Raw genomic sequence first — 245,000 nt, 5'->3', positions numbered from 1 at the left:
GTCACGAGAGAGTTAGATGTGTTGGGGTGAAACAAAATACCTCGAACGATACAAAAGTTTCTGGAAATTTCTGTCCGACATGGACGTATCGTTCCTAAGTTTCTGTAAGCTATCGTTCATCCGGAATAATTAGGATGCTTCCTGCACTTTTTTGTTGCGTTAATTACTGTTGAGCAGCAAATAAATACTGTATTCTTATGAACGCACGGTGCGGGAGCGTGATGATACGTACTGCCGTAGTACTAAACTAAAAAGGAAAAATGATCCACCCTAACAAAAAGCTCACTTGAGTAAAAGTACTTGTAAAGAACATGAACAACAACAACAAAACACACTGTTGCACAATCAAACATATCCGTAGTGGGTTGTTTGCGGTGGATGTTTGGCGGGACGAGTGTAGTGCCTGGCACGAAACATGCCTACAGAACTAAACGCAGCGAATATAGCAAGAGTGTATAGCCTCACACAACCGAGTACCACATCGCAAACTAACTCGAGTAGCGCTAGCCTCCTTCTGAACCTAAAAATGTTCAGCTTTCGTATACCGTGTATATATAAACGCTCTTATCATTCGCATAATGAACCACTGCCCTGAGAAGAGGGGCTCATACGAGTCAGTCATGGCATGCGTAGAGCATATAGCGGGTTCGCTAACCGGACAACACCATGAAGGATAACTTAGGCGAATAAATTAGATTTGGCTATACTTGTTAAAAGGTTACTTGTGTGAACTGAGGAAATTTACGTGTAACTGCGACATCAGTCGACTGCGTTATACATAAACCCTTTGTTGAACTGCTTTCAGGAAGTGTCACAAGCGAAATATTTCGCTGTCACATTATCATATAGATGACGACATCTGGCAAGCTTTCGCGTACTTTCAGTGATAACGCACAACCGCAAGGTGGCCTTTTATTGTACTCAAGCTTGAACGAGCGTCTTCTTGCTTTAGCGTTTGTTTCAGTGCCACTAGACGCCACAAGGTAATCAGCAGCAGTCTGTTTATAGATGGAGACGCATCAGGTCTTTGTGCCAAAAGCACGATATCATTATGACGCACGTGGTGATGAAGGGTTCCGGAAATTTCAGCTGTTTGGTATTTTTTAGTTGAGCTGACATGGCAGACTACCTGTGCTTCTAGTAATTGACCTCCATTCAAAGGCGACCGCCTCAGCAGGCTGCCGTCGAACCCCTGACTTTCGGGTATAAGAAGTGGAGCACCATAACACCTATAGAACCAGGGCTATTATTACATAATACTAATATTATTATTATTATTATTTGCAGCGGCCTAACGTCATACAACCACCACTTGATTATGAGACGCAGTGTAGTGGAGGGCTCCGGAAAGTTTGACCACTTAAGGTGTTTTAACGTGCACCTAAGTCTCAGTACACGGGCCGCAAGTACTAACGCCTCCACCAAAACACAAGGCCGTCGGCGGCCGGTAAAACCACCACAGCTGTTTTACTCTAAATTGAATGACACAAACGGGCCCATATCTATGTTATCGCCAAAGCGATCACTTTGAAAGTGACTTCGTAACCACTGTGGGTACACTTTGTCGTGTTGTCGAGTACCTCAAAGGCTTTGCAGTACATGCCGATGGACTTGTATGCGGTGATCTTCCGAGGCAGCTTTAGTTGCACTTTGGCATTGCGGTAGGCCTTGAGAAGGTCGGTACTGCATAGCGAATTGAGACAGCACCTGTCACTGTAACGTAACGTCACTCGACGTGCGCTGAGCATGTAGTGCGGGTGCCTCATGGTATAAGCTACTTTAAAGACGCCTGTGCGCTGCACGAATGGTTGGCTCTATAAGCTAGGTCACTTGAAGAGGTGCACGGTATCTATACTGATTAGCAACAACGTACGGTAAAATTGAATTACTGGTACACTACTGATGAGCTTAGCTAGAAATTTGAGGCATCCCTAGAATTGGTTACCAATTGGATATACTCTGCCTTCAATATAGTGGCTTAACATCATTGTCTCTTACTCCTCATTAACCTTGAATGTACACTTATTTATCAAGGCATTACTAGCCACAATTGCCAAACTTTTTACTGAATATTACGACGCAGCCAGCGCAATGTACAAAATGAAGGCGGTGGTTTACTAAAGCACATTTGTTGAAAATTTTTCAAGTCAACGCTACCTTAGAGACCCGGAGTGTGAAAATTTTTGGCGTACGTTTGGTGCTATTCAAGCCAATTTTCTATAGGCAGAATGTTTTTGCCCCCATTCAAATTAAAAAAGTAGAACACATATACATGCATTCTCTTACAAATGTTCTATGCGCATTACTCGAAATCGAGGACATGCGTGTATACAATGCTCTAAATTGTGTTTTCTACGTATTTACGCAATGTGCCTGCATCTGTACGTCAGCCTTTGCACTCACCTTCCATTTTCGTCAGGCAGCTGCTCACCATCTAACGTTAGTGCGGCTCCTTTGGTGGAGCCCCAGAAGAATGCCGCTGCGGATGGCAAAATGAACATTAGCAATTAGCATCCTCAAGAACGGCGATAGCCTCTTTCTATTAACCGAACATAAAAGAGGAAAGTACACACTGAACTTGCATTAAAAAGAACAAAACTTGTTAATAATATGAAGGGAGCAGCATAACTGAAACCGATATGGGGACCCAAAGCTCAAGCTTTTGGGCGAAAGGCAACACCAAGCTACGGCCCTGGCGGCAAGCTCCGGGGAAATCGGGAGTAGGCGTGGCAGAAAGTGGGGTGATTTAGTGTGTTTCACCGCAGCTGGAGCACATGCGTCACGCGCAGCACGCGTGCTGCAGTCGGTGCGGGAAATTTCGGGACCGTGCCATCAGCTTGGCGTGCTGGAACGAGACGCTCGCTCGCTATTGGAAGTTGCTTTTCCAAGATCGCAGAAGCAACCCCACGGAAGCGTCGGTCAGGTCCGAACATGTGCGAAAGGGCGTTCCAAGCAACGAACGTTCCTTTTGTTAACGGTACTTGGCATTGAACAGGTGCACGCACGGACCACATAATGCAGAACAAGGGCGGATTGGTGAATGCGTCAGGTGCAATTATCTACACTGACCTGTCACTGGACTATGCAGCATCTTGATTTTTTTCTTTAAGTACTCCTCGGGAGCGAAGGGAAGTGCGCGATACCGAGACCGACAACGTGTGGGGTGAACATCTGATTAGTTTTTCCATTGGTATTAGGCAAAAATATCCCAGTACATTAACATAATAGAGATTGACACCGCGACGAATTTTCATCTCCCCTCCCCCCCCCCTAAATGGTAACTTAACAGACGTAATGGCAGTGACAACCTGGGCCCTCGGATGTCAAAAATACTTATCGACGATTCAAACAGGTCCACTATTTAGTATGTCACTCGCAATAGGTTTTGGTGTGATCTGTGCTGCTCGTGTACATACGAGGTTCTGATTCGCTGGCCACGTCACGGAATAGATGTGACTAGGATATTCGGACGCCTTCTAGACAGTTCTGACAGGTGTGATGTTTGCATTACTTGATTGCGCAGTACACGGCGCATTTAGCCGGCGACGCCCATTCATAGCGAGTGTGTGGCCAAACATGCGTGTCATTGTAGCGACACATTGTGATTCATTGTCTCATTGCGCTAGTTTACGTTGAAGTGCGCCAAGGTAAATAACAATGGAGGCCGAGGAAAAAATTGGAGAACAATGCATCTGGTACTTCCAGAGTGTATTTAAAGCATCATGAGTTTTGAGCACGAGAGAGCGAGTTGCGATTATACCGTGACGTGTATACGATACAAGCAATACATCCCATTCAGAATGCATCGCAGGACAGACCTACCAGGACCGGCTCCGTCATAGACCAGGTTTGTGATGATGATGCTTTTGTCACTAGCCGCGTAGACAGTGCCACTGAAGCTGTGAGCGTATGTCTCGATCTTGCCGATGAGCTTGCCGTAGTACACACCCAAGACACCTGCGACAAAAAGTGAGACAGTGGTAAACAACCCGTCTAAAAAAAGGAAAAAAAACGCCATTGCACACATTGACAACTGAACAACGCACGAGAACAGGTGCTGACGGTCAACAAAGGTTTTATTGCGTTCGTACACATATACACCTTATATTAAAAATGGGTTAGTTGAAAGCAAGGCATACACTTGCAATTTCGATTTGTTCTGAGAATAAGTGTCACGGCTTAAGGTCCTGGAACTACGGTATGATTATTGAAGATGTCGTAGAGGAGGGTTCCGGAAATATAGATCACCTGGGTTTTTTTAACCAGCACCTAAAGGTAACATACATAAGCCTCACGTATTTTCGCCTCCATTGAAAATGCGGCCGCCATGGCCATGATTCCATTCCGGTATACCTCTGGGTAAGCAGTTATAAGAACCGCATTCACTATACCAACGTAACGGGTGTATGGTTCTGATGATATGAATAATAAATAACGGATGCATACGGCAAGATTGCTGCAGGAGGCTTAATTACTTGTAAAAAATTATGGTTGATAGTGCAATAACAGACTCGTTCCCTTTTCGCTTGTTCTTCTCTTGCCCATGTTTACCATGACAACTTCTTTCTGATGATTTCTCACGAACGAGCTCAGCTTTGAACTTTAAGCACGAAATGAGTATTGTTTGTCAGTCCTGCAGAGTCTCACACTTTGGCGCAAGGCTTAAAAACTTAAATTGAAAGCCACTAAACTGTACAATGAAGCGGCCATAAGAAGCTTCATGGGAATTTATTAGACAGTAAACAAAGTCCATGTTTTCATAAATAAAACGTCCACATGCATTAAGATTGAAGGTGTTGAAACTGCATATTGGTTTATGAGAAGCGCATTGTCGTAGAAGCCAAAGTACAAACTTTCGTCTTTTTAATGCCAACGCAATTTCTTCACTCTAAAAAGACAAATGAAAAGAGTGTTTTGACTCTCTTTGAGAGTTTCAGATTGCCACTTGATATGTGAATTGCGTCGAGGAGGCACGTCAACTCTCTTTAGAGGACATTTGTTCTACTATGAAATTCATATGACCAAGAAGAGAGATAACAGGTCACCGTTGCTGACCTGGTAAACCATCGGACTCGTTATTCGAAGGTCGCGAGTTTGGATCGTGCTGGTGTCAAGTCATGTTTTGTCCACTTTGCTTTCTTTGCAGTGACATTACTATTACTTCTAACTACATCTGCTATACTTTGCCTGACATTATTGTCTGTTAGTGTTGATTAATATTATTATGATTAATTGACTTTAACCTTACCCAACTCGTAACGCAACCAACAAGAATGGGCCCCAATTCATCAAATGTTCTTGATCTGATTCTCACCACTGTACCTGACCTTGTCCATTCTATTTCATATATCCCAGGCATAAGTGACCATTGTTTCGTGCACTTCAATCTAACAGGTTCTTTAAGGCGTCGGTCAAACAATTGGAAAACAATAAGAGACTACTCACGCGGCGATTATGACTCAATCAACAGTGAACTCGAATCGAATTTTGAGAGCTTTTCTAATGGCTTCTTTGATCGCAGCGTTCAACAAAACTGGAACTTGTTCAAAATGAAAGTTGAATCTTTAATCGCGCGATACATTCCCACATACGTTATCAAGGGTCGCCAACGCCCCCCTTGGTTCTCAACTGACTTAAAAAAATTGCGGAATAAAAAGAAACGGTTGTTCCGTCAGGCAAAGCAGACTAATTCGTTAGCCCGTTGGCACGTGTACAAATCTGTCCTTTCCGAATACAGAGCAGCTATCAAGGAAGCCAAGCGCGTTTTTCTTAATGATACCCTTCCTTCAATTCTTGTAACCAACCCTTCTAAGTTTTGGAAAACTGTTAAGCCTAGGGAAAAGATAAACATTTCGCTTACGAACTCAGATGGGCAGCCAGTTCGCTGTGAAGAGTGTTGCATTGCATTAAATGATTTTTTTGTTACTTCTTTTTCAAGTTGTTCTGCTTCTGCGTTGCCGCAAATGCCTAGTCGTGATTTTTTACCCATGCATCCTGTTACCGTTGATGCCGTTGGAGTGCAAAATTTAATTCACAAGCTGAAGTTATCCTCTTCTTGTGGCGTAGATGAAATCAACTCAAAGTTTCTAAAAAAACACTGCATTGTATTCATCAATTTACTTGTCCTTAATCTTTTCGCAATCTATTCAGACCTCCACTTTGCCGCTTGACTGGAAGGTGGGGAAGGTGGTCCCTCTGCACAAATCTGGTAACACACAGTCTCCTCTCAATTACAGACCAATTTCCCTAACCAGTGTTCCTTGTAAAATGTTAGAACATATAATTTACTCCAACCTTGTCTCATTCCTAGAATCAAATTCTTTTTTTACTCCCTACCAGCACGGATTCCGAAAAAGTTACTCATGTGAAACCCAACTTCTTTATTTTACTAATGACATAGGATCGGCTTTAGATCACGGCTCACTTGTGCATTGCATTTTTCTTGACTTTCAAAAAGCTTTCGATAAAGTACCTCACCAATTACTCCTCCTGAAAATTAGTGCCTTAAACATTGACCCGAACATTCTTAAATGGATTGAATGCTTTCTGACTAATCGCACTCAGTTTGTAACAACTAATGGCTATAACTCACCTCTTTCTAAAGTAACATCTGGCGTACCCCAAGGTTCCGTATTAGGCCCTTTACTCTTTCTTATATATATTAATGATCTCCCAGACAGCATTAACTCCGCTATAAGGTTATTTGCAGATGATTGTGTAATTTACCGCGAAATAAACAATGAATATGATAACCAATTTCTACAGTCAGACCTTGACACTGTCTCAACCTGGTGCAATAAATGGCTTATGACTCTCAACTCTAACAAATCTAAATGCATGTCAATAACCCGGCGATCTATTTCCCCCCCGTGTACCTACAGAATTAACGCCGTTCCCCTCCAGCATGTCTCTTCATATAAGTACCTCGGCGTTTACATTACCAACAATCTATCTTGGCACACGCATGTTACCTACATCTGTAATAACGCTAACCGAACGCTAGGATACTTACGCCGCAACTTTTCTCGCGCTCCGCTGTCCCTCAAAATTTTATTATACCGATCACTAATTCGCCCAAAGCTTGAGTACGCGTCCGCTATATGGGATCCCGTGCAGCAAAATTTAATTAACGCGTTAGAATCTGTTCAGAACCGCTCAGTTTGGTTCATTTGTTCTAATTATTCCCGTACTGCTAGCATATCAGAAATGAAATCTAACCTTGACCTACCCAATTTAACTGTCCGGAGGAAACTGGCGCGACTGCATTTTTTTCATAAGATATTTTTTCAATCCATCAATGAAGCGAAACCTCATTTCACAACCGTCATACCACTCATCGCGCATTGATCATCAGCATAAGGTTGCCATTCCGTTTTGCCGCACCAAATTCTTTTCAGCAGCCTTCTTACCGAAAACAGCCGCCGATTGGAACCACCTTCCCTCTTCCGTTGTATCAATAACAGACCCTTTGTTATTCAAGACTGCAATTTCTCAGCAATGCTTGTAACTATACGCAGTTTCCATTATCTATCTTTGTCTTGTATGTGCTTGAATTCTTATACATTTTTAGTTGACTTATGTTGCCTTCCTGATTTGCGCATCTGATACTTGTTTCTTTATTTTTCGTCTTTTTTTCTTGTGTGTTATATATGTTGTACCCACCCCCTCTGTAATGCCCTACGGGCCCTGAGGGTATTCTAATAAATAAATAAATAAATAAATAAATAAATAAATATTCTGCCTTACAGAAAACTAGCCTATGAATTTACACTTTCTGCTTCAAAGGCAGTGATATGCCATACGAGGCAAGTAAGGACTCCTCGAAATGAGTCAAACGCTCATTCTTTTTTCTTAGAGTGTGGAATGTCATGTGCGATAACTACAATTAAGAGGCCCAGTGCAGTGGAGTATTTCTGATCAAAATGGCCATTTGAGATTCTTTATTGCACACAGAATTGTATAAATTTTATGCGCTCTAAAATTTGGGAAAATTTGTAATATTTTACGTGACGGTGAGAACCGCGACTCGCAACAGAGACAGGGGAGTCCAGGCATGTTATGCTATTTTATGCAAGCTAGACAAGACAGAGCAGACTCTAGACAGATTTGTGAACATAGTGAACCGCAGCGCTTTATCTGGAATGTAGTTTGTGTCTTTCAAAGAATTTGAAGCATGCGGTCCCGCCTGACTATTGTTTTAAGTAAAGGCATAGAATAGCTACTAGAAAGCTAAAAAGTGCGAAATGGTGACGAAAGCTTGTCGCAAAAAAAGGAAACAGCACCTTTTAGAGGCCCCATACTTTATGTGTTACCGTTCAAGATGGGTCGTTCACTACCTACCTCAACGTGATTTCCTCGAAACAGCATAATTGCTTGTGTATTTACTGATCCAATCAAAACTGTTATCCGAATATTTTATTTGTCCGGCTCCCTCTCAACACAGCTTATGAACTCCTCTATACGTTGCTACAATCATTACTGTGTCAATGTCTAATTACTAGCATTTTCTCAAAACAAAGCTCTATGGGAGTTTTCTTATTTTGCTTATATCACAACTTTAGTGCGAGCATGTTAGCTATCGTGCCATCAAAACAAACCATACACAAGTTTCTATTGCCAGCTGCAGTCGAAACTTACGTGTGAGTGTTTATTTTTGTCGTAGTGTAGCGCCAATACTTCGCATTGGGGAATGAACATGACAGTTCGCTTGCAACCACGATTTGCCATTACTGGTCTTGCCATACTTTCGTGCGTTAGTCTTCAGTTTCTTTTTAATGGTAGGCTGGCATTTCGCCAGGATGTCTTAATGGGCGCTAGCGCTTACTACACGATTCAATATTCGACGAAGAAAGTATTAACGGGACCTCAGCGCATTAGCAGCCAAAAGGAAAATTGTAGATACAATGAAAAGGCGTGCTAGCGTGCCGAACACACTTTGAAATTTACAAATCATAGGATGGATAGAGGGATGCACAAACCGACGGCAGAATTGATGAATGCACGTATGTACGCGTATGGGATGGATGCAACAGTGAAGGAACGCGCCGAGAGATGCTCCAATGGTCGGACGGACCGAGCACGGTCTATTTTTGCAAATCATATGCGCGCTATGAACGCTCCATGTATAATATAGACGGACGGGACGACTGCAATATATTCGACTGCAACCTAATAGAAAGGCCAAAACTTCTTCAATGTAAATGTCCCGTTAGAATTGATTACGAAACAAGGGGCAGATGCAACCAAGCAAGATTAAAAGGCTAGTTACACTAACGTGCAACCTGGCGAGGTGCGAAGCACTGGTGTTCGCCATAGCGGCACGTCAGCTGCCCGCAGTATAGCTTCTTCTCATGGCTACAGACAGCGTGACAGACAGCATTTAGTGCCCGTCGCAGACAGCCTCTACCGGAGAAACGGAGCTTTGCGTGAGCCAACACATAGATAACCTTATTCGTCACTCGAAGAGGTGCGGGTGGCGTCTTTTCTGGGGGGCGAGTGAGCATTCTCGCGACGTTTTCTTATCGCAAGCTCGAAGTCAATTGCCACTTGCTTTCCCGTGACAAGCGATGTCGGACGACACCGCGACGGGTTACGACAACAAGAGATGCCGAGAGACCCAGCGCATAATGTGCTCCACACTTAAGAAAACAAAGGTGAATAACGCCGCGCAATTTATTCTGCCTAGCACAGCCGAAGACAATTGCAGTTGGCTGCGTATAGCACACATGTGCATATCTCTTAACCCTTTTCTCCGATCTCCTCCGTTGTACGGCACTGTTTATTTCATTGTTGGTGATATGTTGAAACAAGCAGTGCAGCTTACGGCCCTCACAGTTCAGTGTGTTACGCGCGCTTATGCATCGTCAACAGATCGCATTACCTTCCTAGAATACCAGACGGTATATCCCGTACTCAGTGGTCACGCTATACTGTAATTTTGCAAATTAACCGATAAAACTTAACGGTAGAAACACAAAAAAAAAGCGAAGTCATATTAAGCTGATCCTTAAACAGCTAGCCTATATCTAATGGTTTCACTTGATAGTAGTGTTGTTATACACACATGTACTCATTCATTAGGAGCGTAATGCATCAAAGATAACATTACTAAACTAGTGCAGTGGAACACGTGCCCCTTAAATGTTTGTTACGACAATACAAAACACATAGTAACAGGGTCTATCGAAGTAGAAATCATAAGACTGACAGTAATGTTAGAATGGTACCTGTTGGAGCCATGACCACCAGGAGAGCGGCGACAAGTAGTGGTCGAACCATGTTTAAACGTACGCTGGTTGTCTGTAACTGAGGTGCGTGAGCGGAAAGCAGGCAATTGAAGTAACTTCGATAGAACAGCTAGAAGCAGCTTCCCAAGCACTTCGTCGTCTTCTCCACGAGCAATATGTGAGTAGGACGGTTCGTTCCGTGAGGTAGTAATGGTGTTGATGTCTTGACCCACTACAAGGAAAAGGCAGGTCATGTATAAGGCGTCGCATGGAGGCGACTGCTGCTGGCAACGAGTCGAGGCCTACCCACTGGCACCCGTTGTTGCTGTTGCTAGTGCTGTTCTTTTGGGGGACGAAGCTCCCTAAGCCGTGGGTTGTGTGTCCACCATGTCTGTAGTAGTAGTAGTAGTAGTAGTAGTAGTAGTAGTAGTAGTAGTAGTAGTAGTAGTTGTTGTTGTTGTTGTTGTTGTTGTTCTTGTTGTTGTTGTTTGTCACAAATGACTGCAATTTTCGTATCGTCCGCGGGCCCCATCGTCCAATGAAGGGCGCTTTTGTGTTGAGAGGACGACAACCGGCGACTAAGGACCCAGCGATGGCGCCGCCTCGTCTTCCCTGCACCTGTACTGAAAGCGGCACGTGTGGTCTAAAAAAAGAGGAAATTACCTCCAGATGAGACGGGAGCACGCGTACGCCCCTGAAAAAGTTGGACTGCATCGAAATAAGGAGTTGACGTACAGCCAGCAAGAAGTGCGGTCGTCGGTGTCGCGAGTCTCGCGTAGGCGGCGAGCATGGAGTGACCCGTGCAACGTATTGAGACGGCTGCGATTCCGGGCACCCTCGTCGTCTACCAAGCCGGCGAGACCTTCAGCGGCACCCGTCAACTCCCCTACGTGTACCAAGAGCTGGCCTGGTCCGTATAGAACTTTTTATAGTGACTTTTTTTAAAACTATTAATTTATAATAACTAGCTTGTTTTTATTATTTGTAGTTGTGGGCGCTGCGTAACACGTCGAAGCTCAGAAGTGCGAGCCTGAGCTTTTTTTTCTTTTTTTCTCGCGAATTTTTCCTATCGCTCCTGTTGTTTATCCTGTTGTTGTTTTAATAATATTCCGCGTATTTGTCTTTAGTCTGTATCTTTTGTAGTGTTTTTTAGCACATTTTGTTATATAGATGTTCTTTTCATCGCGCATATCAGTTTTCCTCCTCTGATTGTAATCCCCTGCCTTTGTTTTAATTAAATGCTTGTTTAAGTGTAATCAAATCTCCGTGTCATCATTATGAGTGCGTCGGTCAGGCTCATTCATCGCCACACGTGCAAACCCACATGGGTCGAACGACCTTCAAATAAATTTGAAATGTGCCACTTCGAGGTCTTTCAGGCGTCCCAGGCCGAAGCGTAAAGTGGAAGCCTGCGAGTCTGCCGCACGTCGATGTTGAATCGGCGGGGCCTCACTCGAAGTGTGTGACATTGTTGTTGTTGTTGTTGTTGTTGTTGTTGTTGTTGTTGTTGTTGTTGTTGTTGTTGTTGTTGTTTGTATGTAGCCACCTCCGCGGCCGGACTAGAACAGCGGCAGGCGTACTTTCTTTTCAATTGAGGAGAAAACCCACTCACGTTAATCATAAATAAAACAATTGTTTTATTTGAAACATGAAACACAACTCTTAAGAGTTGTGTCTCATGAAATCACTTACAGAGATGAGTATTGGTGACCTAATCTCCAAAAAAATTCCCTTGAATTTGATGCTTATTAAAAAAAGCTAGTATCAGAAGGACGCACTTTGAGCGCTATATGAGCAGAAAGGGTTGCCACCTTAAACTCGCAGGGCGCAACCTACTTGGCTTTAGCAAGGTTTAGCCATGTTAAGCGAGGGTTGGGCTGCAGTGTCGTTATTATAGTGAACTAGTATATAGCCATGAACTAGAGGCGGTGAAATACTGGAATCAGACACAAAGCGCTGGCCGTAAGAAAGTGCGCGAGTGCCGCCTATCGTTTAGTCCTTGGAACGTGCGCTAGATGGCAGTACTTCTATATGCTGAATATATGATAAAAATATGTGAGCTCGCGGTACTTGGAGTGTTGACTAGTTGGATGGACGGATGGACAGACAGACAGATTCACGGATGGATGCACGTATGGATAGATAAACGGACGAACGGACACATGAATGGACGGACGCATGGATGAACGCAGGGATGGACGCAAGGATGGTTGCACAGATGGACGGACGCACGGACGGCCGGACGCACAGACAGATGGACGGACGCACGAACGGACGCACGGATGGACGGAAGCAAGGACGAACGGACGGACGGATGGATGCTTCGCCCCACTCATCATAATGCACTCCGTGAATATGCTGCGATATTTTTGTCTGACCTGGCACATACCGAAATAGAGGGGATTGGCCGAGTAGGAAGTGAATTTTCCCGATACTGTCTGTTTTGTTTCATTCCTTGGAGCATAGGTAAATACAACCATATAATGACAGAACTTCTATCTAGGAAAACAAAAGGGAGCAGCAGATTAATTCTTAACGTATATAGCAGTCCGTCAAATCACAGACAGCAATTTCACACTCTATTTAAGCAGGCCGTGATATTAGCTGGCAACGCCCCGCTCATCATAGCAGGGGACTTCAACGCCGCACACGAGGCATGGGGGTATGGTGACACCACCCCCATAGAGAAACGGTTATGGCAGAGCATACAAGATGAACAGCTTACTCTGATAACAGACCCGCATGCATACACACGCACAGGTACAAGCACCCAGCGAGACACAACACCGGATCTTACAATAACCAAGAATGCCCCGGGGGCTACATGGCACAACACATTCGATGATTTAGGAAGTGACCATTGCATACTCGAAACACACGTACCATTCACCGTTAGCGGCAGGATTACGACCATATGTAACACGAGACGTCTAGTTGACTGGGATAAATTTCGGGATATCAGAAAAACGATTACCGAACATCCTGACAATATCCAGCAACGGTGCGAGAGCATAATAGACACTGTCAGGAAATTGATTGATTTGTGGGGCTTACCGTCCCAAAACCACCATATGATTATGAGAGACGCCGTAGTGGAGGGCTCCGGAAATTTCGACCACTGTCAGGAAAGCCACACATGAAGTAGAAACAGATATCCCAGTTGAGCGCATCGATAACAGATTAATCTACCTGTGGCGAACTAAAGAAGCGTTACAACACAAATGGTGGAGGCAAAGACACAACAGAACGATCCGGAAAAAGGTAGCACAGCTCAATAAAGACATTGAAAGTCACTGCAAGCAGCTGTGTGAGCAACAATGGGCGGAGATATGTGAGGACATGGACACCCAAATTGGAACATCACAAACGTGGAAATTGTTAAGGTTTCTTTTAGATCCCACCAACACCAAAACTGAACAGAGACACACTATCCGTCGTCTCACACGCGGATACGAAGGAAACGAGGAACAGCTAATGACAGATCTACAAAACATCTACATGCCAAAATCGCCGCCACTACATCATAAAAACTATACAGGCGAAGCCAACCCCGACATGGACAAACACTTTGAGGTAGCAGAGATTAGAGCGGTGCTCCACAAATTAAATGTAAAATCAGCACCGGGACCCGATGGAGTCACCAACTGAGCTTTACGTAACCTGGACAGTGAATCCATAGAATGTTTAACTGGATATATAAACAAATGTTGGACAGAAGGGGAAGTACCTGACGCGTGGAAAAAGGCTAGAACAATTCTTATACCAAAACCTGGAAAGCCAATCAACAAAGTAAATCTCCGACCCATCTAGTTAACGTCATGCGTAGCAAAAGTAATGGAACATGCATTTTTAAATAGAGTCAACAACTATCTTGAGGATGGTGAGTACTACCCACACACGATAATAGGCTTCCGTCGTCACCTAGCCACCCAAGATGCCATGCTACTGATTGAACACCAAATCATAGAGTACCCCACAAGATCCACACGAGCCATACTCGGTCTGGATCTCAAGAAAGCATTTGACAATGCAGCTCATGAAACAATTCTCAGCCGCATATCGAGCTTAAACATGGGTGAGCGAGCCTATAATTACGTCAGAAACTTCTTGACCAACAGGAAAGCAAGGCTCAGCTTAGGAAGCCTTCCATCTGATCTCCAAGAATTGGGCTGCAGAGGCACTCCACAGGGCTCCGTATTATCGCCAATGCTCTTTAATCTAATCATGATTGGACTACCGAAAGAGTTAAATAAAATCCCGCGATTATATCACTCTATCTACGTGGATGACATCACAATATGGGTCAGTGATGGCAGTGATGGCTACATAGAACAGAGACTCCAAGAAGCAATAGGAACAGTTGAGCAATACTTGGAAGGCACAGGACTCACGTGCTCCCCAGAGAAATCAGAACTTCTTCTCTACAGGCCAGCAATCAGAGGCCGACCACGCAAGTCAGAGGAAAACAAGCGAAAATATGAGGAAATTAGGATTCATACACAGGAGGGCACAACTATACCGACAGTTCCAAAAATACGGGTACTGGAGTTAGTCATCGAGGCTAACGGTGCCAACGGCGAGACTATACGCAGACTAAACACCAAAGTCACGAATGCGATGAGACTGATTCGCAGGGTCACGAATAAACACCGAGGTTTGAAAGAAGCCCACGTAGTTCGTCTATTTCAGGCCTTCGTCATAAGTCACATAACGTATGTAGCAGCATACAACAACTGGCAAAAATCTGAAACTAACAAAATAAATGCGCTCATGCGGAAGGTCTACAAACAAGCGATAGGAATACCTGAGTATGCTAGCACAGACCTTTTTCTTCAGCTAGGACTACACAATACGCTTGAAGAGATTATAGAAGCTCAGCGAATATCCCCGCTTGAAAGGCTCAGTAAAACTAAAACGGGAAGAAATATAATGAGTAGATTAAGGATCATGTACCATGCACAACGTGGAGTCAAAAATGACATCCCTAATACAATCAGAGCTAAGATCATTTCGAACCCGATACGGAAAAACATGAACACCATTATCAACATGGACCGCAGAAAACACCGAGCGAAAGCACTGCTCAAAGCACACGGCACGTACAGTAAATCTCTTTTTGTAGATGCTAGCCCATACCCTGAACGAAAAGCTCACACTGCTGTCGTGATTAACACGTCCGGCATTTGCATTAATGCGTGCTCTGTCATAACAAACAATATAGAGGAGGCTGAGGAGGTAGCCATAGCCATGGCTATCACCTCCAACAAACACTCATTCATACTGAGCGATTCGCAAGTAGCAATCAGAAATTTTACGCGAGGACGGATTTCACAGCAAGCGCTGAGAATCCTCGTTAATAACCAAGAACTACACAAAGTGGATGAAACGAAATACTTCGTATGGTTCCCGGCGCACACAGAGACTGATACACCCAATCCTAACGAGCTGGCTCATGAGTTGCCGCGAGAATGAACCCGCCGCGCAACCCGACCACACCGCTCGACGATCATTCTTGGCGCCGCCGACGTACCACACTAAGACCGATTTACAAGCTACACAGAATACATGCAACACTACAGAGAAGCAAGGCGCGTCTTTCCCGCCCCTCATTCGAGCCTAAACAGGCAAGAAGAATCGGAATACCGACAGCTACAGACGAACTGCTACCCGAACCCTGTGCACCTCCACAGGAGCTACCCAAACTTATACCCGGACAATAAATGTAAGCTATGTGTAACACAAAAGGCGTCTTACAAACATATATTATGGGAATGCCCCAGCTCATCAACAAGTACTCCTGAGGTTCTCCGGGAGCAGTGGCGACTTCTGCTGCTCAGCTCGGAGGTTCAAGACCAAAAGTGGGCTATCCAGCAGGCCAGCGAGGCTGTACAGAGACAAGGTCTCCCGGTACCTCCTTGTGTGGTCTAGCCCGGACCACAAACATGCCGGATATGAAAATAAATATTCATCAAGTGCAACGACCTAACCAACGTGTTTGTCGAAATGAAACATAAAAAAGCGTCCATGAGCGAAAAAAACGCCTGTTCCATCACTTATTGATACCCGCCAAATCGCCGCTCTTCTTGGTGGTCACGTGTACAACACCGGGGGCTCGATTGCCATCACCACCATCATTATTTGAAGGCCCTTAAAGGGGTCGTGAAATGGTCGCTTTAAAACGACAATGCGGCACCAACGATAGCCACATGCGCTAACTGCATCATCAGCCTGAGTGGACCTTCATAGAAGCTTTGCCTATCGAGAAACGCGGAACTCTACGGCATATCGAGCACGCGCAAGAGGCGCTCCTCAGCGTCTGCTACGCGATCCGCAAGGACGCTGCTTAATATGACGTCAGAGTTCAAGTTAGCACTGATTGCGTACGACAAAGATGCTGATGAGCGTCCCAGTTGCACGCACTCGCAAGTACCGAAAAGTTCCGCATTCCTCGATAAGCAAAGAATTACTTATGATGACGTCACCTAGTTAGTGCGTGTGGACGCCGGTGGCTTCGCATTGTCGCTTTAGAGCGAGCGTTTCACAACCCCTTTCAATTTCATATCCTCAATTCTCGCCCAATCCCCCTGAGTGGGCAAGAGCCATAGTGAAGGCATCATCATGATCATCAGCAAGCAGTGTGCGTATGTTGTGGTCGTGTATTCAACTCTGGTTCCACCATGGGGAAGTACGCAAGCTACACGGCTGGGTTTAAACTGAAGGCAGTGCAGTACGCGCTGGAGCATGCAACCGGGCGGCAAGCAGGCATTTCGGTGTTGTAGAAACCAATATTCGGTACTCGAGGGATCAAGAAGAAAAACTCAAGGCGACGAAGAAGACACGATGGGCTTTTCGCTGTGCCAAGACCGGCAGGTATCCGAAAGTCGAAGAGCGACTGGTTCCGGTATATACGGGAGCTACGACAAGACGGCTGGGCTGTGTCATTGGATATTCTGCAGACTCAGGTGCGCAGAATGGCCCGAGCGCAGTGCATCAAAGCAAAAGAACTCAAAGCCAGCTCCGTATGGACAATTTGTTTCATGCAGCGCCATGGCCTCGCACTGTGAAGGCGGACCACCTTGTGCCAGCGCTCGCCCGCAGCATGTGAGGACCAAGTGTCGGACTTCCACCGTTTCATTATAAAGCTCCGACAGCAGAAAGACTTCATTTTGTCCCAGAGCGGCAACGCTGATCAGACCCCCTTTTGCTTTGATATGCCGCGGAGTGCACGGAGAGTCATCGTCAGAACGTCTGACGCTGATAAACTATTCACCGTAATACTGGTGGTTACAGCAGATGGGTGCAAGCTACCGCCTTACGCTATTTTTTAAAAAAGCTCGATGAGCACGGAAATCATGGTGGATTGAGTGTAAACAGTCTGGGGTCAGCGGCCAGGTGGTCTGTTGTTTCCGTCCATGCTTGTCCTGGGCATTTTTCGTGAGCGCCTAGTAGACCGCGTACGGAAGGAGCTAAAGAAGTTGCTGTGGTATTTTGGTTTCGGTTTCATGCAAAGCTAGTATTGGTTTCATGTAAAGTATTTTCGCCCTCAAGGGGCGCTACCCTTTGTATATATGCGCGGCATTGCATATAATAAACGAGTTCCTGCTTGGCTACTGGCTGCTGCGTACTTCTTGTCGGTCGGCGCTTCAGCGCCGTGCCCTGTGTTCTCCGTGCGTCAGAAGCGCCGCACGATACCACAGCTGCACACAGATCTGGCAGTGATTCAGGACGTCCTCACAATGATACTGCAGACTTTGGACCTGTCCTTGAATAAGCCTTTCAAGGACAATGTCAGAAGGCTCTACACCATCTGGATGGCTGGAGGACAACATCAGCTGACTCCAGGTGGTAAGATTAAAAGGCCGGCTGTGGAAATGCTGTGCGCTTGGATCGTGGAAGCAAGGCGGGTGATCTCCGACGAAGTCGTCAGGAAGTGCTTCAAGAAGACGGGTATCTCGAACGCGCTGATGCGAGTGATGATGACATGTTGTGGGGAGCGGATGATTCGGAGACCAAGACACATCCTCGCTCGGTGAGGATTAATGTGTGCTCTGTGACTCGGACTCCGGATACGAAAAAGGAGGAACACCTACGACATTTGTGCAAAAACATTTTACGTGTGTGTGTGCAGTTGACGGCTTTCGCTTGTATTGAAAGGTACGTAGGTATGTTTGTTTTATGCCCGATCAATCGGTAAACAAAAAAGTCGCCGTTTGCATTACAAATGTGCACATTTTTAAAAGCACAAGAAATGAGATGAAAAAATTTTTCAAAGTTTTATTCCACGTATTTGGCGCACCCCTGCCTTTCAGCCGGATTTTCTAAAAAAAAGAAAGTGCTCCTATGACACGAGTAAATACGGTATATATTTACTTTTTTGGGTTTCACATGCCAAAGCTATAATATTGCTCTCCGTAATGTAGCCCTCAAAAACATTTACATCATCGAGTGTTCTTGAATGAGCAGCGGCACCGCACAAGTGTTTCAATGAAAGAGTGAAAGAACATGATCTCAATGTCAGCTATACTAATAGAGCCTTTTTGGTTGACCATTGCAGGCGTTGTGGCTGCTCTCCTGGTTTTCGCAGAATACTGTTTTGTTTTTTGTTTTTTGGAAAGGAAGTGATACTACAGAGCGCGAGATCTTCCAGGCTTTTTTTTTTCAGCAGGCCTTCCATATATTTGTCTGACGATATAAATATGTATCTTAAAAGTTTTGTTTGAATCAATGAATGTATAAAGTTTATTTGAAGTCTGGCAGTTTTCCGGGCGAGGGGGCGGAGGGGGGGGGGGGGGGGTGGACTAACGTACTGTCCCTTTCCACTCACCGTCGATGATGATGGCGGTGCCTCAGGTGACCGCTCGAAGTCCTTGGACCTGGGCGGAATCTTCAGCTTGCCGGACGGCTCAAAACTGATCAGCCAGCCCGTCACTGGTGAGTGGCACTTCTCAGCCGTTTCGCTTTATTGTCGCTTTTCTTTGCTTCGTCACAGCCTGGTGTTCCACTCTTCACGCATGCGTGTTTCTTTACAGATTTTGATCTTTTTCGGTATTTTATTGTTTCCTTCACTCCAGCTTTCTTAGCATGTTTTAGCTTCTGCTTTCTTGGCACATATATACGCACAGATGACGGCAATAAAAGATTAGTTGTTTGTCAGCGCTGATTGTCTCTATTGTCTTTCTTTTTTCCTGTGTCTTTGCGCTACCCTGTCAAAATGAGTGCTACGAACAAGCTAGCCCAAAGCAAAGTATGTCTTCATAGTTACATGACAAGTTGATAACACACAAGTGTGAGGGTCTTGTGAACAGCAGAAAATTTCACTCACGAAACTCGTATATACTCTTCGTATAAAAACGCTGACATCAAAGGAAAATTTCTCAATTAAAGCCCTTGTACGAAATCACGACACCCCATGAGCCTCCTTTTATTCCGTAATTAACTCTTCATTCCAAGAAAAGTCTCATTTAAGCCAGGTGCTCAGAGCCAGCTAATAAACTAATATTTCAATAATAGCTAAGAAAAGTTCTATTTCACTCTGTAGTATCAAGACACTGCAACATGCAAACATAAACAACGCAACACCCCCATCATTTGCACGTTTGAATTTTTCACAAGTAGGTATCGAGTTGAAGTTGAATTAATGAAGTATCGCATGCGGCCTTGTGAAACTAAACAGAGCATCATAATTTACCTGTGGACATATATTGTGCAGTTCACTTGGAATATTAAGTGAACCAGTCACTCTACAATTTTCGGCACTGCGTGACTTTGTAATCCACTTGCACTACAGACCTGCCAATTCTTCTACACCAGATCAAATGCAAGCATCCTTTATTTTATGGCAGATGCGAAACTGTAGATGCAAGTGTGCGTAAATTTACGGGCACGTCAAAGATCTGCAGGTGGTCAAAATTTCCGAAGCCATGCCACTACTGCGTTCCTTATAATCTTACCGTAAATTTGGGATGTCATGCCTTTAAAATTACTTCAATTTCATTAGTGCATAAAAATGAATTCGCCAATATAAGCGCATGTAGCGACTATTTAACGATTGGTCTCTCTCGGTGCTGATACTTCTGGAACACTCGCTCGTCAGCTCTCGACGCAGTTAGACCAGTTTTGGTCTTTTTAAGAACTACGGTCCTCTGTAAATGTCCTTGACTTCTGTATAGAGCTAAACACGTGACAGGGCATTTACTTACCCTTTTATTTTTTCTTCTCTCTCTCTCTCTATCTCACCTTTATACTCCCATTTCTCGATCCCCCAGTGTAGGGCAGTAAACCGGACATATTCCTGGTTAACCTCCCTGCGTTCTCTGTTCCTGCGTTCTTTGCTTCGCTTCCATCGTTTCGGCTTTGTTATGTCCGATAATTATAACATGAAGTATTGCAGACATGTTCGCTTCAAATGTACACCTGAGTAATAAATGAGGCATGGGGCTTGGAGTGGGTTTCATAGAGCCATACTGCTTATTTATTTATTTATTTATTTATGCGATATCCTACCCTGTAAAATACTTCTTAATGAGTTTATTTACATGTACATCACGAAGCAGCCATTTTCAAGAAGTCTTGATGGTGTAGCCACTTTCTGAAAAGAAAATATTACATCTTCAGTTCGGCATGCATCTGTTCTGATAACACACAAAACACAACACCCTGAGAAGATTGATGCTTGAGGATATGAAATATCCTTGAGCAGGAGCCACGCTAGGTGCAGTGACAATTCTATTTCATGAGTTTTTACGTTCAGGTTAAAGTATCAGTTTGCGTAATGCGACAAAAAACATGGCTCGAATTGTGATTTGAGGAAATCTTTCACCAAATTACTGATTTGTTTTCTTATTTGATAGCCTCTACACCCAAATCACATGTAGGCTGCAAGTCAGGGGATGCCCACAAAATATTTCGGAGCACAAATGCGGTGGTCTCTCCTCGGCGGAGTACGTCGGCGAAAAAAAAAGTAACTGGCTTAGTTCGGTTGTGCCACAGTATACCTTGCCTTGTGTACGAACGGACGGACAAATGAATAACGAACGGTTGTACAACGCATGGATGAACGAACAGATGAACCTTGGACAGACGGACGGGATGATGGTCGGGCACGGATTGATGAATGGACCAATGAGTGGACGAACTATGAATGGTCCTAAAGACGAACGAACCACGTATAAATGAGCGAACGCACATACCACGGACGGACGAATGAACCTTGGGTGAACGGACGTATGGGCGGATTAACCACAGATGGACGAACGGACGAACAAATGATCCGCGAATGATGGGACGGACGGACATACGGACAGATAAACCACGGAGGAACGGACCAGCGAGTGAATGATATCACGAAAATCAAGTGCCGTCCCACCAGAGACACGTCACTCCAGGACCTTTCAGACCTTCCCCGGTGCGCCAGCTGTGCGCCTTGTGACGTCATAGATCCTTGCACTTGCGCAAAATTGCTCGCCTTTAAGACTTTGTAGGCTAGCACGTAAGGGACCTTGTGTTATGATAGTCATGTATTATGTATGCATTCAAACTTTTGAAATCACATTGTGGCTCACATATACCTCCCCCATTCCTTCTAGAACGTTGAAAGGCCCTGAAGGTAAAACACTGAATAAAATGACTAAAATAAAGATGAAATGACACATTGTCTCAATGGTTTTGTGTCTCTAGAGAAAATGACTTCAGAACTTTATTTTAGCACCGTGAATTAGTCACTGAGAGGAAAAAAAAACACTCACCAAGGCATCGCTGAATCAGGAAACCCGATGCCAGGCCGGCCACAGTCAGAGTAAGCATCAGCGCTGCCGGGAATGGTGCGAAGAAAGCCCCTGCACCGATGGACATTACATGCTAATCCATCTCCTTGCCTTCGCTGCTAATACGGCAGTTCTTTTTTTTTTTTGAACCACAAAAGAAAGTAAATGGCAATCAGTTTATCAAACTGGTTGAGATGTAAGCGGTAAACAGCAGATGCGCTTTTTTAAAGACGATAGTCTTTCTTGGGGACCTTCGACGCAAAATTTTGGTCTGTCTGTCAGTACATTTGTCTGTTTGTTCACTCTTAATGGCCTCGAGTACTTGAAACGGCCGACCCCATCCGCAGCGCCCACCTATGTTGCTCAAGGATGAGCGTTCATGCTTGTGCAATTGTCAATTAAAAACGAATTATTGCGCATGCTTGGGGCACCATAACAACACGTATACACGTATGTATTCTGCATATATAAGTAATTCCATATATAAGTAATATTCTGCATATATAAGAAAAGGCATAGATAAGTAATTTTAAGGACCGTAGCCCTTATCACGCTGTGCTGATCATCCAACGCTTGCTAGGAAAGGCGAGTGCTTCCAATGCTTTGCTAAAACGAAACCGTGGTGGCACCTACCCGTCGCCTTGCGTTCTACACCTTATCGCCTCTGAGATAGCGCGCAGACATGCGTATCAGAGCCACGCGCTTTGTTTTCTGAGACAACTGCCAGATGGCGCTTATGTCTCACGTCCGGCGTGACTTGGTGTGCTCGTTCGCCTCCGCTGCACGCTTGAGGCACTCTAACGCAGCGCCTCCAGAATACCATTCACCGATTTTCTTGCGCAGAACATCAAATAAATGTCTTGTTCACTCTCTCCACACGCAAGACTATCGTCTTTCGACGACATTTGCAGATTACATGCAGATACGGGGCCAATTTTTTTATGTAGCTTTTTAACGTGCTAGCTTCCCCACCCTGTAGGTAACAATGTAGAGGCGAGGGTCTTACTTATTGCAACTATTAACGCGACTGGGGATAAATTAAAGCTGCATTTCTGTGTTCGTGCACTTCGATTTCTGAAAGCTTCCACTTCTTTCAATATACATTTTAAAGTTCATAGTGCTGTTCAAGTACAGCCCTCTCCACTCTCACCCTCTCACCACAAAGCACACTGGCAGACCGAGTCGCTTTAGTGATAATTCAGTGCCGGCAAAACGCATTAGCGCTGGCGGACTTACGCTGAGATAACACAATAGCGATTTCATTGTTTGTTTCAGTATTTCCAGCCACGGTAGGTTTGGGAATGGAAACATGAATTTTCACACGCAACGCATTGTGACGTGATTGCCGAGGAACGCAAATTCGAATCAGTTAATCGCAAAAGTCTTCTTTGGGCAATTCACTGCCCAGAAAAAGAAGTGAATTGCGCAATGCAACGACAGCGCCAGCACCACCGTTGGTTGTGCCGTTCGTGCATAATGTGATCGTTAGTTAAACAGGACCGATTTTCAAAATGCATGATCGAATATTCCACCGTTATCAATAATACCTGCCTTACATCTAGAATAAGCATACCTACTGGTGTCATGAGCGCAATCTTGTCGGAACTGTCCAACAGCTTCGGAAGGGCTCCGGATATCACGGTGAGGCCCTCTCCAAGATATGGTTACCCGTCTAAAATTTTTGTCCATGAAGCCCACTTACGCGAAAATAAAGAAGCATGGTGGGCACCATCGGAAGCAATATTACTGTTTAATTCATCTAGTTACCCTTTGGAAACCTGTCTCAAGGCAGTAACGTCCAACGTGGCTAGTTCAGCTTATTTGATGAGGGTACAAACTGCGGGCCACTTGAGTATAAAGTCAATGAATGTGGCAAACTAGGCTTGATGGTACGGACTCTTCTGCGTTGTCATAACGTGGCAAAGGCGAGGACGCTCAGTACTGCAGTGTATTGGTGAAAATTTTTTCTTCCGTGCGATTGTCATTGTCTTTAGCCCGTGTACAACAGAGCAGAAAGGACACAAAGCCTGATATGAATTCCTGCATCTTAGTGTGTGGCTGAGGAATATAGAGGAAACAGCGCATATAAGAATGCATGTGGTGCTGCAGACTAAGGAGTTTGTAGAGACGCTGAGTGAAGTGAGGTAGATAACATATTACTATCTCCTATGACTCATCAAAAGGAAACAAATGGTTTCTATGTCCCGCGCCGGCGTCCTCAAAACGAGTCGTGCAGAATGTTGTCATTCCGCGATGACGTCACCATATGTCATCAGTTTGCCACAAATCGCTAAAATATATGACGTTGCTTGACATCTTCAAGATATCACAAAACATGATTTTAAACAATCGCGTCATCAGATGACGTCATCGCTTTGTAAACAGCGAGCCGATCTAGGAGGCGAGGGAAACCCAAGAGAGATGTAGAACCCCTTCAGGGCTTTCGATCATGGCTGTAGAGGACAACAACGTGAAGTGCGGAAATTTTTCGACAGGGGGAGGGGGGATTAGGATCAATAGATCGATAGAAATTAACAAAAAAATACTTATGGCATCACAAGTGCATTTAAACCTTATGAAGTGCGTTTCACATCAGCAGTAGGACACAGCTACTCTAGATACTGGAGTTCCTACTGCTCTGTTTAGGAAAGCCCAAGTGACGCCATTGTTTGGTGTAAACATGAAGGACTTTTTCACACGTAGAATGTTAGTAGAGAGAGATGCAAAAGCAGTGCCTGAAATTGTGCCACATTTTTCGCGCTTTATCAATTTCCTGTTAAATTATGGCAGTTAAGGTTGGCGTCGTCAACAGCGAGGTCCGTCATGGTCTTTTCCCTTCCAGACACTCGCTACCACCGGGGAACTCACTTCACCGCGCCAGCGAATCGCGGGGGGGGGGGGGAGGGGGGGGGGGGGAATGCGCTCACTCAGTGAGGCGGTGCCGCCCTCAATATAGCAGTCTTCGGGGCTAGACAGAGGTATCCAAAACATTTTTGCCAATTTCAAATTAATCATTGCGAGTACATCATTCGTATGTCTTTCAATTGTATTACTTGAGAACTTCTTCAGTTAAACCCGGTTCTGAGGATTTTTCTTCCTGTAGTGGTCTATTTGCGTGCTTTACTGAAAGCCTAATCAGGTCACTTGATATGTGTGGATGAACAACAAACTCGGTCCTGCACTTCAACGATGGCCGGAGCCTTCATGTTCTTATAGGCGAATGCGTAAAGAGCCCTGTGGGTATTTCTTTTTCTGGTTTCGGAGCTTGTTCTTGAACGTTTCGGTACTAACACTCGATTCTCTCCTTTCCTGATACGCGTGCACTCAATAGATATCTTGCTCATGTTGTCATATTCGGAGATTCTTAAATAGCAAGTTCACTAACATGGAGGCCTTGATGAAGTAAAGGCAGCATAATCACATCGCGCTGGGCAGGCTTCAATATGATAACATTGCGGCCACAAGTTCGTTGACTTTTGGGCGTCTATAGTAAAAGAACTTGTAAGTGACGTAGGAATGACGTTAATGCACGGACTCAGAAACGTTGCGTGTACCATGCGGAGGACTAGCTCGGCGGTTTCCGTGACGCCTGTGAAAGCCATCTCTTTTACACAGTTTACTAATATTAACTATAGTGGGGGACCCTGGCGATGCGATTGTTTAGCGGCCATGGTAACGATAGATACTACATGGATTTGCCTAGTCTTCCTGCTTGCTGGTATCAAACGCCCTTCTGGTTTTGTTTAATGCAGTGTCTAGGTTTTGTTTCGAATAAAAGAACAAACTGTAACTTCTTGACCCGATTCGAAATGGTGAGTTCAATAGTTTATGGTGGTAAAGCGTAAATGCTAAACTTGTGCTGATTATCGTCTTGTGGCAAAACAGCGTGACGCCACGCGAAACCAAACAGAGCCGGAAGTACGGCGAATAGACAAATCCATGTACTACACATCAATCCCATGCTCGCTGAAGTGTCGTACGTTGCAGCTGCCATACACACTAGAGCCAGAGTTTCCCCTAATTTGCCTATAGAAAACTTTGTGATCTCTTGTACGCGACGCTTTTAGGCGATGGTTAAGCGTCAAGAGAAGCAGAAGTACCTGCATTGTCCGTAGACTCAGAGTCCGTAGACGGTAGAATCACAACAGACTTGGGATCGTGCAGGGGCAGCTTTTCCGCCACCGCTTGGTTAATTGTTATGTCGGCGTAGCTCTGCTGAGAGTCGCTGCAATACACCGAGAACCATCTGAACTCGTTCCAGTGGTGACCCACGGGCAACCGAACCAGGACGTTCTTCTTGTCATAGCTCTTCAGCCTCTCACTCCTGGGAATGTTCTTGGATATGTTTATACTTTGCTCCTTACCTTATATTTATTACCCAAAATATGTTAGCTTTTTTTAGAAATATCGGTTTTATTATGTAGTGTAAATTTACTGGTCCATATTGCATGAGTACATCACATACAGTAAGCGTTTTTGTGTTCTGTCTATTTGCCACGCCAGCATTGTTTACATAAATTAAAGCCAAAGCTAGGCTGCTAATATTATAATTTCTATAGTGCTTAGTATTTTGTCTATTCAACAAAAAATTTCTGACAGTGTTTAACTATTATGTACCGTGTATATGTTTCTTATATACCATCAAAATTTGGGACCAGGGCAGCCTTGTGAATATATGGCATGTAGTGCTAATTTTGTTTTACATGAAATGGGGCATCACTTCTAAAAATCTGACATATGAAAAAAGTGGCAGCATATCCAGGGAGTCAATGATGGAGAGTGGGGCGAAGCATTCGTCCGTCCATGCGTCCGTCTGTGTGACCGTCCATGCGTCTGTTTGTGCGCCCGTCCCAGCGTTCTTTCATGCATCCGCCCCTGCGTCCGTTCATGCGTCCATTCATGCATCTGTTTGTGTGTCCGTTCGTTCATCTATTCAACACTACAAGTCCCACCATCTCGCATCTTTTTATCATATATTCCCCTTATAGAAGCACCGCCATCCAGCGGACATTCCAAGGACTAAACGAGAGGTGGCACACGCACACTTTCTTACGGCCTGCGCTTTGGGTCCACTTCCCACCTTTAACCACCTCGAGTTCATGGTATATTCTAGTTCACTGTATTCATGGCACTGCGACCAAACGCTCGCTAAACCTTTCGAAAACCAAGGAGGTTACGCCCAGCGAGTATAACGTAGCAACCTTTCCCTGTCAGATAGGGCTCAATTTACATGCGAATGGCTGCTAATGAGAAATGAGAGACAGGAGAATTCGGCTTTTACTTTCTTACGGCTTGCGCTTCGTATCTACTTCTCATTTTTAACCACCTTGAGTTCATTCATGGTATATACAAGTTCATTGTATTCATGGCATTGCGGCTCAACGCTCGCTAAACCTTTCTAAAGCTAAGGAGTTTACACCCAGCGAGTATAATGTAGCATCCCTTTCTTGTCCGATAGTGCTCAATGTACATGCCAATGGCTGCTAATGGGGATCGCAGCGTGCGCGTTGACTAAAAGCCGAATGCTCATGTCTCTCATTCCCCATTAGCAGCCATTGGCATGTACATTGAGCACTAGTTTTTTATTGTTAAACAATGCACAGAAGAAATCTCTCACTGGCACCACCTTGTAGGTCAAGTGTTATACCTATTTCGGGTATGTGCCACTGGTGGTTACATACGAGGGACGCCCAAGCCACGCCATAAGGAGCTTCGCCCCTAAAACACTGCTCCATGACCTTGTGATTGCTAAGTTCTATAAAGGCAGCATGTCATTGCACTTTGTAAAAATACTGCAAACTTGTTAAACAAGAAACTTTTCCCTCATAATATTACCCAGTCATTTGAATACCCGTAGAGAGTGACCAAAGAAAATACAATTTTTACATTACAACCAAATAGCGATGATCGCAACCCAAGAATAAACATGGAAATTAGCGTAACAAATGTCTTCACTGGGTGTGCCGCAAATGCGATCATCGATTGAACGTTCCTTATACCGGTGTCACACGGGCACATTTAATCGCGATGAGAATGATCCAGATCAGTTTTCTTGATCGCGATGAACTCTATGGCCACTGCTACATAGCCCGCCCAAGCTAATCCGGTTCGAGCTTGGGTCAGATCAAATGCACAAGGTGACACTTGCTTTACGTAAATCATGTCATTCACAAAACTGAGCGTACCATGTTTCAAAACAGCCATTTATCAGCAATATGCTATTTGTGCAAGAACCGCTCGAACGTCAAAAACTTTGCGTGCCACTACACAAGTAGCTTCATGAATCCATCATTTGGTAGAGTTTTCTTTGCACGTACCTGTATTGCTGTGCGGCAATAATAATCTTGTTTTTTATTTCTGATGGCACCAGCTGGCGGCCGTTCGCAGCGAAACTCCAATCTCCTTGTAGACGCTAGAGTTTCACTTCAGGCTCCTCAAGCCTCCCAGTTGCTCCTGCCAGCGGTCAATTACTGTAAAGGCCTCTTCATCCGATCACGAAGTGCGTGTACGCTGTCACGTAGTCGAAAAGCTGGCAGCCCTCATAATCAATTTGCTTCGAGGTGCTCCAACTACTCAGACGGTACTAGAGTTGAACTTGTCGTCGGCTTATCGTCTGCTTCTCCCATCACAACATGTAGTCAATAAGAATCTTAAAATGTGCAATATTACAGCCATTTTTCTTAATAAAACAGTATAAAAATTTTTATAACTAAATATCGAGCTTTTTCAATATCTTTTTTAGATAACTATGCTTGATTTTCTTGTTTCTTTTGCTTTCAACAGGCTCGTCCAGCGGGACAGACGAACTGAAATTTTGATCTCGCAATCATAATGCAATGCACGGATCACGATAATCTTTATCTCGGTCAGGCCTGATCGCGAATAAAAGTGACCGTGAAGCAGCACCTAATGCAGATCATGGTTAATCCGGAACGGCACTGATCGTGATTAAAACTGTCCGTGTGACGCTGGTGTACTACCTACTTCTCCAGCGCAAAGTTGGAATTCTACTTACTTTCCATTTTCGTGAATTAGATAGGTCAGTCGATCAGGCTTGGCCTGGGCAGTAGGTGCCGCCACAAGGAATGCAGCTGCAAGAAATCATCATAATAGCTCGTGCTTATCATTTCACGCAAGGCCTGTCGGGCTACGCATGTTACCGCATAATTCAAATACTACACTTCAATCAAACGTCGACATATCAAAGCGTTGGATAAACCGTTTATTGAAGGGATAAATTGAAAAGGTTTCAAATGGCTTAACTAGAGTGAGTGCACTCGTAAGTAACGTAAGGCAAGCGAAAATTTTGGTGTTTCTTTTTGTTTCGTTGGGGAAATGTACGAATATTGCATATTCGTGCCTGAGGCGCTACCTCTTTCTTCTTCTCTTTTTTCTTTCTTTTTATCGTATTACGCAATGTTTCCTACCTCAACCTCCTTCTGAGCTAAGCATCGGACCTTCGGCCACATGCTTTGCGGCGTGACACTGTTCTGTTGTTACAGGTCACAATTATGGTCGTGAATGAAACCCCAAAATGCAGCAATGAAATATATCATAAGTAAATGACCAGTGATCTTGATCAAAAATCACTTTTGCATATCAGAGACGGCTGACCGCCGACAAAGCTGCCCTGGATGCAGTCTAAGGCCAGCATTCTACCCGCCCACACCCAAAAAACGAGATGTAGCGAAAGAAAAATATCATTATAGGTTGAACTTCTGTTTATTAGACACCACGTCCGATAGCGAGAAAAAAATGAGTTTTTCGCAGACACAAAAACGCTACAATTCGCAGCATGGGCTGCACGAATCGCATCAGCCTGCTTTGCCGGACTGCGAAAACCTTGAACGTTCAACGAAATAATGTTCAGTAAAGTTGCCATAATTGATAGTAAAGCCTAACCTGGATACTCTTATGCGATGATTATCCTGACACGACGATTTTCTATGTTGTCACTTTAGCATTAACACATTTAAACTTCAACAATATCAAAACATCTTCATTCGTTCGAACATGCACTCTTGAAAAAAAAAAGTCTGCATGTTCACTAACTAAATGCTAGCAGTTTGGCACAAAAAGCACTAATTTTCTAGTAAGCGAAGAGAGTGAAATGTAGATTAGTGAAACGTGCTAGTTTCCTAAACAGTTTGAATACTGATGACTTGAATATTTTTTATACATTAGAAAATATTTAGTTATATCGCGTCTGCAAGTTGTTGTACATTGTCACAACAAGATAATCTTATTACAGCAGTACATATAGCATAGTCAGCGAAGTGTGATTCTCCACGCAGAAAAATTAATGGTCTCCAGTTACTCCATGTATTTAACATGGTAAGCGCGCATCACATAAAAATACATAGAGAGATGAATGAATCACTGACCAGGGCATACACGTGCACACAGGCTATCAAGGCTTGGCCAGTATCTACTGTAGCGGCCATTTGAAGGCTGTTTATGCTCCTATTTTAGAATAGCACACTGTGTAGTAGTTAGCAGTCAAAGAATTCAGGAAACATAATGGGCATTTTCTACACATCATCGTCTGCTCTTCCACTTGCATATACATGTCTCAACACTTGGCACGAAATATTTATTCCAAAGTAATCGACAAAGTTAAGGTTGGTCCAATTTTTTTAAAGAGTATCACAATTACCTAAAGATAAACGGCGATGTTAAAGAGAAGTCTAGAAAGGTATGGGTCTTAGTAGGTACCCAGTTAAAAACACCAAAATGCATTCCTGTGTAGTAACGGCAAAATGTCTCAGGCTTTAGTAGCTGCAGGCTATAGTAAAGAGATGCCACGAAGGTAGTAAAATACGCTTGAATGAAGTATATACACGCTTTGCCAAATGTTTACTCAATTTCTTTAAGTTTGGGCCTTGAAGGTTTGAAAATTGCAATTTTTTAAAACCTCGTTGGATTGTTCGGACCATACAAACACTATAGTCATGGGAGAACTTCCCCTTATGAAAACTAGTAGTGTAGTTGTACTGCACGGCAGTAGTCCCCAAGCTACTGTCCCTTCACCATGGTAACATGTTTTGCATAGTCTTGCAGTTCTTAATGCATCCGATGACAATCTTCATGTAGTTACAATGATTCTTAGCTCGACAATGTCATCAAAACATGCCGTTGCTACGTTGAGTAATTTTAGGATAGGGCTTGACCCGCTCGTCTACTCCCGGAGTGGGAGTCAGCTAAGCTTTCTCATTCCGAGGAATTGAACAGAATGAAATTGCGGCAAGTTGTCATTTCTCGGAATAGAATTGGAATGGGGATGCAGGCAACAGTTCCGCAACACTGATAATAATCGATATTCGTGGTTGTTATATAAGTACTGAATTGTTACTTAGAGATTGATAACTACGCGTTCACGAAAAAAACACTACATGCGTAAAGTTGGTGGTACTGCTTCCTTAATTACACTGAACACCTCTGAAATTACCCATGACCTTTCTTGGCTATTCTGATCGAGGAGATGAGTGCGTACCGTGTTTTAATGAAGAAGGATGCAGCTGGAAGTACTAATATACAAACAAAAACTTTTTCCTAAGTTTCCGAATCATTCCACTTTTTCTCTTTATTTTTCTACACCTCGTGTCGCATTGGTGCATCGAGAAGGAGGCTCGAAGAGAAGTGTGTGGGTTAATCTTGTTGTCTGTTTTGTTACCATATATACGTTTTGTGACATAAACGTTGCTCCCTGCAACTGAAATTAGAAAGAAATTGAGTAAACATGGACATTAGAGAATGGCGACGAAATTGGCCTAAGGAGATTTTTATCCCAGGTGATCCAGCGGCCTAGCTTATTCTTAGAGGGTGAATGCACGATTACTTTGCAAAAATGAAGAAACGTTTATATATCGTTCGATGCAGGTTATGTAGGTGTATATTGCCATACGTGCTTCATTTTCACTCCATCGAGTTTCACCCACAAGTAGTGTAAGCAACGCTCGACAGTATTTGAGAAGCATCATGGTAACTTGAGATCTCACTTGACCCCACCAGAGATCATTGTGCTAAAATTGCGCGTACGACGCGAACAGTCAGAACTAGGAGTCTCCAACTTATCTTATGTTATGGAACCTCGTCCCGAAGCTGTTTCCCACGAAGACCGGGACAGTTCGCGGTAAGTATGCTGGTTGATCGCGCGTTTGTCGTCGTACGTGATTATTCGGTGCTGTGTGATAGGCGTCTGGCGCACCTTGGAGGAACTTGTTAAGCAGCACTGACATTCAAACAAGAGCGTGCGCAATGTAGTCTGGTTACTGGTCGACAGCGCGGAATTGATGTCGATATTACCGAATGCGTGTCTGTGGCGTCACTGACCTCCGACGCGAAACAATTGCCAATTCCATCTATTTCATTGGAAAAAGCGATCGAACTGCCGCGGAACAACAGGTGTCGGTGCTCGTTGCTAAAGCTGGTAAGAGTCAACTGTGAATCGGCCACCACGACGCTGTATGACACTTCTGGCTACAGGAATGTTTTTTTTTTTTCAGAAGGTGCTCAAAGTTTGCTTCAGCCACTGCTATGCCATCGCCAAAATTGCAGCTTGTGACGTCGACATGACACTTGCTCGAGGAGGAAGCGTGACGCTGTCTGCAGAAACACGAAGTATACGTCAAGACGCATCCTATACATCAATTGCTCGGTCGGCTGAAAACATGACACACGCTTTTGTGGGTCAATAATAGCGTCTTACTCTTGAAGAAAGTCAACTTCAAAATAACATCATGGGAGCACTCGCGTAGGACAAGGCAGCTAGCGACAAATGTATATCCTTGGATCTGAACTCTAGTGGCACAGGGGCCCAGCGGAGTAACGACATGGCCGCCATCTGTCCTAATCTGCGAGTTGTGTCACGGCGTAATTAATTGTTTAGCTGTGATGCCAGTTTGCCACACAATATTGAGTAGTTGGCGCTGGTGTCCACTAACGCGTCAACCGCGTAACCATCAATCGTCATGGGTATATCAAGTGGAAGCCAGTCGTATTCTGTGGTATCATTACGTCTCTGAGTCGGTTGGAGGTCTTGGGCACTTCGATGTTCAGTGACCCCACCCCCAAAAGTCGCAGTTTTCCCGGTGGGGACTACGAGGACGTGCGGTAGAATACCGCTGGGGCAGCGACGAAAATCACCTCGGTGACGGTGAACGCGACTGGCGCCCAGCGTACGGTGGTGTAGGGCACTGGGCGAGGTAGTTTTCGATGACGCGGTGTCGCTGGCCTTGCCGGAGTGGCGGCGAGTACGCAGAGAAGCCGCGAAGTCCAAGACCGTGGTATGGGCACTGTCGGTACAAGTGATCTGCTTCACCGCACTGAAAGCACAGAGGCCGGCGGTCGGGTGTACGCCAAATACCGGACTTCCGAGGGGACGTGCGCCTATCATCGATGTAATGAACTGGCTGCTCCGAATAAAGGCTGACTGGAGGCACAAACAAATGTTGGCGACGCATACCTATTGTCGCACTACTCTGTTGGCGGCGCCGACTGGAGCGATACGGTGGGAGGAGCGTGAAAGAACAATGACGGAGAGGTCGCAGGCCGCTTTAAGGCTTCCGCATAGGTGGTCGTCTCACGGCGGTATTGAGTGTGAGCTGGCACGGAGCTTTCAGGAGGCAAGGAGCCCCGTAGTACCTGGTACAGCTCCTCTCTGATAACCACTGCAATCGAGACAGACGTGAGATCAGGTGTCACGCCGGTCTTCTGCAGCTCTTCGCGCCCCACGGAACGAATAAGTTCTCGTAGGCTGTCGTTGGTTCCAGTTGTGGCGAGAATTTCCGCAGCGCACATGTCATTTATTTGTCTGTCATACATGCTGGAACGTTGCTGCAACATCTTTTCCATGGTCACAGCCTCTGTCAGGAACTACGCGACGGTCATAGGAGGGCTCCGCACAAGGCTGGCAAAGAGTTCCCCTTTAACACCGCGCATCAGATGGCGCAACTTCTTATCCTCCGCCATTCGGGAGTCAGCTCGTCATGCATTCCACGTAAGTGGTACCCACTTCATTTCGAAACTGGACCCGGACCTAAATCACTCGTTCCGCTCGTTCTTGACGAACGGCACTTGTGTAGGTCTCTAGAAGCCAACGACGGAACTCGTGCCATGCTGTCAGGAGCTCCTCGCGATTCTGGTACCACGAACGCACCCCGTCCTCCAGGTGGAAATAGACACGTCCCAGTTTGGACGCGTCGTCCCATTGATTTAAAGTGGCTACGTGCTTTAAATCGACTAACCAGTCTTCGACGTCTTCGTGATCCGTACCCCGGAACGTCGTCGGGACCCGGGAGTTCTTCAACGTACACCGGTTCAGAATCACGGTTCCTATGTTGGTTCAAGCTTTTTGACTCGAAGCACTCGTCATACCTGTTGAAGTGGTATCCGTGCCATTGACTTCCAGAAGCAATCCCCTGAATCGGTGGCTGGTCTGATGCACTGGGGTGTCAACTGGGACTGCGCTCGTAGAGCGACTCCCTGGAGGGGTCTGAAACATCCTTAAGGGCTACCCAGCAGCTCCACCAGTTTGTCACGAGACTTTATAAGTGCAAGGGGCTTTTAATTAGCCAAGATGTAGCCAGCTCTTGAAAAGCGCATCTGTCGCGGCTGGAACCCGAGTGAAGAAGACGCACGCGATCTTCTTTGCTTTTTCGGGATGAGAGCCACTCTTGCTCCCAACGCATTACACGCAGGTAGCAATATATTCATCATATAGGAGTACAGCCATCTAGCGGACATTCTAACGACTAAACGTGAGGTGGCTACTAAATACTACTCCTACTACTGCATGGGCTGCTCTGCATACAACGCAGACCATGACGCACGGCATAAGGAGCTTCACCCTAAAAATTGATGGAGTGAAAACTTCTGCTATGCTTTGCCAGCATTAGTGAAGCCAGCTTTTGCTCTCCAAGGACCTCAAAATTATGCCATACCTTGGTGGAGTTCATTTAGACATCAAATATATTTGACCTGTTAGTATAAAGGCTACGTTGATAATAAATTAAAAGATAATTTTTACATGGAAACAACCCACAGGGAGAACTATCGGTGGCTTAATCTGCAATAAACATTGCCATGAATTCAAGGCTTACTACAGCAAACGAGAAACAGAAGGGCACACTTTGAGCACTAGCTATCCAGAAAGAGTAGACATGATAAACTAGCAGGGATTGCGATGAAAATGCTCCTTCTCAATCGCCGAACGCTAACACCTCATCATGCCCCTGGTAAGATGATTGCCACAGCCGCAATCTTATTGTGAGTACGGCTTCATTCAGAGGCGATCATATCCACTCCAGCAATAGTTTTTAAACCTCTTTGGTCGCACTCAACAGTGACCACTTAGACGTGATACATCCGGATGTAAATGAGATCATCACCTGTGTTAAACTACCTCAAGGTCACATGCCATCCAGTAACCTGTGTCTATAAAGGGATACAGCGGATGTGTCGTCGATGTGGGGACAGTGGGCGCTTCCGCATGAATTGCGCAGCTTTGTTTTGTCGAATATGTGGCTTTTATGTTCATGACGGGAAGGGCTTGTCACTGCCATGTCGCCGTTTTGGTGAACCGCGTGCCGCCATCACCTGCACCATCAAGCCACCGTATTTCGAGATGGCGTCCAAGAATTACCCGCCATTTCAACCAGGAACGCAGTCTAAGAACATGGACGTTGTATCATCGAACCCAGACCCGGAAATCTGCCAGAATGAAGTTGAGCATATTGCGACGCCACACCAGATGCCAATCCCAACGCCCGCAGTGTCTCCAGCCAGCCCGCACCAGGCAACCCCTCAAAGTGTGGATGATTCATCCTGTGACCCGCAACTAGTGGCTGTTCCTACAGAACCAAAAGTCGAGCCCTCGCCAGAGAAGGCGCCTCTCGGCGAACGCGTCGCAGTTGGCGACGCGATATCTGACGCTCACTCCACGCCTGCCCAGTCCTCTGTTATTCCTTCTATCATCGAAGAGGCTTTGTCTTAAAGTGACGAGGTTTTCATCTACGATGACTCAAACAGCACAACGAGTGAGACGGCCCTGCAGATAGACGACGGAACCCCTCCAAGCGATGTCAGCCGCGACAGTTTAGATGCGTTTGTATCGTCTTCGCTTATGAGCCCCGCCACCAAGCGCCACAAAATATCCATCAGCGACTCGGACGTTCCCCACCGAGACAGACGTCCCCTGCGGATTTCAACGCGGACCCGGAAACCCCGTGCTTCCGGTGGGTCGCCTGGTCATAAGAAATGACTGAGCCGCTTGCGGGGCTTCATTAAACTAATGAGGCCAAAATACACAAAGTCTTGGAAATTTGTGATGTCACATTGACGTTGATGCTGTGAAGTTTCGGCCAGCACATAGAAAATCAAACCCTGACCATCGTTCTTTTTTTAATATCCTATGACAAGGTAGTATAATGAAATAGGGCTTGTAAAAAGTATCTGAACTTGTTCATGATTTAGCTCAAGGTTAATCTCCTTGCAGATAAAATGGAGCTTAACATGACCAACGATAAAGCAGCAACACATTGGCTGAGGGACTAGGCAAAATATGCTTCATTCGCTACCGACTGTTTATCAAAACAAACCAAAAGATGATAATAATGGAATACTTGCTACTCGGTCACTTCAAGCACGTAATCTAAAAAGCATACAATGGCATTTAAACCGCACAAGTTGAATGTAAGTTTTCCGCGTGCAAAACAGGTAGCTCACATCCAGGACAGGAGCCGGTGTACTCGAATTTCTTCAGCAGTATGGTGGCGCTGTCCTTGAGGACAACCTCAGCAGCTTTGGTGTTGTGCTGCTTGGAGGGCAGTGGGCCAAGGCTCTGCTCCTTGGGCAGTTCGTAGCCGGCCGGAATCTTGACATTGCCGAAGTCGGCCTGCGTCAAGAATTTGAGCACTGGTGAGTTTTGAACCCTCACACATTCATAAATATGTTCTGTACATGAATTGCTGCCTTAACACGTGTAGGGCACAAGTGAAGAATGACAACAATGCATTTTTGCTTCTTAGTGCTATCGATGTTATATATGGTGAAGCACCAAAATGCCCAAGTTCGTGCTTTTTTATGAGTAACTCATGTTTCTAGTAACGTGTGGCTGGCTTCCTGGAAGGTATTTGTTAACAAAAGAAACGTTGAAGTATGCTTGCCCACCGTGAGCTTAGTGGTTAAGGCTCGAGGGTGCTCCGTTCGGGAATGTTTTTTCGACATTAAGGCACGGCTACCCCATTTCGATGAGCACCAAATAAGGCGATGATTTAGGCTAGTTGGTTAGAGTCGAATTCTTGATTATGCACTGTTCTAAAAACATTACCGACGAAGAAGACGCAGAGACGACCAAATGGAGACGAAACATAGGTAGGCACTTTGTCTCGTCATATTGTCGCAACGTGCAAAGAACAGGACACAAGGCTTCCTTTTGACGTTAACAGCAAGGCTCTATTTGCACACGAAAATGAAGCACCAGAGCAGACGTGCAACGTCGTCTTCATTGAGCAACGCCAGAGTTTGCGGCTCTTGATGCTGGTTTCTTCCTTCTTTTGAGTTTCAGTTTAAGTTTCAGTTTATGTCAGTTATTAGTACAGAAAAAGGAACAGTATACAAAGTATATATACAGGAGGAGGTCCGAAAGCACAAGGCTGCAGGGGGACCTCCTGTTCAAAATGGGATTACAAAATTTACTCAATTAGCAGTAGCTGTGTAAACAGAGAGATGAGTAAATTGATAAAACAAACACTGACTAAGAAACAAGTAAAAATGAAGAGTGGAATAAACAATATAACAAGATTAAAACATCTAGTAGTTTATCAAGTACGAATACAATTGTTTTTTAAATGTGCCAATAGTTGAGCATTGCTTAATGTGAGATGGCAATGAACTCCATAAGGATAATGCTGAGAAATATGCAGTGTGGCGACCAAAATTAGTGCGGATAGTAAGAAGTAGAAAATTTCCATTTGAAGCGAATCTATACGGAGTTTACGGCTAATAACCGTGACATTAGCCTTCCTCTCAAGAAGGCATCGTCCCGATGGTTCATCATCATGGCAGAAGGGTTTGTAGTCACTGGCAGCCCACGCGTTCATTCGGACAATTAAGGTTTCATCCGCACCACGTGCACAACTTCTGGTGCATGTCTTTTACGTCTTGAACAATGTGGACTGTCGGGAATCACCTCATAGTTAACATAACTGAGACGACGGAGGACTTTACACGGCCCAGAGTACCGTCTCAAGAGCTTCTCCGAGAGGTCATGACGGCGAATCGGGGTCCAGATCCAAACTTTCTGTCCTAGTTCATAGGAGACAGGTCGTTGACGAATATTATAGCGCCTTGCATCATAGTCCTGGTGGCGACGAATACATACGCGGGCAAGTTGGCGGGCTTCTTCAGCAAGCTGAGTTATGTAGTCCGCACTTCTGTCTACGCCATCACTTTCATGCGGCAACATAGCATCGAGCATGGTTGTGACGTCACGGCCATAGAGAAGATGGAATGTTGTCATGCGTGTTGTCTTTTGCTGTGCCGTATTGTAAGCGAAAGTGACGTAAGGCAGTATCTCGTCCACGTTTTTATGTTCCACATCGATGTACATGCAAAGCATATCCGCAAATGTTTCGATTAGCCGCTCCCTCAGACCATTTCTTTGTGGATGGTATGCCGTTGTGCGCCGGTGAGATGTTCCCCTTATACTTAAAACTGTGCGTAATAGCTCGTCTGTGAACGCTTTTCCTCTGTCAGTCATTACTACAGATGGAGCGTCATGCCTCAGGACTATATTCTCAATGAAAAACCGGGCTGCTTCAGTTGCTGCGCCCCGCTCCAAAGCCTTTGTTTCGGCGTAGCGAGTGAGGTAGTCTGTGGCTACAATTATCCATTTCAGACCAGCAGCCGACGTTGAAAATGGTCTTAGAAGATCCATTCCGACTTGAGCGAATGGAGTTTCCGGTACATCAATTGGATGGAGGAGCCCTGCTAGTTTGACGGCTGGCACTTTCCTACGTTGGCACTCAACGCAAGTCTGAACGTGCTGTTGAACGGCTGCCATCAGTTTCGGCCAGTAATACTTCTGTCTCACTCGTCAAAGCGTTCGTGTGTGGCCTAAATGACCGGATGTCGGTTCGTCAAGGCACGCCTCTAGTACTTCTTTCCTGAGAGGTGTTGGGACGACAAGTAAGTTGGTGTCGCCGCTCGGAGAAAAGTTCACCTTATAAAGGACCTCGTTGCGCAAACAAAACGATAGTACCCCTCTTGCGAAGAGCTTTGGTATAGCACATGTGCGTCCCTCTAAGAAATCAAAAAGGGGTTGCAACTCGGGATCGTCTCGTTGCTGCTGTGCGATTGTAGACGTGTTGACTACGCCGACAATCGCCGCATCGTCATCATCATCAGAATTCGCGTCTTCTAATGGGGCGCGGGAAAGGCAATCGGCGTCTGTATGTCGCTTTCCGGATTTATAAACTATAGCCATATCAAATTCTTGAAGCTTGAGGCTCCAGCGCGCCAATCATCCTGACGGGTCCTTTATGTTCATCAACCAGCAAAGCGAGTGGTGATCGCTGATGACTTTAAAGGGGTGGCCGTACAAATATCGACGAAACTTCATGACCGCCCACACCACCACAAAACACTCTTTTTCAGTCGTAGAGTTATTCTCCTCTGTACGGGAGAGAGTCCGACTTCCATACGCAATTACTCGTTCGGCGCCATCTTGCCACTGAACTAGCACAGCTCCTAAGCCGACATTGCTGGCGTCGGTGTGAACCGCTGTTGGAGTGTCATCGTCGAAGTGTCTGAAAACTGGCGGGCTTTGAAGACGTTGTCGCAGCTCGTTGAACGCTTCCTGCTGCTCTTCACCCCACTCAAACGTGACGTATTCTCGGGTGAGTCGTGTTAAAGGTGACGCAATACGTGACAAATTCTCTATGAAGCGTCGGTAATAGGCACGCAGGCCTAAAAAAATTGCCCGCAGCTTCCCTCGGGGGAACACTGAGGAGGATGCGGAGCATATAATTGGTTAACGGGGTGTTAAAGTGCGACTTACTTGGGTCGATGGCTAAATTGGTTAACGTGGTTGTGAAATGGGGTGTTAAATTGCGACTTACTTGGGTCGATGGCTAAATTGGTTACGTGGTTGTATGAGGGGGTGTTAAATGAGTGAACACGTACACACGTATGCGAAAGGGCGGCGCTGGTCGAAGGGACGTCGATCATTGTGTTTGTGGATTCGTTGGAATTCATTTCACCGCGACCTTGGACGTCGACGCGCCGTACAAACCAACCGACGAGCGGCAACTGAGCGAGCGAGCGCCGACCTTGAGTATATATACAGCTTGACGGCGCATGCACTGTCAGCTGTTGAATGTTCTCGAAGCGCGACGCCACATGCGCGTCCACTGGAGAATCAGGAGAATTGTAGATGTCGAACGCGGTGTGTAGAGGAGGAAGGGTGCACAGATGGTGGAGGAGTGAAGCGCGCGCGGTGTGTAGAGGAGGAAGGGATGCACAGATGGTGGAAGAGTGGGCGACGGCGCGACGGCGCATGCGCGCGCGTCAGCTGTCGAATGTTCGAGAAGCGGTGCGGACGGCGCGGACGGCGCACTACAAGGCGCGAGTATAAGATGCTCCGCATCTAAAATGGCCGCACCGCCTTCTTGTCTGATGGCGTAGGAAAACTTGCAACAGCGGCTATTTTGTCTGGGTCAGGCCGTACCCCTTCATCGCTGACACGGTGTCTATAGAAAAGAAGCTCTTCGAAGCCAAAGTGACATTTTTCTGGCTTGAGTGTTAGTCTGGCCGATCATACCGCTTGAAATACCGTTTGTAGTCGCTTCAAGTGCTCGTCAAATGTCGCTGAAAATACAATTACATCGTCCAAATATACCAGGCACGTTTGCCACTTTAGGCCTGACAGGACTGTGTCCATGAGCCGCTGAAACGTTACCGGTGCTGAGCACAAGCCCAACGGGAGAACTTTAAACTCATAAAGACCATCGGGTGTCACAAATGCTGTCTTTTCTCGATCTCTTTCGTCAACTGCTATTTGCCAATATCCGCTCCGTAAATCCATCGACGAGAAATACCGTGTATGGCGTAGTCAATCGAGAGAATCGTCTATACGAGGCAGCGGGTAACGCCCTTTTTTGTAACCTGAATGAGCTTGCGGTAATCAACGCAGAAACGTAAGGTGTCATCTTTTTTCTTCACCAATACTACCGGTGATGCCCAAAGACTTTTTGACGGCTGAATAACGTCATCCTGAAGCATCTATCGCACCTGACTATCTATGGCCTCACGTTCCCGTGGAGCTACTCGGTATGGGTTCTGCGGTATGGGTCTGGGCGTTTCATCCGTAATTGTGCGGTGTTTCGTCAACGGCGTTTGGCGAACTCTGGACGTCGAAGAAAAACAGTCCTGAAACTCATTAATAAGCTTCAGAAGGCTTTGCTTCTGCGGGGGCAGCAAACTTGGGCCAACGTCGATGGATAGAGGGGCTGACCCGGTGACATCGGCTTTCAACACAGTCAAGCAGCCTGACTGCCATACCTCTTGCAAGATGTCGTCGCTCAGTACTGAAGTTCATACCCAGAACGTGCGTGTGTCCGCAATTGAGGCTTACGACGGCTCTTGCAACAGATAAGCCATGGCTGAATAGCAATGCTAGAATTTGTTCAGCGATGTAGTCAAAGTTGCTTGGGTGGTCGCATGTTACTGCTACGAGAGTACTTGAACGGGGTGGAAGGGTCACGTGATCTTCGAAGACGCGCAGATGTTTACGCCGCTGGTCGTTACATCTCACATCTGAAACTTGATCTGGGGCCATCGAAATTGTGACTGACCTGTCTGGAATGTCTATGACGGCGCCGTATTCACAAAAGAAGCCCATCTCCAAGATCAGGTCTATGCAGCCCTCGGAAAAAATCATGAGCGTGGCAACAAAAGCTGAATCACCGATACTAGTTCTGGCAGAGCACTTTCCAGTCGGCGTCATCAGTTGGCCCCCCGCGGTTTTTATGTTAGGCCCCATCCATGATGTTTTAACTTTTTAAGCCAATCGGCAAGCTTTCTGCTCATGATAGAGAAATCTGCGCCAGTGTCTACTAGCGCTGTCAGAGGGCGTCCTTCTACGTAAACAGCTATGGCGACTCTTACGATTTCCTGTGGGGTTGGCGGCGTTGCATCGTTCGTCCTATCGTCGTATCGTACTGGTACTGGAGGTATTGCAGCATCTCGACGAGTGGCAACCCTTCCTTCAAAGGTCACAGCTGTTAGTTTCTCGATGAGGGCTTGAGGAGCGGCCCCGGAAAGCGTCGGCGTAACTACGACGGTTCGGCGAAGAGCTTGGCGAAGGTGACGGAGAGCGGGATCGACGATACAGAGCAGATGGCTGTCCTTGCGGGTGCGCGCTGTCACCTCGGGTGTAGAAATGAGGTCGTGAAAAAGACGGCGCATAAGTCGGGTATCTTTCTTCACGATATGGACAGATGTTGTAAACATGTCCAACTTCTCCGCAATTGAAGCACAGTGGACGGTGGTCGACGGTGCGCCACAGATCCGTCTTGCGAACGAACGGTCGACCGGTAGGCACTTTCGGCGACCAAGTTGCAGGTGTCCGCGGAGGGTAGATCGGCGGGTAGGACGGAGTGTCAGTAGTTGCGTTATAGTGACGCAAGGTTGGCTGGCAAATATAGTAGCCAGCCTCTGAAGAGGACAACGAAGTAGTTGTGTGTGCGCGTGCTCTGGTGTTCACGTTTTCTCGCCCTTGGGTTACGAAAGCAAACGCCCTATTTTGTACCTGCGTGCCTGTGTCTTTGTGACATTTTCTGGTGGAGGTGCTGGGCACGTGTAGATGATACGGTCCCCTGAGAGCAGCCCTGACGCATGTCCATCGAGTATCTCAGCCGAGCTTACCCCTGTGCACGTACGTTCCAGCCGTCGTCTCCAGGGACTCGAGCCACAGCACGGTTTGCTGCCTGAACGTCAGAGGACTATGAATCAAACACCGCCTAACGTCACCGCGCCAGCACCAGCGCACCTGGTTATCAACCAGCCCAAGACGCCGAAGACATTTCACGGAGCTGCTTTTGAAGATGCCGACGACTGGCTCGAGCATTTCAACCGGGTCGCCGTCATCAACGATTGGACGCCAGAGCGTAAGCTACGCTATGTGTACTGCTTCCTGGAAGACTCCGCGAAAACATGGTTTGAGAACCATGAAGCAGCGCTTGCGTCATGGGATGAGTTTGAACGGCAGTTCCTCAAGGCATTTGCCTGAGAGGACAGGAAAGAGATAGCGGAGCGTGCTATAGAGGCAACGGTTCAAGGCCCTAACAAAAGGGTGAGGACCTACGTAGAGGACATGGATCGGCTTTTCAAGCGTGCGGAGCCCTCTATGTCCGAATCCAAGAAATTTCGCCACCTAATGCCTGGTGTTAAAGAAGAGATTTTTGCCGGCCTGATTTTAAACCCGCCTGCGACACTTGCGGAGTGCCATGAGGAAGCCACTGCCATGGAGAGGGCCCTTCAACAGCGTGCCAGGCAGTATAACCGTGGTGTAAACCCAAGTGAGGTCACTTCTGTCACTCTCGGCAATAACATCAGCGCGTTGCGAGAGCTTATCAGAGCTCTTATTAAGGAAGAGCTAGAAAAGATGCAGGTGACTGCTTCACCTGCAGAGCAGCTCTCCATTGGGGAGATGGTACGCGCCGAGCTACGGCAAGCCGTTCACGCTCCCCAACCATCCGAGGCGCCACAACAGAGGCACTGCGTCGAGATGAGCTACGCGGAAGTAGTGCGTCGTCCTTCATCGTGCAGTTCAACCAGCGTATTTTACCCCAATGAGCGACACGCTCAGCAAATGGAGGTAGGCTTCCGCCCTCGCAGCTCACCGTTGATCGCCGAAGCAAGACCGAGAAAGAGTGATATCTGGCGTACACCCGACCACAGGCCCCTTTGTTTCCACTGCGGGGAAGCCGGACACGTCTACCGAACATGTCCATACCGTCGTGTGGGTCTCCGTGGATTTTCGCCTAATGCCCTTGTCCACGACCTGGCGAGCGACCAAAGGAAATAGAGAGTTTCATCTCGAATCGTCGCAGTATCGAACATCGGTCACAAGAGCCTCGCTCGTCGTCGCCTGCTCGCTACAGGTCACGGAGCCCAGCCTATTCACGCGGCGCTCCAACACGCCGTTCACGCAGTCCTGCAAGTCGGGAAAACTGAGTTCAGCGACCTCCAGAGGTGAGGCCGCTGACGCTGACTCTACGGAAGATCCTGCACTACGACGACAGCGACAGCAGCAAAAAGATGTACAGACGCAGTCAAACGTTATGCGAAGAGTGGTGACATCAAACATTGAGGTAACTGTGGACGACGAAGAAGTAATGGCGCTAATTGACACTGGAGCAGACACTTCCGTTGTGAGCATGGGTCTTGCCTGCAGGCTGAAGAAGGTTTCTACCCAGTGGGCTGGGTCGCAGATACGTACGGCAGGAGGCCATCTTCTTACTCCGGTGGGGCGGTGCACAGCGCGAGTCAGTATTCACGGATTTACGTATCTCGGAGATTTTGTAATACTGCCGAGTTGCTCGAGGGACCTAATTCTCGGACTGGACTTTCTGCGTGTTAATGGAGCCGTGATTGATTTGCAACAGTCGCAAGTGACGTTTTCTACGGCACACGCTTTAGCGCGCAACCCTCGCGGCAGTTACGTCAATGCTTTGAGAATTGTTGACGATGACGTCACGTTACCGCCGAAGAGTAGCGTGTTCACCTTGGTAGCCTGCGACGTTTTTGACGAATTCAACGACTCTCAAGGTATTTCTGAGGGAAATATCCCGCTGCTGCTCAAACGAAACATATGCATAGCCCGATGCCTTGTTCGGTTAGAGAATAAACGCTCTCGAGTTCTGCTGACCAACTTCAGCAATGAGTTTCAGCACGTTCCTAGAGGGACTACTGTCGCTTTCCTCAGTGAAATTGCCGACTTTTTCGATATCGGCACATTGGATACGACTTCACCGCATGCAAAAGCTTGTGCTGACCTGGGAAGCCGCATTCACGTTAATCCAGACTTTCCAGATTCACGAAAAGAGCGGCTGCAAAACCTTCTGAGGGAATTCTCGGACTGCTTCTCCACAACATCGAAAGTTCAGCGTACCACCGTTACAAAACACCGCATTGTTACCAAGGAGTCAGCGCGGCCGCTTCGCCAACATCCATACCGTGTGTCCCCAAAGAAAAGAGAGGTTATCAAGCGTCAAGTTCAAGAAATGCTGAATGATGACGTCATCCAACCCTCGACAAGTCCGTGGGCATCACCTGTTGTCTTAGTAAAGAAATAAGACAACACACTACGCTTCTGCGTCGACTATCGACGCCTTAACAAAGTCACGAAACGCGACGTTTACCCCCTGCCACGGATTGATGACGCCCTAGACCGTCTACGCCACGCTCAGTTCTTCACATCACTAGATCTCAAGTCAGGGTACTGGCAAATTGAAGTTGACGAGGGCGACCGTGAGAAAACCGCGTTCTTGACGCCTGACGGGCTCTACGAATTTAAAGTGCTGCCTTTCGGTCTCTGTTCCGCTCCCGCCACGTTTCAACGCATGATGGATACTGTACTAGCTGGACTAAAGTGGCAGACATGTCTTGTATACTTGGATGATGTCGTTGTGTTTTCAACCACATTTGACGAGCATTCTTCAAGGCTAAAAAGTGTCCTCACTGCAATAAGGAGAGCGAACCTTACCATCAAGCCCGAAAAGTGCTACTTCGGCTATCAGGAACTCAAGTTTCTCGGCCACGTGGTTAGCCCGGGAGGTGTTCGACCAGATCCAGAGAAGTTGGCTGCCGTTGCCGATTTCCCTCGTCCTGGAGACAAAAGGCTGTTCAGCGATTCCTCGGACTCTGTGCGTACTACCGCCGTTTTGTCAAAGGATTTTCGAAAATTGCGGAACCTCTTACAAGACTGACACGGCCAGATGTACCTTTCATATGGACAGAAGAACAACAAGCCTTCGTAGAGCTGCGCAATCGATTGCAGACAGCTCTAGTGTTGGCACATTTCGACGACACTGCCGACACCGAGATCCACACAGACGCCAGCAACGTGGGAATCGGAGCCATTCTAGGTCAATGGCAGAACGGCGCAGAGCGTGTGACCGCTTACGCGAGCCGCAGTCTCACAAAAGCAGAGGCTAATTACTCTACCACCGAGAAAGAGTGCCTAGCAGTCGTTTGGGCCATTAGCAAGTTTCGATACGGCCGGCCATTTCGAGCGGTCAGTGACCACCATTCGCTTTGTTGGCTTGCCAATCTACGGGATCTATCAGGCCGCCTCGCCCGCTGGAGCCTCCGCTTTCAAGAGTACGACATAACGGTGGTCTACCGATCAGGACATAAGCATACAGATGCTGACTGCCTGTCTCGTGCTCCTATTTCCCCGACGTCATCTGACACTGAACAAGATTTACCGTTTTTTGGCATCGTCGATGTGGGGCGGATGGCTGAGCTTCAACGTGAGGACACTGATCTACTTCCTGTCACCCAGCATCTTCAAGGAGAAGACGTTATCGTCCCACGCCGACTCTCGCGTGGTTTGACTACGTATTGCCTGCGCAACAATGTTCTCTACAAGAGAAATCTTGAGAGCAGCCAGGAAACTTTCCTCCTCGCCGTTCCAATGGCACTGCGTGAGGAAGTTTTGCAGGCGTGCCACGACGATCCTTCGGCCAGTCACTTAAACTTTGCTAGGACATTAGCGCGCATCCGACAGAAGTACTACTGGCCACAGATGTATTCGTCCGTTCAGCGCTATGTCCGCACCTGCCGTGACTGTCAGAGGCGTAAAGTTCCACCCGCAAAGCCCGCCGGTTTCCTCCAACCTTTAGATCCACCTCGAGCACCATTTCAGCAAGTAGGAATGGATCTTCTTGGTCCCTTCCCTACGTCATCCTCAGAAAATAAGTGGATAATTGTCGCGACCGACTATCTGACTCGCTATGCAGAAAGCAAAGCTGTGCCTAAGGGAACTGCAGTTGAAGTCGCCAGATTCTTTGTCAACGACATTGTTTTGCGCCATGGTGCACCTGCTGTTCTCATAACCGATCGCGGAGCAGCATTTACGGCAGAGTTATTGCAACAAGTAACCAAGCTGACGCACACCAACCACCGAAAAACAACAGCTTATCATCCCCAAACGAACGGCTTGACGGAGAGGTTAAACAAAACATTGGCCGACATGCTATCTATGTATGTTGATGTAGAGCACAAAACGTGGGAGGAAATTTCGCCGTACGTCACGTTTGCTTATAACACCGCTGTGCAAGAGACCACAGACCCAACACCATTCGAGCTTGTTTATGGCCGTCGCGTCACAACACCGTTAGACGCTATGCTCCCGTAGACCAGGACAACAGCGGAAATGACAGCGTTGATGACTTCGTTGAGAAGCCGAGGGAGCCCGCCGGCTTGAATGGAACCGCATTCGCGCCAGCAAGATATCGACGCTCGCCGTTACAACCAAGGCCGAAGGAGCGTCCACTATCAACCAGGTGACTATGTATGGGTGTGGACACCAGTTCGACATCGTGGGCTTTCGGAGAAGCTATTGCGGCGCTACTTTGGCCCTTACGAAGTTGTGCGCTGCCTCAGTGACGTGAATTACGAGGTAGTTCCCCAAAGCTCCGACACCAGTTTAAACCGAAGACGTCCACGTCCAGAAGTAGTCCATGTAGTACGGATGAAACCGTACCACGCCCGCGAGTTGTGAACACTTCGAACTTTTTCCTTATTATCCACAACAGCGTGGGCTTTTTTTTTCATTGACGTGATAATTTTTTTTCTTTCATGGCCACCTCTAGCATCTCAGTCAATCGACCAGGACGGTCGCTCTTGAAAGGGGGGAATTGACGCAAGGAAGGCTGGCAACTATAGTAGCCAGCCTCTGAAGAGGACAACGAAGTAGTTGTGTGTGCGCGTGCTCTGGTGTTCGCGTTTTCTGGCCCTTGGGTTACGAAAGTAAACGCCCTATTTTGTACCTGCGTGCCTGTGTCTTTGTGACAATATTACGTAGCCATCGTCGTTGGTGGCGGCGGCGTGCGCCGGTGGGTTGTAGACTGGTGCCGCCGGCGCGTTGTAAGAATGAGCGAGTGCAGACGAGTTGTGCGGTACTGGCGACGGACGACGGGTTGCTGCCGCATAGTTAATCGATCGCTGGGCTGGCAGTGATTCGGGATGTGAAAATGCTTGCCTGATTTCCTGCCGCACAACTTCTCCAACTGAAGCCATCGCCCGTTCTTGCGGAGTCACAAAAGAGCTGCGGATCTGCTCACGAACAACCTCGCGAATGAGCTCACGCAGAGAACCATCACTGCCGGCCATCAGAGCAGAGACGCTGATTGAGGCACCATTTGGTCGGTCGTAATAGCGACACCGTTGCTGCAGTGTGAGCTCGATAGGTGTACCCTCTTTGATGAATTCCGCAACGGTCGTCGGTGGATTGCGGAAAAAGCCGGCAAACAGCTGTTCTTTGACGCATCGCATCAAATGGCGGAGTTTCTTGGCTTCAGGCATATCAGGGTCAGCCCGTCCAAATAGGCGTGTCATGTCCTCCGCAAGCATGGCGACACTTTCATTTGGTTTCTGGATCCGAGACTCGATGAGTTGCTGAGCAAAGTCACGGCGGTCGTTGTTTGCGAAGGTGCTGATAATTTGCTGCCGAAGTTTATCCCGTGAAGACAGCGTTGCCTTGTGGTTCTCATACCACGTACGAGCGCTGTCTGCTAAAGCAAAGTAGGCGCGTGAAAGCTTTAGCTCGGTGCTCCAGCGGTTTGCCTTAGCGACTTGCTCATACTGGGCTAACCAGTGCTCAACGTCTTCATACGCCTCACCATGGAATGTCTCTGGAATCTGGGGCTGCTCAAAAGTCAGTTGGGAAGCACCTGCAGTTGCCATTTCTCCAGGTGGAGTGCTTTGCTGGGAAAGTTCCAGGGGAATTGCCTTAGGACTAAGGCCTCGTTGTCGGCGACTGTAGCGGTGGACAGAAGTATCCACTGAATGAACGGGTTGCGGTGTCGGAGTTGAAGTGCCGGGCCGCAGAGGAGTCCCAAGCATCAGTAGTAGAAGTCCAGCACCTCCACCAGTGTCGCAACGTGCAAAAAACAGGACACAAGGCTTTCGTTTGACGTTAACAGCAAGGCTCTATTCGCATCGCACACGAAAATAAAGCGCAAGAGCTGACGCGCAACGTCACCTTCCTCGAGCAACGCCAGAGACTGCCGCTCGTGATGCTGGCTTCTTTCTCCTTTTGAGTTTACGGCTAATAACCGTGACCATATAACCAAGATATTCATATTACCAATGCTTGGCAAATACAAGGAGGAATAAAGAAAAATTGGAGGAGTTGAAGCACCCGCTGTGCCTTGCCGGCAAAAGTGCAGCCAGCTTTTGCCCCTGCCAAGATGGCGGAAACATAATCTTTTTGGTATAGTTACAGTGGCTAGAGTAGGGCTACTGTGGTATAGTTCCCACATAGAGATCAAGGACTTTTGATACGTTAATGTAAATGATGCGTTAATTCTATAAAGAGATAGTTGTTCCTGACTAAATAACACACATAAACGAGTATGGGTGACTGAATCTCTATAGAACTGTGCCTCCAATGAGAGGCTCACTAAGTAAAACTAGTAACACTAAGACGCACTTGGAGAACTATCCGAGAGAGAGAGAGAGATAGACTTTATTAATTTCCGGCAAATTGCTGAGATGGGCTCCCACCTAGGGGCCAACGCAGAGACCGTGTCTCCCGGCAGCTTCCTTGGCCTGCTGGATCGCCCAAAGTTGTTTGTCCAGGCCCGAACTGAGCAGCGCAGTCCGCCAACGCGCCCGAAGGTCTTCATTGGAGGCCACGACCCCAGAATTTCTCACTAATGCTGGACATTCCCATAGGATATGGTCGAAAGTGGCTCTGGTGGTACAGTACTGGCATAGATTAGAACTATAGACGTCAGGATATATGTGGTGCATGATGACAGGGTTCGTGTATGTGCGTGTTTGTAGCTGTCGCCACTGAACGGACTGGGCCCGGTTTAGCTTGGAGTGAGGTGGAGGGTACTCCCGCCTTTGCAGTCAATAATGTTGAATTATGTCATTAAATTTAGTGAGCCGATCGTCCCATTCCCACACCGGCGCAGAAAGGTCCGTTTGGGCGGCCGCTTCGTCGGACGTGACTCGGAACGTAAGACCTCGAGCCACGTTGTGCGCCACTTCATTCGGATTGGCCTCCGCGTTACCTAGTGGTGTGTGGGCAGGGAACCAGAAGATGTGTACGTATTTGTCCGCCTCGTGAATTTTGCCTGCATTAAGAATCCGCAATGCCTCGGGGGAGATTCTGCCGCTGGCGTAGTTTCGAACGGCTGTCTGCGAGTCGCTGATTACGCATGAGGCGTTAGTGTGGGCTATGGCCATCGCGATAGCCACTTACTCTGCCGTTTCTACGTTCCGTGTGATGATTGACGCGCTGCTTTTGCATTGTTGTGTGTGATCTACGACAGCAGCCACGAAGTGGTGACGTTCCTGGTAGCGTGCTGCGTCGACATAGACTGCCTCATGGTTGCGCCCAAACATCTTTGACATGGTCCTGGCTCTACTGACACGTCTGCCCTTGTTGTGTTCAGGGTGCATGTTTCTTGGTATGGGTGGTACTGTTAGCTTAGCGCGGATAGTGCGTGGTATGTCGTGTTTGTCTCCGTGTTGAGTGTAGTAAGTAATACCGAGATTACATAGAATTCGGTGGCCTGGCTTAGTCTTGGCTAAACGCTTGAATTGGGAGATTTGTTGTGCCTCAATAAGTTCCTCAAGGGTATTGTGTAAACCAAGTTGAAGGAGTAGTTCAGTGCTGGTGTTTTGAGGCAAACCTAGCGCTTGTTTGTAAATTTTCCTAATTAGGCTGTTGAGTTTTGACTTTTCCGCGGTGAACCATCCGTGGTACGCCGCCGTATAGGTGATGTGAGTTAAAACAAACGCTTGGATCAAACGGATGATGCTGGCCTCTTTCATGCCTTTGTGTTTATTGGTAATGCGCCTAATGAGGCGCATCGTGTTAGACACTCTGGCTTCAATGTTGCGAACTGTCTCTCCGTTGGTACCCTTACTTGCTATGATCAAACCTAACACTCTGATTTTGTCCACGGTTGGTATGGCCTGACCATCGCTTGTAGTGAGTTTTATATCAGCGTGTGCCTGCGCTTGGGGATGTTGTTTGGGTGGCCGACCTTTAAGTGAAGGGCGATATAGCAGTAGCTCAGATTTCTCCGCCGAGCAGGATAGTCCAGTTCCTTGTAAATACCGTTCGACTGTGTCAATCCCCTCCTGTAATCTCTGTTCAATGGAACCGTCACTGCCGTCGCACACCCCGAGGGCGATGTCGTCGGCGTAAATGGTGTGATGAAGTCCTTGGATGGTTTGAAGTTTTGAAGAAAGACCAATGAGGGTGAGGTTAAACAACATGGAAGATATCACGGAACCCTGCGGGGTGCCCGCACTTCCTATGGTTATTTCGGACTACCTGAGTTCTCCCACAGTGATCGTGGCCGTTCTGCCCGTAAGAAATGCCCTAATATAGTTGTACGTGCGAAGCCCCAAGTTTAGGGTATTGACCTGATTTAGAATGGTGCTATGCGTGACTGAGTCAAAAGCCTTCTTCAGATCAAGACCAAGTATGCCCTTAGTGGAGCGTCCCGTACTGTCTATGATGTGATGCTTAAGCTGCAACATGGCATCCTGCGTTGAAAGATGTCTGCGGAAGCCAATCATGGTGTGTGGGAAAAAATCATTGTCTTCGAGGTAATTTGTCAGTCTAGCCAGGAAAGCGTGTTCCATCAATTTGCCTATGCAAGATGTTAAGGAGATGGGCCTAAGATTGTCAATATTCAGTGGTTTGCCTGGTTTCGGAATCAGAATCACCTTGGCCGTTTTCCAATGCGGGGGCAAGATTCCAAGATTCCGGTGTTCCAGCAGTTATTAATATAGTCTGTGATATGCGTGATCGACTCATCGTCCAAATTGCGTATCATCTTATTCGTGATGTTATCCAGACTTGGTGCAAATTTGATGTTAAGTTTTTGTAGGGTGGCACGGATATCCGCTTCGGTGAATTCTTCGTCTAGAGTAGTGTTGATCTGGCCCGTATAAACTGGATGCTGCTGAGTAGGAGCCTGAGAGATATATTTGAGCTCTACCTCCCTAAGAAACTCCTCGTCGGTGCCCTTGTAAGCATGCATTAGTTTGTTGATGGTTTGTCGTTGGGCGGTTTCGCTGTCTTCTGGGTCGAGCAGGAACCGTAGAAAATGCCAAGTTTTACTAAGACTTAGCTGCCTGTCCATCGCATCGCAGGTTTCATCCCAGTGTTGCCCGCTTAGCTGCGTTGCATACATCTCTATCTCTGTGTTGAGGAGTGCTATGCGTTTCTTGAGGTTTCTGTTGTGCTTCTGTGTCTTCCACCTCTTTTGGAGCGATTGCTTTGCCTCCCACATGTGGAGGAGCCGGCTATCGATCTCTTCGAGGTGTGCCTCGGGAGGTATGATTCGGGTGGCATCATTAATATCCTCTTTAAGCGTGTGTATCCAGTCCTCTATGTCGCTGATGGGTTGGACCTGGTTCTCACGTGATTTGCGGAACTGGGTCCAGTATACCAACTTTAGCTCTTTTCCCGTGGGTTTACGTGGGCCACCTTGAACATGTACCTCGATGATGTAGTGGTCGCTACCCAGGTCCTCTAGGGTATTTTTCCAGGTGGCTGCTGATGTGTTTCTCGTGAACATCAGATCAGGCGTTGTGTCTTTACTGGAGCTAGTGCCCGCACGTGTGGGTGTGCTACGGTTGGTGATGAGAGTTAATCCCTCTTGCTGCGAGTCAAACAAGAGGGCCCTACCTTTAGGAAACACATAAGAGTATCCCCAGGCAGTGTGTGGTGCGTTGAAGTCCGCCGCTATTAAGATGGGATTTTGGCCAGCGATGTTGAGGGCGCGTTTGAAGAGTGTGAGAAATCTGTGCTTCTTTTGTTTAGGGTTGCTGTATATGTTTAGTATAAAAAGACTTTCCTGTGTCTTGCGTTGCGGAACGAGTTCAATAAATATATTGTCTATATTGGTAATTTTCGTGTCGTGTTGCGTGAACGTAAGGTTTCGTCTAACTAGGGTGGTAAGGACAGTCGTCTCCCCGTTGGCATGTCCGATCGAGCGGTAGCCTGCCAATTTAGCGAGACAATGTGTCTCCTGCAATAAAATTATATCGGGCTTAACTTTCCCCTTAAGGTATTGGTTAAGATTTGCTTGCTTATTCGCGCAGCTTCTACAATTCCATTGCCAAATTGTGTAGGCGTGATTTCTAGCTATGATGAGATGCAGGGGGTAGGAATGTCGCCGGCTGTATCACACTGAATGCCGACGAGGAAGGTTGCTTTACATTCGCTGTGGGGTCCAGTCCGCTAGGTGGCAGAGGGGTGATTCTAGCCTCCACAGCGATGAGTCCCTTTTGTAGGTGTTCATTTTGTTGCTGGGTAATTTTAGCTATAGTCTCTACGTGGTCAGTAAGGGCTGAGATCAGTCGGATGCGTTGCTCATCCACTCATTTAATCCTTTGACTGATTGCTGAACTTCCTTCAGGACTTTATTCTCGGGCGTCACGCGTGCGGGTTTGTATTCATTGGCCTGGGTTTCGGCTCCGCGCTTGGGAGGTGGTGGTGTTGTACCTTCCTCCATTTTTTCACTGGGGGTAACAGCTGAGAGCGGTGGTACTACTGGTGGAGCATGTTTTGTTTTTTATAGTGGTGTAACTCCTCCTTGAGGGTCCTGTTTTCCTCTCCTAAAGCTGTCATTTTCTGGTTACATTGTGCTAACATCTGCTTAAGCTGTGCTATTTCAGCCTCTAATTTATCAAGTTTGCCTTTAGAAGCGGCCTCCTCAGACCCCGAGCGCGCCCCTTTGACTATGGCTACCCAGCCCACCTTGAAGGTTGCGCCAGGTCCAGGTGTACGGCTCCGAGATGTTGACTGCGACCGGGAGCTGGGCCGGGGGCAAAACCACGATTGAGACCACGACCGAGATCTCAACCAGGCTTTCTTTCAGGGCTTCCGGGTAGGGGTAGTGTCCCGCTGCTCGAGGCTGTTGTCGACAGGCGTTGGTTTCGTCGGGTAGTCTTCATATTGTTGTTGTCGCTCCCATCGCCGGCGTTTCACCAGGTACGGCGTCTTGTAACGTGCCCTGCACGCCTTCTCGGCCGTCTGGTGGTCGCCGCCGCATAGTTGACAAGTGGGCTGGCATTGGTGATCTTGCGGGGGGTTGGTCGTACCACAGCCACGGCACACGTGGTCTTTCGGGTTTGGGCATACATCTGCGCGGTGCCCCAGGCGACCGCATTGGTAACACGTCTCTATCTGTTTGCGGTAAAGGGGGCACTCCAACATTGCCCCACAGCATCGAACGTATGTTGGCACGCGAAGACCAGCGAACAGTACGATCACCGTAGTTGTGTTGCTGAGGCGTTTTGCAGCGATGGCTGTAGGGTTCTTTGTTGTAATCACATTAGCTGTAATATCTCGGGCAGTATCTTCCAACGGGATATCACGTATCACGCCTTTTAACGTACCGTCTGGTGCTGCTTCATATGCGCTGGCATCGTACGTCTTGTTGCCGACCACAATGCGAGAGATTTTCTGGTATCTATCAGCATGCGCCTCGATGGGTGTGCTCAGAACGATGATAGTTTGCTGGAAATTTGGGCATATTGTGTCCACATCTTGGGCGTCTCTCGAAATTTCAGCGGCGTGGTAAATGCTAGTCGCCAGTCGGGCGGCTCCATGATCGGTGAGTCGAAGGCCGCCTTTAGGTCGGATGATGGTCTTGTAGTCACCTCGGGGCAGTGGAGGCATCCGGCTTAATCTTGCTATTTGACTCAGGCATTGCTCACGCCGTTTCCTGCTGTTATTCCCTCGTTGAGAATCCGCACCGGGTTCTAGTGATTGCCCGCGAGTCGACTTTTTTGATCCTACGGTGCTCCATCCTGTACTTTCTTCAAATTCTTCACGAGAAATGAGTTCTCTCTCCACAGTGACCTCCATTTCTTCTCAAAAAGTCGGACGCGTCAAACGCGCCGACCGGCGTTTTTTGGTGCCCGCAGAGCTAGGCCGGCCTAGGCAGCAGCGTCTCTGGCAGCTGCGCTGCCGGTGGCTTGGCAGGCGTTAGGCCTATCTCTCTCGCTAGCGCGGTTGACAAAAATGCATCGGTAAAGGGGTCAAAATTCAAGTCCCCACCCGGAACTTGGTGCCGGGCGATTCCTGATGACAAGCTGAATACGCGGGTACCAAAGTCTTGTGGGCTTCTAGGTAACTTCCACTGCAAAACATTCGTTGAAACCGGAGCCGACACGACGCGCGGCCACTCGCTCCGACGAGAGCAGCGTCTCCCCAACTATCCGACCCAAAAAAGTTTCTACATAACCCTCGCAATACACTCGTTGGGCGTGAAAGAGAAACGCTCGGTTCTTGAAGGTGGCATACACATTTTAGTGGCGAAGCTCCTGAAAGCGCCACCCGTTCGTCCTTTGACCTGCAAGGTGGTGCCGGATGGAGATTTCTCCTGTGCTATGTTGAAGAATAAAAAGTTCGCAGCATGCGCGTTAACTAAAAGCCGAATGCTCCTGTCTCTCATTTCCCATTAGCAGCCATTGGCATGTTCCAGTAGGAAACGTAAATAGAAGTGTTAAAAGCCGACTTCTGCTGTCTCTCATTCCCAGTAGCAGCCATTGTTTACTTCCAAGGTAGTGCCTGGTGAGATTTCTCCTGTGCGTGATTCAACAATAACAAATCTTTGTTCAAAACGCCGTTGATTGATCAAATAAACCAACGAAACACGCCAGATGTTTAACAAATGACGCCAGCTGCTTAAAAAACGACGCCAGGTGTTTTCTAAAGCAATGGTTTTATAATCAAAACCATATCGATACAGGTTCGTAGTTGCCGATGCTCGTTGCCATTGGTGTGGGCTTGTATGGTACACTGAGCACTATCTGCCTGGAAAAGGTTGCTACGTTATACTCGCTGGGCGTAACCTCCTTGGTTTTAGAAAGATTTAGCGAGCGTTCGGCCATGAATACAGTGAACTAGTATATACCATGAACTCGAGGTGGTTAAAGGTGGGAAGTAAACCCGAAGCGCAAGCCGTATAAGAAAGTGTGCGTGTGCCACCTCTCGTTTAGTCCTTGAAATGTCCGCTGGATGGCGGTGCTTCTATATGGAGAATATATGATGAAAAGATGCGAGATGGTGGTACTTGGAGTGTTGAATAGGTGGACGAACGGACACACAGACAGATGCATGGATGGACACATGAACGGACGCAGGGGTGGATGCATGGACGAACGCAGGGACGGACGCACGAACAGACGCATACACGGACGGGCGGATGGATGCGTGGATGGTCACACAGATGGACGCATTAACGGACGGAAGCAAGAACGAATAGATGGACGAATGCTTCACACAACTCTCCATCATTCAGTCCGTGGATATGTTGCCAGTTTTTTTTTAATTCAAAGCATTTCTTAGCGAACTTCGGCCACTTTGAGCGTATCTATCTATCTATTTAGCCACCTACGATTTGTGCCCTCCTGGCCGTTTGGATAATGAAATCAATACCAAACTTGGCATAGCATAACATCACTGTATGACGAGCACATATTTGACTAGTCATAACATGAACATGATGAAATCTGTGTCATGAATGTCCTGATTTACATTTCATGGTCTTGTTGCTCTTGCGGGGGTCTCGTTCACATGGCATGACGCAAAACTAGTATGGTATGACATGATTTCATGTCGAACACAAGCGACAGACCCTAACGTGGAAATCATGAAATGCATGTCATGTAAGTCATGAATCATAACTACACGCCACGCTCATGATGCGCTCGCAGCCGTCTCGCTAGCTACACATATACCAAATTCAGCGTTACGTGATGCGAATGCATGACGAAGGTATGTGACTGGTGCAAACATAATAAGCATGAGATGCGTGTCATGTGACATTATGACTACAAGCCACACTCATGATGCCCTCGCAGCCGTTTCTCTAGCTTCACATACACCAAATTTGGTATTACGGGACGTGAATGGACGACAAAGGGATGTGACTGCTGTAAGCATGATAATCATGTGATGCGTGTCATGTAAAAACATGACTACATGCTACGCTCATGATGCACTCGTGGCTGTCTGGCTAGCTTCACAAGTAACAAATTCAGTACTACTTGACGCGAACGGACGACATATGTAAATGACATGTTCAAACGTGATAATCATGACATGCGTGTCATGTAACAACATGACTACATGCCGCACTCATGATGCGCTCGGGGCCGTTTCGCTACATTCATATATGCCAAATTCGCTATCATGTAACGTGAATAGATGACGAAGGTATGTGACTCGTGCAAACAAAATACTTATGAGATGCGTGTCACGTAAGAGCATGACTACATGCCATACTCAAGGTGTTAATACACTTACGTGACTCGGTGCGCGTGTGCTCCGGCGGTCGTTTCGTCGCGTCATGCCGGCGATGCCACGCCAGGCGCCGATCTGTCTGGTATATACTCGCAGGCACGTGCCGCACTGCGTTGCTTTGCCGCATGCGCGTTTCAACACGACTGGCGTCCCCCCGTTACGAAGCTAGGCAGACGCGGTGCATTCTTGGTAACGTGGTTGGTGCGAAATGCAGCATGTCGCATTTCGCACCAGTTGCCGCCGGGCTGCGCCGACAGACGCTGGTCGCGTCTGGCGTTAGACTATAGTGTTCGCGTTTTGCATTAGCGTAGCGTCGCTGCGCCCATCTTGCTCTCGTCGGCGCTACGCCGCAGTATATTGGGCCTTTCACGATGCTCCCCCCGTCGTTTCGCTAGCTTCACATATTCCAAGTTTGGTATTACAGGAAGTGAATGCACGACGAAGGTGTGTGACTGGTACAAACACGATAATCATGAGATCAGTGTCATATAACAACATGACCACATGCCCGCTCATGATGCGCTTGTGGTCGTTTTTCTAGCTTTATATATACCAAATTTGTATTGCATGACGTCAATAGACGGCGAAGTTAAATGACACGGCCGATATGGTAATCAAGATATGCGTGTCATGTCAAACATGACTACATGCTACGCTCATAGCATGCTAATGGCTGTTTCGCTAGCTCCACATATAATAAAATTGGCATCACGTGACGTGAATAAATGACGAAGGTAAACGACACATCCAAACATGATTATCATGACACGGACGTCGTGTAATACATAATTTACTTCCACCTCGTAAAGTTGGTGATTTTAAAGTGACATATCAACCCTCCCCATTTGTGCTTCACATGTCATCGATTCCCACAGTACGTGGGATCAGCTGCAAATTTTTTGGAGTTCGAGATGAGAATATGGAATTTCCTTTACTGCCGTTTTAACTCGGGGAAAAAATGCTTCTCGCCGCAAGTAATATGTGAATATGTGAAGCAACTTAGTGCTTTTTGCGTTTCATCTCTTTGTTTTCTTGAGTGATTCGTGATCTGTGAGAATATTGAAGTGCTGTGTGGTACATCCTATCTATGTTTCCTTGTTGGTACATGTCACTGAAGTGATTTTGTTACACCAGACAGGTGTACTCACCTGAAATGTTGTTACCAGTTTGCGATAAACTTCCCTGTCTTATATCATTGTACTCCAAGTCCAACTCGAATTCGCAGGCTCGGTACAAGCCATGCTGAGCCATGAAGCCCTTATAACATGACTATTCAGTTCTTCAAGTTCGTTCGAACAGTTAGCGAATCAACTGATTTTCAATGACTTGCCCAGATGTATTGAAGTTGTTAAATATATACTAAACGGTTTTCTGTGGAGTATGTGAAAAATTAATTGACAAGAAAACGTCCACTTATTGTTATTTTGCTATTGAGCATTGGATCGCGCATCACTAAGCCTGAAAATTATCGAAACCTTCTTATGGGTGAAACCACGCAGAGTAAGCACTAATACCATCATAGAACTAATATTATAAATGTCTCGTGAACAAGCGGTTTTCTAACGCTTCAGTAGGCTCTCTATACGTTTGACAACGTGATTTTTGCAGCCAGTCAGTACTAACTAGCCCTAATCTAATGGCCCACCACATGACTACTGAGGCGGCAAAAATACTATAGGTGATTCTCTGTTCCCGTAACGTAACAAAACGCGGCTACGTGTAGCCTCCACGTACACATTCATGGGCAGCAACTGCAGTGCTACTGAATACAGACAAAAAGCTTTATTAAGTAATTGATAGGGTTGTATGCACCAATCCCACAATGATTAGGAGATACTCCACAGTGGAAGGCTGCAGAAATTTGAAAAAAAAAATTGCCCGCAGCTTCCCTCGGGGGAACACTGAGGAGGATGCGGACCATATAATTGGTTAACGGGGTGTTAAAGTGCGACTTACTTGGGTCGATGGCTAAATTGGTTAACGTGGTTGTGAAATGGGGTGTTAAATTGTGACTTACTTGGGTCGATGGCTAAATTGGTTAACGTGGTTGTAGGAGGGGGTGTTAAATGAGTGAACACGTACACACGTATGCGAAAGGGCGGCGCTGGTCGAAGGGACGTCGATCATTGTGTTTGTGGATTCGTTGGAATTCATTTCACCGCGACCTTGGACGTCGACGCGCCGTACAAACCAACCGACGAGCGGCAACTGAGCGAGCGAGCGCCGACCTTGAGTATATATACAGCACGACGACGCATGCACTGTCAGCTGTTGAATGTTCTCGAAGCGCGACGCCACATGCGCGTCCACTGGAGAATCAGGAGAATTGTAGATGTCGAACGCGGTGTGTAGAGGAGGAAGGGTGCACAGATGGTGGAGGAGTGAAGCGCGCGCGGTGTGTAGAGGAGGAAGGGATGCACAGATGGTGGAAGAGTGGGCGACGGCGCGACGGCGCATGCGCGCGCGTCAGCTGTCGAATGTTCGAGAAGCGGTGCGGACGGCGCACTACAAGGCGCGAGTATAAGATGCTCCGCATCTAAAAATGGCAGCATATCCACGGAGTGAATGATGGAGAGTGGCGCGAAGCATGCGTCCGTCTGTGTGACCGTCCATGCGTCTGTTCGTGCGCCTGTCCCTGCGTTCGTTCATGCATCCGCCCCTGCGTCCGTTCATGCATCCATCCATGCATCTGTCTGTGTGTCCGTTCGTCCATCTATTCAACACTCCAAGTCCCACCATATCGCATCTTTTTATTATATATTCCCCATATAGAAGCACCGCCATTCAGCGGACGTTCCAAGGACTGAACGAGAGGAGGCACACGCACACTTTCTTACGGCTTGCGCTTCGTGTCTACTTCCCACCTTTAACCACCTCGAGTTCATGGTATATTCTAGTTCACTGTATTCATGGCACTGCGGCACCACGCTCGCTAAACCTTTCTAAAACATAGGAGGTTACGCTTAGCGAGTATAACGTAGCAACCCTTTCTTGTCGTCTGTGCGTTGTTGAACAATAAAAACTTTGCAGCCTGCGCGTTAACTAAAAACTGAATTTTTCTCTCTCTCCTTCCCCCTTAGCAGCCATTGTCAGGTACATTGAGCACTATCTTTTATTGTTCAACAACGCACAGAAGAAATCTCTCACTGGCACCACCTTGGAGGTCAAAGTGTTATACTTGTTACACACTACAACGGCTGCGAGGAACGAATGGGTGCTACTATAAGAAGCTTCGCCTCTAAAACCTGGAGCTTTTATAGCGCACGTAAATCGAAGTAAATCATCCTCCATCGTTTCCGTCTCTGTGAGAATTCGCGGACTCTTACGCGATAACAATATCCGCGCGCACGCGCACGCGCACGCACACGCACACACACACACACACACACACACACACACACACACACACACACACACACACAGGCCCAAAGCGCCCGCGCGCTTATCGTAGCCACTCGAAACTTCGCGGAGGCTTACTGTGCCTCAAACACAAATCAAAACCATCTCTCGGCTCTTTCAGTTTGTATCTACCTTTGTTTGTCACTCACGGTCTACACTAACCACAACGAAAAAATTTCCACGTATCCACGGAGTGAATGATGAAAGGAGCTTGTCCCAGAGGTTAAATCCAGTAAACCATGAGTCCCATGTGCATATGCTCAATCATCATGGTATGAAGACGTGCAAGAGCTTTTGTGGTGTGATTGTATATGCACGTTATATACACAATGTTTATTAATTACATATAAGCGTACTATATACAGATATTTACATACTGATGCAGTATATACGCCTTATCAAAGAGCTTATTTACGGATCACAGAAGATCGGAGGAACGTTTTCCTTTTTGTATAATGACTTTGCGATCCGTAAAGTATAAAGCCAGATGATCTTGAATTACAGCATGTAGTGGAAAGTTCGAGAAGGGACTCCTGACGGCGAGCCCGCGCTGCAGCCGCATTGCGAGCCCTCCGCGCCGCCACCTCGGCGTCGGCAGTCTTCATAGTGGATAACAGTATCAGCGCGCACTCAGTGATGTCCGCCGAAAAGGAAAGGAAGCGCACTGAGAGCGAGCGCTATATATAGGCGCGGCCACCTAGTGGTCTCCTTCACGCCGCGCCGAGAGTGGAGCGAGCGTCGCCTGAGTGGCGTCGCGCCATCTAGTGAGTGCTCTTGAAATGAAGAGCACAGCTGCACCTCTACCGGGAGCAATGATCACTCGCGTACGCATCGGCGCAACGACGAGAGACCCCCCCCCCCCCCCCCCACACACACACACCAAAAGGAGCAAGCTTCAAAAAATTGGCAGATCCCACGTACAGTGAGAATCAATGATATGCGAAGCATGAATGAGAAATGTTGATATGCCACTTTAAAATCAGCACAACGTTACGAGGGGGAAGTGATGCCGTGCATGACTTCCGCATCATGATCATCATGTTTGGATGTGTCGTTTACCTACGTTATCTATCCACGTCAGGTGATACCAAATTTAGTATATGTGGAGCTAGCGAAACGGCCGCGAACACGCTAAGGGCATCGTATGTTGTCATGTTCTTACAACAAACGCGTGTCAGGATTATCATGTTTCCGCCAGTCATATACTTTGTCATCCATTGACGTTACGTAACACCAAATTTGGTATATGTGGAGCTAGCAAAACGGCCGTGAGCGCATCATGAAGGGCCCAATATGCTCCTATGTGGTGTTGACGCGCACGCACGCTGAGCACAGCGATGCCCCGTTAGCGAAACGCGAGCACTTCATAGTCTGACGCCAGGCGCGACCAGCGTCCGTCGGCGCGGCCTGAAGGCAACAGGCGCGAAATACGACATGCTGCATTTCGCGCCGATGCGTTACTCAGACAGCATTGCGGCTCCCTCTTTTTTGTTACGGAGGGACGCCAGACGCGCTGAAACGCGCATGCGTCAAAGCAACGCAGCGCGGCGCGCGCCTGCGAGTATATGGCAGGACTGGCGCCTTGCGGGGCAACGCCGGCGTACACGACTGAATGAACGCCGGCAAGCAAGCGCACCGCGTTATGTTGCAATGTATTGGCGCATTGACTGTGGCTTGTAGTCATGTTCTCACATGACACACATCTCATGATTATTATATTTGCACCAGTCACATACCTTCATTATCCATTGTCGTCACGTTTGACATTTGACCTAATTTGACATATGTGAAGCTAGCGAAACGGCCGCGAGCGCATCATGAGTGTGGCAGGTAGCCATGTTGTTAATGACACGCACATCGTGATTATTATGTTTGGATAAGTCATTTACCTATGTCGTCTGTTCACGTCATGTAATACCGAGTTTGGTACATATGAAGCTAGCCAAACAGCCGCGACCGCATCACGTTCGTGGCATGTAGTCATGTTGTTACATGACACGCATCTCATATTTATCATGTTTGTACCAGTATCATACTTTCGTTATTCATTCATGTCCCGTAATACCAAATTTGGTATAAGTGAAGCTAGCGAAACGCCCGCCAGCGCATCATGAGCGTGGCATGTAGTCCTGTTGTTACATTACACGCATCTCATGATTATCATGTTTGCACCGGTCGCATACCTTCGTCATTCATTCACGTAACGTAATACCAAATTTGGTATATGCGACGCAAGCGAAACGGCTGCGAGCGCATCATGAGCGTGGCATGTAGTCATGTTGTTACATGACACGCATGTCATGATTTCCACTTTAGGTTCTGTCGCTTGTGTTCGCCACAAAATCATGTCATACCATACCAGTTTTGCAACATGACATGTGAACGAAACCACCGCAAAAGCTGCAGGACCATGAAACGTAAATCGTGAAATTCATGACATAAATATCATGTAATTTATCTTATGACAAGTCAGATATGTTCTTCACACAGGGATGTTTTGCCATACCAAGTTTGGTATTGATATCATTATCGAAACGGCCAGGAGAGCTTAAAGTTGTAGGCGGCTAGATAGATACGTTCAAAGTCGCCGACGTTCGCTAAGAAATGCTTCGCATTTAAAACTTGAGCTAACGTCGGTTCGTAGTTATGTGTACATTACACCTGTTTTCTGGATTTAAGTATGGTATCGTAGTCTCTTTGAATACGTTTTGTTTTCAAATCTGCGTGCCTTGACTGATGTTCACGTGAGCTCATATTGTCGCAGTACAACGCGAACAAAGTACAAGTACGCCTTGAGGCAGCGAAAGCAGCGAGTTCTCAACAGCTGAGCCACAAGATCTTCTTTGTTGTTGAGTCAAGCCAGAGGCCCACTACTTGGTGTCTGCTAAATCCCCACATCATCGTTGTCGTTCACACGCAGACACGGGTCATTTGCCTCCCTCTCAAAGAGCATCGACCCGATGCGAAGTCAATAATGCAGTTTTTTTTCAAAGAAAAGTCTCACGCAATCACTCGCTGACGTAAGGCTTCATGCGCACTACGTGAACGAGTTCTGGATGGTGCTGGCGACGATTGGTACTACACGAACTGTCGGGAACAACTTCGTAAGTAACGTCACTCAGTTGTCGCAGCACTCGGTAAGGCCCAAAGTATCTTCTTAAAAGCTTTTCGGAAAGTCCTCGTTTCCGTATGGGTGTCCAAACCCATACTTTGTCGCCAGTTTGGTAGACGACTGTTCTGCGGTGAGCATTGTAGCGGCCTGCATCGTACTCTTGTTGTTGGCGGATCCGTAAACGTGCAAGTTGCCTAGCTTCCTCCGCGCGTTCCGTAAACGTGTTGGCGTATGGGTCGATGCCGTCACCTTCGTGCGGTAGCATCGCATCTAACATAGTTCGTACTTCTCACCCATGAACGAGGCTGAACGGGGTCAGGCGCGTCGTTTCTTGCTTTGCCGTATTGTACGCAAACGTTATGTACGGCAAGATTTCATCCCAATTTTTGTGTTCAACGTCTACGTACATCGAAAGCATGTCTTCAATGGTTTTGTTTAGACGCTCCGTCAGCCCGTTCGTTTGTGGGTGGTAGGCGGTGGTCTTACGATGCGCTGTTCCACTCAGCATGAGGACGTGATCCAAAAGAGCTGCCATAAATGCGGCTCCTCTGTCTGTGATCACGACGGATGGTGCACCATGCCTCAGTACAATGTTCTCGATGAAAAATGTTGCCACCTCTGCTGCTGTACCTCTCTGGATAGCCTTTGTCTCGGCATAACGGGTCAGATAATCCGTCGCGACGATAACCCAGCGGTTCCCTGCTGTAGAAGTAGGCAGTGGGCCCAAAATGTCCATGCCGATCTGGTAGAATGGAGCTGTTGGGACCTGTACGGGTTGCAGGAGGCCAGCTGGTTTAGTCGGTGGTGACTTGCGTCGCTGGCAGTCGAGACAGGCACGGACGTGGTGCTTCACGGCTGTGGTTAGTCTCGGCCAGTAATACTTTTGCTGTATTCTGGCCAACGTTCTCGTGTAACCCAAATGGCCAGAGCTCACCTCGTTGTGGCATGCTTGGAGTACTTTGGTACGAAGGGCTGCTGGGATGACGAGCAGATAGGCAGATCCCGTCGGCGAAAAGTTTCTTTTGTAGAGTACTCCGTCCCGTAAACAAAATGATGACAACACTCTTGCGAAAACTCTTGGCGCCTTCTGAGATCTGCCATCCAAGTAGTTAATTAGGCCAAGCAACTCAGCGTCGTCACGTTGTTGCTGCGCAATGACGGTCGTGTCGAGGACACCAAGAAATGCCATTTCCTCCTCTTCAGGTAGGGTTGCCGACTCAATGGGTGAACGGGACAGACAGTCGGCGTCCATATGTCGCTTGCCTGACTTGTGTACGACTACAATATCGAATTCTTGCAGCCTGAGACTCCAACGTGCTAATCGCCCAGTAGGGTCTTTTAGACTTGTTAACCAGCACAATGAGTGGTGGTCGCTAATTACTTTGAAGGGGTGGCCATATAAATACGGGCGAAATTTCAAAACTGCCCTTACCACGGCGAGACATTCCTTCTCAGTTGTAGAGTAATTGGCCTCAGCACGTGTTAATGTTCTGCTTGCGTAAGCGATTACCCTCTCTGTGCCCTCTTGCTGCTGCACAAGCACAGCTCCCAGACCAACATTGCTCGCGTCTGTGTGAAGCATCGTCGGGGCTTCTTCATCGAAGTGGGCAAGCACTGGGGGCGTTTGAAGACGTTGACGCAGGTCATTAAAGGCAGCCTCCTGTTCTTCGTTCCACTCAAAGGCAACGTCGTCTCTTGTGAGACGAGTTAGTGGCGACGCGATGCGGGCAAAGTCTGCGATAAATCGGCGATAATAGGCACAAAGACCCAGGAAGCGTCTGACAGCCTTCTTATTGGAGGCTACTGGGAACCGTGCGACAGCGGCAATTTTTCCAGGATCGGGTCGGATGCCTACGTTACTGACGACGTGACCGAGAAACTGAAGTTCGTGGAAACAGAAATGACACTTTTCCGGTTTCAATGTTAGGCCCCCAGACCGTATGGCACGTAACACCACTTCCAGCCTTTGGAGATGCTCGTCAAAAGTCGTTGAAAATACTACAACGTCGTCCAGATAGACTAGGCACGTCTTCCACTTCAATCCCGAAAGTACCGTGTCCATAAGCCTTTGAAATGTCGCGGGCGCGGAGCACAAATCGAAAGGCAAGACTTTAAACTCGTATAAACCATCTGGCGTCACAAAAGCGGTTTTCTCTCGGTCTCTTGGGTCTACCTCGATCTGCCAGTATCCACTCCTCAAGTCCATGGAAGAAAAGTAGCGAGCGTGCCGAAGTCTGTCAAGGGAGTCATCAATACGTGGGAGCGGGTACACATCTTTTTTGGTCACCCGATTCAGCTTTCTGTAGTCCACGCAAAAACGCAGCGTGCCGTCCTTTTTCTTTACTAGCACCACAGGCGATGCCCAGGGGCTCTGTGACGGTTGAATTACATCATCTTCAAGCATTTTCGCGACTTGTTGTTGTATGGCTTCGCGTTCCTTTAAAGCTACACGATAAGGGTTCTGGTGAATAGGTCTCGCCGTGTCCTCGGTGATTATTCGATGCTTTGTCAAAGGTGTTCGACCAACTCGTGAGGTCGATGAAAAGCAGTCGTGGAATTCGGCTAGTAGCTGAAGAAGTCTCTGTCGGTCATCCTCTGACAGAGTGGGGCTAACATCGAGAACGGGTTCTGGCTCTTGATTAGGCGCTTCATCTAATACCGATAAACATAAACTGCTTCGCATGTCTACGATATTGTCGTAAGAAGCGATAGCTGTGCCCTTCGGAAGGTGCCGGCGCTCAGTACTGAAGTTGGTCAAAAGTAAATTCGTGCGCCCACCAGTGAGACGGACGATACCTCGTGCGACCGAAATGCCATGGCTAAATAGCAGCGAGCCAATTTGGTCAGCAATGCCTTCGCCATCAAACGGTTCGTGCCCTTCCACCGAAACAAGAGTGCATGACCGTGGCGGGACGACCACATCATCATCAATTATACGTAAAGTGTTACGTATTGCGTCTGAACAGTCAACCAAACCAGGGCTGTTGCGGAACGTAATTGAACGGTCCGGGATGTTGATGACGGCACCATATTCTCTTAAGAAGTCCAACCCTATGATCAGGTCCTTGCAACATGAGGTGAGGATGACAAACGTCGCCACGAAAGAAGAGCTGCCGATGCCCAGTCTCGCTGTACACCTTCCGACAGGCATCAACAGCTGGCCGCCTGCTGTCCTCAGGTGAGGTCCCGTCCACGTAGTCTTCACTTTTTTTAGGCGCACGGCAAGGCTTTCACTTATGATAGAGAAGTCGGCACCGGTGTCAACTAAGGCTGTTACTTGCTGTCCGTCTACAAAAACGGTAAGATCTGTGGTCACAGTTTCGTCAACGTTACAACTAGTCGGCTTTACGGCGTCCTGTGGTAAGAGTAACGGGGGCCTTTTTTCGTCGCCTTGGCGGCCTGCAACCTCACCCCCGGAGGTCGTCGCCTTCAGTTTCCCCGGCGTGGACTTGGTGACCTCCTTCCGCTGGCGTCGGCTGTAGTGCGGTGGCGCGACGAAGGCGAATATGCCGGAGACGGAGAACGTGGTCGACGTCCCAAACCTGGCTGGTAATTAGGCTCACCGTCGTCATTGTTGGCTCGGCGGTTGTCAAAATGGAACCGAGACAAGGAAGGTCGTTGAGAATCAGCGTCCCGGCGTGGTGGGTAGTCGTCGTTGGGGCGTCGATCGTCAGACCATTGCCGAAGAGGTCGAAACGTGTCGGCGCGGTGCCAGCAATGACGAGAAATGTGACCGACACCTCCGCAGGTAAAACAAAGCGAGCGTCTATCCACGGTGCGCCATACGTCTGTTTTACGAAGCTGTGGACGTCTCAACGGCTCATAATGTTGTAAATGCCGTGTCTCGTTGGGAGACGGCTCTTCGTACGGCAGCATTTCATACGGTGGCACGACGGAAGGGCGCCGCGGTGTCTGTTCTTGCGGTGGCGACCAAGGAACGGCTGTCGATGGCTGGCGGTACGACGGCGGAACGGGCGGCGGGCGGCGAAGCGCGGCTGCGTAGCTCATAGGTCGCTGATCGTGAGTAGAATCAGCTGCCGAAAACGCTTGGCGTATTTCTTCGCGGACGACTTCAGCGACAGACGCCGTGGGTGGTTCCGTGACCAGAGTCCGCAGCTTCAGCAGCTCTTCGCGAACAATCTCTCGTATTAAGTCGCGCAACGAGCTTTGATTGTCAGATGTCGTAGCGGCGACTTGCATGTGGGCGTTGCTGGACAAGCGATCGTATTGTCGGCATCGCAGGTGAAGCGCCCGTTCGATAGCTGTTGCTTCTTTGATGAAGTCTGTCACGGTGCTTGGCGGGTTCCGCAAAAGTCCGGCGAACAATTGCTCTTTAACGCCGCGCATGAGGTAGCGCAGCTTTTTGTCGTCGGTCATGTGCGGGTCAGCTTTACGGAAGAGACGGACCATGTCCTCTGTGAACATTGCGACCGTTTCATTGGGTTTCTGAACCCGTAGCTCGAGTAAATGCTGCGCACGTTCGCGCCGGTCGACATCGGCAAATGTGTCAATCATCGCTCTTTTAAAGTCACTCCATGTTGACAAACTGCCTTCTCTGTTCTCGTACCAAGTACGAGCACTGTCGTCGAGATAGAAATAGGCGCGGGAAAGCCTTTGTTCAAGAGACCACTGGTTGGTGTTGGCGACACGTTCATAGTGATCAAGCCATTCTTCTACGTCTTCATGTGCTCCACCACCAAAGCGATCAGGCACCAGCGGTGAAAAAAGGGTTACCTGAGATGGGGTCGGCAAACTACTGTCTCGTAGTAACTGTTGTGGGCTGGCGGTGGCCATTGGTAGATGTGAACGGTGCCTCGTAGAGTGTTCCTGTGAGAGGGTGAACTCTGGAAGAAGGCCTCGCAAGCGACGACTGAAGCGATGCACGGGAGTGTCGACAAGAGCTTCTGGGCTGGATGAACGGCTCCCCGTGGGAGTGTGGAGCATCAGGCGGGGTCGCGGGCCAGCACCTCCACCAGTGTCGCAGTACAACGCGAACAAAGTACAAGTACGCCTTGAGGCAGCGAAAGCAGCGAGTTCTCAACAGCTGAGCCACAAGATCTTCTTTGTTGTTGAGTCAAGCCAGAGGCCCACTACTTGGTGTCTGCTAAATCCCCACATCATCGTTGTCGTTCACACGCAGACACGGGTCAATATCACTGTCGTCTTTGCTGACTATATGATGCGGATTTACTTACCTATAAACTTTAGTTTACAATTAGCGTCTTTACTGTGTGTATTTGGCTCACGCTACGCTTCCACATCAACACTGCCTTTAGACGCGTAGCAACTCTTGTTCGGGTGTATTTTCCTCGGCATCGGAGTCGGCGTCCGCATTCACACTACGCATGCGAAACTTATTCCCTTTCCAACGCTACTCCCTCTCGAAATCGCAACGCCAACGCAGGGAGCGTCCGCTAACATGCGCTCGCTCCCCTTATTTCTCCAGGCATTCCTCCCCGTGGCGTTTACACTGTCATTGCATATGCTCGTCCCCTCTCCCTCTCTGTTGTCCTACGTTCCCCCTCTCTCGCGTCGCAACGCCGATGGAGGCAGCGCAGTGCCTGTTGGCGAGTTTCTCGACTGAAAAAAGAATGGCAGCATATCCACGGAGTGAATGATGGGGAGTGGGGTGAAGCATTCGTCCGTCCATTCGTTCTTGCTTCTGTCCGTCCACGCGTCCATCAGTGTGACCGTCCATGCGTCCATCAGCCCGTCCGTGCGTGCGTCTGTTCATGCGTCCGTCCCTGCATTCGTCCATGCAGCCGCCCGTGCATCCGTTCATGCGTCCATCCATGCATCTGTCTAAGTGTCCGTTCGTCCATCTATTCAACACTCCAAGTACCACCATCTCGCATCTTTTCATCATATATTCCCCATATAGAAGCACCGCCATCCAGCGGACATTCCAAGGACTAAACGAGAGGTGGCACACGCACACTTTCTTACGGCTTGCGCTTCGGGTCCACTTCCCACCTTTAACCACCTCGAGTTCATGGTATATACTAGTTCACTGTATTCATGGCACTGCGGCCCGACGCTCGCTAAACCTTTCGAAAACCAAGGAGATTACGCCCAGCGAGTATGACGTAGCATACTTTTTCAGTCAGATAGTGCTCAATGTATATGCCAATGGCTGCTAATGGGAAATGAGAGGCGGAGAATTCGGCTTTCACTTTCTTACGACTTGCGCTTCGTATCTACTTCCCATTTTTAACCACCTCGAGTTCATTCATGGTATATACAAGTTCATTGTATTCATGGCACTGCGGCTCAACGCTCGCTAAACCTTTCTAAAGCTAAGGAGGTTACACCCAGCGAGTATAACTAGCAACCCTTTCTTGTCAGATAGTGCTCAATGTACATGCCAATGGCTGCTAATGGTGATCGCAGCCTGCGCGTTAACTAAAAGCCGAATGCTCCTGTCTCTCATTCTCCATTAGCAGCCATTGACATGTACATTGAACACTATTTTTCATTTTTCAACAACGCACAGAAGAAGTCCCTCATCGGCACCACCTTGGAGGTCAAAATGTTATACTTGTTACATACTACGGAGGACGAATGGGTGCCGTTATAAAAAGTTTCGCCCCTAAATACTGACTGCTCGTGCTGCACAATGATTGCAAAGCTTTATTACAAATATTTTTTTCCGGTGAAGGTGGAGCCCTACGTCCAGGGCCCCTGTGGCCTTTGCCGTCTTGCAAGCTCTGTCGATCAGCTTGCGCTGTTCTTCAGGTTCAGAGCAGGACAGGGCAGCCTCCCACTGCTCCGGTATCGGTGTACAGTTTCTTGGCACTATCTGTGTTTGTTGGCAGGCCCATGTCACGTGGTAAAGTGTGGGGTGTTCTCTAGATAGCGGGCATTTGTTGGCGTATACTCCCGAATAGATTTTACTCAGAAGACTGAGATTGGGGTACGTGTTAGTCTTCAGCTGTCTCCAGGCAACCGACTGCTCTCTGTTGAGGTCTTTGTGGGAAGGAGGGTATATCCTCCTCAGGGCTCCATGGTGTTCTAAAATTGCTCCATAGCGTCTAGTAACTGTGGCTGGTTCCTCGTTGTTGTGCGCCCCCCCGTCGGCGTATTCTCGGGCAATGGCGTCGGCACGCTGGTTCCCTGTCACTGTTTCATGGCCTGGTGTCCAGGTAATGGAGCAGCTCTAGAAGTTGATTTTTCTTCCCTTGAGTATGTGGATGACAGCACTGGATATGCACCCACTGCAGTACTGTCGACACGATTCTTGCGAGCCAGTAACTATTTCTGTAGTAGAATCTTCGCTCTAGTGTGTGAAGGCAAGCGCGATCGCTACTTCCTTAGCCTCGAGGATGTTGTTGCTTCTGATCGAAGCGCTGTTGACTTCCCTAAGTAGGTGATCAACAAAGCTTACAACTGTTCCGGAGTGCTTTCTGTATGTGGTCGCGTCAACGTACAATACGTCGGTTCTCACCTTGAATTTTTTTCTTGTGCTTCTGATCTGGCTTTTCTTCGAGTCTTGCGGATTTTTGGATGAGTGTTTCGAGGTAGTGGGCTCACTTGAATGATCTTGCGAATGTCCTTTGGTATGCTCGCCGTGTTATTGATTTCTCCGCAAGCATCCCTCATGCCCAATGTCTGCAGCGTGTACCTGCCCGTAGCAGTCAGCAGTAGTCTCATTTTCTGCGCAAGAAGATGCGCCTCGATGTGTTCTTGCACGGTGTTGTTTATCCAAAGTTCAAGGAATTTCTCTGTTGAGGTGCTGACAGGTAGATCAAGGGCGCATTTGTATGCTTTTCTAAGGATTGCCTCTAATTGTTCTTTTTCCTGTGGGAGTGGTGTTTGGTAGGGGACACCGTATACAATGCTACTGACCACGAGGTCCTGTACAAGCCTAAAAGTGTCCTCCTCCTTCATACCCCGTCTTCTGTTAGAGATTCTGGTGATCAACCTCGTGATCTGCGCTGTAGTGTTTGACAGCTGTCTGACGGTGTGGTGTATACGACAGTTGCTTTGTATCCACATGACGAGAATCTTAATTTGGGACACCTATGAAATCTTCTTCACCCTTATATAGACGTCAATGGAGTTTTGCAGATCGTATCCTCGTCTGTAGACTCTCAGGACTTCTGATTTCTCCGGAGAGCAGACGAGGCCACATTGACGCACGTAGTCGTGAACTGTATCTGCTGCGCGTTGCAGATGATCTTGTTTTTGTCCTAGAGATCCTCTCATCACCCAGATTGAAACATCGTCTGCGTAGATGGCATGTATGAGTCCTTCAATGTTTTCGAGGCTCCTAGCTAAGCCGATCATAATGATGTTTAACAGCATCGGCGATATCACAGAACCTTGGGGTGTTCTTTTTGTGGGCATACTAAACGTATCAGAGCGGATGCCTCCTATACCAATTGTGGCGGTTCTGTTACTGAGAAAAGCTTTGACGTAGTTGTGTATTCTCTTTCCGCAACCTAATTTGCTAAGCCCCTCTAGTACAGCCCTATGACTGACATTGTCGAAAGCAGCCTTAAGATCCAGTGCAAGTAATACGTTTTCGCCATATTTTGGGACATCGGTAAGCACCTGCTCCTTGATTTGTAGGAGGATGTCCTGTATTGAGAGGCATTTTCGGAAGCCAAACATGGTGTGCGAAATGAGTTCGCTGTCTTCCAGGTAGGTCTCCAGCCTCTGAAGCACGATTCTCTCATATACTTTTCCCAAACATGAGGTGAACGAAAAGGGTCCTAAATTTTCCAACCTAGGAGCCTTTCCAGACTTTGCAATCATTATTATTTCTGCGTATTTCCAGTCCTTTGGGATGGTACCCTGTTCCCAATGTTTGTTGATGAATTCTGTAAACCTTGTGATAGATTTGTCATTCGTACTGCACAACCGTTCACTGCCCACTCCATATATATAGGCACTGGATATTGATGTCACTCCAAGGTAGTGCCGGCGGGAGATTCCTCTTGTGCGTTGTTGAACAACGACAAACCGCAGTGTGCGTGTTAACTAAAAGTTGACCGTGGGTATCTGTGTCCAATCAGTGTCTTCTGTCTCTCAGTGCCCATTAGCAGCGATTGACATGTTCTAGTAGGAAACACCGGTTCCTTTCTGCGTGCTTTGCGCCTCCCCAGTTTGCTTTCCAGGGGAGCTATTTTCGCCGTGTCCAATCCTTGGGTATGTCCGATTTCGCCTGCCTCTCCTCACAGGCTGGAGCACGCCGCCTGTTTCCTCTCTTTCTTCCGTAATAATATTTTGACGCCACGCAGCTCTCACAACTCTCGACACATATGAAACAGATGGAATGCGTCTCGCCACGACGAATGCTGCCCCCAGACATCCGCTTTCGGACGCACATCTTTGACCCGTGCATATACTGTAAACGCGTTAACCCTTAAATTGGGTTTAACGCGACAGCCCACCTGACACCCTCGAAAGGTCGGTACGCATTCTCTGTATCGCTCTTAAAACACCTCAACACGTACGCACACGCAGACTTGCCAATTGCGTTTAGGAGTCTTTTTACTGAACAGTTCATCCACTTAGTTTCGTTTAACACAGGGAATGTGCTGGCGAGTTCGTTGCGCTGACGTGGTTAAGCGCGCCATGACGTCATGACTGACCTTTCTTTTTTTTTTGCGCAACCTAACGTGCGCTGTCGAATCGAACATGTCCAAGCAACGCCTCCTTTAGAAAGATGCCTGCGACGTGACCCGAAGAACCAGTTCCCAGCCCACTGCTTTTCTCTCCTTCTACACTCCTCAAAACAGTGTAGGCTGCGAGCGCTCACTGCGGCGACCGCTTTAAACATCACCACCTCTGACAATAAAGGAATGTTTACTGCTGTATCGGAGGCCACACAGTCGTGTCTCTGTGATGGCGACACTTTTGAGTCCAGCGGAAGTAGTAGTGTCAGCTGTGAGTGAGAAAGCACTGAACTTCGAAAAACCTCCCGTCCCCGTGAGAAAGCGTGCGATGCCTCATGCATAGAGTTTCCCAAAATTACCTAGAGGGTACTTTGGCGCTGCGATCGTTCAGCGACCATGAAAATGATGGGTAGTACACACATTTGCCTAGTCTTTGTACTTGCGGGCGGCGAATGGTACTTGTGGCTTCGTTTATTACTGGTTACGGTTTTGTTTTAAAAGAAAGAACAAACCCTTTTGAACTTAAGGACTTGATTCGAAATAGTAAGCTTAAAAGAATAAGGTTGTGAAGCGCAAACGGGGAACATTTGCTAATTTATAATTTCGTCAAAAAAAACAGCTCCAAGCCACACGAACACACACGGAGCCAGAAGCAGGCCAGAAGTACAAAAATTAGAGAAATGTGTGTACTACCCTTCATTCCTATGCTTGCTGAAGCGCCGTGCGTTGCAGCTCCCATAGACACATGCGCCAGAGTTCCCTCTAGTAAGTATTGTGGGAAACTCTATGGCCTCAGACATCTTTCTAGGGGAAGTGTTGGTCCAACAATTGGACGCCACGGAAATAGCTCCCTTGCGCGACACCGCGATGAGCGCCAGCGTCAACGTCGCCGCTGGTGTAAGAGTTAGCGGCCGTTGCTTCGCATCTACATAAGGTTCTCTTTAGCGGGACCTGGCGTAATTTTCGCACTCAACACTAATGCTATGCCGACACCGACACCCGAGGTTTCTGCAAAATGGTCTGTTTAACGCTCTCACTTTTAAATGCTACTACCGCGACCGAGATTGAAACCGCGATATTTGGCAACAGCCGAACACCGCAACCACTACTCGACCACGGTGGTCCTAAAAGAAGATTGGTTAGAAAATGCAACGTTCACATAGAGCGTTTTAAGGTAGCCATCGTTTATTAACACCCAAGCACACAATGAACACAGGCCTTGGCACAGAATACGCCTGCCTGCACGTGGTGTAGATAAGGGCGCGCACCGCAAACCGCACCGCAACGAGATATCAGAGGAACTATCTTTTTTTTACACTTTGTTTTATCATACTGCTGTGGTTGGCGAAAGAACGACCCATGACATTAGCTCCTAGCAAAAACTATGCCAACAAGTTGCAACTCGAACTCTAGCCTGCGCGCCATGTCATAGTGCCATAACGAAAAGAGCGCGCCAGAGAATAAATTAATAAAGTTTTGCATTGCGTCAGCAATCATGAATAGTTAGAAGGTCGTTAACCGGTAAGCTCCAAAGAACTAATAACGGTAATGGTAGCCTAACTACCTGACGGGCTTCGTAGCGGCGCTGCCAACGGTGACACGGATGAATATCCGTGTGGCCGTCTGTGTCAGCTGAACACAGAGAATTCGGATGTGCCAGTGACGAGAGGCGCGCTCGCCTTCTCGCACATCACATCGTGCTGTGTAAATATCGTCACTCATCGAAAGTGTGTAAACGCATTAGCGAAGAAGCTACTTTGTGGCATGTTCAGCGGCCGTGGACGTGCATGCAAGCACGTTTTTCTGGGGTGGCTGTAACGCGGGATGCATGTGAGGCTTAGTTTCATAACGTGTGCGACCTTGACATGGATACAAGTGTGCGTGTGTGAGAAATCAAGCGGCTTTTTTTTATGCTAAGCTGGAGGAACGAACGCAATTACATTAATGTCCGTTTAGTATTCCTTGGATATGTGGATAAAAAACTACACGCCTCTGCCAACGCTGAAGGTGAGTTCGTTTTCTCCAACTCTCCAGCCTTTTATTCGAAAACCATGAGAAATGAAAATGCTTGTTGTTTGCATTCGGGGTATGTTTCGGAAGTACTTGACTGCGTTGGTGTCGTGCCATAACAATTGATATTTTCTAATATAAATGTACCTCATGGATTTCTGTAACTTTCGAAACAAATGATATATATATTATAATTTGGTTTTCTTCTTTGATGGTGCGGTTATTTACAGTTTTAGCTTAAGTAAAGTTTCCGCACGTTCGCGTTTGTTTTATTTTACTGGGGCTCTTGATAGAAAACGAATGCTCACGAAACTTACAAAAAATTGACTTCGAGTGAATTTCTATGAGCTCATAAATTCACTTTGGGGCCGTGTCTGGTGTTTTTATATTGCCGCCTTGTTCCCTTTGTTCTCGGGTTTCCAGGCGCTTCGGAAGGCATTGTAGCAGGCGATAAACTTTTTTATTATAGCACGCGCGCAGGGCTACTATAATTCCTAAGCAAACATACACCTGAAATGCACATGTATGCTACAATGATCTGTGTGCTCACAAAAACCGACACAACTGCACCCACCAGCATTTCTTCAATTTACGAAATGGGTATGTAAACCGCAAGCACACAAGGAAAAACTCAAGAAGTTCTATGTAAAACCTTCAGCACAATGCCAGCAGGTGTTGTTCGTATTTAGGCTGCGTATTGCACTTGTATGGCTACAAAAATTTAGCAACTAATGAACGTACCGTGTTTATACTTTCAATAAACAACATATAATTTCAGTGCTGCTTTATTTGTAGCTCAATAACTATTCCATACAACTGTTACAGTGAATTACTAAGGTTCAGTGTGCTTTCAATAACAAGTGCAATACCATTCAGCCACTCCGATGTCCACCAAAGTTTCGCCCAATTCCTGTAGCCAATTTTTACTAGTTGTCAGTGATAAGCTGAAAGTTAAAAATAGAGAGCAATGCGAGATGTGAAGATTGATTATTGGTCCTGAAAGAACTTCTCAATGATATTTCTTGCGAAAGAAACGCGAAATATGCATTGAGAAGCACAAGGTATAATATAAATTCTTGATCAAATGTTAAACTGTATTATCAATGGATAGTGGTATTATCAATGCATAGGGGGACATTTCTTGCAGCACCTCAAGCGCAATTTTTTTTCTGTAAAAGCAACAAGTGAATCGAGATAGGAGCTACATACCCCAAACAATTTGCAGTAGACTCCCAGAGACTTGTATTCAGACACCTTTCTAGGCAAGATCAACAAAACTGTGGCGTTATGGTAGGGCTTCAGAACCTTTGGGCTGCGATTTGAACAAAGGCAACAACAACAACTGGTATGAATAATATTGAAGAACAACGTACAACAAAACCATTTGTCATTGATTTTGTGTTTCACAGAGAAAATGAGTTCTTAAACTTTCACTTTCCAATAACTGGTATAGTATCACATGCGGCGTTTTTAAAATTGATGGTATGCTTACTTCATCTGAATAGCAACAATGTGACACAAAACGAGATATTGTGCATAATCACTCTTTAACGGGTGAAATAAACCTAAAGACATTGTTGCTCATTTCATTCACCTGATCTAATCACTCCCGTTTTCAGCTCAAAGATAACACGTGCTTTCTGCATATTCATGACTTGTTGCTCAAGGGAAACAATGTCGCCATTGACGGTTTTTATAGTAATAATTTTTATCTCTCTCAATGGAAACGCCTTTCATGGTAACCTTTCTCAAATTCCTACTAACCTTTCTCAAATCTCTACATCAAAACTGTGTAGTGCTCAATGGTGTGATATTAAAATCAGTAGCTAATGTTGTGGGGATTTTAAAGTGACATATCTACCTTCCTCATTCATGCTTCGCATATCATTGATTCCTGCTGCACGTTAGATGTGCCAACTTTTTTTAACTCTCGGGCTCACGTTCAGAGAAAGCATGCATTACGTTGAAACCAGTTATCATCTGTCGGCCCGGGCAGCGTAAGTGCTGCGGCTTTGTTTACGTCACAACTGATGGCGATTGTAAACTGGTGGTCCGAAAAGGATAAGCTCTGAGCGGATGCTCTAAAATCATCCTTACCACTTCACGAATAGCTGCCCAACAAAGATGTCTGTCCCCTGTTATAAGTGGTGAGAATTTTGGTATATAGTACAGAACGTTCTCGATGCTTCGAGAGCCGCCTCCGCAAAGCCCCGCAAAGCCCCACAAGGTTCCAAGGTCTCGTACATGCATAGATTCACATTCACAACCACTTCTCGCGTATGCACTTGAGTGGGCTATCACTTGATGCTTGCATCTTTCTATTTCGCCTAATCTCAGCACTTTGTGTAGATATACTTTCAACCGCTCACGTAATGCAACCTTTCCTTAGGATCTTCGCATTTCGAGATGCTGTAGTTTCTCTTTCTCTCCTTTCAGACATCGAATTTTTTTACTACATTTCTGTACAATAGATTTTTGAAGTTTCATGTTTTGAATTGTTTCTTGTGTTTTCCATGCAACAAAAGTTCACGTCCACTAAATCACAGAGCTGTTAATAGGCGATTTCAGCAATGAAGGAATGGGGTAACAAATGAATGAAACACGGGGTTGGTATAACGGGGGACTACTAATAGTGACGTAAATACTACTGGAAGCTCTGTGAGCTGAGGATTGCCTTTCTGTTAAACTGACCACAGTACGAACTCTACCATTTGTACGCACCTCTGGTTTTCATCAAGAAGCTGGTCACCGGATTCGTCCAGGTCGTTTCTCTGTGAAGCCCAGAAGTAAGCGGCTGCAAGATCGTACACAAAAAGTACCTCAGTTTCTCAGTCTACATTGCGACGGCACATATCGTAATCCTTGAAATGTTCTGAAATGCTTTAGGCTAAAGGTAACCGTTTCAGGTGAACTGAAGTAGATATTTTAAGTATTTGTTCCTTTCAATTATTAAAAACTATCAGCTTACGACAACGTTGGAATAGTTGCTGCTGCGAGGGCTACAAACTTATGGACACACGTCTCTGTGTAGTTCGGTGCACATCAAAACAAATTTTTTTAAACTTTTCTCAGCTGCGTTCAACCAAGCTCAGTGAAAATAGCGAGAAAATATACAGTGTACCATTATTAGAGATCAACGGTGTTTGGCGATCCGTGCAATTACGCCAGCAATGCTGTGAGTCCTTACCCAAAGAGAAAATGGAAGGGGGTGAAGCTTCACGTTTGCTCACCTGCACTACAACTTTTCCTTCTTTCATTCTTTCAAATGTTAAGCAGTTCTCTGCTTACTGCAGAGACTTCAGGCATCTATCTATCTATCTATCTATCTATCTATCTATCTATCTATCTATCTATATATCTATCTATCTATCTATCTATCTATCTATATATCTATCTATCTATCTATCTATCTAGATGTCTGTCTATCTATCTATCTATCTATCTATCTAGATGTCTGTCTATCTATTTATCTATCTATCTAGACGTCTACCTGTCTGTCTGTCTGTTCGTCTGTCCGTCTGTCCGTCTGTACGTCTGTCTGTCCGTCTGTATGTCCGCCCGTCTGTCCACCCGTCTGTCCGCCCGTCTGTCCGCCCGTCTGTCCGCCCGTCTGTCCGTCCGTCCGTCTGTCCGCCCGTCCGTCTGTCTGTCCGTCTGTCCGTCCGTCCGTCTGTCCTTCCGTCCGTCTGTCTGTCCTTCTGTCTGTCCGTCTGTCTGTCTGTCTGTCCGTCTGTCAGTCTATCTTTTATCTATTTGTCTATCTATCTATCTATCTATCTATCTATTGATCAATCTATCTATCTATTTATCTGCCTAGGTCCGGGTGCTCTCAGGATCTAGTTTACTAACTTGGGGTTAACAAAAATTTCTACGGGAAAGTAAGATGGTTTGATGAATGTGACTCACTGGTCGTGACATGAATAATGTCACAAGCCCGTCGCGTACAGTGTCAAATCCTTTCCGTCAGACGTGTGGCACATACGCACCCGCGGGTATGTGCCACATGTCTGACGGAAAGGGTATGTGCCACAGGAGATCGACAGTCTATATCTACCCAGTAACGCTGAGAACAGGCAACACTTTGATCTTAGCCAAAAGGCCGAGAAGCGATCTGAAGAGACCATCGAACACGTCCTGTGCAGCTGCGCTTGCTACGACACACAGCGATGCCAGCTCCGGATGGTTTTGAATCGACTTGACCCCGGACCATTTTGTGTGCAGAAGATACTTGGACCTTGGGCATCTGCCTCAGTTGCGCAGAAAGCAACTAAAGCACTGCTACTTTACCTAAAGTCAACAAACCTGAGCGGCCGCCTGTAGACTGTGTGTGCTCCCCGAGTGTGCTCGTGATTGTGTGTGCCTTCTCATCTTTCTGCAACCTCTTTTCTCCCCTTTATCCCTTCCCCAGTGCAGGGTAGCAAACCGGATGTGCGTCTGGTTAACCTCCCTGCCTTTCCTTGCATCTTTATCTCTCTCTCTCTCTCTGAGAAGAGGCCAGGGTAAGTTTAACGCGTAAAAAGATATACGCAGCGTTCTACCAACGAATGCACATGATAAATGTCAGGTTCCTAACAGGAATCTAATTCCAGCATTTGGCGTGGTAATCAATTATTCTACTACGGTACCACACCAGCTGTCCGAGCTGCGTTTTAAATATGCTGTAATGTTAACGAAGCATCATTAATGGTTGCAGTGCTGGCAATCCAATTTTTTAAACAATACATAGGTGTTTATACAATACAGCCATAAAGTTCATGCAATGTCAAATGTAGTTAGGTGCCTTTCGTTAAAGTTGATTTTGTTACAGTCAGTGTCCAGGTCTACCATCACTGCGAGCACTAGCGCTTGATATCAACTTACCGGTTCTGGTGATGCAAATATCTATGTTGTTGGTTTATATATATATATATATATATATATATTGTAGTGAAGAAGAGGAGCTTCAGCGGCATTTCTCGGCGCATCAGAGGCATCGCCATCAGCATAAGCTCGTGCTTGCTGCGCTTGGCCGGACGCTGCTGACTGCTTCGCTTTCTGCGTTCTGCGCTGCAAATAAACCCCGTTACAAGTGGTGGATTCTGCTGGGTTTCGATCACCCTGGAGCTTCGGAATCGCACTTTACCATCCATTATGCCTACCGACGCAAGCGCCGCTCCAACTCCTCCACCGGCACCGCCTACTGTTCTCTGCGCCGGTTCTCTGCGTCTGCGAGATCCCCCTGTCTTCTCAGGCACAGAAGACAAGGATGTTGACGACTGGATTTCAATGTACGAGCGAGTGAGTACTCACAACAAATGGGATGACACCGCCAAGTTGGCCTACGTCTCTTTCTACCTGTCGGACGTGGCCAAGCTGTGGTTTATAAACCACGAAGCGGAACTCCCTACATGGTCGGCCTTCAAAACGAGCCTCACACAAGTTTTCGGGCGGCCTGAGGTAGGCAAACGCCGTGCAGAACAACGCTTACATACTCGGTCCCAGCAGCTTGGTGAGAATTTCACAAGCTATATTGAGGACGTTCTGGACCTTTGCAAGCGAGTGAACGAGTCAATGTCCGAAGAGCTTAAGATCAAGCATATCATGAAGGGCATTGAGGACGACGCTTTCCAAATGTTGCTTTCAAAGAGTCCTCGCACTGTCCTAGAACTGACCGAGTTATGCCAGAGTTTTGACGAGTTGCGCAGGCAACGTCTTTCCACCCGACGTCCCTCGGTGCTCGACGACTCTTCGTCCAGCCTTTCCACCCTTGGCATAGGAGAAGACCATGCCCCTCTTCTCTCCAAGATCCAAGAGTTCATCCGCGCTGAGGTCGCTCGTCAGCTCTCTTTGATGTCCTGTGTACCCGATCAACCACGCAGATCGCCGTCTACACTCCGCAACTTCATTCAAGACCAGGTCGCACAAGTTCTTCCTCCCGCCCGTGAACCTCCCCCAGTCGCCGCACCTCTCACGTACGCCGAAGCCGTTGCTCGACCTCGACAGCCTGCGTTCCAGTCAGCGCCTATGTATTCGCCGCCGCCCTTTTCGCCGCCGACCTATTCACCGCCGACCTATTCACCGCCGACCTATTCACCGCCGACCTATTCACCGCCGCCTATGCAGATACCACCTCGGCCGCAGTTTTCTGCCCCCCAGCCGCAAGTCGGAGTCTACTCCGACCAATGGCGGACCTACGACAACCGTCCCATATGTTTTTCTTGTGGTGGTGTTGGCCACGTGGCACGTTATTGTCGTCGTCGCCAGGCTGCCCAGAACATTCGACGAATGCCCTCTTTCGACCCTCAGTTTTCGTCTACGCCTTCAAGCCCTCCTTCCTCTTCCTTTCCTTCTGATCGTCCACACGGCCCGACCCGCCGCTCCCCATCTCCACGTCGACGTTCGCTTTCCCCTATGCGTCGCCGTTCCGGACCCACCGACCAGGAAAACTAATGGCCGCAGTTCCCGAGGCACGAACTGCGTCCCCGTCGCCATGCACAAGTCCTCGCCCCTGTCCAGCTAACGTCATTGAAGTGTCAGTCGATGGTATCGTCGTCATGGCGCTTGTTGACACCGGAGCCGCTCTATCCGTCCTGTCCATGAACCTGTGCCGCAAACTCCGCAAAGTTCTGACACCATTATCCGGCCTCTCTCTTAGAACGGCTAACGCAGAAAGTGTAACACCTCTCGCAGCCTGCACCACACGAGTCGTCATCGAAGGGATTGTGTATATTGTCGAATTCGTAGTGCTGCCCTCGTGTTCCCATGACATGATACTCGGCTGGGACTTCCTTGCGAATAATAATGCCGTCATTGACTGCTGTCGCGCTGAACTTGAGCTATCTGCACTTCCTGATGTTGACGCTGTCGAAGCCTCCCTGCCGTGTTATAAACTGTTTGTTTCCGACGACACCACCGTACCACCGCGCTCTTCTCTGCTGGTGACTGTGTCGTGTGACGCTATTTCCGACGGTGATGTTGTATTTACGCCCTCTGCCCTGTTCATTCAACGGAAATGTTCTCCACTGCCCATTGCTCTCCTTACTCTCCACCATGGCGTCACGAAGATGCTCGTGTACAATACGCTAGAAGGGCCTTTACCTTTATTCTATGGTGAATGTCTCGGTCACGTGCATCCTATCGACGCCCGTCACATTTTTGACGCTCCATCTAGTTTACTTTCTACGGACCTCAGCGCACTCATTTCTGACTGTTGTTGACCAGTCACTCCTTGACGCTTTCCACCGCTCCATCGATGTCGCAACGTCTTCGTCAGAACGAAGCCAGTTAGTGAACTTGCTGCAAAAGTTTCGTACTTCTTTTGACAGCCACGCTTCTGGCCTTTGTCGCACATCGAACATATCTCACAAGATTGACACAGGAAGCCATACGCCTCTACGGCAGCGCCCCTACCGAGTCTCAGCGTCGGAGCGCCGTGTTATTGACGACCAGGTTGCTGACATGCTCCAGCGGGGTATTGTACAGCCTTCTAACAGTCCCTGGGCGTCACCGGTCGTTCTTGTTAAGAAGAAGGACGGCTCCATTCGGTTCTGTGTGGATTATCGACGTTTAAACAAGATCACCCGCAAGGACGTTTACCCGTTACCTCGAATAGACGACGCCCTTGACTGTTTGCAGGGAGGAGAATATTTTTCTTCGCTGGATTTACGGTCTGGATACTGGCAAGTTCCTATGGAAGCATCTGACCGACCGAAAACAGCATTTGTCACACCTGATGGGTTATACGAGTTTACCGTTATGCCTTTCGGCCTTTGTAGCGCTCCAGCCACTTTTGAAAGAATGATGGACGCTATTTTACGAGGCCTCAAGTGGAACACATGTTTATGCTACCTCGATGACGTAGTTGTCTTTTCCACCGATTTCGACACCCATTTAAATCGTCTCGAGCACGTCCTCACACGTCTCACTGACGCCGGCCTTCAACTCAACCTCAAGAAGTGTCGTTTTGGTGCTCGGCAGCTCACCATTCTTGGCCACGTCGTATCGCGGGACGGCATACTTCCCGACCCCGCCAAGCTTCGAGCAGTCGCCGATTTTCCGAAGCCAAAAAACTTGAAGGAACTTAGAAGCTTTGTCGGCTTGTCGTCATACTTCCGACGCTTTTTTAGAAATTTTGCTTCCATATGTGCGCCCCTTACGGACCTTCTTAGCGGCGACAAGGACCTTTCCACCTGGTCACCAGCATGCGACGATGCATTCACCAAATTACGCCACCTGCTGACTTCACCACCCATCCTCCGCCACTACAATCCTGCCGCTCCCACGGAGGTTCATACTGATGCCAGCGGTGTTGGACTTGGCGCTGTGCTCGCGCAACGAAAGGCAGGGTTTGATGAATATGTCGTCGCCTACGCAAGCCGTACTTTGACGAAAGCCGAGGCTAACTACTCCGTGACCGAGAAAGAGTGTTTAGCTATTATTTGGGCCCTTGGAAAATTTCGCCCCTACCTGTATGGTCACGCATTCGACGTCGTCACTGACCACCACGCCCTTTGTTGGCTATCCACACTTAAAGACCCTTCCGGACGACTTGCTCGCTGGGCGCTCAAACTTCAGGAATACGACATCCGCGTTATTTACAGATCTGGTCGTAAGCACACGGACGCCGACGCCCTTTCTCGCTCACCCATATCGGATGAAGGTGTTTGCCTCTCTTCTCTCGAGCCTGCACTTGCGTCATCCGCCTTGCGCAACATGACGGTGGAACAACGAAAGGATCCCTGGATCAGTGGCCTCATAAGCATTCTTTCTGATCCTCTCACTCCTTCGCCGTCTCGCGCTCTCCGCCGCCAGGCTAGCAACTTTTGCCTAAGGGATGATCTTCTTTATCGACGCAACTACCTTTCTGACGGTCGCAAGTGTCTCCTTGTGATACCCCGCCATCTTCGAGCTGCCATCTGCGAAGCTTTTCACGCGGACCCACAGTGCGCCCACGCAGGCCTCTTCAAGACATACGCTAGGCTTCGACTCAGATATTATTGGCGTGGCATGTATAACTACGTGCGAAAGTTCATTCGCTCGTGTGCTCAGTGCCAACGACAAAAGTTACCTCCCGGGCAAGTCTACCCGTCACAACCTCTTCCTTGTCCTAGTCGACCTTTTGATCGCGTCGGCATTGACATTTACGGACCACTACCATCAACTCTAGCTGGTAATCGCTGGATTATTGTTGCGATAGACCATCTGACACGCTATGCCGAAACAGCCGCGCTGCCGACTGCCACAGCCCGTGACGTTGGAACGTTTCTATTGCAACGTTTCATTCTGCGTCATGGGGCCCCTCGCGAGCTCCTAAGTGACAGAGGCCGTGCCTTCCTTTCTGACGCCTTGAAGGCATTACTCAACGAATGCCGAATCGTGCACCGCACAAGTACAGCGTACCACCCTCAAACAAATGGCATGACGGAGCGCTTCAACCGTACTCTTGGAAGTATGCTGTCGATGTACGTCGCCTCTGATCATTCAAATTGGGACCAAGTTCTCCCGTTCGTCACCTACGCGTATAATACTGCCGTACAAGCTACTACTGGGTTTTCGCCATACTTTCTTTTGTACGGACGAGAACCTTGAAATACAGTAGACACTATTCTTCCATATAAACATTATGAGTCCGAAAGTACAACTCTGTCCGAAGCTGCCCGACATGCTGAAGAATGCCGCCAGCTTGCCCGCTCTTTTTCTACCGAGGACCAGTGGCAGCAGCAATCCCGCCAGACTGGGGACCGTTCGGCTCCGAACTTTCCACCTGGTTCATTAGTATGGCTTCGGGCACCTGCTACCGCGCCTGGCCGCTCCACAAAACTTCTTCCCAAATACATCGGGCCATACCGCGTTGTAGAGCAAACGTCACTCGTCAACTATATCGTGGAGCCCATCATCCCATCCACAGACCTACGATACCGCGGCCGCGACACTGTCCACGTCTCTCGTCTCAAGCCATATTACGACCCATTAGTCGTTTCTTCTCCCTAATCCGCCAGGATGGCGTCTTTTTGTGCGGAGGGCGATTGTAGTGAAGAAGAGGAGCTTCAGCGGCATTTCTCGGCGCATCAGAGGCATCGCCATCAGCATAAGCTCGTGCTTGCTGCGCTTGGCCGGACGCTGCTGACTGCTTCGCTTTCTGCGTTCTGCGCTGCAAATAAACCCCGTTACAATATATATATAAAATTAGGAATAAAAGAGCACAGTCACGAAAATTTGATAGTTGTTTACTCTACGTTTCGGCCATGGCACGGCCTTCGTCAGGATTAACAGAAACACGAGTATGTGGCCGCTTTTATGGGCAGGCATGAACACGTCAGTACAAAACACGTGTGATCAGCATGTGAGTGTCACAAAAATTCTTTGAAACAGCCGTGACTACGCTAAAAAACCAATAAAAAATGTAATACAATAGACAAGATTGTCGGCATGTAAAAAGGCATTTGTAACATTCAACCTTGACGACGAGGATCACGCATGAAAAAAATAATGATAAAAAATAAAAAATATTAAATGTGTCATAACCTTTAGAAAGTATAGAATGCGTTAGGAATGCTTTAAATATTTCGCAAAATTGTGGACGTCATGGCATCGTAGAAAGGCATGACACTTTGCCTACGCATTTGATAATGCAGGATAACAGACTGTTGAACTTGTGAATCAAGAACGATTCTCGAATTTCGCGATCATGGTGCAATTTAAAGCCTGATTCTAATAGTGCCACCATAATCTTGTCAAACGAATGACCTGGTAGATGAAAATGCTTGGACAATTGAAGATGTGACAAACTGTTTACGTGTGATTTGTGGTTGTTGAAACGGATGCGAAAAGATGTATCGGTTTGACCGATGTATAGCATGTGGCAGATTGAGCATTCAAGTAGGTAAATGATGTTGATTGATTGATATGTGGGGTTTAACGTCTAAAAACCACTATATGATTATGAGAGACGCCGTAGTGGAGGGCTCCGGAAATTTAGACCACCTGGGGTTCTTTAACGTGCACCCAAATCTGAGCACATAAATGATGTTGCTGCTATCGCAGTTTAAGTCCCCTTTAATCCTAAGTGAAAAGTTAGATGCCGTGCTTTTAGCAACAGTCGCAGTGTTCATGTGCGCACAGACTTTACATCGCGTTTTTTTACAGGGGTGACAACCAACGGGAGCAATGAATCTAGTCTTGGAAAAAGTTACCATGTCGCGCAAGTTCCTTGATCTCCGATATACAACCCGCGCTGATTCAGCGAAGATGTCCTTAAGCCGATCGCTCTGTGTCAGTAAGTTGTAATGCTTTCTGAGTATATGCGACACGTTAGGAATATATGCAGAATGCGTTAGAACGATGTTGGTTCGGGAAGGTGGCGCTAATCGTTTGTCCTTACTGATGAGCTCTTTCCGGTCGAGACATTTGGCCCGTTGGAGTGCGTCGTCAATTTTTTGTGAAGGAAATTGTTGTTCGGTTAATGCTTTACGGAGCTGGTCACAGTTGCGAGTGAAATCCCTGTTGTCCGAACAAATTCTTTTAAAACGAATAGCTTGGCTATAGGGGATACTTGTTTTGCAGTGTTTGACATGGCTACTTTTAAAATGAAGATATCTTCGTCGGTCAGTGGGCTTCCTGTATACGTTTCTCGTTAGTTTACATTGCTTAAAGCTACATCAAGGAAGTTTATGGTGACTGGTGAATAGGAGTGAGAAAATAAGATGGATGGTTCTACTTTGTTGAAGTCTGCAATGAAAGAATGTAATGCCGCTTCACCATGGTGCCAAATTTAGAAAATGTCGTCAATGAAGCTTTTGTAATAGAGTGGTTTAAGGTCACAAGTGGCGAGAAAGTTATTTTCTAGATTTCCCATGAACATGTTCGCATAATTGGGACCTATTTCGGTGCCCATCGAGGTGCCGCTGGTTTAAACATATTTTTCACCGTTAAATTCATTCGAAGTTGTTAAGCTCGAGTATCAGTGATAAAATAGTGCCTAAGGTGGAACCTTCGATGGGTTTGTCATTTACCGAGTCATTGTATACTTGGAGTACAGAACGAATTTTGTCCGCATAGGGTATATTTGTGTACAGTGACACCACATCTAGTGTGACCAGAAGAGCCTCACTCGGAACACGCATATTCAAAATGTCACGCAGAAAGTGATTAGTGTCCCTGACATATGAATTAAAAATGGGATAATTGAACTAATTAGTTCAATTCCTCCAATACATGGTATTGAACTAATTAGTTCAATACCATGTAAATACTTAACAGATTTGTATATTTACGTTTCGTTTCTGTCTCCTTGGTTTACCATGTAATGTACATATGTAAACATATCTTTTTGTAACAATTTTTGGTGTGTCTGAGGATGTTGTGTTCCGTCGCGATGTTCTTTTAGATTGTACTTGATGTTCACTGTTCGTGAGAATAATTTTCTCTAAACACATCAAGTGTGAAGCTCACGGGACGGCTCTGTCCCCTCCCATAATGGAGTGCCTAGTACTCTAAATCGCTATCCACTCTTTTTAAACACTCTACTTGCAGGTGTGTTAGGGATCGGTGAAGCCAATGGGTCTCCCACAGTAGAGCGCATACATTCCGCTACAGCGTTCGCTCTTTATTGTGCACGCTACGAAAGCACTGACTCACCAGTCGGCGTTAAAGATTGTGAAGCAGTGCCATTCGACTAATAGGTGGTGTACCACACGATGCGCATATAGAGGAATTGTTCGGTTCAGTTTCATCTCTATGTCGAACCTCTACTTATACACTCCTTGTAATAAATAGCGCTTAAGGAGTAAAGAAAAAATATTACTTGCCCGAGTGTAGGAGGAGGTAAAGGGTTGTTCAACTAAAGGATTTGGGCGCGTTTATTTCATGGTCCTCACACGATCTCATGGCCCTAGTGGAATTAAAATTTAAAACACAATGTTAGCTGTGTGCTACGCGCAACAGGGCATTCGGGAAGTACCCTTCTGTATAAATAAATACGAGGAGCAATGCATTCGATATAAGCTTCCCGTATGGTTGAATTTCTTGAACAAGCGATTGACTGTACCAACCCCACATAACAAGATCTGCGTGATTGGTTTGTAATTAAATAGTGATATCTGGTGTTTAGCAGCATACTAATGAAGCACAGATAGACAACATAAATGTTAGGACGCATACTTTGCGAGTACTTTTGTTGTATTTATGTTCTTTCTGTATATGTAGCACTCGTAATAGTATTGTTTAGCTGAGCCATACGAAGTCTGTGTTGCTTCTTAACATATTGAATGTGCTATGTGCACATGTGCGTGAAATACGTCTTCACGTTGTACGCCCAGTGCAGCGGGTCACAATTCTCGTCAAGTGGGAATGACCACTTTATATTCGGGCCTTCCTCTATTCTTACGGAAATAATAATAATAATAATAATAATGGTTTTTATTTCCACCAATACACAGTTGATGGAGGGGGTGAGAATAAAAGCGATTATCCGCTTGACTAAGTTCTCACCCCCCAAATGAAATTGAAAAGGAACCTACCTGGACCCATCCCGTCATAGTGAAGGTGCGTGATGACGACGCTCCTATTCGTAGCCGCGTACATCGTACCAGTGAGATTGTGGTAGTAGGTTACTATTTTGCCAACGAACTTGCCATGGTATGCAGCCAAGGTACCTGCAAAAGAATGGCACGGAAGATGCGTTCAAGAAAATCTGCTGCTGAGCTTTCTCCATCAAGCCTGTGTAAAGTGTAGCGATTCTGTGAGATATGATCGGCATTATGTTATACCAAAGACAACTAACCAGCATATTTCATGGCATGAAACCACTACCATTAGATGCTGTTAGCAGAAACTTACCCACTCGGCAGTCCAGAATGCCTGCGAACGGGCAGAGGGCCATAATCTTCGAGTCCCAGCGTGGACGCGGCCAGCAACAGCGGCGGACTCCTCTTCGGAGGGTGTTTGGCCAGTTATCCCAAACCAAATAAAATTAACTTCCCTTCGCAAGCTTACTGCTTACTAATAAAAATTATGACATGGCTATTTTCGATAACGCAATGTTGCACCGCAACGTTGTCTTCACTCATCTTCAATCCCATAATAGAGCGACTGAGCTTGGAATTGCTGGTGCAGTAAAACTTGGAGGGGCATACTACTGTTAGAACTTGATATACAAGGCCGTACGATAAGACTGGTGAGTTACATTCAGTGTAAACAACCACCACCTGTTTCACACGTAGCCTTTTACAGTTACCGTAAAATCCCCCCCCCCCCCAAAAAAAAAGCACCTCCCTTCCTTTTTTTCCTCGGTGAAAAATAATCGTACAAAAATAGAATACCCTTAGCGTAGTCTTAGGCTACAATTTAAAGAGACAGTGGAAGAGCCTCTAAAATAAATACACAACCACGTTTTGAATGAATGACGTTATTGAATTCACGCGCATTTGCTGTTTTTATTGAGCAAAGGGAAATCCCGTGTGAGATTACGTTTGTTATGGCAAAAGGTAAAGCTATTCCTCATGTTCAAATAATTTGTGAAATCAGAATGCAACCTGAAAGCAACACACTGTAATATATCAAAAAGATTCACGTATCTATATAGTGTTAGACCTGGGGTTTCTATGAGCCACTGCAACAGGATTCTGTTGTGGAGTACAGGTTGGAGAACAGTGAAGGGGGGGAGGCGGTTCGTCATAATTGGTGGCGAATTTGCTTATACTTTCTAAAAGGGTAAGGGGGCTTGCTTGGGGCTTTACGGCACGTACTTAAGACTTCACAGCGACAAACGTCTTCTCATATGGGTAATAGTACGGGGGTACAAGCCTATAAAGAATATTGATAAAAGATACAATTTTTATAGGTGATATTCATAGGCGTTTCAGATTAGAGTTCCCTTTACGGGTTTTATACAACGGTCGCTTGATTTCTTTATCAAGGGGCGGGCTTTACATAACAATGCCCGTGTCTTTTGTTATCCGGTAACGATACCTGGCGTATCCCACTTTGGAAAATAAATAGCCGTCGCTAGCTTAAGCTATGGCTTTAACAATGGCTAATTTAGCAATCAAAGTTCAAAGCTTACAGAAATTAGTGATTGAAAACCAGATGATTGATTTATTGATTGATTGATTTGTGGGGTTTAACGTCCCAAAACCACGATATGATTATGAGAGACGCCATAGTGGAGGACTCCAGAAATTTTGACCACCTGGGGTTTTTTAACGTGCACCCAATGAAAACCAGATGCCATCGCAAGCACTAACCGCGTGCGTGCTTGTGGGATAACATAAAATACTGTGCATGAAAACCGCGATTCGCGCAACAACGAAACGAATAAAAATGGTGGCAATTGTGACGACATCGCACTTGATAATCACCTGCGCTACGATATAAAATAGATAAAACATACCTCTTGCTGCAACGCACATCAAAAGAAAGATGTGGCTGGGTTTCAGTGCCATTGCTTGAACTCTCGCAGCTCGTCCGTGCTGAACGTACTGTCGAAAATCACCAAAGAGAAAAGCTTTTTGTGCAGACGCAGAAAGTTCCAGCCGTGCGAATCGTCTTCGTCGTCTTCTTTGAGGTACACACGGTAATCAAGCCAAAGAGTGCAAAATCACTGGGGTGACATTCTGGCTAAGATGTTAATGTCACACAATTAGCTTTTGTAGAAACGTCAGTTTCCGGTGGGGTGCGCATTTTTTTTAGAGACGCAGATTTGATTTGTATGCCTCATATGTATCGTCTGTGCTAATTAAGTAGCCTTGCGTAATGAAGTGTGCCATTTTAGCCTGAATTGAGTTTGTTAACCAGGTATGATCCGTGCGGATCCCAAATAACTCCGTTTCACAGCGAAAGCTGTTATGACATCAGAACATGGGTCACGTGCGGCGCTGTAGTTGTCCGTCGCCGCCGCTGGTATCCGTAACCAGTAAAGCACGAAATAAGTAACTCAATAAAACACCAAGAGCACAATGGGATCCAAACTAGGGTCCCCCTGTGGATCAGCCCAGTATTCTACCACTGAGCCGAGCCGATGCTAGTGACTCACTTCCAAACTGGCCTTAGGCAGGCTTGATATCGGGAAAGGAATCGCGTTGATGTGAGTAATAAAGCTTGATCGAATAGTCAACGTCACGCCGAATGAACAACCACACAGAGAAAAAAACACACATAGACACCACGGGCGCTCACTTACAACTTCAGAAGTCCTGTTCGCATTTCAGGAGGTCTAGCTTTAGTGCACAATTACACCATTTGAAGGTAGCCTGGTCCCGTCACTCGATTTTGTGTGCAGTTGTGGAATGTCTTTGGCAGAAGGTAAAAAAAGGCCTGGCTGAAGCACGAAAGGATAAAGAACGGCCGGAAGTAGTACCTTATATTCATAAGGTTTCACACAACCCAAAAAAGATGGCGAATAAGCATGGTGTACCGCTGGTGCTCACCACCCCAACAAAGTGGCGAAGTTGTGCCCTCGCATCAATGGAAGTCGTGCTCAAAAGCTGAAAGGCTGCAAAAAGAAGCATGTGCGGCCGTTCACAAAGTGCGCCACCGGAGTGGTTTATGAAGTTCTCCTATCGAACCAGAATAGCTATGTTGGTCACACGAGTCGCTGCGTCAATGATCAAGCGAGAGAATACGCTCTCACGTTAAAGAATAAGGACGGTGTGCATCTAAGCGCGCATATGTTACAGCTTGTGGATGCACACCAGACTCCACGCAGATTAGGATCCTGGAAAGAAGTACAAACAAGTTAGCACAGGAAATTTGGTAGACATAATACATAAAGAACCGGGGTAATAAGTGTGCTAGCGAAACGTCGTTGAACCTGTAGGAGTCAGAAACACGTTATCTAAAGAGCATGTGTCCGATAGCTTGATTAAGTAATAGAAGGGGTGATTATGTTGCGCATGTGTCTACGAAGCGTGTTTTTATTAGCCCGTTTTCTTGATGAATAAACAGTTGTGAGTGAGCGCCGCTGGTGTCTATGTGTGTTTCTTTCTCTGTGTGGTTGTTCATTCGGCACGACGTTGACTATTTAATCAAGACATGCACCAACTAACCTCACCACGAGTTCTACTAGAGCAATAAAGCGTTTTAGAACATCAAATGAAGAACTTGGTGTAACACAATGCGAATTGAGTAAATGTAGATGTAGATGCAGATCCTAAACTTCTGGATCACACCCACCCTGGCGGATCGGCCAAGAATCGGGTAGCTTAACAAAAAAGCGAAAGTATATAATCAAACCCTGGCGAAAAAATTAACAGAAACATTGATTTTTTTTCTAAATTGAGTGCGATTGAGTAACGAATTAAGTAACGATTGGGTTGTCCAATGCTCCAACCCATTACAAAAGCTTGTTCTTTATCATCTATTAACTGTGGCGAATACCCACTTGGGTACAATTTTTCATCGTCGTCAGCCACTGCGTGAAAAATTGCACACAATTCTAGCAAATGTGCTTCGGATACCACGCTTCTCTGAAGAATGACGAAGGATATAGCATAGTGAATGCTAGCCTACCACACAAAAAATATACTTATTTATGGCACAGCGGGTACCCAGCAAGTGGGCTTGTAGCAGTTACCCAAATAACTGCACATTTTATAAAACCACCTAATTCTTGGCCAATCCCCCGCAGGGGTACGTGCCACGAACAAGAGTGTTTAGAAAAGGCTCTAAAAGGCCGCTTTTCAGCTTTCGCTGTGACTGTGCCGCGTCTTCGGCGCAGGCCTGATGGTTTTTTTAATGAACCATTGTCACATTGAGCTGATCATTCACTAGACAATTTTTCAGAGCGTTCTACAAGCTATTATGATTGTTGACTTTCCTTAGGTTACGTTAAGGTGCGCCCGAAATTTGGGAGTTTTAGAATGGCACCTACGCTAAGTTGGCGATCGTTGCGGTAGAATGTTATATACGTCAATTAAAAGGGAGTCCACAAAGCGCTAGTGTACAGAGAATGCGCTGTGACGCAAAACGATAACGCAAAGCTTTGCTTCGGCTATTCTGAAACTGTATTTTAATCAGATTCAAACGAGCGGAGAAGCAAGAAGCTCGGTCTTTCGGCGTGGTACCAACGAAACGTTCTTTTCACTGTTTTCTCCTTAATGCTTAGATGTGACAGTTGTTGCTTGATTTAATCAGGCGTGATTTATTCATATCAAACTAGGGGTACGTAACAGACAGTTTATTTACTTGGTGAGTTAATGTTTCAAGAGTCTGGTGTGCCCCAGCTGCAGTGTAATTGTCTAGGCACGCGGCACTTGCAGTGCTCATGTATTATGGTTTTCAACTGAATAGTATACGATGAGATAAGCGAGCACACTAGACATTTGGCTTTGAGAAACAAACAATCAGTCAGACACTCGGTCGGTCGGTCGGTCGGTCGGTCGGTCGGTCGGTCGGTCGGTCGGTCGGTCGGTCGGTCGGTCGGTCGGTCGGTCGGTCGGTCGGTCGGTCGGTCGGTCGGTCGGTCGGTCGGTCGGTCGGTCGGTTGGTCGGTCAAAGGTCAAAGGTGTTTATTGAGGTTCTTATGGCCCAATTCACCTGAAGCGGGTGATTCAGCTGTGGGCTACACCCACAAGGGTACGAGTAGGACAAACCCTGCCACCAAGTTGTGAGCCCTCTGGACTGCCCGAAGTTCCACGTCGTAGCCCATGCTGGTGAGCGCAAACAGCTAGGCCTCAGATGTGTTGACTGAGACGTCATGGTGTACCGAACTTTGCCGGAGAATTCGCGGCAGGCTACGCCGTGTTTTTATCCAGTGGGGCAGTGTGGCTCAACGTTGTCCATGAGTTTGCTAAATATTATCTGAGACGGGTACAATTTCGTTTGCAGCATATTGAACATGTTGGACTGTGGCCTTTTTAGTATCAAATGTGGCGGTGGGAAATTCCGCCTAATGAGTTAGCATTGCTTTCATATTTCAATAAATATGAGGCATGGGTACCTGGTCGCATCTCCCCGTGGCCCTGGATTGGCGGAGGACTCGCGTGGTGTATTAGTTCACGTGCTCAGTCACCGACCAACTCGTTGGTAATTTTTATCACCGGATGGTTGATCCCATCTTATGTAAATGGAAGAAACGACATAGCTTTTCTCATCCATACATACAAAATGATGAAACATGATTCTAGCTGCCTCGTTACACATTGACCTGGTCGTGCAGGCTCAGACAGGCACCCTTGACTCGATATACCCCACATCCAGATGAAGTTAGAATCGCCATCTAGAGGAGCATTGGGTGCACTTTTATGCACGCCGCAGGGTTGAATTTGCATCGATATTGTCATTACTCCCGCGAAGTTGTGTAGAGCTAGGGTTATAGATTCATTGTATCAATAAGTGGTTTATTCAAACTATAATGCGCCCAGAAGAGGGAACCAACAAAATGGCGGTGTACACTACTTGGAGGGGGTCGGCGGTGATCTATTCTGATTGCGTGTCCTCTAATACTTCTGAGACAATCCAAATTTACTGTTCCGGGACGGTAGTGGGCCAACGGGACTTCCATGCATCAAGTGTGTCTCAGTGTAAGAATAACGCGGGCTGGGTGAACCCATCATTGATCTGTCCTATATACGGAATAATTGTGCATGTGCTATAGAATTCAGATAAATCCCCCTATTCACCTTTTCTTCATTAAATGTGAAGGAAACACTTGCGCGGCTAACACAAGTTAGGATTTTTGAACAGACGTAATCAATAATTGAGAAATATTTCAAGCAGACATTGCAACTTACGCAGTCATATAGACCCGAGCCATAAGTTTCAGTTTTGTTGTTGAACAATGTGGCTGAAGTGCTTCTGCTGTGTTTTCTTGTCATGACAAAGGAATCATTTGGCGAAAAAATCCAAAACAAAACGTGCTTACTACAAATCATGCGACAAAGAACAAACCTGGCTTCGCGCACCTTTCTGCAAGCTTTGCAGCCATCAACATTTTACCATTGTGCGTAACTGTAGGTTTCCTTTAGTCAAGTACCAAATCATGCAGTTTTGAAGCATCTTGAAATAAAATGTCTGCACGTTCCTACTCATTGTGTACGAATACTGGCTATAGGCGACCGCAGGCAAGCATATATCTGCGTCAACGTGCCTTTCTTTCCCACTGCCGCAATATAAAAACTTGGAGCACGTTTATTTCGCATCTCTGTGCACCTGATCTCGAAAATACAACAACGTGCAGCTTCCATTGTGCAGTAACGGCTTGAAGTGCACGAGCCACATAACTTTTGTCGGACCCTCAACGTGCTAAAATAAAACTCAAAAGCGTTATTTTCGAAACCATGACTGTAGAAAATGCTGCAGGACGCGTGCGTAATTCATTGTTCTACCTCGAAGTCATAAACAAGCGCAGCCTCGTCGCATCTGTAGCTATGCCAGCCTCAGTACAATACATCGTGCAAGTATTATAGCTAAAGAACTCGGCATGCTGACACAAAAGTTACAGTCGAGTATGTTTAGGAACACTGATTCATGAACTTCGTCACTACTCCTCTCAGCACTAAATAGCAGATTCACAGCATAGAAGTGTGCCTTATGTCTCCACCAAATACCTCGGCACCGGTGAGAACACTTAGTTTGAGCCTTCACTGAAACTGAACTTAATGGATCATGTCAAGGTGCCCTAAGAGCCATCTTCACTAAATTATTTACATTGTTAGATCTATCTTAAGCACTCTTAACGCATTATGTACATTTTGAAGTCGCTCATGAATATTTCAGCATGTTTTTCGACTTTTCTGTAATCTCTCACGGTTCTGAGGAGACACAGGTTCAATGCGGACAAATCAGGTCGGTTTGAACAGTTATGTTTTATTGTTCTAGTGCAACGATTCACGAACAAGCGTTACTCGAGGCAAGAAAGCTGCATTGCACCGCGTCGATGTTCACATTAAACAAACGCTTCAGGGACTTTTAAGCGGTACGTCATAGTGGAATTCTCTGCGATAAAATGGAGTCGCTGAAAGACAACGATATTCCGAATTTTTTAGTTCCTCACCCTGCTTGGTAACATCTGGTCTGTCAGGCGATGCAATGAAAAAAATTTTACATTTTCCACCTCCTAAATACATAAATTGTGCTTGGCGATTAAAACGTGACACTTGGAGCCAGTGGCTGCTGGCGGTGAGGGTGACAGTGTTCGTGAAACATGGTGACGGCAACCTGTAAACAGTCATCCAGATCGCTGATCGTGATTGTGCCGATGAAATGCAAGTAGCCTTGGCTTCAAAACACTGTGCACAAGGACCAAACCGTGGAAAACCTTGGTAGTTTGTGGATGAGCGTTATGGTAGATTTCTATGACCCGCGGAATCCTTGGAGCACTGTAGACTAAACGGTGCTTTATTGACTGAGGCATATCACCGTGCGTCACTTACTGTAACGTCTTCACCGTCACCACAACTGCGAGCAGCCAAGTGCTAGATATATCGTGTTTCAATAACCGAATGTACTAGTTAAGCGTGACCTGGTTGAATCAGAGCTGAAACCTAATTTACTATTTTGTCAGCTGGGGCGAGACGCAATTGATCGATTATGTCAGCGACACAGTTTGTTTGGCAAAAGATGTGGCAAATGTGCGAAGCCCCCTCCCCCCTCCCCAAGTAGGGAGGCAAACAGACAGAAGGCGTACAAGCAATGCATCGGTGAAAAATAGAGTTGGTCTGGCTTGCGCCCAAACCTGGAAAAAGCTATAATATAACAAAGGCTAGTGAAAGCCTGACCTCAGACAATTCACAATACTCATGCACTGTGAAGCGCAGAAGCGCCCACAGGATAGAGGTACATATTCGGGGCACGAAGTGCCTCATATCTGTTCACAATCGCACAGACTCAGTGTTCATAATATAACTCTTTTAATTTTTCATTTAGTATTTAATTTTAACTTAGTTTTTAATTTTTAATTTAGTTATTTTCATGATATTTTATTTGTTTTGGTCTAGTTTTTGCTTGCGGACAAGACGGCGATTTTCGGCTGTCAAGCATTGGCGCCAATGTTGAAATGAAATTTCTGTAAATCTACCTCTTTATTCAATGCTATTCCGTCAAAACTGCAGGCCGCCGACATCAAGCCACCGAGAATTTTGTTACTAAAAATTGCGAAACACCGAAATCATAAAACGTGCTTCATTATTAATATACAGGTTTTTGTAAAGTGCGAAGTATTACACTCACTTGTTGGGGGCAGCGAACTTCAACCCATTCTATGTGAATGTTGCAGCCCACACTTTCTTGTAAAACGTAATATTATTCAGAAGGGTTGCTGATCGGGCGAGTCGGTCATCCATGAACGTAGCGTGTGTTAGCGCAGTACACAAAAGAAAGGGACACGACACAGACGTAGAGATAGGTAGGCATAGGTAGGCAATATTATGCATCCCCAAAGGGTGCCACAATATGTATCTCAATCGTATGTGTTTGAAGGCCAACCAAAGGAGACTTTACATTACTTTAGTTTGATACTACAGTCCACATATTCCCGGTATAACTGCGATCGGGATCATTCCACTACCCAGTTAATAAGGAACATTGGTCTCCTGTATACCATACTTTGCAGTGCATTTCATCCTTGAACGTCCACTTTATTAGGGAAGTGCCGTACTTCGAGGTGCCATTTGCTGGGTTGTTGTCCCAATATTTAACAACTGTCACGTTTCTATTCATTATTTTTTTTCATAACGCAGGCCCAAGTACACACGCTGCCACCACCACCTTTCCAATGCCTTGCCCTTTTCGTTGGTAAATTATTTTACCTTTGGTGGCAAAACACTAGGCAATCTCATAGTTAAGCTTCCAAGCTTTGATATTTCGGTAATTTTATGGCTACCTCAGTCTCCTTTACTTTCTTTTTGGCTCACCTAAAAACCTTAAAGGTAGTCAAAATTTCTGCAGCCCTCTACTACGGCGTCTCTTATAATAATATGGTAGTTTTGGGGTGTTAAACCCGAACAACTATTTTCTTTTTGGCTCAGAAAGTCGTGAAAGCATACCTGTTTAAGAGTTATAGATATATCTTGTCGCTGCATAGGACGGTTGAGTAGAGCAATGCCAAATTTTCGTGTGCATTTTTCAAGGTTGACTTTGTCTCCTGTTATTATGCGCGAAGCTCTAAATTTTATGGAGTGATCCATTGGCGGATTCGGAGTGACCCACGACCTCTGCGCCGGAGCACTCCACTCTGGTGGAGGGCAACAGAAGGGAATCTATCAATGGAACACACGTGCTCCCTCTGGAGCAAATGGCAGGGTCAGAACGGAACCCGATGCGAGTGTTCATCTTCTTGCTTGAGTGGGTACGCTGGGCAGAGCGACGCTAGGCTAGCTAAACGTGAGCTCCGACTCGAGGCGCAACTGACGCGACCAGCGTCCGTTGGTGCGCCCAAAGTTGGCACCGTTTCTAGAGGTTTCAAGGCATGGGGCACTTACGACTTCCGTCGAATTCGCCGATTTTTTCGCAGTAGAAAAGGTAGCTCCGTGGAATGGATCTCGCGACGGAGATGCTCCGGATCTGCCAATGAAACATACAGGGAGAACTCTCAATCTGTTAATGGAAGAGACTTGCTCCACATCGAGCAGCAGAAAGTATTACCGGAAGTGCTGCGAATCTGCAAATAAATAACACCATTAAATGCGGGAGCCAACGGATAGAAACACAACTTACTCTAGAAATTCTTTGAAAATAAAAATTTCCCGAGCACGTCAGTGGCCCCCACTGTAACGTTGCGAGGCAAAAGCACGCTAGAGCACTCTCAGTATTTCATGAAGTTATGAAGTCGCGGACCAGGCTTCGTGCAAATCTCATGGAACGGTAGTGTATGAGACAATACACCAGGTGGGAATTCTTAGTCGACTGTATTGTTCTTCTTTAGCTACTCAAGCTTTCTTGTACACCTCACATTATGTTGCACTACCTCTATAGATTCGGGCCCCGTTTGATCGAGCAAGGAATCATCGCTTGGCAGACCGATGCCATCGCTTCACCCAGTGATGACTTCATGTGAAAAAATGTTTTTCAAAAAAAACACTCGCTAGTTTTTACAGACGCTGTCTCACGCTTCATAATTTACTTGAATTGTGGCCTGTATAGCATATTTCACAAATGAACATCTTACAAAAAAAATTTCGTAATGGAAACTGGACTACGTAAACGCTTGTGATGCCAATGGATGTGAAGTGATGTGTTCTTCCGTATATTGTAGGTTGAATGTGCACAGAAATGTTCGCCGGTGTTTATTATATAACAAAATGAACACGGCAGTTAAAGTGTTCACTGCTATGTTCGTATAATAGTTTTTCGCAGTTAATTTATTGTTTCACAGCAAAATTTGTTATGAGATCAAAACTCAGGTCACGCGCTGCGCCGTAGTTGTCCGCCACCGCCGCCGGTGTTCGTAACCACATAGTGCGAAATTAGAAAAAAAATCTAGTACCAATGATACACTAGGGCTTGAACGCGGGTTCACTGGGTGTACTACCACTGAGCCACGGCGCTACTTGGGACTTGTTGGCAAACGTGCTCGAACCCGAGTCCACTAGGTGTTCTACCAAAGATCCATGCCACTGCTTGGGACTTGTTGGCGAGCTTGCCTTAGGCAGGCTTCATATCGGGAAAGCAATCGCGTTAATACGAGTTATAAAGCATTTTAAAATGTATCAACACATTGCAACAGCTTCTTTTTGTTTTCCCATAAACTGCGCCGCATACCATACCCACTTCAGCCATAATTCCTTATCGCTGTCAGCCACTGCATGAACAATTGGGACGAAATTTCTTGCAAGTGTTCAGCGGATACCACACTTCTCAGAAGAATGACAAAAATACCATGGTGAATGTTGGCCTACTACCCTAAAATTTCCATTATTAATGCCGTATTGGTAACCAAGCACAAGTGCTTGTAGCAACGGGTGTTTAGAAAAGGCTCTGAAAAGCCGGTCTTCTAGCTTTCACTGTGGCTGCACTGCGCCTTCCGCGCAGGCCTGGCTTTTTTTTAAAAACGATAGTCTTTCTTGGGGAGCTTCGCCGCGAAAATTTTGATCTGTCTGTCTGTCTGTCTGTCTGTCTGTCTGTCTGTCTGTCTGTCTGTCTGTCTGTCTGTCTGTCTGTCTGTCTGTCTGTCTGTCTGTCTGTCTGTCTGTCTGTCTGTTTGTCTACTCTTACCGGCATCGGGTACTTGAAACAACCGACCCCATCCGCTGCAACCACCAATGTTGCTCAAGGTTGAGCGTTCAAGCCAGCGCAATTTTCAATTAAAAAGCAATTATTGCGCATGTCTGGGGCACCATGACAACACGCATATATTCTGTATATGCATCTCTTACGATAAAATGCATACATAAGTAATTTTAAGGACCGCAGCGCTTATAACGCTGCGCTTGTCATGCAACGGTTGCACGGAACGGGAAGTGTTTCCAACGCTTTGCTAAGACGAGATGGTGGTGGCACCTACCCGTCGCCTCGCGTTCTACACCTTATCACCCTTGAGACGGGCGCGCACATCCACGCGCTTTGTTTTCCAAAAGAAACTGCCAGATGGCGCTCATGTCTCACGTGTGACGTGACTTGATGCGCTCGTTCGCCTCCGCTGCACGCTCGAGGCACTCTAACGCAGCGCCTCAGGAATACCATTCCCCGATTTTTTTGCGCAAAACATCAAATAAATGTTTTGTTCACTCTCTCTACAAGCAAGACTATCGTCTTTCGACGACATTTGCAGATTACTTGCAGATACGGGGCCAATTTTTTTCTTTACTTACCTGTTCGTTTTTTTGTTTGGTATTGCTCTATGTACTTTTTCTCTGCACGGCCGAGCTTTTTAAAACAAGGAAGCCGAGATGATACAGACATTTATCACTCCACAGCAAGCCACGTATAACATCAGGCATGATATCACGTGACACGATCATATCAAGAATACATGCCGCATCTGTCCACACCACTTGTCATGTGTGGTTCTTCTCTTTGGTCTGTCGTTTTGTTTCATGCTGTTTATTATATATGACTTCGTATCACAACGATCTTCATCTACTTATACAGTGCATATATTTTCTTTTTGCAGCTAAGTGTTCCTGACACGCGTCTTTTATTCGCAATTTTGCTGGCTATCGCGCTCACCACAACCATCTTTAGTAAGTGTGTGCTTGCCGTGCAGACTGCAAGCCGACCTCAACAATGTAAGTTGGGACATTTGGCTCATCGAAGGTTAAAAATATGCATGCCTTAGTACTGCATTAGGAGTTGTCAACCTCAAAACTATCATTGGCAGGGGCAAGACTAGAAAATTTTGTATACAAACGTACATGTAGCTCATTTGTGGATGCGAAGAAAGAATGAGGGAAGGTGTCAAGAAACTGCTAATTTTCGGCTGTTCATTAAATATGTTTTGCGCTGATATATGTAGAGGAAGGCATGCACAGGAAGCTAAGGAAACTTCAAGCGCATACCATCTCTATCGGAATCACAACCAACAAGTATGTCATTGAAGTGTCCCGGATAGAGAAAAACAAAAATAGTGTGTTTGTGTGTGCGTGTGTGTGAAATTCAAAACTACCCTCCAACCTCCTTGTACACACCCTCGACACCATTGATGCAGATTACTACATGCGTTATATGCGCATTTTCTGTGCTGCGAAATTGGTCGAGTGGTGTGTTTCACCGCACAAAATGTTGTACAGTATATTACAAAAGAATACGTGGTAAACGCGTTTCAGAGATTGCATTCCTAACGTCAGTTTAACGGGATTTGCGAAAATAGTGCAAGTGTTCTTAAAATGCATGAACGAAGACCACCAGTTGTGCCGTCCACAATCGCCTTGATACATGGCCTATACATTCGAGAAACGCGTGATCCTTATTACGCACACGCACAACAGGCTGAATTCATTTGCGACAAATAAAGGTACCCTTATACCATGCAAGTTTATTGTTGTACCACACAATACTCACAAAAAGAAGAGTGAGAGACAGCCTAGTCTATTTATTAAACGAGTTCATTTTGTTTTTCCACACAACGGAATATAGGCCAGTTATGCTAAGACATCAGGTTCAAAATATTATAATCGAACAAAAGATTTCTTGAATTTACGCATGATACTTCCCACACACGTATATGTGGTGCTCTTAATAACTAATAACCAACAAAAAGAGAGCTGCTTCCCAATTTATAACTTTCGAGCATTCCCGATTTGATGCCTTCTCGGCTCACCTATTTTTAAGTAAATATTGTTATCAGCTAAACATTTAGGTACTGATGGCGATGGTATAGTACGCCGAAAAGTTTGCCAGTGTACATAAATTCGGCATATGGAAAATGCAGCCGTCACAGAAGTATTTGTATGCGCCATTGTTTAATAGCTTATCTTCTGTATATCGTGGACTCGCCGGTGATCAGTCGTATCAGATACAAAAATCCAAACTTTTACTGAACTGGCTGGTCATTTCAGGTTAGCTAATATTATTACTTATTTATTTATTTGAAAATACTGCTAGCCTCAAATCTGAGGCTGTTGCAGGAAAGGGGGTATCTTCAAGTAGGCGTGCCCCGCCGTGGTGGTCTAGTGGCTAAGGTACTCGGCTGCTGACCCGCAGGGCGCGAGTTCGTATCCCGGCTGCAGCGGCTGCATTTCCGATGGAGGCGGAAATGTTGTAGGCCCGTGTGCTCATATTTGGGTGCACGTTAAAGAACCCCAGGTGGTCTAAATTTCCGGAGCCCTCCACTACGGCGTCTCTCATAATCATATAGTGGTTTTGGGACGTTAAACCACACATATCAATCAAATCAAGTAGGCGTGTACGTAGGGAAGGTTGAATCAGACAATGCATATGTTCTCTACATTAACTATGCAAGGGCTACTAAATGATAGCAGTAATAAACAGCATATTAGAATACAGACACATATTCGAAACAACGCAGTTTAAGTAGGCACTAACATACGTTAGGTTCGACTAGACAGTACGTATGCACTAGGCAACAAATTATACATTCGCTACAAAAATTACAAACGATAATAATAATAATAATAATAATAATAATAATAATAATAATAATAATAATAATAATAATAATAATACGTGAGTAAATATGACATCCAACACACTCAGTGTAAGGCCCGACAAGTACAGCATAATTAATGAGTAGCTCAATTTCCCGGCAGTAAAAAAGATACTGAGAAGTGAAACATATTATTATTGTGTAACGCAGATATCTTGCTTGGAGATGATAACTATGAAGCATCGCCTGATATCTTGGAGATAAAAGCTTCGAGTGATGTACACTTGATAGCATCGTATGTTAGGCCATTCCAATCATGAATTGCTTGCGGGAAAAAAGAATACCTGAAAATGTCGTTGTGAAATCTGTATTCAGCTAAGTGCTTAGTATGTTTAGTTTGGGAACTAGCTGTATCCGAGTGTAGTAAATAGTTGTTCGCATTGATCTTCATGCTGCCATTAAGAAGAAGGAAAATAAACTTAAGGTGAAGCAGTCTGGCTCGATCTTGTATGGTGGGTAATGCGGCTTGCTTTAATAGTTCAGTCGGAGAGTCGTGACGACGATACTTATTAAAGATAAACCTAAGTGCCTTTCTTTGTACACCCTCCAACTTTGCTATGTAATGTTTACGGAAGGGAAATGAACATATTATTGCATATTCCAGTGTTGATCGAACGAGTGACTAGTATGCTTGGCGTTTAGTATCTACGGATGCACTGCTAAGCGAACGTTTCAATGAGTACAAAACGGTCAGTGCTTTGTCAACAACGTATGTTGTTAAGAAAGCACCATTATTGCTTGTATATGAAAGCACTATTATTGCTTGTATTATTGCTTGTATATGAACGCATGACCCTTGTTGGTCGCTGTAGCGACTGAACTTTCCTGCTGCTAAGTGATTCAGGGTACACCCGGTATGGAAGAAGCAAAAAGTTAGGAGAAAGTATCTATCTATCTATCTATCTATCTATCCATCTATCTAACTATCTATCTATCCATCTATCCAGGCCGTTTAAATAATACTATCGATACCGAAATTGGTATGGAATAACATGACTATGGCTACCATAAAAAACTACTGATAACATGAAAATCACGACATGTATGGGATGAATGTCATGATTTACATTTCATGGTCCTGGTGTTCTTGTAGTGGTTTTGCTCACATGACATATTACAAAACTGATATGATATGGCACGACTGCATGGCGAACATATGTGACACACCGTAACACGTAAATCGTGACATGCATGTCACGTAAGTCATAACTGCACACCACGCTCACGATGCACTCACGATCGTTTTGCTGGCTTCACGTATACCAAATTTGGTACTACGGGACTTGCATGGACGAAGAAGGTATATTACTGGTGCGAACATGATAATCATGAAATGTGTGTCATGTAAGAACATAACTACATGCTACACTCATGGTGCGTTTACGGCCACTTCACTAGCTTCATATATACTAAAGTTGGTTTTACAAGACGTGAACGAATAACGAAGGTAAATGACGCGTACAACATGATAATCATGACATGCGTGTCACGTAAAACATGTGTATCGGCTACGTTCACAGCGTGCTCGCGGTCGTTTCGCGAGCTCCACATACACCAAAAATGATATCACGGGGCGTGAATAGACGACGAATGTAAATGACATGTCAAAGCATGATAATCATGACATGTAAGCTATGTACGGCATAATTTACGTCCACCTCGTAATGTTGTGCTGATTTTAAAGTGACATATCAACATTCCTCATTCGTACTTCGCATTTCATCGATTCCCACTGTACGAGGAATCTGCCATTTTTTAATGAATTAAGAAGATAGCTTTTTGGTGTATAATAGCTTCACTACTTCCCAGAAAATTTAATTTATGGAATTGACTAAACAAACTTTATTATTGAGCACTCCTAAAAACGTCACGTAAGCCAGTCAACTGTAATCAGCCAAAAAAAAGGAAATCAGTTTCCTTGACGTTGGGGCACCCGATACGACAGCCTTGTTCACAATAAACGTCATGCCTTACAACCTACGTGCTCTATGTTGAAAATGAAAGAATAAGTAGCCGGTGCCTAACTTGTGCGCCAACATCTCCTTACAATATGCCATTAAATAAAAGGGTGACACAGTGCGCTTCAACATACATAAAAACGTGACGTAAGCAACGAGGCTGCATTCTCGGCAGCGTTTCATGACTCCAGTTCAGCGTATGCGCAGTGGTCTGTACGGGCAGGGATTGCAGGTGCAGGCATCATGCAAATTTTTTTTCTTCGGCAAAAACATGCGTCTTTAACCAGCGAATTTGGTGACTTGTGAGTTGCACGTGTTCAGCGAAGAACACCTGAGAACATGTTATGTTCCCGGCCGTGATATTCGTGTTCAACTATTTCCTCAAGGTCACCTGGTCTCCCCAATGTAATGGTTTTCAGTCACACTCATGGCAGCCTATAGAATTAATAACACCGTGCAAGCTTTCACTCGGCAGTATGTCTTTTACGTTGATTGAAGCGTGTCTTAGCTTCCGTGTTGGCACACAGGCTGTTGCGACGTCGTACCTGCGCATGATGTGGGCAGTACAAACGGGTACAAACGAGATGGCTGTTGTCTTCTTCATCGACCGCCTTTAAAGCTGTTGCGTACGCGGTCACCATAGTTGTTTCTTTATACTATGCATTTTGCCCCGTCGCGGTGGTCTAGTGGCTAAGGTACTCGGCTGCTGACCCGCAGGGCGCGGGTTCGAATCCCGGCTGCGGCGGCTGCATTTCCGATGGAGGCGGAAATGTTGTAGGCCCGTGTGCTCAGATTTGGGTGCACGTTAAAGAACCCCAGGTGGTCTAAATTTCCGGAGCCCTCCACTACGGCGTCTCTCATAATCATATAGTGGTTTTGAGACGTTAAACCCCACATATCAATCAATACTATGCATTTTTTCAGCTCAGACTGGTTATCGTGAAATTTTGGGATTCATAAGCCAGGCAACCCTTAAGAATAATCACATACTCACGAATTGCGTGTGCGTATCTGTGTGAAAAACTGCACAAAACACCACAATCGAAAAAAATTGCTTTGCACTTGGTGTTTGTACCTAAATATTACTCCGCACATTAATATTTGTATCCCGTTTAAAAAACTTAAACAAAATAGGACATCCCCCCCCCCCAAAAAAAAAAGAAACGTTTCACGTATTCAAGAACATGATAAGCTGTTTCTAGCCTGTCGTCTGTTGCAAGGCCCCATTCGAAGCCTCTTGCGTAAACACGATTCTGCAGTGTTACGACATATCAATGGAATGGAATGAAAAAACTTTATTTCAGTCCTGCAGGACGCGCTTAGCGCGTAGCGGGCGTCTCCCACGTAGGGACCGACAGGGAGTACCTGGCGGCCGCTTCGTGGGCCTGCTGGTCGGCCGATTGCTGGTCGGCGAGAAGTGAGCTCCTGAGGGACCTCTCCCACTTGTTTGAGGTAGAGTCGGGAGGAGTTGTTCTACACTCCCAGAGCATGTGTTCGAGTGTCGCTGTGTGTCCACATGATGGGCATGTGTCGCTGGGGTATGTATGCATCGGGCTATTACAGACACACACGTACCCAAACCTTGCCACGCTTCACGACATATCAATCGCATTATTTTTTGTTGTGGTTCAGTTGTGGTTCAGACAACACAAATTTATGCGGTACTTCTTGCTTTCATTGTCTTTTAACTCACTCTTGTGAAGATGCCTTTGTGATAGAATTCGATACCCCAGCTACGACAACATGCGTCTATTGCAAAATAAACTCTTTCATTGTAGCCGTAACTTCGTAACTACTCAAAATTCTACGTATAACAAAAGTTACTTCTGTGGCCCTGATAATGGGTTTTGTTGTCATATTCAACTAGCTAAAGTCAACATTTTTGCATAAAGGCTTACGTTACATGTTTTTCTTTTTTTTTTCAAGCTCTATGCAGACAAATATTTGGTGATGGTTCAAGGCTGCTGCATTTTTCGCATGATGCTTAGGACAAACTTTGTATGACCAAATTACGCATTTCTTTCTAGGGATTTACAAGAACAAGGATGGTTTCTGGGAACATATGGAACTGTGCTTCTTTGCCAAGACCCGATGGGATTGCAATATGGGTGAGAATGTGCGCAAATATGCAAAACTGCAAACATGCAAAATATGCAATATGTGCAGTTTCGTTCACTGGAACGGCTTCCTGCTCTCCCATAGTACAGTACAAAATGCTCCAAATCGTTGAACCTTTTTATATACACACAACTGGCGCGTTTATCTTAGCTCTTTCAGAATTATTGTATGGGACGGCTTTCTGTTCTCCATTAGTACAGTACAAGGTACCCTAAATCGCTAAACAGTTTTTCTAAGCACACGGCGTTTTAAGTCATTACTATATTTACACAAAAAAGGAGCTGCCTACCACATTTTTGTGCTTATATAAAGAGCCGAATGGCTCTGAAGAAAGTAATTCACTTTTACAAAGTAGCAGTGCACCGGATAGACCACTCCGAACAAAGTCATTCACTTTTTCAAAGTATCAGTGCACAGGTGAGACCAATAGACATGCCAGACAATTTTATCGATATCCCGAACGTGTGTTGCTTTTTAGACGCATTGGCACCCTTCTTTAATTCACTGAACATGGGATAATGACCTAGTGCCTCTTTCACAGGTGTATTTGCAGTAACCATTTTAAGATAGTTTGAAATGGCCAATCTTACGCACACAGGCGTTTGCTTCCTTGTTTAAGGAGAGTATGTGCGCAAATATGCAGAACAGTGTGTTTCGCTCAATCGGCCGGCTTCCTGCTCTCCCGTAGCAAAGTAGAAAGTGCTCCAAACCATTAAACCCTTTCCATAAACCCTGCCGAGCGGTAGTTGAGGCTCCGGAGAACACGTGACGCTAGACTAGCAATTTAGAAGGTGATGTACACGAAGCCTCGTTAAGATATCACATTCTGATTTTGAAGGCGAAGCATAGAAGGGCCCTGAAACACTCGTTCAGCTAGCCATGGAGTTTTTCAAGAAAAAAGCCCATTATTTCGTAAATAAACCACCGCAGTTTTTTTTTTTTTTAGAATCCGTCTATTACGTGTGGAGTTACAAATATCTGTTGCACGCTGGTGTTGGATTCTCTCTTCTCTCGACCCGACGAAAATGCTAGAAGCTAAGCAGGGAGGGATGGCAAGGGTAAAAAAAAAAAGCCTAGACACATCGTGCATGCTTTGACTTAGAGCACTTTTTCTCTTTGTTTTTTCGTTTGCGCGGCTTTGCATTGTGATCACACGCGCACGCGTGGACAAGTGGCGGCCTCTCGCGGTGGCCCCGGTGAGGACCGAGCAAGCCATACTTTATTTAGCCAATGGCGGATACTTGGCCTGTGATGCAGTGATTTTTGAGCCTGTAGCGTGATTCACTGATAGAAAAGGAGACAATTTTCAGCTGACTTTGAGAATTTTGTATTATTCTCACGCCGTGGGCTGTGCTACATTATTTGGCTCGCGTGTTCTAAGGGGCATCGACTACCACTCAGCAGTGTTTCGTGGCCATGCTGGAAAAGTGTTGCAAGGTATTTTCAAGTATCCTTGAAGCAAAACGCAAAGGAGAGTTAGTTGGTATTGACTTTACATGAAACGCCCGTGTTGTGTACTTTTTTCTTTGTCTTCGTGGCACTTCTACAAATATGAATGAACCATCCTCCAAGTTTCTTCACTGAGCCATCCCCGACATTGTCGGCGTGGCAATGATCACATGGCCTCGCCGTGTGGCGAGAGCCAAGTACAGAGCTCAAGGTAGACCGATGAGAGTCCCGTTTTCGAGGCTCGGTGAAAAGGTGAATGATGTTAGGTGAGGTAAGATAAGCAGGGTTCAACAGTTCACTCTTCCAGCATGGCCATCACTACTCGCACTCCAAAAAAATGAAGTTCGTCAACGTAAATGTGCTGGAGAACGGGCGAAAAAGTGTCTAGCCAATCCAGAAGTCAGCAGAAGAGAAACTGCAGTTAAACGGTTTTGTCTAGAGAGATCAACCATAAAGCGTGCTATGCATCGCGGCGATCCATGACAGAAGCACTTATAAAAGTTTAGCAAAGCATTAAATATTCAGAAATATTTAGACATCAGCTTGGCAACTCCGCGGGTGTTTTAAGAGCAGGTCGAGCTGCATTCTTTTTTTACAGCCCATGTAAAGCTCCGTTTTGATACGAACGTTACGCTAAGTTTATATGTATAATTAGGAGTACGTTTTTTTATTAACACTGCAAATGTTGTTCAGTGTTTCGATTAATATTTTTGTTGATGTAAGCCTACCGAGCTCCGGACCATTCTTGTCACGTCTACCCACAATAAAAGATATCGTGAATATCGCTTCAACACACTCTACTCATATTTCATGGCTATAATGTGACAGTTTGCTCCAGGGCACGTGTAATTTTCAAATTATATTCATGGTCCAATAGCTCAAAAATGTATTTCAATTTTTAGAGTTGGTGGAGTAGTACATGAAGAATGTTTTTTATTACGTGGCAGATAACCTCTGAAATATAAGCAATGAATAAGTATGTCAAAGTGACAAACACTAGTGCACGCCACCCTCCTATAGGCTCAAAAATTTACGTTAGTGCTCAAGGATATTACATTGCACATGCGTTCATGTCACGTAATTTCTATCACATTCTCCCTCACCAGTTTCGTATGTCGCCTGCCCACCAAAAAACTCACGTGTCCGCTTTTGCTCGGACACTGACTACCTCGACTGTACACAATGGACTCTCCGATCCGGCTTTACTTTCTGCAGCTGCCACTGCGGTAAGCTTAATTTACGTGTTTCAGTCACATGTGCGAGCGCGTTCGCTTACTGTTCGGCCGAGATAATTGATTTCAAGAAGACTGGACGCTCGTTTATTCTGCCACGCAAGGCTGTCTGCCTGTGAAGTAGCTCATGAGCTTGCTTTCGTAAGCATGCTAGATATAGTGTTTCAACAATGGCACATCTTACGGCACTGAATTGTATTGTTACAGGGAGCACTTATTTACGGAGCGTCAGTCGGTATCTCATCAAGATGACACTGTAAAGAGTGCACAAAATTAAAAGTCAACAGACAGCCCAGACCAAGCCCCACAACAACGCTGTCTTCCTCGTTCATTCGGCGCCATTTCAGTGGCGTATGGCTTAATGTTGCTTGGCAACATTAAGCCATACGCTTTAGGAGGGGGCAAATCACCCGCTGCAAAGTTGTGTGAATATCACCGCACGACTGAGGAAGGTTGCATAAAGAAAGTTCTAGCGAATCGGACAATAGATAGGAACACAGTCCCTTTCTTCGTTCATTTTTTTATTGCCAACTTCGTATCACTCGCAAACAAAGCGGTCAGCTGGATCGCTCGGGTGACCAATTTTTCGTCGTCCACCGAAGCTCGCCGCTTTGCAGCAGGCAATCGGAACGGCACGCGGCGGTGGCGCAGTGGTAGCCCAGTGATGGCACCGGTGTCTTAGAGTTTCCTAACATACACTATAGAGGGAGCTCTAGCGCTCTGCTACAGCGCATGGCGCTTCAGCGAGCATGGGAATCATGGGTAGTACACACATTTGCCTAATCTTCGTACTGCTGGCTTGCTTATGGCTCCGTGTGCGTTTGTGTGGCTTGAAGCCGTTTTCTCATGAAACAAACCAATCAGCAAATATTCAGTGGTTGTGCTTCACCACTTTATTTTCTTAAAGCTTACCTTTTCAAATCAGGTCACGAAGTTCAAAAGTGTTCGTTTTTTTCTTTAAAACGAAACTGCAACCAGCAATAAACGAAGCCGCAAGAACGACTTGTAGCCCGCAAGTATGAAGACTAGGCAAACGTGTGTAATACCCATCATTCCCATAGTCTCTGAACGATCACAGCACCAGAGTACCCTGTAGTTAATTTTAGGAAACTCTAGGACGGACATATCTTTGCATGAAGTGTAGTGAAGATGAATGCCCACTGCTGCAGCCACATTAACATTGTCATGCGATAGCAACACGTGCGCTAAGGTGCAAGTTCCCCCACAGCCAAAGGACGGTCTTGATCGTATGATTTCGAGTTGAACGGTAGTGTCTTCCCCGATTACCTGACGCCAGCGTTACTCTTGCCGATCGGTCTGCCGTCCGCAAACTCACAGTGTCATGTGGCTCTCGGCGATCAGTGCCCCGTCTCCGGACTTGTTCGACCATGCCTCTCTTTTTTCTTTCTCTTCTCTCCTTTTTTTTTTCCGTCGCTCCTGTGCAGCAAACGCTCGCGCCTCTTTATCTTTCCACAGTTCTTTTTATCTCATTCACCCCTCCCGAACAAGGAGCTTAGACAGAAATTAGCAAATGTTTCTTTCCCTTCAAGAACCTCTTCCAAAATAGGCGTGTGGTATGAACAAGTACATGCAATCGCCATCTCGCCAATTCGAAAGCTCGCTTTTTTCCCACGCTTTCGTGCTGTGCCGCTCCACTTTCGTTGTGCCCATGTCTCTACTTTTCAGAATGCAGTCACATTTAACTGTAGAAAACTCTGCTGTAAGGGAGTACGTCAGATTTTCGGAACTTAGTGTTGTTTATGGTGTCGACCATCTTACCACGAGGAAAGGGGTCGTTTAATGATGGCTGCCGGGATAGTGCAAGTTTAAATTTGCGAAATGTTTTATTGGCCACTTATGGACGTATTTCTTCAAAGGACTACAGCTTAGAACAAGCGATGCTTGCAATAATTATGCGTTCTGTCACTTCCTCTGAAAAATGTCATGCGCTTGCCATGTGCCACCACGTTAACGTAATTGCGACAATGTTGGCAATGAGTGTCTCGTACATTTGCCACAAAAAGAATACCTGATTTTTCCACATGTCTTTACGAAGGAGTCGAACAGCCGTTGATGATTCCCGCTGTACAACGAGGCCCAGGAAACCATTCCATTCAAGGTATGTGGTCTGTTGCGATGGCAGCCTCAGTAACTGGGTTTCGGCGTGCCTCTATGCAGCACCCAAACGTCGTATACAAGCTACGTCATTGCATTTCTAATATTATATGGAAATGTGTCAGATCGCATTTGATCGTTTTTTGTGGCATTCCAGCTTGAATGACACGCATCTATGTACCTCTAAACGACTGAATAAGGGCGCAGATTCGCGTTGCAGACGCGTATGACAGTTAGATGGCTTACCGTCTATCCAACTATGCGCTACATAAATACGAGCTGCAGTTTTGTCACTTGATGATTAGGTTTTTCTGCAATTGTACACGTGGGTGTTCAAAGTGAATAACGATAAATGTGAATGTTATCGAATTGCCTTTATTGCTTAACGGGGAACACAGTCACTGATTTGTTGATGTTGTCTTTATTTTAAATAGTAACAACGCCAGCGCCCAGCAAATCTCATGGTTCGCATCACGGATGAAGAAAGCCACAATAAGGCATGTATCTTTGTAATACTAATGTGTGACCCTAGCAGCACCAGCAAAACTTGAACTGTCTTCGGTGCTAGAATTGTGAATACGTAAGTGGGCATTGTAGCGCCTCTTGTGCTTGCTTGACTGCGTGTACAAACCACTTTTTCTCGCTATCTCTATGTATATGATTTCTTTCTTATACATCAACATGTATACATTTTATACACATATTCTTGCCTTGTGTTGCACTCACCACATCAATACACCTTAAATATGTTACACTGCCGTTTGCCTCGTTTATTGCGAGTTTTTATTTTCTTATCATAAATGTTTTCGTCCATTCAGGCACCACCAAACAATCGTGTTCCTCATTTTATGAGAAACGCTTGGCTCTTGCCTTCATAGTATTGCGCCATTGGTTTAATCTAATGTAGAATGTGATAATCTGGAGGTTTAATGCACTAGGGAGCCCTTACACTAAGTCGAGTTTCGCAGAATTGTTCTGGTCATTAGTTTAACACAGCTATTTATCACGGCAAAACACTGGGATGCTTCATTAAAATAGAGAAGTGACCACCAGCTGCATTGGCGTAAGCAATAAGTGACACAAATGATAATTATTATGACGACACGTCGGCAAAACACGTCGAATTATAATTCCCTCATCCCTAAGTCGCCATCACTTTACGTAAGGACTTCACCACGAGTATGATCGTTTGGTCAAACGTGCCTGAAGTGTGGCGGCCAACTACAGGGTGCGCATGAACCAGCAATGCATCCGAGCAGAGAATCTGGGAACAAAGTTACGTCCAGAAATCCTATAAAAAAGTTGCCACTTCTTCTCCGTCTCGGCTTACAGAGATCCGCATAATCAAATAAAAAGTTGGTGATATTACAGCTAAAAGCTCTCAAATTGTGGGTGCTTGTACAAAACGTATTTCGGGATAGATTCTTCAAGCCATCAGGTAAGTACTTACGCTCACAAACAATGCCCTTCTTTGAACTCGTTGTTTGAGCAGCCGTGGAAGAAATTGTGGCACTCACTGAGGTAATAATTCAACAATTGTTTACGCTGTATGAACTCTTTACAATAATTTGTGTATTGCCTAATATGATCATGCTTCGCGATTCTCTAGAGCTTATAGGAGGGTCAAATAAGTGCTAGCGGGGATATTAAGCATACGCTTATGACGACTTCACAAAGTAATCTACTGTATAACTTTAGTCTTTTCAAATTGTTTTCTTTTTTCAGACCATCTACAACCAGACACATAGAAACCATGGAGGCCACACTAGACACATTCAAGCCTTATTATGTGCAGTGATCAACTGGAGATAAATTATGAAATATATTATTGATCAGCATGTGTTTTTTTTTTCCTTTCGTATGATTCATGCTTTGCATTGAGCCCAACAACTTAGTGAAACTGGTTGTTTAAAAAAATTCCTGGGATGTAGAAATGTAAATGCTATTCAAGATAAAGAAAAGACATAAAAACAAAGCTTGATATAAATAAATAGTATAAGACGTAGCAGAATATTAAAAAAGTGATAAGGAAAACAGTAAAGAGGAAGCAAAAACAAGAACAATAAACCCCCAAGGACGCTACAGCTTCAGCTTCAATAATACCCCGCTAGTGTTATCGGGATAAGTTCACAACCCTTTTTTCATTGCTAGGCCGGTTGTTGTTTTCGGTTGGTTCATCAAGCACGCCACGAGAAAACAAACTCCCCTGAGCGTAATGTTTAACGTAACCATGATATCAGTAGGAACATTTTCGGAAGCGTCAGGCATTTTCGTTCTAATGTGTACGTAAGGCAAGCTTCCCGCAAATGCTAATTGAAGAAGACGCAGAAAGCACCAAAAGTTTGCTTATATATGTTTTATTTCGGTGTAAATTACGTTCCACTTGTTCCCTTTGCTAGGGTGGGAAAAGCAGCATAAACGTCTATTCTTGAGGTCATGCGGACCATTCACACGGGCTATGTGGCCATCGGGGCTTTTTTTCTACGTTGTGTGCAATTAGAACAATAAACACTGTAATTTAAATAAAATGACACAAAAATTATGTTTCGTGTTTCGCTATTCGAATGAACAGTCATGTACTCTACTGTACACCACTACACGTTATTATTACTACAATGTTCGACAAAAACGTCCCCACCAACGTAGTTGCTGCTGTGCACTGTAATACAGTATTGCAAAATGGTTTATTGTGGACCAGCTGAAACTGCACAGTGGTATTGGCGCCATTGTGCGAAGGCGTCTTATAAACCTCATGTGGTTATATGGCAATCCGCTAACTGGTCGGTAAAATCAGCAGCGACCACCATCAATTACAAAAAAAAATGCCAGGTCTGTGCGGACTGCGCAGCACAGGCCCAGCGAAAGCTACAAGGGCGGCCTTTCGGAGCTTTTTCTAACACTTTATGGGGAACTGCTACAATCACACTTGCTCTGTGCCAACTACGCCATCAATAATTAGAACTTTTGTGTAGTAGTCCAGCATTCACTCTGCTACCCTTCGTCAATCTTCGGAGACGCGTGGTATCCGATACACACGTGCTAGAAATTTTGTGCATTTTTAATGCAATGACTCACAACGATGAATAATTATGCCTGAAATGAGTATGCGCCCCAGTTAATAGGTTATCAATAACAAGTTTTCTAATGGGTTGGAGCATCGTACGACCCACTTGCAACGCAATTCGCATTGTGACGCCTGGTATTTGCTTTGATATTCTGAAATGCTTTATTACTCATAATAACCCGATTCCTTACCCGACATCAAGCCTGGCTAAGCCCAGTTTAGAAACAAGTTCCAAGCACCGGCGAGGCTCAGTGGTAGAGTACTGGGCTCGCACGCAGCGAACCCGGACAGAATTCTAATGTGACACTAATATATTTCTATTTACTGCATTTCTTTCCTTATTGTTTGTGGCAGTGGTTAATGGCACTGGTGGCGGCGGCGCCAGACAGCCACGGCGCCACATGCGTGACCCGTTTTCTGATCTTATAACAGCTTTTGCTGTAAAATAACAAGCAAGAACCACTGTCAGCAAAGTTTTACAGAGCTGTTCTACTAAGCAGCTAAAACAGGCCCTAATAGGTTCATGAGAAGTAAACTAATTTTCTGTGCGACAAATATTTTGAGATATGACTAAAAATTTCGCTTAAGTGAAGTAGAGCACATTTAAGAAATTTTCAATCAGTGCTTTTGGTGCATAGGCGTTCTCAACTAGATTGGGGGAAGGGTGGTCTACAACAACAAATGTGCAAATATATCGAAACAGGGAGCCTTCGTGTGCCCGCCTCTCCCTATTCTATGGTGGTGTCCGTCTTTGACCCACCACTTGCCACCGCCCACTAAAACACAATGTTGCCACGTCCTGTTTACATGGCAACAAGCGCCATGTTGGTTTTCGCGGCTAGGCGTTCCCCCATTTATGCCTGGGAGTCCACACCGAACGTCATTGCCTCTGCAAAGGCAATCTGTGTCAAGGCTAGCGAGCAAGCCAACCTGAAGCCATCGTCTCAACGACTTCATGTAGCCTGGCGCCGCCGGTCTGTCTTACGCACCGCACGGGGCGTAAGACAGACCGGCGCCCTTAACCCGCGGGCCCGATAGCAGCCCGATGATGCAAGCGGTGCCATCCAGTCTGGCGAGTCTTACACAATGCGTGGCAACATCACTCGTCCTTGGGTGCAACCCAGCGCAGCGGCTCCTGATTTGAGGATCATGATGTAACCCAGTGGTGGGTCCCCATTGGATGATTATGACACGACACGGCGGCAGTTCTGGACGTTTATGACGTAAAGTATAACCTGGGGCCTATAAAAAACCACGCGGCACTTCGCCGAGGAGCCGACATATATGCGTCAAAGAGAAGACATCTCGTCTCTTCGAATCCCTAAAATGTCGGCCCCAGTGCCGAATATGTAACTCCTCAATTTCTATGCTGTACATAAACCTTGCCTTAACTCACCATCGTATTGTATGGTCGTCTATCAGCTCTGCGCAGAAGCAGTCACGAGCTGAGACACACGCTACCAAATGGCTGGTGACTTTGGTGGCCCGTGACGTCGACGCACTACACGACAGTGTCGGCGGTGGTGCGACTCGTAACAGTGGTTGGCAGCTGCGGGATCGGCCGGCTTCAGTGACATCGATGCAGTGAGTGCCCGATGTTTTCCCCTCAGTACACCAGACTGCTCCAGCACAGGTTATAGTAGTTTAAAGAAGGCTGTGTGAAGCATTGGAGTGAGCTTTGACCGTTTCAAGCCAAGAAAGAGCGCTTTGAAACCGAGGTTAATGTGGAGGGTGTAAATACGGCAATGTAAAGAATTGCTTGCGCGTCTTGCTAGTCAAATTGTAGTGGGTACGGCAAGTATATTCTTAACAGAGGCAAACAGGAAGAGGCTAGTGTGAACTATGGAGAGCCTTAAAGTGAAGGAACTCATTGAAATTTGTGAGGAACGGGGCCTCATTTTAGGTCGGACGAAACGAAACCAAGCGATCCTTGAGATCATGGAGGATGCAGGAGTGACCACTGAGGAAGTCGATGAAGCCTGGGCGGATATCAAAGCACGCCGCGAGGAGGCTGAAAGGCGAGGAGTTCACGAACGTGAAGACGCTGAAAGGCGAGAACGCCGTGAGGATGCGAGAAACAGGAACGCCTCGAGTTGAAACGAATAGAATTGGCAATCTTACAGTGTTCGCACGCGCTTAGCGTAGCTTCTGCGACAATTAAGGTCAGCAGTCATAGAATTCGGGACCAACTGCCACCGTTCGTAGTCAGCGAAAACATGGTGAAGTATCTCGCCATGTTCGAATACGTCGGTGAGCGAAATGCCTTTGGGCGCAGAACGTGTTAGCTCTTGTTCTCGGTGAAGTGTCCGACGTGATAACGTGCTTGTCGAGAGAAGCGTTTGAGAGCTATGACGAGGTTAAGAAAGTGCTCTTGAGACGTTATAAGTTGTCACCCGAGGCTTTCAGGCAAAGGCTCCGGTATGCTAAAAAGGGAAATGAGTCACATGTTGACTTCGCGTTTCGTCTTAAAGCCGATTTAATTGAATGGCTCAAGGGCGAAGGTGTTTATGACGACCGCGATAAAGTGGTGGAATGCGTGGCATTGGAGCAATTCCACCGCTGCATCGAGGATGATATCAAGCTTTGGCTGCAGGACAAACTTGGTGAAGTACAGCTAAACAAGGCAGCAGGGTTAGTTGAGGAGTATTATACTCGCCGAAAGTTGCATAGCAGGGCAAAGCGCGTTGAAAAGGAGGAAAGAAAAGAGGGCTTTTCAAAGAAACCTGATCAACGGAAACCCGCTCCACACCGTAATTTCAAGAAGTACCCGTCTCTTACGAAGGACACTGTAGGGGAAGGGCAAACGGAAGTGGAGAAATCGAGTGCGGTTTCTAAACAACGCACTGATACCACACGGGCCTTTGAATCGCGGAAGCCGCTAATCTGCTACAACTGCAAAAAGAAAGGGCACAATGCAGTAAACTGTATTCAAAAGTTTGCTGTCGCAACAATCCGAGAATCGGAAAACAACATGCGGCTGTTACAGCCGTATCTCCAAGAAATTAGTGTGTTACTGTATAGGAAAACGTGTCGAGCATTTCCAGGCTCAGCGGCAACCATGGATGTTGCCCATCCTTCGTTGGTGTTTCCGGACGACTTTACAGGAGAATGCGCGTGGATCAGACAAGTCGCTGAGAAGCAGAGTGCTTGCTTACCAATCGCTACGGTTGTCATTGAAGGCCCGTTCAGTAAGCTTCGCACTGAAGCGGCTGTGTCTGCCACGCTTCCTGATCATTTTCCTTATCTTTTTTCTAATAACTCTAAACAGCTTCTCAAAGAGCAGGGTAAGTCGTTCTTCTCCAACTTAGCGTACATGGCCCTCAGCGTACTTAGCGTACATGGTGCCTCGGACAGGAAATTCTCAGAATGAATCACTCGAGCCGCCCGTCGCGGAAGCCGTCTCAGTCGGCGGAGGAGACGACATGGCGCCATTAAATGAGAGCGAGAGGGCTACTATGCTCTCGCCTGTAGCGGAAAGCTCGGGTGAGCTATCGCGGGTAGATCGAGAAACGCTCATTCGAGAGCAGCGTGAGAACCTCTCGATTAAAGCGCTAATGAAAAACTAAAACTTGCCAAAAAAGAAAGGGAATGTTTCTTTTATTTTTTTTTAGAAGGCAGGGGTCTTGTATCGGAGCCCCACAAATGTGCAAGGTCGCAAGTATGAGCAGCTCTTGGTGCCACAAAAGTATCGTCACCAACTATTAAAACTGGCGCATGAAAAAGCATGGTCAGGACATTTTAGCGTAAAGAAGACCAAGGCTGGAGTTTCCCGAATTTTATTGGCCCTATTGCTTGAAGGATATCGAAGGCTTTGTACGCTCATGCGACACGTTAGGAAATCCACGGACAAGTGGAAGGCACCCATGAAGCTTGTTCCAATTATCACAGAAACTTTTCGGTGCCTAGTAATTGATATCATCGGGCCATTGCCAGAGTCAAGGCAAGGTTGTCGGCACAACCTGACGGCCCTCTGTGTAGCCACAAAATTTCCAGAAGCGATACCACTTTAGGGAGCTCAATTCCCCTCATGTCGTGGATGCACTGATTTTTATATTTACACGCGTCAGATTTACTTCTGAAATCTGATGCGACAATGGTAGTGTGTTCACGAGCTGCCTTACCTCCACCTTTTTGGACAAATACGGAACAAAAGCAGTGAACAGCTCGATCCATCACCCGCAATATAATCCGGTAGAGCATATGCATTTCGTTCTGAAACGGATACTGAGAGCTCTTTGCTATACGAGCACAAATGCGGCTGGGAAGCGTCTATTCCTCCGGCTATGTTCGCTTTTAGATCAGCTCCTTATGAGAGCACTGGTTTTAGCTCTGCAGAGCTTCTGTATGGCAGGCAGTTTGAGAACACCATTGGGAGTGCTACGCGAGTCCTGGGAGGGATTCAATGAGGATCGTAATGTGGTTGCGTACGTTCTAGACCTCTTTCAGAGGCTTGGAAAAACGAAAGATCTTGTGGAAAGCCACGTGAAGGCTGCACAAGTGTTGTCAAAGGAGTACCACGAGAAATGGCCAAAGAAACATACCTTTGAAGTGGGTAGTCAGGTAATGCTACTGCCGCTGTCCAAAAGTAACAAGCTTGAGGTTCATTGGGAAGGGCCCACAAAATTAATGTAGAAGCTTTCTGATACCAATTATGAAGTGAAATTAGGAAGGCGGCCGAACGAAATTGACCACAATAACTTGATAAAACCATACGTTCAACGTAAAGTGGTCGTAAATCTGGTTTTGAATGCTTGAGAGGAGGAGGGAGCAGAAATTTTGACCTCTATAGTGATGTAGTCGAAAGGGGATCAGAGGTAATCTTAGAGCAGTTGAACCTAGAGCCTAGGTTAAGTGAAGTCCAGAAGGAGGACTTGAGAAAGATTGTTTCCAGTTTTAAAGACGTGTTTTCGGATTCTCCCGGAAACAGCGTGGTGATTGAACACGATATCGAGCGTGAGGAACCGATCCGTAGCAAGCTATATCGATGTTCCCACCTGCAAAAACAGGTCCTGAAAGAGGAGATCGATAAAATGGTCGAGTTGGGAGTCATAGTACCGGGCGAGAGTCTCTATACATCCCCACTAATGTTGGTTCAAAGGCCGCGAAAAGATCCTAGGCTATGCATAGATTTTCGGTGTGTTAACGCCATAACTCGAAACCAAACTTACCCTATGCCAAACCTAGAGGAGAGAGTAGAAACTGTGTCACAGTATAGTTATATTTTCACGTTAAACCTCGTGCGAGTGTATTGACATGTCCCCCTTACTGAGCACGCTAGCCACTATGCCACATTCGTTTATTTCTTCGGAACGTATCGTTCACTTAAGGTGAGCTTTGGATTGAAAAATGCAAGCTTTTGTTTTTCAGGCTTAATGGACCGCGTTCTTAATGGCCTCTCTGAGTTCGCTTTGTCGTATCTTGACGATGTCGCCATCTTCTGAAACAGCTGGCAAGATCATGTCGAGCATTTGAGTCGTGCTGAACAAGTTGAAAGAAGCTGGTCTTACCGCGAAACCTGCTAAATGTCACCCAAAGTGCGGCGCTGTGTCTTACCTGGGACACGTTGTGGGGCGTGGCCGGCGTAGACCTTCAGAAATTAAGATAGCCGCCGTCGTGTACTATCCCCGACCAAGCACAAAATCTGAGATAAGGGCATTCTTGTGCCTAGCTGGATACTATCAGCCTTACGTGGAAAACTGCCCAAGCATTTTCAGCCCTCTATCTTACGCACTTGGAAAGTCCGAGATGGTTAGAGTGGTACGGGACTCAGAAAAAGAGAATGCGTTTTGCAAGCTGAAACAGACCCTAAGTGAAAAGACCGTTCTCATGGCACCCGATTTTAATTGCGAAGCGTTTCTGAGCGAACTTCGGTTACTTTAAGCGTATCTATCTATCTATCTATCTATCTATCTATCTATCTATCTATCTACTTATCTATCTATCTATCTATCTATCTATCTATCTGTTTGATCTATCTAGCCGCCTACGACTTTTAGCTCTCCTGGCAGTTTCGATATTGGTATCGATACCAAACTTGGTATGGCATAACATCACTGTAGGATGAACATATCTGACTAGTCATAACATAAAAATCATAAAATCTATGTCATGAATGTCATTATTTATATTTCATGGTTCTGCAGCTCTTGTGGTGGTTGCGTTCACATGGGATGTTGCAAAACTAGTATAGTATTACATGATTGCATGCCGAACACAAGTGACCGACCCTAACATGAAAATCATGACATGCGTGTCATGTAACAACATGACTACATGCCATGCTCATGATGCACTGGCCGTGCTTCGCTAGCTTCACTCATGCCAAATGCGGTATTGCGGGACGTGAATGGATTACGAAGGTATAATATTGGTGGAAACATCATAAACATGAGATGCGTGTCATATAATATGACTACATGCTACCATCTTGATGCGCTCGTGGCCCTTTCCCTAGTTTCACATATGCCAAATTTTGTATTAAGTGTCGTCAATGGATGCAAAAGTTTGTGACTGGTGGAAACATTATAATTATGAGATGAGTGTCATATGAGAACATGACTACATACCACAGTGAAGGTGCCAATAAATTTCGACGTGACGCGGTGCGCGTGCTCACCGGCGTTCATTTCGTCGTGTCACACCGGCGTTGCCACGCCAGGCACCGGTCTTGCCATATACTCGCAGGTGCGCGCCGCACTACGTTGCTATGACGCATGCGCGTTTAAGTGCGTCTGTCGTTCCTCCGTCACGAAAAGAGGGAGTCGCAGTGTTGTCTGGGTAACGCATCGGCGTGAAATGCAGCATGTCGCATTTCGCGCCAGTGGCGCCTGGCGTCAGACTATAGAATGCTCGCGTTTTGCTAACGTATAGCATCGCTGGGCCCAGCGTGCGCGCGCGTCAACGTTGCGTTGGAGTATATTGGGCCCTTCATGATGCTTTCGCGGCCATTTCGCTAGCTCCACGTATAACAAATTTCGTGTTACGTGACGTCAATGAATGACGAAAGTGTATCACTAGTGCAAACGTGATAATGCTGACAAGCGTGTTATTTAAGAAAATGACAACATACCACACTCATAGCGTGCTCACGGCCATTCGCTAGCTCCACATATACTAAATTTGGTATCACGTGACGTGGATAGATGACGAAGGTCGGCGACAAATCCAAACATGATAATCATGACACGTAAGTGATGTACGGCATAATTTACCCCCACCTCGTAACATTGTGCTGATTTTATAGTTACATATCAACCTTCCTCATTCGTACTTCACATATCATTGATTCCCTCTGTACTTAGGATCTGCCAATTTTTAGATGCGGAGCATCTTATACTCGCGCCTTGTAGTGCGCCGTCCGCGCCGTCCGCACCGTCCGCACTGCTTCTCGAACATTCGACAGCTGACGCGCGCGCATGCGCCGTCGCGCCGTCGCCCACTCTTCCACCATCTGTGCATCCCTTCCTCCTCTACACACCGCGCGCGCTTCACTCCTCCACCATCTGTGCACCCTTCCTCCTCTACACACCGCGTTCGACATCTACAATTCTCCTGATTCTCCAGTGGACGCGCATGTGGCGTCGCGCTTCGAGAACATTCAACAGCTGACAGTGCATGCGCCGTCGTGCTGTATATATACTCAAGGTCGGCGCTCGCTCGCTCAGTTGCCGCTCGTCGGTTGGTTTGTACGGCGCGTCGACGTCCAAGGTCGCGGTGAAATGAATTCCAACGAATCCACAAACACAATGATCGACGTCCCTTCGACCAGCGCCGCCCTTTCGCATACGTGTGTACGTGTTCACTCATTTAACACCCCCTCCTACAACCACGTTAACCAATTTAGCCATCGACCCAAGTAAGTCGCAATTTAACACCCCATTTCACAACCACGTTAACCAATTTAGCCATCGACCCAAGTAAGTCGCACTTTAACACCCCGTTAACCAATTATATGGTCCGCATACTCCTCAGTGTTCCCCCGAGGGAAGCTGCGGGCAATTTTTTCTGAAGGCTTTGTCATTCAATACGACGCGAGTGATCATGGCATGGGAGCTATATATTGCAGCGCTGGTAGCGAACGGCCAGTTCTGTACTTTAGTCGAAAACTGAGCTGCAGGGAAAAGGCATACAGCACCTTTAAAAAGGAATGTGCTTGCCTCGTGTGGGCCGTTCAAAAGCTAGCCCGTTATGTCTCCGGTTCGAGGTTTGTGGTCGAAACTAACCACTGTCCTCTAACCTGGTGCAAAAACATGTCACCTAAATGTGGCCGGTTATTGAGGTGGAACATCATACTCCGACAGCACCACTTAGACGTTCGCTACAAGAAAGGAAAGCTAAACGCTGATGCGGACGCATTGAGCCATGCGTCGTAGTTAGTACCTTCTCCACCATGTAACAAGCCTTTCGCTGGTGAGTCGGGGCAAAATTTTGTCCGCATCACGGCCTTAGCTGAGCGCTCTCACCCAGAGTGATTTCAACGAGCCATGTTTATGTTCTATTCTATTTCCTTACGTTGTTGTACGTGTAGAAAGTTGAGTTCTCAATTTAAGAGTCCTGTGTCCCACATGCGCCTCTTGGTGTAGAGGGAAAGAAATTCCGATAGACACGTAGCTAGGTATATGTTGTACTATACTTTGTCTGGTGTTCTGTCGGGTGACCGAGGGCACTTGCTTGTGTCATGTGTTGTTTGTTGTCGAACTGTTCTTGACAAGTTGCAGAACCATCGGCAAGTGCTCAGACCAAAGAGGTGAGCGAAGAGGTCAGAAGAGGTGAGCGAAGCTAGTCGACAAGTTTTAATGTCAAGCCAGTGGAGCTGGAATCCATCCTCAAGAATGGGATGTGTTCACGTAACTGAGCCTGGAGCTACGTCCTCCCGATAGCCCTGGAGGCAACCCCGTTCGACATTTTCCCACCATTATGCCCACCTTTATGTCATCAGTCACACTCAGGCGGTCGACGAGCGCCGTCTTATGCCTTACGGCGACAATACGGCTCTCAAAAAATTGTTTCACTCCGCCATCGCTGGCCCTCCCGATGGGCGTAGGTATGCGGTCACCTAGGCCACCAAGACCTGAATTTGGGTGGTCTCTAATAATAAAATATATGACGTTTTCACGACGTCATATGAGTATTCACAATGTGACGTAAAATGGTGTTAGTATCATGACATTGTCACTTCGTCCATTTCAGACTAGCCCGAAGTCACGTGGGGTGCAGAGAGTTTGCAATAAATCTGATCCCATAGGCGAAAGTAAGGCTTACCCATCAAAAGAGGGGCGGGGGCGACGAAGGTTCGCCTAAGCTCCCTAATAATTCAATATAAGAGACATAGTTTGTGACCCCCGACCTATTCAGAGCTTAGGGGGTGAGCGCATCTGCCACCTTTGCCCCACCCCTTTGCGCAAGCCCGTAAGCAGCGAAAAGGAATGCTAGCGACAAAAAGCTTCTGGAGGCCGGAGAATCGATAGAAGTTATTACGATGCTTTTCCCCTTCTCGCCATCTTAAGAGAATGCATAATGGACCCGCCGATATTTTCAACGCGTGTAACGCATGATTGAGTGGATTTTTACAGACCAGCTATTTTATACCTTCTTCTAAGACTGGAGGCACCGGTCTATATAGCAATAGCTTCGTATCTGTTATGGCTCAATGGGAAGTGGGTTGAGACAGCTAAAAATTCAATTTTCGGTAAACTGTCGATGGTAAACTTTTGAAACGTGCATATATGAGAACTGCGCACCAGCAAATTACGTTCATACGTTCATACGTATGAACGTATGTACGTTCATATGTCCATCCGTGCGTCCGTCTGTCCATCTGTCCGTCTGTCTGTCTGTCTGTCTGTCTGTCCGTCCGTCCGTCCGTCCGTCCGTCCGTCTGTCTGTCTGTCTGTCTGTCTCTACGCTCGTCCGCTCCTATGACACTATCAATCAATCAATCAATCAGTTTATTATCTTGTCATAAAAGGATGTTACAGGGAGTAAAATATACAGAAGAGGGTCCCAAAGTACAAGACTGCAACGGGACCCTCGACAAGACTGCAACGGGACCCTCGACAAGACTGCAACGGGACACTAGAACCCGTATCAGATGGATGAACGAACGCACATTCACGCCACTTATCATCATTCACTCCGTGGATATGATATGAATTTCTTATTATAACAGCGCTATGTATCCTCTATAATTGTTAACTATACGAAGACCACAACGCCACCTAGTTATATTATTTCCAAGGACATACTCCAGGTGAGCAATTACATACACAAAGACATAAACTAGGTGATCAAATACACTGGTGAGCCATCTAGTGAGCTATTCTTAAAACTAACTAGAAGTGGCTACTACAACATTCTACGAGGAACGACCCAATACTAAAGAGTTTTGCCTTTAAAAGGCATGAAAAAATTTATACGGTTATAACACACACCCTCAAACATTAAATTATTCGGGTGCACTGCCTCTGCACACACTGCTGCGTTCAAGCAACCAACATCAACTTCAGCACTGTCCGTCAGTTGGCCATTCTCGAAATGATATCAATGGTAAAAACTACAAACCTGAAACATTTTGGTTTTTTAAAAACAAAGCACGGCCATGAAGAAAACAAATCTTTTTCGTTTTGTTACTGTTCTGTACGTTACCTTTAAATTGCTTCAAGTGTATCAATACATTATATCGTAATATTGCTTTGACGCTTCGAGTCAGCTACACATTTTAGTTGTACCTATTTGCGGCGGTGTATACACGGTAAGCGCTAAAGACAATGCATTATCTCCTGACAGTTGCTCCAGAGGAAGACTGTAGGCGCTCTGCTTGTTATTTTTCCTATGACACATGTTCTGTAAACTCACTTGTGTTCTTTTATTCATCTCTTCGTTTTCACAACATTATAATATTCGTTTCCTCATCCCCTGTTGAGGTGGGGTGAGCAGGATACTGCAGGCTGCTTATAACCACCCTGAATTTCTTGTTGTTTTGCCTCCCTCTATCTGTCTCGGTCTAGGCCTCCATCGTAAAATGGGGTCACCTGAAATGAAGAATGTTTATAACAATATTCTGAAGAAGTATTACTTGGCAATGCGCCTTACACACTTTAAGACGGGTTGTCCGCAACAGAGTATGCTACAGAAACTATGCTTTAGTCCCTTGGTGTATGGGGTTTGACGTGCTGCAACGACTCAGCTAGGTTTTTAGAGACGTAGTAGTGCAAGGCGCCAGATTTTTTAGAGAGCACACAGAGTTCTTTATTGCACACTAAACTCTCACAGCTAGATTATTAAGGGGTTGACAGGCATTCCTTACACTGAGTCCCATTAAAGTTTGCCAAGTCGAGGTGCTTTGACGGACCCCCGTGGGAAGCGAAATCTAGCACTTAATCTCTGATGATCTCTCAATTTGTTCATCTTAAAGACAAAATACTACTTTTAGAGATAGTATAGTTAAATTTGGGAAGATAAAAACACAACGAAACACCCTCTAAAATCGGTAATTGCATGCTGTTTCAAGCAAGTCGAGCAACTGCCCCAAATGACATCTGCTATGTGTGTGTGTGCGTGTTTGTGTATGTATTTGTGTGTGAGTGTGTTAGGGCATTCATGCTAGAGGGAGTGTGACATATACTGTCAAAGCCTAAACTATATGATATCATATGTTGCCAACATAATCTTCATAATCTGTCTTTCATCAAAGTCTATGGCTAGGTTTCTTTGGAAACCGAAGATATTTGATTTATTTCTCAATTGATTACATTTCAACAATTTTTGCTTCATATATAACAGGCGTGTAACCTCTCTGTCTATTAACCCGAATATGAAATTTCGTGGCTGTATTTCAGATATGATGAAATTTGAACACTTACCACAATTTCGTCTACATTCTTGTATGGATAGAAACCCGCCCCTGTAGCAGCCGTGATACTCCCGACAGCCTTTCAGGTCGTCCCAGTAAATTCTTGTGAAGCTAGCCTTGCATCTTCCTTGGTTAGGCCGTTCTCCACACAACTGGTGCTTTCTTCTATTGGTTTCTTTCTTCACTGTAAGCGCAGAGAGTGGTAATTAGCTTCCAATGCCAATTATTTCCTCTATTCTCACCACCGCTGTCCGGAAGTGCCAGTCACTGAGACCATTTGGCAACAACCACTGTGTTGCGAGCAATTCTTTGATTGCTGCGTCAGCGTTTTCTTCCCCAAAGCGGAATTATGCTTAATATACTACAACCCCAGCAACTATCCCGCTTACATTCTGCTTATTCTATAATATTTGTTTTCTGTAACTCGCTATGAAGAGAGCATTACATACCTTACTGGTAATCATTGTAATTCTACTTAAAGGAGCACTAAAGGGAAAAGCAAATGTTGCGTGTTGGTAAAATTTATTTTAGCCTTCTCTGAACGTAATTATTTCTTACATTGAGTGACAGAAAGACGGATTTCATTCGCAATTTATTCTTCCTGTCCCATCCTCATCTCCTCTTCCTATTCGCCCTGCTCTTGTCCTTTCGATGCTTCATGCAGAGACCACTTTACTCTCCCGGACTTCATTGTTCACACCTTATAGTGCAATATTTGAAGATGTTACTAATTGAGGCGCATTCTGCCTGCCTGGAGAGTCCCAGATGGTCTTTAAAGGGGTCATGCAACACATTTCAAGCATGGTCAAAAAACGCAGCCGATCAGTAGTAGAGGCTCCCGACAACACGCCAGCCAAATGTTATAGCGCAGCACGCGGCCTGAAATTCACAATGAATTATTAAAGTCCGCTAAAAATTTATTTCTCTTCTCTCGACAAACCACGCAATATGCCCAAAAATCACACGTAGCAAGCCCATCTATCAGCCATTGGCTGATTTGAACATGGCGTGCTCGCTCGTTGCAGAGATCACCGCGGGAGGCCACTACTTGTCCACGCGTGCGCGCGCGATCACACTGACAAAGCCGCGCCTTCGAAGAAAAATAAAAAAAGAGCTCAAGGTCATGAGCTGCGCGTGAAGTTTTTCGGAGTGGCTATTAAAAGAGAGAAAAGAAGAGAAAAGCGAGCCCCGTAATTGTCTGCTTCAATGAGCGACACCGCCACAGTAGCTCACGAGGGATGGGGGTTGAGGAGGGATAAAAAGGATAGGAGTAAAGATGTGGAAAAGCCGAAGAAGGAGAAGAGAAGAAGAGACGTGTGGTGGTAAGCCACAGCGAGCGAGGACAAACCGAGGGAATAGAAGAGATAGGAAAGATTGAGCACGGTCACTGGAGTCCGAGGACGGGGCGCACCTGCGAGAGCTCCTTTCGGCGTCGGTGGATGGCGTAGAACAAGTCCAGTAAATCAGAGCTGCACTGTCGTCGGAGGTGGAAGGTCGTCGGCGGCAGGAGATGACGTAGGGCGAGTCCAGTCGGCCAGAGCCACGCTGACGCGGGAGATCGCAAGCGCGCGGAGCGCGCGAGCGCACGACCGGTCGGCTCGAAATCCAGCAAGTGAGTGAAGTTTTTCTGTGGCCCTGCCATCCCTCCCTGCTTAGCTTCCAGCGCTTTCGTCGAGATGAGAGAAGAGAGAATGCAATTGCAGTATGCAACAATCCTTTGTAACTCCACTCGCACTGAACGGATTCCTAAAATTTTTGCGGCATTGAATTCGTGAGGCAGTAAGCTCTTCCTGTGTACTCCATCCATGATCACTTGAAAAAAAGTGTTTCAGGGCCCCTTTAAGATACCATGTTGCAAAGCTATTATGACAAATTGAAAAAGTCCGTGAAACTTCTCATTGGTTTTTTTTTCCTACTCCTTTTCGTACTAGAACGTAGTGTCCTGGCTGCATATCAGGTATGTCACTGCTACGTCTGCTGTCGGAGTACTTCATTCTTCTTTTGTAACTTCTTGCTATTTGACTGTTTTCTTTCTTTCAGAAAGGACCAGGTTCTCAAAAAGACCCAGTTTCTGGTCGGCTGGAAGCACTGGTACTGTCCCTCAGGCAGCAAACAACAGACTGCATCCGAGACCACTTGTGCAAGAACGGTTGTGGTGTCTTACAGCGGCTTCAAGACAGCATTTCCAACCACCTTGGAAATTTGGGTACATCTTCACGTACTGCTTCACGTTTCGTAAAGCGCGCTCAGTGAGGCCATTGGAAGCTTGATGGTAAGGGGAGCAAGACTTGATTTTCATGCCGCGACGGTTCACCCATTCTGAAATCTTTGTGCTTTTGAAAACCAGGTCGTTGTCACACACCAATGTCATCATATTCTGGAAACAATCTGCCTTTAGTAGACTAGTGACGCTGCTAGCGTCCTCCTTTCCAGCTCCGGCTGTAACCGTTCTCGTGCACTGATCAATAGCGAGCAGGAATGTTTGCGTGTTCCTGACCCCTTCCGCTTTCGAAGAACTCCATGTAGTATATTCAAAGAAAAAAGGCATGGTTAAAAGCAGATTTATAAGCAATGCTAGATGCTGGCACACTTCGATCTTCCATGTCGCCATTTGAATCGCCAAATACAATCGCTCCTAAAGAAGATGGCAGTTTTCGTCTATGCAAAGACTACAGGGCTATCAACAACAAACTGACCTGATACCACACCCAATGTCAAAAATTGGTTACAGTGTTTATAAGACCGGTGGCTTCCTTTGCTTTTCAATATTGAACTTTTGCAAAGGCTTCTGACAAATTCCACTGACTGAAGACACAAAGAAGTACACTGCGTTTATAACGCTATTATTTATATAAATATAACCGCCTACCGTTCAGGTGAAAAAATCGCCAGCCTAGTTTCGAAAGATCATGAACAAAACCCTCTAGCTGTACCTGGGCACATTCTGCAATATCTACATTGACGTCATATTAGTTTACTCAAAAACAAAAGAAGAGCATCAGAGACACCTGTCGCTAGTTTCGCAAGCGCTACGTGTTGAAAATCTCAAAGTGAACTTCAAGAAAGGTGCTATCTTTCAAAAAAAAGTGCTTTCTTTCAATAAAAAGGTAGTGTTCTTTGGAAGAGTCTTTGACGGTTCCACAAAAAGCACAAAGCAGGAATCCATGGAGAGAATCTCAGAATTGATAAAGTCCTATGACATTCATTCATTACGTGTTTTCCTAGGACTGGCTGGACACGTTTAGTCATTCATTGAGGACTAAGCAACTTAAACGAGATATCTCACAAGCTTGTCGCAGAAAGGTATACCGTTTCAGTGGGATTGCCACTGTGAAGGAGCTTACTTCGAGATTGTGAAAATAATATCACTGGACCCCATCCTACGGGTCCCAGACTTCTCTTTACCTTTTGTGCTAAATACAGATGCGTTACATTAAGCGACGGGAGCAGTCCTTTACCTGGCTTGAATCATCAAAAGCATTATGTAGTAGGTTATTACAGTTACACACTGAAACCGGCTGTAGTTAACCACTCAACAACAGAAAGGGAAGCATTCACCATACTGAAAGTTGCGCAGTTTTTTCGTACGTAGCTAGAAGGTACCCAATTTACCACTTATATGGATCATCAAGCGCTGTCTCATCTCCTCGGTTTGTCACAACCAAGGGGCCGCATTGCCAGATGAGTAAATTACCTGCAACAGTTCAATTCAGCCATTTCGCATCGTCTACATCGTCTACTCACTGATGCAGACGCACTGTCCAGGCTTTTGACACCCTTGGCAGTTTACAACGCCGTACAAATCAATCACTCAAAGCTCTATGAAGAAACCGAAGAACTGAAATTCATCAATGAAAAATACCACGTGCCATCAACGATGATTGCTAAGATTCTGCATCTTTACCGCAACATTCCATAATCAGGCGAACATGATGCATTTAGGCATACGTACGGCAAATTTCTGAAACGAATTACGTGGCCAGGTATAAAAGAAGACATCAGAGACTACATCCGCACTTGCCACGATTGTCGAACGAACAAAGTCAAGTTCAAGCAGCCCACGTAACAAATGATAACACGGGAGCACTCCGCTGTCCCATTCGAGGTTATTCATTTGGAATTCACAGAGGTCAAAAAGGAAGGGGAAGGAGTCAAAGGAAAACGCAAGCTTCTCTGGAAAATATCTGGTTCCACTACATCTCTTTGGTGGTCACGCAGTCTCAGTACGTTTGTCATAAATTCAGTCAGCTGCATAATTTGTCGTTGCGGTCATTCGATGAGATTCATTATAACGCTCACCTCCGTTTCTCTTGAACGGTGTTTTGGCGTGAAGACTCCAAGACCTAGTCCACTAACTCTTCCAGCTGCATATCCAGACTGGCGGATCCCGTATTGAGAAGTTCTTCACGGCTGATTGAAGCTCCTTGCAGCACCCATTCGACGAAGTCAGCTCTTGTAACATCGCGTGCAAGGATTTTTGCTGGCTCACCTTGAACTTAGTAGCTGGTGAAGCTTAGTTCAGCTGACGACGTCCGGTTAGAAGAATGTCTCCCACATGTACGCTTGATGACTGCGCAAAATGTACCGTTGCTTGAAGGTAAGTAACTCTTACATTGAACGACAGAGAGACGGATGTCATCCGCCCTATATTCTCCCTATGCCAACCTCATCCCCTCTCCATCTGCACCTTGCTTTTGCTCTTTCGATGCTTTAGGCAAAGACCACTTCATTTATTTCCGCACCACACTTACCCGCAAGACGGCGCTTCGTAAGGTATGAAATGGGCGAAAAGAAATGCGGGTTGAGACGGCACGCCGATATTCCCGCACCAAACACCGTGACATAGAGTTTGACTGCATTTACTAGGTCCTACCTTCGTATTTTTTAATCGGTTACAATGAACTACATTGCTCCTTCCGTTGTCTTGTGTCTCAGTTTTTACGCACAACGTTATTATTACGAACGCTCGTAGTTTAAAAAAATATCATCGAGCCAATGACATGAATATACAAATAATACAATTTGAAATCAGTGACGTCACGCGTTGAGATTTCTGCGCTAAATTTAAACTGAACCTTGAGCCTACATTTTTTTCTTTGTAATAATGAACTTATGATAGTAAAACTTGCGCCATGATACAGTACAGTTCACCAATCTTAAGAAAGTAAACATTTCAGTTTAGTGTCCCTTTAATACAAGAAAGGACTACAAAGCCTGGTTCTTCTTATCTCTGCTTTATTCCTCTTGCGAGCTATTGGCAACAGCCAGGACAGAGTGATAACACAGTCTCGTGACAAATTCAGGAAGGTTGGAACACAAAGTGTCCATAGCATTATCATGTCATCATGTACAATTAGGTTGTTTTTATGTACAATGACAACCTTCCAAGCTTACTTTTCTTTCGCATCGATGTTCAAAACCCTGGTTATTGTGCGATACTTTCCCGCTAAATAAATGCCATAGTAAATTGAGAGTCCATGTCTATTTTACCGTAGCGCTGAGGAGACATGCGAACATATCTTGTGTATTCAGAACGCAAGCTATTCACTTTACCTTTTGTCTCAAGAAAATAGAAACAGTCAGCACTCACCTTCTTGAATTCTTTTTTTGGCAACGTTTTGCCCCATAAAATTATTTACCTCTTTATGGTTTCATAATACCACTTCGTAGTGTATTAGGCCAAAGAAGCTTACCGCATTGTCTTTTGCATGCCTTTTTACTCGGGAATCCACAACTCTTTCCATGGCAATTGCAAGTTGTCAAGGGCTTACACAAGCCTGAGGCGTTGCTGAAATACCAAGTAACTTCTTTCTCGGTGCAGTTCTTGGTCACAGTCGCCAAATCCTGGGGCTGACGACAAGCGTCCAACAACCCCCTGTTTTCGGCTGCGATACATGATACTGCAATTCATAAGTTCGAAACGTGTGTAAGTGTTGTGAAATCTTACCAGGATCTCAGATTTTTATTTTTACTGTCTTTTCTGAGAAAATACTTTGTTGGTGTGTTCGAATACTTGATAGATTTAACAGAGGAGGTAAAGCCGGTATTGTACACCTAAAAGACAGCAGGTATGCGGAAAATGAGTATGTATTAAACTGCTCCTGGCATAGCAAAGCGTGCCTGGTATGGTTTAGCGAAAGGGGGGGAAACAGAATTGAGGGTGAAAAAGAATGTGACTCGAAGGAGGAAGGAAACAGGGAGAGAAGATGGTAATGCATGGAACAGTCTTGTATAGCATACTGTATACTTTAGAAAGGGCATGAGAATACGATGTGAGGGTGAGGAGAACTGGTGTTAGGGAAGCACGGGAAAGAGAATGAGGAGAGAGAGATAACCACAGCATAACAATGCTCACTATCGCACTTTAAGAGATGGGGAAAAAAATAAGGATAAGGAGGAACGATGTCAAAGTTAACAGAAAGGAACGTAGACACGGCGATATAAAAATACATATGAACAGAAGATTTAGAAAGTGGCCAAAAACGAAACATATATGAAGGAAAAGGAAGAATGGGATGCTGAAAGAGGTATACGGAAACTGGTAAGAATTAAGAAAAAAAGAAGGAACTCATTCTGCGTATGCCAGGTGGTAGCGCTTTCATCCCAACTCTGTCGTTTACGTACGTTGCAAAGACGTACCTGTAGCTATTTAGTTTTTTTCCTTTAAAACTAAATCAGATAGTGTAGTACTCGTTTTTTTTCAGTACATTGCGTTGTAATAAAGGTTTATGGGCAAGAAAACGAGGGCTCTGGAGAATATTATCGGCCTAATGGCGTCGGAAAAAATTTTGATTGGGCCAATGCTCTCTTACAATGCATAAGTGACAGTTAAATAAAAAATAGCGGGGATTTTAGATATTCAAAATGTATAAATTGTTCACAGTAATGACCAAAATAAGACCTAAAGAACGTATAAACACTTAAAGTGATCAACAACCATATTTTATGGGGCCTTGCAAATTTTTTAACGCAAAAAAATTTAGCCCGTCAGTGAGTCTGATCACAGAATGGTAAAGTGGGAAACACCGCGAAACATTTGTAACTGAAATTTTTCTATTTGCAGTGAATACAAAGTCGTGTACTCGCATGCTGCAAACAGTGTGAGCGAGAGCGGCTGGTGTACGAGCGTGGTGGTTTTTTGTGCATTCCGTGCACATACGTCGCGGCTCTACTTGGTTGTCCCAAAGGTCACCTGGGCTTAATATTCTTGCGCATAACGTCCTAAGGTATGCCGTAAAAGGTAATTTTCCACTGACGTCAAGGGCGAACTTGATGCGATTCGTCTCGAAGAATTGTGCGCCGTGATCGCACGTGCGTCCATGTTAGCAAGGGCCTTACAGGAATATGATACGTCTATGTCCCAACGTGGACGGAACGTGTAAAAGTAGTTGTTTTTGTCTTGTGTAACGTCAAAACTTTTTGCTCGGAAATACGATTGGCTGCAGAATATGAACCACGGAGTGAAAGCATTCGAGTTACGAGTCAGATGAGGTGATTTTGTTTTGTATAGCATCGAATCACTGACGTTGAAGGTGACCGACAGCAGAGTCTTAACCAAGGGCCGCGTGTGCTCGAGTGCTAGCAGGTGATGACGACAAAGAACACGCGCACTGGCTGAGCAGCGCGCTTGAATCTACACGCTTACATGTGGCCTCGCTAGAATGTACAGACCAACACGTGCGCTCAGATTTAGTTGCAGTCGCGATGTTGTAAGATGCTCGGCCAGTACTGATCTCAGAGGCGACTACACTGATTTTTTCTAAAACAAACTTAGTGCAAGCGTTAAAAGCTTCACAATAAATTTAAAAACCCCCTGCCTCTAAAAATATAATCACAAACAGTTCCTGACACCTTTATTGCATGGTTGCACATCTGCGCTCAGTAAAACGACAAACAAATGAAAGATGATGCCTCTGGTTTCAAAACACCACCCAACTTAGTCGACCGCCCTTGACGTGGTGACTGGTTTCATCGTAGCCAATGAAACCCAGCACGCTGCAGGTAGATTCGACTTTTTCGCCCTGTTGGCTCGTTCATAAAAGGGTGTCGCCAGAGCTCAAGAAGATGCCGAGTTTCGCGTAAGTTGGCCGATCCTGCATAGACCCCTTGGTCACTATATTGCACGGTCTTTCATCTCTAGTAGTATCTAAACACACTTTTCAAACAAACTCAATAGAAGTGCGAAAAGTACTACGCACTTATTCCCCTGGAAAATGTTTCTACATTTTCAAAGGGATGTGCACTATTACTGAGGCACACAATATTACCAGTGTAATAGTGTGCGCCTTACAAAAAAGTAGCTGCTGTATTGGAGTGCATGCTACGCCCTTCGAGAAGGCAGTAAAATTGTGCGCGTGCGAATATTCTGCTAATATCTTTCTAATGCTCCAATCGTTTTTCACGTGTTCAAATCACAAATATTGGGAAATGAACATTAGTGATAGTAATATTCGATAGTCACATAGATAGCTTTAAACTCTTTAGTTATAAAATGACTAACTCACAAAAAAAAACTTTTTACTACAATGCTGGATCCTGTAATTCAGCCCTAAAGTTGGCGTAAACCTATTCTGTAACTGTACACGTCCGCACAAAAAAAAAGTTGGACTAAAAGCAAGATGCATACAAACAGCGAAGCGAGCATTCAAGTTAATTTTATGCGTGAGAGATTCAGTTTTATACGTCGATGGTGTTTTCTGACGTGTTGTTGTGTATGACATCAGCCGTATACCTGTGGACAACGAGCCTGTATGACTCTGTATGCTGTCAATGGTTATCATCGTAAGCGCCGCGGTAGATCTTCGTCAACTCTTTCACCTCACTCCTCATTTTCAGAGTGTAGAATGAAAACCTAATACGTATTTGCATATGGTTAGCATCGCTTTTGTTTCCGTATTTTTAATTTAGTCTTTCTTCCTTAAAAACAAAAAAAAAAACAAAAAACGGATATCCCACGCACTATGGAAATCGATGAAATGCGAAGCATACACCAAGTCGCCAATTGTGCTGCACATAAGATACATGTCTTGATTTACATGTTAGGGCCTGTCATTTCTGTTCGCACGGTCACGCCACGCAATACTGATTGTGTTGTACATCAAGTCAACGAAAAGGCCGTGAGATCACTATGAGCGTGGCATGGCACGTAATACATACCGTGCATGACATGAATGTCATGATCTTCATATTGTCACAAGGTCGTGACGCAGCTGAACGCAGGAGACTGGGTGGTCAGATCAAACTGTTTTTTTGGGCTAACTTGTGCCCGGTAAACGAAAAAAATCGGATCACAGTAGCAGGCTTTCACTGATAACGGTGAACACAGCCATCGATCAACTGACAAGCGGCGAAACATGTCGGCATTTATACAGTCGCCATCGAACCTTCTAGCGTTCTCGCTAGCAGTGAAGTAGATTCCAGAATAATCTTAAATACTCACGAAGTGGGCGTAGTCTAAACAAAATCATGTACTGCAGTCCTGAAGCTTCTTGAACACGGTAGACGCTGCGAATCGCGTACAGCGTTACGGGGTCATAAGAAAACTTGAGGAAGGAACGTGGCGTTATTATCACTTGTTATTTATGTTCATCGCACAGCCGCGTCCAGCAACAATAATGTGTATATCAAGTCAGCGAAACTGCTGCGAGCGCACCGCGAGCGTGATATGTAAATCAAGTTGTACGTGACATCATGCCGTAAATTTTATGTCACCAGCTCTGTGATTATATCTGTGATTTACATTCATCACATAGCCACGTCGAGCAATACCAGTTCTTTAGCATATCAAGCTAGCCAACTCGGTGCGACCGCTCCATGAGCGTGGCAGGTAAATCACGCTGTACATGAAATTCATATTATGTTTGTTGCGTTGCCGCTTGTATTTATGCCTTTCATACATTCGATTACACAATACTAATTATGATATATCTTGATCAGCTAGTATAACGGCTGCGGGATCACCGTAAACGTGACATGTAAGAGACTATTCATCACATGGAAATCTTAATTATCGTTCTACGACCTGTCATTTTCATTCCGTGTGCAGTGTCGCCACCCGATACCAAATTTGGTACATGCCAAGCTACAGCCGAACAGCCGCGAGCGTACCATAAACACGGCGTGTATGTCATGGTATATATGACACCCATGTCATGATTTTCACGTAAGTCCCTATCATTTAAATCAGTCTCGCAGAAATGTCTCGCCGTATCAATTGTGGCATATACGTATTTATTTAAACGGCAGCCATTGCCCCAAGGCTATGTCGTGTAAATTATGCACATGACAAGTCTGTCGTAATTTGCAGGCTAAGGCGCCACCTACGTTTGTCGTACACCTTTGTCACAACGTACCAGGTTTTGGAACATATAAAGTTGACCAAACAACCGCAAAAGCAACAGGGCCATGGAATATAAATCATGGCGTTATGGCAAGTGTGTCATAATTTTCGTGTCACCTTTATGTTCGTAACAGAGTCATGTTATGCCACACCAATGTCTACACATAATAATAACGATACAGCCAGGAGAGCACGAAGTAGTTGGACATACATACATACATACATACATACATACATACATACATACATACATACATACATACATACATACATACATACATACATACATACATACATACATACATACATACATACATACATACATACATACATACATACATACATACATACGCACGCTCAAAGTTGCAGAAGTCTGCCAAGAGATGTTTTGCATTTAAAACAGAAGTGGAATGCGCATTAACCGTGGTGGTGATAGGCTTCAAATTTACAACTTGACGGTGTACTGCAGAGCTGCCATCTGTAAACGTGACCGCGAAGCAACGTCGACTTCAGGCGGCGTTTCGCTGAAACCTTCACAGGTAGCGCTCCGTTTTCATACCAGTCAATGTGCCTTCAGCTTGTTGCGGCTCGTTCGAAACGATGCGCTCTAGCATCACTGCAAGCGCAATCTGCTTTGAATTTCATAAAAAAGCAAACTGATAATACACGAAACTTTTCTATAGAAGTGCATTGTGAAATCACAGCAATCTGAAAAATGTGGGCGTAAACAAGCAAGTAGTCTAGCTGACAAGTGCGGCGATTAGCCTAGCCTGCCATTACCATAACCACCCTGCTGTATATATACCTCGTAGACGTCTTAATTTGCACGGACTCGCCCACTGGATTCCATGCCGAACAGTTGTGCCCCTGCGATCTCCGACGACCGCGATCTCCGGGCGGAGTGGCGCGGCAGGAGAGAGAAAACATTTTATTGAACAAAGCGTGTGAGAGGGAACCCTAGTCCGGCTTTCCTATGATGATCTCGGTGACCAACCGGGCCCGTTTAACCAAGGCCTGCCGGACCTCGGCAGGCCCATACCAGAGGGCATCGCCCCACAGCTCTTTGGCGCTGGAGGGGCGCAGGATAGCGGGAAGGAGAGGAAATAACATTGGGGCGCGCTGCACCATGACATGAAATACTGTTGGGAAGCTGCCACAGGCCGGGCAAGAGTCTGCGTAGTGGTCACTGCACAATATATGCATGTAGATCGAGGAGGCAAGACAACTTTTGGAGCGCGCGCACACAACGCGCGCCTGTCGTGCCATCTCGCTGCTGATGACGAAAACGCGCTGAAGTTGCAGAGCTCTGAGGACCACCAGCGGTACATAATGTATGTAAACGACTTGCCGTTAACAGGTTAGAGAAGGTTCGTTTGTCTTTTAATGGTTAGCGTTGCGAGCCCAGGAGCGCGAGGTCACTGGTTCGACACTCTGTTGAGAAAGTTTTCCTTCTAGTTTTTTTTTCTTTGCAATCTGTTAGTATGCAATTCACCACATCATATTCGTAACGGAAATACGCCAGCGGAGCTGTGGTGGACCCCGGCATAAAACACTTCCGTGTTAAAAATGCACCTCCACAGACACATGTGCACAGCCATTTCGCATGGTACAGCAAGCTTTGTCTTGCGATCAGCCGCTCAAAATGTCTGCGACTTCAGCCACTCGATGCTGTTGACACTTATAATACGTAAGTGCCACATCGGTAGAGGACGAGTTCTTCTTGCGCGTGAAAAACTGAGATGGGAGCATGAATTAGATACATAATGTATAACTGTAAAACGCCCGCGGCAGCGGCTGCATTTTGATGGAGGCAAGTTACTAGAGCCCCGTGTATTTAGATTTAAGTTCCACTTAAAGAACCCAGGAGGTAGACATTTCCCGAGCCCTTTATTATGTCATACTTCTTATTAATAGTGTGTTTTATGAATGTTAAAGCTTCATTAATAATAAGTTCTAAAAAATCACGTGTGTTGCTTCTGAGAAAATGCCTTCACTGCGGTACATTTGTGTTAAAAGGAAAATCAAATGTAGTGGAATGATCATAGGCTTTTTGTTTTTCTAAGATAGCTTTCCCACAAACTGTGTTTCGTTAAAGGCTACTCCTAACCACGATTGAGGTGCTGTCATCTTTTTGTCATGGTGGGTTCTGCACAGTGATATAAACGCTAATGGGCACGCTCACAGCCTGACCTTTCATACCAAGCTGTTCTCCGCCATGTCCCTTCTGCGCCATGTTATTTGTACAAACTTTATGCCCTGTATCTGTATACTGTACGTTCGTACGATCGTTATGTCCTGCTTTTATGTGTTACAGCAGGGCTCCCTTTGTAAATGTTGGCTGTGTGTCGAATAGATCGAAAGTTATTACCATCATGAAACAGCGCGCAATCTGGCAATGTTCGCTGCTTACAATGGCTACTTGAGCAAAGTACGCTGACTCCACGCGCACTGCCTTCCCGTGTCGTCATTGCCAGGTTCCATCTCATTGAAGTGAGAAAGACGTGAGACGTTCCGTCATTTATATGAACGCTATGACAGCGAGTGTTCGCATCCATTGAGGGACAACCCTACATGTCTTCGAGTGAACGTGTGACACATTGATGGCGAATGTTTACGGCAATACTTGCAGCCAATCAAACGGTACACCTTGCTGTATTCGTCCACTGGTGCGATATGTAAAATTGTATATCGATGATTGCTTCGAAAGCAAAGGTACGGATTGAACACGCGCTTTCTTGCGTAAATTCGTCATCAGACATGAGTAGGCGTGTCAGTTGTCACACTGAATGCACAAATAGTGTTGCGGAACTGGCTCGGCCTAGCCTTAAAAGGGGCCCTGCAGCACTTTTTGAGCATGGTCAGAAAGCGCTGCCAATCGGTAGTAGAGGCTCCCGACAAGACGCGAGCAAAATATTATAGCGCAGCACGTGGCCTGGAATTTAGAATAAATTATCAAAATCAGCTAAAATTGCTTTCTCTTCTGTTGACAAATCACGAAATGAGCCCGAAAATTACTCGTAGTAAGCCCATCAGTCAGCCATTGGCTGATTTGAACCTGGCGTGCTGGGTCGTTACAGAGCTCGCCGCGGGAGGCCGTCCCTTCTCCAAGCGCGCGCGCGATCGCACTGAAAGAGCCACGTATTCGAAGAAAAAAAAAAGTGCTCAAGGTCACGAGGCGCGAGTGACGTTTTTTGTTGGCCTCTCCCATCGCTGCTTTCTCAGCTTCCAGCGCTTTCGTCGGGACGAGAGAAGAGAGAATGTGACTGCAGCGTGTGACAAATCTTTGTAACTCCGCGCATACTGGACGGATTCTTAAAATTTTAGCGGTGTTCAATTTGTGAGGCAATAAGCTCTTCCAGTAAGTTACTTCCATGGTTCCTCAAAAATGTGTTTCAAAGCCCCTTTAAACTACATCACGTAAATGTGAAAGGTGCGTGCAATGAACCACTACCATGGCTCCATCCCAGTGGCAAATAAAAACGCATATGGCCTAAATTTATCATGTTGTTCGATGATATAGTGTAGAAATACATAAAGCATTATGTTGAAGTGCTCTATTGCGAAATTACTCTACCGGTCGATTCAATCAGCTTGGAGCCACGTTAAATAACCTTGTGTCCACTTTTTTAAAACAGCAAACTTGATCTACCTATTGAGAGATAGTGGTAAAATAACATCATTTATACAACAATGCCACCAAATGCATTGCACCCCACTTTTATTCTTCTAGTAATTTCAGTGTCATGGTTTGAATTCGAGGGCCTGTGGCCTAAGTAAGCATATTCCTTTACACTCCCAGTGCCTCGCTATCTACGCGAAACGTTGTTCTGGTCGGTTCAACGCTGCTTTTAAGTTCCTACATGTTCATTTTGAGATTTACAGGCTGCTTTCCCGGCCCGAGTCTGTAATGAGTACTTTCCTTCCGCCTCCTGAGTTACTCAGCAAAGTGATGTCGTCAGCGAATCACAGGTCACTTAGGTACTCTCGACTGATTTTTATCTCTAAAGGTTTCCTATCCTGGGATCCTGAATGCCTCGTGTTAGCTCGTGGTGAGTGGCATCGTATAGATTGTGTCTACCTACCTTACACTTTCTTCGGTAAAATTCTAATAAATTCTGTATTTAGGACCACACTGGCTGTTGAGGAAGCGTACATTTCTTCCAGTATTTTCACATATGCTTCATCGACGTCCTCATACTGTAGTGGGTGCAAAACGGCTGATGTTTTGACTGAATGAAGAGTTTTCTCGTTATCAATGAATACTATCTATAGGCGAAGGTTATATTCCACACACCTTTATACCACCTGATTTATGATGTGAACATGGTCTGTTGCGGTGTAACCTGTGCCGTATCCTGCTTTATTGTTTTCTTAATTGAATTCTGAGGTGACCTTAAATATGTTAGCCACTACATTTCATAATAGATCGTAAGCAACAAGAGCTACCTGATTGGCCTGTAATTTTTCAAGTCCTAACGTACCCTTTGGTATGAGATTTGCTCATGGTAGCATTGTTCCAAAATTCTGGTATGGTCATTGTTAAGAGACACTTCATGTGCAGTGTGGTCCGTTTTTAGCAAAATATGTTGCCCACCTTCCAACATATCGTATGTTACCTGATCTCCACCCGTGCCTTTGCCTCTTTGCACTCGTTCCAAGGGTTTCTTCGCTCCTCGTCGTTACTGATGCGATGTTTGATCCCTCTTGGGTGCTACATCAACTTCCATTATCAAGGTGGTTGGCCTGGCTTCATTACAGAGCCTTGTAGAACTCCTCAGCTAGGTTAAGTATCTTATTCGTATTGGTAGTTACATTGCATCACTTCCCTGCTCTTTTTTGTATTTCTAGTCATATTGCCACAGGAAATTACCATTGCTCCGCGCAACGCGGACGTTGGCAACCAGAGAAACGCTAGCGGCACGACTACGAGCGACGAAGCCAGCCGCAATGCACGAGCCGGCCCTGCATGCGCCCGGTACTCCGCCGAACAGCCAACGCGCGTGAAGAAGAAGAGAACGAGGGTGCTCCAGGCAGAGGCTCACGAGGACTACCGCCCTTGGATCTTGATTGCTGTGCAACGTTCACTTTGGGCCCAAGTTCGCTCTTAATAAACTGTGTAAATAGAACATCGTTGTTGTGGGGCTGCTACATTCGTTACAATATGATGTCTTTTTATCAGGCTGTGTAATCTATGGCAGCTTACGCCACGGCCGTTCACAGAAGACAACTCTTCGCCCAATCTTCGGTAAAGCGTCTATTCTTGGCCCTCGCTGTAACCGAGTTCATGAGCTTTCACTGTCACGGCAACTTTTCTCAAAACGAATAGTTGCAAGTGCAAGCGAATCACCGGTGTCACTCTACACAGTATCGCTCCTTATACACTCTTATAAAAACAATGCGTCTACAAATCTCATCAGTTTTTGATAAGTCGCATTCCAACTTTTCTAATGACTCACCGCACAGACTTGCCGTTAGAACCAGGAATGTAGAGTGCATTCTCCGTTTTGCATGCCTTGAAACGTTCTTTTTCGACATTTCACACCATGGACTCAGCGGATCTGGTTGACCAATAAGACGCCATCTTTTGAGAAACACATCAAGTCATCACGAGAGCCTCGATGAGTTTGAGAGACTATACGAAATTATTTCGAATAAGTGTGATTAAAGCAAACGCAACACCACAAAGTGAAAATAAACAAGGACATGTGAATATACCGCCGTCACTCCACTCATTTTCATTACAATAAAAGTATCCCCAGCTGCCGCACAATAAATCAAGTCTGATCTACACAAAGCACAATAGTGGTGAAATAGCATACCCTAGTATATCGTTTTACAGGTCTCCTGCTTGAGTGTAACCATAGAGTGTACAATCTGATTGTCAGAAAACGCAATGCTTCGTACATTTCAAGCGTGAATCCTTGCAAATAGGTCGTTCGGACAATGGTCACGTACACTGCTAAACTTTGTAAAATATAAAAAATACTCAGATGCTGCAGGGTTACGTCGTTTACAAAAAACAAATATTTACACTAAACATGAAAAATGAAAAAAGGTACTAGAAGTTCGCATAAAAAAATAACGGTCATGCAATGCAGCACTCGGTAAGGCATGAAACAAGGTATGCAAATATACAAGTAATATTGGCGCTAGACTAAGCAAAAGGAAGCTGCCAAATGTTACGCGTCTACTTTCTATATCTCCTTTATTTGTTAATAAATGTGTCGTGCTCGCGCAGTTACAACATCGCTCGGCAGTTTATTCCAATGATAAATCGCAAAAAAACAATGGTGAGTTCTGAAGGAAGTTAATATGGGCAAAGATGGGTTGTATTCTACAAGCATGATACAAGCGTGGAAAAATTCGAATGAGCTGGTTTAGTCTGCGACAGTACAAACAATGAAGCACTTAAAAAAACGTTTGGAAATAAAACAGCAGTGCTGTGTTTGGCGGGCCACCCTTTTGCCGTGGCCTTCAAATCAGAAGAAAGGCAGCCGCCTCATTTTGTGGAATTAAGGATCAGCGCCAAGACGCCCAGCTGTTTCCATGGGCTTGGCGCTGGGTGGCTGAAATTACTCTACGGATCACCACTGTCTTTCGGGTCCGTGCAGAGATGCGACACGTGGCGTCTTCGTGCCCTGGTAAAAGCCACAATGCCCAGCTTCCGCCGATTACGGACATCGAACCATAACGCTGTGCGTCTCTGACTGATGAGCCCCCGACGCTCAAATCAGCAACAGATGCCCAGGAATAGACCCTCGGAGGCGCCTAGACTGCGACTGCTACTTGACAAAGCATGGGTGGTCGGCCCGAGCGACAAGATCACAGACTCGTTTCACCCCGCTCAAGCAAGGTTCGCTGAAGGAGGCAGCATCGCCATGACCATACACGTGTTTGTGTATTTGTGTATTTGTATGTTGGGTGCAGTGCCAGCATAATGACACTTGTGTGTGCAACCGGACATGTTATTGGACAGTGTCTATGGACCTATTCCCCGATCTACGGATCTGGGGAGATTAGACTGTATTTAATTAGCCCTCGTGGTCTTCTTAGTGTGGTTCACGGAGCTTATTCAATAGACAGCCTTTTACATGCGGAGCATGTTATACTCGGGGCTAGTCATGCGCCGTCACCGTCCGCAGCCTCCCCTCCTCCTCCGCCAGCCATCTGTGCATCCCTTCTTCCTCTCAACACAGCGTGCGCTGCACTCGCTTCTCCCCTCCACGTGCCCACGCGACCTTTAGTTTTACGTGCACCAGCTGTATGCTAACGTGCGCATGCGCAGGCCGGGGCCGGCGCTGATGTGCACCGGTACAGCAGATACGTAGGTGTGTGTATTTTTGAACTGTGCTCGTCGGTTTCACATAGCGAGGGGGTTTAAGCCAGCTACTTGGACGAGGATAGAAGGGAAGATGACACACCGCTGGACTGACAACAGGACTCAGCAACTGAACTGCGCCACTTAGCAGGCTGATTTTCTGTCGTGCACATTCAAGTCATTTATGGGGCACTTGTATATTACATCTTTCAAAACAGCTCCATTATAACGATAGAAAATAGTATATCATCATAAACCATGTAAGGGCCTTCATGCATGCTGGTCACCCCACGTGATCGATTTCAGCGTCGCAGTGCTAAGTATACTGACCGAGTACACCTTTTCATTTTTGAATTTCTTAGTATAAACAACCCAGATGACATAATGGCCGACTCTGTCAAGACTGGGAAAACATAAGTACTACACTTGCTATTGGCGCTTCATTCGTGTTGGCAGACTGAGGGATATTTTCTGGAGAACACATAAGGTTGATATTTGGAATTGCACATGTCAGAAAACTTCCAACTTCGACAGTATGTATTGCGGGGTTCTGGGAACGGCTGGCCAGGAAGACCTTAAACACGATACGGAGGCAAAAAAGAACACGCCTTTACTAGTCCTAGCGTCAACCACGATGCTAATATCTTCTTGCTGATGGTGCTCGATGGTGTGTCAGCGGCCGCTCAGGGCGAGCTATAGCATACTGTCGTATTGTTTATAGTTCTCTTCTATAATCGGCGCACCGGCAGCCCCCACTCCCATAATATGCATCACCAGCTTACGAAGACCCTTCATGCATGGTGGTCACCCTAGGTGTTTACCAACTTCTCAAGATTCGCCAGCTTTGTCAGATTGCCAAGTGCTTCGAAAAATGCGTCTCATTGAAAATCCGACACGCAGGGCTCGCGTGTTTGAACAGGAAAAAATGAAGAGCCGGTTGTTATCTGGGGTGACCATCATGCTGGAATGAGTCAAGTCAGCTTACGATCAACGCCTGCCAGTTATGCCGTTATTCAGCAAGAATGGTTGACCATACCAAGAATCAGTCTTGCAAGGATGTTGCAGTCTAAATCGCATTCAAGCTAGGAAGTCTTCCTAAATTTTCACTAACAGTGTCCATTAGTAATTATTTTAATGCTTGATTAGACGGGGACAAGAGAGAAATAAGTACATTACAGACAGCGCCCGCTCTGTGATGTACTCTTCTGTTATGTCCCGCCTATAATGTAGCACCACAATATTTCTTTAAAGAAAGGACGTATCGCCAATTAGTTTCTTATTGTGTCTTATTCAGTGCACTAACAATGTACATTCTTTTGTGTATTTACAGAGTTTCTCAGACCAGTCTAGACGCATGTAGTACAGCCGCCAGAAGACTGTCGTCTTTCGACGACATCTGCGGAGAAGCACGTAGATACATGGTCATTGTTTGTGGTGAAAGCGCACTAATGTAAAAGTCCCAAACAATGATGAGTGAATTTTTCCCAATGATAGAGTTGGAAGAATTCCTGCCTAATGTCAACAAACATATCTGTTTCTTGTGAACACATAGCACTTAAGTTGCAACAGTATTTCCGGTCATATATTAGAGCCTTGCTCAAAAGTCAGAATAGAAATTTTTATCGTCATCGTAAATAGAACGTTCAAACAAACTCACACAGCCACTCTTGCAGCAGTATTACTTACATGACACAAAACACTCGGTAAAGCAATCTGGTGCTACTCAGAACGAGGGAACTGCAATTGAATGCGCCAGTACGTGCACAAACGTTTTTTCATCGCTACTGCATATAAGCCGCAGAAAGCAGGATCAGGACAATTGGTCAGCCCAAGAATCACTGTCAGGCTGCTTGTATCATCACACTTACGCAGGTATACTGCAATGAAAATACGCTTGTGCGTCATTGCAAGGTCATCAATCACAGTTTCAGTAGATGTGAGCTAAAGAGACCACAATTTTTATTTTTCAGTTTGCTCGAAGGAAAGTGTTCAGCTCATGAAGTAGCCCCATTTTCGTGTAAAACTAGTTCACCAGTGTTATTCGTATTGAAGCCGTAAGTATTGTTATCTAAAGTATAAGTGTTATCTTTTTAGACAAATACCAGTGCTATGAAAAATCTCTATTGAATTCCGCAGAACACCAGATCCTCCCATTTCATTGTTTGCACAAACTTTCATTTCAGAAATTACATAGGGCATACGGGGCTATTAGGGGGAAGGCAATTGTTCTTTATGAAATGTCTTGCAGCTTCACGGCAGGTGGCGTTCTGAGACAGCTAATATTTTTACTGTGAACAGCGAGAAAAATGACTATGGCACTGGCTTTACATGGAAATGTTTAAAAGTAGAAAAAAAATATTAGATTACCACTCAAAGTGGTTAATCTAGTTCTTTGCAAACAACGCACTTGCTGTAAAAACGTTTCTGACTGGTGATAATAATTAGCGAAGGTAGTCCGAATGCTAATCTATCTATCTATCTATCTATCTATCTATCTATCTATCTATCTATCTATCTATCTATCTATCTATCTATCTATCTATCTATCTATCAATTTCTATTTACGAATAATAAATTTGGCTTGCTGGTCTGTTTCCCTGTTTAGATTTTATCGCATAAACATTGCTCATGGAAAGATAAATATTGTTACGTAAAAGTGACAAGGGGTGTGGCTATTTGGATGATACATTTATACTAATGCGTATAGCATCAACTATTATGACGGACAGCCCGCACAGCGGACAGACCAGCCCACTTCTTCGTTATGGTCTTCTGATCGCTGATAAGTGAGCTACGTACCATTACCCCTCGGTGTTAAAAGTGCCATTTCGGTGCATATTATTGTGGTCTTCAGAAGGCAGGGGGCAGGGTTTTAGCCTGCTGGCGTGCACTACGTTAGGCCGCCAAGGTTAGCTCGCTTGCATCGGCGCGCCCGAACTGCGTTGTCACCGAATCCTTTTCCTGTCAGAGCGCGTTGGTGTCATGACACGCTGCTGTACTTCAGCTCACCCAGACACTGCCCCGGCCAACCAAGAGCACCATGCTAGAGAGAATGTGGGATTTATTGATTGATTGATTGATTGATTTATTGATTGATTGATATGGGGGTTTAACGTCCTAAAACCACTATATGATTATGAGAGACGCCGTAGTGAAGGGCTCCGGAAATTTAGACCACCTGGGGTTCTTTAACGTGCACCTAAATCTGAGCACACGGGCCTACAACATTTCCGCCTCCATCAGAAATGTAGAATGTCTGAGAAATACAAGAAGCGCTGGTGTGGGCCTCGTTCGAGTGGTTCGCTTGGTCAGTGGGTTGAGCACCCGGCACCTACCGTCACAGAGCAAGAGGTAGTGAGCTTGACTCCCACACTGTTCACGTCAACGAATCTTTCTCGTCTAGATTTTAAAGACGATATGCTTTCTTGGGACACTTCAACGCATACATTTTGGTCATTCTCTTTGTTTTTTTTTTTCCTCTACGGTCTCTCACCCTATTCAGTAGATTGACGAAAGTATAGCCCGATCCTAACCGACCAGCCATTTTCATCTGGTTTCTGCGTTCGTACGTGCTGACATTTTCAATCGAAATTGGGATACCCCACATGCAGTGGGAATCGATGATATGCGAAGCACGAATGAGGAAGGTTGATATGTCTCTTTAAAATCAGCACAACACGATAAAGCGGACGTAAATTAAACCGTACATGACTTCTATACATATTTATCATCTTTGGACGTGTCATTTACCTTCGTCGTCTATTCATGTCACGTGACACTAACTTTGGTATACGTGGAACTAGCAAAACGGCCGCGAGCGTGTTCTGAGCGTAGCATGTAGTCATGTTTTAATTGTCACACATGCCATTATTATCATGCTTGAACATGTCACTCACGTTCGTCGTCCATTCACGTCACGCAATGTCAAATTTGGTACTTGTGAAGCTAGCAACACGGCTGCGAGCGCATAATGAGCATGGAATGCTGTCACGTTCTGACATGACACGCGTGTCATGATTATCATGTTTGCACAAGTCACATATATACATTCGTCACCTATTAACGTCACGTAATACCGAATTTGGTATATGTAAAGGTAGCGAAACGTCTGCGAGCGCATCATGGGCGTGGCATGTTGTCAGGTTGTTACACGACACGCATCTCATGATTATCATGCTTGCATCTGTCTTATACGTTCGTCATCCATTCGCGTCACGTAATGCCAAATTTGCTACACGTGAAGCTAGCGAAACGACTAGGGGACACGCCGTGCCCCGCACGTGTTACACGCACGCAGGCAACACGACGGACAACAACAAGCAGCGCGGAGAGCCGCTTCAGACTGACCGGAAGTCGTAGGCACTTGCTCGACAGCATATTTGGCACATTTGACTCGGCGCGTCACGCGGAGTTCCGAAAAGCCTGGAAAAGAGGAGGGCTTGTTTCTTGGAATTTGTGGCTCGCCGTTGTCTCGTAGCGCTGCCACGTGCAGAAATTTTGATCACGACGGCATTCTGCACGCGATGCGCGCGTTTACTTGAAATGCTTGAAAAAATATCGGAGGTGGTTTATGGGCCCTGTAAAATAAATATTACTCATTGTTGGCGCAACATCCTACAACGAAATTAAAGTAGTGTGTTACTTTACTTTAAAATGCATTTATAATTTTAAAATCTGCAGTGCTTATCACATGGCGCTGTCAATGCGACGCAACGATCGAAAAAAAACTGGTGTTTTCTACGATTCGCTAAATCTACATGGCACTGCCACGCCTACCAGTGACTTTTCGTTCTAGAAAAATTTCGTTTCCTTGAATTACTGCTAGATAGCGTTTCTATTTCACGCAGCGCTTACTCACTGATTTTCTTGGCTGGACGTTGGCAAAACGTCTTATCTTCTCTTTCTCTCCGGACACAAGACTATCGCCTTTCGACTACCTTTGCCTGTGCAACACGCAGATGCGCCGCCACTTTATTTGTGTGATTCGTTAGCGTCAGTTTTACCAACGTAGTATTCTTGACGGAAAGACTTCAGGGGGTCCCAGGCGTAAAGCATGTCTTAGAAAAAAACCTTTTAAAATAATTTTACCGGCTCGTGAAAAATTAAATACAAATGGTATGCTTTTTCTCTTTGTTCATTTTCTTCTCCATCTTTGGTCAAATCACTAGAGATCTACGTTCGACGGGTACAGACTTTGAGCACTTGTCCCAACGCAGCGACGTCCACTTGTGGCCATTTCCAGCGCGGGGTAAAAACTTCACCGATGAGGAGCTGACAGGCTACACTGCAATACTCGAATCGCGAGCTTGTGAGCGCATTTTCTTCTATTTTCTGGCGGATATGAGTCGCGGTACGCTTGAGAAGTTTCCGCGCCGCGACCACGTCGGGCCATGGCGGAAAATCCCGACCGCGAGGACTTGGTCGGGTGCCTTGACTCATGTTCACAGCCTGTCGACCGCCTCCTCTGCAGTTATAAGGTCACGTACTGAGTCGATAGCTTTGGCCGCAGCCTACAATCGTCGTTCCTTCTGGGGCTGCGACTGCACTGCGCTGGAAATGTACCGCGTCGTACCCTCCCTTCCTGAGCCTGCGGCCGTTATGCCGCCTTGTTAGACCATTTGTTAACCTTGTCCCCATTCTTGTCCTGATACCGTTGCAGCGTGGGCTGTGAAAGACGTGGAAAGTGAATGATGACTCATTTGCTTTGGGTTGGCTAATTGGCTCGCTGCGAGCACTGCAAATGTCGGTCTAACCGAGTCACACCCAGCGACAACAATTAGTTCAGCGAAATAGATTTATCCGCCTATTCTAATTTTATGGGTGAATTATGCGAATGAATTACACTTTTCAACGCCAGCTATTCCGCACCTATCACGCACAAATTTATTGATTGATTATTGATTGATTGGTTGATTGATTGATTGATTAAATTATTCACTCGCTCGTGTTGTTATCAGTGGCGCTCAGAATATGTGCAACAGTTAGGAAGGTATATGGTATGTACCTTTTTACTCAAGGCTCCCTGGGAGCCACCACAGTCCTCTCTGGGCTATTATAGTGTGCGTGACCCCCCCCCCCCCCCCCCCAAATGCACTGCCAAGGCTGGGACGTCCGCTTTTGTACTCTCGTGCAAGAACCCAGAAAGGAGGAAATCCTCCTCCCCGTAAAGAAGGCCCATAATCTCATGGCACAACTTTCTATTCTTTAAAATAAATCAAATGACTTCTCAAAAAGACAACTATCCTAAAGGTTCCATATTTTGACATTAGCGACTATAGCTCAGCGCTGTTGCATCAACGTGACGGCGTCAATTTCGACTTACATAACGTTTTCTGACCTCTGCCCACCATTAACAGCTGTTCGAGCTACTCATAAGATACCCTCACCGTGCTTTCTAAGCCTGGAATATATTGGATTTTTTTAGATATATATATGCGTGCCCACATAAGTTACAACCCTCGTAACACCCGTGACCATGGCAAGGAGGGCGAGAATGGAAGTTCCAAGGCCGAAGCCGGCATCATCCCCGCTCTATCGTTTTCGTCGAACGGTGGCTGAGAGGAGGGCGGGAAGAGAGGAGGTAGAAGCTGATCGATTTAGCAACCCTAGTATTATCCATCATTAACGTGCTCGCAGAAGGGCCATGCATCCCGCTAGCGACAGTAGCGTCAGAGATCACATTCGTAAGTTTACTTTGAAACCATCTGTCGGCATGTGAACCTCCGGTGCGTTTGTTCTCTTTTATTGCGATTATCTCTACCACGTGGTATCCCATAGCTTGTGTGTTATGCAACGCACCTTGGGATAGATGTGCAAGTCAACCCTGGTAAAGCTGGGTTCGAGAGAACGCATAGCTTGTAGTCTGGTATCGTGGCACCACTGAGCATTGCAAGCTAAGATAGGTATGTGCCGTGCTGCGTAAGCGTGCAGCACGGCACATACGAACTACTAAAAAACATAGCTTTATTCTAATATGTGAATGCACCAACTTGATCAGCTTGCTGTTTTAATACATTGCAACGTAACAGTGAGAATACACACTTTCATGCACGATTCAGGGCCTATATATATATGCAGCAAAAATATTACTGTGATCACTTGAATAGATACTGTAGCGTAGTGTTCTTGGTGACACGAACGCAAACACAGAGATGACACGAACACGCAGCAGATCCAGAGACATTGTCCTAATTTTATTTATTTCACGTACGTTTTTCTAATTAGACGATTTACACACTGCACACTACATGAATCTCTGACAAATCTGAGCAGCACTCGCTGCCACTGGTTATCTTGGTGTCTCCGGCGCGACTTTCTCGGGCTTCTCCAGAAATATCCAAACACCATGCCAGAGACCAACAAAAAAAAACCAACTAGACGTCACCATTCAAAGAACTCCATCGGGTGGCACAGATTCAAACGCGGACATCCAATCGTGGGTGGTTTTCACCGAGTTCAAGCTAGATGAGAGCTATCCGCCAAAATAAAAACGATCTGAACTCAAGTAAAAATACAAAAATCTACCACGACATCTTCTAGCCCTTAATTGTGCAGTTTACCCAAAGCGTTGTGGAGTCTGAGCCATCTGGGTCTCTTAACATGGGAAAAAGCATATCGCCAGAGGAAAGACAACACTGCCACACAACAAAGCTGGTAAAAAAAATCCAGCATATTCTAGCGAAACTTCTGGGTTGTTCAAGTTGGACACATCTGATGACCATCCAGACGAAGAATTGTGAAAGCAGTTCCGCACAGGCAAGCGATGACAAGTCGACACAATGATTTCAGGGAGCATTGATTGGGGGTTTGTTTATCTAATGCAAGTTATATTTACACAATGCACTAAGTCACAAATGCAAAACTTGGAAAATGATGGCATACCCCTCGGCCTGCATGACTGGTACCCTGTGGTGAGATGCGCTGTTGACCCCGAGTCCGCTCAACCCAAAAAGAGCCCGAGTCGCTGCTTAAATAGTGTTTTCCATCATCCACAGGTGCGCGTTCCAGCATCCACGGGTGCGCGGACTGCGCGAAAGACCACTGTTTTGCACCAATTGAAAAACGGCTTTTACGGACCAATCAGGCAAGCCGAGGATAACCAATTCCAACGCGAGTGTACATGGTCGCGTGAACCCTGCCTCGCAACAAAACTGCACTAGCTTCTTGAACCGGGCACATTCTCTAAAACAGCCTTGACGTGCAAACAAGATCTCAAATTTCGGTCCCTGATTGCCTCGGAGGGTTCAAACGGCGGCTCGCTCGTCTGGGGCGCGGGGTGCACAGTGACCGACCGGATGCTGCTCTTTCCCTTCCGACACTCGTTCTATCTCGGGGCTTCCTCTTCGAGAAAAGTCGTAAAATAGTGCATCTAACAAGAGCATCTGACAAAGAAAGAACTCCAGCTGTCGTTGAAAAAGAAAAAAAGCTTTCCACGAGACATTGCCTCCGCGACGATATGCACGGGGTGAATGATGATGAGTGGGCCGAAGCGTCCGTCCATCCATCCGTCCATTCATCAGTTCGTCCGTCTGTCTGTCCGTTCGTCTGTCTGTCCGTCCATGCATCCATCTGTTCGTCCATTCGTATGTCTGTCTGTTTGTTTATCTGTGTTTCTGTCTATTGGTATGGTATAGCCGGTTAGGCCTGATGCGGGACAAACTTAGACTAAGAAGAATTTCACCTCTAAAACTATTACACCACCATTAATTCTGCTGTTGGTCACCCTTGCAACAGGGGAAGGGCCAACAGTTCGAAAAAAGATAGCCGATCAACGTTTACGGGACAATAAACTCAACCGTTTTACCAGAAAAAACCTTATAGCCCTACCTCTCCTCGATGCCACTTCTATGTACCAATGCCCTTTCTATGTATATGATAGGATGCTGCAGACAAGCTCCATTAACCCTCCCCCTTCATCTGAGCACATGTGGCATCGTAAAGCTCTCGGAAAGTGTCTTGTCCAAACCCCACCTCTACTATCAGTGAAGGCTGATCTTGAGGGTCCAGGAAGCGGCCCGAGCTTGAGGCCTGCTGGACTAAATACGCATGTCCGAAGCTTCAGGGACAAGTTGATGTTGGTGAAAGAAATGTTTATGGTGCTTTCATCTGTAGCCACTAATAGAGCATGGTTAAGAAAGTAAAGAAAATTAAGAGAAGGGAGGCAGAAGCTACAATCACCAAAAGATTCTGTTTGCTTTTAAACTCTTGATCTGGCACTTCTATCTCAATTTGTTACGTCTAACGCGAATGCTCCAGACACCCTGCCTTCTGTTGCATTCATTCGCAACGCTTCCAATGTCGACTGAGTGGGCGTAAACTCTGTTCTGCGAGTATTGCAACAAACATTGGACTCACAAATCCCACGCACGTGATGCCGACACCGCAACGTGATGCCAACACCGCAAACAAGTGCGACGGTATACACGTCTATTCTTTGCTACTCGAGGCGGTAGCTAACCGAAACAACGTGGCACAGAGAAACAAACCGCTACCTGCCGTCCTTGTAGTACCGTGTATTCATTCCGTATTCTGCGTCTCGTCTCCGAAGGTTGAGAGGCCTTGCGCGGTTCGTGGGAAAGGCGTTCACCGCCACGATGTTTGCGGGGGTGGCCGAGACGTGCGTGGTCGTAATCGACTCCACGTGCAGCACGTGTTTACGTTCCGGCATGTTATGCGCGATTTGTTACGTACAGATGTTATGCGCAGGTACGTGCAGATGCATGCGTGAAACAATGTGTTCAGAGCTAAAGACGCCTCCAACTGCGCACAGACTGCTCTCATGGTGTACAGTGTACGCTCAGGTATAGATAGCATAGTGGCTGGAGAAAACAATGGTTTGTGAGAACCACTGAGGGCCGTGTGTCTCAGCAACACGTGTATCAGCACCACGTGTCCTAGCACGATGAGTCTCAGCGAAGAACGTGTCTCAGCAAAGAGAGAGAGAGAGAAAGAAATGTAGAAGAAAGGCAGGGAGGTTAACCAAGCTTGGCTCGTTGGCTCCCCTACACTAGAGATGGGGGAAAGGGGGACTAACATGAAGGAAAGAGATGGAGGGAAAAGAAGAAGAGTAGGAAAGATATGTATAGATAGCTCGAGACTACGCAGCACGGTCTCACATTGTTATTTCACAAGCGCTCGTGCATTCCGCTTGTCCTTAAAAAGCACAGAGGGTTGCTATCGTAAAGGCACTCATTTGACGCTGGCGGCTGTATTGAGCGATACCTCAAACAACGGCTCAATTCACGGAATTCAAGCGCAAGGGCCAACCTCGACCAATGCACGGCAGATACACACCCACTGCACATCGCTGGAGAGGATGTCCTACTATAGCGTTACTCTTCGCTACGTTATATAAGCCTAGAGAAACTGTACTAATAAAGAAGAATAACTTTAATTTATTCGCATGCTCAAGTTCGGAACGATCAGAAAATGTGTTTTTAACTGCAGAATATCTAATATTTCGGTTGGTGCCTCGTGAATTTGCTAGGGTCGACAGCAGCATGCTAGTCACTTTCTCGCAATGAAGACCATGCTGTCAAACTAAAGAGTGTTACAAATATATCTGCGAGATGTACGCCACATTATGAACTATTTCGAATTAGCTTGTTCCGATCGGCCGGAGCGTGAGCGTCCTTTTTCAGTCTGCTCATCTCTCAAAGTGTATATGGCCATGCTGATAGCGTGGGGCCTAGGTGGCGCTCCTCACACAATTATAGATAGATAGATAGATAGATAGATAGATAGATAGATAGATAGATAGATAGATAGATAGATAGATAGATAGATAGATAGATAGATAGATAGATAGATAGATAGATAGATAGATAGATAGATAGATAGATAGATAGATAGATAGATAGACAGATAGATAGATAGATAGATAGATAGATAGATAGATAGATAGATAGATAGATAGATAGATAGATAGATAGATAGATAGATAGATAGATAGATAGATAGATAGATAGATAGATAGATAGATAGATAGATAGATAGATAGATAGATAGATAGATAGATAGATAGATAGATAGATAGATAGATAGATAGATAGATAGATAGATAGATAGATAGATAGATAGATAGATAGATAGATTTTGTTGATTGGGGTGTTGGTTTACCTTCCAAAAATAGCTCTGGTGCTACGTGGGAGGCATCTGATTCTTCAAACTCGAGTCGTGATATTTTCAAGGTACAAAAAAAAGTTCGGAAAAAACTGAAAACATGACAGAATGAGCACAGACTGTCAACTGAAATATATGGAAGGGAACGTATTTTAAAGCAGACGTCAAAAAGAAGTAACAACGAGAACATAAATTCGGTTGCCTGCATCATCTACGGCTTTGAGGCGTCAAAACAAACGGTCACGCTTACTCATTGGAAACCCAATCCGGCAGTTGTTGTGGCTTCGAATATTTCTGGCGTTAGCTAGAAGCTGCTCCATCCCACCACTCGGCATTGCTCCAAAACAGGCTTCCATCCAGGAATGTCGCATGCGGTCCGTGGCTAGTCTGTCGATACGCTTTGGTTATGTTCGCGCAGCCGTTTTTTTGTTCACACATATGCCGGTTGCCCCGGCATGGTGTTTTTCCGCACGTTTCAGGGTAAACGTGGCCATCTCATATTTAACACAAAGGTAACACGTAGTGTTTTTCACCTGACACCATTGTTGTCGCTTCAGCCACTTTCCGATTCATGGCAGAACTTGTGACATCCCTGATCGTAAGCTTCTATAGACCCTTTCACTGTTCGCATACAGAGCCCCTTGATGACATCCAGTTTCGTCAACCGATGTGCCAAAATATCATCGGTGGGCAAGAAGTGCTTTAGAAAATAGCCCTCTGATTTTCTACAATTTCTTTCCCTTATTTGGCAAAATGTATTCAAAAAAAGTTTTCGAGATACATAAAAATTAGAGACTCCATTGAGCTTTCCGCACGTTCCTTTTAACTGAAAAATCAAAGAGAGACATTCTTTACATTTAAAAGGAACTTGAATACGTCCTTATAATTTCGGCGTTAGGAGCTGCTAACTGAGGTGACCGGAAGTTTTCTTGGGTGCAACTCTTGTGTTCTTTAAACCGTCCATTGGGTTAGTTGCGAGCTTTGGGGAGCTATAGTTGCCACTCACAACTAACGCAAGAAATAATGGAGGTCTTGGTGTACTGCGAGCGTCCGACAGTGCATTAGTAATTGCGGAGTGTGTTCAACCGACTTTCCATGCTCTGAAATTCACAGAAACTTGTCGACATTATTTTCGGTTGGCAACTCAACATCTAGTTATCCTATATATCGAGCAATTCAGGAGAGATATACATCACGGATACATGAACAAATAGTATAATGCAAAAGTTTGCAGCCAACGCACGAGTATTAACCTCCATGTGCATCGCGTTTACCATGGCGGCTTTCTATTCCAGATATTACCACTTCGATTCCGGAATTAACTTGCAAAAATGATTTGCAATGTGCAATGTGCAATGATGTGTGATGTGATTTCAATAATGCAATTACTTTAACACGATTTTATACCAAAGATGAAGTCTCCATTTACGTGTACACCAAGAGATCATGACTGACTCAAAGCTCTACGTCGGCATTCTTCATACCTGCATACCAGGAGAAAAAAGATCGTATTCTCAGCCATTGCACAACATCCACAACGGCACAGCTTTGTTCAGTACTCCGTCTTTTGCGGTTCGTATGTTCACAGTCAGGTGCTCTACGATGAGTATAGTTCGCAGTGACCCACAGTCCTCAATATTTTGTCTAAAAGGAATCAGCCTAGACAACAAAGCTAGCCTGATCACATATAAAATACAGATGACCTATGCTATAGCAAAACATTTAAACCGCACCATAAAGTTCCAGGCGGTACCACGCCTCTGTGAGATCACAGGAAACGACATAGCTGATCGCGCAGCACATGCAGCGCTTCAGGAGAATGATATATCACTTACCTCTAGCGATGAGCTATGCGCGATGTCTAATAAATAAGCTGAGCTATCAATTGTCCAAAGAAACTTAGTTCGAAAGTGGTGTGCACCACTCCCAGTTATGTAGCATTGATCCCTGCGTATAATTTGATATTCCGTTAAAGGTTAGCCGATCTGTGGAGAGATAATCTATAGGCTTCGACTTGGCCCTGCCTACATGATGGCCTTCCTGTATATAAAAAGAAAAACTGGTAGTCCTATACCTGTTCATGTGGAGAAGCTGAAGAAGATGTTGAGCACATTATGCTACATCGTAAAAAGTTGTAACTAACCTCGGGAGGAACTTTACAGAGCACCGTTCCTCAGTTTACGCATTGTTTGCGGTTTTCGGGACGGCGCAGCGCTCTCCCATAGTTGAGTACGAAATACTCGAAATCGTTAAACATTTTTTTCTAAACACACCCTGAGAGAGCCATGTTTCCTCTGCTACATCGCTTAAGAGCCATGATGCTAACACATCTGAACGAACACTTATTCATTCTGGGAGAGGAAGCTTTCCTCCTGCGGTGGTCAACACGATTTATTATTCTCAGAAACAACAAAGTGTCCATGCCTTGCCTTCATTACTGAGACGGTAGGCTTGTGTTTGTGTATTCACTGAGCCTGCATTTAGTATTGTATAAGGATTTATATATTCTTATACGCATTTCTTAAATGTTGCTTTTCATTCTTTTTCATGAATTGTACGTACCCCTGAGCATAGTTTTCTTTATGCACGTTAGAATTTCTGTTTGCAGGTACAAACAATTCCTGTTGTGCACTTGAATGTATATTAAGATATATTAGCATGTCGTGAGAACGAACAATGTAACACATAAATGTCTTCTGTGTAAGTATGATATTTTCAGAAATAAAATTTTCTCAAACATATGTTGGCTGTATTGCTGTGTGTGAACTCATTCACAGCATAATTTTTTTTCGGCCCGGCCTCATGAGCTGCAAGTCAGTCAGGAAGTTATAAATCCGTCAGGAAAAGTGAGGAAGTACTGTAAATTGTTAACAACTTTTTTCTAAACACAAAATTCAGTCAGGAATTTGTTAGGGGCAGTTGGCTGGGACGGCTTTATCTTCTCTTATAGTAGAGTACCAAGTACTCAAAATCGTAAACACATTTTTTGAAACACAGCACTTTAAAATAAGCGACCTCCACCGATAACAAGAATTTTGAGCTACCGCTGCGCGTGCAGTTGTTCTGTTTCTGGAGGAAACAGAACTATCACAAAGGTACTAAAACAAAAAATAAAATGTCTTCTCATCATTGTTAACAGGTATATATCACTACAATATGCTTGGGTTTATATTTTCACGGAGAAATTGTCGTACACTTCGGGTGAGGCACCGTCGACCCAACAGCTGCGTACGGTGCAGGTTGAGGTTCAGAGGTTGAGGAGGTTGTAGGTAGCCGGTGGATCTAGCCTTGCATAACTTGCAGGCAATTGCCCCGCCCGGTTTTCTCTTTGCTAGTTGTAGCTAATGTGTTTTGTTTTTTAACTAAGCACGAGACGTCTCTAAAAATGAGAATTGTGCATAGCGCGACGTAATCCTGCATAAGACGGCGGCTTTTGTGCTATTCCACTTCCAGTATTGTGCCGGTACTCTATCTCGCTGCACTATACCCCAAACATAATTGTCACTTATCACCAGTCACATGCGAGGTCTGTAGCAATCAAAAATTTCAAGAGAAGTCGCGACACCTGTTTCTTGAAGATCGAGAAACCACGTGAAAACACTATACCAGTCACGCTGTGACAAGGCGAGCCTAACTGTTGCAGTTCCTCAAATAAACCTTGTCATTACTTCTTAAGCTCACGACATTTAAGCAAATAGTGTTCTATATCACCGTTTTCCTTGCACTTCGAGCACCAGGGCGTTGCGGAGAGTTTGATCTTGTGGAGTCATGCTGGTGTACGCACTTATCCCGTTCGGATGCGATGAAGCAAGCAGGCCTCTTTCCTTGATAGCCCTTGTGTCACACATGGCTGCTGAGGCGTCAGCCATAACGAGTGAAAATGCTTATTGACAGCCTCTCGCAAGATACGCTGATTGTCTTTGGAAGCCTTCTTCGTTGGTGTAAGCTGCAGAGCACTCCGGGCAAGTCTGTCAGCCGCCTCATCACCCGCTATACCAACATGATGGAATCCATTGAAACTGAACGCACAGGCTTCCAGTTTAAGTTTAGACCTGCGATGCCTGAAAAGCCTCGAAGTGGTACATTTCAAATTAGTGTTGGTTGTTCTGCCCATGCAGGGCTGCAGGAACAGTGGTTTATGGGTCTGACCAACGGAGTCATAGAGCAGACATGGACATTTCATTGAACCAAGACAAGCGTTTAAATAAATTCAAAACGAGGGCGAGAAATAGCAACGATGAACTAAGTGGAAAAAAAGAAAAGTTCGCGCTATGAAAATAGAACTGCAAAAGTAACTATGATCTAAAATAACATTGCAAGTACAAACGCACACAACGCGAAATGCAAAAAATAGGTGTACATGACGGAAAAGAAAACAAACACACAAAAACATTATAAAAAATCACAGCATTCATTGGGTGAATAATCATCAGTGGGCTAAGATCCTGAGGTACATTGGTAAACCGTGAATTCCCCGTGAATTTTGCCTAGTAAATCACCATGTAAAGCAGTGACGAACACTGTATATACACAACGTAATGCCTTATTATTTTTAAAATACACCATATACACGAAGTGAATGATAATGAAGGAGTTTGTTTTATCCGTCTGTCTGTCCGTCCGTCCATTCATCCATTCATCCATCCATCCATCCAATTCATCCATCCATCCATCCATCCATCCATCCATCCGTCCGTCCGTTCATCTGTCTGTCTGTCTGTCTGTCTGTCTGTCTGTCTGTCTGTCTGTCTGTCTGTCTGTCCACCCGTCTCCTATCACACGGGTCTCCTACGCATCGAAGTGGAGCGGTGCCGCAGCGCCATCTAGTGAGCACTCCGAGTACTAGGGGCGGCTACAATGGAGAACAGAAGACAAGGCTATGCCTCAAGGAGCTTCGCCCCTAAAGAGATCGTGCTCTCGAATCTGGACTTCACTTGTGTCGGGCTGGTAGTACTGCGAACATCACAGTTAGCTGTCATTGCGACCAACATATTCACTGACGGTGCCAACTCAATTACAAATGTCCTTTCTGTATTAGCAGGAGTCTGCCGGCACAGCCCCTCGTCGCCATCACTGTGGCCTTCGGTGGCATCTGTAGCCACAACGGCGCTTTCGGCAGCTAGCACACCTAGTTCTGTCATGATCTGGCTGTTCGCATCAGAAATACTACCGTTCAGCCTCGCTCCCAACGGTACGGCGCATTCGGGCTCTTTGCCCCTTCCGTGCATTTGATCTATTGCTTCAAACTTGCGCCAATTGGTCTGAATGTCCCGGCCCTATTTTCAAACCTAATCGGTACGACTGTGCCAACTTGTTAGAACCAACGTAGTTTACGCTACTGGGAACTCTGGAGCGTGAGTTGTGGTCCGGCTGCGTAGTGAGTTGTCCTAATTTCAGACGCTCTTTCTCTTCTTCTAATCTCATTCTAGATCGTTCTGTTTTTCACTCCATCTCGTGCTCCAGATGTCCCAATTACCACTTCTGTTCCGCCTCACGCTCCTCTTTTCGTCTATCTCGTTCTTTCTCGAAGAAATCATGCAACGCCTTGCTTACAAAAGAATTTTCCCAGTCGAATAAGCTTGTCTAAGTCTTTGCCCTCCATAGCTAATCCCAGGTACCGAGCTTACAAACAATACGAGGATGGCTACGTACTGCGTACTCAGAGCTACGTCAGTCCCCCGGACATCACCACGTGGTCGGCCAGACCTGTTCGTGGACGTCAGAATATGTCACACACTGCGCGGGGCATGGTGCGCGCATGTGACGTGGAATTAGCGAAGAGCGTGGTCGCCAGTGTCGCGAGTTTGGCATAGGCGGCGAGCATGAAGTGTCCCGCGCAACGAGTTTGAGTCACTCGCAATACCGCGCACACTCGTCGTCTACCTAACCTGACTAGACCATCAGCGGCACCCCGTAAACTCCCCTACGTGAACCATAGGCTGGCCTGGAGCGTATGAAACTTTATATTGTGTTCGTTTTTAGTCGTTATAGTAATATCACCATCATCATTATGAGTCTGACTATACGTCCGCAGCAGAACAAAGGCCTCTCCCATGTACCACTAGTCAGCTCGGTCCTGCGCTTGCTGCTGCCAATTTATACCCGCAAACTTCTTAATCTCATCTGCCCAACTAACCTTCTGTCTCCCCCTAACCCGCTTGCCTTCTCTAGGAATCCGCTTAGTTACCCTTAATGACCAGCGGTTATCCTGTCTACGTGCTATGCCCGGCCCATGTCCATTTCCTCTTCTTGATTTGAACTATGATATCCTGAACCCCAGTTTGTTCCCCAATCCACTCTGCTTTCTTCTTGTCTCTTAAAGTTACACCTACCATTTATCTTTGCATTGCTCACTGCGTCATCCTCAATTTAAGCTGAACCCTCTTTGTAAGTCTCCAGGTTTCTGCTCCGCAGCTAAGCAACGGCAAGATGCAGCTGTTATATACCTTCCTCTTGAGGTACAGTGGCAATCTACCTATAATGATTTGAGAGTGCAAGCCAAATGTGCTCCACCCCATGCTTCTTCTTCTAGTTACTTCAGTCTCGTGGTTCAGCTCCGCAGTGATTATCTGTGCTAAGCAGACGTAGTCTTTTACAACTTAAAGAGCTTTATTACATATCTCAAAGCGCTGTTCTGTTCCGCGGTTGTTGTACATTAGTTTCGTTTTCTGCTGAATAATTTTAAAACCCACCTTTCTGCTCTCCTTGTCTAACTCCGTAATCATTTCTTGCAATTCATCCCCTGAGTTACTCAGCAATGCAATGTCATCGGCGAAGCGGGGGTTACTAATGTACTCTCCATTAACTCTTATGCCTAACTGTTCCCATTCTAGGCTTCTGAAAACCTCTTGTAAGCACGGGTAAATAGCATTGGGGAGATTGTATCCCCCTGTCTTACACCCTTCTTGATTGGTATTCTGTTGCTTTCTTTATTAAGCACAATGGTAACAGTTGATTCCCTGTATATTTCTTCCAGGATGTTTACATATGCTTTGTCAACACCCCGTTTCCGTAGTGTCTGCATGACTGCTGATATTTCTACTGAATCAAACGCCTTCTCGTAATCTATGAAGGCTCTGTATAGTGGTAGGCTTTTTCTGAGCATTTATCTATTACCTGATTGATAGTATGAATCTGGTCGATTGTTGAGTAGCCTGTTCGAAATCCTGCTTGTTCCTTTGGTTGACGGACTTCAAATGTTGTCTTAAATTTGTTAGCAATTACCTTTGTAAATAGCTTGTATACTACAGAGAGCAAGCTGATCGGCCTGTAATTCTTCAAGTCCTTGTCATCGCCTTTGTTATGTATTAGGATGATGTTAGTATTGTTCCAGGATTCTGGTACTCTTCCCGTCAGGAGACACCTCATAAACAGGGTCGCTAGTTTTTCTAACACAATCTGCCCTGCATCTTTTAGCAGATCTGAAAAATGGGGGTGGCTGAAAGATACCATGCTCTAAATATTGTTGCGTGCGCTGCGTCGCACATAGAAGCTCTCAAGTGGGAGTACAATCTTTTGCTACTATTTTTTTATCTCCTTTAGTTTTCGTCAGGTCGTTACTTTATTACCATTCCGCGTTGTGTTTCCTTGTACCTTTTGTAATGTTCTTTGCAGTATAATTTGTTTGGCAGACGTTTCTTCCATCGCGCGTATTTGAATTTGTGTTTTTCCTTTTAGTTGGTTTTCTCCAGCTCTTGTTATGGTCCTTAAGTATTTTAATTGAATGCTTGTTTTACTTAATGGAAAGGCCGTGTCTGATTTATGAGTACGTTAGTCAGACCCGAACATCACTACACGTGCAAGCCCACACGGGTCAACCGGCCTACACATAAATACGAAATGAACCACTTGGAGGCCTTTCAGGCGTCGCGGTCAGGAGCTGGAAGCCTGCGAGTCTGCCGCACGCCGCTGTTGGGAGTGTCACCCAAAGTGTGCAGAAATCCTTGTGAAAACCTTTCTGAAAGCAGTGCAGTATTTAGGATACTGCTCTCGACAGATGTGGACCCCTTTGACAACATTTTAGTGAACTTGCAGGTTGTGCGTGGGCATTTCAGTTGCATGAATACTCGTGCTTTTTCGAAATTCTGTGTGGTGTAGACAGATTTCTGTGTTGACAAACTTGGACTCGTTACTTTCTAATATGCGATGTCGGCTTTTGTGCAAGAGAAGAGCAGTAGTCAGCGCCAGGCATTGGCTTCAACTTCTTCCTATGTACATCTATTAACAGCTTTAACAGTGAAGCCGATGTCTGATTTGCTCTAAAAACGTAATTTTAAGCATTTATATATAGTTTGTTATGATTTAGTCAACGCAGACAAAAATCAGCATAAGCTACCATTGGCCGGAATGGTCTCTCGTGGACACAGGGGAAGGAGGGGGGGGGGGGGGGGGGAATGACTACATTCAGATGCCTGATCAACTCTGACCAACAACGCAGCCCGCTTCACCTCGAAACACGCCTCGTATAATCCATTATGTGACATTGTAGTGCTGTCAAAACGCCCTTAAGCACCTGTCATAAGGCAATGTCATTGGTACTAATTCTTCAGGAAAGTGTGTCACCATTTCTTTTCTTAAGCAGCAAGCCGAGTGAGCGAAAGTGCGTGCACAAAACCGAGTTCCCTAAACTTTTATATTGCCGAAGACTAATACCGCATACCGCAAAGAAAGAAATACAAAAAAGTGAAAAAAGAACGGCCGCAGGGGTGAGGTGGCAATGTTTACCGATAAGAGAGGAGTGTCAGGATATACGTCCGTTCACTTTTCTGGTCTGCGACGTGCTCGCCGTTGACGAATTTCAGCGGATACGTGCAACCTGTTCACAGGTGAGCGTGACGCCTGAGAATTAAACCGGGAAGGTCAGGCTCACTCGCAAAGAAAAAAAAAAGATACTGCCGGATCTGCAGTGAGTCACCCCTGTGCGCTTTCAATGATGCACCGAACGTATATTTAGCCACCGCCTTCAGATAAATGGTATACGGGGCTTCTGAGAAGCTGACGCTTATAGGTTTTTTGCCCTGAATGTGCAGTGTGGGAAGAAGCAATGAGACCGGTAAAGAAAAGCAAACTGACGGGTTCTCTTGTAGACTTGCTCAAGACTACTTGAAAGCTAAAGTAACTTTTCCTTTTCTTCTCAATGGGAGAAACAATGTCTCTGCCCGCTTCCGAAACCTTTCGGTACCTAATGTGTTTTTGCAGTGACTCCAGCATCAGAGGCATATTACAAGATTTCTCAACATCAGCCGGTTTCATGCTGCCTACGCAGTCGGTGAACCTTTTAACAAGCGGCAATCTCACTAGACGAGGCTTTTATGAAAGGTCCCGCTGTGACGTCATGATGACGTCAGATTCTGTTATGTTCTCTCACGAAGTTATATGGTGTCTTCAACTCGCAATGATCGTTTTCGCATCAGTCACGTAGACGCCGCCGACAACGACAGTGAATCCTTACGTTCAATGAGGCATTCAGGACTTTTAATTTACAAAGTAGGCGCTTTGGATTGGTGGTTTTCGCTAGTACTGCCAATCGTTTTTTTTTTTCGTGTGTTGCATCTTTATATATTCCCATACTACAGACCTTTTTAGGGTATTGTGGGAATATTGTAGGATTTAGAACATTGCTTGTTTTTCGTTTTGTTTTTCGCGTTCCGAGGGCACATGTGTGTACGCTGTCCGAAATAAACCTTGTTTGAAATGAGCGCTCATTCTGATCACCTGGTGCCTTTGTTGTAGCGTGCCAGGCTTAGTTGGTCAGATGCCACCTCGCGAAAAGATCACGTTCTCCGCGACGCGCTCTGACAAAAATTAGTATTCCACACTCGCCACCAGGGCTAAGAGTGGCGCTGGCTAACGGTCCCAGGGGTCATGTAGGCTCCCTAGTACCAGGTATTAGTCACACGTAAATACCCTACAAATACGTGCATAAAGGAGTACCCTCGGTCGTACCTTAAATGGTAGAGCGCCGGACGCGTCACTCGAAAGTAGTGTGTTCCGATCCATCGACGGAAAGGGTTATTTTTCGTCCACTTTTTTTTTTCTGTTTTCTCTACAAGTGAAAGTCATTAAAAAACAGTTAGAAAACCGCTAATACTTTTTCTTCGCTTTCTTTCGCATGATTGTCTTCTGACTTCATTTGTTTTGAATGCATGCGACGCACAATACGTACAATGCGTGTTGCTAGCAATTAAACGGGACAGGACACGACGCAGTAGTCATGGCTAGTGATCAGTGTAATGATGAAAAGACGATGGTAGTAAACGGTAGATTCCCGCCGGGATGGGATAATCAGGCTGTCAGTGCTTACAGAAACGGATATGCCAAACAACATCTATACAGTCAACCATATCTCACTATCCTGAATGTGTGACCTGCCTTCAAGCAACAACTAGCACTTTCAATTTTTTTCCTTTTCCAGTGGTGATATGCATGCGTGACCAGAGCCGATTTCTGTTTGAGTTACTATAAGACGTACTGATTCCTTGGAAATACTTAAATTTTATGGGCTATCTTAGCAATAGGAATGTGATGTGTTTCTGGTAACTTATATACGTTTTTTGAAACTATTATAGCGCCTGCCTTTGCTCGATGAGCCTGCCGTATATCAGTTAGCTGATTAGCTAGTTATAGCTAGTCAGTTGGTTAGTCAGTCTAGTTAGTTAGTTAGTTAGTTAGTTGATTAGTTAGTTAGTTAGTTAGTTAGTTAGTTAGTTAGTTAGTTAGTTAGTTAGTTAGTTAGTTAGTTAGTTAGTTAGTTAGTTAGTTAGTTAGTTAGTTAGTTAGTTAGTTAGTTAGTTAGTTAGTTAGTTAGTTAGTTAGTTAGAATTTCACCTTTATTTTCATGCAGGTTAGTTCACAAAAGACTAGCATGATATTCAAAGATATTTATAAATGAATGAAAATATCTACCAGAGCTTCTGAGCATCGCGTCTGTGCTGAAAATAGAGAGCTAACAAGCAATCAACATGTAATTTATTATTGCACTTTTAAACTATTCCCAATTCAGGGTACTTCGACGTGAGTATTCACCATTTTGGTCTGTGTCAACCTAGCAATAGAAGCAGCTCGAGTGGCTTCCCAAGAAACTTCCGGTTACGTCAATTATCACTCTAACGCTGAAGCAACAAATTTGTTTGTTTTTTTTTTTTTGTTGGCAGTGCCAGAGTAAGGAAAACTTTTTTTCCACTTTCTGGTAAAAGTAAGACGCTTAAAATTATTGACTAACTTCTATAATGTTGTGAGCAGCTCAGAAGAAAACGTATTTGAAATATTTGGCCAGACAAAGGCAGGTAAAGTGCTGAAAATTAGCGGGTTACTCGCTAAATAATTGGTTCCCCACCGATGCTTCTCGGCTTCGCTGGTGCACAACATTGCAAGCCATCCAGCCAATCAATTGTTTCATGGTGCAGTTGCAGTCCTTCTTTGAGACAGCTTAATGCTCGGTAAAGAGGTCTACAGGGCGGCTATATGCTCTCCCATAAATCAATAACCACTTTTTAAAAACACAATTTTCCGGCCAAACACTGGCCATTTCAAGGACTATGCGCATGTAGTCTTAAAAGAGCGCTTTTAGGGACGGCTCACAGCTCTTCCATAGTTGAGTATGAAGTACTCAACTATGGAAGAGCGGTGAGCCGCGAGACACTTGCTGAATACACTGACATTTCACGTATAGCCTTTCTTGATATGCAGAGGAATTCCATCAGCCTGGTTTTACAGCTGTATTCAAATATAAATGCTATCAGCGCTGTCACATTGGGAGAATTTTTTCCTCGTTTGCAATAGGCTAATTTCACTGGACATATATAAATATTGCTGACCAGACGACACGTTTTTTTTTTTCGTTTTGTTACAGGCTTAGAGCCGTCACGATGGTTGCAGCGCGAGAACAGAACGACGACCAAGGGACACGAAGGAGACGAACGCTAACCTTGTTGGAAGTTAGCGCTGGTCTCCTTCGTGTCCCTGAGTCGTCGTTCTGTCCTTGCGCTGTTACTATCGTCATGTTATACCAACTATATCCCAAACCGCCACACTTCTAAGGCTTTACAGCGTTTCATTTTTATTTACACTTGATGGTTGTTCAATACGCAGGGTTTAACGTCCCAAAACCACCATATGATTATGAGTGACGTCGTAGTGGAAGACTCCGGAAATTTCGACCGCCTGGGGTTCTTTAAGGTGCAACCAAATCTGAGCCCACTGCAGCCTACAGCAGTGGGCTCCTTTAGCTTTTTCGCCTCCACACATGATGACATCACGTAAACATCAATTCAACGTAAGAAAAGAACGAAAGCGCACACGTTGTGCGGAATTACACATAATATGCCACAATTATCATGAAAGGTTCTTCTGAACAATAGGCACACTGCCCTACCATAACTCAATTCATGTCAGCGCCCTTGATGTTGACCTTATCACAGGGAACCGAAAAAAGAGTTCATTATTGGTTATGTAAAGACATTGCCAAGGGCCGATTCTGTTTCTGTCTTCTTCCTACAAAGAAAGAACATTGTGGTAACTCTTTCGTATTTCGAACACTTAAAGTACCACGTGGAAGAGTTCGATTGTATTTATACTTCACTTCCTCATGACATCTGTGTTACGTTTTTGAATGCTTCTAATGTGCTACCTCACAAGCAGGCAATGAAGAAGAGGGGTAAATAGGGTACAGCGAGACGGGAGATGGGGTCAGTAACGAATTTCTGAACGTTCTGAAACGTTTCTGAATGCCTCTAACATGCTACCTCACAAGCAGACAATGAAGGACAGGGGTAAATAGAGTGCACAGAAACGGGAGAAAGGGTAAAAGGACAAATTGATGGGTATGCACTCTCTATCAAGTGATTACCAGACAGCCCCCTCCCCCATTTACCCTCCGAATCCATCCTTAACCGTCGTCCTCAACAACCTCAACACTGCTCTCGAATAACCTTGGGTGAGAGTGTCGTCGAAAGCCATGAGCTCGACCTTCCAAATATTGTTCGTATTTTGTGTTGGTTTTCTTTTTGTTTTCTCGATTGTTGTTTAGTTCTTATCTCAGCCCTTTGTCGCAGACTCAGGCGCCACGGGACCGCTGTTGTGGCCAAGGCCAGCTATTCAACTCAGCAGACCATAAAACAAGAATGGGAAATGAAACGCAAGGCTGCGAGATGCAGCCTTCGGCATGCCAGCTATCGAGTTCCGACGTGAGCGGTCACCCGCTGACAGCGGTTGCGGTCATCGAAGCGTGTCCTTGTTCCCGAAAACTTATCGATCGAAACAACGTGCATGGTCACCGAAGGCATACGTTTCGATATCTTGATAGGGATCTCTGACACGGTGTGGCCGTAAAGCTCTGCTTTGTCAGTGCGACGTCATAGGTTCGATTCCCGCTCAGGGCAACCACATTTTTGATCGAAAAGAAGAACAAAAAATGAAAAGAAGAGGATTCCATCCCACTCATACCTATTTATGGCGTCCCGCTGGATTGCCAATCTCATAATAAATAGTATGATGGCATGCCTTTGTTGCCTCTCTCATGCTCCCATATTTTTGAGGTGTTATATGGTAACTACGTCAAATGTTTACTCGTTAAACTCGCCCCAGCTGTCAGAAAATATTCTAAAAGTGTTCTCTTGAAAAATCTGACTTCTGAAATCGCGCGCTGACAGTGCGATCGAAGACTTGAGGTCCTCTGAATTTCTCGTATTTCCAAAGAATATATAAACAAGGGATAGCCAGCTCCAAATTAACATAACATCGTCGTCGTTGTCGTCGTCGTCGTCATCGTTGTTGTTGTTCTTGTTGTGTTTGTTGTTGTTGTTGTTGTTGTTGTTGTTGTTGTTGTTGTTGTTGTTGTTGTTGTTGTTGTTGTTGTTGTTGTCGTCGTCGTCGTCGTCGTCGTCGTCGTCGTCGTCGTCGACGTCATCATCATCATCGACATCCGTGACGTCACATGAACTGCATTGTAATCTCCTGCTACTTTTTTGCACGAAATACAGTTACACACTAACTTGAGTACAGTATTCAGGAACATTCACGAGGGACATCATTTGTTAAATATGGCAACAAACTTTTCACTAGCTAGAGTGTTATCCTATTTGGGATGAACTTTTAAATAGTTTTACCGCATAACACCTGCTCGCTAATACCTATACATAAAAATTAGCGCCACTTAACACTTTACTTAATGCGTCTTATGGTACTAAATAATTAAATCTAAAGTGACATTTTTTTATTTGAAATAAAACTGCTATTCTGAATATTGTAACATTTATTAAGACACGCTGCGACTTGTGGTCATGCCGTGAGGTGGATATTGTCCGACTTCAGTGATCTTTGGAGCCAGTTTTCTTTTTTATATGGATTACTACGCCATGCACAATAAATAAATAAATAAATAAATAGAAAGGAAAGTAGAGAACTAAAGATAAAAGAAAGAAAGGAAGGAAGGAAGGAAGGAAGGAAGGAAGGAAGGAAGGAAGGAAGGAAGGAAGGAAGGAAGGAAGAATGAAAAAGAAAGAAAGAAAGAAAGAAAGAAAGAAAGAAAGAAAGAAAGAAAGAAAGAAAGAAAGAAAGAAAGAAAGAAAGAAAGAAAGAAAGAAAGAAAGAAAGAACATGCTTCATCTCCAATGAAACCCTCCTTCCCACCAAGGAATGAAAAGGGAGCACTGAATAAAAAACATTCCAGCGTTGTTGTTATGCCCCACGACTCATGAAAGGTATCATCACAAGATAGCATTACCGAAATCATTTTCGAACTCTCCGTTCCAAAGCGGCCGAACAACACACATCCACTTTTCATATCGCTCAGCAGAGATCGAAAGCAATCGAACGGCGTCGCTACACACGCCCTACTCTATGGAAAAACAGCGATGCTCTTTCACACCCACGGTACGTGGCTCTCGGCGTGTTGCACCGGGGGGTTGCTATATAGCTTTACGTGCATAATCTGTGATCGGGCGTCGCGAGGGCGACGTGGCAACTGCATCTGGGTCGCCTCCACTCCGCAGCCGCCGCTACGCAGGGCGTTGGCGCTTCTGTGCTTTCCCAGCAGCGAGTTGCTCCTCCCTCCTTTCGAAGAGTCATTGCGAGACGACCTTCGGTTTTGCGTGTCCCAACGCGAAAGCTCGACGTCTTCTCGCCGGCCGGCGCCAACGTTTAAGGCGCCGCAGCGCTAGAATGCATGCATGGAAGTTTTCTTTCGTGATGTAACCGTCGTTCGCCGTTCTTCGTATGCCGAAACAATTCATGCAAGCCCACGCTTCGCATTAGTCGGCGGCTACATGCAGCGGGTGGCTAATTATGGAAGCGATAAATTTGGCATGCAACTTACGCGGTCTCTTTGCCCAGAAATCCGGCATGCATTTATGCAACCGCATGGCTAATAAAACCTCCAAAGCCAAAAACGAACTTGATTAAGAAAGTATGAGAAGTTACTGTTGCTCCTTAAAAATTAATAATGAAAATATTTGCGGTGTGACGCCACAAACCCAGAGTATAGTTACGGGGGACGTTGCAGGGGAAGTGAGGGTCTCGGAAATTTTGACGATCTGATGTTGTCTGACGCGCACTGACATCGCATAGTGCACGACCCTAGCTCTAGCAATTCGCTTCCATCGAAATACGACCACCGCGTCCAGCATCGAACCCGCGACTTTCAAGTCAGCGGCTGAGCACCATAACCGTTTCACCACCGCACCATGCCAAACGTTTCGTTGTATGGCGACATCCATTAGCGGATCCGGAGTGACCCACGAACTCTGCGCCGGAGCACACCACTCTGACGGAGGGCAACAGAAGGGAATCTACGAATGGAACACACGTGCTCCCTCTAGAGCAAATGGCAGGGTCAGAATGGAACGCGATGTGCGCGTCTCTCTACTTGCTTCACTGGGCACGTTGCGTATAGCCCCGCTACGCCATCAAAACGTGAGCTCCAACGCGAGGAGCAACTGATGCTACCGGCGTCTGTCGGCGCGCCCCATGGCCTCCGAGATTGCGGGCGCGTGTACCCACCGCGCGCCCGCAATCTTGGAAGCCATACGCGCCCAAAATTGGCACCCAAGGCACGGGGGCGCTCGCGAGTTCCGGTCGAATTCGCCGATTTAAGCGGAGTAGAAAAAGTTGCTCCGTGGAGTGGATCTCGCGACGGAGCTGCTCCAGATCTGCCAATGGAACATACATGGAGCACTCGCAATCGGCCAATGGAAGAGACTCGCCCCACATGGAGCAGAAGAAAGTATTACCGGAAGTGCTTCGGATCTGCCCATGGATAAAACAATTAGATAGATCTTGGGTGACACGCACCTGTTCGGTTACCCTCCGCCTGCAGAACTGAAATACTAAACCACACAGCTCTCTCTCTCTCTCTCTCTCTTCTTCTTCTTCTTCTCCTTTCATGTGGCTATCACGTGTTCCCTGAGCTCGTTTGTCTCAGTAGTGCTGCGCGATCCCGCCTTCTGTAGCTCATTTATTCACCCGTTCACATCACTCCCACGTTGTACGAAACGCAATACAATCGGCTCTTTCGTATTGCTCCAGGGTTCTGTTCCTAATTTTCCGTTGCGGACTTTATGCGTGGCGCATAGCGAAGCGGACACAAAAGGGCCACGTTGGTTTCCTCCTCGCGCGGTGCCAGCGAGGAGCTGTGCGGCGCCACCGTGGGCCGATTGTGACGTAACGCTTCTCGTTCTCTGCGAGCTGAAACAATTCGCGCGCACGATGCAGGGCCCGCGATAAGGCACAGGCGCCTGCGCTGACTTTTAAGCGCGCTTATTATGCAATTGCACGCGTTAGTCGCACCTGAATGCCACAGCACGCCCTTCGTGCAAAAAGGAAAAAAGAAATATGGTGGAGCACTTAAGTCGAACAATGTTTTTGCCCCGACCTCCTTGAGTACAACGGGCATGTCTCAAGTGTAAAAGCGATGTAACTAATGTCAGGACAGTCGTTCGATTGAATTCAACGGTATTGCGCGCCAGAAATGTGGCATACTGAAGCTGACCGAAACGAAGGATTGCGTATTAATTGGACCACCTGGAATTTTTCAACGTGCACTATAGTATGTATGTTTTTCTCACATTTCCCCATTTTTCACCACTCAAACCGGGAATCGAACCTACCACTTTATGTTTAGCAGCGGCGCACCATCACAGCTAAGCCACCATGACAGGTAAAGTCTGTGACGAAATTTCGTTTTTCAAAGATGCGGAAATTCCTATTTAAAACGTGTACGTTTTTACACTGTAGATCACTTTCATGTGTTCAATTACTCGAGTATGCATATTCATCAACACAGACAATATTGTTCGGGTATTGAATCACCCCATGAGATTGATGCTTGGCTCGTCAGCCTTTATATGCATGGGCGTCTGATCCCCATTACGGTGTGAAACGGTCTGTGTAAGACATTAAGAGCTCAAAGCGTCGTGGAATTATTCTGTCAAAATTTCAGGTGCTCTGACAGCTTTCCAGGCATTGTGTTCTCGCTCGAGGAAGCCTTACATTCATGCGGTGATATGCTATGAGCCCTTCTATAAGTAGCAAAGGACGTTCGTCTTCACAAGTCGCCACAATACAGTAAAAGCGAGAAAGATGGTAAACAAAACACTGCGATTGAAGAATCGGATTAGAAAAAAACAGTAAGCATCCACACGCGCATTCATCGAAAATATAGTTATCCAAACGAAGCTGAGTTGGCTACACGCACTCAGTGAAATATACGTAGTGAAGCTACTTCACGACGCATCACAAATCAACTGAGTAAAACTTAAAGCTCATATGATGGCCTTACATGACGTGTACCACTACAAAGAAAACCATGTTGATCGCAACAACTCTACTTGAACTGAGATTCTATGTCTTGATCTTAATGAGACCCTCGGTGTAGAACTTGATTGTTTATTTTTTTGAACTTCAACCATCATATTAATTCAATAAAAAAAACCGCCTGTGGTATTCGTGCTCTGCTCAGAGCCCGCCAATCTTCTACACTTCCTACGCTATCTACTCTCTATTTTGCCTTCTTTCATACTCATTTCAACTACTGTATTGAGTCTTGGGGACTCACGTATAAAACTTACGTAAGCGCATTAGCGCATATTCAAAAACAGGCTCTCCGCATAATAACGCCAAGTGATTGTCATGCTTATTCAGTTACACTATTTTCTTCACTAAATACTCTTCCTCTTGCAAATATGATCCTTTTTAACTTAACTGTAATTGCGTACCGCCTGGTACATAATCCTGATTGTTTGTGTGTTGTAGGCGATAAAATTACAACTTCCTCTAGTAGTACACGTTTCTCCTTTCAAAACAAAATCTTATTGCCCAAGGCGCGTATGAATTACAAACTAAAAACTGAGCTTCTCCACCATCAAGGTATGGAACATTCTGCCTTTAGAGACTAAAACCTTTCCCTCATTAAATGCCTTTAAACATTTAGTTCGCCTTTACATGAATCCTTCTTTACACTGCTGACTTATGTATAGTTATAACTCTCGTTGCCTTTTTTTTTTTTGTCATACATTTTCATGTCTTTTTTATCCATTTCCATTACTTTCTTTTTCTCCTGAAATATTCATAAATGTTTATTGCTTCGTTTGCACTGTATTAGCTTCATTTTTTTTATTTCACTTTTCTGTGTATTTCATTGTCAAATGTTCTCTATGTTATTGCAGGCCATTATGCCTCTTTTATTATTTTGTATGCATATCCACGCTTCTTTTACGCTATCCTGCTCCTGCTTTTCTTTTTTTGTGTATTTTATAACAAAGGTCTCATGGCACTGTTACACTAAGGGACCTCTTTCTGTATACCTCTCCTTATATGTAACCCCCCCCCCCCCCAATCAATTACGCTCAATAAACTGAAACTGAAACAGAAACACGGGAAGTTTCTCCTTCGGCCCAGGAGACGATGGCTTCCTGCTCGCTATTGTCAGGTCTTTCTAGTAGCTGACCCCATGGCACTTATCGTGTTCCTCTTTTTCTCAAATACTGCCGGTCAGACACAGCTCTTGGACTTTTCATAATTACGGCGACAATCGCTGCACAGTTGTTCGTGATGACATTACTAACTGCATATAGTACCTATTGTATCTATAGTACCTAGCATATATAGTGCGTATAGTATCTAGTATATATAGTACCTATAGCAGTGCTTATAGCCGGATGCAACTTATGAGATTTGTCGAGCTCTCCACCGATTACCTAAGCGCGGCAATCTATCGCCTCGGCGACTAAACAAGTAGTGCCGCTCATGCACTAGGTAGTGTTTTCGTTAGCCAATGTCACCAGCCATTCGATGAATGACGTCAGTGTGGAGTCCACACTCATTGGTGCTGGCTTCTGTGCATTCGCTTTTGAACCGAAAATACCGCCGATTTGTAATGCTGCATCGGACTGCAGATGTGCCCCAATCGAGTACGACACCTCTTACGCGAACGACGAGGTTTACCAGGCGTTAGGTTTCTCGGCTAAGAAAACACCGACGCCCGAAGGACGCTTTTCACTTTTCGTCACATGAAAAGCTTGCCTCACTTGGCAGCTTACTTAGCACTTCAGACGAACTTCCCGAACGCGGGGAGTGAAACTCACGCACCCGCACTTCGGCAAACGCTACGCGGAACCGGTCCTTGCTGATGGCACGTCATATCCACGAAGCTTCCTGCATACATTGCATAATGCGGGCGAGGATGAAACGCAGGCCATTTCACCGACGACCTTTCCAAGAACGCGTTCGTACTGATGCTCCGGGAGGCGATGGAAAAGCGGCCGGAGTCGCGCACAGGTTACCGCAATCATTACGCATCTGTGTCATCGGCCGACCGTGCGGCACACCGTGCACACTCCGCTGAGCACGCGTGCCTCGGGCGCATCCGATCGTCGCGACCCGGTGCGTTTGATATGGGCACTATCTGTCAGAGCCCGGCGGCGACGGTGCGAGGAGCAGCCGGACGTGACACATTCACGCGGCGACGAGTACAAACCTTGTCGTCGTCATGCCAACTCTGGCTGCGCTGTACTCGTTGTCGGTATGAGTCGGTCGGAGTAAGTGACCGGTTTTCGAAAGTACACCCACGGGATTTTACACTCCTTGAAGCGTAAACTATACCCAGCCTTGATTACTCGACGGTTTTACACCATGTAACAGAACCAACGAAATACCAGAAGGGAGGAGAGGTTGACTAAAAGATACTTTTCTTTTTTCTCCGCTGCACTGAAGTAGAAGTACAAGGATGATTTAAAATTCGCACATTAGTGGTGTAATTTTTTTACAGATAATGTAAGTCCCTACTCTCTCTTTCCTTGCGCAACACATAGCTGCTAGGGGGAGGAGGAGGAGGGAGGAGGAAGGGAAGAAATGAAAGGCAGGGAGGTCAACCAGACGCACGTCCGGTTTGCTACCCTGCACTGGGGGAAGGGGTGAGGGGATTAAAAGCTGCTAGCATTTGCCGCTGCAAAAACGTCATTGCACGCATGAGCAAGCACAAGTCTAAGGTCTCTTGCTGCCAATTTAGACATCTTTTTTTAGTTTCTGATCCAAAAGTGAATGCTTTGTGTCCGACTAGTAGGGTCAGTTTACAAAGCCATTTCAGATGAGCTCAGTAAGAACAAACTTGAGAATAGTTATAATATTATTACATAAATAAACCGGAATTCGCCTATCCCGCGAAAAGGCACGACCACCAATTCAAGCTAAGGAAACGGAATCGCTTGGTAATATTTTAGCTGCGCATGTATGTAGCATGTGCAAAAAACCACCATCTTTGCCAGGTCATCAATGTAAACTAATTAATTACCAAAATCAAACAAAAAGTGTCATTTTGGAAGGCCGCAATTCAATTGAAATTTTATTGCATAAAAACTTCTCTTTTTCAACTATCCAATTTCAATTCACTGGTCCATCCATTAGCAAGAAGGCGTAGAACGTTTCATTGCAGAAGCTGAATTTGTTTGAAGTTGGAAGTTACAAATAAAATATTAATGTTATGTTTCAAGAGTAGGATTTAAGAGCTCCTGACATGATGGGGGGGGGGGGGGAGGGTAAACAACAAGAGGGAAAAGGCAGGGAGGTTAACCAGGCACACGCCCGGTTTGCTACCCTACGCTGGGGGAATAGGAAGGGGACATAAAGATGAGAGAGAGAGGAAAAAGAAGAGAAAGAGAGAGAGAAAAAAGGAGGATTGTCAGTCAATCGGCTGGCGCGTATGCAGCGGTGGCACTACACAAAAGTTAAAGGTGGTCACAGAGGCCTGTAGTCCTCAAAAAGCACAAGACAGCTTTGACTGCTTTTTGAGCCGACGAAAGGCGATGACGGTGTTCCAGTAGCATCTGCACAGAGAGTGGCCGATCGTCCAATTGTCGCATTGTATCTGAAAGCTTCTGTCTTTCAGAAGCAAATCGAGGGCAATGGCATATCAGATGGTCGATGTCTTCTTTGGTGCAGCAGACGTCGCATTCCGCATTGTTGGTCAATCCGATGAGGGTTCTATATGCTTTTGTGAAGGCAACCCCCAAACATAGGCGACAAAAAAGTGAAGCTTCACGTCGATGAAGTCCGGATGGAGGTCGAAGTTCGAGTCGAGGGTTTATTTGGTATAGTCTCGTATGTCTTATGCTTGGGGTGTTCCACTCCTGCAGACTCAGACTACGTGCCAGGTGACGAAGTTGATTTGCAGCGTCAGTCCTTGACAAAGGAATCGGAAGGGTGTGTTCTTCTTGGTGCGATGTACGAGCCGCGTTGTCTGCGGAATCATTGCCACTGATCCCACAATGGCCAGGAAGCCACTGAAATTGACCTCGTGGCCTGTTTCTGTGACGTGGTGAACGAGCTTGACAACTTCGTAAGTTAATTGTTCATGGCAACCTCGTCGAAGAACTGACTGCATGCTCTGTAGGGCTGGTTTTGAGTCGGAAAACACAGCCCATTTACTAGGTCTTTGGGATTTGATGTACTCTATGGCGCCACGCAAAGCCGCAAGTTCTGCCGCTGTGGATGTAGTGACATGTGACAGTTTGATTCGCAGAGTTATTCCTCTAGCTGGAATCACCACCGCACCACCAGAACCAGACGCTGTGGTTGAACCATCGGTGTATATGTGCACGTAGTTGTTGTACATTTCGTGCAGATGGCTCAAGCTCAATTGTTTTAGGGCTGACGAAGGCAAATTTGATTTTTTCTGTATTCCTGGAATTGAAACACGTACTTGTGGAAGTGTCAGGCACCACGGAGGATACACCAGTTTCTCAGCAGGCGTAAAACCTGACGTAAACGACGCACGATGAGCGCAGACAATTGCACTAAATTTCGTGCGGGGCCTCTCAGCAGTGAGGGTTGCCAAGTGGTGGGAAGGATTCCTAGCATGTTGCCTGAGGTACGTACGCATCGTTTCAATGGTGATGTGCGTCATGATCGAGTAGTCCTGTGCAATGGCAATTGTTTCAGCTGTCGATGCGCAGCGGGGTAAACCAAGGCATATCCTAAGCGCTTGGGCTTGAATATTTTGGATTGTGCGCAGGTTCGTTTTGCATGTGTTAGATATAACAGGTAGGCTATACCGCAGGAATCCAATAAATAATACCTTGTACAGCTGTAACATAGACTCGACAGACATTCCCCAACTTTTTCCAGCAAGAAACCTGAATAAGTGACAAATGGCAGTCAGCCGCTTTTTCACGTAGTTTACGTGGGGTGTCCAAGACAGGTTTCGGTCGATTACGACTCCCAAGAACCTGTGACTCCGGCTGCGTGACACCAACTGCCCGTTAATTGATATGCCGTAAGCGGACATTGGTTTTCTGGTGAAAGCCACGACTGCACACTTCTCACTTGCGATTTCAAGCCCTTGTTTGCGTAAGTAGTACGATGTCACTGATGCTGCCTTCTGAAGTCGAGCGCGAAGTTGAAGTCGAGTCACACCTGATGTCCACACACAGATGTCATCAGCATAAATGGAAAGTCGTACACTGCTTGGTTGCTTGCCAACATTTGCCAACTAGTTCAATGAGTGTTAGGTTGAACAGCGTCGGGCTTAGCACTCCGCCTTGCGGGACTCCTCGGCTGCAGTAATACTCGGGTGTCGGGCCATTCTCTGTCTGCACGTGAAATGATCTATTCTGTAGGTAGCTATGAACCCACGTATATATCCTGCCACCGAGTCCCTGATCCTGACATGATGAATTTCCGTTTGAGGGCAGATCCCCAAAAAAGGTCATAACTTTTGAATGGAATCCGACAGAAAAGGATTTTTTTTTGTAACCACTTGGACGAGTGTGTATTCCTATTGTGCCATAAATAAATGTTGGCTTTAATATACGCCATCTTAAAGGCTAGCAACATACATTACCACAATATATAATTGAGAAATGGTGAAGTACTCAGTTATATTCAAATAACACATTTGACCTAGCTCAACAAATTTGCGGGCCAAAACATATCGAGTGCGATGATGTGGCGGCGATATCTACCCAGATGGCATGATTCATGCTACCTGTTATTGCTGTCACAGATTTCATGAAAGCCGTGAAAAGGAGGTCATGAATAAGGATAACTGACAATTAGACATGCTGTTAAACGTGCATGATGACACAAACTTAGCTTATACGAAGACTGAATTTGCTTTTTCCTTTATATAACAAGGCTCGGTGTTTTTCTGATAGTTCAGTGGTTTAACACAAGCTTACCCGCTGGCTTGAAACGTTTATAATTGCTATCTTTCACGAACTACCACTGTTGTTTTATAATAAGGATAGTTTGAGGTGACGTGTACTCTGGTGAGGCTTATTTCAGAACTCTCTTTCCCAAATAAAAACTTTCAACAGTTGGTAAGCGCTCCACCCAGTTTTCTTTCTGAGCATACGTACAAGTTGCACTTATTTCATCATGATAGGCGAAGAAATAAAAAATTAATTTGTCCCCGCACATATATACCCACGGTGTACGCCGAACATATGAAGTTTCTCGCGACCCAAACAAGCACCCTCAGATAACCACGAGCTGATAAAAACACTTTCCACGTTTCTTATGGGCAATGTGCGAAAGTAGAGGAGTATTGCTCCTGGCACATATTTCTCACTGTCCAGTCTATATGGCATTTAACTTCACAAGGAAGAAAAATCACAGTAGCGGTTGCAACGGATCTTAGCCGACAGAATAGCAGACGTTCAAGGACGTTTACTTGGCAAGCGGACAACGTTTTCAACGTATACAGCGCACTTAATGCTGAGCACGCATAACACGACTAAAGGGGTGTGCGTCTGTTGGCGTTAAAACGTACGAATAATTTCGCCTGTCTGAAGAGCTGTCGTAAAAAGCTGATGAAAGTGCTAACTGGTCAGAAGTGGAGATCTCTGCGCAGCCTGTTGGCGCTTGTGTGAATAGCGCTTTCGTAGTTCAGTGATTATGCCGATGGTGCTTTCTTTACTGCATGCTCACCCGAAGGCCATCACGACGGCTGCATTCCAATGTAGGCAAAATGCTAGAGGTATACAGTCACAACGTATATACACAGGACGTGTGATGTAGAAAACACACGAGACACGTGAGCACTGTGGAATATTGATTATTGCATGTGTCGTGCATTGAATGACATTATGGAGCCTATTGTGTGTTTAAGTTGTGGGTTTAACTACGTCATAATTTGACAACAAAACTCAACTTAAATTTTGTTGAAATACTACAGCCCCATATGTTAAGATTAGGTGGCACGGTAAAAAAAGCGCATGTGGTACAAATCAACAGGGAGCCTTCCATTACGCTGCGTCTCATAAACGTGAAACTCCAGCAATTACTTATTACGAAATCAAATTTTCCACATATGGTAAAAGACGCAGATATTATCCCTACACGCGTAGAAAAAATGACTGTGATGAAACACACAAGGCCACAGCGGCGGCGATGGAACCCGTGACTTTAAAATTTAGCAGCCGAATACTGTATAGGCACTTTACCACCGATGCGGACGTATATACTGAAAGTTGGCGCACGTATATAAGCACCCTTACAACGTCACAGTCGAGTAATACATTCGAGTTGTTTAACTCCTCACGCATTTCAAGTGGGTTTAGTTCACCAAGAGGAAAAAAAACTAGGGCAAGTGAATGATGACCGTGCGACGCTGTTTCGAAACTGGCACTTTCGCTGCGTCGCATCAGAAATCGACGGTGTGCTTCTTTTTGACGATGTCTTTGCGTTGCTGCTATTTACCTATGCGTCAATTGGTCTAAGATTGATGTAACATTGTCAACATGCATATGTAACTGCTTGAGGGAACGTCTACTAAGTGTCATTCAGCACGGGAAAGAAAAAAAAGTGTGGTGATTGATCGATCGATTGATATGAGCGGTTTAACGTCGCAAAACCACTATATAATTATAAGAGACGCCGTAGTGGAGGACTTCGGAAATTTGTACCAAAATACGTGTGGATAAGGAAGACATAATTTTTTTTGTGATGTCATTATGGTAAAACCAACTTGGGTGCTTGAAGTCGAGAACGGTAGAACTGACCACTTTCGAACACTGTGCATGCAACAAGGGATTCTGAACAGGAGAAGTGGTGAAAAGTGGGCGGTTGCATAGAAACAAAAATATTAAAACAGCGCAACCATAAGACATGCCCTGGTGTTACCTGCCTTCATCCTGTGTTCTCGCTGTCTTTGCAATATTTCTTCCAGTTCGGAAGCACGCAGTTGACTAATGATTGGTAGTTTGGATGCTTAAGTCGCTTACTACAAAAGGCAAGCGTGATTCACGCTTTATTTGATGTTCCCCGCAGATTTGTTTGATGTTCCCCGCAAGAAATCGGTAAATGGTATTCTGGAGGCACTGCGTTAGAGTGCCTCGAGCGTGCAGCGGAGTCGAACGAGCGCATCAAGTCACGTCACACGTCAGACATGAGCGCTATCTGGCAGTTTTCTTGAAAAACGAAGCGCGTGGCTCTGAGACGGGCACGCCCACCCGTTTCTGAGTGATAAGGTGTAGAACGCAAGGTGACGAATAGGTGCCACCACCGTCTTAGCAAAGCGTTGAAAACACTCGCCTTTTCATGCAAGCGTTGCATTTTCAGCGGAGCGTGATAAACGCTATGGTCCTTAGAATTACTTATGTATGCTTTTTCTAGTAAAAGACGCACATACAGAATATATACGTGTTGTTACGGTGCCTCAGATATGTGCAATAATTGCTTTTTAATTGGCAATCGCACAAGTATGAACGCTGAATCTTGAGCAGCATTTGGGGGGGCGGGGGCGCTGCAGATGGGGTCGGCCGCTTGGGGTATCGTCTGGTCACTCTGGTGCCTTGTAAAGTATCGTTCAGGTTGGATAAACAGACAGACCAAAATTTTTGCGTCAAAAGTCCCCAAGAAAGAGTATCGCCTTTAAAAAACATGGCTTTGAGTACGCGAGGAGGCCATTCACAATTACGGCGCTTGCGTGGCCCCACGCTCCCGTGTTGTTAGTCACAATGATCGCGATGGTAGATACATACACATAGAGTGCCATGCTACCTGTCTTTTCTTGTGTCTGTGAGCAGTTCACGCTTTTTTATCTCATTAAACGGGTTTCTTAAAGTGTCCACTCAAGCGGACCTAACTGTTTCTTTGTAGCTGAATCAGCAGTTCTTTCAAACGCACGGGCCACTACAGTCGTCGAACAACGCACTCGCTTATAATTAATCGTTTCACTTTCGTTACGGTCGGCGCGCGCACCGGCACACTTCGCCAGCGTGGCAGTCCGGTTCAAGGCATTCGAGAGGCAATCATCTCGGCGATTCTCCTTTCCCAGAACGGACGGCGTGACGTCAAGAGGCCAGCTCAGACAATGTGCGCCCGCACGTGTGGCAGGTGGGTCCCGCTTGGAAAGGGTAGTAGAGAGATGACGTTCGGAGAGGGAAGGGTAGTCGGGTTGGTCTATAACTCCCGGCCCCGCGGGAAGTTTTTTCGAAACTTCCGTCGATCGGGATGAAACGACGGAAGTTTTAGGAGCCTGCCTGCTTTCTGTGTTACCAAACGAGGAGAAACCGCTACTCGACGCAAATGGCCCGTCACGTCCCGTGAAAGTTGTTCGCTTCCTTCACCCTTGGTTGCCCTCTCTCTCTCTCCTTCACTCGTCTTTGTTCCTTCGGCTTTTCCGGCCCGTTATTACTCTCTCCCGTTTTTCTCCCTCTCATCTTCCTTGCTTTCTTTCCGCGCACGACCGGCCGACCAACGGTGAGTCGGCCAGCAAGCACTCTTTGCTACGCGCGCGCTCGGGCCACACACCACTTCGCTCTCAGCTTGTTTGTGGGTCATGTTTGTAACTGTGCGTCTGTACTCGCAACAACGCCGCCAGCTGGGCCACCTTCCACAGTCGACGACGTCTTGAGGGACTCGAGATTGCAGTGCTCCTTTTCTCTTGATTTCATTGTTTTCGTGAATACACTCGTGATCCGCCTGTTTTGCTCGCTCGGCCCGCCACTGTGACTTTCTCCCCTCTCGCCAACTCTCACCTGCGTGTGTGTGTTTTTGTGTTTGTGCGAGTGCTGGCTCGCCCGCCTACCTCGCCGTACTCGTTCCTCTGTTCTCTCCGGTGTCATCGCGACTCGAAGCTGTGAGTATTCACGATTGAAATCCTTTTCTCGACTTGCTGTAATCCTTCTTTCGGTGTAGGTGTTGCGCGCCGCGGGTTGCGAGGTTGCACGGTCGAGTAAATTCGTAAACCTGTATCGACCTGTATCCAGGTGCATTCCGACGTCGCCTCACTACCTGTCACGTGCATAGCTATAGCAAACAGAACGGGGACCTGTTCCTATCTCTCACTCAACTCTCGTGGGACAGAATTCAAGAAACTTATCTTTTTTTTTCCCATTGGCAAGCCGGCTCCACGATTGATACCTCAAACATCATAATTGGGTGAAATAGTCTCCTAATAAAGTTTTTAGCGTCGAAGAGTTTTGTGAATAGGGGGCTTCAAGGGAGGCTGTCCACATGTTGCCTATCGTTCGGTCGTGATTAGATTACACACGTATGCAATACACAGTTTCAGTAATATATAACAGCTTCCACAAAAAAAAAGGCCCGTCGGGCATGAGATTTGATAGAAACATCAACGCTGCGAGCGATGACCGTGACATATATATACGTATACATTTACACATTCAAGGTTTTGCTTTATAGTACTTTTGAGACCTATATACAATGTAATCGATGAAAATATAAGGCACCGCGTCTTTTACATTGCCGGTGCGCGCACTTGGCATGCTGGCATGCTACCGGCGTGTTCTGCAGTCTGATGCTAACGCCCATTGTGCATCACTGACATGCCTGCCAAGAACACCTTGCTGATTTGTTTCTTGTACTCGTGTAAACCTTATTGCTCGCGAAGTCATCTTTTTTCATTATTGAAAAAAGTATGACCGTTGCCAGTGCGTCCGTAATAATAGTGCATACTCTTTCATAGGCATATAATCTGTGAAAGATAAACCCTTTGACTAGTGTTCAACAACGTAGCAGGTACATTCGACTTCAAACAAAATGAGACTCCACATACGTCATCAAAAAGCTACAAAGTGTTAGTCCCTTAGTGGCGCCCTTCTATAATACTAGGTTTTATTTTATTGCGAGACTTCTGTATATTAATAAATACCTGTAGCTGTACTGCTACTTATTCGGTCTTGAAGACAACCTTCTTCATTGCGATGTTTGAGGGCCTTCAAGTTACCCGATTTCAGAACTAATAGTACATATATTTTTTGTTGAGGCTTCTTATCAATTTAGCGACTTAGCAGCAGGTACTGTAAGAGCTCTTAAAATCATTTCGGGGAAGATTGTGCGACGAAGTGAAGTAACTGTTTTCGAAGTATGGCATTGTAAATGAGCCATGATTGAAATCGCACATGCATTAATTCGATCTCGGCGATGGTTGCCTCTAAATGTACCCATCCTGTCACGTCTTCAACATTAATCCGAGGGCATGGCCTGAGTAATTTCTTCCTATCGCAGCTCGCGCTGCTATTTGACGAGTGGCCTTGCCGGGATGTGTCTGCCCACGCTGTAACTGTGCAGACAGGCGTGAGCGGCACCACACCCGAAGCTGACAGCCGCTTTTTAAAAGGGTCCCCCGCTATTTCACAACGCTCTATGAGGTGCAGACAAAGAAAGGCTACCTATCGCCTTGAGCAGTCCATTTTTTGCTTTTGTTTTAAACAATGCCGCGCCCAGAATTATCTGCACCCGCTCGGCGAGGAAGCCGAGACCCTGGAGCATGGGCCACGCCCAGTCGTTGCGTTAACGAACGTGTTAACGTCGGCTACTTTGCTTATATATCGCGTTTTCTAGACTACAGCCTACATGAAGACCGTACGTCTATTGAACGGAGGACTCTTATAGGGGCCGGAAAAAACCCTTCTGGCGTTTGTAAATAGGCGCGGCCAGCCAGGGGTGCTATGTAGGATGGCCCGAGCTTCTCGGGTGAACTAGAAGCTGGTTGACCCAAGGCAGTTTGCTTCGAGCTGCCTGTGCGGTGGCCATGGCATGAAGACAGTGCGGAGCGTGTGATAGCAGCTTTGAAAAAAAAAATGGCAGCATATCCACAGAGTGAATGATGGAAAAAAAAATGGCAGCATATCCACGGGGTGAATGATGGAGAGTGGGGCCAAGCACCCGTCCGTTTATTCGTTCTTGCTTCCGTCCGTCCATGCGTCCGTCTGTGTGACCACCCGTGCGTCACATTCCATTCGCCCGTCCGTGCGTGCGTCTGTTCGTGCGTCCGCGCGTCCATCTGTGCGTCCGTCCCTGCGTTCGTCCATGCATCCGCCCCTGCATCCGACCATGCGTCCATCCGTCCGTGCAGCCATCCGTGGGTCCCTCCATGCATCTGTCTGTGTGCCCGTTCGTCCATCTATTCAACGCTCCAAGCACTACCATCTCGCATCTTTTCATCATATATTCCCAATATAGAAGCACTTCCATCCAGCGGACATTCCAAGGACTAAACTAGAGGTGGCACACGCACACTTTCTTACGGCTTGCGCTTCGGGTCCACTTCCCACCTTTAACCACCTCGACTTCATGGTGTACACTAGTTCACTGTATTCATGGCACTGCAGGCTAACGCTCGCTAAACCTTTCTAAAACGAAGGAGGTTACGCCCGGCGAGTATAACGTAGCAACCCTTTCTTGTCAGATAGTGCTCAATGTACATGCCAATGGCTGCTTATGGGAAATGAGAGGCAGGAGAATTCGGCTTTTAGCTAACGCGCACGCTACGAAATTTTTATTGTTCAACAACGCACAGGAGAAATCTCCCACCAGCACCATCTTGCAGGTCAAAACGTACGACTGGTTACACACTACGTTTACGACTACGAGGGACGAACGGGTGCCGCTATCAGGAGCTTCGCCCCTAAAAATGGCTACGGGAACGCACGCGGTGTTGGAAACGCATGTGGGACATTTGCGGTGGTTATAGTTCACTATAGCGGTGGTTATCAAAAAAAATGTGTGCGAACACGTCAGCGCCGCCACTCAGTCAACATTTTAACAGTGCAGTGACGTCACGAAAGATTGTCGCGCTTTTTCCCCAACTCAACACGCACCTCCCCCAGATGTGTTCTTGGGTATTTGTCGTCTTTCGGGCACGTTATTAAGTTCCAGCTGCACCGTGGAAATGTCCACTCTCTAAGGGAGCAGGGGTGCACACCGCAGCACTTTCGTGCTGCTTGTTTCGCTTCTATCAAATGCTGATAAATATAGGGACAGGAGGTCACCAGGAGCGTTCGCATCATGGCGGCGATGCGGCTGTGATTGAATGCGTCGTGAGCGCGGTGAAATTGAATGCGAAACATCGTAGCCACGTGATGATATCACTTTAACTTCTGCGTGCGTGTGTGCATAGTCTGCGTGATAAGGCTGATAGATTGATCGTGCCGCTCGGCGTGGTCAATACTCCTTGGCAAGAGCAAACGTGGTGGGCGCACTCGACCTTCGCCGCGGGCGTCTGTCAAACTGATTGACACGTGAACTCGGATAAAACTTGTTGATTCTGGGAAGGCCCCAGTTTGACTGGTGACTGTCGAGCTTTTCATGCAGTAGACGCTAAGCAGCAGCTTCTTGGCATAATAAATATATTCATCGGGTTCCACTATTTGTGCAAGGATCTAGCCATAGAAGAGGTTGTGATAACCAAGGTTATTCTAGCATTCAAAGTCGGTCGTCTACTCATGTGCTATGGCGGCTTGGAGGTGAAGACCGCACCAGCTCTGCCTTGATCTTGATTGTACTAATTGACTGAGGCTTAATGATCATAACAATGAGCTGTTTTGTCTTCATTATTACGTTTGAATTAAAAGGTAATTATCTCGGGCGCAGTTAAAAAAGGCATGATCAGTATGAAGCTATTAAATGTAATACTGATTACCACGATCCTAATCATCATCGTGTTAGTAAGGGCTAGTCAGCATGGCTTAACTTAGTGTGCTCATGATTAACGTCGTATTGCTTAGCATGATTGAGTTAGCTCATCAACTAGCATGCTTTAGTTAGCCCGGTTTTTTTTCTAAACACACAGTTAGCCCGGTCCTAGCTTCGCATGGCTTCATTAGCATGGTCTTCTTAAGATGTGGCGTAATTACCTCGAGTTTACCACGACTTGGCATAAATTAGCTTGGTCATGGCATGTCCTGGTCTAACTATAACCAAGTACATTGCTCAGCCAAATAGCTAATTAGTTAGACGCAAGTGCTGGGGCGCTAGCAGACAATAAAGACGGCGGAAAAGGTGCGCACCAGCACAGTGGCGCGATCATAGTTCACTATAGGCGCGATAGAACGTTCAGGCCGACCATGATGATTAACACGTGGCCCCGAGTTTAACTGTGGCCGTGATGTCTTACGCTCGGCCGGAACCAATATCAGAGGTTACGATTCGATTATTCTGAAACAGATTTAGTTCAGTCATTAAAAGCTTTAAAATAAATTTAAACACCCCATGTCTTTAAGAAATATCACAACGAAAAGTGTCTTACACTAATATTGCATGGGTGCACTTCCCCTTCTGCACTCAGCCCCGCCACGGTGGTCTGGTGGGTAGCGTACTCGGCTGCTGACCCGCAGGTCACGGGATCGAAACCCGGCTGCGGCGGCTGTATTTCCGATGGAGGCGGAAATGATGTAGGCCCGTGTGCTCAGATTTGGGTGCACGTTAAAGAACCCCAGGTGGTCGAAATTTCCGGAGCCCTCCAATACGGCGTCTCTCATAATCATATGGTGGTTTTGGGATGTTAAACCCCCCACATCAATCAATCAATCCTCCTGCAGTCAGTGGAACAATAAACAAATGAATGAATGCCTGTGGTTTGAAAACACCAACTTTGTCGACCGGCCCCATCGTAGCCAATGATACAGCGCGCTGAGGGGTGCATTGGACTTTTTCGTACTGTTGGCTCATTCGAAATGGGATGTCACCAGAACTCAGAAAGATCGCCTGCTTATTCCGAGTATCGCCAAGCTTGGGCAATCCTGCATAGCGCTCCAGAAATGAACCGCCGAGTCATTATACTAGCACTTGTACTCCCGTGCTATACGGTCCGAAAAATACGTTCGTCTTCTTTTTGTATGAAAATATCTGTAGACTTTTCCACATAAAAGAAGAAAAAAAAGGGCCCCCATATCCACGAAGTGAATGATGATGAGTGGGCGAAGCTCCGGAGGTAAACCTGGTAAACCATGAATCCTCTGTACATTTTGCCCACTCAATTTTGTTACATCGCTCCCCCTAGCGTACGTCGCCGCACTAAATCGAACGATTGCCTTCAACCAATGACACGCGCCATATGTGACATCATTCCTATTTTATAAGATCTCGCGTCTTTCATAAACTACAAGTACCGCTTTCTAGTTTATAACATCTTGCATCTTTTCATCATCAGCTACAAGTACCACCATCTAGTAAACACTACAAGAACTAAACTAGAGGTGGCTACATACAGGGGACGGTACCGCCATCTAGTGAACACTGCAAGAACTAAACTAGAGGTGGCTACATACAGGGGACGCACAGCCCACGCCCTAAGGAGCTTCGCCCCTAAAAACGCCCTCACAAGTCAGCCATAATGTTTCGTCTCTCCTTTGATAAGATCTATAGACCTTTTCATAGTGTTTTTCTCGTCCTCTTCTTCGATTGTTTCGCGTCTCCTGTGAACAGGTCTATAGACCTTTTCATAGGAGAGATGAAACAGTCGACGGCTGACGTCAAAAAGGCTAACGTCGTTCGCTCGGAAGTGCGCCCGGATGGGATTAGGTAAGCGCTCATCTAGCCTTTTCTGAAATGTTGCACAAACCCTTCAAAGCGCGACGACAACTACTGTTTTACTATACAAAAACTATGATGTGTAGTCGCACACACAAAACGCAACTTACGGTGTTCCCGCTGGGTCTCTCATAGTCATATAGTGGTTTTGGGACGTTAAACCCCACATATCAATCAACGGTGTTCCCGCTTTCATAACTGGGGCAGTGAACCGGCTTCTTGCACTAGGTTAACCTATCTCTTTTCTCAGCTGAGCTCTCTTTCTCGAATGCAGCTCGGCTACTGACCCGAAAGACGCCGCGTTGATCCCGGTCGCGACGGTCTCACTTACGATGGACACGAAGTGCTGGAGGCCCGTGCACACTGTGCGATGCACGGTAAAGAACACGTAATGGTCCAAAGTTTCAGTCCTCTGCTACCACGCGATACATAACCATAACGTGGTTTAGGCTCACAATACCCTAAGAATTGTTCCTCGATTTTCATCTGTGTTCGTGAAAAGATTTCATTGAATCCTGAAGCTGAGCGGATTTCTATTGCCAAGCGGACTGACTGATCGTAAAGCGCTGCTATGAAAGGCAATCATTCTGAACTCGGTGCCTAATTATTAGGCGTTGCTGTATATACTCTGCAGGACTCCGCGTTAGCTCTTGCATAACCACTGCGCATAACGTGGGACCTCAGCAACAGCTATTTAAAGCACAACGTATATTCTCCGCTACTGCACAGTATAGATCATCGGATGTCTTTCATAAGAAATGGGGGGGGGGGGGGAGGGGGTTCATGTGTCATAACTGCGAGCTAATCATAAACATCGCAGCAGATAGGGAATCTAGACTGGCTGGCGTGGGCCTTTTTTGACCCGCCCAATCTGAATCAGGCCGCATGTGGCTGGGAGAAAACTCTAAACGTGGAGATATACCGCGCAACATTCGGGTCTATATGTAAACGACAGTGGCGGGTTATTTAGAAGACCAAGTTTTTACTTTCACAGTCTGTATATGCTAATGTTATACCGCGTGCAAGCGTTCCGTCTATGACGTCACTGTGCTTAGGCGTGAGGGTGTGATTTCGATTCTCACTCCTGAGAGCCACATTTCGATCGGCGAAAAGTACAAGAACACCCTGGCACTTTCATATAGGTGCGCGCTATAGTAATTCATGTGATATAATAATAAGACAAACTTAATTAACTGGTTTTGCATAATCAGGAAGAAAAATATAATCAATCGAATATAAAACGTAAGCAAAGGCTTGCTTCATTGAGATGTGGTTTTGGCAAATAAAAACTGTGGCATGTTACTTTAAGGTAACGTAGAGTACTGGGCGAGGTAGCATATATACATGGCGAATCGCGGCGCAAAGAAAAACTGAACACTGTAAAGAACATACTCACACGTTTTTCTCTCCATTAAACTTTAGTTCCCAGTTAGCGCCTGTATGCGTGTTTTTTACTGTGTTCTGTCTTTCCTCGTTCTACGCTTCGACCCGGGTATATTGTTCCAGTATTATCGGTTTTTCGATTTCCGAATAGCCATGTTGCAAATAAATTGACTAACCTGATGAAAAAGTTCTTGCTGTCATATAACTTCACGCTGTGATCCAAGGAGAGCATTCTCAAAAGTGGAAACATCCCGCTTAGATTGGGCGTAAGCCAATTTTCTGAATCTGCGATTTACCAGCCGTACAATGGTTGTTAATATTAATCAAATTCTACAACCAAGATCACCTTTTTGAAATATATCGGCATGTTAACATTTCACAACTTTCCACTTGCTGTTAGTTTACCGAAGGGCAGAGCGAAAAAGGTCAGGGTGTGGAAAACAGATCAGTGGAGCATGACCTTTGACCGGAGCTGTGATATCAACAGGCTCTGCTGCTCAGCAAGTCTAAAATACGGTGATATAGAAACCCTCGTCATGAGTCTGCTGATTACTTGTTTACCAGAGGCACCAGTTATCGTTTTAAACAGCTATTCGGAAGCGACCCTTCACAACTGCCTTCCCCCTCCCGTTCTTTGTCAGAAAGGCGATTTCTCGCAAATAGTAGATAGTGTTAAACCACCGCCGATCTAGTTAACTGTCCGGTCAGTTTCACGGGCAACGCGGAGAAGGAAAACTCGTCGTTGACCATCAGGTTCACCAGTGTACAGATTCTTGTTCCCTGAGCTGCTCAGGACAGACGCTTCTGACAAGCTGTGTGAGTAGGAAATATCCCAACCTGTATTTCATCTTCTGCGCAATATAGAAGCTAATTACACTTAACAACACTGAATCTGGGCCTCACCATGGGCGTCGGCAAGATTTTCAGTTCGGGGGTGCAGACAAGTGCTGGATCGTTTAATGGGTAGGGGGGTTAATGACTACAAGGACCCCTAAAGGTACAATAAAACAATAGTTTACTTGTCGCCTTAGCCTGGCTATAAGCCGGCCGACCAATGGCATGTCTTTGTGAGAGGCAAGTTGTCTCTTCATTTTTTTTTTAAATGTTGTGCCCATTGCGTAGAGGGTGTTATGTTTTGACTCTACCAGCTCGATTTGGAGATTAAGCTTACCGGCGCTTATAATGAAGTACCCTGTGAATGTCTAAGGCCTTGATCGTACGATTATTCGCCCGTTGCAAATAAGATAAAAAAAATTCTCATAACTTGTGTTCTACAGAGTATACTTGGGCCATTGCCAATAATAATTTGCGGGGTTTTTTGTCCCAAGATCACGAAATGATTGTGAAGTACGCGTGGTGGGGGCTCTGGAAATTTCTACCATCCGGGGTCCCTTACGTACAGTGACGTCGGACAGTGCATGAACCGCTTCCATTCCGACTGCACCGAAATACGACCGCCAAGACCGGAATCACAACTGTGACGTTCGCACCTACTTTGGCCGTGTATGTATGTCTAGAGAACAGCAGCAACAGCCCAATCAACGGGACAAGTTAGAGACTTACGGAGTGCAGACTTTCAGTGTGTGCTTTACAGCGCACAGGGCGGTGCGTACTGCCCTGAGCGCAATCATTGATATTGTGCTACGTGAACAACAGTTAGCCCGCGTAAGTTTGCAGCTTGCAGTTTTTCTCAAGCAGACGGGTAAACTCTGTGGCAATAGATTTGCCGGTGGTTCATAGGTCAACCAGCCTACTTGTCTGATTTATTGTTTTTTTTTGTTTTATTCTCTTTCACGCAGTTGAAAAACCAGCAGCGGCTCGAACGTGCGTTTCATCATGGATTACGGGTTTCTTACTCTCATTCTGGTTGCCTGCATCACTCCCCAAGGTACGGCTAGTTTCTTTTTTCTTCAAATACCCTTTATCTCTGTACTTTTTCTCGTTGTTTAGAGAAAAGAACTACACCATGAACAGAGCTGAGTATTGCACGCCTGGTTGAGTGAAAAGAAGTGGGTGTTGCGAGAAAGATGTGTTGTTTTTCATTCTCGACAAACCGGATCTGTTCACATTCGAATGTACGGCCAGTCAAATGGCCCTAATGAAACTTTTCATCTATACTTTCTTCATCTTGCCTTGATGTTTTGACCTTCCGTGGAGAATAAGTTCAAAAGATTTGCTTGTTGGGCAAGTTAGACCTTGGTTACATTGTAGTGTAACTCTAAGAAAGAAACCTTAAGTGTAAATGCAAGTAAACAACATAAATATCTCCAATGTAGGTAACAAGTGTGCACAACTTAACTTCATTTTATTTACGTGGATAAGGAGTCAGCAAAGCGTTCCTCGTCGCCTTTTTTATTTGTGGTAATAATTTCTTTACATAAGTCACAAAAAAATTCTGATACTTTGGTAATAGTGCAGCGTAATGTTAGAACGGGTACGTTGGTAATAGTCCAGCACAATGTTAGACTATATGCGTGTTTAGAAGAAGTTGTTAACGATTTAGAGTACTTCGTACTCTACTATGGGAGAGCATGAAGCCGTCCCGAACTTTCCGTGTGACCCGTCCTGTGTATCGCTTTCTACAACAGAACGACAACTTAGTGCATTTCTTTCCATATAGAAACTGTCCATTCTCGCAAGATGAGAAGCAGACATCAGCATTAGGTTACGACTTTTTGTTTCGTTCTCACTTATGTTTGGATAAGTCTTCGTCATTTTTTCTTTACTTCCCTCTCTTCTTTCTTCTTTCTCTCCACCTATCTCTCTTTCCTTTATCTATTCCCTCCTCTCGAAAGAGTAAACAGGCGTTGTGCCCCTCCAAGTGGCAGTTGCCAGCTTGCTCTCACCCACTTTTCTCTTTGTCCTTGCGTACCCATGTATTCAAATCAAATAATAATAAAAATGAATTACAACATTTCTAAAACGGCTAAGTTGTAAAATTTTTCAAAGGATTGCTATACTCAAAAAGAATGTTATATGAGGCGCGAAATCTGACACAATATTTTCTCCCCTTGAAATATCACTGGAAATACCATTACATCAAGGCGCAGTTTCGAGGTTGCAAACTACCCGCATTTTTCGCGTTTACTTCAAGGTGTTTATTAGACGCCTGTCTATTGAATATGTAGGTCAGGGGCGACGCGCGGACACTGCGCTCTATTCCAAGGCCGCCGGCGCCCTTGTAGAGGTTTTCTGGCTGTTCTAGTTCCATAGCCGACAGACAAAACTTTAGTTTCCTTGTTATGCTTCCGTTCCATGGGACAGTGGTCTCCCTGCCACGCGCGTGCGAAGTGTGCCTGAAAAGCTTGTGTCTGGCGTTTAACGTCACGCTTCAGGAGCTGCTTGCTGACGGCTTAAACTCTCCAATTAGATTCCGTGATCTCTTGAACGTCCGGTGAACGGACTGGTTTGTACGCTTACCACCTGGCACAACGTGACGCTGAGTTACGTATCCTAAAAAAAAAAGGTGCAGTGGCAGACTTTGCGGTCACCGTCATTCGTGGGGTAGTAATTAGGCCTGAACAGAACCACTTTGTGAGGCTTCATAGCGCCACCTGACGTTTAAAGTAAATGGAAGGTATTCTAGCTGCCTTGAGCTACTCGGAATTTCACCATTGTCACTGGTTTGGCCGTGTCAATTGGGTGCCAGTTGCCTATCACCGGGCGACTTATGGTTCTCACTATTACAGCTGAGCAATTGAAGTCTGGCTAGGTTAGCGACTCCGCATTGCGCAGCTTCGCCTATAGAGGATGTGTACCACATAAATTGGGCAAGTCCTAGTATTCACTTCCGGTCCACTAAGTGTGATGAAGCTGTCTAGCCAAGCAGAAGCTCCTCATCCTATAAGGTGCACCGAATGCTGGCGTTACGGACACAGTGCCAGTGAAGGTCTCTAAACGATGAACCCGTATAGGAAAATGAAATTGCAATTGCACAGGGGATTGGAGACCTGAATGACCCGATGCAGTTTGCCAATACTTTGTGCGTCGTGAACCGACCGTTGATGCACTCAGAGTGCTGAGCCTGTGGGAATACCGAACATCAAAATGCATTGCATCACCAATCAAGTTGACGATTATACACTTCCTGCCAGGCTAAGGATAATGCTCACAAGACTGGCCGTCGAGTTGTCTAGGATATAGAACAACACCCCAGTTGGTAGCACGAGGCGTTTGACAAGATGTTTGAAGCAGAATTTCAGGTCCCCATTCTAAATGCCAGATCACATGGCAACCAATACGTACACGTGAAACACGATGAATTCATACAAAGGTCTGACTTCCTATCTCTGACTGAGAGATGGTTTGATACTATTTACTGTACTTCGAAGAATCTCTTTAAGAAGCATCAAAGCATGAAAACCTCAAATACAACAGACAAAATAGAGTTTGTAGAGCTTCCGAAGTTGATTAATAAGTGTAAGGTATCCGATGTAACAAGGTATAACATGTAGAGAATCGGACACGCTCTGAAGAACAAAGGAAGCGTCAAAGCAGTGAAGAGAAAACTTCGGATAGGCAAAAACCAGATATATGAACTAAGGCACAAAGAAGGCAAAGTAACTACCAATATGAATAGGATAGTTAAATTAGTGGAGCAGTTTTACAGAGATGTGTACAGTAGCAGGCACAACCATGACCTTAATACCTTAATATCAGAACTAGCAGTAATCCAAATGACACCCCGCCAGTAATGATAGTAGTCAGAAAAGCCTTGGAGAGTGTGCAAAAAGGCAAAGCTGCTGGTGAAGATCAGGTACTATCAGATCTGCTAAAGATGGAGGACAGATTGTGTCAGAAAAACTAGCGACCCTGTTTACGAGGTGTTTCCTGACGGGAGGAGTTCCAGAATCTTGGAAGAATGCTAGCATCATGTTAGTACATAAGAAAAGAGATGACACGGACTTGAAAAATTACAGGCCGATAAGCTTGCTCTCCATAGTATACAAGTTATTTACAAAGGCGATTGCTAACAGAACTAAGACAACAATCAAATTTAATCATCCAAAGGAACAAACAGGATTTTGAACAGGCTACTCAACAATACACCACATTCATACTATTAATCCGGTAATAGAGAAATGCTCAGAATAATGCCAACCACCATACGTATCCTTCAAAAATTAGGAGAAGGCGTTTGATTCAGTAGAAATATCAGCATTCATGCAGACACTGCGGAATTAGGGCGTCGACGAAGCATATATAAACATCCTGGAAGACATCTACAAGGAATCAACTGCTACCGTAATGTTTCATAAAGAAAGCAACAAAATACCAATCAAAATGGGTGTAAGGCAGGGGGACACAATCTCCCCAATGCTATTTACCGCGTGCTTACAGGAGGTTTTCAGAAGCCTAGATGGGGAACAGTTAGGGATAAGAGTTAATGGAGAATACCTCAGTAACCTGCGCTTCGCCGATGACATTGCATTGCTGAATAACTCAGGGGACGAATTGCAACTCATGATTACGGAGTTAGACAGGGAGAGCAGAAAAGTGGGTCTTAAAATTAATCTGCAGAAAACGAATGTAATGTACAACAACCTCGGAAAGGAGCAGCGCTCCGAGATAGGCAATAGTGCACTTGAAGTTGTAAAATACTATGTCTACTTAGGGCAGATAATCACCGCAGAGCCGAACCACGAAATTGAAGTAACTAAAAGAATAAGAATGGGCTGGAGCACATTTGGCAAGCACTCTCAAATTATGACAGGTAGATTGCCACTATCCCTCAAGAGAAAGGTATATAACAGCTGTATCTTGCCGGTACTTAGCTACGGAGCAGAAACCTGGAGACTCACAAAGAGGGTTCAGCTCAAATTGAGGACGACGCAGCGAGCAATGGAAAGAAAAATGGTAGGTGTAACGTTGAGAGACAAGAAGAGAGCGGAGTGGATTAGGGGACAAACGGGGTTAAGGATATCATAGCTGAAATAAAGAGGAAATGAACATGGACCGGGCATGTAGCACGCAGACAGGATAAACACTGGTCATTAAGGGTAACTAACTGCATTCCCAGAGAAGACAAGCACGTTAGGGGGTGACGGAAGGTTTACTGGGCAGATAAGATTAAAAGGTTTGCGGGTGTGAATTGGCAGCAGCAAGCACAGGACAGAGTTGATTGGCGGAACATGAAAGAGGCCTTTGTCCTGCAGTGGACGTAGTCAGGCTGATGATGAAGATGACAATGATGAATGTACTTCCACAGCTGCACTGGTAATTTGTGGTTGTGATGACAGAGTCATGCGTTTTATTACCATCATTACTACTACCAAAATTAGAATCGACAGTGACGTGAACTTCTACTAATGACGTCATACGTTATATTTCTGGTGACGTGGCCCTTCCGCGTGCAATGGCTACTGTGCATTGCGTTGCTGCCCTCTTTAGTGTAAAGTCTGGCTATCTTATAAATCTCTTTATGTATATTTCATGTATCTATGTATAAGAAACTAACTCTAATGTACGGAAACGCGTCATTATGGTCTGTGCACAGCATGCTGTGGCTAAGATGGAGGTGTTAGCTTGGGATTGGCCTGCAAGGATTTGCGTGCGCATCACCTTGACACATCACCTGAAAGCAGTTTGAAAGCTACTTTTCGTCATGAGATTGAAGGTGATTATGAATCAGTGATCCTTAATACGTGCCTGGTATGCTCAGAAAAAATTCGCAATTGTCATGGACTGGCTGGCGGCCAGATTTGTCGAGTACCTGACACATCTCTAAAACTGCCGACTGAGTTCCACTAGGGAGTCACGGGGTATAAGATCTTGGTATTTTTGGGACATGTGATATAGAAACAAGACAAAAACAAGCCCTATATGAAGATTCTCGGGCCGACCTCTGTTTCACCTTTTTCTTTCCACACTTTTTCCCTGTCTTTCATTGTCGCTGTGTGGGCGTGCGTGCGTGTTCGCTTGTGTGTGCGAGTGCACGTGTCTGTGTTTGTGGGAGTGAGTGTAGCAATGGTGTGAAACCGTAACTTTTAATCGTGATGGGGCCTGAGCCGGGTAGAATTTCTTGACCGTGATTGGCTCCTTTACGCAATCTCTAGATGCGAGCCAATCAATGTTGAGTGATTTGTTGAGGATAGGGCTCAATCGCTTTTAGGAGTTTCTCATGTGACACTAGTATATAAGTGTGCATGCCAGATGAAGGCATATTTTGATTCTTCTGGCAGATAATAATTTTGTTATTTATAGACCTTAGGCGGGTGATTGACTGTATACGCAATTTTCTGACAGGCATCTCTGCGGCCTACTATGGCAAGGCTCTCGGACCGGTAATAATGAAAGCGCACGGCTTTAGTGGTGACGTGTACGCAGCCAGTGAAAACAGCATCGTCATCAGGAACCTCAACTACGACGGCAATGGCCCCGGTATGTCTGAGTTTGCTTGCACTTCCATATATAGTATAGTGCACATTGCAGCGTATAGTATAACATAATACAGTTGGTGTACGCTGCTTGATAGTCAGTCGAGTGGGAGTAATGGATATCGTGGTTCACAGAGGTTGTTACTTTCTTACTACCTCACATTTGTTACAGAGTGAAATGATGCAGAGCATGACTCTTCACATTGCAGGTGAAATCCCGCAAAGAGCTATTGAAAAAACCGGAAGTATATCTTTCTTTAGTGTAATACCATGTGGCAATATAGATAAAGGTAGGAGAAGGTCTGGAGGTATTTAAACTGAGAGCGTGACATCGTATTGTATTTATAAGTATGTAGCACCCTTGTCATCAGTGCTACAATTAAGAAAAAGAATCATACGGTATATACATTATAGTTACCTGTAAGTAACTCATACATTGGCAACATAATAATGCAAAGTATGTGAAAAGGCTGATATAGTAAATAAGGCGATTAGCAATATATACTCTGAAAATGCGTGCCCTCTTTCAAAGCCTCCTAAAAAAGTTTTACCTGGAACGTGAGCCACGAACGCGCTACCCTACCCTCGGATTTTAGCCTCCTCCTTCGGCACGAAGGCGAGCGTCTCCGACGCAATTGAAAAGAGAGCGACGTTCCAGGCATAGTTTTTCTAGGAGGCGTTGCCTCTTTAAACACTTCTAATTATATTTTTTTCGCATGTGCCGGTAAACAATTTCAAAATAGAACAGAGAAACATTTGAAGTGGATTCCACTATCTGTCGAAGGTTCAAGAAAAGTTATTCAATGATGCCAAGCGAATCAGTAGTAGCCGAGTGCTCATATTCTGTTTAAAATAGGAAAACATCTTGTGGAATGGCAAATGACTTTGTGTTTACATGAAGTAACGTACAGCGTAGCTTGCAGATAAATTTTCAAGCTATATCAATGTTTCACAACACAATCTGAAATTTGCACGAGAATAAAAAAAATCACAGCACAATCATGGAGTGAATAATGATTAGTGGGGCGAAGCGCTGGAGGGTTTGTTTCATCGCTGTACCCTAGAGAAATATATGGCATACCAACCATCCATGAATATCTCCCACCACATTATCAAAGACGTGACAAACACTGTATATATTTATACAAGGAATTTTATTATTCGTAAGCGGTAGCTATACGTCGCCTAAATTTCCCCTTCATTATAGCGGGTTTATGGTCGGTGAAGTGGTAGACCGGTGATGGGGCGTAATGGGATGTTTGCGAGGACGAACTAGTGGGCAGTTTGCAAAAGTAGAACTATATAAGCGGTCACGTACAAACAAGGGATGGACACAGTGGGACAACCTATGGTTCTTTAACACGTGCCTAGATACAAATACACGACGATCTTGCGTTTCTTATTGGCTACTTCTCCACGGTACTCGCTTTATGGTCGGTGAATTGGTGCATCGGTGATGGGGCGCAGTAGCATGTTTGCAAGGACGAACTAGTGGGCAGTTTGCAAAGGTGGAATTATAGGCGGCCACGTACATACATACAAAGGATGGACAGACACACGCCTTTATAGAAGCTTCAGCCCTAAAACATTCTTTATAGCATAGGGACGCGTCGGATATACAGCTATTGATTCCCTTCAAAATGGTCTACACAGACAGTGTATTTACAAGGAAAGATCTGGACATGAAATATTGCACAATGAGCCCAAAGTGCAACCAGAAAGAAGTCGTGAAGCAGCCTAACGTGTATTTATAAGAATGGCAGGGAAAAAAGGAGTGAAATTGTGTGTTTAGAAAAAAAGTGGTGAATGATTTAGAGACTTCGTGCTCTATTATAGCAGAGCACTACGCCGTTTCGTGGGCCTCACGCTTGATGAGGCCCTGTTGACAAAGCGCAATAGGCAAACAAAAGCACCAGTGATAAGATTGCGGAGCAAAATAGAACGACATTCAAATAACTGTACAATCACTTTACATAATTCGCAGGTACTGCTTATAAAACACTGTACTACGCAATAATAGACGCGCACCTTGTTGCTGAATGCGAATTTTTAAATGAGGCAGAACCTACCGTAGCAGAATTGTTCTAATAAGTAATTTAATATAATCAAATAACATGCAAGGTTACAAGGTAATTTTATGATTAAATGCTTTGTATGCTGGGGTCATTTAAACGCAATGAGTCTGTGCCCTATCATAAGCGAAACATTATAGCAAGTGTCACAGGAACACAACTCATTAGTTAGATAACACCCGAATGTTCTGAGTTCAAGGCTAGTGCTACCGATGGCTACACCGCAATTCAAAATCATAAATACTTTCCTTAGCCACCCTGTTAAAATCTACAGCTCTGTTTAATGATGAAACAAATTCATCAAATTGTTCTACTCGTTTCGTTAGTACATCAATACGACTATATTGAAAAATGCTACGAGAGATATATACTACAGGAAGACTATGTGTATTGGATTGGCAGTGCTAACCCGTAAGAATTCATATTCACATGTCCAAAACTACACTTTTGAAGTGCAACGCCCGTCAGAGGCGCGGGCAAAGAACAGGACAGGCGTGTGGGCGTATTATACGTCCCGGTTTGTATTGCACCACAGACTTCCTGAAGGGTGACTCACATACCGGCGCAAACGGAGACTCGGATGAGCGACGCAGAGGCCACCGATAAAATCTCTGACATCCTGGCACAAAACACTCAACGTGCGTCCCTAGGTGTGCATCTGACGCATTCTGAAACTTTCTTGCCGTGACTCGAAGCACAAAGACTGACTGGCAATGCGAACCAAAGCTTCAAATCATCCCACTCTGAAAACACGATAGACTATGTATTGGCGCCGAATACAAACAAGCGATGAGCCAAGCTAATATGGACTTCGCAAGATAATTTCCGAAACACATGACGGCAGATGTCTGTGATGTGACTCCACCCCGGCACTCGGAAATGTAACGTACCAGTACAAACAGCGGCGATAATTAGGGACAGACTCCTGAATTGCACGTCGTAAGAAGTGCGGCTCTCCAAACGGGGCTAGAAAAGTCATTTGGGGACCATCCTAGAGAGTCGCAGTGTCCAGCTCCACAGGAGGTTGCACGTAGAATAGCTAAGCAGCACAGGGCTGTCTTAGCTAGGGTCTGCACCCTAGCTAAGACACTCAACCACACTTGTCCAGCTCCCGCTTCGGATAGAGGACGTGCCTCCACCGAATTTATTTCCGCGTTCACCTCTGCTAAGGCGCCGTATACTTTTCAAATGTTGTTTCTCTCAGCGTGCACCACCATCGTTCGTGCATTCACTGCGACACGTTTAAAGACAATGAGGGCCACAAAAAACGTTGATAGTCAATAAAAGAAAAAAAACGAACAGAAAGTACATCTTTGTCCTTCGTGGCTGAGCTATTTTGCTTGCGCGAAACCGCACGTGCAAGGGCACTCCAACAGCCTCAAGTAACAATCCCAGTGTTACCACAAGTTTTCATTGTTTGCTTGCTGCCCGCTGGCACTCTTGGCTTACTTAAAAAAGAACGATCCACCGATATGCCTCAGCTTAAACAGAAATTGCCGGAAAATATGCGCATGTCTTTGTTGGTTATGCAGAGATAAGACTAGTATGCATGATTTAAGGCAATCGTAGTGAACCTGCCTGGCTGGAACTCTGTCTAAATTTTGTATGCAAGACCACATCTTGGTTCATACCACCGTAAACATGGAACAGTGCACTCGACTACCGTGTTTACTCGCACACAAGGAGCATGGGTTAGCACTGGCTGGTAATAGCTGGTATTGGTCATGTGGTGGCAAATCTATACTGCTGGTTTATCCTGACCTAATAACAATATGTGGCGGCCAATGTTGGCTGTTGTGCGTACTACTCCTAAAAAAATCCGGATTTTGTTAGACACAATAGTGATCTCATCAAAACGGCCAAAGTTTTCACTTTGTTCCATTGGATACCTTTGTGAAACATAACCTGAATCATGAATATAGGGTGAAGTAGTGTTTCTCGGTTTTTTTCCTGGTATAACAACCTCACACTTAGTTAAGCTACACTTAGTTCAGCAATGATGTTCTCTCGTATATACGACAATAGCGTGAGCTGGTTATTCCTGGCATGTTTTATCTCCATACGAATATCTTCTAAGCTGACAACACATTGGCGTTAGCGCCCACGATGTATGTCTTAATGTATAACCTTCTAGGCACAGGAGCGGATGGTGGGAAGCCTAAGGCGACACCTTATTTCGGAAGTGATACATGCATCAGATGCGAGTCGATTCCGAATTTTCATGATCTAAGGTCAGTTCTATAAAGGTCCCGTCGTGTTTATTGCCACTTTTGCCATTTTTTGTGAGCCATACACTAGAATCCAAAACCTTAACGGTACTATGTTGAACAGTGTGTATTTCCTTTTCCCCTCCCCTTAACGTGGAGTAGCAGGGAGATTCAACCGATTTGTAAGCGGAAGCTACAAATTGGTTGAAGTGAATTCTTTTAAATTTCACTGAATTCATAGAAAGGTTACAACTATTCTTGTTTATTTCACCATAAAAATGTGTAACTGAAAGGATATACGAAAATAATAAACTTCGGCATACACTTCTTTGTTCAGATTAATGAACCCATCTTTAAATGCGAGAAATTCATAACCAGTAGACCACCGTGATAAAGCTACTCACAAATGAAGCGTACAACATCTATGTAATAAAAACCAGATATGAAAACGTTTTATTCATGCATACTGTAATTTATTCTACCAAACATTATACGTCTAACAGCACGCTACTTTCTTACAGATACAGTATTTCTTGTTTCTGTTTGAGCTCACGCTCATGGGATTCCACAAATGAAGTCTTCATCATCGTCATCATTGCACTACGCCATCTTGATTTCAGGCGTTGTCCATAAATACTGATCACCAATCAATCATTCATAGTTCACTGAGCAAGCTGTAAGAACCTGATTCCGTTTATCTGATTAACGACGTTAACAACTGTCACCGAATTCACCTGCGCAGCGGCGTACTTCTGGGGTGGATTCAACTCGGATTTAGACAACAACGGTGAACAGCTGCCCGACGAAAATGGCAGGTGAGTTCAATTTAGCGTCTGTGCATGCAAACACTATTGAACAAACCGAGCAAATGCCAGAAACTTGTTGGAGCCAGAATTTTTTTCTTTTGGCCAACGCCACGAAGAAATGTATTATAATCCGACATCTCGTCCATTGTGGAAAATTGCTCTGCTAAACGTGATAGTTCTTTCTCGTATCATTGTCTCAAACACTCTTCCTTGTGTACACAGTGAATTATTCCGCATCGCATATCTTTGTATGCATGAAATATTGATATAAATACTTCACACTTACTCAAATCTAGACTTACTGCGAAAGCAAACAGAGGGAAGAAAGGAGCCAGGATAGAGACATGAGTGCTCTCTATCCTGTCTGCCTCGTACCTCGTGTCAGCATGAAACTTGTCGACAAACAAATATTTCCCTCAACAGTTTTCTTTTCAAAGTGGCTGACAGTGGCGTAAATGCTGCAAATTTCACCATTCGTGCAGCGCATACGAACAGGAATGCCTTCAGCAAAAATGTGGTGTATTAATTTAACGTTTCTTCAACACTTTCCTTGTCTTAATAGGGCGGAGCAGCTTCGGCTGACAGGGCTGTTAAATACAAATTACTGGTACTTTTACAACAATTGCGGCATTTTAGGCGAAATTTTCATAAGTTAAAGCTTTCAGTGGCGGTGGCATCGTACGTGAAAAACCCTGCGCCGGGAAGTTGACTAAAACACGGGTGTACAAAAATGTGCTCCATGCAGCAGTGCCGCCGGCCGCATCTATTATTTTAGCCATGCGATGTTTTCCAATAACAGATGATTTCTCACAAGCGGATGAGTCGGCCATCTGCCATTTTTGATATGGCAGCTTGGTCTTTTATCCATGTGACTCACCATTTGACATGGCTACACTTCGTCGCTGCTTTTCGTTGTAGCTTTTTATTGTTTCAGGACTGAATGCTGTTGTTCCTGTAGCAAGAGAAGTGCTTGGCTGCTTAGCACGTGGTTGAAGGCTCGATTGCTGTGCCTGTAGGAAGGCCCAAATTAGCAGACAGAATTTCGAAATGCGATAGATGAATAGAAAGAAAGCAAGAAGAAAATAAATGAATATATAAATAAATAAAAGTTGTAGGCCCTGCATGTACACTCCAACCTTTTTTTTTTTTCGTGTGTGTAGCTTGTCAAATATTGATATTACTTGTGCATATGTGTATAGGAAGTGCTCTATAAAGATGACCACATTGTTCGACCTTGTTTGTCACCTTACAGTATGAACGTTCTCAAGGGCTACCAGAATGCAGAGGTCCACCTAAGGTTGCCAAAGAAGATCACCGACTACAAGTCTATCGGCATCTATTGCAAAAAGTTCGCGGTATGTCATGACGTACTCCCTGTTCTTTGAAATGTTCTCCTACTGCAGGCACTAGCTAGAGGCATGGGCGGCGATTGTACATCGTAGTCCTCTGCTTCTTTGTTAGCGAATCCCTGTCTTCCCTGCTTTCATCACAATTAAGTACAGAGCACTTTAGAGAGGCAGGTTCTCTTATGTTGTCATCATCACTCGGTGAAACGCTGACGGAGCCACGTATAGCATAGCCAAATGTAGCATATCGGGCAATCACTCGCGCTAAACAGAGGTCATGCTCCTGTTCTTCAAGTTCCTTTATGATTTGAACGCATCTTCTTCGAGCGCATTGATTATTTTAGCGCTGGTGAAACTACACATAGCATGGCCAAATGTCGCATATCGAGCTTGGTTGGTTGGTTGGACCCAAGAGGAATGGCTCAACTCAGCACAGGGTATCGGCCATGAATCACGCGGCAGTGGGATTTTGGAAGAAAAAGAAAGAGAACTGGGATGCCTAAATAATTTTTTTAGATGAATGAAAAGCTTATTTGTGCTAACAGACAATTATGAATTGTTTAAAAACAAATAAAAATAGGAATAATAAAAATCATGAAGATACAGTAAGGAATATACGAAATAGAGTAATGACAAAAATAAGTAATGAGGATGTACTTGTGAGATTAGTATGGTAACCGTTTTGATTCTTTTATATAGTTATATATAGCTCCTTATATGTCCTTGTTGCAATGACCTAGTGCCGCAGCTCCTAGGGAGAGTAGTACCGTTTCAGACAGCTCAAGCCCGTGTTTTTGGAAAGCTGATGCGAAAAGGGGCTCTATAGTTTCTGTTTGTCTACAACAGAGACAATGAGGGGGGGGGGGGAGGAACAAAAAACCAGGTATGTATAAGTAAAAGCTTAAAGGTGAAATCGTGCATCGCAATTTAGTGAATGTCACTTCGAATCATCTTGTTGCATACCATGAGCTGTACCATAAAAATTTAAGGTGCTGAAAATCTGCCCCATTTAAAACAGAAGATTTTGTGTGTTCCTGCCACATACAGTAATTTCGAAATCGCACAATTGTACATAAGCAGCAGGATCTTAGAATTCTGCTGCCAGTGTGTCCGTCGCTTCATTTAGCATTAGTCCAGTGTGACCTGGCACCCAAACAAATCAGATAACAGGAAAGTGATTGGCCATACACGTATGAAATTCCAACAAACAAGGCAATGACTTTGGTGCTGTCAAAGCGGCGCAAATGAACAAAGAATCGGTCAGTATCACAACCGGAGAGATATATGCTGGGGGCTTGCGTATGGCCAGAATCTTTGCCAATAGTTCTGCCTGAAATATCAGCGTAAAATCGGACAGTCGCAATGAATAAGAACGATGTAATGTTGTTGAGTAGACGCCCACTCCTGCTTTCTCGGCATTAACACAAGCATCTGTGGCTATAACTGAACTTCACTGTAGGCTATTGAGATGGTATCCGAGCAACCCATTTAGATTTTTTATCGGCAAAAATTTTGCATTTTTACGAAATATATCGTCAAACTCTATTCTTAACGTAGGATTCTGTACCTGTGAGAAACTCACATCATGGACTTTTACCCCTAATGGCTCCAAGAGTTCTTACACATAAAGAATATGAAGTTGACGTAGTCGAGACCACTCACAATAAAAAAATATGAAGGCTTGCTTATAAATGCATATTGGGAGCATCTCTTTGGGGAGGCATAGATGTTAAGAAATGTTTGAACAATCAATATGCGAGGCCTGGTTTACAGAGAGGACAGATATGCTTCATGCTAAAAAGCATTAGTGGTGACAAACTTAGGGAGGCCTAAACATAAGCGCAATGCCTCACACTCTATAGAAAGAAGAGGGCGTAATTTATAAGTTGGTCACCCACAGAACAACACACATCCAACTCTAATATTGGGTGGACATATATGTGATATGTCTTCAACAAAGCTCTTCTACACATTCCAATCCTATCATTGCTGATGCGCTTGACCAACACAATAGCACGTAATCCCTTAGATGCAATATATTCAATATGTGAACTCCAATTAGGAGTTGCAATGTATATTATACCCAAATACTTTAATGAGTCTACATGTGGAATGAATTCCTGTCCGTACATCAATGCTATTCTCACATAACTCTATGGAAATGCAAGAAGAGCACTTTTCTTAACATTAAGGCACCTGCACAGGTCACTAAGCTATACTTCAATGGCATATAAATAATTATTGTAAAATCTTGTACAACGAGTGTATGTCATTGGAAGCTGAAAAGAATGTCACATCGTCTGTGTATGCATACACTTGCACTTTATCGTGAGTAGAGAGACAGCTTAATAATTTACTAATAAAATAAGTGAAAGAACGAATCCCTGAGGAACTCCCCTCGTCTGTTTGTGTTGTGAAGATAGCCCCTTCTGCGAACAATATCCGTCCATTTAAAAACTTTGAATCCAAGTTATTATATATTCGGGATTGTTAAAACTTCAAAGTTTAATAATCAAGATGGTGTGTTTCACACTGTCTTACACCGTAGCAATATCTAAAGTCACCAGAGTGGCATATTGCTTTCTGTGCCAAACAAGTTTAATTTTAGCTTCCAAATCAACATGCGCACACCATATAGAGCAGCCAGGTCTAAATCCAATTTGAGATTTACTCAATATATTAATTTGATCTATCCATTCTGCAAGATGTCGATATAAAACCCATTCCATTAACTTTACAAGATTACAGCTCAGGGAAATGCACCTGATGTTGTCTATAGCATGACCATCTCCCTGTTTTTTAAGTAGTGGTGTTACCTTAGCAACTTTCCACTCTGGATGCACTCATGCATTTTCTATAGAAAAGTTTATAATGTTAACGAGGTCGCTGGGAGACAAATCAAACATAATTTTTATCATCACTCTAGTGATGTTATCAGGACCTGGAGATTAAGCTGGTAGTGATTGTACCACTTCTGATATCTCTTCTAGTGTTGTTGCCTTGTATTCATGAGCTTTTTCTGTGTGCGGCAAAGAGTGGGGTAGCACCAATGCACAGCAATCTTCTAGGCATTATCTGATTGCTTCCAATGGCTGCGATTCCGCGGGTGATAAACAAATCGATTCTAGATTTATTCGTGACGGAACAATCTTTCTGTATCGTAAGAACTTAAATACGGCTTTCTTATTTTTTGTCCCCGGCATATAACTGTAATGTCTGTAGTTGTACTCTTCTTTTGCTCTCTCAACCAGTTGTGTGAATGTAGTGTGTGTGTTATAGTCATTCCAATTACGTGGACGCCGGCTGTACATTAGTTTCCTCCATGCTGCCTTTCGTCGCCTATAGTCGCGATCCCAGTCAGTGTACCACCATGAAGAATGAGTACTACTTCTACTTGACTGCTTACAGAACTTGGCTTTTATCTATAGTAGCACCTAATAGCTGACATAAATGAAGGTCCTTTGCCTGCTCGCTTTGTCCTGCGTGTTAATTTAAGCCTAATCATAATGTATCTTTATATTTGGTGTAAGTAGCACAATGCCGGACATATTTGATTGTCGAAGCAAGCGGGCGTATTATTTCGAACAATATTGGAAGGTGAATCACCATTTGTGTCCGATGTGATAGTGGACTAGGATGAAATGATACCGCCTGAGTTATAAAAAGCATGGTAGTCTTCGTTTTGCTTATTCCCCGGGGGCTTTGATGATTAAATTAACCGAGGACGTTACTACAATGACTTAAGAAACACAACGAAAACATCTATAAAATTTTGAAAAGGAAGCAAACAACAAACTGTAAGAGAAACAAAGGGAAAAAATAGAAAAAATATAGAAATAAATATGGCAAAGAAAGCCAACAATAAAGTGGATTAGTGAACAAGGAAAAAAGGGGGAAAAGAAGAGGAAGACGAATAGAGACAAAGGGGGCCTCCCGGTAGTAGTAGTAGTAGTAGTAGTAGTAGTAGTAGTAGTAGTAGTAGTAGTAGTAGTATTTGATATGCATTCACAGGTACCCAAGGACACAGAGAAAAAAATGTGGCGAAGGGGCATAGAGGGAAGGGTGTTCTAGCAGGTTACACGCGGAATAGCAAGCAGATCGAAACGTGCCCCGCGTTTCACACTCACAAATGACGCACAAAACGCACTCACAGGTACAGACGAATGCGAATAAGCGTCTCAGTGGTTACTTCGCTGTGTCTCAGAAGCTCGCCTTTTTCAAAAACGGAGACTGTGCAACGATTGCAGTGACATTTGTGCGCCCGGTAACTAGAAAAGAATCATTCCGGTGAAAGCCCAAGGCCAGCCAAGATGACCGATCCTCCCCACCGCGAGATAAGGGCACGCGAGTGAGCGTCTACCCCCCTCCTGTCCACGGGGCTAAGTACGCGTGGGATGAAAGCACGCGCCGCCACACCGTGATGATATGGCGACGCGTGCTCAATGCGCCATGTTGCTAGTAGTGCTCAAAACACGATAGTTCCCCTCGATGTACCCGTCAACATCGGTAAGTGGTAGATATAAAAAGTTTGCTGTTTGAACGTTCAAGGAGGTGCTCCCTCGTGGCTCATTAATTAGCGCCTTGCACTCATATTTCGGAGGTCCCATGTTTGGTTTCGGGCACCGGAGTCTTTGTCTGGATTCTTTTCTTTCTTGCGTTGTTATATACAGAGTGTACCAGTTAAATTTAGCCAGACTTTAAAAATATGCCGACACACGCAATTACGATGCGACCAAATGTATGTTGCTCACCGTTGCCTTAGGTTAGATTAGTTTTTGTCTTCTCAAATATTGTTTTATTAGATCTGTTTATTTAACTACCTTTTCAAGAAACGAAGATAGATAAGAAATTTCAATGAGAATGTTGTAGATCGGTTTGCAAAATGTCCGATTAGACAATTTTTACCTTATATCTTTTAGGTATTAGTGTTTTTTTTGCTAATTACAAATGCCCACAAAATACGAAAAATACCACGTGACAAACTCCCACGTGTGTCAGTGCACAAAATGATTCTAGTACTCCCTAACGTTCCGCGTATGAACGGGCATAGCATTAGCCCCATTGTGCTGTCTCGGCTAAGCCGCAACGGTGATGGTGGCTTTACGATGAACACGTTTTGTTATCGGCCACGGAAACAACAACCGCTGTGACTGGTCATCGCTGCCATGAACCGGTGCGAGAGAAGCATGTCGTTCGAACGCGGAACTTTAGGGTGCACGAGAATCATCGTGCCACTGACGCGCGAGCGTGTTTGTCACGTGGTAGTTTTGTATTTCGCGAGCATTCGTAATTAGTAGAAAAACACTAATACTTAAGAGATATAAAGTTCGAAACTGTCTAATCAGACGTTTTGCAACCCTACCTACAATTTTCTCATTAAAATTTTTTATCCACCTTTGTTCCTTCAAAAGTTAGGTTATTAAACAGATATAATCAAACCGTATTTCATAACACACAAAATAGTCTAACTCCAGGCAATGGTGAGCAACATGCATGTAGTAGTGTCGTAATTATGTGTGCTGGCATATTTTTAAACTCTGACTAAATTTACCTTGTACACTCTGTATATATACGTATACATATACGGTGGGTTACCGTAACGCCGATGCCAACGCTGGCGGCGAAATACAGCCGAAAGGGCTCATTTAATTCTTATCACAACAAAATAAAATGGATCGTATTGTGCACATTTCAAAAAGTGCCACAGATGCATGCGTACTGGAGTGGGGTGCTTGGCTAGAACAGAAAATCTGGGTGTACAGAAAGCGTTTCTAATGACTTAGAGCACGTTGTTCTCTAGTATGAAGCTTAAAGGCGTCCCATCGCTTTAACCTGATCTGTGTTATGAAAAATTAATGAGCGATTTAGAAAGCATGGTACTCTACTTAGGAGAGCGGAGAGCCATCCCGAAGAAGATTAGCACTCCTAGAATTGTGTGTTTAGAAAACGTTGTTAACAATTTGAGTACTAGGTACTCTACTATAGGGGGGGGGGGGGCATATAGCCGTCCCTGGGCAGTAAATGTGAACCGCACCGCAATAACTTATTCCGCATTGTTAGCTGTGGACTTACCGCCTCAGTTGTATACAATTTAGACATGAATGTCTAAATACATAAATGTGTCACTGCTTTGAGGACATAAACTTGGATGACTGGCAAAAACTGTCCAATATTCTGACCTCATTTTTCAAGCAGGTGTAATATATTGCACTTAAGCGAGAAACCTTTATCTTGAAACATACCTAGTGGATAAAATAAAAAAAACTGACTTTTCTTACGGAAGCTTGCTGGTACCACCGCGTTGCAGAGACGAAGGGCTGGCGTACCACGGAACCTTGGATGGATCTTTTATTAAGGCAAAATTATTTTACATTTATTAGTCGCACGATGTCACGCGTCGTGTGTCGGCGTTCTCCACACCACCATTGTGCATCGTGCCTCTCGTATATTCTTTCTTTTATTTTATTTTTTTATTTGGACATAACGCATACAGGGTTTGCCCACGAGGTAAGGCGAAAGGAGGTCTTAAGCCCCCTGACTAGGCCGTACCTCGCGTATTGTGCCGCATGCTTGCGTCTTGTGCCAACTTTTTGCTCTCCCCCTCTTTCCCCTGGCAAGGCCGATGCAGGCCCTGTCTGCTAGTAAACAAACTCACAGCATATCCACGAAGTGCATGATGAGTGGGACGAAGCGTCCATCGGTCTATTGGTCCATCGGTCCATCCGTTCGTCCGTGCGGGTGTACGTCCACCTGTGCGCGTATCCGTGCGTCCGTCGTTGCGTTCTTCCGTGCATCCGTCCCTGGGGCCATCCCTGCGTTCTTCCTTGCGTCCATCTCTGCGTCCGTCCATCTATGCGTGTGTCCGTCCATCCATCCATCCTAGCGTACGCCCGTGCATCTCTCTGTCTGTCCATCCATCCATCCGACCGTCCATCTAGCGAAGACTCCAAGTACCATCATCTCGCATCTTTTCCTCACATATTCAGCATATAAGCACCGCCATTCAGCGGACATTCCAAGGACTAAACGTGAGGTGGCACTCGTGAACTTTCTTATGGCCTGCACTTCGTATATACTTCCCATCGTTCAGCGCCTCTAGTTCATGGCTATGTACTAGTTCACTCTATCCATGGCACTGCGGCCCAACCGTCTCTAAGCCTTGCTAAAACCAAGGAGATTACGCCCAGCGAGTTTAACGTGGCAACCATTTATGCTCAGACAGTGCTCAAAGTGCGTCCTTCTGATACCAGTTTCAAAGACGATAGGCTTTCTTGGGGACCTTCGAAGCGAAAATCTTGGTCTGTGTGTCTGTCTGTACATTTGTCTGTTTGTCCACTCTTGACGGTATCTTAAACGGCACCAAAAACGACCAAACGATTCTCCAAACGGCCGACCCCATCCGCAGCGCCCACCAATATTGCTCAAGGTTCAGCGTTCATACTTGTGCGATTGTCAATTAAAAAGCAATTATTGCGCATATCTGAGGCACCATATAATACGTCAATATTATGTATGTGTATTTTTTCTAGAAAATGCATACATAAGTAATATTTGCATGCATACAGAAGCCTTGTTTTAGTAATCATCAAATTCAAGGCAAATATTATTGTAGATTAGGTCACCAATACTCGTCTCTGTAAGTTCTTTAATCAGAAACAACTATATTTTCATTTATGATCAACGTGCGCGGATTTCCTCCTAAATTGAAAGGGGTGCGCACGTGCTGCTACTCTAGTTCGGCTTTGGAGGTGGCTACCTACTATTAGGACGACTACCACATACATCACGGACGCACGACCCACGGCATAGGAAGCTTCGCCCCCCAAAATTGTCAGATCCCACGTACCATGGCAATCGATGATATGCAAAGAACGAATGGGGGAGGTTGATATGTCACTTCAAGATCAGCACAACGATACGAGGTGGAAGTAAATTATGCCATACATACCTTCCGTGTCATGGTTATCTTGTTTGGACGCGGCATTTACTTTCCTCATCTATTCATGTCACCTGATACTAAATTTCGTATATGTGATGTGGAGCTATTGAAACGGCCGCGAGCGTGCTATGAGCGTAGCATGTAGTCAAGTTTTACATGACGCGCATGCCATGATTATTATGTTTGGCCGTGTCATTTACCTTCGTCGTCCGTTCGCGTCATGCAATACCGATTTTGGTATGTGTGGATCTGGCGAAACGGCCGCGAGCGCATCTTGAGCGTGGCGTGCAGTCATGTTGTTACAAGCCACGCATCTCATGATTATCATATTTGCACCATGCAGTTAAATACCTTCGTCGCCCATTCACGTCCCGTAATACCAAATTTGGTATAGGCGAAGCTCGTGAAACGGCCGCGAGCGCATCATCAGTGTTACATGTAGTCATGTTCTATCAGAAGCATGTCATGACTTTTTGTTAGGGTCTGTGTGTTGTGTTCACCATGCAGTCATGGCGAACCCAGCCCAACGCCAGTGCAGCGCCACTCAAGGCGTATGATCCTCCCGGCCGGGATATAAGGGCGCGCGAGAGATCGTCCACTCACCTGCTCTCCGTGGACCAAAGTACTCATTGCGCCATCTTGCTGATAATGCTGAAAACACAATAGTCCCCCCCCCCCTCCTGAGATGCCCGCTAACAGCTGTAGTGCTAAATAGCTTGCCGTTTGAAGGTTCGCAAAGGTGCCTCTCGGTGGCTCAGTGGTTAACGCCTCGCATTCATGACACGGAGGTCCCACGTTCAGTTCTGTGCGCCGGAGTCTTTTTCTGGATTTTTTTTTCTTTTTTGAGTTTTCATATATATAGATACGCATACATATACGGTGAGTGACGTCGATGAGTGCCTTTGTGCTCTGCCACTTTTCATACGTCGCGGCCATGAACAATTGGCAGTGTGCCGAGCGTAACAAGATCCACGTCTTGCTCAGAAAGAATTCCAAGCAGGCCCTCGGTATCCCGATCAGGACGCGCACCGAGCGCCTGCTCCAGCTCGCAGTGCACAATACGTTGGAGGAGATTGCCGAAGCGCAGGAGCAGGCTCAGGAGAGCTCGCCACAGCGAGCTCCCCGACTGGCAGACATATACTTCGAGAGCTCGGTCACTCTCCGGCTGAAGTGGACGAGAAGATGAGACAGGTGCCCCGTGAGATTCGCGACCTCATCACCGGAGAATGATACCGGGGAATGTCCATCCCGAGCATAATCGTGGTAGGCGATTGGCTAAAGCTGCCACTCTTCAGTGAGATCCACAGTCAGGAGCGCGGCGTCAGCTTTTTCGACGCGTCAGCGTGCCGTGGGAGCCGCGCCTTCCCCGCAGTCGTCGTTGACTCCGAAGAGCAAATCACCAACTGCGCATCGGTTCACACTGACGATTCGACGATTGCCGAGCAAGTGGCCATCGCCCTGGCCATCCTGGAAGTTGAAAGGGAGGTCATCTATAGTGACTCTAGGTCAGCTATTCGCGCTTTTGAGCGCGGTGTAATCTCCAAAAAAGCCCTGCGCGTGCTCCAGTGTGGCTGCGGCGACGATGTCGAGCATCACGTACTGATCTGGTTTCCTGCACATACAGGTCCAAGGCTGGGCCTGGGAGACCTGTTGAACAGGTCCCCCAGCCTCAACGAGTCTGCCCACGAGACCGCGCGCGCGCTAACCGACCGCGCCGGTTCCGGGCAACGATTCGGGGCCAACGGGGTTGCAAAAAACAGGGACGTGCATGCCACGTACTACGAAATAACAAAACATTTTTACCTCGCGTGAAGAATATATTCACTCCTTCATACAAACCTTACTAGGCCGCCTTTTACGCTCAGACTACTGCAAACCGACACGCAACGTAACCTGAGATCTCTTCGTGCTATTTATCCTGACGTGTTCCCTAATGACGCTTGCCCCGTATGTGGGGATGTATCCACGCTGGCGCACATGCTCTGGGAGTGCAAGACAATGTACACTAACCGCGACACTATTTCGGACAGGTGGGAAGCGGCCCTACGCCGCTCCCTCCTGGCCGACGAGCTTTGGGCCGTCCAGTAGGCCCGCGGAGCAGCCAATAAGCTTGGCCTAACGGTCCCGATGTGGGAGTCATCCGCTGCGCGCTAACGCGCTTTGCAGAACGACAACATAGTTTCGCAACCAGCCAACCAAAAATTCTCAAACCATCTTCCGCCTCGCAAGACTGACGCAAGCAGCGTCTGCTAGTAAGAACCGACTGCTAGAGCTGCACAACCGTTCACTGGCCACCCAGTGTATGTAGGCACTGGATCACACATCAGCATGCCACCACTCGTTAAAGGCAACGCTTCTCCTTCATTAAATAAATATTAGTAATAAATATGAAACAGCAATTTAGCATTCACAAAGCATACCCAATTACGCAACATTCACGCGATGCCTCCACATTCTGAGACACATTTACTTGAGTTCTCCCCATGGGAAGTTACGGGCGGCATTTCAAATGCGAATGCATTTTTTACTCGGGCTATGTAAGGCATCCAGCGTTGTCCGCGGTGGTGTCTGCGTGGTCGCAGGTGTTATCTCTCTGCTCTCACTCTCTCTCCTATCGCAACAGCTGCGGGCCCGCGTGCTTATCCAGGCCCCTAGCAACCAAGGCATGTGGTGCGAGAGTGTAGGAGAGGGTAGGTGCATTGCTTCTCCGCTCCTTTTTTAGCCGCGGGAGGGGACGTAGAAGAAGAGAGGGGCGCGTATGAGCAATCACGGTGTGAACGACGCGGGGACAGATGCCTGGAGGAGAGAGATGAGGAGCGAGCTATAAACTAGCAGACACTGCCTTCGTCGGTGTTGCGAGGTGAGAGGAGGACAGCGTAGGAGAGCAAAGAGGGCAAGGCACGCGCATGCGCAGTAAGGGTCATCACGCCGCACACCGGATAGCGCTTGACCCTAGGAATCTTCTCATCTAAAAATTACACCATCTCCCTCTGAAGAGATTCGTGAGTAACATGCGATCTTGTGCATGAAAGTTCCGTTATTCACGGGCACCTTGCCTGCTGTTGACGCGTCCTTGCAAGTGGCCTACACCATGAATTTGTTGTATTTTTTGGTGTTACGCGTCCCGAGTTGTTGACATACGCCTGTGGGGAGGTGGCAGACACTTGCCACATGGTGTGGGTCTACCAAGACAACGCAGCCATTGCACCTAACCTAAATTCTAGGCGAGAGGACTGGAAGGCGGCCCTGCTCGGCTGCTCAGACCTTCAGGCCCAACAGGCCTTGGCCTAGACAGACTGGACGGTGGCTTTGACCAAAACGGTCCTAGATTGAAGACTCCAGCTTGTCTGTATGGATCTCTAAAGACGTCCTACACCTCTCTTTTGTGAATAAGTGCTTTTCACAACTACCACACCGGTTCATCGCCACTTGGGAGCACGCATGTTAATCGCGCATTTGCAAGATCTTGTTCGCCGGCGCCATCCCGTAAGTGTTGAGAGAGTGTAAGGTGGAGAGGCCATATCCTCTTACAGAGTTCACATGAGCAAGCCCAAACACGCAAGTGCGTGCCAGCGCGTTCTGACTAGGATACAAGATGTTATTTCTAGAATCTCGTTCCCCGACGCCATCACATAATTGCTGACAGAGTGTAAGAAGGGCAGGCCACGGCGTCTTGCCCAACCCCTTACACAGGCCGGAACGCGCTAGCGCGTGAGTGCTTTCTGGCTGTGCTTGGGCCAGCTGTTAGGCATGCGCAGTGAGGGTGGTCACACGGCACATTAACGGATTGAACTCCGCTATAAGCTTCTTCTTATCTAAAAATGAGAACACGTACACATTCCTTTCGTGTGCCATTCCATTAGGAGTGTAAAAATGGCTACAGATCCACGAAGTGAATGCTGATGATGAAGTGAAGATGGGTCCTAATTTCTACGTAATTTATACGTATAAGTCGCCGAGTAGAATAATAGCTGTACGGATGAACGAATGGATGGACAAACGCATGGACGGGCGAACTAAAGGGCGGTATAGGACGCACGGACAGACAGATGGACTGAAAGAAGTGTGGACATATGTATGGATGGACAGACGCGTCGAGAGAAAGGCGGATGGACACACTGACGATTGGACAGATGGACGAAGGGATGGGTGGATTTACGAGCAGGTACGTGGACTGTACGACGGGTGCATAGATGAACGGACGGGTGGATGCACAGATGGGTGGATTATTATGGTCTATTTTTAAAGCACATGCGTGCTATAAACGCTTTGTAGACGCTATGGCGCACAGATGTTTCGTCCTTCCTGCTCATCAAGGGACAATGGTGAGGCTCGACGACAACGGTCAGACATGGCGATAGCCTAAGGAGCTCCGCTCCTAAGCAATGACCTAGTCAAATGGCCACAGGCTTTCGCCGAACACACTGTGAAATTTATTAAATGTTTTTCAGTTTTTTTTACAGCCAAGCTGTAAACGACTAACATGTTTTGATTGATTGATTTGTGGGGTTTAACGTCCCAAAACAACTACATGATTATGAGAGACGCCGTAGTGGAGGGCTCCGGAAATTTCGACCACCTGGGGTTCTTTAACGTGCACCCAAATCTGAGTACACGGGCCTACAACATTTCCACGACTAACATGTTTTATTTTGTAAGATCCATTCGTGTCCGTCGAAGGACAGAAAAAACAACCACGTGACCCCTTCAAGTGAATGACGACAGTGCATGAGGACGTTACGTGACGATGACATCATAATGGCGTCACAGATAAAAAATTTCAAATTTGTGAGGTCTGACGTGAGACTGTCTCAAACAGGAAGACTGGACAAAAAGAAATATTTTCGATATGTAATAGACGAACACGGCGAGCACCCAGTGTACTCAAAACAAATTTTATTAATGAAAACCAATTATGTGGCTTCAAATCACACTTTTGTGCCGTTGAAAGACAAGTCACGTTGCTTTCAATGCTTGCCGGAGATGTTATGATGCTTGCAGTGGGTTTCCTTCTGAGATATTCAGTGTTTGCGCTTTTTGTTTCTTTCTATTTTGTTTCCTGCGCTCGCCTGTGTCTACTACCACCACTGCAAAGTCACAGAATGACCTTGCCATGCTTTTCACATTGAAGACCAGTATAGGCTAACTACCTCCTCTTCCTCCTGGACGTGTGTTATAACAGCAGGGAGCATTGGCAAGGTCCGTTTGTTCTGTTCTCCTCCACCCTACTTGTCGTTGAATTATTTTTTCCGTAACCCTTTAAATGAGACAAGAATAGGGCAGTGGTTCATTCTGACTTCTTTCGTAAGAGTGGATTTAGCGCCTCTTACTCTTTGTCGCCCTCTTGTAGTCGGATTTTTAACGAAATCATGATGTCTGGCTCTGCTTAACTGTATACTACAGGCCGACTTCGGCAACGTCAAGATTCCAGCCGGCTACGAGCTCCCCAGAGAGGAGAGCCTGGGCAGGCTTAACCCCAGGCAGCACAATACAATGGCCTCCGAGGTTATCCTCAAGGACAGTGCTACCGTGATGCTCAGGCAGTTCGACTATATGGGCAGTTGCCCAGGATGTGAGTACTCCCCAATTTCTTAACCGTATGCTCCTCATTCAAGTTTTACCAACAGTAAATGGAAGAAGGGAAAGCTTGTACTTTGAAGGACATTTCAGTTTACTTGGCCAGTGTAAACCCCTTCTCGAACTTTTCCAATTTTGCACACACGTGCACATACGAATGAGTGAACGAGCATAAAGTTTGGTTATTACTTCCCTCCTTCCCCCGTCACCACCTCAAGAAAAAAACTGGCTTAGGCTGCCAGACATTTCCAGTGGGCGCTTGCGTCCCCACAACTGATGCAAATGCTCAAGTAAAGCTATTTGGCGTCAGGATCGAGATGCACATCGGTACCGATATTTATAGCTACCTAAATCTGGTCACCGATCTTGAAATACAGACCTTTTTATTCCGCGGTTGTGCTTCACCACGTGGTGACTGTGTGCAGTAATTGCCGCAAAAAAAATGCTGTAGATCGTTTGTATCTGTGTAGCTCGCTCAAAAAAAACATTAATCGGACCAGGTGGAAACATGATGTGAGTACACATTGCAAGTACAGGAAATGTTGGTGATTCTGAAGGCCAAAATAACTGCTAAAGTTCTGAATGCACTAGCTCACCACCACTAGTCTTAACGAGAGCTAGCATTCACTCATGCGTAGAACATCCTCGATGTCGATCCCAGACGTTCATCTGTCACCCTCAACTGGAGAGCTAACTTGTTGGTTAGGAGATAAGCACAGTACGAAGACAGTGATCTGCACGCCGGGCTACATGCAACATGTCCGTGGCCCACGTGTTTAAGACCTCTAATATGTGTGATCATTTCTGCCCTAACACGTCGCCGAGCAGTGGCATAGCCAGGAAGTGAAAAACCTGGCCCGGGCCCCGCCCCTCAACCTGAAATTTTGTTCGCCATCGGATACATAGTGGAAAATGACGATTGTCCTCTCTTGTGGGTGTGTTTTCGTGCTTTTACTCCCTAAGCGGCGTTCAAGACACCGTGGTTCAAGTGGAAAAATTGTTCCAGTGTCATTCTTATGGATTGCTTAATACAGCCCTCTCTTGGTATAGTGAAAAGCCAGCTCAAACATTTACATTAATTTCTAAACATAAAAGGGCCAGAAGTTTTATGCTTTGATAAGTCCTGTAACAATCGGGAAGCAGCACTACGCACAGCAAGAGCAGCATGAACCCTTTTCAAGAAAACCAGGCGACGTTCGCAAAGAAACGCCTCCTTTAAAACGTCATGCCAAGGTGTTCTTGTTTCCCTCTCGCGAACAGTTAGCGCCGTTGCGAGTTTAGAATAAACATTGTTGGTTACTATATTACTTGCAGCTGCCTACTTCGTGGCGGCCCCCACTCCCAACCCCCAGCCGGAACAGCTGACCCGCCTCACGTGCGACGATGGAAAGTAAGTACCACACAAATTGGACGAGTACTGAGGCGGCTCTTCGCGCATAATACTTCCAGGTTTTCAGTTCTTACATCTCCTTCCTCTTTACATTAGAGTAACGCTGTAGCTTACTAAAAAGCTTAAACGTAACTTAAGTAGCCTTCAAGTTGACTTCAGTACGACGTTTGTTCAATGTAAAACAACTGAACTGAAACAGTTATATTGCAGCCTTTTATCACATGAGAAGGAAAAATCTGGTGTTAAAAGAGAAATTAAGTGCCACTATTGCGTCATACAGTGCATTCATATGGAAATTCCTGCTCACAGAGATTCATAGTGAAAATGTGGTAATGTTTGCCTGTATTAAGCTGCAGCTATGGCTTCGGCTGGCCACGAAAAGCTGCAGCCAGCTAATCCCGTTCAAAGTTCGTTGCAACCCACTGTGTGACACATGGTAATTAAGCGTCGTTGTCAACGTAGAATCTTGGTGTGAGCTAGTCGGCACTGATTAAACTCACCAGGTCCCGCGCAACGGGTTGCGAGTCCTTCAGGGAAAGTAAGCTTCACTACTGGGCGACGCGCCACAACCCCGAAGCCCACCTGTCCCCAGTTTATAAGCTGGTGGGTGGCCGCCCGGCACTGGGGATCGAACCCCGCACCTCCTGCAGCTGAACTCATTAAACTCATCAAACCTTTCGGTCATGTTTTAGTGACACTTTTTATAGCCACCTTTCCCGACGTAAGATCGTGGCCTCCGCGATTAGCCCGGGCCCAGTGCCATCGGCGAAACTTGTGAAGGCCACGGTCAAGCTATGCTACGAAAAAAAAATCACAGCATATCCACGGAGTGAATGATGAGTGGGGCGAAGCGTCCATTAGCCCGTTTGTACTTTCATCCATCCATTCGTTCATGCTTCCGTCCGTCCGCGCTACCATCCGTGCGTCAATCCATGCGTCCATTCATCTGTCCATGAGTCCATCAATTCGTCTGTCCACCTGTTCGTGCGTCCATCCATCTGTCCGTCCGTCTGCTAGTCTGTCCATGCGTCCGTCCATGTGTCCATCTAGTGAACAGTCCAAATACTGCCATCTCCGATCTCGCAACCCCTGTCGCACATACCCGCTCTGAAGCGGGTATGTGCCACCGGTGGCTACATACATACATACATACATACATACATACATACATACATACATACATACATACATACATACATACATACATACATACATACATACATATGGAGAAGTGACAGACCCACGCCATGAGGAGCTTCGCCCCTAAAAGTATGCCGGTATTTACTGAAGTGATGAATATTGCCAGGACGGCTTCAGATGATGTCACATAATGCGGTCGTAAAGCTGAAGTTCAATCTGCTCTTATTTGCGCTAGCAGTGCTTTAGCATTGGGTTGAGTGCAACTTCGGTGGGAGATGTTTTTTTAAAGCGAATGCATTTTTTAGTCGGGTTATGTCAAGCGTCCGGCGGTGTCCGCAAGCTGGCAGGGGTTATCTCTCCTCTCTCACTCCCTCTCTCATAGCAGCAGCTTAGGGCGCGTGCGCTTATCCTCACCCCTAGCAACCCGAGCAGGTGGTGCGGACGGAGTAGCGGAGAGTGATGGAAAGGAGGAGCGCGCTCTGGCGTGTTAGGGTGCTCGCATCGTGGGAGCTTGGCGGAGCTCCCGTGTGTGTGGAGTGAGTCTAGGAGAGGGTAGGTTCAGTCCTTTGCCGCCTCTTCTCTAGCCATCCACTCTCTCTCATCCCTGCGCCCTACGCCCCCGTCCGTTCGCCTGTACGCATATATAAATGGAGTGAAGCGCGCGCCTCCCTCACGACCGTTCGCTGGCTGATGAATATGTAAATATATGGTTACGGTACAAATACTCGTCTTGTCGTTAATTTACGCCATTAAAATTACTATGGCGTGTGCTCTCGGCGCGTGAAAGGCATTGGCATTCCCTCACGATTTCCTCCGGGAAGGTGGGGGCAATCTTTTTTTTTTAATTTGAACAGTTGGTTTAACTGGCGGTAATTCACAGAACTGGCATGTGCTTTCTTTTTGCACATTAGAACATCGGTTGCCACTGCTTTTCTTGAAAATAATACAGTTCAGAATGCGAAGTGCAAGTTCCACATCATTGATGTGCGCTTAAACTTCTTCAGAGATTGCTGTGAGCATTACGACGTGAAGGGACTTTTTTTAGTTTATACCGCCAACATACGACTGCAGTGATATCTGTATGGCAACGTGCAAGTTTTTCATGTTTCAAAAATTTTTTTCTTAACGTCTTGTTAGTGTAGTGATGGTTACACACCTCTAACTGCAATTTTCATTCGAATACTTCATTTTAATGAATTGAGAATATTTTTTTTAATTTTCTTTGGGCGTTTTCTTTATTCTTGCCAATAAGAGCTTCAATAAAATAAAGGGGACATTTTTAAACCTCCTTTGTAGAAACTGACGCAAGCTGTGTGAGCGAAAAGCCTGTTTTTCCTCCCTCTTGAACTTGAAGTGTGTATATCCACGGAATATAAGGTGGAGTTTGTCGAAAAAATGCACATGACTGGAAGGAGCAAAATAAGCGAACGGGATTGTAAGGATAGCGGGCTTGATTATTGCGTACGCTTCCAACCTTGCATTTTTAAAACACAATCGTGTGATCCCTTGCCCAATATCACGGTAGCCACATATATTTTAAAAAGCACTGAAACATGCTTTACGGTGAACAAACTCGCAAAGCACTCATACGCGAGCGCCATCCGCTATGCTCTTTGCTTATAAATGAATTCACTCCGTCATTGCACGATCATGTGTTCAGAGAAGCCACCGTGACTCTCATAGTCTCATCGCTCATGTTGTGGCTTCTCGGTTATATGAGGCGCTACCCTATCCAGAAAAGAACAATTAGGCAATATTGAAAAATTGCAAGGTTCATGTACTTATTAACAGCCATCGAGCCACGGTTAGCCGAATCGCCTTATTCTGTTCTTGTCACCAACAGTGCACGTAATACTAGAACAATTTCGTCTTTCAAACTGCACTTGAGACCTAAACTAGTCCTGGCTACCACGTGATTAGTTATGCGAGATAGTACTCTCGTGTTCTACTCCTAAAATCTGTCGCACTTTGCAATCTTTAGTAAGCGTTTCGTTAGTTCGAGGTTGTACATCTCTCCACGTGCACAGGATGAGCAAGCTGGAACGATACGACAAGAAGGACGTGACTGCCATGCTGCCCACTGGCCACCACTGGAACGAGTACAGGTGGTTCTCGGTCTACTGTATGGACACAAAACAGAGCTACGCCGACTTGAGCATCGATCCGTCCATCACAGAGAAACTGCCCCTCTACGACCCTAGCTCGTCGGGTCATCACTCGGCGTCAGGTAGGCATGCTCAACTTTTCGAAGGATCCATGAAAGAAATTTGAGGAGCTGCTTACACTTGCACTAAACGATTCGCGAACAACCTTTGCCAAAGTGCATTGGCCAGCTTCAATGTCAACGATTAGACAAGTCAGGTCGCGAGGACCAGGACGGGACTTGAGCTCCAAGCGTCCTAGGATATGAACTACACTTTCAAATAAAGACGTTCATCCTCTCCCTCGCTTCGAAAAGAGGCCATAAAAGGCATAGTCAGTAACACTGGGGAAGTGGTTCTTCAATAAGAAGCCGTAGTCCACAGAGGGTTTGAAAAAACATTTGAGGGTGCACGATACAAATCTCCGAAAGATAAAGAGCATGTTTTGGAGGCACACAATGTGCCCCCTCTGATGTTTGGTATTCTTCAAGATATAACTTTTCAATTGGATGGAGCTGGGTTATGTTGCCCCTTCTTCATGTGGCTGTGAAGCTTTTCTGTTAGTTTTCTATGACATATGTATAAGACAACACGTCTGCCAGGTTTGCATGTTTGAAGAGCTAACATAGACTGAAGCAGGTTGAATGCGGCTGGAGACCACACAGCTTATCGGCAAACGGCTCAGATTGAATCAGTGTTACCCTTTGGTTTGACTATTCTTTGCCGTGGAGAAGTAAAATGCCGCTATTTCACGCTGCATAGTGTGTTATTTCAGATCTCTTTTTCCTTTTTTTATGACTTCTATATTTCCTTATCACTTCCACCACTCCAAAAGTGCTCCCTGAAATATACTCGGCTGATAATCACTGCTTTAGGGCTACTTTAACGCGCTGTGTCTGGTTCGTAAAATGCACGACATAAACTTTCATAACGCATGTATTCATATTGATTTCGTAAGCACAAACTGTGCTTGAACGGACGTCAATCGCACCAAACGTAATTCACGATTGGTGCGCTCTTCGAGAAATGCTGTCATGCACTGTTACTGATTTTGCTTATTTTGCGCTTGCTTGTACGGCTCGCTTTGTCTATTTTCTAGTTTTATTGACAGGAAGTATATGTACACCATGGTATACGGTCTGTCACAATGGTATGTACACCATGGCATATGTGGTCTGTCACATTGACGATCCGTATAAAGTTTACCTAGATAACATCGCACATGCGAAAAGCGCACGAGAGCTGCGGGCGGACGTTGCGCAGGTTCAAAGTAAACATGGCAGCCGTACTGTGGGGGCAGGAGATGGGTTGTTTGACCTATCGACGTGGTTGCCCGCAGACGCTCGTGCGGTATCATCAGATGAACTCAGCAGACGCTTCACGGCTTTGTAGGTGTGGTGCTCTCATCGAAAAGTTCAAGTTCAAGCCACTAAGTCAATATTTGTCGTGACGCGGCCGAGTTTTCTGAAGAAGTAAACTGCTAGTCATAACTTCCCATAGCATCCGTATTTCTGACTGTAATCTTCATTGCTTCGCCATGAAGGCCAAACAATGATATCATTTATTTCCCCATTTGCTCACTACTTATCAAGTGGGACAAGCCGAAACGTTCATCTGCCGAATGAATGTACCTCTGTTGTCACTCTTGCTCTTTGTGTTTAAGCTCGTCATATATCTTTTGAGCTGCTGCTGAATACGATAAATCGCCAATCTTCCATGTCCCTGCAGCAATTCCCGATGCTACGGCAATTCGCCAGGCTCTATACTTTCAACCGCAAAGTAGGCTTGTCCTTCAGATAAGTTACCGACAATCCTGCCTTTCGATACAACCTCAACCCCTCTCTCTGTCCCATAAGGCACAGTACTCTTTTGTAGCAAGGTTCGTGTTTTTATCTTAGGCTTTCCCATGAAACTTTTAGGATATTTTGCTGGAAATGCTCTATCTCTACATCTCTATCTTTACATATTTATCCCAAGTCACCTGAAAGTTGACTACATAGATTGATATGCCATTAAACGACAGACATTTTGATCGGATTAGTTTGTAGCGATGCATTATGGTAGGTAGTGACGTTTTACAAAAGATGAATAGAGAAAGTAAAAAAAAAGAATGACATGCACGTGGCCGCATTGCTTGTGCTTAATGACAAGCGATTGTGCTTAGTTTTTGCTGTATCCATCCTAGCTCTGCTAGCTGTGCTGCCTATACAGTGACAGTTACAGAGAAACTAGATCATTCAATAATTATTGTAGGCTGTGTGAACCACAGTGCATGAACCGAGACGAAGACGATGGGAAGGACACACAAGGCTTTGCCCTACTTATTGTGCTCGTCTCGGTTGTTGCTCCGTCGCTCACCATGCATCGCCAACTCACCAAAACTTCACGCTGTGAATCGTTGTAGAGTTTGCCACAACAGCATGCCACTGACCTTGTGCCTTGGCTTTTGGAAGTCAATACCCCAGAATTTATTTGTGTTTCTGGAACTATTACGATTTCATTGATCTCTCGCTAGCTCAAGAACCAAACATTCGACAGTTTATCAATATAGATCGTTTTATCCTCGCATATTTCATAATTTTATGCGTATGTTAACGTATACACATTTACGCAGGTTCCATGTACGATCCCCTCTCGGCACTTTCTACATTCGGTATGAGCCTCGTCGTGCTGCTGGCAGCTGTCGCATTTCAGCGATGAAACGGTGAGATTGTTTCTTTTTTTCTTCCTGTTTTTTTTTCTTTCATAACATAACAAAGTTAGCTGCGACTAGGTGAAGGGTTATCGAGTCTGCATAAGAAACGACGATTGGAACAACAATTTTCGTCCATCCCTCAACCACTCGCTACCACCACCGACGCATCATGCCCAAGTGTTATAATAATAATAATAATAATAATAATAATAATAATAATAATAATAATAATAATAATAATAATAATAATAATAATAATAATAATATCTGTTCCCAAACCCAATCGCTTACAGTCATTGCTAGCCAGATCTTTACTCCGACAAATGTAAACTCTGCAATCAGTGGGCGGACCTCAAACACATTATCTGGGCCTCTCCTAACTTCGTGAAGGGGCCAAACACCAAATATTTCAACGCAGAGCAGTGGGAGACTGCGCTGCTCAGCTCAAACATCCAGGATCAGCTACAACTTATCAGGCAAGCCGAAAATTCCACTAAGGCCCAAGGACTCTTAGCTGCCAGCTAGGGGAGAGGATACAATTCCTCGGAAACTTGCCGTTTTGAATAAAGCTGTTTCTCTCTCTCCCTCTCTGAGTGTTAACGTCCCAAAACCCTTATATTATTATGAGAGACGCCATAGTGGAGGGCTCCGGAAATTTCGACCATGTGGTGTTCTTTAACGTGCACTTACATCGCACAGAACACGAGACTCTAACAGTTCGCCTCCTTCGAAATGTGACTGCCGCCGCTGGGATCGAACCCGTGTCCTTCGGGTCAGCAGCCGATCCCTTTAAGCGCTGCGCCACCGCCGTGGTGGTTAGGCTAGAGTTTCGTGACGTTGAGAAGGCGCAGTCGCTGTTATCAACAGTTTTCCTTCGAACTCGCTACGGGACGGACACGTGTAGTTTGGAGGAAGAACAGAAGCCGCTGGAGGTAAACAGCTTCTAGTTATGGTGCGAACAAAATAAATGATCTGGGCAAAAATCGCGATGAGGACTATATACGAAAAGAGAGAACACGCGCACACAGAGAGACAGCGTGCCACTTCTAAGTAGGTTCATTTCAAGAAGAAAGAGGACGTCTATTTTTGCAGACAGATTTGTTACGCTTCATCGATCCACAGTCGCATTCAGATATTGGAACTCTTTCTGCAATAAAGATATCAGGCAACATTCACGCAACGATCCATCTGCTTGAATATTCTTCCTTGTTTTCTGTCTCAGTGATTACTCTGTTCCGCTTATTACTGAAATTAGGTGAAACAAACTTAATAATGGAGGCGAAAAAGCCATATGCACTGCTAGCATGCCCTATTTACACTTAGCTGTGTATTTTTAGGCTCTCGGGGAATGTTGGCTCTTTCGTTTGAAGCAAAGAAAAAATACGGCAGTTGAAAATTTTTGTGTTATTACCTCTTTTATATCGCTGTCTCTGCACACAACAGAATGCAACTTAACCTAAAGTTTAGTTTTAATAATTTATACTGCCTTCGATGTGGTGTCAATAAGCGACTTGTCGTACGTTCAATAGTTTCACGGAAAAGAAAAAAGTGAAGAAATATATAGGTTTGAAAACTTTTTTTTTCAGCATTGACGTAGGCAAAAAATGTAATTTATGTATGTCTATTGCTTCGTTCCCTCACACGAACAGCTTGATGAAATAATTTATCTGCTACGCTGACTACGCTAGATAGACAGATACGTGGGGTTTAACGTCCAATAACCACCCTATGATTATGAGAAACGCCGTAGTGGAGGGCTCCAAAAATTTCTGCCTCCTGGAGTTATTTAACGTGCACCCAAATTTGAGCACATGGGCTTACAACATTTTCGCCTTCATCGAAAGTGCAGGCGTCGCAGCTGGACTTTGATCCTGTAACCTTTGGTTTAGCAGCCGAGTACCTTAGACACTAGACCTCCGCAGCGGAGTGACTGTAGCGCCCAGTCCGAGCAGCTAGGCTGCTACACTTTATGACTGTTAGGATAAATATTCAGTACCATGAATATAGCTTGTATTAGCCCGGCACACATAAAAATAAAAGGGGAAAGACGACAGAGACGTCTAAAAAGATAGGCAGCTAGATAGGTGCCTACCTTTCATTTCTTCCGCGCTAATACAAGCTAAGTTCATGCCTACCTTTCATTTCTTCCGCGCTAATACAAGCTAAGTTCATGGATAACCAACTCGCCTGAGCCAAAGCACTTTCGAATTCAATACCGATTCAGTGCATCACACCTTAATCTAAAGGTGGGTTTTCGTTCTAGGTCCCTACCATCAAGTGAAGATTTCGGGAAGTCGGCTGCTTTCAACGGTAATGTCTGCCCAGGCTGTTACACAAAGTTGCTAACATATAATCAGTTTTCAGCTTCATGCCAGTTTGACACAGGGCTAGAAACCGCTGTGCAGAGTTTTATTCCACAAATATTATTTCATTTTGCCTTCATACAACTGTGGCGTTCGCTACCTGGTGTGTTTATGTACACCTTTACTTTCTTTTGGATTATCGAAAATCGTGATTTTGGGACTAGTGACTTTGCGACTGCAATACAAGCAGACCTGTTTTCAGGTTCTAAAGTTCTAATACCTAATAAAACCCGCTGAGTAAATTTCATGATATTGGCTCCCAATGTATCTAGCTTAGCTGCACAAGGTTTAAGTTGTTTATTGTGTGTACACAGCCGGGTTTCATCCTATAGAAACATCTCGGGAAAGGAAAAGCTAAAAGCTGTTGCAGCGAAGTAACAAGCGAATTAAGGGGCTAAGGTTTAGAAGGTGACATTTAGAGGTTACTGCACTTTTTCCTGTGCCTTGCTTCATAATATGTCACTGAAATGTCTATTGTTGTGCACAGGTTCCAGTGCACCATGGATCGTGTTCGTGCATGCAACCAGCCATCAACTGCAGCTGAGTGATGAACGTATAGGTCAAGACGCATCATGGACAGCTTGCATATACGAGACGGACTGTGGTGATGCTTACATATTTGTGCAACCGCGAATAAAATGCTCTCATTGAGGGCGTATTTTTTATGTATACTTACTGTGTCAGGGTAACTAGCACGCTTGCCGTCGTCCCTTCCTGTGGCGTCAGCCTAACACCGCCAAGATGCTTCTGTTTTCGGATGTAGATGCTTCTACATCCGAAAACTGCTCAACATTGAATGGGTGGCTGACAACTTTTGAAGCATCGTTTCTGCAGTTATAGTGGACAATAATTTCGAAGCTCAGTTTAGTTTAAAACCTTGTATCGCACTCAGTTATCAGGAGTCGGAAGCTGCTATCGACGTTGCTGTTCAATTAGCTGCATTATTAGAAGATGGCTGATAGTACTGTATTATGGTCCTTTAAAAAACACGGATATAAAAAACTTTTTTTAACTTTAGAAGAATGTCTTTAGGCATAGTACTACGCTGGGTCATAAATAGGCAAATTTGCTTTATGTACGAATTTGATTTTATAATATAAAGTCCCAAACCACCATATGATTATGAGAGACGCCGTAGTGGATGGCTCCGGAAGTTTCGACCTACTGGTGTCCTTTAACGTGCACCCAAATCTGAGCCCATGGGCCTACAGCATTTCCGCCTCCATTGAAGTTGCAGCCGCCGCAGCCGGGTTCAAACCCGCAACCTGTGGGTCGGCAGCCGAGTACCTCAGCCAATACATCACCACGGCAGCACTCTTTATGTACGAAGTCTAGCAACGAGCAGTGGAACGGTCCTTCGGTCCTTCAATCCAGCGAACAAGGCCTGTCTGGCCTGAGGCCTGTTGTTTGTGGCGTATGGCTTAAACGCAGACCTATACAAGTCCACGTCAAGTTCATCGCAGTCATATGGATGAGTGGCGCGTTACAATGTTAGCACAATGTACATTAGCAAAGTGTAAAAGCCACTGCTTCTGAACTAGAACACCCTGAACCACCTCGGTACCTCCAATAGTGGGTGCGTGTTTGCAGAAATGAGAAATCATCACCGTGATATTATTTACTACGTGTATCCTAAACACCTATACATAGCTATGCACCGTAGTGGGTATGAGTCATAAGTCAGGAATAAGAACGCCCCGTGTGTCTGTCGAATCTAGTTTGCGACATGTACTCGTCCCTCACGGCAATAATGTCAAACGTCATGGCCCGCCAGCTAATCCAAGTGAGTCTCGTGCTCTGCGCCGCCCCGCAAGGTACGTTTCCTCTATTATTTCTTTACTTTCTCCATAGCAGCGGGAGAGGCACGTGATTTAAAATCAGGAACAAGATAAATGAGGCCTCTGTGTACTAAGCATTAGGCTTCTTTGTGGTTCCTATTGTTGTATACACAATGGGAGCGTCGTTGTGCTCCCTTTGTTTATCTTGCGAGTCCTACTTATTTGGCAAGAACGCAACGTAATTCCTCATTGCACAACATGCCTACTTCTGCCTTGTCCACTACCGAGAGTTTTCTGGAAGACACAGGCCTTTCTTGCTCTCCGGAAAAGTCTGAGCTTCTCCTCTATAAACCGGTCAGGAGGGGCCGTCGACCGCGAGGCTGGGTGCCGCCCCTAGAAAATGACATCCACTTACGTACCAAAAGTGGACGATCAATCCCCAAAGTCGCTTCCATTCGGATCTTAGGTATGACGCTAGAAGCAACGGGCACCAACACCATCACGATTAAAAGGTTGGAAAAAAAGACAGACAGTGTTATTAGGCTCATAAGACGGGTGGCTAACCGAAGGACAGGACTATCAGAGGACAACTTGGTCAGGCTTATACATGCTTTTCTGCTGTGTCATTTTGCATATGTGGCGGCAATGCATGTCTGGAAGAGAATGGAAAGGGACAAGCTTAATGCAATGATCAGGAGAGCTGTAAAGAATGCCCTTGGGCTCCCCAACTACACCCACACCAATCGTCTCCTGCAGTTGGGAATTCATAATACATTGGAGGAAATTGCGGAAGCACAAGAAAGAACACAGGTAATTAGGCTGTCTGGCTCAAAAGCGGGGAGGATGATTCTCGCAGAAATGGGTATTCCACCAGCTCAGATTGAGGCTCTGTACCAAGGGTTGACGAGGGATCAGAAGGAAAACATCATTGTCTCGCCTGCCCCGCGGAACATGCATCCCCAACGTAATGTTGGAAGGAGGAGAGCGCGCGCTCGGGCCCTTCTTCGCCAAGTTGCGGATCTTGACGGGGGGGCCTGTTTCGTAGACGCGGCGCAATATGATGGCCAGAGAGACCGATTCACGGTAGTGGCAATCAACCACAAAGGCATTACAATTAATGCGGCGTCGGTATGCGCCAGAACTGCCAATGCAGCTGAGCAGGTTGCCATCGCCTTGGCTCTTTTAGATCAGCGTAATGAACACATATTTAGCGATTCTAGAGCTGCCATTCGTGCCTTCAGTGTTGGAGCTGTGTGCAAAGAGGCCAAAAATATACTCGGTGATAAGTTGCTTACAACCCATACCATTACATGGTTCCCAGCTCATATGGGAAACATGGACGGAGGGATCATAAATCTCAATGAGTTGGCCCACTCCAGGGCGCGAGGGTTAGCTGTCCGCGGCCATGGAGGACCTTTGGGTCGAACTGGAGATTTCGTAAACAGGGATCCGCCAACTACATATAATGAAATAACCCAACATTTCGCTATGGATAGGAGAATCTTTCCACCTCCACATGCGAAGCTAAATAGAGCGCAGGCGCTTACATTGCGATTACTTCAAACAGAAACGTACCCTAACCCTGCCTTTCTTCACAAGCTTTATCCTGATGTTTATTTAACCAACTCGTGTACAAAATGTGGCGGTTTAGCCACCTTACACCACATGCTCTGGGAGTGCCCTTCGGTACGTGGCACCGATACAGCATCGTCCAGAAAGTGGGACTCCGCTCTCCGGAGTCCAGACATAACATCGCAACTTTGGGCTGTCCAGAGGGCCCACGATGCGGCGCTAGGGCTCGGCCTTACTGTCCCATCGTGGGAGCGGCCCGCCGTGTGCTAGGGCGCACGCCTTCGGACTTGTCAATAAAGTTTTTCCAAACCAAACCATGGCCCGCCAGCTAATCCAAGTGAGTCTCGTGCTCTGCGCCGCCCCGCAAGGTACGTTTCCTCTATTATTTCTTTACTTTCTCCATAGCAGCGGGAGAGGCACGTGATTTAAAATCAGGAACAAGATAAATGAGGCCTCTGTGTACTAAGCATTAGGCTTCTTTGTGGTTCCTATTGTTGTATACACAATGGGAGCGTCGTTGTGCTCCCTTTGTTTATCTTGCGAGTCCTACTTATTTGGCAAGAACGCAACGTAATTCCTCATTGCACAACATGCCTACTTCTGCCTTGTCCTTTCCGAATGGTACAAAAGAGCTCGGCGCAACGCTGGCCCGAGGTCGCTGGCCAACCTGGCCGGCGTTGGCCATAGGTCAGCTGCCGAGGTCTGCCCACGTATGGGGACTGACACGGACCTCGCGTCGGTCGATGTGATGGCCGCCGACGTAGGTCCGACCTTATTGACTGACCTGGCCGTGTGCCAGCCTCCGTAGGGCCCCGTTCGGTCCAGTGAAAATTAGCACGTGGCCAGCTGGCGGTCACTAGGGCATAGCCCCGAGGGCATGAGGGGGGGGGGGAGTAGCTATAGCCCCTTCTTGATTTTTTTTTAGTTTGCACGCCTACGGCATTGTATTCATCTGCATGCACACCTACGAACCCATACACGAACATACATAAAGTATGATTGCACCTCACTGTACCCCACAAGAAAATATCAGCTCACGTCAGTAGCAGCCACTGTAGGTCATAGGTATTTGAAACTATAGGAAAATTAATGAAGCTCACGTCACATGTTCATGGATCAAAAACATATATTTACACGAATTCTTTCCACAAACACGGGCGAGTCGTGGATGCTCCCTCCGTGATACCTGAGCGATCAGCCACCTTCCTTGTCCTGGGTTTCAACCAACCATTTTTTTTTTTTACGTTGCGGATGTCCTGTATTTATGTACCAACTCGATTTACCATGAGGCAGCCTATAAATACAAGAAAATAAATACAAGAAAGATCATGATGAGCTCAGCCATCAAGCCATTGAAGCACCACTCCAAGATTTCTTAGAAAAAAAGTTCACTTGCTTTCAAGCTAATAAGGCCAAAGGTGATTAGTAGTTTAAGAGTTTTCCTGCTGAAGCCAATTATGCAAACAGACATTCCAACCAAGCAAAACAAAGGTGAAACTGATTACTTTTTTAAACAGTATTGTAAACATTAAGACCTACGCTAAAAGGAGCTAAATTGGTCGGGAAAATGTGCGCTTCCCGTCAGTATTTTCTACAAGCTATATATAACGGAACTTTCAATTCCGTGACAGAGCACAGCAATATTTTCAGCCTAAAAATGATGGGAGCAGCTGTATAGCACGCAAAAAGGCAAACTGATCACTCGTTCAAAGGTAGTGCTTAAATTGCGTACAGTTGTACAAGTATCGCAAATCATGGCATGCTATTGCTATAGCTCGAATAGCGGAGCGATGAACTCAGATACTGCAAGAGAAATACTGTGCTTTTCTTTAGAGCACCCCCCCCCCCCTGAAGTTGGTGTCGAGGTGTCGGCAATAAAACTGCAGTTCAATCAAAAGCGGTTCTGTATTCAGTCAGAGCGTTGTACCTCTCAATAACCTCTCAGTCAAAGCGTTGTACCTCTCACCTCTTAATAACAGCAAAAAGAACGAAACCATGGCCGGAGTATTGCACCCTTTCCTGTTCACAAAGATTTTGCTACATTCCATTCTTTAGGCCTTACACCTCTAAGCCTCACACGATCGATGCGCTGGAGTTCGTATAGGGACAGGCGGGAGAGCTTCTTAAGGAGTCACGTATGTTTAACACCTTTTAAAGGACATGACACTGCGCTTTCTCTGTCGTCCTAATGTGTATTTTACGAGGAATTAAGGCAGATATACTCACCGAACTTTAAACCACGCTGTTCGCATGTTGTCTCCTGTAGAATCAACAGTTAAAGTGATTGCAGCTGTCACTACTATTCCCCAGATTTCTATATTCGTATAGGCCATAGTAGCGTATTTTAAAAATGCGAAAAAAATAAATTCATAGTTGTGAGACAAATATGTTACCTTTTCTTGGTACGCTTTCTTGAAATTTATGTGTAACAATGATTTTAGCTAAAATATTGCACCTAGACGGCCTTCATGTGTCACATGCACTGCAATTATGCCGAAATTAGAGTGATGTTACTGCCCATATTTCAAAAAAGAAAATAAAACGCAGAACAGACGTATGTTTCTGTTTACACTACGCGCAAAATGACAAGCATGATCGCCCGCGCTTCTATTTGTCACCGATCTAAATAAGAGGTCTGCCCAAAATAAAACTGCGACGTCGGGCCAAGCACACTGGCCGACCTACGGCCGACCTAACCAAATGGCGTTGGCTGATGGCAAATCTACGACGTCGGGCCAAGCATGGTGGTGGGCCAATCGCGCACCTGCCCAAGTGGCGTTGGCAAATAGTAAATTTACAACGTCAGGCCAAGCACGCTGGCTGACCTAATGTTAACCTGGACAATGGCCAGTCATGGGCCAACCACTTTTTTTCACTTGTCTGGCCGACTAAACTGGCCGCCGACTGGATGCCAACCCTTAACCTACTGTCGGCCACTGGCCATGTCCCCTTGAGTTGTTCTTTACTGCCATCTTGACCAACGTCAATGAGAATACCCTACCTAGTAAAAGAAGACCTTTCTTCCCTATAACTGTCCTGTGAACGGTGCAGCTGAGAAAGAGAATGGAGAAGTACAATAATTGAACGAATGAAAGAATGTTAAAGTAAAGGACAATATTCTCGTCTCGGTTTTTCCGTGCGAGAGGCACGATATCACGATGCACGATGCCCTAGTCGGGGGCTCCAGGCATTTCGACCATCTGGGATATCTTGACGTGCATTGACCTAGTGTTGTACTCAAGCTTTCAGCAATTCGCTTCCAGTGAAACTCGGTCACTAATGCCTTAATTGAACTTGCGTCCTTAGGGACAGCAGGAGAATATTGTCAACGCTGTACTATCCCTGCTTGCAACACAACAACGCAAGCGACAAGTTATTACTACGAATAAAAATTGCAAAATAGCGTTATGCTACCGGCTGCGAGTACGCTCTACCCTGTCAGGAGCATACTCGCTACCGATATATACATGCATATCGCTACAGACACTTAGCTATGCCTCTTTTGTGAATTCTGGCAACATTGCGATGGTCATTTCAATCTCTACCAAGGTGACTACAAGAATTCGCTGAGCTTATCAAAACGGCAAAGTTTTTTTCTCTTTTTTTTTGGTGGCGTCTTAGGCGAAGAGCCACTAGATATTTTAATTTTTTTCTCTATACTTCCAAGAACCTGCTCTTTACGAACATACTGACATAATTTGACCGCAAATAATACACACACAAAGTAAAGAAACACTCAACGACAAGCACAAGCGGCTTGTATGTTGTTACTTAAGTTGTTACTTAAGTCTGCATGTTGTTACTTAAGGCTGTATGTTGTTGCTTAAGGCTGCATGTTGTTACTTAAGACATTGAGTGTTTCTTTACTTTGTGTGTGTATTATTTGCGGCCAAATCATGTCAGTAAGCAAGTACCAACTAGGCCAACAATCAGTATTGTTACAAGATATCTTTACGAACAGATTGAATGCCGGGAAATCTTCTTCAAGAAGTATTCGCTAGTCCCATCTTTGTGTTTCTCTTTCCTGGCATGTTCCAAATTCTTTTTTTAACAAAACTGCTACTTGAAGTATTGTAGGTACTCTCATGATGCTTGCACTCCTCTACAGAGGCTTGTACGCGCCTAAACTGACTCCTTCACATTCTTCTCGGTAAATGATATTGCTCGCAGCGTAAAAGTTTCAAGAAGTATAGTATTCTCCCATACATGGCACTTTATTTTCTCTTGCGAGACAACACGTGCGCTGGTGGTGCGTTTATAGCTCCGTACTAATCATAGCCCTAGAATAGAGCTTGTGCTACACACCATTAAATCATTCGCTTCACTTGAACGCAGCGTCTAATGGGAAGGGGCTGTGCAGGGGAAGGGTGGGGGAGGACAAGGGTTGGTCATTCTTTCTGGTCACCTAAGGTAGGCATGTACGGGCAACATGGCATTTATGACACAAGACCTGGTGTTACTGTATGAATGAAGACCCAATGCCTCCTAGAAAAATTATGCTTGGAACGTGAGCCGCGAACGTGCCGTCCTACCCTCGAATTTCGCCCTCTCGCTCCGGTACAAAGGCGAACGCACCAACGCTCTCACAGTTGCCTCCGAGCAGCTGTGATGTCACGTGACAGAGCGGTATGGTTATGCCACGTGACTGAGCGGTATGGAGGCGAGTGGTTCCACGCGGCGGACGGTCGCAACACGTGGCAGGAGACATGGCCTCCGAGATTTTGTGCTGGCAGAAAGCTCCCAATTGAAAAGAGAGTGGCGTTCCAGGCATAGTTTTTCTAGGAGGCGTTGGAAGACCTTATGTTAGTGTTGCATGTACATGTCTTCATTAGGGTTAACCAATGTAAGTGCATCGCAGCGGTACCATCTAAAAAATTCGCGATGCACTCGGTACGCCCTGTCGCGTTAGTGGCTAATGAGCGTGGTTATCAGCATAATTATCACCAGCCTGACTACGCCACCTGCAGGGCAAAGGCCTCTCCCCTGTTCCGCCAATCAACTCGGCGCTGTACCCAACGCTACCATGTCATACCTGCAAGCTTCTTATTCTTGTCTGCTCCCTTAATTTTCTTTCTCCTCCTCACGCGCTTTCCTTACCTCGGTAGACAGCGACTAAAACAGCGTGAAGGATGGGATGATCAAAAAGGGAACACAGACACTGCTCTGAAGTTACGATGTTTAAACGTATTTCTGTTCTCTTTTCAATCGTCCTCTTCTTCACGGTGTTTAATTCGTCGTCTGCTAGGCAGCATCAACCAGCCCAATCAAGCACACTGTTGAAGCTTTCTCTTGGAATTCAGTTCGTTTCTCCCAACGGCCACCGCTTATGCTGATACTGCGCTACGTGTCTGGTCCATGTCAACTTCTTCTTCTTGAGCAGGGTTATAGCCACGTATGATTTTACCGATAGCAGCAAGCAAGCCCCCTTGGTATCGCATTCAAAGAACAGTTCACTGGGCCCATTTATCACGGAAAGCTGAGAATCGATGGCGGACCCTTCTGGGAAACACGTCATCACTTATTTATTTTTATTTTTTAATGACAGCAGAGCTTGTTTTCTTTTGTACTGGGGAAACGGGTGAGAAGAATGAAATGCGCTAGGTTGATATAAAAATCGTTTGCACGTGTATGCTCATCGGAAGCTTCCTCGCTTCTGGTTCCTCCGCAGTAGTCTTGAGCGTCTACTACGGCAAGAGCCTCGGCGACATCAAGACGTTTGCTCACGGGTTCACCGGCACCGTGTACGTCGCCAACGATACCAGCATCGTCATCTCGGGCCTCAACTATGACGGCAAAGGACCCGGTAACAAGCCGTCTTGTTTCATTGATTTCCTGCGAGGTGTATATGTATCTGTTAGACTAAAACCGTAGTACCGTGCGCCACACACTAGAAAGTATGCAGGATTCTCATAGGGGAGGGAGGGGGGTGAAGAGGGTAAAATTGGGGCTGTATGATGGGAAGTATGATTCTTGAAGCCGAGTATAAGGCATCAAAATTCATAATCAGCTAATATATTCGAAAATCCTGGAAGATGGACAAGGTATTCAGACGGGCCTCCCCTCTCTACCATTTCCCTAATCTCTGTGAAACCCCCGGAAACGCCATAAGCACTAAGCGATGAATCGAAGAAGTTACTGGGAACTGATAGTTAATGAGTCGTGGTAAGGAAAAAGCAATCCTGCTTCTATAAAATACGCCTTCGCTAACAAGAAAGGATGCAGTCAGCTGCGTGTTTAAAAAAATATAAAGTTTTTTTTTACCATAATCACGATGCTGAAGAACAGGTAAAAATTGGGAGCAAAGGCGAAGAAAACACGAAAAAAAATAGACACCCTTGTGTCAATGCTGTACCACACTGCGACTATGGAAAGCTTTTCAACACTTCTCCATTACCTCGCCGTAACAGCGGCCCACTTCTGGGCTAGCCACACCACTGCTCTGGACAAGAAAGGCGACCAGCTCCTCGACGAACACGGAAGGTGAGTGTGAGGTGCGCGGCAAGTGTCCAGGTCACGAAAGTGAAAATCCACTCTCCCGTTTAGAACTACTTCGGATGAAAATAGAGTTAACAAGGCGCCACGGAACTAACAAGGCAAAGAGTAACTTCTATAGAGGGTCAATAGTCTCGGACTATACGGGATAGATAGATAGATAGATAGATAGATAGATAGATAGATAGATAGATAGATAGATAGATAGATAGATAGATAGATAGATAGATAGATAGATAGATAGATAGATAGATAGATAGATAGATAGATAGATAGATAGATAGATAGATAGATAGATAGATAGATAGATAGATAGATAGATAGATAGATAGATAGATAGATAGATAGATAGATAGATAGATAGATAGATAGATAGATAGATAGATAGATAGATAGATAGATAGATAGATAGATAGATAGATAGATAGATAGATAGATAGATAGATAGATAGATAGATAGATAGATAGATAGATAGATAGATAGATAGATAGATAGATAGATAGATAGATAGATAGATAGATAGATAGATAGATAGATAGATAGATAGATAGATAGATACCCGTCCTTGTCCGCCTTTTTTACGCCTAGCATGACGGCTGCGCAAATTATACGCAAACTATGGAGACGAGTGTTCGCAGATTTATAAGGGCAGTACGAATCATTCTTACCCTCTGACGGCCCTCATCATCCCAATCGGGTCGCGTCATCCACTGTTCATGTTCATAGCATAAGATGAGCCCAATCGCATTTCCCAATACTGCAGCCGTTTTCATATTTGTCAATTTAGTTAGTGAGCGAACGCATATTGCCACCTGACTAAAAAAATTCGCCCACATGTCTATTGCCATAATACTTCGCCATTAGTGTTAACGTTATGCCTTATCACGGAAACTCACTGCTTTTCTTCAATTTTAGTATTGTAATGTTACTCACGTGGTATGATCCAATAACTTCGCAGCGTCAAGGTGTTGAAGTCTTACAAGAGCGCCAAGGTGCGGCTGACGTTGGCTAAGAAGATCACCGACTACAAGTCTTTCGGCATTTACTGCAAACAGTTTGGTGTAAGCGAGCCTGTGTGGTCATCTTCACACGCGTTTTTTTTTCATTTTTATGCGTAGTTTATATAGTGAACCCTATTGAATTTAGCTGCCTCAGCTCACAGTGAGGATGATAATGCGGCAATCATCACGTGGCGACGATGCGTAGGTGTATCAGGACCACTTGTCAATACCAGGAGTGGGTTCCGTTCTACTCAGCATGTAGAAGACTCTTTGAAAAAGCGATGCTTCGACACTCAATGTGCAGGGAAGGAGTGGTAGGGGGCTTATAATTTTCGAGTCAGTATCACTCATGAAAGCATGCTTACATGTCTTCTTGAGAGTTAACAGATAAAACTACAGCCTGATGACGTAGTCACCAATCATAATTCCGATGATTATTGAGCTTAACCATCTGTCCTAATTTTAGTTGGATAAAATAACACTCGTGTAGGGCACGATGATTCTCATCTAAGGGATCCCGTTAGCGCCAACAAGGTACAAAGACTGTGAATAAAGATTAGGAATCAAATGGTCAGGCACTAAACACCTGTCGAACAAGGGGCCTAATGTCCAAGACCACTTGCTTTCTGCTCTTTCTTTCATTCTATCTGTTTCTGCTTTGTGCTAACACAAATCCATGTGATCAAAATCGTTGAAGAGAGAATATCGTCCCAGCCAGTATTTTCAAGATGAGAACTTGTATTCGTTGGGGCGGTTAGGACCCTAATTCAGGCAAGCCCTCCTACTGCAAAGTGTCCTCTACTGGTAATCTCCGTTCATCAATTTTTTTTGTCCTGCGCTAGTTGTGCAGTCCTGGCATTGTCACTATATTAACTTTAGAAAGAATAGTTGAATGTAGTACATTCTTCTTTCCCTGGTTATTGCTGTTATTTGCAATATATCTAATACCCTATCACGTCAACCTTTCGCAGTAGTATTACCGAATGTGGCATTTTTTTGTTTTCTTCTTCTATTTGCAACACGCTATTTTTGGTATTCGTCCCTGTTGACATAGTAAACTTTATAACTGTATGAAATACATCACTAGGTCAATTACCACCTGTTCTAGTAAAATCGTACGTTCTCTCACCATTCTGTTGCGTAAAGAAATTATGGAAGCGGTGCTCAGATAAATAAATCAATGATCTCCAAGTATTTCCAAGCATTTCCAACGAACGAAGTCTTCCTTGTATATGATATAACACTGTATCCAGAAAAAAACTTACAAGCATGCTTCACTGATAACCTATGCTTAAAGTTCAGCTGTTCATCGTACAAGGGCAGGGCGTGCAGACAAGAGCACAATGAAAATTACTACGTGTCTCATTTACGTGTGTACATGTACATGATTAGGATTGTGTTTATGCAGTGAGTGCAGACGCGGGCAACCTTTTTCGTTAGTCACACCAAGCACCATGCGGCGCCCTTTTTCAGGCATAGGAAAGGTAGCAAGAGAACTCTCTTGATAGCATTTATATAGGAAATTTCCTCATAAAACAGCGTCGTTCAGGCTTTGCGAAGCGGGATATATATTTAATACGGGCGTAAGATGAATTCCTTCAATAGTTTCACGAAGAAGAAAGCCACATATTCAGGAGTTAGTTTAACCGATTGCACGGAAAATGCACAGTTTCGTATACTACAAAAAAGACGACATACAATACAGGTGCCACAATAGATGCGATTGCGTCGGGAATCCAATAGCCTAATTCTTCATGCACCGAAATTATGACTGCTCATAAAAATATACAGTAGGGTGCAAACAGATAATACTGGCGGCAATAATAATTTATGTTTCTGTTAATTTGTGCCTCCTACAGCAAAGGTGACCTAACTACGGCGTTGTTCATTCATTCCTATTGTCATGTTTTTCTTGTAATATTGCCACGTAGCCGTGACGTTGGCGAAGGCAGTCGTCGGTATGTCCAAGATGAAACTGCTTATTTGGCCGAACTTGTGACCGGAAAACGGAAAATCTGATTACGGCAATACACACAAACACTTAAAGCGGCGAACTGAGCGCCGGCGGTCGATCAACTGACAAAAGGTGAAGCACGTCGGTATTTATGCATGTGGCGTCGAATATTCTAGCGTTATCGCTAGCGGCCTCGTAAGTTCCAGAAGGAATTGTAACGTTCGCGTTGTGCCCGTAGTCACATAGGAAAGTTCCAAGATTATCTCGACGTTCTTGGTCATTCGTTGTGGTTCGCACAAGGCAGAAACTACGATGCAACAGTGTCACAACAAAACTTGAAGAAGGAATGTGGCATTATGCACACCGCAGGCCGACTTCGGCAACGTCCAGATTCCCGCTGGCTACGAACTGCCCAAGGAGCAGAGTCTCGGCCCGCTGGTCGCCAAGCAGCACAACACCAAGGCTGCCGAAGTTGTTCTCAAGGACAGTGAAACCATGCTGCTGAAGCAGTTCGAGTTCGATGCTACCACTTGCATCGGATGTGAGTACAGTGCGAACGATATGGGCTTACAGAGTGAGAATGTTTGCACGAGAAGCTTTCCTTTCAATGAAGTCTTGGAAGACCCTTTTTGTACCTTGTCTGATGCCACATACGTAGAGCACTACTAACCTAACGAATCTCCATACAGATAAACTTTAATGTTTTATACTCCAAAAAAAATGTGTCAATGGCGAGCGGTATTCTATATGGAAGCACTAAAATAAACAAGAAACTGGCCTTCTTTTATTTACGCTGCAACAACATTGACGCATTCAAGAGGACAACGACTCAATTCCCCAACTCAAGTTCGGTAAATTTCTGAGCTACATTTTGCCCATGTTGGCCGCTATGCTACTGCTAAATCCTTGCTCAGAAAAACTCCTCTCGGCCGATTAGCTGGTAAAATCTCTTTCTGCCAATCATCGCTCGGTGAATTTGGTTACCCTAGCCAGCTGGCCAATAGCGATGAGCCCTTAAAAACAATTTTTTTTCGTCGAGTTAATGCTCATATATGTAGGCGGTTGGGCGACGACGACACTGAATAACTCGCAACACCGCTTAAATAAAGTGTCGTGTGTCGATAGAGCTACGGACGCCCGAAAATTACGCTCCTTCCAAGTCGTCATTTTTCTCGTCAACTAATTCACCAATAAGTAGGGGGGGGGGGGGGGGTCGAGTTTTACATTCCGCGATTTTTCGCCATTATCTGCGTTTTCAAGGCGAGCTCTGGACGTCTCATCAAACGCACAAATTGACCGTCGACCTCACTCTCAACACGAGTGATGCAAACAATCACCGCGTGATGGCGTGATAACGGTGTCACAGTGACGTCACATGAGGATGCCATTACGCAACATTGTTGCCTTGTCTGTGGTGGGCGAAACATGGAGGAAGCTAAACGTTTGGCGAGAAGCAGGAAGTTTGCGATTCCTCCGATCTTGGAGACAACGCCAAACCACGTAAGGGCAGAAAGCATTTGGAGTGGGCTGTGGAACGCCAATACATTGTCTGAGAAACAAAAAAAGAGATGGCTTTTGCCTTCAATTTCCTTTAGGAGAGTGCCTAAGTGACCGTGATAGTTTATCTGGTTGATCATCGGGAGCAGCTTTGCATTTGGATACATTTGTACAACTTAACATACATCAGGCATAGGCACGCATGAACACACATGATTTGCCTTAATTCTCCACACCGAACGAAAAGTACCTATGGCAACGCTATCAGTTATCTTCGTTTCGCCTCTCGAACAAACGCTAAAGATTGAACCCGCTCGATGCTAAGAATAAGTACACATAAAATGAGCGACTCAAAACTCGACTTTGCCCGGCGCTGCGACCTGTAGGGATGTGCATGCTTAAGACATTATACAAGCACACTTCAAAATCCACACATCGGCCTGTTGATAACTCTAGGTATTGTCAATAGCTCATTGATTTTGTAAAATAAAGATTGTGATGCCATTTCAATGTCCGTTAACCGCACATATGACTTGTAGGACAATTGAACGCCATCATCATAATTCCTAACGCTTTCCCACGCTCAGTCTTAGGGTTTGGAACGTCTCTTCATTTTGATAACCTTTCGCAGCGGCTTTCTTCGTGGCTGCTCCAAGTGCCAATCCACAGCCTGACAAGCATACTCACCTTGCGTACGACCACGGAAAGTAAGTGTGGCCGCAACTCCTAAGTCAAATGTTCGATCATCGTGTACGCTTTGTTCAATGTCTAGCAAGTTTCAAAACTACCTGTGACATGTCACGCCCTCTCTAGTTCGGTGTTCGCGTACTCACGGTGGATGTCCAAAGAGCCATCTAAGTGGATAGGTGCAATTTTACGCTTTTATGGGTGAAAAGAACGGACAAGCAACCACAGAAGTCCAGTGGGAGGCGTTGCTGACGTCGCTAAACTCTGAGCACCAGCTCCGGCTGATGAAAAGATCTGGGCTGTCGGCTGCTAGCCATAGCTACCTGGAATGAGGCAGTCACCCACCTCTGGGTGAAGAGAAGACGCACCTGGTCACCGGATAAACTTTATTTATCTCTCTCTCTCTCTCGGTTTCAACAATAAATTACCGCTTGCTCAACTGCTTGCGTCAGCAGGAAAAAGCATTTGAGGGTTATCACACCCTATAGCCAGTCACACAACTTGCTTCATATCCCCTTGTTTTCGTCGTACTGTTAACGATGGCAATAGTCATTATATCGTACGTGAAGCAGCCCAATTTCGACGGGGACAAAGGCGGCAAGAAGGATGACACTCGCTTCAATCGCGCTCATATTTGTTCCGCTTTTGTGTGTGTCGAATGTAGCATTGTTCTTGTCCCCTTTAACCCCGCCAATGTTGCACTACTTGACCGTATGGTATAGTTTTCAGTCACCAAATTGTCCAGCTCTCAATCCTGTTGAACGACAATGAGCTTGATAATGCTGTAGTTAGTAGGAACCCATTGTCATGATTTATGGTCTTGTAGAGTGGTTTTAAAATGAGAAGCCATGGACTCCAAGGGTTCCACGGATCCAAAACTAGAAAAAAACATGTTTTTTTAGGATACACTATGGCCAATGACAGTGGCCTCTTCTAAATTGGAGCAGTTTTCAACACATAACAGTTTTACATTGCACCAAGCTCGACTTAACTTTCCTTCTCTAAAAGTTGGTTGTAAAGTCTTTTCCTGGTGTCACTATCGCAACGCAAAACAGTGTATGGTGTGTTTTGGTCTCACGGCTTAATTTGGGTGAAATTCGTTACTTTGCCATTAATAATGGTTGGGTTTTTAGGGGCGAAGCTCCTTATGGCATGGCTTGTGCGTCCCTCGTAGTACGTAACCACCAGTGGATCATACCCGAAATAGGTATAACATTTGACCTCCAAGTTGGTGCTGGTGAGAGATTTTTTCTGTGCGTTGTTTAACAATAAAAAATAGTGCTCAATGTACACGACAATAGCTGCTAATGGGGAATGAGAGACAGGAGCATTTGGCTTTTAGTCAACGCGCACGCTGCGATTCTTATTAGCAGCCATTGGCATGTACATTGAGCACTATCGGACAAGAAATGGTTGCAACATTATACTCGCTGGGTGTAACCTCCCTAGTTTTAGAAAGGTCTAGCGAGCGTTGAGCCGCAGTGCCACGAATACAATGAACTAGCATATACCATGCATGAATTCGAAGTGGTTAAAGGGGGGAAGCAGATACGAAGCGCAAGCCGTAAGGAATTAAAAGCTGAATCCTCCTGTCTCTCATTTCACATTAGCAGCCACTGGCATGTACATTGAGCGCTATCTGACAGGAAAAGGTTGCTACGTTATACTCGCTGGACGTAACCTCCTTGGTTTTAGAAAGGTTTAGCGAGCATTGGGCCGCATTGCCATGAATACAGTGAACTAGTATATACCATGAACTCAAGGTGGTTGAAGGTGGGAAGTAGACCCGAAGCGCAAGCCGTAAGAAAGTGTGCGTGTGCCACCTCTCGTTTAGTCCTTGGAATGTCCACTGAATGGCGGTACTTCTATATGGGGAATATATGATAAAAAGATGCGAGATGGTGGGACTTGGAGTGTTGAATAGATGGACGAACGGACACACAGACAGATGCCTGGATGGACGCATGAACGGACGCAGGGGCGGATGCATGAACGAACGCAGGGACGGGCGCACGAACAGACGCATGGA

The 245,000-nt window shown here is 45.6% G+C and overlaps 5 protein-coding genes and 1 long non-coding RNA gene across 9 annotated transcripts in view; 3 read left to right on the top strand and 3 right to left on the bottom strand.

Moving 5' to 3' along the window:
• Positions 1–4,335, bottom strand: part of LOC142765947 (uncharacterized) — a 51,163-nt gene extending 46,828 nt beyond the window's left edge. The window contains exons 1-4 of the mRNA XM_075867753.1: positions 4,296–4,335; positions 3,823–3,957; positions 2,404–2,479; positions 1,581–1,683 (exon numbers count right to left, since the gene is read on the bottom strand). Of these exons, the coding sequence (XP_075723868.1) occupies positions 1,581–1,683; positions 2,404–2,479; positions 3,823–3,957; positions 4,296–4,335 (354 nt within the window). The remainder of the gene's footprint in view (positions 1–1,580; positions 1,684–2,403; positions 2,480–3,822; positions 3,958–4,295) is intronic.
• Positions 4,336–20,670: 16,335 nt separating this feature from the next.
• Positions 20,671–89,323, bottom strand: LOC142765372 (protein Skeletor, isoforms B/C-like). Its single transcript, XM_075866220.1, has 8 exons — positions 89,204–89,323; positions 78,429–78,501; positions 76,917–77,019; positions 36,713–36,881; positions 29,004–29,079; positions 26,089–26,312; positions 21,971–22,060; positions 20,671–20,814 (listed from the first exon to the last, which is right to left on the bottom strand). Exons 1-8 carry the CDS (start codon positions 89,265–89,267, stop codon positions 20,786–20,788), a joined length of 828 nt encoding a protein of 275 aa, XP_075722335.1. The 5' UTR covers positions 89,268–89,323; the 3' UTR covers positions 20,671–20,785.
• Positions 89,324–96,038: 6,715 nt separating this feature from the next.
• Positions 96,039–114,432, top strand: LOC119168077 (uncharacterized). 2 transcript variants are annotated; one of them, XM_075866218.1, is made up of 7 exons: positions 96,039–96,239; positions 101,731–101,845; positions 107,708–107,788; positions 110,354–110,473; positions 112,536–112,598; positions 113,029–113,091; positions 114,320–114,432. In XM_075866218.1, exons 1-6 carry the CDS (start codon positions 96,213–96,215, stop codon positions 113,073–113,075), a joined length of 453 nt encoding a protein of 150 aa, XP_075722333.1. In that variant the 5' UTR covers positions 96,039–96,212; the 3' UTR covers positions 113,076–113,091; positions 114,320–114,432. The 2 variants fall into 2 exon arrangements, with proteins under 2 accessions (XP_075722333.1, XP_075722334.1); XM_075866219.1 differs by lacking the exon at positions 96,039–96,239 and adding an exon at positions 96,438–96,467.
• An 18,765-nt stretch (positions 114,433–133,197) lies between these two features.
• On the bottom strand, positions 133,198–146,971 carry LOC142764828 (uncharacterized). 2 transcript variants are annotated; one of them, XR_012883915.1, is made up of 3 exons: positions 146,853–146,971; positions 143,305–143,406; positions 133,198–133,409 (listed from the first exon to the last, which is right to left on the bottom strand). It is a non-coding gene; the product is annotated as an uncharacterized LOC142764828 (long non-coding RNA). The 2 variants fall into 2 exon arrangements; XR_012883914.1 differs by lacking the exon at positions 146,853–146,971 and having other exon boundaries at positions 143,305–143,485.
• A 36,293-nt stretch (positions 146,972–183,264) lies between these two features.
• Positions 183,265–228,660, top strand: LOC119167468 (protein Skeletor, isoforms B/C). Of its 2 annotated transcripts, XR_005109227.2 has the most exons (11): positions 183,266–183,858; positions 192,737–192,825; positions 198,183–198,317; positions 203,335–203,407; positions 204,651–204,753; positions 218,087–218,255; positions 219,575–219,650; positions 222,818–223,017; positions 225,546–225,635; positions 227,890–227,936; positions 228,477–228,660. XR_005109227.2 is itself a non-coding variant. In XM_037418947.2 (10 exons), the coding sequence occupies exons 2-9, from the start codon at positions 192,774–192,776 to the stop codon at positions 225,629–225,631; spliced, it is 894 nt and encodes a 297-aa protein (XP_037274844.2). In that variant the 5' UTR covers positions 183,265–183,858; positions 192,737–192,773; the 3' UTR covers positions 225,632–225,635; positions 228,477–228,660. The 2 variants fall into 2 exon arrangements, 1 of the variants encoding a protein (XP_037274844.2); XM_037418947.2 differs by lacking the exon at positions 227,890–227,936 and having other exon boundaries at positions 183,265–183,858.
• An 8,249-nt stretch (positions 228,661–236,909) lies between these two features.
• LOC119168531 (protein Skeletor, isoforms B/C-like) overlaps positions 236,910–245,000 on the top strand; it is a 38,060-nt gene continuing 29,969 nt past the window's right edge. The window contains exons 1-5 of the mRNA XM_075866217.1: positions 236,910–237,142; positions 237,747–237,819; positions 238,791–238,893; positions 241,157–241,328; positions 242,916–242,991. Of these exons, the coding sequence (XP_075722332.1) occupies positions 236,968–237,142; positions 237,747–237,819; positions 238,791–238,893; positions 241,157–241,328; positions 242,916–242,991 (599 nt within the window). The 5' untranslated portion in view covers positions 236,910–236,967. The remainder of the gene's footprint in view (positions 237,143–237,746; positions 237,820–238,790; positions 238,894–241,156; positions 241,329–242,915; positions 242,992–245,000) is intronic.

This window comes from Rhipicephalus microplus, chromosome 6, assembly GCF_043290135.1.
Source record: "Rhipicephalus microplus isolate Deutch F79 chromosome 6, USDA_Rmic, whole genome shotgun sequence".
Taxonomy (NCBI): domain Eukaryota; kingdom Metazoa; phylum Arthropoda; class Arachnida; order Ixodida; family Ixodidae; genus Rhipicephalus; species Rhipicephalus microplus.
Note: the sequence above shows the minus strand (reverse complement) of the source record. Positions and strands in the feature narration are given on the sequence as shown.

Excerpts from the sequence above, each read along its gene's own strand:
- LOC142765372 (XM_075866220.1), bottom strand. The coding sequence starts at position 89,267 with ATGTACGCGGCTACGAATAGGAGCGTCGTCATCACGCACCTTCACTAT. Across the intron at positions 78,502-89,203 it reads CTATGACGGGATGGGTCCAG|CCGCTTACTTCTGGGCTTCA; the intron begins GTAGGTTCCTTT and ends ACGATCTTGCAG. Across the intron at positions 20,815-21,970 it reads CCTGATTCAGCGATGCCTTG|AAAGTGGCTACACCATCAAG; the intron begins GTGAGTGTTTTT and ends TTTTCTTTTCAG.
- LOC119168077 (XM_075866218.1), top strand. The coding sequence starts at position 96,213 with ATGTCTCCACCAAATACCTCGGCACCG. Across the intron at positions 96,240-101,730 it reads CACCAAATACCTCGGCACCG|CTAAGTGTTCCTGACACGCG; the intron begins GTGAGAACACTT and ends TTCTTTTTGCAG. Across the intron at positions 112,599-113,028 it reads AGGAAACCATTCCATTCAAG|TAACAACGCCAGCGCCCAGC; the intron begins GTATGTGGTCTG and ends TATTTTAAATAG.
- LOC119167468 (XM_037418947.2), top strand. The coding sequence starts at position 192,774 with ATGGATTACGGGTTTCTTACTCTCATTCTGGTTGCCTGCATCACTCCC. Across the intron at positions 203,408-204,650 it reads CTGCCCGACGAAAATGGCAG|TATGAACGTTCTCAAGGGCT; the intron begins GTGAGTTCAATT and ends GTCACCTTACAG. Across the intron at positions 223,018-225,545 it reads GGGTCATCACTCGGCGTCAG|GTTCCATGTACGATCCCCTC; the intron begins GTAGGCATGCTC and ends ACATTTACGCAG.